Source organism: the organism of the source record quoted next, unplaced genomic scaffold (assembly GCF_019419815.1).
Source record: "Pyrus x bretschneideri cultivar Hongxiangsu unplaced genomic scaffold, Pyrus_bretschneideri_v1 Contig4, whole genome shotgun sequence".
NCBI lineage: Eukaryota > Viridiplantae > Streptophyta > Magnoliopsida > Rosales > Rosaceae > Pyrus > Pyrus x bretschneideri.
In genome coordinates this window covers 2,447,395-2,727,824 of record NW_025999723.1, presented here as the reverse complement: position 1 = coordinate 2,727,824, position 280,430 = coordinate 2,447,395, and the positions used below count along the sequence as shown (strand labels likewise).

Sequence of the window (280,430 nt, the reverse complement as noted above, 5' to 3'; positions counted from 1 at the left end):
ATAGTACCTATAAAACAAATGTACGCAATTTATTTGTAATACCTTACGTATTTTTAGATGTATGATTTGGTTATTCATTTTTATATGATTATGTGGAACTCGTTGGAAAACAAATAAGATGGTGGGCAATTTCATCTTTTGTGGGACCTTCTAGTTCAAGACACTTGGTGATAAATATTATATTATATTTAAATAATATTTATCTTAATGAACGCGTGGTCACAAACGGATGTGAATTCGGAGTTAGAACGAGTAAGTTACGAATTTTTAAAGTTAGAAGGCAAAATGGTAATTTTGGAAGGGAGTATTCTAGAAGCCAAAGGCTTCTCCCATTTTACTTTCCCAGCAAGCTGATGCAGCAGGGACCCACCCACGTGGGTCTTCACCCTTCCCACCTGGTCATGTATATATAATTATTTGTTCTTCCATCTCCCTCCTAATTATGTATATAATTATTTTATAAATTTTTTGATGGGTTTTTGTGTACCGTGGGACCCACCCACGTGGGTCTTCACCTTTCCCCGTGCTTCTATTCCTCTCTACACGCCATCACTCTTCCGTCTCCCTCCTTCATGCAATCCTCTCTCTTTACTTCTTTACATTTTTCTCTGTCATCTCCCTCACCATCTATGTGCTCATTGCACAGAAAACCGCAGCATCCATCTCCATCTAACTAGCCACCCTGGCAAACCTTGCCACCACCCAAACACTACACTGCCACCCTCGCACTCTCACAATCTCTCTATCTCTCCCTCTCAGCTTCTTCCTTGACACAGTGAAACACATAAGGAATGACGGCGGTGGAGCTGGCGATCTCCGGCGAGGCAACCACTAGCGTCACCTTCCTTTCCTCACCGCAGACTCCCCATTACCTTTTACTTTCTGGAAATCGAAACCGACGCGACAAAATGACAAGCTCCGTCGCGGCTTGACTCCCCGGCGAGATTTTCCGTCGAATCCAGTATGAGTGTGACACGCCCCGACCCCGATATTCCCCGAATACCAAGATAGGCACGTGCTGGCCGACACCCGAGGGTGACGAAAGCCATTTATTGAGTGCAAATGCTGAAAACAAGGGATAAATAAGGTTTATAAATATAAAAGAATAATTAATATGCAAATACGGACCGTGTTCAGAGCACACCTCTAATCTAGAATACTAAAAGAAAATAATATAAAATTGAATGAAACAAAGGAGTGGATCCTACACCGAGAGGACTAGAAGATGCCGATGCGGAAGTGCCTGGACGTCGGGATTGTATGCCTCGATTCTAAGTCCTGAAGGGGGCGCAAAACAAACATGAGTGGACCAAGTTGATATATATATAATAAAATAGTTATCAACATACTAACCCCAAGGTTTTATGAAAACACAAATATAATGATAAACATAGGTTTTCCGAAACCTAGCATGTCGTGCAATGTCTCAAATCATCATTCGCATAAAATAATAATCACTAGTGAATGTCCAATATAACACTTCAGGCCCCATGCCGGCTCCCCGTCTCTGAGCACACAGTCAGAGGAAAATGCACTTCAGGCCCCTTGCCGGCTCTACACCGAGAGGACTAGAAGATGCCGATGCGGAAGTGCCTGGACGTCGGGATTGTATGCCTCGATTCTAAGTCCTGAAGGGGGCGCAAAACAAACATGAGTGGACCAAGTTGATATATATATAATAAAATAGTTATCAACATACTAACCCCCAGGTTTTATGAAAACACAAATATAATGATAAACATAGGTTTTCCGAAACCTAGCATGTCGTGCAATGTCTCAAATCATCATTCGCATAAAATAATAATCACTAGTGAATGTCCAATATAACACTTCAGGCCCCATGCCGGCTCCCCGTCTCTGAGCACACAGTCAGAGGAAAATGCACTTCAGGCCCCTTGCCGGCTCCCCGTCTCTGAGCAGACAGTCAGAGGAAAACACACTTCAGGCCCTATGCCAACACCAAACCGTCGCTCGGGACGGACCGGATCTATCCCTACGTCCCATAGCGGAAAGGACCACTAGGTAATGTACAAAACCAGTGAACATACACATATTGAAAATCAACTTCATAGTATAAAGTCATCCATCATCTATACTATAAAGAGGTGTTCTAAACATGTTCTAAATATCATATCGTCATCCATCAGATATGCTATAAGAACATGGGTTATAGGAAAAATAGTAATAATTCAAACTAGCCTCAGTAAGCATGTTATCTCGTAAAACGTTCATAAAACATAATCATCAAATCATGCTTTTCATGTATGCATTTCTACTATCAAAACATGCATTTTTAGAAGGGGTCCACTCACAGTACTTCGCCGTCGAAAAGCCACGCCACTAGCGAAGACGGAAACGCCACAATTAAACGCCCCTAAGCACATAAAGGGTACATTTAGTCAAACTCTACTCAAACGATTGAATTTGGGAAAACGGACGTCGGAAACGAGTTCAGGACGTCGAAATTAGTCTAGGAGGGGTCCCGCACGAAAACCCAAAAAGTCAACGGTCAAAGTCAACGTTGACCGTTGACCTGTCAAAGTCAACGCTGACCGTTGACCGGGTCAACGGTCAGACCGGGTCAGGTCAACGGGTACGGGTCTACGGGTCACGGGTCATGGGTCACGGGTCAGGTTTTAGGGTTTTGGGTTTAGGTTTTTGGGTTTTGGGTTTTGGGCTAACAGAAAATGGGTTTGGGTTAAAAGGGGAAATGGGTTTGGGCTGCAACCAAGGCCCTAAGGCCTTTTGGGTTTTCAAATGAAATAAACTAAAAATAAAAAAGGAAAGGGTGAGGGTATTGGGCCAGAAACCAATTCAGGCCTAAGGCCCGTGGGTGTGGGAGATGGCCCGAAGGCCTGGGTGTCCGGAGAAGGACGCCGGAATTCGGCCGGAGAATTCCCAAGCTCCGTTGGAGCTCAAAACTCAACCAAAACATGTCATTCAATATACCAAATTGAAGCCCCGAAGGTAAGGAATCGAAATATACCCTTGGTTCCCGTCATCGTGGTCGGAGTTGGCCGGAAAACAGCCTGGAAGCCACGGGTGTCCGCCGGAACTGGGTAAGATTCAAATGAGCATAACTTCTTCAATACTCAATGAAATTGGGTGAAACAAAAAGGAAAGTTGTAGTACTCAGCGAGACGAAGAGATTGATACCTTGCACGCCGGCTAACTCACCGTGGTTTGGCCGGAAATTGCCTCGAAAGGGGCGGTGCTCGCCGGAAAACTGGGAAATGTCTCCGAGGTGATTTCTTCGTGGTTTGACATCCAAAGCACAACCACGGGGTTAGAAAAGAGTTATAGGTGTGGGCATGGGTGTGTGTGTGTGTGTGTTCTTGTCGGAGGAAGGAGCACCGAGAGGGAGAGAAAGACAGAGAGAAAGAAAGAGAGAAGAGAGAAGAGAGACTTTTCAGAAAAAAAAGAAAAGGGAAAGAACCGGGGAACAAAAACAGGGGGTGGGCCCCTTGGGCTCACCAATTAAGGCTCAAAAACAATTTTAAAAAGAAAGGTGTCCCCCAAACTTAGTGAAAATACAAAAATACCTATTTTCTTACGTAAATCCCGGGACGGGTTATTACAGAGTGAGTCTTGAAAACACCTTAGTTAGGTTCTTTAAGTTGTTTAGAGACGTTTTGCACTGCATGCCTGATTTGGTTAAGTTTGGATGCAATTTCAACTCAGGGGACAAATTCCCCAGATTTCCAGCGAGGGTTATGATTTTCAGGCTGATTTTAAGATGTCACCGGCCACCCAATGGCTCTGAAGAAGGTAAAATTCGAATACTTACCTTTGTAGCTTTGTTTTAGCTTTTGAATTGTTGAAAATGGTTGTGATTTGGACCAAAACGGACTCTGAAACCCCTGACGTGGCTGCAGGTCGCACTGTCAATGTGTGTGGCATTGTTATGGATAGTGCGTGGAGAACAAGCGCCTCCACCGAAAGGATGAATGCCTGAAATAATGAATATACGTTTTCAAGGATGATTATACGTTTTCAAATTTTTGTTTCAAATTGTAGGGTATTTCAAATTTGTTATTTTTATTTCTTTTTTATATTTAATTGATAGGGCACAATTACAAAAATTGTGCTAACATGAATCTAATGGCATCTGACATAGGTGTCAGAACAGGGCAGAATATAAACCTTATTTGTGCTCAACTTTTCGAGCACACATGCGCGTATCGTGCCCTCTAATCAAAGGTGACGCCCGTAGCGGGCACATATACAAATATAGTTGTTGCATTGTTGCTATTGGTCTATGGGCAAAATTGTTGGTGCTTTTTGGCCTCAAAGGGCACTGATAATTTATTGTGCATAGTGACCATTTTTGTTGTAGTGTAGTATCAAAAGCGACAAGATTGTGGTTGCGTTGATCAACGCCATAAACTTGATCTTTAACAGGAACAACTTCAATTATATGCCGACTATCGTCAACAAAGGTCCATGTTGTGTCTTTGCTGGGTCTAATAAAAGCCATGTGACAATATCCCTAGCATATCACCGCAACAATGTAATTGTCTGCACATAATACAGGGTCTGCTGAAAGTATAGCTTTGTAGGCAAAATAGTAGCTATAAGACCAGTTCCATTTTTTCAATCCTGGAACAATGCCGGGGCCGATGAGTGGAGGAAGGCGAATGATGGAATTTTCTTTCTTTCTCGTCCCTTTAACCCTAAAGAATGGATTGACTAGGGTTACCACAGAATCCTTGTCCACATATATCAACCATCACTTTGAAGAGCCGCAGAATCGCACGTTCGGAACCTGTACGTGAAAAGCAAGGACCTTATTCTGCATGACGTCGCACAACGACCATGTTCCTCTTTTTGCAGTCTGAATCATCAAGAGCACTGGAGTTGTCACCTTAGCACGTTCATCGTAGTTATGATTGTTGGGGTTTAAAAAGACTTCACTACTTTGGAGATGTTTATCTCACAAAGGAGAATGTAATGCAGCGGAATTTGATAGGCAAGAGAAAGAAAAAAAACACTCAAAGTGTTATACAAAAATTTTTATTCTCACACAATCTTAATACAAGAGGAAACACTCAAACATACTCACACTTCACTCTTTTTCTCACTTCTTGCTCTCTTTCTTGCTCTCACTTCTTCTTGCTACATGGAAACACACACACACACACCTAAATTTATAGGCAAGCATTTTGCCGACTTACTCTGCCCACCGACTTGGGCATTGCAGCAATGACCACATGATTTGCTGCCTCTAGATCTTTCTTGAATGCACACCGACATTGGCTTGCATAATGTCTTCAATTTTTTTAAACTTTCTAGTGCATGATTATGCACACTCCCACCGACTTCCATTGCTGGAATTTTCCAGCTACTATCACCAACATAGATTGCTAGAATTTTCTAGCATTTGCACAATAGGCTTTGGGTTGGATCACTTGTCATGGGCCGAAGACAAGATTACCACTCAACATCCCCCCTTAATCTTGTCTTGTGACGCCGATTGAGTTTCTTAGTCTGACAAAGTCTTCTTGTTTGAGGGGCTTGGTGAATATGTCTGCGATTTGGTCTTGAGACTTCACGTATTCCACTTGCACATCCTTTCTTGCAATACACTCTCTTATGTAGTGATAACGGGTATCTATATGTTTGCTCCTGTTATGGAATACTGGATTCTTTGCTAGAGCTATTGCAGACTTGTTGTCGACATAGATCTTTGTTGGCTCTTCTTGTCGCATTCTTAATTCTTTCAGCAAGTTTCTCAGCCAGATTGCATGGCAGACACATGAAGTAGCAGCTACATATTCAGCTTCACAGGTAGAGAGAGTGACAATCGGTTGTTTCTTCGACATCCATGTGAATGCAGTGTCTCCCATGAAGAACACAAATCCAGTAGTGCTTTTTCTATCGTCGGAATCTCCTGCCCAATCACTGTCGCTATATCCAGCAAGTTTGTAGTTATCAGAACTTGAATAAAACAAGCCAAAGTTAACAGTACCTTTGAGGTATCGAAGAATTCTTTTGGCCGTTTTCAAATGTGTAGTTGTGGGATTCTCCATGTGGCGACTGATTAATCCGACAGCATAGAGAATATCTGGTCTTGTGCAAGTCAAGTAGCGCAAGCTTCCAACTAGACTTTTGAAAAATGTTGGATCTACGCTTTCTCCTTTGTCATACTTGGTTAGTTTGACTCCGCACTCCATTGGCGTGCTCACGGGCTTGCAGTCGTCCATTTTGAACTTTTTCAGTATCTCCTTTGTGTAGCTTTCTTGGGAGATGAAAATTCCTTCTTCGTTCTGCTTGACTTCAATGCCTAGGTAATATGCCATCAACCCGATGTCGGTCATCTCAAATTCTTTGGTCATCACTCTCTTGAACTTTTCAAACATGCTTGGATTACTCCCGGTGAAGATTAGATCATCCACATATAAGCACACAATCAAAATATCTCCATCTTTGACTTTGACGTAGAGAGCATGTTCATGAGGGCACTTGATGAAGTTGTTTTCCTGAAAGTACTTGTCGATGCGACTATTCCATGCTCGTGGCGCTTGTTTTAACCCATAGAGGGCTTTCTTCAGCTTCAGAACTTTGTCTTCATGCCCTTTGATCTCATAGCCTGACGGTTGCTGAATGTAGACTTCTTCTTCAAGGACTCCATTTAGGAAGGCGGACTTCACATCCATTTGTTGAATCTTCCAACTGTTTTGAGCTGCCAAAGAAATTAGTAATCGTATAGTTTCCAACCGAGCAACGGGTGCGAATACCTCATCATAGTCGATTCCGGCTCTTTGACTATAGCCTTTCGCCACTAGTCTTGCCTTGTATCTTTCGACCTCTCCATTGGCATTTTTCTTTGTCTTGTACACCCACTTGACTCCGATGGCTTTGTGTCCTTTCGGAAGAATAGCGAGTTCCCATGTATCATTCTTCTGGATTGCTTCAATTTCTTCATCCATTGCTTTCCTCCACTTAGTATCTTGCACTGCTTCTTGGAAGTTGACTGGTTCACAATCAGCGAAGAGACAGAAAAGTGTAGGATTATCAAGTCTTTCAGCTACCTCATAAAGATCTCGTATACTTCTTGTGCGTGGTACTTCTCTTTCATTTAGACTCTCACTTGACAATGCTGATGCTGATGAATTACCATGATTGGTTGATGTTGGTGAAGCAGGTGGAGTAGTGGATTCTTGTTGAACCTCTCTTGCTTGCTCCATCATCCCTTGTTCATTCTCTTCTTCAAATTGAGGAAAGAAGTGAAGATCACCTGCATGCGGGCCAAAATCCCATTCTCCTTCTTCATCGAACATCACGTCTCGACTGATCACCGTCTTCCCATTGTTTGGATTATACAACTTATAGCCTTTTGAATTGGTGTCATAGCCGATGAAGATGAACTTCTCACTTTTGTCGTCGAGTTTGATTCTCCTCTCGTCTGGTACGTGTACATGGGCTATGCTTCCAAAAACTCTTAGATGAGAAATACCTGGTTTTCTTCCACTCCATGCTTCTTGTGGAGTTTTTCCCCACACACTCCTTGTTGGAGACCGATTGGATAGGTAGACAGCACATGCTACAGCTTCTGCCCACAATTCCTTAGGCAATTTCTTGCTTTTGAGCATGCTTCGAGCCATGTCGAGGATGGTTCGATTTTTTCTTTCCGCCACTCCATTTTGTTGAGGGGATCTTGGAACTGTCAAAGGTCGACGAATTCCATTTGCTTCACAAAACTCTTGAAATTCCTTCGAAGTGAATTCTCCTCCTCGATCAGATCTCATGGCTTTGATCTTGCAACCACTCTCCTTTTCTACAGCGGCTTTGAACTTCTTGAATGCTCCAAAGACTTCTGATTTCTGCTTCAAGAAATACACCCAGGTTTTTCTTGAAAAATCATCAATGAAGAGAAGGAAATAATTATTTTTACCCAAAGAGCTTGGTTTTATTGGACCGCACACATCGGTGTGAATGAGCTCGAGTGGCTTCTGGGCTCTTGTGGTCGACTCCTTTGGAAAGCTTTTCCTGAACTGTTTCCCAAGTAAACATCCTTCACAAACTTGATCAGGGTGGCTGATGCACGGTAAGCCTCGCACCATCTCCTTCTTAGATAATAACTCCAGTCCTCTAAAGTTAAGATGCCCAAAACGAAGATGCCAAAGCCAAGATATGTCTTTGTAACATATCTTAAGACACTTTGCAACATCGTTTTGAATGTTCATGGGAAACATTCTATTTTTTGACATTTTCGCCTTGGCAATTAATCTTCCTTTGTCATCTCTAAGAAAAAGGATATAATTTTTCGTATGAAAATCATAACCTTTTTCTAAGAGTTGACCCAAACTCAAAATGTTGCTTTTCATATTGGGCACGTAGTAGACATTTGAAATTAATTGGTGACCGCCATTTTCCAAGGGAATAAGGATGTTACCTTTTCCTTTTACGGGTATTTTGGATTCATCTCCAAAAGAAACGTTGCCACTCACTGATTCATTGAGCTCTACGAAGATGCTTCTTCTTCCGCACATGTGGTTGCTGGCGCCGGTGTCAAGGTACCATGTATAGTCTTGGTCTCCATCATTGTTCTTGCATGCTAGTAGCACAACACCATTCTCTTCTTTCTCTTCTTTCACATAATTGACTTTCTCATCAAGTCTGCTGTTTGGAGCTCTACATTCCCAAGCATAATGCCCAAACTTTTGACAATTATAGCATTGAACTTGAGATTTTTCATACCTTGAGCTTGAGCGTCCTCTTCCGCGACCTTTTGTTGAGCTTTCTCCTCTTTCGTAGTTGCTATGGTTGTTTAAGTTCCAACCACATCCACGCCCATGTCCACGTCCGCGACCTCGACCACGACTTCTTCCGTATCGTCTTCTCTCGTTGTCGAAGCTTTCTTCTTTCTTCTTTGGCTGAACATGCGTCTTAAGGAGCTGCTCATCATTCCCTTGCCTCTTCTTATGTTTCTCTTCATATGCTTGTAGTGAACCCATTAATTGCTCTATACTAATTTCTTCCAAGTTTTTAGTTTCTTCAATCGTCACGACAATGTGCTCGAACTTGGGGTCCAACGAGCGTAGTATCTTCTCCATAATTCTAACATCTTCTAACTTTTCTCCGTTTCTTTTTAATTGATTGGAAACGGCTAAGACTCTTGAGAAATAATCAGAAATTGATTCAGACCCTTTCATTTGTAGAGATTCGAACTCACCTCTTAATACTTGAAGACGAACCTTTTTCACTTGTTCGGCTCCTTTGTAAGAGGTTTGAAGCCTCTCCCATGCTTGCTTGGCAGAGGTTGCACTCGAGACCTTCTCAAACCCATTGTCATCTAATGCTTGGTAGATGAGGTAGAGAGCCTTCTTGTCTCTCTTTCTTGAATCTTTCAAACTCTCCTTCTGGGATTGAGACAGAGTAGTTTCATCTTCTGGCTCAGTGTAGCCTTTCTCCACGACTTCCCAGACATCGTGTGCACCCAAAAGGGCCTTCATTTTGATACTCCAATTATCGAAGTTGTTGTTGTCGAGCACTGGAACTTGGAAGGCTGCCATATTGTTGCTAGCCATAGCTCTGGTACCACTTTGTTGGGGTTTAAAAAGACTTCACTACTTTGGAGATGTTTATCTCACAAAGGAGAATGTAATGCAGCGGAATTTGATAGGCAAGAGAAAGAAAAAAACACTCAAAGTGTTATACAAAATTTTTATTCTCACACAATCTTAATACAAGAGGAAACACTCAAACATACTCACACTTCACTCTTTTTCTCACTTCTTGCTCTCTTTCTTGCTCTCACTTCTTCTTGCTACATGGAAACACACACACACACACCTAAATTTATAGGCAAGCATTTTGCCGACTTACTCTGCCCACCGACTTGGGCATTGCAGCAATGACCACATGATTTGCTGCCTCTAGATCTTTCTTGAATGCACACCGACATTGGCTTGCATAATGTCTTCAATTTTTTTAAACTTTCCAGTGCATGATTATGCACACTCCCACCGACTTCCATTGCTGGAATTTTCCAGCTACTATCACCAACATAGATTGCTAGAATTTTCTAGCATTTGCACAATAGGCTTTGGGTTGGATCACTTGTCATGGGCCGAAGACAAGATTACCACTCAACAATGATTTGCTACAGAATACCACCACTTACAAACAATGCTGAAACGCAAATAATCCTTTGGCGACTCCGATCTCTCCAAGACGGAATCTAAAAGGTGCTGATGCAAATTCTGCCAAACTACAGAGGCCATAGTTTCGACTTTCAAGCACGAATTTGTTTGTTTTTTTTTTTTTTGTAACTTTTTTTTTTTTTTTTTGGGTGAGAAAAACCCCGTACCCTTCATGTTTATTTATATACACACAATTCTTTCCTTCCTTCCTTCCTGGTAGTGGTAACATCGTAATCCCTCCCTGCAAGACTAGGAGAAGATGATGATTTTAAGGACCAGGAAACAATAAATTACCCAATTCTCTAATAAGTGCTTGTTTCCTAAAACAAATAGCTAGGGTTACAAGGGTGTGTGAAAGAATAAAAATGTATGTATTTATCATCTCCATGTAATTAATAAGGGGTGTGGTTTCTTTTAGTCAACATGGTATGACTACATGGTCTTGGTTTTTTTTTTTTTTTGAACGAAATACGGTCTTGGTTTTTAATATTAGATTCTCTTATCTTAATATCATCCGTTGGACAATGCAAAAGCCCACTTTGTCTTGTGGCACTTAACTAAATTGTAATGACTTTACAATTTGGTCTGTTTTCTTATTTATGTTTTCAATTAACTCAATTATAAACCCCTCTCTCTCTCTGTCTTTTATATTACTCAGTTAAATCGGCCTAAAACAAGAAGATATATTCATTTAGTTGCAACTTGAAGTCTTTGTACTTTTTATTGATTTGGTTTGACTTACTAAATGCGTCATAAAATAATGATAAATGATGAATTTTGATTATAGATTATAAGTATACATTAGCGTTGATATTAAGTTTCGTCTTAATATGTTTGCGACTTGCTTAGCAAAGCAAAAATATTTTGGACCAAAAAACAATAGGCTAATACCAAAGTGATACAATTACCCATGCCATGTCAATTGGATTTTATGGCACAACGAAGTTCAGTATACCAAAAATTTGGTGTGGTAAGGGTACTAGATTTTTCCGTACCCCAAGCTTTTTGGGTGGAAAAATGTACATATTGCATATATATCGTAACTCCATGTGATAGAGCATTTTTGATCAAAAAATTGTTGAAGAATCGATTAAGAAATTGAATAGGAGATCAGTAGATGAATGATAACAGAGAGATTGGATGATATTGGTAATAAAGTTGTTATGCAACACTTTTAAAATATGAAAATGCATTGAGAGATATTGTAATATATTGTGTGTGTGTGTGTATGAAATCCTTAAGAATTAATATATATATATATATATATATATGTGTGTGTGTGTGTGTGTGTATGAAATCCTTAAGAATTAATATATATATGTGTGTGTGTGTGTGTGTGTGTGTGTGTGTGTGTTGTTTTAATTTGAATGACCATATTCATTAGTTAAAGAAAACAAAAAGAGAATACCATTTCTCATTAAAATTGGAGGAGCCAACAGCCAATAGGAAAAGAAAATTGCAGCGACATTTTCAAGATAGAACATGAGTTCAGATATGGCAAACATGAGAAAAAAAAGTAAAGCCTTTTAGAGCTTAAAAGGTCGCCCAACCCAAATTGGAGGTCGACTGGTCATCTGCATAAGGGTCATAGTATCTTCTGGGTAAGGTTGCGAAAAGCTTTGATCCTTCACGTTGTACACACCAAAATCATGAGATTTCATGGGTTGGAAGGCTCCTTGACTAATGTTGTCGTGGTAGAAGTATATGCAGTTGGGTTGACATCCTGAATATTTCGAAGCCGCCAAAGCTATCGAAGAGTTATCACCAACGAAGAGAGCAACATCACCCAAGTCGTATATTTCAGTCCACTCACACTTGTGAGACTTCATTTCAAAAATTCTGAACTGATAAGTCATTCGTCTCCCATCTATAACATTCCCATACCTTTCAACCATTAAAAATCTTTTCTCATTTAAATCCACAAGGTATCTCTTGGCTGGCGCTTCTTCCGTGTTGCCTACGTCCAATATTACATTGCACTTGTACTGAGCACTAGTATCAAAAGCTACAAGATTGCGTCTTCATCGATCAATGCCGTAAAATTCATCTTCAACAGGAACAACATCTTCAATTATATGCCGACCATCGGCAACAAAGGTCCATGTTGTGTCTTTACCGGGTCTAATAAAAGCCAATTGACAGTATACCTCGCATATCACCACAACAATGTAATTGTCTGCACATAATACAGGGTCTGCTGAAAGTATGGCTTTGTAGGCAAAATAGTAGCTGATAGACGAATCCCAGTTCTTCAATGGTGGAACACCGCCGATGAGTGGAGGAAGGCGAATGATGGAATTTTCTTTCTTTCTCGTCCTTTTAACCCTAAAGAATGGATTAACCAGGGTTACTACAGAATCCTTGTCTACATATATCAGCCATCCCTTTGAAGAGCCGCAGAATCGCACGTTAGGAACCTGTACGTGAAAATCAAGGACCTTATTCTGCATGACATCGCACAACGACCATGTGCCTCTTTTTGCGGTCTGAATCATCAAGAGCACTGGAGTTGTCACTTAGCATGCTGATTGTAGTTATCCTTTGCCACAGAATACCACCACTTACAAACAATGCTGAAATGCAAATAATCCTTTGGCACTCCAATCTCTCGAAGACGGAATCTAAAAGGTGCTTATACAAACTTTGCCAAACTACTGAAGCCATAGCTACGACTTTCAAGCACGAATTTGCTTTGTCTCGTTTTTTTTTTTTTTCGGTGAGCAAAACCCGTACCCCTCGTGTTTATTTATATACACTAAATTCTTTCCTTCCTGGTAGTGGTAACATCGTAATCCCTCCCTGCAAGAGTAGGAGATGATGATTTTAAGGACTAGGAAACAACAAATTACCCAATTCTCTAATAAGTCTCTAATGCTTGTTTCCCAAAACAAATAGCTCGGAGTACCAGGATTTCCTATAACATTAAGGAAATTAATTACTCACAAACAAAAGTTTTTTTTTCCGGCCGCTGCTGGTCACTCACCCATTTTTATATGTGGCCATCCGATTGAACATGTGAAGTGCATACAACGAACATGATTATACAAGGCTGTGTAAAAGAGTAAAAATGTATGTATTTATTATTTCCCTGTAAATGATAACGGGTCTTTCATTTTAATATTTTCTTCTCAATATGGAAAGTTTAGTTAAGCAAATTTAATAGAGGAAATTTCAAGCAGGAAAAATTCAAATTCGTAGGTTTACAAAACCTAAACCCTCATTCTTGAAAGCGTGAATCCTGGTGCGAGGAATTTCAACACGAACCCTTTTGGGGTTTTTTTAAATCAGTTCATGGGCTCTTCTTTGTTTAGGATATTTAGCCTCATAAATTAATCTACCGTTAGATTAATTCAAGATTTCATACTAAAGAGGGCCTTAATAGTCCTCAAAATGTACATGTAACATCTTTTGATTGAACCAAATGTGAGTATGAGAAGTACTCACTTTGGCCCAAAAAGTAAGTATGAGAAGTATTTACTAGTGAGTGCGTAAGTATTATCGTTAAAATTTCTCTCTCGATAAGTATCATCGTTAACATTTTTCTCTCGCTAGCTTGACGAAACCGGGTAAGTAGGAGTTTTTACTAAAAACGAATTACAAGAAGGGTCCTCTTGTAATAAATAAGACACGACTAACACAACGCGAGGCCTCTTGTGAAGAGGTTGGAGGAGCTACGGAAAAAAAAAGACCCAACTTAACCTGCCTACTACTTTGGCAGATGTATTTCCAAATTTAAACCATAATCTGAAACTAAATTAGACAAACACCAACTAGATGCCCCAACGTCCATCATAAACCTATTTCTCTAAAAGCCCCTCACTACTCCACTCCCTCAAATCCCACGACTGGCACTTTCGCCGCTGCAACCATGGTCGCTGAGATCAGAAGTTTTAATGAAGATATGACTGCAACTGTGGCAAACAAACTTCCCTTCATAGTCCTTCTTGTGAAGCTTTTTGCCATGAGTGACCACGCCACCTTCTTTATCAAATTGTTTTCCACAGTTAAAGCAGACGAATTTGGGGAAATCCTCATGTACAAGGCGATTGTGTTTGGCCAAATCATCTTTGCTGGAAAACACAAGACCACAAGCGCCGCACTCCGCCATCTGCAAGGTCAAAAAGAAAACTATCAGAAAAGAAAAACAAAATAAGATGCATCAGAGAAAGTGGGAAATGAAAAGAAATGCATATCATATAAACAAAACACCTTTTCAACTTTTGGAATTTCTACTGCAGTAAAAAGCAACTAGGTTTTTGAAGTTTTGAATTGCTGCCTTGCCTATTATATAGCAAGACATGCAAACCATCGTAGTGAAATCAGCCAACACCTAATAAATACGGTCACTGTCCATCTACTAAATTCCTTCACCTAAGCTTTCCTTTCCCTCTCTCTCTCCTTCCTCCAGCGAACTGTTCAAGGTTTACTGAGAGATTTTTATCTTGTCACCAAATGGGGGAGAGATTAATTAACCCCCTTTAATGTTTGAAGTGACTTCTTGCAGCAAAGCTTAAAACCATTAAAGTACATCTGAAATGTCTTTGTCCGCTTATTAACTTTCCTCACACTCCCTCTCCCTCTAATGATTTAATTTAGGGGTGTGTTATCCACACATTCCATTGTACTTTTTACACATCTCTTGTTAATTTCTATCTGTTGATTTTCTTCAATTCATCCGATACGACCGCCGAAAATTATAAGGGTGTGTGAAAAGTAAAATGGGATGTGTGAAAAGTAAAATGGGATGTGTGAATATCACATCCCTTAATCTAAAAGACATGTACTAATTGATTTCCTTAATGTAAGCAAACAGATAATGGTACCAGGTTAAGAAATTTACCAAAAAAAGGTAACACAAATGATATAATAATTAAGAACGTCTAAACAATATATATTTTCAAAAAAAGGAATCCATGTCTATAAATAATACCTGCTGAAAGGGGACTGAACGGAAAAAAAATAGCCCAATAAAGTGCATTAAACAAGGAACTCACATGGCTCGTACTTCCACGACTGGCCATCTGATGGTAGTTGCTCGTTTGGTTATTCAGTCCATGATGCAATGCCATTAGCTTATTGAGTGTGTTCGCGTAAGTGGGCAATCCCTGAGAACTTGCTAATTGATCCATTTCCTGCATCTTTTGCATCTGGAGCTTGGCTGCAGTGGCATGTCATGGATAAACTTCATGCCTCTGCAATTATCAACACAAGTTCACCAAGAGGAGAAATCATCAGGAAAACAGTTGGCACAACAAGTTCAGATTTAAAATTCTGAGACAAAAAGAGCCCGAGTGTCGGATTTAAAATTCTAACTCCACAAAACTATAATGGGTGAAAGGAAATGAGAAACAACAAGAGATAAAACAAGCGTCACCATTAAAATGTTAAATCAATAAAAACTAAAGGCCATACTGAATCTAAGAAAAAAAAAAAAAAAAGTGACAGGTGGGGTGACACCGGGCAAAGTTAAAGCAAGATTTGCTCCAAATCTCCATCAATATAGTTAGGGATAATACGCAAGAAGCATATTTAGCTAGAAACTGAAAGTTCCTCAACTCAAAGAATGACCCAACATGTAGGATATCAGTAATTCCGTAGTATAATCACGTCTTAAGAAACTGTCTAAGATAATGCTGGCCAAGCAATTAATACCAGAGGACGCTACTAATAACACGATCAACCATCCATGCAAAGCAGCAAAAGGGTTAGAATATATATAGGAAAAGAGGAAGCCTACCAATTGGTCCCAACTTTGTTCTCCTGCAGAAGTCCAGCAAGTCTTTCATGCTATTAACATCATCTAAGAACGGTCCGATGGGAAGGGAAACTTGGCCAGTTTGGAATGTGGGTAAGTAAGTAGCACTCGATTCCCCTTGCTGCCGTTGGTTCTGGTGCTGATTTTTGCTTAAGTTTTTGAGAGTTCTGGTGATGTTGAGAATTTAGTGCATTGCAGAAGACCCATCCATAAGCGATGACCCCTGACAAGCTATTTTTGTTGGAAGAGAACGACATGGGCAGTGCTGGTAAGCATAAGTATGACTCTGTACTGATGCTTGCACTTCTCTGAAAATGGGGACCTCCTGAATGTACAGAGTTTATATTCATCACAAGCTTTTAACAATTAATCATGGTGATCTAGGATAAACAAATGAAAACAGTTTCCAGAAAGAAAAAAAAAATGAAAACAATACTATTAGCTGGAGAACAAGAAAAAATTAAAACAGAAACTGTACTAAATTCAAAACCAATATTAACCAGATAAGTGAACTAAACACTAACAACGAGCAACAAACACGAAACCCGACCCAAAATATTGATTTCCTGGTGAGCCCCACAAATATAATATGGGCAGTGCCACCAGAAAAAATTCAAACAATTTAAGAACCCCCACCTCACCGTGTCACTAATTTCATCGGTTATTGGACAAAAAGACCGAAAATGGAGCACAATATCTCATGGGGATCTAAGATAAACAAGAGGAAACAACACTATAAGCAGTAGAGCAAGAACTGTAAACATAAACTAAACTAAATTCCAAAACAATACCATCCAGATAAGTTAACTAAACACTACAACGAGCAGGGAAAAAAAAAAAATCTCAAGCCCCCTAGGGTTCCAAAATGTTGATTTTCTAGTGAGCACCCCAAAAACCCTAATTTCCAACCAAGCTACTCATGAAACAATGACATAAGCTTATCAGCCTGAAACCAGCAATTTCTAGGGGATCTAAACCCAACCCGGTTCAAGCGAACCGAAAATTTAACAAAATACAATTGAAATAATCAAATGTTTAGCCTAATGAAACTGATAATTACAGACTAAAGATCAAACTTAAAGCAGCTCCAGCTCAGATTTTGAACATAATTAAACTAATAAAACTTGTAATTAAGCAGAAAAACAGAAAATCGGGCAGCCAAAACGAAATTTCGAAACTTAGAACAAAAAATCAGTGAGCATTTTACAGTCTTAGAGCATAAAAAAATTAAGCAAATTAATTGATCTTAACTAGCAGCAAAAACCGAAGCAAAATTTTGAAAATTAATCGAATTAGATAAATGTACGGCAGCTACTAGCTACTGACCTCAGGAATCGAGAGCTGTAAAGTTGCACCCAAAGCCCCTTGCTTCCGTAGGTTCTGGTATTGCTGATTTTGGTTAATTTGTTGAGAGTTCTGGTCATGCTCCGTCCATAATCGATGACCCCAACATGCTAATATTGATGCTTGCACTTCTCTGAAAATGGGGACCTTCAGAAAGTACGGAGTTTATATTCATTACAGGGTTGTAACAATTAATTATGGGGATCTAATATAAACAAACGAAAACAATACAATCAGCAGCAGAACAACAAAAGAATAAAAACAGAAACTGAACTAAATTCCAAACCAACACCATCCCGATAAGTAAATTAAACACTAACAACGTGCAAAAAACATAAAATCCAACCCAAACTCAAGCCCCCCAGGGTTCCAAAATGTTGATTTTTTAGTGAGCACCACAATATTGAACATAATTAAACTAATTAAACTCATAAATAAGCAGAAAAACAGAAGATCGAGCAGCAAAAAAGAAATTTTGAAGCCTAAGTAGAACAAAATACAAGTGAAATAATCAAATGTTTAGCTCAGCCTTTATCAAATAAAGTGATAACTACAGAATAACGGTCGAACTTTAAGCAACTCCATCTCAAATTTTGAAGAAAATTAAACCAGTAAAACTCGTAATTAAGCAGAAAAACAGAAGATCGAGCAGCAAGAAAAAAATTTCGAAGACCAAGTAGAACAATAAAATCAGTAAGCGTTTTGCCGTCCAGAGATCGATCAGAGAATAATTTAGGGGTGTATTCAATTGGGAATTTGAGAGATTTGAATGAATTTATTGATCTATAGATTTTTATGGAGTTTAATTGATCTGTAGAGATTCCATGTAAAATTTTGATTCAATTCCCTTAAAATCTCTTGGGGAGATGTGAGATTTCAGAGTATCACTTAAATTCCTAATTAAGTACCCTTGGATTCATTAAAACAATTAAAATCCTTCAAAATACCAATTACTCCTAATCTAATTCGATTAATTTTAACTAGCAGCCAAAATCGAAACAAAAAATTGAAATATTAATCGAATTAGATAACTACTGACCTCCATAATCAGGAGCTGTAAGAAGCCAAACGTTGCCTTAATTTGAAATATTAATCGAATTAGATAACAACTGACCTCAGTAATCTAATACGATAAATCTAATAATTTTGTATGGACTAGCTTCACAATAGAGTAGAGTAGTAATAAGAAAAACTGAATAGGAGATCAGTAGATAAATGATAGCATGATTATTTTTATAAAGAGAGACATTGGATGGTATTAGAGCTTATCAAAAGCATACAACATGAGTTAAGATATGGCAAACATGAGAAAAAAAGTAAAGCCTTTTAGAGCTTAAAAGGTCGCTCAACCCAAATTGGAGGTCGACTGGTCATCTGCATAAGGGTCATAATATCTTCTGGGTAAGGTTGCGAAAAGCTTTGATCCTTCACGTTGTACACACCAAAATCATGAGATTTCATGGGTTGGAAGGCTCCTTGACTAATGTTGTCGTGGTAGAAGTATATGCAGTTGGGTTGACATCCTGAATATTTCGAAGCCGCCAAAGCTATCGAAGAGTTATCACCAACGAAGAGAGCAACATCACCCAAGTCGTATATTTCAGTCCACTCACACTTGTGAGACTTCATTTCAAAAATTCTGAACTGATAAGTCATTCGTCTCCCATCTATAACATTCCCATACCTTTCAACCATTAAAAATCTTTTCTCATTTAAATCCACAAGGTATCTCTTGGCTGGCACTTCTTCCGTGTTGCCTACATCCAATATTACATTGCATTTGTACTGAGCACTAGTATCAAAAGCTACAAGCTTGCGTCTTCCTTGATCAACACCGTAAAATTCATCTTCAACAGGAACAACATCTTCAATTATATGCCGACTATCAGCAACAAAGGTCCATGTTGTGTCTTTACCGGGTCTAATAAAAGCCAATTGACAGTATACCTCGCATATCACCACAACAATGTAATTGTCTGCACATAATACAGGGTCTGCTGAAAGTATGGCTTTGTAGGCAAAATAGTAGCTGATAGACGAATCCCAATTCTTCAATGGTGGAACACCGCTGATGAGTGGAGGAAGGCGAATGATGGAATTTTCTTTCTTTCTCGTCCTTTTAACCCTAAAGAATGGATTAACCAGGGTTACTACAGAATCCTTGTCCACATATATCAACCATCCCTTTGAAGAGCCGCAGAATCGCACGTTTGGAACCTGTACGTGAAAATCAAGGACCTTATTCTGCATGACATCGCACAACGACCATGTGCCTCTTTTTGCAGTCTGAATCAGCAAGAGCACTGGAGTTGTCACCTTAGCACGCGGATTGTAGTTATCCTTTGCCACAGAATACCACCACTTACAAACAATGCTGAAATGCAAATAATCCTTTGGCGACTCCAATCTCTCCAAGACGGAATCTAAAAGATGCTTATGCAAACTTTGCCAAACTACTGAAGCCATAGCTTCGACTTTCAAGCACGAATTTGCTTTGTCTCGTTTTTTTTTTTTTTTTGGGTGAGCAAAACCCGTACCCCTCGTGTTTATTTATATACACTAAATTCTTTCCTTCCTGGTAGTGGTAACATCGTAATCCCTCCCTGCAAGAGTAGGAGAAGATGATTTTAAGGACTAGGAAACAATAAATTACCCAATTCTCTAATAAGTCTCTAATGCTTGTTTCCCAAAACAAATAGCTCAGAGTACCAGGATTTCCTATAGCATTAAGGAAATTAATTACTCACAAACAAAAGTTTTTTTCGAACTAAAGATAAATTGCCGCTGCCTCTTATAAATAAAGGCATGCAACACAAAGCAGTAGAAATCACTCTCTTTATGACAGCTAATAGCTAATAAATAATGTCTCTTTCCCTCTATTAATCTTATTTAGCTAAACTTTCCTTAATCTCTAACAAGTTAAGATATTCATAGATTTTTTTTTATCGAAATGGAAAGATTAATTAACCCTCTTGTGTTTACTATTTCATACAATAAGCTTAAATCATGTTTAAAGTCCGTATATTAATTTGGATCAACAAGATTTTCCTCGCGTTTTATTGTAGAGCTGCTATACTAACTAATTTTAATGAAAGGAACACTGAATGGTAACCAGAGGCAGATATAGTACTAGACAGGACGTGTTAAAAAGGTAATAGAAACAAAGGCTCTACAATGCCCACTGTATCACAGACATCATCCTTCTACAATATGTTTTACATAACTAACAAACAAACAAAAATCAATATGTAGCGAGGAGAAGAAAAATGAAACCTGGCCGGGACATTGTTAAGGAAGTAGCACTGAATGCCCCTTGCCGCTATTGGTTCTGGTGTTGCTGGTTTTGCTGAATATGTTGAGCGTTCTGGTCATGCTAATATTGTTGGAAGAGCATTACATGCCCGGTGCTGGTAAGCGTAAGTATAACTCTGTATTGATGCTAGCATGTTTCTGAAAATGGAGAATTCGTGAAAGTAGAGAGTTTATATTCTGTATGAGCTTTCAACAATTTATGATGGGGATCTAAGATAAAAGGAAGGAAACAACACTATCAGCAGCATAACGAGAAAAAATAAACACAGAAATTGAACTAGTTTCCAAACCAACGTTAGGCAGAAAGTAAATTCAACATTAACAACCAGCACAAAACACATAATCGGATGTTTTCAAATCTAGCATTGAATTAGAATCAATTATTGCAATTGAGAAGTTGGCCCCAAAAAAAGTGGCTAAGTGGAGGGCTACATTTGGTCTGCATGATGCCGCTTTGGCCAAATAATGATCTTGAAGGCTCCATATAATTATAGCCCAGCTATCAGTTTGAGATGAATTTTTTGGCAAATCAGGTCATCGTTTGGCTTTTGGACGACCTTTAGCCCTCCCCATTGGAGATGGTCTAACTTGTAACCAAACTACGCTTGAAAAAATGACATAAGTTTATCAACCCTGAACCCACCAATTACTAGAGAACCTAAACAGAACCAGTTCAATTGAGCTCAAAATTTAACAAAGTAAAACTGGAATAAAGAAATTATATGCTAAATTCTTATCAGAGAGACAGAGATTTCTGACTAGTAACAAAATATTAACGAAATTAAACTAGTCAAACTCTTAAGCAAGCAGAAAAACAAGAAGATCGAGCAGCAGAGTCAAAATTTTGAAGACCAAGTAGAACAAAAAATCAGTGAGCACTTTGAATTCCAGAGATCGATCGATCAGAGCTTAATATATGTACATAACCAAAACGAATAATCCTAACTAGCTGCAAAACATTAAGCAAAAATACACGGCCGCAAATGATCTCAAGAATCGGGAGCTGTACAAGCGGAACGTTACCTTTTTTTCGACCAAAAATTTGCAGCCAATTTTAGAGAGTGAGAAAAGCAAGAGAAACGGCAAACCTAAAACTTAAAAACATGAAGAGTGAAAACAGTAGTGTTTATATACATGGCTGCATTTGAAACCCTAGAAGAATATTTTCTTGCTCATCTTTATCTATGCACATCTGTCCAAGCCTTGTTGTCAATGTATGGTTGAGATGATTCTAGGTGAGTCTTGGGTGTTTTGATCAATTGAATTGGTGTGCAGAGGTGAAGGCTTAACCAAGAAAGAAAGAAAGAAGAGCCAGGTTAGCTTGTCTATCTATACTCGGCAAGTTATTTGGTAGCATTACTAGGTAGGAATTGTTAGGTATACCAAATTTTAAATTTAATTTACAAACTAAATAATGTATTATCAATATAAAATAAGCACTCCTGCAGATCTATTTCAAAATTTAATTCCAATGTCTATATAAATTAGACAAACAACACCACCCCAACGTGCGTCATAACCCTATTTCTTTAAACCCCTCACTGCCTCCACCTCCCTCAAATAAACCCCTTTAAATTCCCAGGGAATAGAAAGAAAGTCATCATGCACTTCCACCACACACCATACATCCATGACTTCCAACGGCGACCGCCTTCCGTACCACCCAACCTCCAAGCCCTCCAAACCCTCACTATTCCCTTGGATAAAACGCAACGTCTACACCTTACCCGTCATCCTCTTCCTATGCATCTGTTTTTACTTCTTCGGCCTCTGGCAACACGACGACACCACCGCAGTCACCAAAACCGTCACCTCGCCAACCTTCAATCTCCCATGCAAATCCTCCAACGAAATCCAAACAACACAACAACAATCACGTTACCCCTAGATTTCAACTCCCACCATAGCCCCAACTTCACCGCCACCACGTCCTCCCACTCCGCCGCCACCAACGAGTACCCGTGCTGCAACGCGAAATACAGCGAGTACACGCCGTGCGAGGACTCCAAGAGGTCGCTGAAGTTCGACTGGGACAGGCTCATATACAGAGAGAGGCACTGCCCCGAGAAGAGCGAGTTCCTTAAGTGCCGCATCCCGGCACCGTACGGCTACAAAAACGTGTTCTCCTGGCCGAGAAGCCGGGATCTGGCGTGGTACGCCAATGTGCCGCACAAGGAGTTGACGGTGGAGAAGGCTGCACAGAATTGGATCATATACGAAGGAGACACGTTCAAATTCCTTGGGGGAGGCACCAAGTTCCCTCACGGTGCGGACGCGTACATTGATGATATTGGCAAATTGATCAATCTCAAAGATGGCTCGATTCGGACCGCCATTGATACAGGCTGTGGGGTAAGCAAGCTTGCATTTTCATTATTTGTTTATTTACTAATTAATTATAATCAGATTTTATCCTTCGTTAACATAATTAGTTTTTAATACTCTTAGTTGGCCCCATCGTGCACTAAGTTATTACTGGTTTAGTCTAAATTAATATACACTTGGGTAAATAATTCAGTTTTAACTCGAATTATTGAATGGTTATTTCTTAGAAGAAAATTGGTGGCCGCGTGTGAATTACGACAAATTTCGATATAATATGAACTTAGGCGTGGATTAGGAGAAATTTTTCATTATGACCGGAACACAAGCAGTACACCACGTGTTTTTATATAAGTGGTGAGAAATTGTATTTTTTAAGTTATTAACTTTTTAACACACATATCCTACAAAATCTCTCGTGGATTAGGAGTAATGTTACACTTATCACTTATTTGTATCATCTTTCTAATAGAGGTAGGATCTGCCAATACATATGAGTCTCATCTCCATTAAAGAAATGATACACATGATAATACAAATAGATCATAAAAGTAGTATTTTGGTGAATTCGTGGTAGTTGATGATTACAACTAAATAGGAAGGGGAGGGGCGATTTAATTTCCCAAAATAAGACATTTCCTCCCTCTTAATTTTTTGCTTTTTAAATTTACGAATTAACCCCAAAACTTGAGAAAGGAGTCTCGCACAAATATCAAGTGCAAATATTTTACGATACATTGTTAACTATGCATATTTTGGTCAACGACGAAGGCTAAATTATTGGTTCCTCTATCCGAAATAAAACATTTCGATTTGGAAAATAATTTCATCAAATCTTAATTACCGTGTTGATGATCTGTAATTTACGGCAAGTTAATTTTTAAGAGAAAGCTATTGTAAACATGAATTTTCCTGAAATAAGAACACGTGTACAAAATATATTTTGTATTAATTTTAGGGTTACAATCTCTTTTACAATTTGATCATCTGATTCTATCTTCGTAAGTGTAGATCTGTGGATGGGCTGTTGATCCAAAGTGCCCTTGGGGCTTGATCTAGGGATGAACAGTTGTGTGGATTTATTGATGTTGTTGATCCAAAGGGCCGTTGGGGCTTGATCTTAGGATGAACAGTTGTGTGGATTTGTTGATGTTGTTGATCCAAAGGGCCGTTGGGGCTTGATCTTAGGATGAACGGTTGATGAACGGATCTTCAAGAGCTTTTGGGCTTGATCTTGAAGAATGAGTGTGTGGATTTGCTGATGTTGTTGATCCAAAGGGCCTTTGAGACTTGATCTTAGGATGAACGGATGATGAACGACGAACACTTTCTTCAAGGGCTGTCGAGGCTTGAACTTGAAGGTTGAGGGAAGTTTGTTCAAGGGCCGCTGAGGCTTGATCTTGAAGGCGGATTTGACGAAGAACGAAGAGGGCTTTCTTGATCCTTCGGGATTTGCTTGAGAGCTTTAGAGTTTCAAAGCTTCAAGGTTTTGGTGTGATATGAATTGGTCTCCTTTTTTTTTATCCCTTGATGGAGAAGCCTATTTATAGGCTTTGAGAATGAATCACCACCATCCATTTTTTTTTTGGTGAAGTGAGTGGTTGTTGTAGGTGAAATGAGTGGAGTTTGTAGGTAAAATGAGTGTGTGATGTAGGTGCAATGAATAAAGGTTGTAATTTTAATGCATTGGTCAACATTTATTTCACTGAAATTTCAATGTCTATAGTTACGAATTTGTATATCAAATGTCATGATGACATTTATATTTTACATAATCTAATTGTAACCTAATTGTAACATCAAATCATGACATCAAGTTGATCATGTGTTATAATATTTTTCGAGAAATAATTTTCTGCACCTTATTTTGAAGTTGATCTCATGCCACAAATTTTATCGAGAAACAATTTTTCACACTTTATTTCTCATTCTGCACATTGAAAATAATTTTTTTATTTTTAACAAAGTCAACGCCGTTGACTTGGTCACAGTCCACGTGGCAGCCATGTGATGTTAATTTATTATTTCCTCTACGTGCATGCAATGCAGGTTGCAAGTTGGGAGAGATTTTTTAATATGATCGTCACACGATATGGTACACCACGTGTCGCTATATAAATAGTGGGATATGTGTATTAAAAAGTTAATAACTTAAAAAATAAAATTTTTCACCACTTACATAAAAATACGTGGTGTACCACTCGTATTCCCGTCACAACTAAAAATTTCTCACAAGTTGGGGAGTGTACCCGTTGTCCCGCGACATCCTCACCATGTCGTTTGCGCTAAGGGTCACGCACGTGTTGCAAGTCCAATTTGCTCTGGAGTGAGGAGTGCCCGCCCTCATCGGAATCCTTGCGTCGAAAAGACTTCCTTACCTTTCTAGAGCCTTTGACATGGCCCATTGCTCTCGCTGCCTCATTCCTTGGGGCCAACATGGTAAACTTCATATCAACTCCAAAATTCACATTTGTCATCTGCTTATATCATAACGCGTGAATTAGTCATTACATATTTGCGTAATTTTGCACATTCTAAATTGGTACTGTTTGGGCCTAAAATAATATTATTGGGCCGAGTGTAGGTTTATGTTCGGCCCAAAACTGTTTCAAACATATTATGGGCTACCTGGTGGTCCCGGGCCATTCAGCAAGGATGGTCGAGTCCTATAGCAAGAAGGAGTAGTTTGGATGAGCAAATGGGTCAAAGAAGTCCTAGTGCAATTTGGATTCTCGACCAACAATGAATATGGCCTTGAAAGGGGATGAGTTCAAAGTCTTAATAGAAGTGGGATTGGCCGAGATAAGATGGATTGGGGTAAGGAGTCCTAGTTCGAGTATGGTTAGGATTGGGTTTTGCTGCTATAAATAGAGAAATTAGGGTGCAATTCAAGGACCTCCAATCCAACACACAACTGCCCTGCTCAAAACCTCTCAAACATCTTGAGATTTTTTATTTTCTTTTTCCTGCCGACACATCTTCAGTTTGGATAAACAATACTGTGAAGGTAACCAGCGAACACCTTCAGTTTGGATAAACAGCACTGTTGCCATAGAATCAGCCGACCTAGGAGCACCTTCAGTTTGGATAAACAGCACTGTGTCGAGGCCGACTGGTTACCTATCCAAGTCTCGGTCGAGAAGGGTTTCCGAATCCTTATTAGCAGAGGTCATCTTATTAGCCTTTTCGGTAAAGTAAGGTGTTACGAGTTACGACATTCGACACATTAAACGCCGAATGGTTTTATGATTGGATACTCCCAAGTGAGTTTCAGAGTTCGACATTCTGAGAGCCGAACCACATTTACCATCAAGACACACATTACCCTTGAATACTTGTGTCCATACAGTCTGGTGTCGATTCGACGTGGTTATACTCTCACAAATATAACCACTATGACCGAATTCGATGTCGACGATTTGTGAACTTCGCAAAACTAGCAACCTTGTCTTCAGGCTCGAGAACCCAAAGGCCGAGATTTGTTCCTTCATCAGCTGCAGTCGCAAGATAAAGAAGTCAGCAACGCGCTTAACACAACATCAACAAATTTTACTCCTCGGCTAAGCTCGGCCAACTAGTTGGCACGCCCCGCATTCAACCGAATGACGTAGTTAGCTTGTTAGTTACTCGACCTGCGCGCCACGTAGGCTTTGTAATTTTTAGAGTGAACAAGTACATACAGGGTTTACTTAACGGAGGTGGACAGAGTTCTACGACCGGGCAAGTACTGGAGTCTATGGGGCCCACCGCTCCTCTGGGCAAAATATTGGAAGGGTTGGGAAAGAACCAAAGAGGATTTGAATGAGGAGCAGACTTCCATAGAGGATGTAGCCAAGAGCCTTTGCTGGAAAAAGTTGGTGAAGAAGGACGACATTGCCATTTGGCAAAAACCAACCAACCATTTGAGTTGCCAAAATAACCGTAAGCTCGGTAAGGCTAGCAATTTCTGCCCCACCAATGATCCTGATACGGCTTGGTATGTGTTCGCTTTAGTTTTACCTTTTAAAGTCATAAATGTTATGATCTTATTGAGATTAGTGTCGTGCACACGTTTTTAATGAATTTCGTTGATTTGGTTAGAAAGAAAAACATAACTGAACTATTTCCTTAAACTCATCTACTTCTTTTTCTTGTACAAAATGTTGCAGGTACACAAAGTTGGAACTTGTTTGACCCCATTGCCAGAAGTTTCAGACAATGAAGAAGTTGCAGGAGGAAAATTGGCAAACCGGCCACATAGGCTCAATGCAATCCCGCTAAGGATTAGCAAGGGAACTGTGGAAGGTGTGACGGCTGACGTTTTTAAGCAAGATTCGGAGCTGTGGAAGAAGAGGGTTTCGTACTATAAATCGGTGAATAATCAGCTCGGAAACCCTGGAAGGTACAGAAACATTTTGGACATGAATGCACAGCCGGGTGGATTTGCTGCTGCCCTAGTTGATCTACCTGTCTGGGTCATGAATGTCGTTCCGGTGGAAGTTAAGGTTAACACACTAGGAATCATCTACGAACGAGGACTGATTGGAACATATCAGAATTGGTAAATCCAGTAACATTTTATCATACATTTTTTATGACATATATAAAAATTTCAAGGCTGGCTAACACGCTCGGAGTAGTATTAATTTTGCAGGTGTGAAGCAATGTCTACATATCCAAGAACTTATGGCTTCATTCATGCTGATTCAGTGTTTAGCCTGTATCAGGATAGGTAAACCTGAAACTCATAATATACTTCAAATTTTAAAAAACATTTGCTACGCTTTACGTGCATTAGTTATTTGTGTGTGACAATTAGTAACATGTACCAATGTATGTCACATTCGAGTTGCAGATGCAATGCAGATGACATTTTGCTGGAGATGGACAGAATTCTGAGGCCAGAGGGGAGCGTGATCATTCGAGATGACGTAGATGTGTTGGTAAAAATCAAGAGCATCATCAACGGCATGGAATGGGACAGTCAGATTGTAGACCACGAAGACGGTCCTCACGAGATGGAAAAACTGCTGTTCACCGTGAAAAAGTATTGGACAGCTCCTGCTGCAGCTGAGGATGAATCTTCCTCCTAGCATTGGCATTTTGTTTTGCTCTGCTTGGTACTTAAAATTCATGTTTCTTTTTTCAAGGCATTTGCTCTTCCAGCCGAAGGCAGCTGATTTTTCATATAATGAAAGGGTTCTATCCAAATCTCAATTTTCTCACACCAGCAGCTGATTTTATATTACAATCTAACCATTCAGATGTTGTGCAAACACATAATACGTACACATGAAAAAACTATCAATGTCGACCATTAAGCGGCACATTTACACATTGAGCGGTGTAGCACGATTTCAAGTGTTTACTACACTATCTAATTGGTCTAATACATAACACCTGATGCATCATTTGTGAATTTCCTACTTAACACCCGTTTGTATCTTAAAAAATAACAAAATTTAACTGGGTCATGAGACCTACATGATTTTCCCCTACACGAAATTGTTCATCTAACCAGCAGTAATTAGGTGATTCATACATGAAGCCACCTCTTCCTTGCCCAATTGCCACCTATAAATGGACTTGATTATCCTACAAGATAATCCATAGTTAATCAGAAATCTTAATCCATACAAATAGTATTAATTACCTTCTAACACAAACGGTGGAGTGGTAATCATGGCATCCTTCAAGTATCTTATCAACTCTTTCAGCTGCTTCCAAGCTGCTACAATCCTTGTGTTGTTTATTGCCCTGAGCATCTCAGTGCATACTCGGAAGGCTGATGCTCAGGGCAGCAGTTGCTCGGCCGAGCTGAGCAGCCTAAATGTGTGTGCACCTTTTGTGGTGCCTGGCTCCACCAACACCAACCCGAGCTCTGATTGTTGTAGCGCGCTCCAAGCCGTCCATCCTGAATGCATTTGCAACGCTATCAGGGTCGCCGCTCGCCTCCCCGCCCAGTGCAATCTCTCCCCCCTCACTTGTGGTTAGTCAACTAAAAGTATATGTTTAATTGATCATCGTACATTAATTACAATTTGTAGGATTAATTAAGATCGTTTTATAATTTAATCCCTTTTGCAGACATCAACTGATGCGCTACTACGACGCTGCCAAGGGAATAATGTTCAAGTTTCATCACTTTGCTTATGCTGTCTTTTTTCGTTTTTTTCTTCCCTCGAATGTATGCTCTGATCTGTGATGATATGGGGATCAGAGAGAGAACTTAAAGTTGTTGAATAAAATGGAAAAAATGTTTCAACTTTGGGGAACAGGAAGTTTTTGAATTCTTCACGGTTAATAATGACAACAAGATATGACCTTATCGAGAAGATATGACTATAGGTCTACTTACATGGGTATATCATTTTGAAACTAAGGACGAGCCTTTACGTAACGGAAATGTCACTTTTTTGTTATCGAAAAGTCTTCGAGTCGTAGAAATAGTCTATTTGCAAAGTAAGAGTAAGACTGCGTACAATAGACATTTCCCTGACCCTCGTAACGCGAGGAACCTTGTTGGCTCAGTGTCGCCCTTTTACATCATCTCATTAAAGCCTGAGGATGCTCAAGCTTTCACTTCAAGTAGCACTGACTGCAAATGGCGAGTACTCTAGCGCACTAAGAATTCAGAATATAGATGTATCCCTACAAAAGTCCGCCATCGTATGCTCAAGCTTTTATGTTCATGTCTTGTTAGCCAGTTTGGATCTTTCGATGTTCATTACACAGGGTTTGTACAACTTTGAAACGAACCGGGTGGTTCAGTGCATGCACGAACAAGCTAAACCTGGTGATAAACCAACAAACTGATCCTAACATGTTCTTCTCGAACGAACACGATCCACGTGGTCATTCTCAACTACTGCACGTAGATGATGGCAGAGCCACCCACAAGGTTAATGTGGGCTGTAATCTAGGGAGGTTTTCTGTAAAAATAGTGTTATTCGTACACTTATTTTTGCATACACTTATTTTTACTTCTTACATATGTTTTTCAATTTTCGGCTGTCGGATCCAATGAATTGAATATAGTCAATGAAAAAAAATTAGTAAGGGTGTGTTGGAGGTAAAAATGCGTGTAAATAACACTACTCTTTTGTGTGAATAGCACAATTCAATACAGGTCATTATTTAATGTATGTATAGTAGAGGATAGGTAATAAATAATACGTTTTATGCTAAAAATTATGATTTAGTCCTATCTTCCGTCCTCCTTTATCCTATTCGTAAAAGAAAATGATCATTTATCATATGCGATTTAACCTCTGTGCTTCTTACTCAAGAAAAGAAAAATATTTTTTTTTCTTAAATCTAGAATTAGTTCCCTATCTCCGTATTTCCTTACTTTCTTTTGCGATTTTCTAATAAATGTCACATTTGGTATGCTCTTAATCTCTTTATTTACTTATTCTTGGTTTAATTAGTAGGTTAACTATTTATATGGTCTTGGAATTTCTGGGTTAAGGTTATGATTTTGAGAATAGTTTATATTCTGTGTTGATCTTTTATATTGATAATTATATAATTTTATATAAGCAAATATAATTTTATGTACTAATTTCAATTAGTCTACTCAAGAATAAAATTCTGACCCTGCCCTAAGATCTTGTTGACACTCCACTGTTCATGTGTTTTTTTGTGGTTTTCTGTAGGCTATGGATCTCGGTGTCCAAACTCCATCGTTCTTTGGGCTTTGGGCTTTTTTTTTTTTGTTTTTTTTGTTTATAATGGCAGATAGAGCACTTCAGACTCTCCTCTGTTAAACTATGTTGTATAGTGTAGAGTCTCAAATGTCTGAAATGCCCATTTTTGGTTTCTAAATATAATTTTGAAGGGGCACCCATCATATGATCATTTCTCCATTTATCCTTTCATTTTTCTGTTTTTGTTTTTCCCTTTCCAAACCAAGGCAACTGCAAAACATAATTCTCCAACTAAAAACGGCAAGTTTTCAGAAGATTACACTTGGGGCAGACTACCTTGAGAGCTGATTAGTCTAACCATCAAATTTCGACAAGTACATTGACTATCGTTGTATTGATTAACCATAATTCAACTACATAGTTGTCGATATGTTTGTCAGTTGAAGTCTATGTGTAAAGCAATCACCACGGGGTGGTCCCTCCACATGGCTTGTTCTGGGTTCAATTTTTAGTGATAATGAATCATACGATAGTGATAAGAGGGCATCTAAAATGCTTTTATGAGTCATCCCGACCCCAGAAAGGTGGACTGTCGTGACTCAACCATCAGTCAATCCCCTCTATTTTTTAAAAAGAAAGCCTACATGTCAAGCAAGTGATCAAGTGGTGTCAGATTATTGGATAACATTGAGAGAGGGTCCTAGTATTGCCTTTTCTCCCGTCCCCCATGATCTCACTCGATTCTCTCAAACCGATATTTTGGACATTTTAACCATTAAATATTAATTTTTATATTTTTAATCAAAGATATAATGATTAAAAAAACTCCAAAGCATCGTAAAAATTCCGTTGTTAAAAACTCATTTTGCCTTTAGATGGCAGAGTTGAAATTTGCTCAACATTTAACAAATGGATCAATGTGTATATTGTAGCCCAACTAGAGATGTAAAACCCAGGAGGAAAGCCCAACATGCAAATTGTAAATACTCCAAAAGTTTTGAAAAGTGTTATTGACGCTTTAAAAATCTCATTATACACTCTTTACAAGCGTATTTTTTTTCTTCCAAATATATAAAATTTGAAATGTAAAATGTGATTTTTAAAGTTAAATAACAAGTCCCAAAGTTTTTTGCGTTTGCATTTTAAATGCGCCGGGCCCACCTAACTGTGCGACAAAGCCCATCCTTGTCCACCTCGACCACTCTTAAAATTCTCCAAAACTCCAAACACTCGTCCACAATCTTTGCTTTCATCTCTATCGCTCACTCCCTTGTCACTCCAACACTCCTTATTTCTGCTTTTGGCTTTTGGCTTCTCCCTCACGCACCCCCCCCCCTCCGGCACAAATTCCCCAACTCCGTCGTCCCATGTGCTTATTCTTCCCACTGCAATGAGAAATGGGATTTTTTCGGCGACTCTTCGGCCCCAAACGGCCCAAAAACAACCCGTCTCCGACGAACAAGCACACCACCAAGGAAAAGAGTCAGAAGACTACTTCTGGGTCTAACAAGCACAAGCCCGGCGCCTCCACGTCATCACCTGCTGCTCAGGAATGGGCGGGCCTGGACGCCAACGAGCATGCCATAGCCGTAGCAGCCGCTACTGCCGCCGTCGCTGAGGCTGCTCTCGCGGCGGCTCATGCGGCGGCTGAGGTCGTCCGCCTCACTAATGGCGCTCCACCAGGGACCTCCTCGCAAGTCAGCCTTCCCGTGGCGGCGCCTTCAACCTTCCGCCGCCATCTCGCCGCGGTGAAGATACAGTCCACTTTCCGGCGATATCTGGTTAGTGACTTCGCCTTTTTTTAATTCTTTTCCGTTTCTACCCCTGTCCGTAGCTGAAATTACCTTTGGAAATGGCAATTTTTCATTTTTCCAAGGATCTTCCTTTCCTCTTATACAGCCCAATTTCGAAGTTTGAAGCTTCATAACATAGATTTTCACAAAAAAAAAAAATATACAAATTTAGATTTCCGCCGACACTGCTGCAGTTGACGTGTCAACTCGCTGGGTCACTGTCGGAGTGTTCAAGCAGTGATTCTCTGTGGTATCCACAGAGTTGTTTACTGTACATTTACCGAATGTACGCGTAATCCGTATTTACCTTGTTCTGGAGTATTCTTCTTTCTTTGTCACATAAGGGTTACTATCGTCCGTTCCACTTGTATTTAGAATGTCCCAGATGACGTGGGCGCAGCTGATTAGAGAGTTAGAACCATCCTTCTTCGTCAACCATCTGAGGCTTGTTTGAAAGTAGATTTAAAAAATAAAAATATTTTAAAATTTTAAAATTATTTGAAGTGTTTTTTTTTTTTTTTTTTTTTTTTTTCAAAATTCATTTGTTTTTTCATAGAGAAGCGTTGCAAAAATATATTCACCGAAGGGTATTTATATCAGTTTAAAATCAGTTACAAACAAGAAATTTTCTCATATGCTTGGAACACGAATACATACATTATTATACAAGTAACAAGATACTTTGAAAAAAAGAAGAAAAAAAATAAAAACTTCGTCTACTTGTATAATAATTCATAACATACCACTGCGTATTCCGACCGCCTTAAAAATTTCTTCTTCCGAACGATCCCCGATTCTATTCTGCTGTTAATGTTACCACTGCCACATGGCATGCGGAAGGACAAAACTGTCATTTTGTAGAAATTTAACCTTGGTACGGTCTTCCAGCTAGGCTGGTGGGCCCATTGTGCCCTTTCTGGTGAAATGATGGCCATATAATATATTCTTCCCTTTCTGGTGGTATGATGATGGCTTTCACTTGGAGAAAAACTGCTCCCATACTTTCCTTTTTCCACTTGCGTTCAAATTCAAAATGACTAGTGGGAATTTGATCAAGTTGGGATTTATTTAACTTAACCTTTGATTAATTAATACAGTCAGCAGCATGGGTTAACTTGATGAAATTGCAATAGGATGCTTTTACTCAGAGCCCGTTTGGGACGGTTTATATTTAAATCACTTCTGCTAATAAGCACCTTTATGAGAAATGTTGGACCTGAAAGCAGCGTTTTTATACTTTTTAGCATCAGTATCAAACATGCCTGCAGTATGTGACTTTATTGTACTTAGATGATTGAGTGTTTTTTTAATAATCTTGTTCTTTATTTTGTTTGATTGTTTGGTAGGGAACCTTTGTGAGTGAGATCATGATTTCATCCACAAGCCTCTCCCTTTGTAAAAGTTGTATGCTAGAGTTGAGTTGTCAGTGTGTCCTACCTAATTTTCAAATTAGCGGGAAATAACGTCACGGTTAAGAACTTAAAGAAATTGTTTCATTCATACGTTCGATTTGTACTGTATTTTGTTAATTAGTAGTACGCTGCAATATCGATGGTCTGATTGCCCGAAACTTTGTGGCACTGTGAAAAGGCAAGAAGGGCCCTAAGAGCACTCAAATCACTGGTGAAGCTTCAAGCTTTGGTGAGAGGTCACATTGTGAGAAAGCAATCGGCAGACATGCTCAGGCGTATGCAGACACTGGTCCGAGTCCAAGCCCGAGCGCGTGCAACTCGATCGCTCATGTCTGAATCACTACATTCTAGCAGCAAATCCTCCCTATCGTATCACCCGGTAAGCAGACTCACTTCTCCTTTTACCACATTGCATTTACTGATTCTTTTTGTCAAGTTTAATTTGATTCAGATTTTATACTCGTATCATGAATCCGCGCTTAGTGTTTTATTGATTAATTCCAAGGACAAATTTGATTAATATATGTCGAGTCCAACTTTGCTTAATGCGATGTAATTGGTATTCATTTTCTTTGATGTTTACTTGCAGCTGCCAGAAAGCCCTGACAAAATTGGATACCAGCACCGCGTATATAGCAGCAAAGTTGACGGGCCCTCGATACTGCAGGTATTTACTTCAATCGCTGTGTAGAATTTGATTCGGGCCTCCTACCTTACATGATGTTTTACATGTAATTTTGGGATTCCCTTCTATCAAATCCAACCCCTCTGAATGATATTCAATCTTGAGACATTGTTGAACTTTCTTTCTTCGATACTTATCTCGATTTCATTTGTTAACTTTAAATGAAATGTGGATGTTGATCAAATTACCGCAGAGATGTGGTTCAAATTCAACTGTAAGGGATGCCATAAATCTAGACAGAAGACGGCTGGCGTCAGGTTGGCTAGACCAGTGGATGGAAGAAAGTGCATGGGACAACCGCGGAGATGGTTCACTGAGAAATGAGCATTCAGATGATGTGAAGGTTGACAAAATTCTTGAAGTAGATACTTGGAAGTCTCACTTGGGCTCCCAGCGTAGACCCCAAACCTTTCAAACAGCACATCGCGTTCTGTCTTCAGATCATTACAACCCAGGTTTTATGACATATGACTCTCCATCAAAACGCTCGACAAAAGGATCAAACTTCAACACACCTCAAGCTCCTATCGATGTTGTTTCACTGCGATCTCTGAAATATCCCTTGGCAACAGATGAAGCAGCTTTTAGGACCACCAAGAACAGCCCACAAGCATTTTCTGCCTCCTCTAGACCTGGAAGCAGTGGTAGAAGAGGTCATTCCTTCACGCAGGCAAGGAGTGAGTGCTCGTGGGGTTTCTTTAATGGGTATGCCGGTTACCCTAACTACATGGCTAACACGGAATCATTCCGCGCAAAGGTCAGGTCACAAAGTGCCCCTAGGCAAAGGCTTGAGTTTGATAAATATGGTTTGTCCAAGAAGTCTGTTCCGGAGTTTTGGGATGCAGGAACTTATTCAGATACGAGTTTTGCTGAGGATGGTGACCTCCGAAATAGAGCCTTTTTCAGCCCTAGCCGCCTGAATAGAGTCCGAAGCTCCAATCCACGGTGATGTTGCGTGTCTTCTTTTCCTATATACGTATTTCTGTATGGTAGCAATGTTTGTGAGTTTAATTACTTGACCTTAGATGTACAAACACTGTTCTTACCATCAAACTTTGGCACTATGGATGTCAAAAGATGAACATAGTTTCCGAAACTGCGACTGTACCTTCACGGATTCAAACTCCATTACGATGTAATTTTGATTGTGTGCTTGTATACATATCAAACTTTTAATCTAGTATTGCTTGTAAGACCACTTGAGCCTTAGAACAATTACCTTTTTGTTTTCTCGTACCAATTTTGGTTGTCTTGCACCAAAGAATATAACTTACATCGGGGATTTATCACGCTCTCCTCATCTCACTCTGTCACTCATCACTCGATAGGTAGAGAGAGTGAAGATATATCCCCATGACGGAGAAGTGTTCCTTTGACAACCTAAAAATCGAACCTAACTCCCTCCTCTGCAGCTGAATCCCGACTCTTTATTTTGGTCTGCCATTTATACAGTTTCCGGAACCTACTCGTGCAAATTTCTGACTCATAGTATGCTGCACCATCATGTATACATCATTATGTTGGAAAATTTAATAATATTATTATTATATTAAATTTATTAATTGAATGGAAATTAGAAGCGGAGCTTTTTGGTATAAAGATATGTCTATTTAAATGAAATGTTGCAACTTTTGACTTTTTATGAATAGTCACATGCTTTCTAAAGAGGTATTTCACATTCTATAAATAGGGAAGCCCCCTATAATCACAAAAAAAAAATAATAATAAATAAATCATTATCTACATAATCATAGATAGAGTGCACTAAATATTAGAGAGTCTCATTGAGTCCATATAAGAGAGTTTTCAACACAATCGTGGTTCATGAAGCCTTGTGATTTGGAGTGCTACTATTACAAGGACGTGGTCGTTGTATCTTGGGAGACATGCGTCGAACAACCATGCGTACTGTAGTGGGGCATAAACTTTTCTTAAGGACAAAGTGTCCAACACTTGCCTTGACCGTATTTTCTAGGTTTTTCTAATCCATTATATCATGTTCATTTAACATTGGTTACTCATGTGCATGCATTACTTTGATGTATAAGTGCATTAATTATTTCTTGATTTTTCATGTGATTTAATATAGCAATTAGACCCTAATTTTTCCAACACATTAGGCATCCATCACAAACCAAAACCATAAACGACAATTTGGAGAGAAACTTGCATACACCAGATATCATGGTGGTGGCATCTCAACCAAATTACTTAGCTATGGATAGAAGTATTTGAACTAACTTGAAATACCGTCACAATAACATTTCAGTTGCAGGGAATTTCTTCTTGACAATTAGGCAGGAGACACTTACAAGTTGCAATTAATCAGTATTAGGATCGATGTTGAAGCCAAAGAGACTTGACAAAAGTCAGGCAAAGTGGAGATGACATGGGCACATTTGGGTTGTAAGTGGCGATGAGGGCCATCAAGCATCTACATGCAAATCTCCGATTTTCAATGGTGTCAGCAATAACCTTGAGACTGGCCATAGCATTGCAGCACGGAGACCCCAAAAACGGCATCCCGTAGGTGATGAACGTGTAGCACATGGCAACCAGTGACGTCATGGAGGTGCATTCTTCGGTGCTAGACTTCAATGTCATTGAAGGAAACAAGAACGTTAACGTCGTCCAGATCATCATCAATTTTTGGCCTCCCATTTTACACAATTCCATCAACCTACACCTCACTCCACTAGGTTTGAAGTAGCCAAAAGCATCATGTGCGTTTTTATATTGATGTAAGCGTTGGGTTGGTGTAATAAAGAATCTTCATGAATTTTCAATGAGCCATACAACTGTTGACCAAAAATAAAAAGTCTAACAGTTAAACCGGGATCCTGTAAAATTAAAATGTTAGAGGATTATTGACAACATGGTTTCGTGGTGTAGTTGGTTATCACGTCAGTCTAACACACTGAAGGTCTCCGGTTCGAACCCGGGCGAAGCCATTTCTATATGTTTTTGACATTTTTTCAGAACAGTTGTTTTTTAAATGCAAATTTTTTGCTCATCTATATTTGGTATTAGAATTTCTACGGATTTCCGTAGCAAAAGTTTGACACGTGTACAACACTTTAAAGATCATTGGTATCTAGATGGCTACATGCAAGATCACAAAGCTCTGTTTTAGCCTGAATCATTCTCCGTCCCATCCCTCTCAATTTCTAGGTAATCAAAATTCAAACAAAAATGGAGCTCTGTGATTGTTATACTAACATTTAGAAATATTAATTCAGAACAATTTAATGAAGACAAATTGCAATTACAAACAGGACCATATGAAAAGAAAGAAAGAAAAAAAAAAAATGAATGTCCAAATCCACAACAAATACATTGTATGTAGAAAATCAGTTTTTCACTTCCTAAAACAACTAAAATTTTTTCCAGCAATGTTTTTATCGAGGCCCATGTTATGGACCCTTATTCAGTTTTGTACGTTTTCAACTACTATTAATGAATATTGTACATAATTCCCCTTCAAACAAAAAAAATAAAAACTAAAATTTACATAACGGTGTTAATTTTCTTCACAATGCCATCTAGATGTGGGAACACAGCTGAGGTAGTGACACCAATGGCAACGGTCATTTCCGTTCTCTCCGCGGTGGAGCATCAACAATGCAAATGTGAATCCGACGATGAGCAGAACGAGAGAGAGTATCCATAGCACATATTGGTATCCCTTGTACTTGGACTTGACGACTTTGACTCCGGCAGGAAGATTCGGGTTCTCCAACCACCCAAAGCGAGGGCGGGGCATCAAGACAAAGCCGATGAGGAAACCCGTAAGAAAACCGCCAATGTGAGCAAAGTTATCTACATGTGGTAAAATTCCAACGGCAAGGTTTATGACAACGATGATTAAAAGTGTGAGAAGGGCTGCAACCTGCGGAAGCAAAAGCGAAATAGAGTAAATTAGCGAACATGAAAGTTAAACGTCAAGACTATTTTGAAGTGCTAATAACAATTTCCGTTCTTATTCAATATCAAGGCCATATAAACCTTGTTGGTGTAGATGGTCCAATTTGTAATTAGTTCTGAAAGCATTGCTCCGAGAAGCCCGAAAAGCGCACCAGAGGCACCAACGGAGATGTTCTTTCGAATAAAAAGCGAGGAAAGTATGCTCCCTCCAAATCCACACAGCAGATATATAATTCCAACTCTTACTGCCAAATTAAGATTATACAGGATCAAGTAATTTAAGGTGAGTAATTCACTTATATAGAAACACTCCCAAACGAGCCATACCAAATCCGAATTGCTGCTCAAGGCGGATTCCGATGAAGACAAGGCTGAGCATGTTAGCAACCAGGTGGATTATGCCAGCATGCAACCAAATGCAAGTGACCAGCCTCCATCCCTGATGCTTATGCACAACTTTGGTCCACTCCAAAGCCCCTAACTTCTCTAATCTTCATTTAGAAGTAAGACAGATCATGTATTAGATATATAATAAGGTAAATTGGTTCCATGAAATTAAATTCAAGACAGACCTAATAAGCTCTAGAAATATGTGCAACTTAGTCAGTAACTCTATTGGAAGGAGTCTGGAGCCAAAGGACCTGGAGATTCGGGCCACTGAAAAGAGAGAGAGATCCGAACTCTTAGTTTGTGTGAAGTAATCAGTAGAATAAACTCATGAAGACCGCATGATTTGAAATAAGTGCTCCAAATCTCCGAATCCGTTGACACCTAACAAGAGATCCACTGAGGATCTCAATTCTATTGGAAGAGCCAAAAACTTCTGACAACATTAGTATGCATGTTGTAAGAAACTGACATTTTTTTATGCTTGAAATCTTGTATCCGTTGGCTTTCACAAGCTCTAGGTTGAGCATCCAATGGCTACTAATTTGAGACCAAAATAATAAAAAGAACCTTGACCTTATATACAATTTGCTAAAACTTGCGATAACCCTTGAAGAATTTTGCATACTATAGGGGATTCTCGACATTGAATCTAAAAAGAAAAATTTGCACAAACACCGGCCTCCCGCTTCTTAAATTCAGAAATCGGAGTTTTTCAAAGGCCGGTGAAGTTGTTACTGTCACTACAAAGAAGTTGTCCCGAACTCCGATCTTATAAAAACATATTGTACTTCCAAGAGCGCAGGACAACATTTCTCGAGTGTTAATAGCAACTCTCTATGTAACGATCCCAATTTTCACCAAAAATCATTAAAAAAATGCCCCAGATGCTCAAAAGTTTTCTCAAGCTGACAAGCAGTTCTTCCAATCCATCTAATTTATTGCCACAAAAAATTCAAAATTTGATCACCAAAAATTCAAGTGGATTCAAAAGAGCAAATACCAGAATTTCAACCACCAAAACAGAAACACCAACAGACAAAAAACAGAAAATTGGAAAGTGGGTAAGAATTTACTAAATTAGAAAACCAGAGAAAGTAAAATTACGTGGAGGAAGAAGGACCGAATAGAGGGTTCTCCTTCAGAGGCTGAAACGACAACCGCCCGAGAAACCTCGCCGTGCACTTCCCCTGCGCGGCCGCATAATTGTTCTTGGGACAGTTATTGACGTACATGACCAACAGAAAGACTCCAAGATTGGCGACAACAATCATTGGCACCAACCAAGAAGTCCACTGGGCTTCCGAATCATCGACCCCGTACGAGGACGACGAGTAGCTCTGCTGTCTTGCTCTGTTTTTCGCTCGCCTGTTTTCCGCATCTTCACAAGCTGCAGGCATTTTGTTTGGTTTTTTGCGACAAAAAATGGTGGTTTTTTGTTCTCTGAAACTCTCTGGGAACTGGGATTTTAATGGAGTTGGTGGGAAGGTGTTTTAAAGGAGTGGGAGAGTGGAAGAAAACGGTGGGCTCGCCATTTTCTTGTATCTAACTGCCACAGTCTCCATCGTTGGGTGTTACTGTTACATAAGCTGTTGAGCCCTGTGCATGCACATGTTTCGGGGTCAATCGGTGGTCTCCACGTCAATAGTCACGTGCCCTCTCACTTTGATATCGAGAGATTTTCCAGTGTGACCGTCACACAAGATGATACACCATCACGTGTTCTTATATAAATAGTAGGTTATGTGTGTTAAAAGGTTAATAATTTAAAAATTAAAATTTTTCACGACTTGCATAAAAACACATGATGTATTATCCGTATTCTCGACACAATTAAAAATTTCTTTTGATATCGTCGTGAATTGGAAAGATGTTTGACGTGGTTTAAAATGATTGGTTTTGTTGGGTGTGGAAGACCATGCAACTGTGGACTCGTTTTCCACCTACCATTTCGTTTTCCTTTTTCATATAAAAAAGAAACGGACCCAGAATACTCTTTTGCATTTTTTATTTATTTTGAAATACGACTTTAGCATAGCCACATAATGGGCAGTCTAATTTGATATCGAATTCGTCGTCCATGAGATTTGAACTTAAGACCTCTTGCTTCTAAATGAAGAGAAATATCACTAGACCGTAGTATTAAGTGACTCTTCTTTACTTTTAAATGCAATGGATTGCTTGTACGAGTTTTAACTGGAAAGGAATATGGTATATACCTCTAGGGGTCCAATTCCAAGCAAAAACTTAATAGAGAGAAGAAAATTATTTGGGAAAATGAATTGAGATCTTCTCTGGACTTTACTGTTTGAAACTTAAGGACCAGCGAATCTGGACCGTTTAAGAGGGATCGGGCTTTTAATTTGTGTGAGGTGAACCAGTGAAATGAGTTAATAAGTACCTTGGATTCAATTTGAATGGTCCGGATTTGTTGATCCTTAAACTCTAAACAATGTGATCCACAGAGGATTTCAACTCTAGAAAAAGTCTGAATTATTTTCTCAAGCTCTTGACCTTTTGTTTATATTTGTCTCAAACATTAGTTTATGCTCTAAATTTGTGGAAAGAAAGTAATCTTGTTTGTTGTTTCATGATTTTCCTACCATTTATAACTTATACATGTGCTCTATCTTGGAAAATGATCTCATCAAACCATTATAATTAGCTGGTTCTAAAGTTCTTATACATGTGCTCTATCTTGGAAAATGATCTCATCAAACCATTATAATTAGCTGGTTCTAAAGTTCTTCACTTTATTCCCTACCTAGTGCTGCATGATTCCTCTTTTCGTTTCATGACGTACGAGTATACTTATGTTATATATTAGGAAAAAAAAATTTAATGGTATTATTATCGTAGTAACTCGATAATATATCAAAAAATTCTTGAATAGTATTGTTATCTTAGTAACTCGATTAGAATAGGATTGTTAAAAACGAGAGCATACGATGGAAGATGAAACAGGTACATCAATCTGCAGGAATCCTGCTAACCATTTCTTTTGTGTTGGTCAATCAGAATGATGTGCTGGTGGAGTTTGTTGGGTTGGTCTGAGGTTCTTTTGTTGCTTTGCTTGCTTATGTATACCCTACTTCCCCCCTTACCATCATCACATTTTATACCTACAGTTGGGAAATTCTTCCTGTCTCTCTTGATTCTTCCACAGACTTCTGTAAAAGGGTCCACAACAAAAGAAACCCTAAGCCTAAGATCGAAACACTAAGGAAAAATTAGTATCAGGTCCCTAGTTTCTAATGTTCATTGACTAAGACCTTATTAGTTTTCAAATTTTGATTGAAGTCCATAGCATTAATGTGATAATGAATTTACATGTTTATTACATAATTTGTTAATATAAAAATTAGTAATTAGTTTAGGATTTAATACTCACACCTCTATTAAACTCATAATTAATTTTCAATTCAAATATTTCCAAAATAATAAAAAATAAAATTAGATTAAGTTTGTACCTATTAGTTTTTTCTTTTATAAAAAGATTCTCAATTTTTTAATCTTAAATGTGCCCCTTCATATAATTTTTCAATTTTTTTAATCTTAAATGTACCCATTCTTAAATATACCATTTGTTATATGTAAAATGTATCATTTTTTTTATATATAAAATGGGTACATTCTTTTTCATTGATTTGAGAATGTATCCATATCAAGTTTGATCCAAAAAATTTACTAATATTATTAAGCTTAATATCTTCTTTTTTTTCTATGGTTTTGATTAATGTACCCATATTTTGGTACAATAACTTTTTTTGTTAATTTTGGTGAATGTACCCATATATATGTATGTGTACACACACACACACACACACAATATTGTCACATCCCGCCCAGGGGCGGACCACTTCTCGGGCCCGCTCCACCACCGTAGCATTATATTGTCCGCTTTGGGCCTCGACTACGCCCTCACGGTTTTGTTTCTGGGAACTCACACGAGAACTTCCCGATGGGTCACCCATCTTGGGAATGCTCTCGCGCGCTACTCACTTAACTTCAGAGTTCCCATGGAACCCGAAGCCAATGAGCTCCCAAAAGGCCTCGTGCTAGGTAGGGATGATAATATACATATAAGGATCATACCCCTGGGTGATGTGGGATGTCACAATCCACCCCTTAGGGGCCCGACGTCCTCGTCGGCACACCACGACCAGGGTTAGGCTCTAATACCAAACTGAAACACCCCGACCGAAATCAGGGTGTGTTGGGGGCTTAAAGCGGACAATATCGTGCTACGGTGGAGTCGGGCTCGGGAAGTGGTCCCGCCCGGGTCGGGATGTGACAATATAATAGAGAGTATAATTTATATTTTATTATTTTTAATTCCACAAATTATGGGTTTTATTTAAAATCTCATTAACATAAACAATTACAAATTTCAATTTTTAATTTATAATTTAAAAAATATAGTAACTTACATTATTACATTAATGTCAAAGACTTCGATAAAAAACTAAAAACTAACAAGGTTTCAGTAAAAAAAATATTGATAGTTAGGAACCGTATCCAAATTAAGTGTCCCAAACACTAATCACCAAATGATTTTACTTTGCAAGCATGCCAATCATTATACATCAACTTTTACTTTTATTTTTACCCTTTAAATCATTGCAAGATCAACAATTTTAAAGCATAAGAAGAACTTTCATGGTACTGGAATACTTGCAGATCGACAAATCTTAAAATCAAGAGAAGGGCTTTCATGCTATCCGACACTCTTAAGCGAATTCATTTTTTAACAAACTGCTAAAAAATTAAAAATGCAGACAAATTGCCAATCCTCCTTTATTTACTTACTCAGCTGCAAGAAAGATAAAAAGTTCGATGAAAGAACAAACCAGATTACATCCAGGACAATCAATTATCAATCATCAACCCACTCACGGAAAATTTGAGCAGAATCTGAGATGATCATGTTCAGCGCTTGCCCTTGGCCCGACTACCACCAGCCTTGGGGCCCTTGGGTCCAGCACCCTTTGGCAAGTTCACTTTGCCTTGAGACGTTTGTGACTTAGCCATTGCTTCTACCTTCTTTGCCTTCTTTTAGTCCTCGGTTTCCTTAATCGTCTCCTTAATCTCACTGCACAATGCATACATGATGAAGTGATATATATATAATTATAAACTACTAATCATTGCTTCTTAATTAAGCCTAGCGTTGTTTATAAAACTTATTAACGATGACATAATTTAACATGGAAAATATATACCTACCTAAAAGTAGCATCTCGAACCTCTCAGATTTCTCGCTTCTTCTCTTATATATGACCGATCTCCAATGTAGCTCCCACTATGGACCTTGAGTATGGTTTTTACCTGGGAATCAGATAGACCATATCTTATGCCCTTGCTAGGCACTACTAGAAAATATTATTTTGCCGACAAATTCTTAGCCGACAAAGTAAAATTTTATCGGCACAAGAGTCATTTACCGACTAAAATTCTAATTTATCGGCTAAATATTCAAGCGAAAACCAATTTATAGCATTAATTTTAGCCGAGAAAATTCAAATATTAACCGACGATCATTTTGTCGGCATAAATACAATGTCCTGACGAGTTTAATTTTGACGGGTAAACTGCCCCCTTCCCTGCTATCTTAGAATACTATACGACGATTTCGGGGCAACAAAAAATATTTCGTCAGCTGAGGAAATAACTATTAACCAAAAATAAGGCGCGGAATAAAAGCGCGGTTTCAGAACAGTAGCGCGGAGTTAGAAAAAAAGAAAAAAATTAAGCGCTTTAGTCAAACACGAAGCTGTTATTTCTCTCCGTCCCACTCCCTCTCCCTCGCCCTCTCCCTCTCCCTCTCCCTCGTCGCTGCAAATACACAGACCGACCGACTGCCTCCTTCGGCTGGAGATCGAAACTGCCGTCAAATTCAAAGCCCTCAAAAAGGTGTTTTTTTTTTTTTTTTTTTCTTTTTCTTTCCCTTCTAATTGTCATCTTCAATTTAAGTTCTGATGCATAAACCCATCAATTGTCTCTGTAATTCTCTTAGGGTTGTCAAAATTGAAATGGAATTTGTGGGCTTGAATTTGTATTAGGTTGCGAGCCTATCGTGTGTTATGTTTTTTAGGTTGGATAAAAAAAACCATCAAAGCTGCCAAGAACTCGAAGGTCAGTGACCTCTTTAAGTGATTATCTTCCTTCTCCTCTCTAATTCTATGTCTGCCAGTTCAATTTGTAGGATCTAATTTAGGGTTTTAAGTTGGAAAATTTAATTTAACATTTTAAGTTGCAAGGCTTGGTGTATACGACAATTTGGGTTGTTAATTTTGATTGTTGATCCACTTCCTAATCCCCACATGTTATTTGGGACTCGACCGAACACAGAGGGGCAAATGTTTTGTGGAAGGGACTGAGGAACAGGGCAAAGGTTTTGGAATCTGCACTAGATGATGCTAATAGTAGAGGTTCGTGTAATGCCACATCTTAATTTTTTTTGTTCCAAGTAATGTTGTAATATATTACTTTTTCAATTGTGGTTTCCTGTTATCTATGATTGGTTGTGATGTTAATGTTAAATTACATTCTTTTTGGTGTTCTAGCTATGTTGATCGCGGTTTCTGGTTTTGATTGTGACCAAATTGTTGTTGTGGTTGAGTCTTAGTTTACTATGTAACACGCAGGATCCGACATTGAAGAATCGTGCAAGGCAAGTGATGTAGAGAAGACGAGAGCTGCAACTGCGATTAATACAATCTTGTCCAGAGTTAATGGCCATCCTAGCTAGTTTGTGGGAAGAGATCCAGCTTATCAGGGGTAGGCCTTCTCAGTTCAGCCTTAATTTTATCTCTTACAGTCGTACTGATGATTTTACATTTTATTTTCTTTGATATGATTGTGTTGCCTTGCAGAACTGATCTGCACTTGCCAGACATGAGCAAGGAGTTTATGCAAGTGATGCCTTCTTCAAATTGACGGGTAACATGTACAATGTTAGCTATTTGCCAGGATCTCTCTAAACCCTTCTAAACTCCTTGTTGTTTGCAAATTTTTTGAATAATCCAACATATGTAGTTGTTACACAACTCATATGTAGATGTGTACAATCTTGGCAGAGCTGTAACTATGCGTTTTGTGTTGCACAAGTAATCCTGTTCTCAAGAGCGGTTCAGTTTACTGCTGCAAACTTTCATCGTGTATTGTTGACAAATTGGTTAGGCTTTCATGGTTTATCGTAACACTATGGTGTTATTGCAGCCCATCCCCAATTTCTAATTTTTAACAGCTTGTTGTATCAAAGTGTCTTCTATTGAATGTGTTTTCTTCTTGCCAAGGATGCTTTTTAGCCATCGGTTCTTTATACGATTCTCTCTCCTCTCAGAAACCCAGACCCGAACCCAGTTGCCGATACCCAGATCATTGTAGGTCTATAACCTTTCTCTTATTTGAAATTTCAATTTTCAAGGTTCGATCCATCTCTATTCGCTTAATCTGTAATTTGGAGTTTATTTCTTCTTTTTTGATTTTCTGGTCAATAGATGTTTTCAGGTCCAGTGTTCTTCTTTCGAAAGATTTCTAATAGCTTGGTTTGACAAGTGCAAGTCTATATTAACTTAGTCTTCTCTTCATCAAGATTATAATAATAATACTATTAAATTAGTCTTGTTATTTTTATTCCAGGTGCGTGTGCTTGAAATTAATGTAGTTGCACTTGCTTATGAGGCTGGTGATGGTGAATTTTATCTCAAGTATATCGTATGAATTATCCCTCTGTTATGTTTTCTCATGGATTCCTAACTTGTGTTACTCTATCATTCAGCTAATGACAAGAATATATTGTATATTTTGTCCCTCTATTGTGCACAACACTCTGAGCAAGGAGCTTTGTACTGGTAAGTTTGATTGTGCTAGGAATATATTGTACGCTTTGCTTGCTCTGCCTTGTGTTTATTTCAAGTACATAGACGAATAGTTTGATTATGTCTATGCTAGACATGAGCAAGGAGCATTGTGTAAGCAATTTTGATTCCCCAATAAGTTACAACTGTCGTCATTAATAAAATTTGATCAAGTTGTGAGAAATTTTTTATGTTTGAGGATTTTCTTTGTATTCTTGAGGGCAACTAATTAATCCCAGAGTTGAACATCTTTTAATTATTATTGCGTAACTTATTGTACCTTCTTTCATTCATTTTGAATTGCATCTTATTAAGGGATTAAAGAGTAGCTCTCTAATGGTAGGTGGTCTGAGATGTTGATTGCAAGGTTTGGAATATCTTTTACCATATGCTTGATTACATGAGTACATGCTTTATCATCCAAGATGCAAGTGAAATTCAAGTCTTGATTCAAGTCTGACTATATGCTTTACATGAGTACATGCTTTATCAGAAGTGACATATATCGGCTGAATACTCACGCTAGAACCAATTTACAGTGTTAATCTTAGCCGAGAAAATTAGAATGTTAGCCGACGATCATTTTGTAGGAGCAAATTCGACGCCTTGATGAATTTTGTTTTGACGGGTAAACTTTGGCGGGAACTTTTCCCGCTATATTGAAATATTAGCCGATGATGTGAGGCAACAAAGTATTTCATCAGCAAATTAATTAGAGAGGCAATAAAGTATGTCATTGGCAAAGTAATAATAACTCTACGTGAGAGGTTTTCACCAGTGCACCTCTCCATTTTTTTCCGGGGAACGCAATCAAAGCTCTTGGCGACGCTCTCATTCTCTCTTTCTTGTTTCTCTATACGAACAGGAGCATAGATAAAGAGATATCTAGCTTTTCATATTTCTGGATTGTAGTTTTAGCCATCAATAATCTATATTGACAATTTGATTTCATAATATGTGAGTGTTTAGAAAACTAAAAAGTTCCTTATAGTATTAGTCTTGCAACTTAACCCAATCTCGTTATGTTCGCATTCATATACATTCCATGCAAACTAACTAATATTCTCATGCGAAAATTATGTTGTAAAACTTTAAATCTAGATCATGTAGTGAAAAAGTTCTTCCTATCAATTCTAACTCCAAACTACTTTCTAGCAACAGATAACTTGGTTTAGGTTATGATCAAGTATTAGTCAATTAGTCAATTACAATTGTAAATTTGAATACGGTTGTATGTAATCATCCATTCTAATTCGACAACCATGCCAAGTTTTCTAAAAACATAACATATAATTATAAGAACAAACTTATAAATGTCCCAAGGCAATCCAAACCTATTTGGTCGGTTCACATCCCCCAATTGCATGATCTCTTTCCCATATTCTTCCTAATCCTATTTTGCCGCCTCATGATCTCCGTCCCATAATATTTTAATTATTCCAATTGTCGGTTCACTTCCCCAATTGTCGGTTCACATCCCCCAATTGCATGCTAATCCTATTTTGTCGCCTCATGATCTCCCTCCCAATTGCATGCTAATCCAAATTGCTCATGACTTCCCTCCCATATTCTTTGCTCGCGCCATTCGATTTCAGTTTCATAATAATTCTTATTTATCTTGTAACAACTTGGCGGGGTCTTTTCGCTATGAAACAATTTTAACGATTCTATCCCTAGGTTTATATATTAGGGTTCTTGCACTCTTAGCTGATTTTATCATCTCTCACTTCTCTCGCTCTCACGATGGTCTCCATAATTTTGCAAAAGCTACACCACAAGTAACCATATTTATTCTTACCAATGAATTCTAATGCACTCGATATATGTATTTACATTTAACTTAAACTTGTTCTTTTTTTTTTTTTTTTTTGTAGATGCCAATGATTAGCCAAAAAAGGAAACGACCTCTTGTGTCAACAAGACTCCTGCCTCTGCCATCCCAGTTACGATCTACATTTGCTATCAGAGTTGCTCCTCCTACTTTTCGTCAAGAGATTAAATAAATTATAGGCCTTTAATGAAATTTTGGTTAATATTTCGGCGAAAGATATAAACATACCTTGTTATACTTTAATAAAAAAGGAAAACTAAAGAAAAATCCTTAAAAATATCCTGTTATATTCTGGCTGGGATCTTCCCGTCATAGATAATGTATATTAATCAAATAAATGAACGGTTTATCATGAATCTGTTACTTGGTACCAACACCGTCCCTTAGTTTCATATACACTACAACAGATTGGTCCTTTAGCGAGAAACGTTTCAGCGAGAACATTATCTTTCACACTGTAGAGTTGCTTTTGGCGAGGAAAATTTTGAGTTCTCACAAAAAGTGAGCTCATTTGGTCTCCTTACATCTCTAAGAAACAGCGCGGAAAAAATAATTTCGGCGAGAAAATTGTTTTGTTGCTGTACATAATGCTAGCGAGGAAAAATTGTTCTTCTCGCTTTAGGTTTAGCGGGAATTATATTCCCTTCCCGCCAAAATATTAGTGAGGAAATTATTGTTTTTCTCACTGAATAAATTTTTAGCGAGAAAAATGGGTTCTTGTTGTAGCATTCCCATATAATTTTCTAAAAGTTTCAAATAGGGCGCCTTGTATTCACATTTACAGCGACAAATTTTGTATTTGGGTCGCATAAGTGTTCAGCGAGAAAAACATTTCTCGCAGACGACCCAAGTTTGTGAAACTTAATATTTCTAATTGTTATAAGGACAATACAATGTTATAAGGTTGATCCAATGTGTTCATCGTACTCTTATAGGGTTGAGGAGTGTATTTGTAAAAAAAATCATCAAAATCGGAGTTAAAACAACCGTTAAATCGTGAGTTTTCGTTTATAACCGTTGAAAGGTTTCGTCTCGTTACCTAATATCTGAATGTCTTTTTTTTTTTGCGATTTTTTACGTATGCGATCTTGGAGCATATACAAACAAGTTTGACGGTTGGATCGTTGAAACTAGTTTTGTAGAATGTGTATTCCGGGAAATCGATAGATTCAACAAACACTAGGAGTTTATTTTATACTTCCATTAAGTAGAATCAGTGCAAATATTTTAAATTGAAGATCGAATTTTGTTCATAGTATTCTTATATGGTTGAGGAGTGTAATTGTAAAAAATCATCAAAATCGGAGTTAAAATAACTGTTAAATCGTGAGTTTTCTTTTATAACCGTCGAAAGGTTTTATCCCGTTACCTAATATCTGAATGTCATTTTTTTGCGATTTTTTACGTATGCGATCTTGGAGCATATACAAACAAGTTTGACGGTTGGATCGTTGAAAGTAGTTTTGTAGAATGTGTATTCCGTCAAAACGATAGATTCAACAAACACTGGAGTTTATTTTATACTTTCATTAGATAAAACAAAATATTTTGTGGTATCCATTAGTGCAAATATTTTAAATTGAAGATCGAATTTGTTCATCGTATTCTTATAAGGTTGAGGAGTGTATTTGTAAAAAATCATCAAAATCGGAGTTAAAATCACCGTTAAATCGTGACGTTTCGTTTATAACCGTCGAAAGGTTTCATCCCGTTACCTAATATCTAAATGTCAGGTTTTTGCAATTTTTTATATATGCAATCTTGGAGCATATACAAATAAGTTTGACGGTTGGATCTTTGAAACTAGTTTTGTAGAATGTGTATCCCTTCAAAACGAAAGATTCAGCAAACACTTGGAGCTTATTTTATACTTTCATTAAGTAGGACATAATATTTTGTGGTATCAACTAGTGCAAGTATTTTAAGTTGAAGATTGAATTGGTTCATCGTACTCTTATAGGGTTAATGAGTGTATTTGTAAAAAATATCAAAATCGAAGTTAAAATAATCATTAAATCGTGAGTTTTCGTTTTCAAAATGTTTCGTTCGGTTACCTAGTATTTGAATGCCAGTTTTTTGCAAATTTTTACGTATACGATCTTGAAGTATATACAAACAAGTTTGACGGTTAGATCAGCTATAAGATTTAATCTTACATATGTGAGATTAAATCCTTACCGTTGAATTTAATCTAGCAATTAAATCATAAAAGTGTTTTTGGCGGGCTGCCAAAATTTTGGCGTGGCGCCTAAAAACTAAATTTCCAAAGAGAACCGCGCGCTCTCTCCTCCTTTTCATCTCTCCCACAACTTCTCTGCCTTTCCTCTTTCAGAAACAAATGCCTAGCCTCCATCCTTCATTTCTCAAACTCTCGCAACTTCTCTCTCTCCATCGCTTTGTCGCAATCCACGGCCTCCTCTCCATGTCGCTTGCTGCCCACCACCGAAAATTCAAGAACCCAAGAGATCCATTCCAACAAAACACAAATCCACACCTAATCCTCATCTCCCAGACCCAGACTCACGAGACCAGCCCATGATGTATTTCGATCCGTTCGAGTCGTCGTAGACAGCCCGACTTCACTCTTCCCTCCGTCGTCTTTCACTATCGATCCACCGCTGCATTAATTTGTCGGCCGTTTTGCAGGTGCGATGTAGAATCAGAAGCATGCACAGAATCACCATCGCCATGGTCAGATCCGCTCCTCCATTTTGACTGCTCTTCATAAATTGGGCTCAGCCGGGCAAGTCAGGATTCCAAACCTCCTGATCTTGGTGCAGACACACTCACAGGTAAAATTTTCTCACCTTCTACTTTTAATTTCATCTCCGATCATAGTAGATCAAAGAAAAATAGAAGATGACTGTCTTATGATGTATTCTCTGTGTAGAAGCCTCCAGATCGAAGACGACACCAAGTTCTCAAATCCAAGATGAAAAGGTATAATCCACGCCTCTGCAACTGTTTGTGTCCCTGATATATATATATATATATATATATATATATATATATATATATATGCCATTAGTTTTTTTTTTAATTTATTTTTTTCGTTTTCCATGTTTTTATTGGAAAATGAAATAATTGTATTTGCTTTGATTGAATCGCATTTATGGATGAAACTATTTCGGTTCGAGTTTTATGATCTAGGTATCCAATTTTTGGTTGATTTGGGCATCCATTTGTATAATATTTGTTTTTCCTTTCTATAACACTTGCAGGTTGTCTATGGCTAAGTGGAATTCTGGGCTAGATAGCTTACAACTGGTATCAGCACAGCATGGAGACCAGTGTGAGTATCATTCACGCCAGGTAATTTTGATATTTGAGGATTAACTTGATTAGTAGGTGTCTATATCTTCTTGTTTACACTGATAAAGATTATAAACAGTGATGAATTAGGATGCTTTAGTATAGTTTATTTATGTTTTCAGGTGCATATGCTTATGTTCTAGAGTTATAATCTACTTAACTAGGTGATTGGTATTGTTATGTTTATATAAATTATAGACCTTTCAAGGATTTTTATCATCTACTTATGATTTACTTGCTAAGACTACTACTCCTAGTCTCGAAAGTTTCTCCCTATTTCCTTTTTCTCTTGAATAAATTCTCAAATCGTTGCTTGAATATGACTTCTCTAACTCTCGTTATTTGAATTGGAATGTTGATGATGTGGCACACCAAAACCATAAAAATAATAGTTCTGAACCTTTTAGGATAGTCTTAAACTCTTATAGAAACTCTCCTTTTGCTTTGCACGTTTTCTTTAATTAAAACTTGTAAATCCGAAATCACCTTGCAAATACCACTTAAGGACAAACGTCCTGTACAAAAATTGCTATAACGTCTTCTACAGAAATCGGAATCATGAACCGTAAAATTCCTCTGAAAGCTAACTTCCATATTTTTCCAATGGTATAAGGCTCAACACTTGGTTCCTTCTGAGGAAGTGCAGTTTAACTCATAAAGTTGGCTGACCTGCAGTCAGTTCCTACTTCCAGGATACTAAACTCATTTCAATCGAAAAAGTGCTCTGTTTTCTTCTTTCTTCATCTTCACTCTTCAAACCTAAGAAACACGTAAACTAAGTGAAACAAAGAAAATATTGAATTGCATTTACAAGATAACTTAGTAACATAATGACATTAAAAAAGTAGTAAAGTAGAAAATAACAAAGAAAAAATTCAATATGTCCTCTCTACTTTCTTATATGACATGTAATAAAGACCAGATGATCATGTTGCCTTGTTTACAGAGTGTGAGAATCATGTTGCCTTGCTGTTAATAATGTTTATCTTGTTGTTTACAGTGATGAATGACATATAAGTAGTTGATGCTAACTTGATTATTACCTGGTATCTATTAAACATGTAATTTTGCTAGGTTGTGATGTTGCAGGGGGTCGGTAAGTTAACATCATTAGTAGATATCTTTATCTTGTTTACACATTTATGGTTTCATAAGTTATTTTTTTTAGAAATACCACTCTAGTGTGGCCTTGCGTTTCCTTAATGTCAATGATATTTAGCACCCTTAATGTTTGCTAATCAAGTTTTTTTATTTGTCTTTCTTCCACAGTTGTTTGATATACTGGAATGTTTCATGATGATCCTCATCGTTTCCTGATTTAGTGATGCTGCATATCAACGTGATGAGGACTATAGTGAGAATGGTGATACTCAAGGATATTTTATCTATATTATAGTAATGTTGAAATGAAAACATAGATATTTTTGTATTTTGTTACTGAACCGAATTGTGAACCTTACATTAGCTTATATTACAAGAATTTTGTGTTGTTCCTACATTAATTCTTCATTTCCGCCCCTTCTTGATCTCTTAAGCTTGCTTGTTTGTGATGGTTAAAAATATTATTAAAAACAAATGCAAATCAAAATTAGAAAACATTGGACTTGGCATGTTTTGTCGGCACAAAAATAATTAGCCGACAAATGTTTTTGTTCACAAAAGATTCAACCAACCAATTATTTTGTCTACACAAGTAATTTGAGCCGACAAACCAGTTTGTTAGCATAGGACTACGTAGCCGAAAAACCATTTTGTCGCGACAAGATTACTCAGCTGACAAAATGTTTTGTTGCGACAAGATCATTAAGCCGACAAATAACTTCATCACGAAAAAACAACCTATGCTGACAAAATATTTTGTCGCAATGTTGTTTTGGTGACGGGCACAGTTTGTCGGCTGAGATTTGTTGCCTTAAAAATGAGCCGACGAAATATCAAGATTCGTCGAGAAAGACCTTGTGCGACATGCTTTTAGCGACAAAATTGCCGACAAAATTTTTTGTTGGGAAAGGCTATTTGCCGACGAATTTTGACTTTTGCCGACAAACTAATTTTGTCGGCAAAGTGGAAATTTCTAGTAGTGAGGGTACATTTTAAAACCACTAAAACGACACAGTTCAGTTCTGAAATCCCATTTGCAATAATAATTACGTTAATTACAACAAATTTTAATGGAAAAAAAATGCTGATTTCGACCAAAAATTGAAAATACAACTTCAGTGAAACAACCAACACATTAAACCCTAATTAATACAATACATGTTTGTGGAAAATGGAAAATACAATGCACTCAAACCTATCAAAATAAACGTTTGTAATTATTTGTCCATCATATTTTTCTCAACAACCAACCAAATCGATCAATAAAATGCACATGCAAACGTACATTTTCATCTAATTCTTACCCAATACCCACCATCATGAATTAACATATAACCGAATGCAGATATCTCAGTTCATTCTGCTTGCATGGATACAAGAACATATATACACATATATACATATATAAATATAAAAGAAATACATAATTGGTGCTTCTCGCAGAAAACACTTAAGTGTTTTTTCAGAATTGACTTGCATTTTTACTAATGATTGGTTCAAAAACACTCATCAAAATCATTTTTAGTCATTTTGAAAACACTTCCAAACAAGCCATGCATATTAATACCTGAAAATAGTATAAGCAAATATTTTATGAAAGAGTAATGTTAGGTAAACAAACTTTGTAGACCAAATTTGTAAATCATGTGATGTGTTACTCATAGAAAATAATATGTTAATAAAAACCATGTCATATAGAACAAAATATAATTAAATAGATGATCTCTATAGGATTACTCATTATAAATTTTTTGATTCAAATATGACAGAGGGTTTTGGCTTTGAGTAATGATATACTTACCGTCTAATTGCATCATCTTCCTAATAAAGATAAAGTCCGCTAACGCATATGAGTTCTATCTCTATTAGAAAAATAATACAATTACATGATAAGAATAGCATTTTTGTTTGACTTTTGACCAAGAAAAAAATATGGATGGCTGTGAGTGGGCCATACCTGGAGAGAAGACCACGTAGTTATTTTCAAATGCTAAGAATTTTATGGGCCAGGCGGTGCCAACTTTGAAACAGTGGGCTGGGCTTTATGGTCAGAAGTTCGAATTGTGAACCCAACAGAGGAAAATAAATTGTTATATTCAATTTTAAATAGAGAAAAACATAAGGGTATATTTGAAATACCAGCTTATCAAATCTTACTCGATTATGGTAATCTGTATTTGTGTAGTTTAATCTTAAATAAAAACTAAACTGGACAGATATGAAAGTCACTTAATACTACAATCTAGTTGTATTCATTTTTACTTGTAAGATAGAGGTTTTTAGGTTATATTTTTGCCAAAGGTGGATTAAACCATATTATTGATGACCTATTATAAGGCTAAGTCGATCCCTCTCCCTTAGTGTAAATGATATCGTTTGTTAAAAAAAAAAAAAAAAAAAAAAAAAAGGGAACCTGCGTACGAGATTTTATGTTTAATTTCCTTCCAATATGGGTAATGAATTCATATTTTTATAACTTAGTTAAATCTTTGATCCCTAAAAAAAAAAAAAAAAAAAACCTAGTTTAATAATTAAAATCATGTAAAAATAGTTCTTACGAGTTTTTAACATCGCAAATTAAACCCAATTACGGCCAATGCTGTGATTTGTGAATCTTTAAAAAAAAAAAATTAGTAGAAAATATTGAAAATCCGATCTCGTGTTCGGGTTCTTTTTACACCAGTAAACATATCGTACACTTTTAAAGAATAATTACGAAGCCTTATGTTAGTATTCAGCTTCAAGTAGTGAAAGAGATGAAAGAGTTTCTATTTATTTTGCACCAATATAATGATGCTACAAAATCATTAATTCAGAGATATATATAAACACACGATAAAATAATCTATGACACCCATGAATCATAATATACCAAAGTTGGCCACTACGTGGAAACCATGCACTCATGCACTAAACCTAATCATCGTAACATTACTATATGTATAAGTTGTTTTAATGTATATTCAACACTGCATAAACCACTACAAGGTGGTTCAGTTGTTGGGAACGACTTCTAAGCTCGAATTCCATATGGCACGTTTTGAGTTTAATTTTTGGCACTGGTGAATCACACGAGAGACTAATATGCCTCAATGAGTCTTTCTAACCTCCAAAAAAGTGAACTGTCGTGATAAAATCACCAGTTAATCCTTTTTTGTAAAAAGAACACTCCATATAGACAAGGGCATGCTAATTACCGTCAACTCATCAACCCTCGGTAACTTTATTTTGTATACGTTGGTATGCATGTAATATTTTTGAAAAAAACTGTGAATGCATGAGTTGATAATAATATTAGGTAAAAATTAAGCTATAATAGAGAAGATTAAGGTTGATATTTCCAAACATTATTGGCAAAAATAAAGGAGAAACTCCTCGTACGTATTTATTATAGTCAAATTGAGATAAATATAAATACTTGTGGTTTTTATTTGTTAGGTTTACATTGAGTGTTGAACTTAGGTTTACGCCATGAATAATGGAGCCATTGAGTTAGAGTTGGTATGAACAACAATAATTCGTAGTTTTTGGATACAAACTTCATGCTTCACCATAAGTTCACGACCAACTATTTAGACTAAATTTTGTAAAACATGTAGCATGGTTTTTGATAATTTAATTATTACTTAAGTTTTGATTAGCATGCTTATTTTTTATTAGGGACACATCACATGATTTGCAAGTTTAATCTTGAAAATTGGTCTACATAGCATTACTCTAAGTTTTTTTTTTTTGGGAACAAACAATTATCTACACTGGTTAGGAGAGTAGGTTAAGCCTCACAATGAACTAGCAATAATATGGTTCAAATTCGCCTTTGGCGAGAATTAAACCTAAAACTTTTTACTTACAAGCGAAGAATAATACCACAAGATCTTAGAACTAAGTGACAACATTACTCTAAGTTAACTTGTAACAATGATGCCACTTGTAAAGTGAGTATAGAGTTAAGATTATTTTTATAATGAATAGCAAAAAAAGATTTATCAAAATTATAAATGGTGCAATAATGATATTCAATAACTTCGCGTGAAAGAAAAAACTTATGCGGTCAAAGTTATAGATATGGATGACATATTTATAGAATTTCCAAACGGACATGCACCTGCGATGCACGTACAGTAGGATAAGAATTAAGGTACAAAAAAGGAAGATGAAGTCAATTAGATACGCACGATAATATATTATCGTAAAATAGAAACCAATTAAAAATAAAACAATTGTGTGATTCTTTTTACGTAACGGCATTTTAATAAAATTCCATATCTTATTATGACCGCATTCATTTATATCTGAGAAAATAGAAAGATAAGAGAAGGTTCAATGTATTTGCTAAAAAATTTCAAGTTCATAGTTTTCTTCAAACTTTAATAAATTCTAATGTACATATTATTTTTGAATTTATAAAAATAATCTAATGGAAATCATAACTAATTGTAATTTTGTAAAAGAAATTGAAAGGATTTGGACAATGCATGCACATTGTAATATTTGAAAAATGAAGGGTATTTTTGTAAATGAAGAAGCTATATCCGGTAATAAAAAAGCAGTGATGTCATACAGCAGCCAAAGTTCACCAAACCCTGCAGTCTAGGTGGGCGTTTAGATTTAAGGAATTTTCTCAAATGACTATAACACCCTCAGAAAGCGCATCAACAACGATGTGGCGTACACACCGAATCAAAACCCCGCGAAAGGCAAGTACACAAAAATAAGAGCACCGCACACGCGTGAAAGCAGATTTGGGCGGATTTTACGAACCATGTGGGCCCCCTACGCCCCTTCCTTTTCTCTCTATCTCTCTCCTCTCTTTCTCTCTCTCTCACTTCTCTATATAATAATACGCGTTCAGTGAGAGTTAGAGAGAGAAAGTTTTAGAGTGAGAAAATATGGTGTGCATGAACAAGGACGAGGAGAGAGGGTGAGAGGGAAGGGAAGGTGCAAAATTTATGCCAAATTTTGATTCAATCAAGGCGTAGAGCTAGAGAGAGAAGGAAGAAAAAGAACAAACAAAATTTATTTAACAAAGAAAGGGTCCATTGACTCTTTGGATTTTAATTTTTCCTCTCTGGGAGAAAGAAGAGACTCGTAAGTCAGCTGCAAATCTTCAACTCCCATTGTTTAATGCCATTAATTATTTTTTGTTTATCGGTTTTTGTTGTTTGTGGTCAATTATCTGTGGCTTCTTTGGCAAAATGTTCTTTGAAATGATGTAAATCTTCATTTTAGTTTTTGACGTTGAAAATCTATAAAAATGGTATTTGAGTTTGTCACCGTCAGTCATTTTTGTTATTACGTGAGAATCTATGTTAAATTGAGAGAATTTTTGTCTAACAACCCCTCAATCTTGTTTTTCATTTAACGCAGATTTTCACGAAATAATTAAAATGATTGAGATAGACAAATTCCGGATATTACTTCTATCAATTTTCAGTGTGAAGATCCCAAGTTAGGAGTTATCCAAATTTTAAAAATCTTTTTTTGCTAAAAGCTAATATCTGTTTTACTTGTCAAAAAAGACATGATTTTTTCACTCTGTGAAATTTATACGATTTTGATTGGTTTTGACTCTTTTTTGTAGTATTTGCCTGTCCTTTTCTCTTCCACAAATAAGAGAGAGAGAGAGAGAGAGAGGGAAAGGAGAGACGGTGGGGGTGTTGTGAAAATCCATCGAAACATCTGGTTAACTGTGTGACATAGACGGAGGGAGGCTTTTAGTACTTTGCCCACTGTCAAAATTAAAAGGTAAACCTTTTCGCCGTACTGGGTTGGTTGCATGCCATCCAACCATCTATCAGTAACTTTGTAGGTTGTAGAGAGAGAGGTAGGGGAGGGGAGGGAGGAGAGAGGGGAGGTCCACCGAGTCTATATGAGGGGGGGTGGGGGGGGGGGGGGTTAGGTGTGGGGAGAGAGAGAGGGAGGGAGGAGAGAGAGAGAGGTCCACAGTCTATTTTTTTGCTTGGATTTGGTTAATGATGTAATCCAAAAGTCGTAAGTATAATAGTGTGAATAAGATAAGCTTTTTCTTTCTTCCCTTCAACGTTTTGTTCTTGTTTGTCTTTTCCTTTTCCTTCTGCCATAATTTTAGAGACCCTTTGGGGGGTTCAGTTTCCCTTTCTTTTGAAAAAAATAAAATTGAGGTATTTCAATCCTGCCAAACAATTAGGGTTTGTTCTCATAGTTTTGGGAGGAAGGGAAGTGATGGGAGACGAAAGGGGATTGTGTATGTGTGAACTGGGAATCAGAAAATAAAGGGGTTTTCTAACTTTTCTTGTCCCGTTGCTCTTTCTTTCCTTTATCTGTAAACAGATTTTCTAGAGAGAGAGAGAGAGAGAGAGAGAGAGAGAGAGAGAGAGAGTCATGCGTGGGCGTTGACAAAGGAAACGGCTTTTTCTTCTGTTTCTACTTGGAATGCAATTCCTGCTTTTTCAGTCTTTAGCTCAATCTGGCAATTTCTTGGGTAAAAGGTCAATGATTTAGAATAAAAAACTCATTAGCTGCATACCCTTGTGAAAGTGATAGTGACTACCTATTTTCTAGGCTATAAAAACATGCAGAGCCAGCTTAGAGAGAGAGAGAAAGAGAAAGAAAGAGAAAGAGAGGAGAAAGAGAAAGAAAGAGAAAGAGAGAGTCAATTAGCCAACAAATTCAGAGAAGCTTTTGGGTCTGTAGAGTCCAAGGGGTTTCAAATTTTCAATCTTTTCAATCAGTTTTTTGACAAATTTTAATGAGTTTGGGAGGTTTGATCAGCAGCAGCGGGGGTGGAAATAGTGGAGGTGGGAGAGGAAGAGTTGTGGCTGAAATTGCTCCACATGCCCCTTCCTTCATGCCTAGTGGCACCATTGCACACCCACACTTTCTCTCTTCCCCAATCCCCAATCCTATGCAGACTTCCTCCTCTGCCCTCTCTCTCTCCATTGTATGCTGCCTTCTCTCTCTAAAAATCAATCACCTTTCCCCCTGATTCATGTCTTAAAACCCCATTGTTTGTTTCTTCTGTTTTTTGGTTTAGATGTTATTGATGATGTTTTTGTTTGCGTCTGTTCTGTTGTTGTTGATGCTGTTCCTGTTGGTGTTTGGTTTGCGCAGCAGAAGATGGACGGTCACAGTGAACTTGGTTTCGCTGAGAATTTCGACCCCGGGATCATCGGAAGGCTGAGGGATGATGAGCACGAGAGCAAGTCGGGGAGTGATAACTTTGAGGGCGCATCTGGGGATGATCAGGACGGCGGCGGAGGCGACCAACCGCCGAGGAAGAAGAAGTACCATAGGCACACTCCTAACCAAATCCAAGAACTTGAAAAGTACCTTTTTTTTTCTTCTCAAATTCTTAATTTTATAAAAAAAAATACGTTTTTTTGGGATTGTGGGACTTGATTTGTAAGAGGGGTCTGTTTTGTTTGTCTGTTGTTTTGTTTTTGTGTAGTTTTTTCAAAGAGTGTCCTCATCCGGATGAGAAGCAAAGGTCGGAGCTCAGCCGGCGTCTCGGCTTAGAGTCGAAGCAAGTCAAGTTCTGGTTTCAGAACAGAAGAACTCAGATGAAGGTATTGTCACATTACTTACTTGGCTACTTTGTTGTTTGTTGGCAATTTAATTTAGTAATGTGTTAGATTTTGTGAATGATGGGAATGTTAATTGGTAATTTTGAATCAGACACAACTCGAGCGCCACGAGAATATAATTCTCAGGCAAGAGAATGACAAGCTGATAGCTGAGAATGGTGTGATGAAGGATGCTATTTCAAACCCAGTTTGCAACAATTGTGGTGGCCCGGCCATTCCTGGTCAAATATCGTTTGATGAACACCAGCTTCGGATTGAGAATGCTCGATTGAAGGAAGAACTGAACCGGATATGTGCCATGGCGAACAAGTTGCCCATCTCCTCCTTGGGCATTCCTGGCTCTATTCTGAATGCAACCTCCGGTTTGGAACTTGGGGTTGGAAGGAATGGGATGGATGGTATGAATGTTGTAAGCGCTGGGTTGCCAATGGGGTTTGATTTAGGAGATGGGATTTCAAGCTCTTCCCCTATGATCCCTCCAGTTAAGACCTCGTCGGGCATGATGGGGAATGAGGTACCATTTGAGAGATCTATGTACACAGATCTTGCATTGGCAGCTATGGATGAATTGGTGAAGATGGTTCAGGTAGATAGCCCCCTGTGGATGAAAAGTTCAGATGGGACAGATATATTGAACATTGAGGAGTACCAGGCATTTTCTTGCATTGGTATGAAACCTAGCAGCCTTGTAACTGAAGCCACAAGGGACACTTGTGTCGTAATAGTAAACAGCTTGGCTCTCGTTGAGACATTGATGGATGCGGTATGCTATCCTACTCTTTGTTTCAAGAAGCTTTTGGTTATTTGTCTTGACTTACCTGTTAGCATGAGGATTGATAAATATTGATGTCGTTAATATTTGAACATTGGAGTTTGTAGATTGAGATGATATATTTGGTCCCTTGATTAATTTTGACTATAATCCTACAAATAGAATAACTTTTTAAGCTAAGTGTTTGAAACTCAAGTTAACCATTTTATTTTCTTTGAATAGAATCGATGGGCAGAAATGTTTCAGTGTTTGGTCGCTCGAGCCTCCACCATTGATATGATATCCAACGGCATCGATGGGACCAGAAATGGTGCTCTTCAACTGGTATGTGTCTCTTTGCTCTTCACTCTTATCCACCTTCTCTTTATAATGATGCAAATTTGGAACTCACGAGGATCTTGTTCTGTAGATGTATGCTGAGCTTCAAATGCTATCCCCTATGGTCCCTGTCCGTCCGCTGAAGTTCCTCCGTTTTTGCAAGCAACATGCAGAGGGTGTATGGGCTGTGGTTGATGTTTCCATTGACATCAATCAAGAAGTTCCCAACACAAACCCATTTGTGGACTGCCGGAGGCTTCCGTCTGGATGCGTTGTGCAAGATATGCCTAACAATTGCTCCAAGGTAAATTATAGTCGATGCCATTTCCTTATTTGTTACATCTAACTTTCCATGCAATCTTATGGTTATTTATGAATCAAGATTATTGAGCTGGCCTTTGCTGTGTATATTTTCCTTCTACGATATAACTGTGGTTGTTGAGTTACATAATTCAAGTTTGTTGAGAACACAACAAGGTGAAATTATGGGCAGTAAAATTCCAAGAATTTACGCTCTCGATATCACCCAACAAAACTGCTTTCTCTTTGATGAGATTGCTCTTATTGTAATGCACGCAGGACTTCACATGGAAACCTGTACCCTTTATTAGTATTTTACTGAAGAAGATGCTTCTTCCTTGTTCTTAATATATAGTCTTCGAATTTCGAAGCCAGGGTTGCTCATTGTCTGTATTTAATTACCTTACTGCTGCTCTAAGAGATGAGAAAATCAAGAATGCTCCCAGTTTAATACTAGAGAACACCGTCGTATCTGTTTCCGCGTCTAAAATATAATATATCCATAAACCCTTATGTGCAGGTGGAAGTAAAACCCTTGGAAATTTCAATCTTTGTAACATAAACTAAGTATTTGATGCTTCTATTCCTATCTCTCTTTCTGTCATCAGTGTTTTCTTTGTCGTCCACGAGACAGAGTGACCTGGATCCAGTTTTATAGTGTTATATATTGAATTCCATGCAGTCTGATTTTCTTTGCACTATTTTACTACATTGTTCGCTTCTCCACAAGCCGCAGTTTTGACTTTTTATGCTTTATGTTTTCCTCAAACTTGTTTGCTGCACATTTAGTTTATAATCCGTACGCGATTCATGTCAACTCATCTCTAGGTGATATTATCTCGACCCTCATTGTCTCTCCGATCGTTCCCTCTCTCTCTCTCTCTCTCTCTCTCTCTCTCTCTCTCTCTCTCTCTGAGACACACACATCCATACACATGACAATGTTTTTTTTAGTTGTTTGCATTTGAACTTGGCAAAATAGGGCACTTTTTTCTTAGCTAAGCATGAAAGCCGAAAAGGGTCACTTTGGTAAATTCATATGGTGGCTGCATGGCCTGATTGATCATAAAATAGGGAGCGGTTAAAGCTTAGTTTTGGATGTACTTTCTAATTATGCAATGCTATCTTCTACGTATGAATCAAGTTTCTTGACCAAAAATAAAAGATACAAACTGAATTTTGGGTATTAAAAGAGCTATCTTTTAAAATATTTTGGCTTTCTTCATTTTATTTTTGTAGGTAACATGGATTGAGCACACTGAATATGATGAGAATATTGTCCACCACCTCTTCCGGGAAACACTGCGTTCGGGTATGGGCTTTGGGGCGCAGAGATGGCTTGCCACTCTGCAAAGGCAAGGTGAGAGCCTGGCATTCCTCATTTCGTCAGCCAACTCCAATGAAGATCTCTCAGGTCACTCCACTCCCTTCTATTACATTTCTCTAACAAATACGCGATGTTTCATATTTTGTATTCTGACAAATACGTATGTTCAACAGGGATAGATGTCAGCGGTAAGAAAAGCATGCTAAAGCTTGCACAGCGTATGGTGGATAACTTCTGTGCTGGGATTTCTGCCTCGTCTGTGCGCAAGTGGGACAAACTTTGCTTTGAAAATGTTAGTGAAGATGTGAGGGTTATGGCCCGGAAGAGTATGAATGACCCCGGCGAGCCACCAGGGATTGTGTTGAGTGTCGCAACAACTGTTTGGGTTCCGGTATCAAGGCATAGGGTGTTTGAGTTTTTGCGGGATGAACAGTTCAGGAAGGACTGGGACATTCTGTCCAGCGGTGTTCCGATGCAACGCATTGTCCAAATTGGCAAGGGCCAAGGAGATGCCAATGGTGTTTCTCTTCTTCGTGCTAACGTGAGTGGCTTCTCGTTACTTTTCTACTCTATCTACTTCCCATATACACCAGCTGTCTTATTTTGTGTGTGTTATTTTTCCTGATTTCAGGCGCCAAATGCCAACAACAGTAACATGCTGATATTGCAAGAGACGTGGACTGACCCTACAGGCTCACTTGTAGTGTATGCACCGGTTGACACAGAATCAATAAATGTTGTGATGCGCGGTGGAGATTCTGCCTATGTAGCTCTTCTGCCATCAGGGTTTGCAATCCTTCCTGGTGGCCCGCCTGGCTACGGAGTGGTCAAATCTGAAGGCAATGGCTATGATGGCAGTGGCGGATGCTTGCTGACTGTTGCATTCCAAATTCTGGTTAGCAGCCTTCCTACGGCCAAAATCAACATGGAGTCGGTTGAGACAGTTAGCACTCTCATATCTTGCACCATTCAGAGGATAAAATCGGCTCTTCTAGCAGCGTAATGTTTTGAAGACCATGCCCATGCATGCATACCTTCCTGCTTAGCTTTTGTTTTTGCTTTTTGCGTTTTGGGAGAAAGTATATGATAGATGGGAAACCATAGAAGATTAGGATGATACACAGTGAAGGAACTCGAGATTGAGACGTGTCGCGAACAGGGGTTTTGAGTCAAGAACGAACCGCTTTTGGAGAATTTCTGTGTGGTAGATTGCTTAAATGGTTTTCTGGTGTGGTTTTGAACTTGGAAGAACACAGAGTTCGTTGGTTCGGGTATTGACTCTGTGGACCTGTAGGGAAAGGGGAACCCTCAGCTCGGTCTGGTTGCGTTTTGTTAATTGTTATCGATATTTAGCATACAGAATTATTGTGACATTGTTGGAAGAAACCTTTTCTTTTGCTAATGGTTATATTTTGGATGTTTAATGTTGCTGCTAGTTTTATGTTTAATTTGAACGTTGAAAGCTAATCTCGTTGGGTCTCTTTTTCCCTTCGTTATGAAAAGGAGTGATACTCGTATACATTTTTTAGACCTGACAAACGATGGCAAACTAGTCATGTTTGTTGTGTTCGTGTTATCTTCGTGTCATATTTGTTATCTTAATGGTTGTGTCGTGTAAAATCTATTGTCTTAATTGTTTTTAACACGTGACTTGATAACAATCTGATTCATTAACGGTCATATCGTTTCCTATCGAGTTAACGGATCATGCAAGAAATTATCATACCTAATAGACATGACACACAGGTTGTGTTAGTGTCATACCTGTAATCTTATCGAGTTGTCAAATAATGACCCGACTTGTTAACGTGTTCTTAACGAATGATAGGTTAACCAGAAACCTATCATTTTCTTTTAATTTTGTATTGGATTAACGAATCGTGCAAGAAATTGTTCAGACAACATTTTTGTTTAACAAACAATAGAAATGGTACATTTACTTGTTAAAAACAAACTTTTTTACATGTATCATATTTTTGTCTTAGAACAACTGTCCAAACTTTAAATAAAAAATACTTAAAGAGGAACAATAAATGATGATTTATGCACGACTCACTGAGAGGCTGGGCAAGTCCTAAATGAGGAAAAAAAAAAAAAAAAAAAAAAACAAAAACAAAATATATCTTATCCAAATGGAAGGATTTACTTGCACCCTTTGAGATGTCACCGTGACATAACGGTCTATTATGCAGTGTCATTTGACACGTGCACAAGTTAAAACATGTAAGACCATCTCCAACCGACCCGGCCAAAGGGTCATAAGGTTAAAAATAGCTTAGAATGACACAAAAATCGTTTTCATTCGAGGGCTAGGCCAAAGAGCTTAAGGGCCCCACCGGGCCCAAACCCCCAAATCAAGCCAGCGGGCTGGCAATTTTCAACCAACCAGCCCTCCAGCTCAACCCTCCAGTGCCAGAATGTCAAGCTTGACATTTTGTCAGCTTTCCAGCCCAACCAATTTGAATGCCAACGGCTACCTGGCGTCAGCATGACGCCAGCTAGCAACGGCTAGCTAACGTCAGGTTAACGTTGGAATTTGATTTTTTTATTTTTTATTTTTTATTTTTGAACGAATTAAAAAAAAAAACAAAAAATCTAATTTTGTTTCCTATAAAAACCTACACCATTCCTACAACATTGAAAGCTGAAGATAAGAAGTGTCACGTAGATAAGAATCTTATCTTAAATTTGCACAACCAATTACATCCCGACACGTGGCACTCGAAATCCTATCCGCAAAATTATTAAGATAACATAAAGATAAGAAATCTGGAGAGTTCCTCACTTTAGTGACAAGTGTAACTTGAAATCGTATCCTAAAATTATTGAGATTACATAAAGATAAGAAATTTGGAGAGTTACTCACGTTAGCGACACGTATTACTCGAAATCCTATCTAAAAAATTATTAAGATTATATAAAAATAAGAAATCTAGAGGCTTATTCATTTGGTGACAAGTGGTATCCAAAATATGTCTGAAAATCTTATTTTAATATGGTAGTTTAATTTAATTAACTATATTAATTTAATTAAAATAATAAATTATATTTGGTCTATAGCCCTTTGGCCCTTTAGTTGGAGATAATTTTTTGTCAAAAGACTATGTTTGGCCTATGATCCTTTAGCTCTCTCGATTAGAGATGGTATAAAATATGACCTAGCTTGTTCATTAAAATACAATTTCTTGCTTACTTATAGGGTTAAAGAGAACCTTTTAACCCTCATTCAATTGAAGATGCCCTAACATTTAATTTGTTTGGAACGTCACGGCCTCGGAGGGTTTAGGAAAGGAAAGTCACTTTCCTAGTCAAAAGAAGAGAACTAGTAGACAAATGAAGGCCCAAATTTTCCAATTTGCTGGCCCAATGGGAAACTGTTGCCAAACTTTCGGAAGCAGTCATTCGAATTCATTGGTAACGTAGTTTCATACACAAGCCTTAAAATGTCCGATAATTATTATTTTGCTCCAAAATTTCAAACTTTCTTACACTAACACCCGCGCGAGTCCAACTAACTTTTCTCACCGGTCGTTTCCCCATTCGAATCGTCATCCCCAAAAACCCTGCGCAAAACCCTAAACCCCAGAACACCAAAAATGTGCATATTCTTAACCTACTCATCCAATTTCTTCAACCCCAAGTCAAAATCCCTAAACCCCATCACATTCCTCCTCTGCAATCTCACCCCGACCAAACCCAAATCGCAGTCGACCTCCATCCGCAAAAAACAAGGCAGAATCCGCGACCACGGCTACGACAACTACATGGAAATCGAAAAAAAGACCCAAAAAGTCCTCAAATTTCAGGACCTCATCATGTCGCAGCCCAACCAAATCATCCAAGTCTCCTGCCTCGACCTCCTCGCCCGCCGCTTCGGCTTCAAACAGAATGAGGCCGGCGTTTTCGTGCTCAAATTCCCCCACGTTTTCGAGATTTATGAGCACCCGGTTCAGCAGATCCTCTACTGCCGGCTGACCCGAAAAGCCTACCTCCAGATTGAGCAGGAGAAGCAGGCAATGGTGGCACAAATCCCCGACGCCGTCACCCGCCTTAGGAAGCTCCTGATGATGTCCAACACCGGGCGGCTCAGCCTCTAGCATGTCCGGATTACGAGTGCGGAGTTTGGTCTGCATGATGACTTTGAATACTCGGTAATTCTCAAACAACCTGAATACTTTAGACTGTTTGATGGTGAGGAAATTAGGAACAAGTACATTGAGGTTGTCGAGAAAGATTGTAGTTTATCTGTTTGTGCAATTGAAAAACTTAGGGAGATTGAGTATAGAGAGAGAGGGATTGATGCCGAGGATATAAGGTTTTCGTTCATCGTGAACTTTCCACACGGGTTTAAGATTGGAAAGTATTATAGGATTGCGGTGTGGAAATGGCAGAGATTTTCGTGTTGGTCTCCGTATGAGGATGTTTCCGGTTATGACTTGAGGTCGATTGAGGCGCAGAAGCGGATAGAGAAGACAACAGTTGCTGTGATTCACGAATTGCTGTCGTTGACAGTGGAGAAGAAGATTACATTGGAGAGGATTGCTCATTTTAGAATGTCGATGAATTTGCCGAATAAGTTGAAAGAGTTTCTGCTTCAACATCAGGGGATTTTCTATATTTCGACTAGAGGGAATCACGGGAAGCTTCATACAGTGTATCTTAGGGAGGCTTATAAGAAGGGTGAGTTGATAGAGCCAAATGATTTGTGTTTGGCGAGAAGGAAATTGGCTGAGTTGGTTTTGATTAGCCCTAGGAAGGCAAGAATGGATAGTGAATTGGTTAGTTACTACAGAGATTGGGAAGACGATGAGACGGGGCAGGTTGGAAGAGAACGTGTTGGGAATGCTTTTGAGGATTTAGGAGGCGGGAATGATGATAGGCGGGAGAGGGATGTGGAGGATGGTACAAACTCAGATAGTGGTGGTGATTATGACTCTGATTGATGAGGATGATCGATTGTGGTGAAACTATGGATGAGAAGGTTTGCCATGAAGCCGAGTGAGTGAGATAGAACTCGTATTTGCTACTTGAATCTTCACAGTTGACAGTTGTGGAAGTTTCAGCAGGAAGAAGAATAATCGACTACTATATCATCTAACTTAAGTGTCTTTGAAACATGATGAGTGGTTGCTGATCGAGGGTGGCATTTATATGAAGCAGAATTGCTTCATCATGGGCAGCACCTCATACGGAGCTGGATTTTTGAAGATTGGTGGAGGGCAAAGTTCCGATGCCAGTAGCATTTTAGGCTTTTGCACAACTTGAAGGGATCCTGAAATTGAAGTTTTTGAGGTGAGTTAAAACTTTGGTTGTGGTTATCTTATCAGTACCATTGCCTCTTTACCTTGTGAATTCGAAAGAAACCATTTTTGAAGCATTTGAAGACATTGAACTTGAGCACGAATAATTGGACGAGATTTGCTTTCGGAGATTGTTCTTGAAGGTTTCTGAAATTAACCCAGACTATCACCACTGATGTGTAATATATTACTGAACATACCTTTGATCCTGAGGTCAAGCATTATTGCATTCAAATGGATCCTAAAATTCGAAATTTCAGGATAATATGTGGCTAGGTGAACTGAAAACATTCACGTCCTCCTGTACATTGGTTAGGCCAATTGATCAAGGCACAATGGGTATGCCCGTCCCACTGCATCCTAGTTCAAATCCTCTCACCATAGATTGTTGTAGTTTAAATGCCAAACAAGAAACATTGATGGTCTTGGCCAATTGGTCCAGAAGACAACGGAGGAACTTCTACGGTAAATGGATATATCGCCACCGTGACGTTCAGTGTGACAATGCCAAGGATAACACGACATGTAGAGAAAAATTGACACCTAGTATTGTTTTGGTGGCACATGACATCATGGTGACATTATAGTGTCAAAGATACAATGACATGCGGAGACAACTTAACACTTGCTATCGTAGCTAGGGATGGGCAATGATTATGGCGGGCGGGTAACCGCGGTTATTTACCCATAACCGTTTAAGCTTTTACCCACATAACCGTTTGCCCGTTGGGTATTTACATAAACGGGTATACCTACACCCATAATCGTTTATAAACGATTAACCATACCCATAACCGCATACCCATTTACCCATAACCGCGTATCCGTTTACTTTTTTTATTCTTACCCGTCTACCTATTTTTTTAACAACTTGAAAATTAAAAAGAAATTTGTCATAATTTTCTTCTTTCTAACTATTAAATACTATTATAAGTACATTTAACATGTACTTTTATATTAACGGCAATATTATTTATGAATATATGCGATGTCTCCCAATTATTTGACGGTCAATCTATTACAAGAATCATGCATAGTTGTAAGTTAATTAATAATCTTGTATATATATATGTGTGTGTGTGTGTGTGTGTGTGTAAGTATGCATCAGTCTGCTAATAGGTTAATTTGATAAATATTTGGATTTTTATTTAGAAACATATGTTCATCGATCCAAGCCATTTAATCGATTTATAATTTTGGGGTCAAATATTTATTGAAAACTCGAGGCCAATTATATATTTATAGGTACACATCATCTAATAATAACATGTTTCTAAATGCTCAAAGTAATCATTATCTTGAATTAGTCAAAGCTCCAAAACAAAACTGTCGAACACTAATGCTTTAGAACATTCAATCACATATATTAAACATTAGCCCGTTCTATCAACTATATTTTTCTCTCAAGTGAGGCATATATATATATTATGGCCCCTTGTAGCCAAATATATCTTGGGATACTAAACCTGGTTAGAAACTTTTTTTTTTTTTTAGTTTTACATATATTAAAATAAACGTTTAAATGGGTACTCATTTATAACCGCGGCTAATACCCATAACCACCCATTTAAATTTCACAGGTAAACAGTTATACTCATAATCATTTATTTATCTAAACTGTTACCCATAACCCTAACCGTCAAATTTAAATGGGCGGATAACCACGGTTATCCATAACCAATGAGTATTTGCCCATCCCTAGTGAGGATCATCCTGACCAAGCCATTGAAATTTTATCTAACGGCTACAATTATTATAAATTTTGGAGGGAATCCCTATTTGTAGCTGTTGGATAAAATTTCAACGGCCCGATGGGATTGGTCAGGAGGATCCTTGCCCTTTGCTTAGGAGAGGGTTCTGATCCGCATGTTTTGATATGAGTCTAATGTATTGCACAATCATAGGTATGGTCTAATAAGTAGAGCAATTAAAGTGTCCATAATTTGAAAACAAAATTGCACTGACTGTCGTTGAATGTTTTATCATGACTCTTCCAGAATTAACATGGAACTTTAAGTTACACATCAAATCTCATCATGTCATTGAAAAAAACTCTCATCTTTTTTAGTGTAAAATATATCGTTGTATTAAAAAAAAAAAAAAAAAAGTTACTCATCAAATCTCATTGTTTCATCAAAAATTTTATCCGACTGTTATTTTGAATTTTCCTCACAATTCCTGCAGATTAGTATCCAAATTTGAATTTGAATTTGCATGAAGCTATGAGAACTACAAGTAATTTTACATGTTTTCGTTGAGTCGTTTACAACAGTAAGCTTCATTTTTACTGGTATTTGTTACATGATTCTAGTCTACATGATTCGCGAGCATTATACATTGATTGTCTTATGTAAGTAATTGCTCAATAGGCTTTTGACATTGATTGTGTTAGCTTCGGGGGCTTTTAACATTACCATGATGGAGGACTACGTCTTACTGTTCGAATCATGTAAAATTATTTATTCCACCATGATAGGTAGTTTAGCTTGTACAAGTACCTATATGGCAGGTAGTTCAGACTGTAAAAATACTTATATAATAGGTAGTTTAGATTATAAAAGATCAGTTGAAATCTAAGTTTATGCCGACTAATATTATAATATTGATAGGTAGTTTAGCTTGTACAAGTACTTATATGACATGTAGTTTAGACTGTAAAAATACTTATATTATAGGTAGTTTAGATTGTAAAAGATCAGTTGAAATCTGGGTTTATGTCGACTAATAGGGTACCTGAGTTGAAAAAAAAAAAAAATAGAAAAATAATATAACTAATAGCGAGGCCCCCCCAAGAGATTTATAGGTTTTCGAAATTTTGGAAATGTCCTAAATTAATTTTAGGAAATATGTGGTGCGAATAAAATGACTCTAATTTTGGCTTATAGCACACAGTTTTTTGTGAAAAGAAAATTAAAATTTTTAGCTTTAAGAAATATTTTGCGTTGGAGTTAAAGAAAATATTGAAAAATCTTTGGATGTGATCCTACCGATTATTAGGTCCTGAAACTATTTTTTTTATTGATTCTTAAAGTGAGAAAATAGAAAAATATCTTTATATTTAGGTTTTAAATCATTGATTACAAGTGTTTAAAAATGAATTCTAATATATTTTGCACGGAAAAAATATATTTTGAAAATCATGAATATGATAGTTTGTTGTTATTGTGAGAGAAATAAAAGAAACATTAACAAAATAAAAAAAAATAAAAAACTGAAAAAAAAAATTGAAAAGGAAGGGATCGGTACGAAGATAGCAACTTTTGTTAGAATAAGTCGCTATTATTTTAGCGATTTTATGCAAATAGAATCGCTAGAAAATTACCGATCGTATCTTTTTTTTTTTTTTTTTTTTTTTTTTTTCTTTTTCCATTGAATAGCTATAGTAGAATAAAATGATAATCACAATGCAAAGTATCAACCTAACAACAAAAAGTGCTGACACATGGAGTCCTATTCATGGACCTAAATAAAAGTTCAGACTGTAAAAGTACTTATATAATAGGTAGTTTAGATTATAAAAGATCAGTTGAAATCTAAGTTTATGCCGACTAATATTATAATATGATAGGTAGTTTAGCTTGTACAAGTACTTATATGACATGTAGTTTAGACTGTAAAAATACTTATATTATAGGTAGTTTAGATTGTAAAAGATCAGTTGGAATCTGGGTTTATGCCGACTAATAGGGTACCTGAGTTGAAAAAAAAAAAATAGAAAAATAATATAACTAATAGCGAGGCCCCCCCAAGAGATTTATAGGTGTTCGAAATTTTGGAAATGTCCTAAATTAATTTTAGGAAATATGTGGTGCGAATAAAATGACTCTAATTTTGGCTTATAGCACACAGTTTTTTGTGAAAAGAAAATTAAAATTTTTAGCTTTAAGAAATATTTTGCGCTGGAGTTAAAGAAAATATTGAAAAATCTTTGGATGTGATCCTACCGATTATTAGGTCCTGAAACTATTTTTTTTATTGATTCTTAAAGTGAGAAAATAGAAAAATATCTTTAAATTTAGGTTTTAAATCATTGATTACAAGTGTTTAAAAATGAATTCTAATATATTTTGCACGGAAAAAATATATTTTGAAAATCATGAATATGATAGTTTGTTGTTATTGTGAGAGAAATAAAAGAAACATTAACAAAATAAAAAAAAATAAAAAACTGAAAAAAAAAATTGAAAAGGAAGGGATCGGTACGAAGATAGCAACTTTTGTTAGAATAAGTCGCTATTATTTTAGCGATTTTATGCAAATAGAATCGCTAAAAAAGTACCGATCGTATCTTTTTTTTTTTTTTTTTTTTTTCTTTTTCCATTGAATAGCTATAGTAAAATAAAATAATAATCACAATACAAAGTATCAACCTAACAACAAAAAGTGTTGACACATGGAGTCCTATTCATGGACCTAAATAAAAATTGGACTAATCTAATTGTTAGGCCATAAAATTGGGAAAGGGATCCTTTCCGGATCTCTTCCACAAAATCCATCCAATCACCTAATTCGGACCCTTGAAATTTAGTCCAACGGCTAAAGTTATTATAACTTTTAAAGGGGTCTCCTGTTTGTAGCCGTTGTATCAAATTTCAAGGACCTAGATTGATTGATTGAGTGGATTTGGTGGAAGGGATCTGGAGATGATCTCTTTCCAATAAAATTGGACCTATTTCAAGTCAGTTTATTTACACATAACATATTTGTAAGGAAGAAGTTAATTTAAACCACATATTAATGAAACTCTTTTTGTCAACTATAAGACTCCAAAACAAAACAAAACTGTCGAACACTTTAATGCTTTAGCACATTCAATCACATATATTAAACATTAGCCTGTTCTATCAACTATATTTTTCTCTCAAGTGAGGCATATATATATATATATATATATATATATATATATATATATATATATTATATGGGCCTTTATAACCAAATATATCTTGGGATACTAAACCTAGTTAGAAACTAATTATATATATTTTTTAGTTTTACATATATTAAAATAAACGGTTAAATGGATACCCGTTTATAATCACGGGTAATACCCATAACCGTCCATTTAAATTTCATGGGTAAACGGTTATACCCATAACTGTTTATTTATCTAAACGGTTACCCATAACTGTAACCGTCAAATTTAAATGGGCGGATAACCGCGGTTACCCATAACCAATGAGTATTTGCCTATCCCTAAGAGCAGTTCCAGTGTTGGCTGGTGCTCGGGGGAAAGGCTGGTGAACAAGGCCGTAGAGCCCGAGTGAGAGAGTCCACTGTGTGGCAGCCCGAGGGACAGGCCCAACCCGAGGGAGGGGTCTGGCATGAGTTGCCAGCCTGAGAGCCCGAGGGCTTTATGACGCACGGCTGACGTCACCCAGACGTCAGCCACTTTTTTTTTTTTTTTTTTTGTCAGGCGCGTGGCCCTTAAGCGTGCGTATGGGCCGACAGGATTTCAGGAATTGGGGCCCGCAACCGTCTGATTTGCAACGGTAATAAAAATAAAAAAACCTTCTTTAATATCAACCGTTGGATCTGAGATCAACGGTTGATATTATTAGCCTTTATAAATATAAATAAAAAAACCAGTTTTAAAAATCATAAATGTTACCGTTGGAGTGTTGAAATTCAATTTTTTTTTTAAATCCAACGGCAAAAATTAATTAGTTGAATAATTTTTTTTTAAAAATTGTAAAAAATCCGGAAAAAAGATTGAAAAATTTAAAAAAAAAAATATTTTTACTTTTCTATAAATACCTTCTCTTTATTATTTACCTTACACATAAAAAAATTGAAATTTAAAAAAAAAAATCTTATCGGAAATCCATCACCAATAATTGTCTTTTTCGGGTTACGACACGTGGCGCAACGAGAACGATTAAAAATCTGTCGGTCCGAAATTACAAATAAAATTATTTCGTATTATTTTATAACTTTTCAGATAATGACACGTGGCGCAACGAGAACGATTAAAAATTCCAATATGAAATTACAAATAAAATTATTTTGTATTATTTTATAAATACAAAAAATACTAATATTTTATTGCCTATTGCCAGGGCTATTGAAGTGCAACGGTAGAGATACAAAAGGTAGTTACTATTCACTAGGTGGATAACATAGTGTATTACCTAGAAGGAGGGTTTCCACTCTTGAACTGCTCTAATCGTAGCATTGGATTAGGATACAACGCATGATAATGTACCTGTGTCATGCAAGTTCTTTTTCAGATATAAAGACCCACAGCCCTAACAGGCCCACAGCCACGCTAAACTTTCACCTAATTCTTTGCGTATAGGTGTACTTTAATCGATGAGAAAAATCTTCTAGTCTTGCACTCAAACCTTTCTCACGTGAAAGCGGGCCCCCACCCTCTTTAAGTAGTGTGAGTGATCCCCATTCCTCAACCGTCCGATCTCCGATGATCGATTTTTAATGACATCATTGGCAGTCGTCGGCGACTGAGTATATCCCACGTGTCCGTTTTCTGCAAAAAATCATCTAGTTGGCATGATGATCGGCTGTGCGTTCACTTTCTCTTTTTGGTCGCGTTCTGCACACATGATTATCGTGGTCTACGGACCACCTGATCTCTTCTGCCACTTACTTTGTTCAAAAATCCTAAAATACATGGATGTATCGCGTACATTGCTGGTTTGGTGAATTGTCATCTAATCCAAATTGTGGGAATTTTAAGCATTAAATAGTTGTTTGGAAGTAATTTTCTTTTTATAAAAATCATGATATTGCCAACTTGAAAGGGGAAATACTTTTCTTATTGTAAAAACCGACTCATGTTTCCACTCAATTTTCATTATAAATATGTATTACGTTAGGATTCGTTGCTCAAATTGAATCACGCTAACGTTAAGAGAGTCATGAATCGAGTGAAATAAAGTTTTACGGGAAAACTTCATTCCATTCTCGATGCAAATGGAGTTTGCGAATTCTCCTTGGAATTGGAAACATTTTGGAAAGTGGATCCTAATCGAACAGAACAGAAAAAAAAAAAAGAAAAAAAAAGCACGAATTCGTATTCAAACATTTTTAATCATTAGATTGACGAGTTCACTTTTATTAGTAATAATGTATGATATCATTGATAATGCTATTCACACATCTATTTTACCTTCCACACATTCTTGTTAATTTTTTTTCATTGATCTTCTTCAATTTACTTGATCCGAGGGCTAAAAATTAAAAATAGTGTGTGAGTAATAAAAAAAGGATATGTAGATACTTATGGAACACAATCTCCACTCTATCAGAGGAAATTATGGATCTAAATCTCATAAACGACAACCGTTGTTGACTAGAATAGATCATCTTCAGATCTCTTTCACTAAGGTCACCGGATCAAGTGATTCGAGCATTTGAAATTTCATCTAATGGCCACCTGTTTTGACCCGTTGGATGAAATTTCAAAACAGGTGGACCGTTGGATAAAATTTCAAAGGTCAGATCACTTTATCCAGTGGCATTGATGGAAGAGATTCGGCTCGTTGTTGACTACTAGATTGAAAATAAAATTATTAAAAATAAAATCGCATTATTATATTTTTCAGTTAGGGGGTCATTTTAAAGTTATAATAATTATAACCGTTGAATTTTTATCCAACGCTCCACACTCTTTGATCATGAGGATCCTTATCCTTGATCAGGTGAGGATCCTGATCCCTCTTCTCCACTGTCTGTCAAAAACCAGCACGCTCCTGCCCGACAAAGTCAAACCCCCAAATCCAAAAATCCTCCATTTTCTTATCCCATTTGTCATTCTTCGACCTCACTCCCTTTTTCTGTCATATTTAGGCTGTAAGCCTTCCACGACGGTGGACCTAAATTATCCTTTTCTTTTTCAATTTATTTTCCAAATTCCACAAGCTTTCGTATTTATAGGTAGAGACAGAGAAAGCGGGACGGGGGTAGAGAGAGAGGGAGAGAGGAAGGAAATGGGCAATTCATTCGGTTGCTCCGCCTCCGGCGAACGGCTGGTTTCGGCGGCGAGAGACGGGGATGTAATCGAGGCCAAAATGCTCTTGGATTGCAATCCCTGCCTCTCCAAATACTCCACCTTCGGCGGCCTTAACTCCCCTCTCCATTTCGCCGCCGCTAAAGGCCACAACGAGGTGCTTTGTCCGTCCTCTCTTCCCCTTTTCTTTTCTGGGTTGGTTCTTGTTTTCAATTTTTTAGATTGGGATTGTTCTTTTTGATCGGATTTTCGATTTTTGTTGTGGGTTTTCTTTTCTGGGTTTGATTCAGATTGTTTCTTTGCTGCTGGAGAATGGAGCTGATGCCAATTCCAGGAATTACTGCGGGCAGGTACGAAAGTTGGTGCTTTTTCTCATCTAGATTATGATTGTTTGTCAGACAGTAATTTAATTTGTGTTTCAGAATCCCCATTAGAGTAAATTTTGGCATTTGGGTATTGATCTGGTTAGAAAGTTTAGTGATTTGTTTGCTTTGTCGCATAAATCGAACCCTCTTATCGAAAAAATTGAAGCTCACGAGGGGATTGAACTAATTTCATGCTTAAGGGCCATAGATTTCATTCTAGCGGATGTAGTTAGGGAAATGCAGCTGGTATATTTTCCTTTATGTTCAACGAAATTGTTGTTCTGTGTTTGATACGAATGTTGATTAAGTTATTTGATTTCTGTGTTTAACTTTAAAGACAGCATTGATGCAAGCATGCCGATATGGACATTGGGAAGTTGTACAGACCCTCTTGCTCTTCAGATCCAATGTAATTGATTGTCTCATTGTATTTTTATTGCTATTTAACTGGATTGTAATATTTGAGTAATGAATCTTTCATAGTGAAGCTAGATACATCAGTTATGCTTTGAAATACTGTAGTTTTTTTTTCCACTTAGAAAAAAATATTGATTCGAACACACAATATTTAATCATAGTATTTTTCTTTATACTAGGTCACAAGAGCAGACTATCTTACTGGTAGGACTGCTCTTCATTTTGCTGCTATAAATGGGCATGTAAGATGTATAAGACTTGTCGTGGCTGACTTTGTTCCAAGTGCTCCCTATGAATCTCTAACTGCTCAGACAGAGTGCGACAGAGGTGATAGTGCAAAGGTCGTGAACAAAAATGAGCAAAGGTATTTGGGTAGCTTCTGTTTTATTTGTCAAGGAGATTTTTATGAATGTAAATTCTCCCACGATTGGAGCAATAATGAAAAGAGTAGCGATGTGGGATTGCTTTCCATTTCTACAGATTCAAAGTGGCTAAGTCACTAAATTCATTTTCTGCATGAAGTTTTCCGTGCACTATGTAAATAGATGCAAACTCTGTTTAGCCCATTCAAATTTTTGCTGGTGTTATATCGCCAAGACATTTATATTTGTTTAGGTTTTGAACAAACCGTTATCGGATAGGTTATGCTTTTAGATTGTACAGAAGCATTTGATCTACACATATCTTTCTTGCTATTTATTCATTCTATTCCAGTGCAGTGCTCTATCCAAACTTGTAAATAAGGTAGCAGATTGTGGTATTACTGCTCTCCATATGGCTGCATTGAATGGATCTTTTGGTTGTGTACAACTCCTACTTGATCTTCAAGCAAATGTGTCTGCTGTGACGTTTCATTACGGGACTTCTATGGATTTGATAGGTTTGCTTTTTGTTTAGTAACTAGTATGTTAACCGAAGGAATGTTGCTTTCCCATCCTGCTTCAAACTGAAGTGGAAGTTTATTCTTTGTAGGTGCTGGAAGTTCTCCACTGCATTATGCTGCTTGTGGGGGTAACTTAAAGTGCTGTCAGGCAAGAACTTGTTAGTTTTGACAGCTTGTAAATTAGTTTCTCTCTCTCTCTTGGATTTAAACTGATGGTGTCCGTATTTTTTAGATCCTCCTTGCAAGAGGTGCCAGCAAGATGACTTTAAACTGCAATGGGTATGGGTCTTTTGGTTTTAACAATTAATGTTCTGTTACTATTAAATGATTAATGTGAAGTATATTTTTTCAGGTGGCTTCCAGTTGATGTTGCCCGAATGTGGGGGCGCGGCTGGCTTGAACCACTTCTAGCACCCAATTCTGACTCATCAATACCAGCGTTCCCCCTATCAAGTTACCTATCTTTGCCTCTCATGAGCATAATGAACATAGCAAGGTAACTCTTGAACCAAGTACATCTATGGATACTAACACTTACCAAGTTTCTGGATGTCCAGTGCTTGGTGTCGAGAGTTTCACGCAAAGGATGCCACATACTCATGGACACATTAAAATCCTTAGGAAAATTTTAATGAGTGTATCAGTGTCACCACATAGACTCAAGTTCCTTGGAATTTACTGCAGGGAATGTGGATTTAAGTCTGTGACAACATCAGCGGACGATGCAGATACTTGTGCTGTCTGTCTGGAAAGACCATGTTTGGTGGCGGCAGAAGGTTTGTCCCGCAGTGGTTATTTTTCATGTCTTATGCTTTCCTGATACTTTACAAACTACCTTTTCCCATAGTATAGCCGAATGCTAACATTGTTAGCTAGTCCTATAACTATTGTAGTTGCTTACTGATAATCCTTTCCCGAGGTCCTTAATAGTCTTGGGAGGACATTAGATTTGATTCATTTAACTGGAGTAAAAGCCTTCTGGTGTTACCACGATAATAATTCTGATTGCATGTTTAATTCATTGGTCCTATTTGTTTGTTTTAATATTGTCTTAGATGGGTGGGCAGGATTTTACCAAGTTACGAACCGGATAAGAGGCAAAATGGTTTCTTGGCCTCTCATGCTCCCAGTCTTAAATTCATAGAACCCAATATTTTCAACCAGTATGTGCATAAATACAAATGAGGCATTCCAGTAATATATTGAAAATAAGAAATGCCAACTCGGGATAAAGTCATGTATATATGCATTATGTAGTTTGTGGTGATACATTGCTTACTTAATGGGTGAGCTTGATATTTCATAAAAACCCTATGACTTTTTTTTTTTTTTTTTCTCTTTCTAATAGTGATATGCCATCCTTTAAAATATTGTATATCTCTTCGATTAACATTGAAATCTTATGAGTTATTCCATTATCGTGTTCAACCGCTGTTATGTTAAGTGTCTACATTATAGAAATTCAGTTATCTTATGTACAAGATTATACTCATCCTTCGTTTACTTGTACCTTCAGGCTGTAAGCATGAGCTTTGTGTAAGATGCGCACTATATCTTTGCTCAACAAGCAACATACCTTCGGAAACGGTGGGCCCACCTGGGTCCATTCCGTGCCCATTTTGTAGGCATGGAATCATCTCCTTTGCCAAATTGCCTGGCTCCCCGGCAAAGGAAAATAGACTACAGATGTCACTTGGCCTTTGTACCCCTTGTATGCTTCATCCTCGTGACCCAGAGCGTCTATCTCCAGCTTGTGCACCAGAGATCCGAAAGAACCGTGTGGCTTCAGTTTCTTCAGATATGCTCTGTGCAGTCACCTGCAGTCCGTTTCCTTCTGTCACCATTCCTTTGTGCACCTGCAATGATGGTCCATGCCCACCATTTGAATCCCGGGAGGTAGAAACCGAAGATGAATTGCCCAGACATCCCCAAGCAACACCAACAGACCAGGATAAGATGGAAGGGCCGAGACTTGGAAAAACATGTTCAAGCATGTTTTGGAGCAGAAGAAGCTGCACCAGGGAGCATCAGTGCAATGCTGAAATAAATGCTTAACGAGTTTGATGGCGATGGCGTGCCTTCTCATGTGTCCCAGTCAAAAAGGAATTTTTTATTTTACATCAGCGTTGTGGGGTGCTGTATGTTTGATCCCTTCTGGCCGTGGAGTGTATGAAATTAAGCAAACCCGCATTTGCCTCCTGTTTTTGTTCGGCTGGCTACATGGTGGATCTCGGTATTGGCATCACAGTGTAATGTTCTCTTATGGTATTTCCGGCGGCTGTAAAATTTGTATGTTTGGAATATACATTGATTGTAATTGAATGTGAACAAAGAAAAGAAAAGAAAAAATTCGTTTCACTACATTTCTTGAGAGATTGTGCACCAAACAACGACAGTGCAAGTGAAATTAGTGCACTCTTGCTCTTTCGCATTATAGCGATGTTCTAATATAACTAATCTAAATATTGCAATTTTTCTCTTTTCCTTCCCCAATCTTTCCTCCCTTTTCCTTACATTTTTATGGCCCTATAGCTCACGGATGCCATTGCTATGAGTTTTTTGTGTCTCAGTGTTATCTAAGGGTTGTCTCAGTTTGATCTAAGCTTGTCCGGATAAGGCCTTTATAACTTTTTCGTCTCTAAATATCGTTCCTCACCATAAATCCTCAACCATTTGTCCCTGCTTCTCAGCTCATCAGGTGTCTCCTCCAAGGACCTCTTCCGGTGACACTTTGGTGGTTTGTAGCTTTTAAAGAGCAATTCACACTATTTTGGTATGATGAGGGAGTGTTCGTAGCTCGGGTGGCTTGTCTACCCTCATTTTCTGTTTATTCATTTGATTCGTTGATCCTTATTCTAGGCAGTGATAGCTTTGTGACAACGGAGGTGACTGTTTTACTTTTTCAAATATAGGTTTCTTTTTTTACTTGTGTGTTGCTATATGCGTTTTTAATGTAATTTATCATGCAGAATTGAGGTTTTGCTTGGATGTTTTAGACACTCTCTTTGAGTTGTCCTTATTTTGTGTTTAAACAACTTGGTCATGTTCAAATCAGCATTCTCTTTCGCATGATGGGATGGTTTTAAGTAACGCTGGAAGAATTATATTCTCAGATACGAATGCCACGTTGCAATAGCACGGTGACACGTAACTTAGCCATGAGGCCTAGCTACATGAACCGCATCACCAAAACAACAATCAACAGAAAATAAAAGAAGCGACCGATGGGACCTACCACTGTCCCAAATACCTGGTACAACAAAATAAACGGTTGCCAACGTACGTACATAATAACAAACCCTAGTACGTACGATCATATGCATAGTTGCATAATCTCTCTCTCTCCACGCTTTAGGGAAGACCAGCACAGCAGGAGATACAAAACTTCAATCTTTTTATGATATTTTAAATTTTATTGATGTTAATCCAGTACCTATTTATCATCATCTTCTTCTAGCTGCAGTTGCCCGTTGCGCATTGAAGTAGACGGCAGCCACAGGCAGCCCGAGACCATTCTCCTGCGAGAATATCCTGGTATTGAAATTGTCTCTGGAAGCTGGAGCTCTCACTGTTTGTCTTCCTCTCTGCTTGAATAGCAGGAATACGTACCTGTGAATGCCTACGACCGGCCGTGGAATTTCATACTCGACAATCTCTTTTCCTGTTAATCATATAAAACCCAAAATCTCATATTTAGCTAAGAACAAATCTTCGTTTAGCCCTAATCTTTTGTGTGTGTGTGTGTGTGTATCACTGTATTGTCTGCAATGACTAGTTAATTACTTACCAAATGAGACATCAGTGGTGCCAGGAATGTCTGTGACCATCCTGAAATATATATATAGTTTAGTGAAAGTTAAATTATTGAAATGAATAATTAAGGTACAATCTCTAAAACTGTAGCATTTGAGTTTGTGTGACAAGTAAAATATATACAAACCAGTGGAGATGTTCTCTCAGGTATGGTTCGCTGGGGCTTGGAAAATCTGGGTCTGTCATTATCTTCATCAGCAGCAATCATCCGAAAACAAAAGTTGGTTATATAACAGTAGTACTATCAATGTATCATATTATCTTCATGTAGCAAATAAGTAATCACAAAGTATTGGTGAAATTAACTTACTAAGGTATAAGCAATCCTCATATCTTCACCTCCGATCTCGACGCGAGGTTTAGCAGCAATGACAGAAGGCATGAGCTCATGTCCATTAGCAACTTGTCTGTTTGGGTTGTAAACTACATTCAGGTTCACAGTTGGGGTGAAGATGTCCACAACCTCTCCTATCACTCTTCCAAGAGTTAATGGCTCCATCATCCTTGACATACAAAAGAAATGGAGTGAGAGAGTGTTGAAGAAATGTTATATATCTTTGTGCTTGAAAGTTGATTATGCAGTATACTGGAAGTGAGACTATGTTGGCTTTTATAGGCACAAAAAAGGCCCAGAAAGCATAAATTAATAATATTACTCAATTAATTACCATTCAGGGAATAAGAAGTTTGTAGATAAGTTGACTAAAAGCATTTACCCAATGTTCCAAGTTCAACTCTCCCCCTCCCATATCGTTGTATTAAAATTACTATTTGGGGAAAGGACATTTAAAGTAAGATTTCAAATTCGAGTTATCTTTTGGATGTGGTGAGAAGCCACTAAAAGAAGGATGAGTCCTTACTTTGCTGAGTTTGAGCAAAGAGATCCCTCTGAAAAGCATAAAGATATATTGGTATCTCTCTGTAGAATCTAATGTCATTGCCTTATTGGGTAAACGAGAATGAAGAATATAACTTTTTCTACTTATAAAAACAATATCTTGGGAAAATGGGAATTCATCTTTTAGAGGTGCTTAATAATTCTCCACGTGCACACAGGCTTTCTTTCCAACATTAGAAAGGAAATAATTCTCTTATCAGCAGGTCTGGAAAAAGTGTTATAATTTAGCTTGATGGAGAGCCACAATGCTATTTCCGAGACCACCATAATTATACTTATCATGCATATTTTTACTGTACTCAATCGTTTAAACAAACTCCAAGAGTTAATTAAAATAGCTTTATTTTAAGGAGTGATTTTCATACTCTTTCTCTTTTTACTTTATACACTCATTCTCTTAATTTTGTATGTTGATCGTATATTCATTTATTCAATTCAATAACTAAAAAAAATTTGCATGAAATGAATAAAAAAATGTTGAAATCACTTCCTTATTTGTAACAGTAACATGCAGCTGCAGATAGGAAAAAAATACTTCTCTACAAAACTTTGATTTATATACAAATTCAAAGTTTTAAGCAAGGAGATTAGATGAATTTTAATTTTAATTTTTAGAAGAAAATGATGGATTTTACCCTAGAAATTAAACATTTGACATCCACCAATTAGTCTCTTGAGATGTTGCGTCACGCATAGAGCTTCAAAGGTGGGAAGGTATCGATCTAGAGAAACACGATTGTCAAATTCCCACAATGCATGATATCAATTTCTTTAGTAAAAACCTATACAGAACATTGAACCCTAGAGTTTGACATGACATCACTTCCTGTTATTCATGTATTCCGGCTGTAAATGCTGGGAAATTATATCTTAATCGTGTTGATTTAGGAACAAGGTTGACTGGCATGGAAAATAATTGGCATATATATTCTCAGGATAAAAATGTGTATCTATAACTATTTATATATAAACTTGGAAGGCAAAAATGATGGATCATTCTCAATTCTAAAATATTCTTCTCTAATTAGGATTTTAAAATTGTTAGAACCTAATATTATACCATTGATCTCGTGCAATCGAGGCCATTGAATGAACAAAAATTCTAACTGTTGGATGGAAGAACTGTTAAGATTTTTTTTGTGTGTGTGGATATTATTATGATTACTCCGGAGGTTATCTTGAGCCAATGTCTAGATGGTGTTATCAACAAATGGGATGATAGCTTTATTCATGTGTTTATCCATGTGTGGTCTATTATTAGGGATGCAATTCCAACAAATTTCCATGTGGTCTTGGTAGCCAGCATGCAGTGTCATGGATTGTTAGGCTTCTCAAAGGATAATGATCACCACCAAAGAATGGTCAAGTTATCAACACCAAATCCATATCATTATTTGTGAGATAAATTCTTGATCTAAATAATCATTATATAAAGATGGGACGATGACTAGCATGTGTGGTGGTTTGGTAATGGTCGAGAAGTGATAATGATTAACACTTTGCACAAGCTTGAGCAGTGAAAGAGTTCTAATAGTATGATGGAATTCGAATTGGTACTGGAACTTTTCAAGCAAGGCATGAATATAAGTGGTTTTGCAACGTTGGGATGACCTTCAATTCAACGCATAAATAAACGCTTTATAGGAAACCTCCTTATGCTCTAGGAAAATACCCCTCTGTTAACAAACTCAACACATATGGAATCACTCATCATTGGAGCCGTGAAATCACTCGGTCTAGGAGTACCTTTAGTTTGGTTAAACTACACTACTTCCAGTTCGGTTGGTTATCTATTTCAAGTCTTAGCTGGTGAAGGGTCTTCGATTCGTTTGCCTAAAGAAGACACTTCCCCAGCAAAGTGAGGTGTTCTATGATGAGTTACTCATAGGTGCCCTTCACAGTTCGGCATTCAAATAGTCGAGCCACTTTCACTATAAGTACACTCATCTCTAGCCTCTTAATCAACAAGCCTGGAGAAGTGTTATATACACACATTACTTAAATATTACACGTCTGGTGTTTTTAGACGCAAATATGCTTGATTTTTTTTTTCCGTCAAAACGCAAATATACTTGATTAAGTTTAAATAATCTAATTTTTCAACCAATTCTTTTTCAATTGATAAAATAGCTAACCCATTCAATCTTTCTTGTGACATACTTGATCAAAGGTAAGATTTGTTCAACTTTAATTTTGAAAAACTTCTTTGCATAAGCACTTGTAAGTGGTAAGGTTAACAAAAGTCTCTAAGCAACCCATGCATTCGCACCACAACCATCCATTTGTCTCAAATAATTCAACACTTCCATTGAATGATTCATTTGTCTCAGATAGTTCAACACATCCCAATATGAAAGAGTACACAAAAAACTAAACTCAAATAAGCCAACAGTACTTCATTAGCATATATACCTTTATAGAGTTCTTGTTGATATATACATACCCCCAAATTTATAATGTTCCTTACATTAGCAAACAACAAATTGACAAAGAAACAAACTAAAACTCAAATTCCACCCATTTATAAACAAAGTAGAGGCAAACAATCAAGATAAAGAATCAAACAAACCTATTTTGTTGCAAGGATGGAAATTCTGAAACACTGAATTACCCAAGAAGAGCCCCAATATTTTTTTCCAGGAGAATTTATTCGGGTTGTCAGTTTTGTGAAGACGAATCGAAGAGCAGTAGTTTGTTTGTTCGTTTTTTTTTTGCGAAAATGAAGAGAGAAAGCGATTGGGCATATATCGAGAAACACCTAATTGTTATATGTTAATTCTTTTCAATCTATAACGTAGCTAATCCTTCGGGAAACACATAATTGTTATTGGATGTAGGAAAGACAAAAAAAAAAAAAAAAAACACGTTTCCTAAAGTATTTGGCCTTCCTAATTATATTTGGATATGCTGGTTTTGAGTTCAAGTTGGACCTTTTATTTTGTATGCATATAATTTGAAAAAGAAAAATCAAAGTAAAGCAACACCACCTAGTTTCAAACTGCAAACACACTCTATTTCAACCATGCCAACAACTCATTCGCTAAATTTGGCTTACTTATTAATTTATATTATATCCACAGAATATATAGAAAAACTACCCTAAGGGCCGGTCCTGTATGATGGAGAACCGGCATAACATTATCTTCTGGACACTTGAAGAAATAAACTATAATCACATTTACCATGCATATTCCTACTCTACTCGATCACTTAAACAAACTCCACGAGCTTGTTAAAATAGTGTTATTTTAAGAAGAGTGATTTCCACACTCTTGTTTTTACTTATGCACTCATCCTCTTAATTATGTCTCTTGATTTTAGTTTCATTTATTAAATCTAATGGTTTAAAAAATAAAAAAAGGTGCGTGAAATGAGAAGAAAAAAAATGTTGAAATCACTTTATTATTTGTAACAGCAACATACTGCAGATATAAAAAAAATAAAAAAATACTTCTCTACAAAACTTTAATTTCTAATCAAATTTAAAATATTAAGCAATGAGATTAACTTTAATTTTTAGAAGAAAACGGTGGGTTTTACCTAGAAATTAACATATGAGATCCACCAATTAATCTCTTGAGATGTTGCGTCACGCATAGAGCTTCAAAGGTGGAAGGGTATCGATCTCGAGAAACACGATTGTCAAACTCCAACAATGCATGGATTTTGACATGACATCACTTCCTATATCATTCATACATTCTGGCTGTAAATATTGGGAAATTTATCTTAATCGGATTGATTTAGGAATAAGGTGGTCTGGCATGGAAAATAATTGGTTTATATATTCTCAGGATAAAAATGTATATCTATATCTATATAAAGCCTGAAGGAAAAAATGATGAATCATTCTCAATTTTAAAAATATCTTTTTTTTAGTTAGGATTTTAAAATAAAACAACATAATTTGAAAAACAATCCAGACTAACAGAAAAAATTACCCACGCAAGTGGACAGTTTTTTTTTCTTTTAGTTCATTAATTTTTTAAATAAAAATATTTTAAACAAATATAAAAAGAATAAAAATTACAAGTAAAGAATAACATGTAAAAGAGTAACTTGTCACACATGTGTGGCAAGAAGTTAGTAATGTTATAAGCGGGAACAAGATTATTCTGCTCATTTTACTTTCATTTATTATGAATAAAATTGGGGGAGTAGGGACGGACGAAAGATTTCTAAGTGGAATGGTCTTTTACCCATTCGGGGGAAAGTAGGCACGCGACTATGACCAAATAGCTAATATTGTCTAATTTTTATTTCATTTGATTAAAAAGAAAGTTTTGCACCTGACAAAAAATGTTTATTCCACACATATAACACAAATTAAGATATTATACATTCATAATTCTACAGCACCATCTTTTTTTTTTTCGATAAACAATTTTCTTAATTTTAAACTAGTATTCGCATACACATTTTGTGTGTATGATCACATTTTTTTAGAAAATGTGAGAAAGAGAGAGAGAGAGAGAGAGAGAGAGAGAGAGAGAGAGAGAATGTGGGGGAGGGGAGTGGGAGGTTTTTGTATTTGGTTTTTTTTTTTTTAATATTAGAGGTATTTAACATCACCTATAAGTGAAGCTTCAATAAAAAACAGTAAAATTTGGACCTAAGAAATTACAATATTGTCCATCATTTTTTTTTTAGTGATAAAAAATTAATTTATCTTTTCATCATCTTTTGGTTGACAAAGAGAATTTCATTAATTAATAGAAATAACAAATGAAACCATTCAACCAAAAAAGTCTGAATGGAAGGGAACTAGAGAAGAGCCTATGAATTGAGAATCTCTGGCGACCAACGGTATGGCCCGCATGGGATGTTCAACAATGCAGCTGCTGTACTCTCATCTCTCGAATGCCTTCACTTTCGGTTGCGCATATGCTCACCAGATATGAGGGAACCGGGCCCCTTTCCAAATTCTATACCTTTGGCTGCTGCTGTCAGGTCCTCTCACCAGTTCAACACGTGTCGATATACTATTCACTGGACATGTCAAGCGTTTATTGGAAGATGGTGACTAAAACTTAGTTGCATGCAGCGTTCGAACTTAAAACTCTCACTTACAAGTGAAGATGAATACCATTAGACTATAGTACTGAGTGACTTGTCTAAATCAGTTTTTGCTATTCTCTAAAGTTTCATTTTAAATTTGGGATCTTTTGATATAGGCGCCTCAGTTTTGAATTTTCTAGATCAAACATCTATACTTTTTAGTAATTTGATTAAACTTTTTTTGTCATAATTATGGTGCTATATGCACATTATATTGTAATACATTTCTTATAATCTAGTATTTTGATTATGCTCTCCTACGTTAGAGATAACTGTAAAAAAAAAAAAAAAAAAATTGGTTAGATTCAATTTATTTTCACAATAATGCTACAATTTAGCAATAATTATCTACGATTTAAGATAATTTCTTTCCAAAATAGTTTAAAATAATTTTAAATCCCCCAAAATCAAACGTACCAAAATAAGTTTTTCTTTTAGTACGATGAGAGAAAATAGGATTGAGAATAATATAAACGTACCAATACACAATGTGTACAAAATAAAAATAATGTACCAATATTAACAATATGTATCAAATCAAACGTACCAAAATTGCAAATAAACGCACCAATTAATGATTTCTGTAAATTCAAATGTACTTGTAGATAATATATACGTAATGTATTGTACCTAATAATAATTTGTCAACAACTATACTTAAAAAAAACAGCAAAAAAATTATAATTTCACTAAAAATTTGAAAAAATTACACGGAGCTTTATGTTGATCACCAATGAAAAAGAAAAAACCATTTGGAAAAAGAAATAATATTAAATGTTTGCATAACAAAAAAAAAAAAAAAAACTGTGATTGAAAACATATTTGGAAGAAGAGAAAATATAGTTTAATTACTAATATGTCCACTAAATAAGAAAAAGTGCATCATGCAGATAAAATAATAGATTTAAAAATTATTTTAATTTTAAAAATAGAGATGACTATTGGTCAAAACACTTTAATCAAATTTTAAAAAATCACAAATGTTTAATCTAAATGATATAGAAAAATTGTAAGGAATTCTAATTTAATTTTCATGTTTTTTAACAAATTTACATCGAAGGAAACCGGTATCAACATTGATATTGAGCATCCAAGAATATTTCTACCAAGATATTTTTATCGATATTGATGTTTTGACATATGAAAGATGTGTCCTCCTTTGAGCACAAATATTTAAATGTGAAAGGTCTCAAAAGACAAAAACCAAAGGAATTTGAGAGGATGCAAGCACTTTGCCGGATGGTCTACGAATCATTGAATGGGGAATTAACCATTCCAAACTTGACACCTCTTTCGATTAGAAACCGTCAAAAACCTTTCCATATTTTCCATTTTATTCCTGCAATTGACTGCTGTCTTCCTCACTCACAGTCTTATCCGATCATCACCTTCAATTACGGGCAAATCTGCGAGACTTCTTTTCCTCCACATTCGACACGTTTCTCATCTTTTTGGGCAGCTTCACTTTTCTGGTCAACTACGTCCACGCGTCTGTTTCTTGGACTTTGAATCAGTGTGTGCATTCTGTAGAACAAACGAAAGAATAGAATCCCATTGGCCTTGTTTGAGGGTATCCGGTTTTTCACCGTTGTTTTTATCTTGAGTTGTGTTTGAGGAATTGAATTCTCTGTCCAAATGAAAAACATCAATGTCCCAAATACAACGAGATCATCAAAATCAGGATCGTCTTTGAAATTTTACGGATTTTATCCTTAAATTATCAACGGTCTTTTTGTTCTCGTATCTTATTATATAATCTTACCAAACTGTAGTAAAACAATAAAAAATTATCTTATGTGATCGATAAACAAAATTAATAGTAAACATTTAAAAGAAGTCATGAAACAAAACAAAACGATGAATAATATAGTAATACACTAAATCCAAAAGCAGATCTTTAACAACAAATGATATAAAAATTTGAAACAGAAAATCTACATATTCTTTTCTTAATCTCTTTATCTCCCACTCCATTCTCTCAGTCCAAACAAGAAACAAAGTAATCAAATCGCAAAGTTAATTAATCTAACCATACATCAGGCACAAGTTGCTCTCCCTCAAAGCCGGCACCGATCAAAACACACCGGAAATATACTCCCATACATTTTTCCTTATTTCGAACTTACCCGACTGAGTAGGTAGGTGGAAAATTACAGCAATTGTTACTTTATGCGACTCGTTGCTACAATATTTTCCATGGTAAGAAATTGCAACTCGAATTAAAGTATTTAATAGTTTCCCTATAAAGTCCAATTTGAACAAGTTGAGCCGAATTGGTCCATTGACAAAGGATTTTGGCGCGGTTCAATGGGCAGCCAACTTGGATGTGCATGGCCTAATTTCTTGGCCCATGAAAAATAGTGAAATCTTGTCTCATCAATAATACGAATTTAAACATGTACCTACCATCTAATAACATGACATCGGAAACACACCGTGAGAAATCAAAGTCTACCATCAATCCATCATCCAAAACCAAAACCACTCGAGGGAATCAATTATTCTGCGGTTGTCTCACAGTCACAGATACGTAAGGACTCATCTCATCAGCTGGGGAAAAAGCAGCTTTTAGCAGAAGCACGGCCAGTCACTCTGCTTTTGCACATAAAATGATGCCAAATTGCAAAGCCATGCATGTTGATGTTTCTCACCTGCTTCTGCTTTTCTCACGCAGAGTCACTTCAGAAATCTTTCTAAATCTTCCATTTTTGGAATTCCTTCACGCAAACCAAAACAAGCTTTTCTCCTCTTTTTTTCCCATCAATCCCAACCCTTAATTTTTCCCAAAATCTAGCAACAAATCCGTCTTCTTGTTCCTTCTTCTAATCTAAATCAGCTCTCTCGAAACGTGAACGCTTCAGCTCTTCTGATTACTGTTCTTGTTCAATGGACTAGTGCACTGCAGACTAGGCATGTGGTCATCGCGAAACTTTCCTTCACTTGTTGCTGCCATTAATGGCTTGCTTACTTTCTTAAGAACCCTAGCTAGGGTTTCAATTTTCATGCAATATATGTGATGTATTGTTCCTCTCAGCTTCTGCCGCTTCTAATCATTAACTAAACTATTTAACAAGAAGTTTTAAATTTGACAAAAGAATGATAAAACGTTTTAAATAAAATGATTTCGACAGGCACTTTCTTTCTTAGTTACAACTTCGTTTATTTTTGTCTTTTAACTTCACTTTGATTTAATCAATTTGCAAAACAGAAATGAGTAACGGTGTATAGCGGGAGTAAATGAGTACGAAAGTCACTTACCTAGTCTAAATTGTGGGACACTGCTTGGCTTAAACATACAATGAGCAATTCCTCATTAACTACTAGTCACGATTTCAAATTATTGAGATGAATCTCATATTGACGAGAAGCCTTGCATAAGCTTATAAGTAAATTAGTCTATTCCGCATATTGCCAATTGTTTTATGATGTAACCTTAGCTTCCTTTACAACATATATCAAAATGTCTCATTACAACTACAAAGTGAAATTTTTTAGCATATATATTAAAATCTAACTCTGCTTGTGTAAGTTTATCTTACGCTGCCGATTTTAAGGCCAGATAGAGGTTAGGTAATCAACAGCCGCCACTCCATTTTCACGTCGAATCCCTAAGTCATGTTAAAAAAATCTAATTTATAGGCAATCAAGGATGAGCCATCTATCCGTTTTCTTATATTATTGGGAATTTTGGCTTTGAATTTTTTGGTCCAAAAGAAAAAGGGGATCAAATGTTTGATACTACTTTTGGTGGCAGAAGATCTTCACAGGTGATATAAGATCCCTGAAAATTTTGCCTGAAATCTGTTCTCTGTTGGGCCACTGGCACTAGCACTGGCACGACCACCGCCACCGCCACCAACTCATGCCATACAGCTTCAATAGGACAAGGCAGATGCCCCCGTCCTTTGTGTAAAAGCTTTCTGCCCATATCAGCTTTCTTCAGTAGACAAAAAACACAAACTGATACCCTCCCTACCTTCTTTTCTTTTTAATTTCATTTGGTTGCTAGAATTATTCAAATCTTTATACTTTTTTTTCAACATTCCACGCCCCTATACTATTGTGTTTTTCTTTTGTTGAAGCTGTGAATAATTTTTTAGTGCAGTCGCCGAGTATCATAGCGCAATTGATCGTTGGTTTGATTAACTGGTTTAATATTGATGATCGTCGGTTTGATTAGTACAGGTTTAATATTAATGACTAACAACCGTTGAATATGATCTAATGACTTCATAAACGTCGACAATCAGGCCTCGTTTGACAGCTCGGACTGTACTACCTATTTTTGTCGGATATGATAAATAGTCACCGGATAGTACTGCCTAACTTAGTCAGGCGTTTGGTGTAGTATCAGACTAATGACAGTATTATTTATACTGTGTTTGGTACTGAACCGGATAGGACAAGGGAAAAAACAATTTGACAAATCTTTGTTTGTTTGTTGAACTTTTCTCATATTTATACCTTTTGAAAACCACACAAATTTTCAAATAACAAAAAGAAAAATAGTATCAAATTTCACAAATGCATTCCTCATTCTTCAAGTTCAATAAAAAATTAACACAAAATACTATCAAATTTCATACCTCTGATCTACTAAGTGCTAAGACAGAACAAATAGGCACAGGAAGCACTTCACCTAAAAGCACTTAAATCGTAAGAAAGTTGGAGAACAACCAGATTAACCGCACAACCCAGTTAGCTAAACCCACCAGAAATCAAAAAACGCATGCAGCAACACAAGTCCAACTATTGAAATATCAAAACATCACTGACAACCCATTTCTCTAAAAGCATTAGAAACTCGATGCCCAATTCACAAAACCCACCAAAATTTGATCCCGGTGGGTGCAAAATCTTAAACATACACAGCAAAAATAAGAACCCATATAAATAAAAATTGGAACTTTATACTCAAAATTGAAGAGACATACCGGGCAAGTTGCAATTTTTGGGTAGTTGGAAAAAAGTAGCAGCGTAACGATAAAGGCGAGGAGAAAGTTGGGGGCGAATGGCGAGGAGAGAGAGAGAGTGAGGGGAGAAAGAGAGTGAGCTTCTGGAGAGGAAGAGAGAGCATCTGGAGACCGCCATCTGGAGAGAAAGTAGAGAGCGAGAGAAGCCCAGGAAGAAGAAGAAGAATAAGAAAAATGAAAAGACGAATTGTGATGCAAACGAAGAAGAAGAATTTGAGAAGACGAACCTGGGATTCAGACGAGAGAGGAGTGCGTTTGGAAAGGAAGAGAGAGCGTCTGGAGAGGAAGAAGGGAGCGAGAGAAGCCCGACTAAATTATACTGTGGATTTGGACGGTATAAGGAAGAGGGTAGACACCGTATAAAAAAGGTGGGCCCGTATTATTTAATCCGACGCCTATTTAATCCAAATGGACACCAAATATCGTATTCTGTATTATTAGTATTATCCGGTATCTTATACGGCGTGCCAAACAGGAACTCAATGTTTTTATATACCGAGGAAATTTTGAGATATGAAGTAGCAAACTAATTAAGGTTAAGATTATGGATAAAATGAAATGAAATGTGGCAGAGACATGGTGCGCCTCAAAAAAGAGAAAATTTATGTTCATGGTTTGCTTCCTAAGAAGGGACAGATCAGCCGCAGGGGCAGTCCCCCCTCTACCTCCCCTCCCCCTGTAAACTCTCATGTCTCATCAAATATCACTATCCCGAGTCCTCTGGCTCTCCGTCACCATCGACTCGAGGGCTTTTCGCGTCAGTTCACCTTAGAGGTTGCACACCTATGATTCTAGCGTCGAGGAGAAAAATTTTTGGGGAATAGGTTACAGTTGGGAATCAATTCCATATGAAAAAGATAAAAGATTTTGCATGAACTTAAAAGTAAGTTGAGTTATTTTTGATATTATCAATTGGTTTGTTGTGGAACTTCAAATTTTTTTCATGTTATCAAAGCATGTGTGAAGCTTAACGGACACACGTTCATCACATCACCCACTTGATGTTGTCTATGTATTAGGTTTGAAAATTCTCACGAGTGAGGGGGCTTATTGAGAGTATCAATCTACATTGGAGAAAAAAGGGACCGTTCATGCCAACTGTTGTGCACCCCTCACGAAATTACAAGCTCTCATGTATTTTAGACTTATACAATTCACTCCAGCGTCATTTGATGTGAAAATTGTCATAATTAAATTATTGTAATTAAGTTTGTATATGGATGATAACCTAAGTCAAAGTATTTGAGGGTCTGTGTAAGACTATTTCTGAATTCTGAAACAACAAAAGTATTATTGTTGTTATAATTATGTTTGATAGAAAAACATATGTACAATAGAAGAACTTATTATTTGTTTCTTTAAGATGCATTGCTAAACATTTTCAAAGTCGTACTTAATTTTTTGTAAAAATTCTACATGGTTGCTTATAAAAACTAAATGCAATGAATCCCATCATGGAAACTAATTGTACGTGTTTCGTTCTCAATTAATGAATATTGTACTTTGTTTCAAAAAAAAAAAAAAAAAGTGTTGATCCTCACCATTTTTATAGAAATCTTCAAGAAAAAAAAATTAGAAACCAAAAAATGGAGAGTGATGATTTTTAGATATAAATGTTCTACCACTTGGTGATTTCAATGCAATTTATTTACCACTGTTTGTCTAATATCGTAAATTTAGCCATTTTCTGGGCTTACCAATATTGGGAATTACAGAAATTCTTTTTTCTGTATTCCAAAAATATTTTGTATTTCCAAAAAATTAAATTTATTGTTGATACCAAATTCGACCGATATTACTTAATAGAATAAGACTTAGTTATTATTGTAATCAATTACAAACCCTTTTTGAAACACCCCGACCAAAATCAAGGCATGAGCACGCTTTGATTTCGGTCAGTATTTGTCAATTTTTATATTCCTTCAAAATTTCAGTAAGCGCAGGAAAAAAAAGTAGAAGTTGGGTCACATTTTATCCATTGTGTAAACTTGGAACTTTCATGGAGTTGAGCGGCAAAGGTACAAATAATTGTGAATTTACCCCCATCAATAAACAATAAGTGGAAACAATTATCAATTGTCTTCTCAACTTATGATCTTCTTTCAATTTGCTCCCTCAACTTTTAAGTTGTATATGAGCTCCTTAATCTTACAAAATGCTAATTTGTCCACAATTGTTAAATTTGAATTTGGCTAAAGTATTTACACTTATTTGATACAATCACCATATCTGATCGTTAAGATGGTCATATTCTATGTTATAGCTTCGTCCACTCGATTTAATGAGAATAACAGTAATTATGGGACAACAATAAAAGTTAGGGAGTTTTAACGAAAAGATCGCAATACTGTTCACTTTAACGAAAAACTATATTTTTACACTAAAAAGTCAATCATGGTACTATTCACTTTACCCTTTATTTTGTCCTTATTGTTAAAACTCAAAGTTTTCAAGCTTTTTCCATTAATTTTTCTTAAAAATTACACAAAGTACTTATTTCTAATCAATCATTGCAAATACATCCATTACATGGTGCTAATAATAAGGAAAAGATGGAGACATGTCACATGACATGCAAAAAAACAGAACCCGTATTTTCCGAAGCACCTGCACGTTTGAAAATACAAAAGATATGCTAAAAAGAGACAAAAGCCGGATTCTATGAAGTAGCACAGAGTAGGGCACTGGTGGATCTATATGTTAAATCTAGGAAACATATTGAGGTCAGACCCAAATTCAAGAAATATGTGGGTCACAAAAGGGGCTCATTTGCAAATTTAACAGAATCGCCGTTACGAGAGTACAAGTCACGTGAGCGGTGCATTTCTTCTCCTGACCGAATTAATAACACTCCGTCGTCCTCGTCTTCGATCTTTTATGGCCTCCTTGGCAAACACACAACTCGCAGAGAAAAGCTGTGGCGTTCAAGCTCTTCTCAACGTTTGTGAAATGACCTATTAGCCCCTCTCTCCACCGCTATTTCTCTCTGCAAAACACAGGTTCCGACCCCTCTTTCTTCTTCTCAAATTGCGCTTTCATGGCGTCAAAAAAGCCTCTGTTTTTAGTTATTTTCATAGTTTTTGAGTCCCTCTGTCTACTCGCCAATGGCGTTTCCCACCAAAACGACCAAAACCCAGAACAGGAAGCCCTTCTTTACTTCAAAACCGCCCTCGGAAACCCCGCAGTGCTCTCCTCGTGGCGGTCCTCCGCCTCGCACTGCGACTGGGTTGGCGTTTCCTGCCATTTCGGCCGAGTCACCGAGCTCGCCCTCCCGTCCCTCTCCCTCAAAGGCCCGCTCCCTCCCTCCCTCTTCTCCCTCTCCGACCTCGCCGTGCTGGACCTCTCCTCCAACCTACTTCACGGCAAAATTCCACCTCAAATTCTCAACCTCAAACACCTAAACCACCTCTGCCTCACTGGTAACCAGCTCTCCGGCGAAATACCGACCCAAATCGTAGAGTTGACTGAGCTAGAGACCCTGAAGCTCGGAACCAACCTTTTCACCGGGAAAATCCCGCCGGAGCTGGGATATTTATCTCTGCTTCAAACCCTGGAGCTCTCCAGTAATGACTTCTATGGAGATATTCCGACCCAGATTGGAAATTTGACCCGGCTGAAGTTCCTGGACCTGGGCAACAACGCCCTCTCAGGTTCTCTTCCCTCTGACCTGTTTCCAAAGCTTCAATCTTTGGCTTCCATGGACGTATCACGCAATTCACTCTCTGGGGCAATTCCACCGTCAATTGGTAGCCTGAAGAATCTCACGGACCTCTACATTGGCAGCAATCATATCTCCGGCCCGTTGCCCCGCGAAATCGGAGAGCTTTCGCGGCTCGAAATTTTGGACGCTGCTTCCTGTTCCATAACAGGGCCGTTGCCGGAAGAGATTTCTAAGCTGGAATCGTTGACCAAAATTGACCTCTCGTACAACCCATTGAGGTGTTCGTTCCCAAAAGGCGTAGGGAAGTTGCAGAACCTGAATCTTTTGGCTTTGGTTTTCACAGAGCTTAATGGCTCTGTTCCTGCAGAGCTAGGGAACTGTAAAAGTTTGACGACTTTGATGCTTTCGTTCAATTCGCTTTCCGGGCCGTTGCCTGAAGAGCTCTCTGAGCTTCCACTGATGACTTTTTCCGTTGAAAAGAACCAGCTTTCGGGCCTCTTGCCTTCCTGGCTCGGAAAATTGAAGCAAGTTGAATCGCTTCTGCTTTCGAGCAATCTGTTTTCCGGGAAAATTCCACCGGAGATTGGCAACTGCTCTATGCTGAGGTTACTTGGCTTGAGCAATAACTTGTTGACGGGTCCGATTCCGGAAGAGATTTGCAATGCGGGTTCGCTTTTGGAGATTGATCTCGATAGCAATGACCTCTCGGGAACAATTGACAGCACGTTTGTCAAGTGCAAGAACTTGACGCAGCTCAACTTGGTGAACAATCGGATTGCCGGCGCAATCCCTAATTACCTTTCGGAGCTTCCACTCATGGTGATCGACCTTGATTCGAACAACTTCACGGGCACAATACCGAAAAGTCTTTGGAATTCGGAGAATTTGATGGAGTTCACAGCTTCGAACAATCAGCTGAGCGGTTCAATTTCGAATGAGATTGGTCGGGCAGCTGTCTTGGAAAGGCTCGTCCTTAGTAACAATCGGCTGACAGGAAAACTTCCTAAAGAGATCGGAAATGTCAGCAGCCTTTCTGTTCTAATATTGAATTCGAATCTTCTGGAAGGGAACATTCCGGCGGAGCTTAGCAAGTGCACCGGCCTTACTACATTGGATCTGGGAAGCAATCAGCTTAGCGGCTCTATCCCAACGGAGCTATCAGAGCTAAGCCAATTGCAATGTCTGGTACTTTCTCACAACAATCTATCTGGTTCAATTCCTTTGAAAAAATCATTGTATTTTCGACAAGCAAATATCCCGGTTTTGAGCTTTGTGCAACATGTTGGAGTGTTTGATCTGTCCTACAATAGGTTGTCGGGTGCCATACCTGAAGATTTGGGTGACTCTGTTATTCTGGTGGATGTTTTGATCAGCAACAACCTGCTCTCTGGTGAAATTCCAAGGTCCCTCGCTTGTTTAACTAACCTTACAACTTTGGATTTGTCTGGGAACATGCTCAGTGGTTCCATTCCTCCTGAGTTTGGTGATTCGCCGAAGCTTCAAGGCTTGAATCTGGGAAATAACCAGCTTACGAGTACCATCCCTGGAAGCTTTGGTCGTTTAGGAAGCTTGGTGAAGCTTAATTTGACTGGTAATAAGTTATCTGGTTCTGTACCCGTGAGCTTTGGGGAATTGAAAGAGCTAACTCACTTGGATTTAAGCTCGAACAAGCTAGATGGCGAGCTTCCTTCATCTTTGTCAAGCATGCAGAATCTCGTGGGGCTGTATGTTCAGGAGAACCGGCTTAAAGGTGGTGTTGATAAGCTGTTCTCGAATACCATAGCTTGGAGGATCGAAAAGATGAACTTGAGCAATAATTTCTTTGATGGGGTGCTGCCCCATTCTCTTGGTAATCTATCATACTTGACGGATTTGGATCTTCATTCAAATTCGTTCCAAGGAGAGATTCCTCCAGACCTTGGGAATTTGATGCAACTTGAGTATTTTGATGTTTCAAGTAACAAGCTCTCTGGACAGGTTCCAGAGAAAATTTGCAGCCTCATCAATCTGTTTTACGTGAACTTGGCAGAAAATAGGTTGGAAGGGCCAATTCCTAATAGTGGTATTTGCCGGAACCTGTCAGAAAAATCGCTTGCCGGTAACAAGAAACTGTGTGGGAGAAGTAAAGATTTGGATTGCCATGCCAAGAGTTTTGATGAATCAGCATTGTTTAATGCCCGGGGAGTTGCTGCTATTGTAGTTGGAAGTGCTCTAATCTTTATTGTTGCAGCTTATGCTGTAGTAAGATGGATCACCCGAAGCAGCCGGCATGATCCTGAAGAAGATGAAGAAAGCAGGTTGACTAGTTTCATGGAACATTATTTTCTCAGGAGCAGCAGATCACAGGAGCTTCTGAGCATCAACGTTGCCATGTCTCAGCAGCCGCTTCTCAAGCTAACTTTAGTTGACATTCTTGAAGCCACCAACAACTTCTGCAAGACAAACATAATAGGAGATGGAGGCTTTGGAACTGTGTACAAGGCCACATTGTCTGATGGGAAAACTGTTGCGGTTAAGAAGCTAAATGAGTATAAAGCTCAGGGACATCGAGAATTCATTGCCGAAATGGAAACCCTGGGGAAGGTAAACCACCAAAATCTCGTTCCATTACTGGGGTACTGTTCTCTTGGCGAGGAGAAGCTCCTCGTTTACGAGTATATGGTAAATGGGAGCCTCGACATTTGGCAGAGAAATCGGACTGGAGATCCTGAAGTCCTAGACTGGGACAGACGTTTCAAAATTGCAATGGGTGCAGCCCGCGGCGTGGCTTTTCTTCACCATGGATTCGGCCCCCATATCATCCACAGGGATATCAAAGCCAGCAACATCTTGCTCAACGAAGACTTCGAGCCCAAAGTTGCAGACTTTGGACTTGCAAGATTGATCAATGCCTGTGAGACTCACATTAGTACTGATATAGCTGGAACATTTGGCTACATTCCACCTGAGTATGGACAGAGCGCGCGGTCTACCACAAAGGGAGATGTCTATAGCTTTGGTGTGATACTGCTCGAGTTGGTGACAGGGAAAGAGCCAACCGGACCCGATTTCAAAGATTTGGAAGGCGGGAATTTAGTCGGGTGGGTTTTTCAGATGCTGAACAAGGGGAAGGCTGCTGATGTTCTTGATCCGACGGTGCTTGACGCGGATTCGAAGCGCACGATGGTTCAAGTGTTGAAGATTGCCTGTGTGTGCGTCTCTGATAACCCAGCTCAGAGGCCTACAATGCTTCAAGTGCTGAAGTTTCTCAAAGGGATTAATGATGAGTAAAATGTAGAGTTTTATGGCAAAGAATTTGATAACAATGATGATGTAAACTAATTAGGAAGGGACGTAAGGCTTATAAACTAATGGTATAATTAGTCTGCTAATCTAATCAAAAGCTGGAGTTATTTAATTAAGCACCATTTAGTTTTCATGTGTTTGATGCTTGAGTTTCTTCTATCCATTGATTTTTTCGTAGCAATATCGGAAAATTTAGAGAAATATAAGAAACTTTTAAATTTCGCCCAAAAACGACATATTTCTTTAATATTTCCGACATAATGGTCCACTGTCGACTATATGACAAATCCTTAAAGTTTTATTTTAAATTTTCACGTTTTTGAACAAATTTTCCTCTATTGAAATTTTGCCAATTTGAATACCAATATTTCTATCGACACTAATATTTTAAACACTGGACCGAAAATATGTTATAATCCATCTTCAATTAAGATGAACTACTCAATTTTGAGTTTCCTCGTTTTATGTTGAATTTGCCCAAACTCAAAATTTTGTAGGCTTCAATCAAACACACCACAATTTAGTCTTTACTTGTAAGTTTATATTGAGTTCGATATCTAATTATAGTTAAATTACGATGTTACATCAAGATTGACATAAATTCAACAATCTTTAATCAGTTAGATATTTAAACACGAAACTCAATGAAAAGTTGAAAAATAAGGTGATGCAAAAATAAAATAATTTATATTACCGATAAACACAAGAATTTTGAGCCGTTAAATCTTTCATATTGATTCGTTGCTTTGGTATGGTCTTTCGCAACTTAATTTCTTGTAGGCTTATTATTTCACCTTTTTCTTTTTCTTTTTCTTTGTCTTTGTGGGAACATTTGATCAGATTCCATGCGGAATATCATGCAAAATCAAAAAGGCAGAAGACAAAACAAAAGTGTTATTTCTAAAATTCATAAAGCAAAAAGAGTAGACAGTCTAAGAAACTTCTTGAAGGGAATGGCCCCCCCCTAGAGGTTGACGACGCACGTGAACCCATTTTTAACACGTGCCTCAATCCTGGTTCTTCCAAGTACAACTCCATCTAATATCTACCGTTGCTTCTAACTACTGATCAGTTGCACACCCTCTGATTAGCCATGTGGCATTGCTTCAGCCACGGCGTTTCCTTATGACCAATATCCGACGGCTCTGATTTAACCTCGCTACCACTCGGTTGCTGAGGCCGCAAGTCGGTCTCATCGTTCTCTACGCCGTCGCCGCCGGCCTCTCTCGCGCGCTTGGCCCCAATCACCACCCCGAAAAGCTTCGGACTCGCCTCTTCTTCCTCTTCGTTCTTCCTCTTTCCGGAGAAACGCTTCCGGGGCATCAACTCCAGCGGTTTTAGCTCCGGGAAACCGTTCTCCGATTGGGCGCAAGCGTAATTCGATACCATGGTGAAGATGTTGTTGCAGAGGGACTTGACCTCCGCCAGCTCCTTGGTGAGCTGCACGTTCTCTTTCCTCAGCCTCTCGTTCTCGTCCATAATCTCCGACGATGCTCTGATCGGCGACGAACTCGAAGACATCACCTGCTCGTCGCCGGAGTTCGACGGGGAGATCATCGGTTTTGCCGTCGAAACCGCCCAAACCGACGCCACCGGCGGCGCCGGAGGGTTGATTTTCCGGCGTTGTATTTCGCAGAGAAGCCGCTTCCCGCCTCTCCGAAAGCTATCGTTCAAGAATTCCCATCGGTCCGGCACAACCTTCCGAAATCCCTGAAATTCGAACACAAAACATTCAGAAATTAATAAATTCCAACCGGAAAATCGCCGGAAATTGAAGAATCGAATTCAAGATGCTTACGTAGGTGTTGAGCTGCCGTACGAAGCTGGAGAAGTTGTTGTGCTTGAAGTACTTGGGGAGCAAATCTCTGGCGAAGACGGTGGGGTTCCAGACGACAAAGCTGGATCCGTCGTCGTTCCATGAGATGACGTCGTCGATTGAGGGGTCGTCGACGAGCTGATACGTCTTGGTCAAAAACGGAGTTGGAAGAGCTCGCTGCGACGACTCGCCGGACGTGGACTCGCCGGTCGGCTCCACCGGCGTCGGAGCCATATCGAAAGCCGCGCCTCTAACGGAAAAGGAAAATTGAAATGGAAATTTGGAAGACGATGAGAGAGAGAGAGAGAGAGAGAGTGGAAACCAGAGGGAGAGAGAGTTGGGTTGGAGGGATGAAGGTGGGAATCGGTTATGGTGGTTCTAGAAGGTTCTTTGGGGGAATTTATAGGGTGGGAGGTTAGGAAGATGATGAGAGGGAGAGGGAAGAATCGGAGGGAACCCACACGAAACTCTTACCATTTTCGAGAAACTTCCGGGTCAGATTTTCTTCGGTTGCGTGCACGTGGCGGCTTATGAGAGGTTGGTAGGGATGGAATAAGTTTGTGTGAGAATTGCCTTATGGTAGTCAATTTCGATACAGGATACAGTTCCTCTACAGATCGATCTGGATTATTGAAATTTAATTCAACTATTACAAATAAAGAATTTTTTTAATAGTTATAATAATTATAACTATTGGATCAAATTTCAATGATCCAGATCTATTGATCCCTAAATTCAGATCCTAAGAGGATATGTGTCATTCAATAAATTAATGGTATGCTTATATGGTTTCGAAATTATTGCTTTTATGATTTTTAAATTAGATTTGAATTTTGATAAAATATCATACTTGACTATTTAAAGAAAACCTATTCGATGTTGACTTAGGTCATCTTTAATGAAGATGTAAAAAATGTTACATAGATATATAACAGTAACAAATGACGTATTATTTACTCCAATTGAGATGATAAAGCTGACATGAAAAATGAGATGTTAGATATTAAATGCTAGCATATTTAAGTGTCTTTTATGTCAATTTTGCTATTTTCAAAGGCATTTCACTTGCCTTATCTTAAATGCTAACAAATTTAAGTATTTTTTTAAATTATTTTTAAACAATCAATGCCTTTTTTTTTTCTTGTTTTTTTTAAAAAAAAAAACATAAATGAAGCAATAAATTTTGGCATATCAGATGGAAGAAAAATATCGACAATATATCTAATTGTCAAGTCAGCCATCAAATGGAAATTTGATGTTTTGAATTTAAAGCCTTCTTTGGAGATGCTCTTATAGAACTGTATTTATGATCAGAATTGTTCATATTTGTAAAAAAAATTGTTAAAATTAGGATCTTTTCGTCATTGAATTGTATAAAAACAATCAAACAGGATTAATAAAAGTAAAACCGTCTAATATTTGTAATAATAGATTGACTAAATGACCTACGTTTAATTTATTTTTTGTCTAGATGATCTTTACAAAGTAGCTCCTAAAATGAACGGTTTTGACTTTTGATCATAGCACAAAGCTCTGTGATTCGAACATTGAGAAGTTTGAGTAGGAGTTTTTACTTATCCTTAAGCAGTCAAACATTGTTCATATCTCTTGGTGAGCTATACGTAAAAATCGAAACACGGGCTAAAACTCTTTTTGTAAATCTTCAAAGAAGCTTTCGGTATGCCATATTTTAAGACGGGATAACCTCCCTTTCGCTAAACTTTTCAAAACCAAACGAAATCAAAAGTACTATAAAATGTTAACCACAATCTGTACTTAAAAAAATCAGGTTTTAGATCCATTTGAATAAATAATATAAATAGACATATTGTCATGTACTATTATAAATTTATGTCTCCAAAATTTAAAATAATAACGTTGATAACTTCAGGTAATGGTTTAAATGTCTAACACAAAAAAACATCTCTCAATCATATCTTTTCAACTTTCTCGACTTAGAACCTTTTTTTTTTTTGTTTTTGAGTTTTAACAAAATACTTCGGTAATGTTCACTTATAACAAAAAAATCATATTTTAACTTTTTTTTTTCTGATGTTATTCACTGTACATTTATTTATCATTTTTCATTAAAACTAAAGTTTTTTTTTAACTTTTCGTTAACTTTTTTTTTTTTTTTTTTTGGTCGAAGATTTAGAGCCGCTTTAACCATTATATTTAGGTGATGTGCATTTGTCACCATTGGATTGGAAATGATCTTAATCTTAACAAAGGTAAAGAGAGAGAGAGAGTGTGGTCACATGGTCTGGTAGAATCTGTCACGCGTGGGGCGAAAAAGCGAGGAAAAAGCAGATAAAAGTGGACTAAAGATGCAAAGCAACCAAATTGCAATCTTCTTCCTCTTATGGCTGCCGCTCCACTTTTTAATTTAATTAATTTATGTAAATGCTTTTTCCTTGGTAATTGGTGTGGTCAATGTATCTATCTTAAGTCCAATCTTGTTACGATAATGATGTTGAAAATAAATTGTTGATGGGAGGAGAGATTTTATATGGATTTATAAATAATTGGATTACTTCTCATATTGCTAATTAATTTTACGATGAAATTCTAACTTTTTTATAGTATTAGAGGAAGTTCACCAACGTGCGAAGCTAAATGGCCATACGTGCTCTACGTCACCCCGTTGTGTTGTCCACATGTTAGGCTTGAAAATTCGCCACACCTGAGGAGGCGTGTTGAACCTTGCATAGGCTTATAAATAGTTACACTACTTCCCATATTACTATTTAGTTTTAAAATGGAACCTCAACTTCTTCAAATGATAAATGAATATTGTGAAGCAACCTACCAATGAAAATGCATTACGCATTTGTCACTTTACATATTAAGAAAGGGTAGTGTTATCCACATTCATTTTGTCTTCTCACACACACACACACTATCAAAAGGGTTATAGAAAGGGAACCCGTCCACTTATTTCATTCGACATTATGGGGCTGAGGCCCGCCAAATTCAACCGACTTTTGGATAACAAAAAGGCGAGCTGATATGCTTTGATCAAGGAAAATGCCGCTTTGAATCTAATGAATTGCAGAATATCAATAGCCAATAAAAGTGTGAGATGTAACAATGAGTGTGTGAATAACATTATTCTTAAAAAAATGGTTTTTACATCTCCTTTCTCTTCCTCCACATGCATTTTTGCTTTTAACCTACCTTTAAATTTAACAGAGCAAAGACAAATCAAATGTCGGCTTTGAACAAGATGTGCAAGGTTACCAAAAATAAGTGCAAAAATCATTTTTCGGGCTGTGTAAGTTATTATTTTTCAATAAATGTATGTGATACAAATTGTGGTTTTCGTACAATACTCATCATCATATTTAAACAATTGCGGCAATCAATTTATTTTGTATCCCCAGTTCACAGCATGAAATCATGTCTTCGACTCATATCATAACACGAGGACTAGAAACATCAAGAAAACAACTCTAGAATAATTTTGATCAGCAAGATAAACAAAATCTAGTCATTTGGGACAGCAGAAACAATGTAAAACATTTAATTTTGACTGCAAATGACAAAAATGGAGTGCAAAAATCGCGATCTTACACAAATATTTACCGTCTATGGGATATATGATTGGTGGATTTAGTATTAGCACATGGTATAATTATGTAGTCTCCCTAACATTCCTGCAACTAACGTGATGGATCTTTCACATCCTAACACTCCATCTTGGCCCATCATATCAGATCCACGCTTATGAAACTTATCACAATGCGAGATGCGAGTTAGGCTAGTTGATCATGACAGTACTTCCGTCATAATATAGAATGTTCCGGGAGGAAATCTACCCTACGAGAGTGCAGGTTTTTAGTTTGTAATATGGTTTTCCATAACATCACATTCCTGCAAACTTCCAAAAGATACATAGAATCTTAATACATTTACAGCTACAACATACTTCCAAGATAATAACAACCATCCTTGCTTAATAAGTACAAGCCGGACATGTTTCATAGGATTCGTCACAAACATTGCATCAAGAAACCAACTCATCAAAACACATATAACTTGCCTAGCATTCGCTTCGATTTTACCAAGTTTTGTTCAAATTGCAGTTGATCATTTGATGGAAAAAAACGTGTATAAGTACAGATACAAAGAGAAGCTAAACATATTCGCAAACAATTTCCGGGGACATGCTCAGCCAGTTAATCAAAGTTGTACGGGACTCAGTTATACGCTCAAAATTGAATCTAATTTGCCACGAGTTATGACGTTTACAAAAGAAAATACAATAGCAGAACCCTAACATGTAGTAAATGAGTGTGAATCAATGTAACAACAAAATAAACAGAGGAGGCCAAAGTATATACCAGATAATGCGTTCGATCCTCCCTTCCCCCTTCCCTCCAGGAGGCAGAATTGCACTGGTCAAGCAAATCAAAATTCTGTTACAAAGCACAATAACACTCTCACTCAAAATTCGTGAAAAGTCCAACTCAAGGATTAATTTGAAGGTTGAATCAGCAGATCAAAGTCGTCAAGTCATGTACAAAATGCAGCGCCGATAAAGAAAAATGGTCGCTGAACTGTAAATCGTCCAAACAAAGAGGATCCACCAAGCCATAAAGAGAGCCACTTCTTTCACAAACGCAGAGCAAGGAGCTAGACTACAAATGTATGGGTAATTTTCCGGAGAGACACCATCGATCTGAGACAATCCAAGAAAGAGGAACAACAAAACGGGTGGTCCAAGGAACTGTAGAACTACAAGGCATAAGTAGTGATTGTGCAAAAACACCTTAGCCCTACTGAAATCCAAGTCAGGAACCCTGCTAGCATGCAACCATTGATACCAAGACAGCAATGCCTCGTTCAAATACATTTGTATGTTCGGGCGTAAAGCAACAATCTGTACTAAACTCGTAGCCAGCAAGCACCAAACCCTAAATTTAGCAAAATCCGAAGGTGAAAATCCGATATTTCCAAACAACATATCCGCACTTCCACTCTTGCGATCGATGTTCTTGTTCACGAACATTCCAGCCAAGGGATTAATCCACAACAAAACGGTGAACACAATCATCATATGATTCACATACAGAACGGCTCTGCCAAACCAATCACATGACAGCATTACCAAATCAGACCTAATCTGATCAGTTCCAAGCCAAAAACACCTCGCACTCTTCACTGCCGGAATAAATAGAAAACCCGAAAAGCATCCCATCAAAACAGCAATAAACATCTTCCCGAACCCATCAATAGACTCGAAATTGAAATCGAAAAACTTAGGACTAAACGTGAAGCAAATCGCATTGCCTAAAACCAACCCCACAGCCACCAAAATCACACTCAATTGCTTCTCGGACCGCCTCGAAGCGGATTTCTCATACGCAACTTTACCAAGCAAAACCAACAGCTTAGAAACACCGGCAAATCCCAACAAAACCGGAACAAAAACCCCATTAACTAAAAACCCAGAATTTTTATCGTCCGATTCGTTATTCAAGTACAACAACTGAAGCAAAAGACATGAAATTGCAACGAAAGAGAAAGTGAAGGCATTGGAATACTCATTGAAATATAGGCGGGTTTGGAGGTGGGCCTCGTCGAGCTTGAGGCGGAAGATCTGAGCATTGTTTTCATCGAACTCGGGGTTGGATTTTGACTTTGACCGCTTCCTGAGCTCGGGGTTGGATTTGGAGGGCTGCCCAGATGCGGAATCGGGGCCGTCGGGGCGGCGGATGGCGGCCCGGACGCCGCTCTGGACGTTGTCGGGGTGGATGTAGGTGTGAAGGCCGCGGAGAAAGAAGACGGGGATTTTGAGAAAGGTGAGGAGGAGGGTGAGAGTGAGGGAGAGTGAGATTTGGAGTATCAGATTCTTGTAGGTGATCAAGAATTGGACCATTGTTTACTTGTTGGTTTGGGTTTTGAAAGACCAGAGAGTGCTGTGGAGTTGGGACAAATGCTTTGGGCGTTACAGAGAGAGAGAGAGAGAGACAATGTGGGAGTTTGAGATCTTAAGATTGATTGGCTTCTAAACTTCTTCTGAGGTTGTTGAAGTGAAATGGGATCCTCTACATGCTTGTTCTTGTTGGTCATCCGGATTCACTTTAGGATTCTCGCATCTTAGTCATTCATCGTGTATCAGCGGTTAGAAATTATTTTATTTTTTTATTTAAAATTAAACACAAATAGTATTTGATGAAAAATAACTATACGATATAAAATGAACGGTTAAAATGTAAGAATTCTTAATACCCCACAAAATGAATCCGCAGAGGATTTCTTTCCGTTCTTGTTGCTTTTTTTGTACTCTATGTTGTTGTCAAGGTCATACTTTGTTTTTGTGGTAACTGGGCTCCTTACCTTTGGGCCTGTAGAAGGGGGATAGCTTTCTTTTTCAATGACAATCCAATTAGAATAGCCCACACGGTTAGCCTAGAGGTGGTAAGCTGGTGGACTAAGTCGCTCATTCGATCAGTCACAAATATACTCTCCGGTATTCGAGTCGTGTTTAGAATGATTTTCATATTGATGGAAGGAGAAATTTTGCATATGCTTATAAGCAAGTCTCATTTTGCCAATTGGTCTTATTGTAGAACCGCATCTTTTTTAAGGTTGGATCAGCATATGGTGGATTGTTCGATTCTTGACGTTAGTGAATCACACTATGGTGGATAGGGAAGACTGAAATACCTTTGTGAATTTTCTTCGACTTCAAAAGAGTGAATTTCCATGACAAAATCACCAGCTGATCCCCTTTTGAAGAAAAAAATAATTAATATTCATGATTCACGAAATATCTGGATTGTGACTACACAAAAGGAGAATTTGAATTATGTGATGCCCCTTCAATAATTTTGTGTTGATCAATCCACACAAACACATCCAATGACAAAAATATCTGTCCAAGTCAAAGTCATCATACTCTATCCCAAAAGATAAGCTTTTTCCCGGAATTAAAGATCAAGGCTTGGTACTCTTTCTTCATCCATTTCTTATTGTCCTTTTTCTCTTCTTTCAATGAAAAATCAATTAAAACATCGCTATCATTTACCCGCCAAATAAAAGAAAACCCTAGAAATAATTATTAACAATAATGTTATTTTTATCATATTTTTATACTATAATTGTATATTATTTTAGGTGACATTTGATGTAGACAATCACATCATCTAAATTAATTAGCATTTAAATTCAAACTGTTAATCAATAATTAATAAAAAGATTGTTAATTAAATGATGATTGAGGTATACGAAGAGCCTCATTCTTACTTCCCCTATCCATTATGCTTCTTCTTCCTTCCCTTTACTTTTTCACGCCAGTTTTTAAAATTGATTTCTATTGATTTCCATGATTATGGTCAAGCCTTATAGAATTTACTCATATACCAAAATAACCATTGATATCTATCTCCAGACTCATGCCCCGTGGCCCCAATTCTCATTCCCCTTCAAGTATTTATGTGTCCAATCTTCATTGGTACTCCATGGTTGTTCATCTCGTAATTTTTTTGTTCTTTTCAAAATATTTTTTTTGTGATTTAAAGGAAGGATTTCATCTGATTATTTCATTTAGTAATGCCTATTAGCTTTCATGCGAATTAGGAGTCAAAATCAAATTTGTCTATCAGATTAAGGTTCATACCCAACTAAGTTACCAACACTAGAGGGAGATCTTCAAGTCTGCAATTTTCCTTATTTAAGTATTTTAATTAATAAGAAAATTGAAATTAAATGATATAGCTTGTCCAACTCATCTACCACTTAAGATAGTAAAGAAATGTTATATAGAATTGTGGTAAGAATATCATTACTCAATTATTAATGCTAAGATTAACGTTAGCAAGATCTAATCATATCCATGGATGGCCGGTTGATCTGATCAGTTGATTGGTGCAGCCACTGCCAGCTGATCTGGTACATTAACATTTTGTTGCTCTATCTCATCTTTATCACCGGCCGTTCTGATTTCAATCTGTGGTACCACCTGCGGTGGGGACCCGCAATTAATTAAGCAAATGGTATTTATCAGTTAAACTTTTGTGTTATAGGGTTAATTGCCAACCTGATCTTGTGATGTTTTGGAAGGCTGAGATGATACCGTCCTCGATCTTTTTTCACTTCGACCGGCCATTCTGCCACCTAGACCAAATATCAATAACACAATAAGTACATTTTATTACCACTAGCAAAAAAAAAGTACTAAATGAAAATTAATACAATAAAATAAATCACATAACTACTAAATAGTGCTCGATGTTTAAAATATCTACGAAATTATAGATATTTTCGTTGAAATATTCGAAAAATCAATTATCAATATGGGATGAAACGCAAACTTCATCCTGTATTAGCGAGATATGGAAAATCAATAATATCAACTATATTTACCGATTCACTGCATAAATTTTCCTGGGATCCATGGCAGATTTTGAACTTTTATTATTATTTTTATTTTTTAGAAAAATTCTCTAATTTTTACTAAATCTGAATGAGTTGATATACTCACCCAATGTCTATTTTCATAATTTTCTTTAAAGGCAACTGATATTGATATTTTTTTATTAAATTTTCATGTCGATATTCTACATATATCGATATTTTAAACACTGCTAACAGCCTAAAACCACACCTCACAATATCTCAAGGTATATTTGATCAGTATTTTACGTATACTAGGTTTTCTAGGTGCTGTTTAGACACAATTTTTTCTAATAAACGATATTATTTACAAATTTTTTTTAACAAATTCCTGGCGAGAATTGAACCTAAGACATTTCACTTATAAATAAAGAGGAATCTCACTAGATTGTAGTACTAAATGACATATTAACACATTTTAGACGTTAAGCACAAGGCATAGAGAAATTCGAATAATTCAAACTCAAGACATAGTATAATCAAACTCGGATTTGAGAGGATTTTAAAAGACTTTAAAATCTTAATATAGTCAATTAAAAGATTTTAAAGAATTTTAGAACCTATTCAAATCTAAGTGTAGTCAATTAAAAGATTTTAAATGATTTTAAAATCCATCCAAATCCAAGTGTATTAAAAAAATTAAGATTTTGAAGGATTTCAATAAGTTGTGGATTTTGTGGGATTTGAGAGTAAGAAGTATATATAACCAAGTTTAAAAAGAATCCAACCTCACCCCCTAAGATTTCAAATCCTTTTCCATCTGAGCAATCCTCAAATCTCAACCAACCTCAACCACACACAGGTAACCACCGTATACTTTGGTGGAATCTCTTTTTGTAAGCATTTCATAGTATTGCACACAGTTTGAGCTAGGTTTTTGGACGATGGTGATGATTGTTAGTGGTGTAGTGTTCAAAAGCTCACCAAAGTTACGTTGATCTATCAATTGAGAAAGAGATAAAGTTGTAGTTGTGTGAAAGGAAACCCAAAAAGAGAGGGATAAAGTGGCTATTGAGTATAGTAGGGTAAGGGGAAAGATTTTTTTTTTTTTTTTTAATAAAAAAATTATATGAAAATCCACCACAATCTACTAAAATCTACAAACTTAAATCCATTCAAATTCTTTAAAATTCATATAAATTTTGTAGGAATCTTAAATTCTCCTAAATCCTATTAAATCTATCACTTTTAAAATCCTTTAAAATCTTAGTTTGACTACACCCTTAAATTAACGTGTTGTTCTTCTTCAAATACACCACGAGGAAAATGCGTACAATAAAAACGGACCAGACCTAACTAATTAATAATATAACAACATGTAATTAATTACCTTGTAAGGAGTTACGGTTTTTGGTGATTCTGCTGCTGGTTTTGAGATCCAGGGTTGAGTCGGAGGTGTCCGGCAAGTAGCGGTCGAGACGGGGAAGATGAGGAAGATGACGGTGATCCTTGTTCTTCTTCTTCTCAAACATGGCACGCACGAAGGATTCCTCCATGCTGTTCAAAAACTTGACGTGCTTCTCGTTCGTCCACGACATGTTAACCGGGGACAACTCCATTCTCACTAGTTCCGATCTTAATTCGGCCGCCACCTACGGTGGTTTGGAGAGGAAGTAGCTAGGTTATAGCCCCCGGCTAATGGATGGTTGAAAATTATGAAGGGGATGGTTGGTATGTTGCAGGTTGGCTATATATATATTTTCAAATTGGAGGTTTTGGAAGGGAGTTTGGAAGAGCTGTGGGAGGATGGCACTAGCTGTCGTCGACCGACATGTGTTTGGCTCACCAGAATTTATCACTTTCCAAATATCCCAACTCACTGGACCTCCCAAAGATATTAATCGTAGCAAATTTTAGATTTTTTTGTGTGGAGATCCGAAGGATATATTTCTTTGCTAAGATATTTTATATATTTATTTTTAAAAAGAAATAGTTAATGGGCTTGTAACGACAATCTACTCTTTCAAAACTGAAAAGACACACAAGTACATTTCATTCTGTCTTAATCAATCTTTAGTAAGATATTTAGTATATTAATTAGTGGTCTGCCATTCCATTAAAGGAAAATTAACGAAAAGTTCAAAAAAAATTTAATTTTAATGAAAAATGACAAATAAATGTGTAGTGAATAATATCAGGAAAAAGTAAAATATATGATTTTTCGTTAAAAATGAACAGTACCGAGAGTGCTTCGTTATAACTCTATTCAATTAATGCATAGAAAGAATAATCGTCTAAAAGATATTTTTATGGAATACTCGAAAGATGATGAATGAAGGTAATATTTGTACGTAAGTTATGGAATAAAAATGTCTAGGTTTTGTGGGTGTTTATCATCAATGATCTATGAAGTTGATCAAACTTATCATTTTAATCTCTCATTTTCAAATTCAATCAATGCCGTCATTTACATTTTACTATTGCAAATCAATTTCGTCTTTCCATTTAGATTTCGTCAGCTATTCTATTAGTTTGTTGATGTGGCACACATGTCAGACCCACAAATCCAATTAAATGGTAACACGTGGATTACACAAAATAATTAATTCTTTAAATGATTTAAAATTCTAAAAACCAAAATAAAAAATGGACAGTATGGGCTAGGGGAGACCATCAATTTTATATAAAAGTTTATCGAACACTCAAACACTATTTTTTAAAATATTTTGTTAAAAGCTCTTTTACAAGAAAAAAAAAAATTTACGAAACACACAGTTGCTTTATTTTACAATTATTTATTTTCATAACATGATAAAAATTATTTTTTTCTAAAACCACAACAATACCAATTTAACCCTACCTCAAGTGCACAACAACATCTAGATTTTCAAAAACAAGAAAGTGCCTAAATAACTATCCAGCAAATATCCAACAAGGAAAACAAAGGGTCGACCGGGCGGGTAGCGCGAGTACGAAAGCTTTTGCGCAGTCGAGGAGGCATAGAAAGTGGAGCACGCAATTAACAATTTCACAAGAAATTTTTTATTATAACAGGAACACGAATGATGCATTACGTGTTTTTATATAAGTGGTGATAAATTTTATTTTTAAAATTATTAACTTTTTAACACACATATCCTACTATTTATATAATGATACGTGATATACTATCACATGTACCGGTTACACTGAAAAATCTCTTCAATCTCACGGTCTATGGTGGGCCCACATTCAACAGGTAATCGCGGTCATTCTAGATTGGCGTGGCGAGCTCGTATAGCTTCCTCAGGGCTCTGACCCAAAACCTCACTCAACTTATAGACCACCATCTCAAACAACACAAACAAAGCCCCCTCGTACACGCTCCCCATCGGAAGCAACGGCCGAGATTTCATCACATCCCCACCATCATCCGCCATGGTCTGTGCTGGCACGTAACCAACCACGCTAGCGTGCCTCGCACACGATCCACTCTCCGGCTGCGCCGTCAGCAGCAGGACTCGACCGCCGTTCGATCGGGCCACGGAGCAAATTGCATCCACAGTAGAAAATCCACCCGGACCGGCTGAGGCTATGAGTAGATCGGCAACTGCGATCGGGGGAGTGGTCATGTCGAATACCATGTGGGCCGAGAGCCCTAAGTGGGCAAGACGCATACACAGCGCCTTCAGCATTAGGCCCTCTCGGCCCACCCCGTAGAGAAAGACACGGCCTTTTCGGGCCGCTGTGGAAGAGAGCTCGGTGACCAAAAGGTCGAGGACCGGCGGGTGGGGGTGGGTTGGTTTGGTGAAGATGGAGGCTAAGTGGCTGCATATTTGTGAAGCAAGCTCTGAAGCCATTGCTCTGAGTCTCAATGAATCATAAGAGAGCAGCGATGAGTGTGAACTATAAATGTGAGTGAGATGTTGCCAATCAGTGACACGTCAGCATTAAACAACATGTCTCTCGTTCTCAGAAATTGTTTTGATAAGGAAATAAAGTTGAACTATTTACAAACGAAAAACACAATAGAAAGATACAAATTACAATCAGATGAGCATAGAAGGAACCAAAAACTGTAATCCAAATGTCAGTGAAATGATCAAAGAAAGTCCCAGCTTTGGCTTGATTTTCTAAGCTCCGTTGGCCGGAGGTCCGGAAGAGGTTTTGGTTGATGCGGTACCATCTTCATCGATATCTATTTCTTTGACACCGGCAGTAAACGAAGAGGAGCCACATTTCTTCTCCTTCTCCATGTTAACATCCTCGTCCTCTTCTTCATCGTCGAGCAAAGAACCTTTCCGCCTGAGTTCTTTTACTTTCTGGAATTCATCATAATGGGCTCTTCTGAGCTCCCTAAAATTCTTGCTTTTCTCAGAATCTGGCAAAGTCCGACAGCAAAAAGGCAGAACAGTCAGCCACATGTCAGTAAAGGAATTGTTGATGAATGGTATAAATGTAACTGAGGGGCAGAAGAATTTGAAAATATGCCGGACTTTTTGAACTGGGCACGGGGAAAATGAGAACAAGACGAGGATTAGGCAATATCGGAAACAAAAGTTCCGACCATTAACAGAATATAATGAGGGCAAGTTTAGAGGCAGTAATAACCCCTAAATATGTTCATTGAGATCTAATCTCATGTGTCTTACATGAAGTAATGTCATCTGATGCAACTTCAATCATATCCATGTATCAGTCCAGTTGTATAAATATTCTAATCAACAAGCAGTGGATGACTAAAATATAAAACTAATCAGCCGACTGGAATGAAATATAGTGAGAAGTGTAACGAATGGCGATCGAAAGGGTTAACTTAAGGAGAAAAAGGAAGAGGATATGAATGAAAACCTTCATCATCTTGTTCCATAGCTTCTGCCTCATCTTCAGAAGATGTCCAGCCAGTAGATTGTAGCTTGTTCTTTCTACTTGATGATGCCACATCACTCAAAGCAGTTCGTATTGCTTCTGCATGATCTGCATCACCAACACAATCGTCGAAGGTACCACTCCCTCGTATAGGAGACAGAGATCCTGAAAAGATTATAGAGCCATAAAAAATGATAAGTTTCCACATGTAAGATAAACACAATTTTTTTTTTTTGTCAGGAAACAAGCGTTGAAAACCTACAGCCAAAGATTACTATATGAAGTTTTTAAGAAAAATACAATAAAGATAAAGACTTCGGTGTTCATGCATATACAGTTGACATGCCTGCACAAAAAGAAAAGTAAGACAGAACCCAACATACCATCCTCATCATCGGTCATCATGGGGTGGTATGGCGTCTTCGGCTCAGTAATTTTCTGTCTCACAGGTTTATTTGCTTCAATTTCTCCTATATTATCCTCGTCCCATCTAACTCGGCCTCTGCCACTCAATAAGCAAAATCTAAAATCAGTATCAAGCATATGATAATAAACAGAAAGTATGCACCTTTCTACAAAACAAAACCATCTCCTAAAGCATGACTTAATGCAACATTTCTAAGAGTTTAACACAAACCAAACCCGAAACGTATAAAGAATTCAACAGGCGACAGATTGAATTACTTCATTTTGCTAAGCAGCTGATCTCCACACAAGCACCACAACAACAAGCAACTGCTCAATTGAATCGATTTCTCTGAAACAAAATTCGAAATCGTCGTTAATTTCTCAACATTAAGCCAAACAAACCCAAAACAATCAGATTCTAGGCCATCAAACCTGCATTAACGAAAACGAAATATACACAAACAATAACCTAAACCTAAAAATGAAAAAAAGGGGAAAATTTCAATTAAATTTCTTAGAAATTAAAACGCACAATAAGCACAATTATCCAGTACAGCCACGGATCAATAGCGCATTAAAACCTTAACCAACCTAATCATCAAAAACGAAGAAAATGAACCTTCGGAAACATGGAAACGGTCAATTAAACAGTAAGTAGGTTAAAGGATCGGAAATTTTCCTTTTCCTTCATTTTCCTGCGTTTTCCGGGAAAATTTGAGCCAAAAAAAATCAAATTAAAAGTAAGAAATACGAAAAAGAGCAGGAAATATAAATAAATTCTGGTACCTTCTTACTTCCTCGGGAGAAAAATGAACGTTCGTTCGAAGAGGTGAATCGAATTTTTCGTTCCTGGTTTTATGATTTTCCAGGTTTACTAAATTACCCTGACGAATATCATTTAATATCGCTTGAAGCCATCAAAGGGCTTTCTAGAGTGTGCAGATCTCGGACCGTATATTCAAATTACAAGGAAAATAATCCTCGTCGGATCATTTTCTTGTGAATTCTAAAATTCTGCGATCGTAACTGTTCATTGTACATCGTATGGTAAAAAATTATTTCAAATTTTAAAATTTAAAATTAAATATAAATAATATCTAACGAAAACTGATTGCACGACGTACGATGAACGATCTTAACCGTTAATCATACATTGTGGGGTTAAAAATCATTTTAAAATTAAATATAAACAATATCCAAAAAAATTGATTGCACGATGTACGATGAACGATTATGATCGGAAGATCTCTATAATCCCCAAGAAATAGATCCAGCGAGGATCATTTTCCAAATTACAACACTATAATCCAGCCACGTTAGCCAAGGATTTTCATGAAGAAATTTGATTAAATTATGCCTTGAATTTATGAGTGAGATAATTTTTGCAAGGAGTTAAACCAAACCATGAACAATTACGACTAACTACTTTAAGTATTAATTTTGTTATTCGTAAAAGTCAATTCGAGATAACGCACTTATAAGTAAAGAAAATACAACTAACTTTGTGGAGGGCACCACATCCGTTGAGCAAGAGCACATGAACTAAATTTAATCGTAAATTAACGTGGACACAAATTATGAGTGAAAAAAAACGGTATCACACTTAATTTAATTAAATAAGATTATTGATTTAGATTGACACACCCCGACCGAGATCAGGGCGTGCTGGCCGTCACCCGAAGGTGACTAACCATGTGCGCGTGCGGAAGCTAATAAGAAGGTAATATAAAAGTACGAATAATTAAAAACCTAATAGCATACAAAGTACTAGTGTATGTGAGACACAATTCAGAGCAAGTCTACAACAGTCCAAAAGGAAAAGATACGACATATGTACACCCGAAGGTGACCCTACAATGGTGAGTGTCTGTCAGAAATGCCGAGACGCCCTCTGGGATAAACCACCGAACTTGCTAGACCACTAGAACCTGGAGGGGCGCAAAAACAAAAGCGTGAGTGGGCAAAAACAAAGTTCTTTGAAAACTCTTTAGCAAAATACATTCTAACCCCTCGCCGTAAAACCTGTATACTACCCAGAAAATGAACATATATACGTATGTATAGATATGTCAATCATGCTCCATGATATGCCATTCTGAAACTCGTAATCAAATATAAATGCTCAAACGTAAATCACATCAATAACATATAATCTAGCAGCCGGGAGTCACCTAACGTGACCTGTACGGCTGTAGATAGAGCTCCACGCTCAACTCAACATCTGAATCTGCACACGAGTCGGAACCACCTATTGTGGTCTGTACGACAAGCTGGGTGTAATATATATGTATGCTCTAGTGCTACGATCACGTGAAGCTGGGCGATAAATCGCGGGTCACCTACAAGTCGGAACCACCTATTGTGGTCTGTACGACAGGCTTGCACCTATCTTGGATCCAAGGCGAGCATGCGGTGCTGGTGAACATACACGTGAAGGCTGGGCCCTGGCCTCGGGCGGGAGCACTAACACCGGGGGTGCAGATTATGAACTCTCTAAGCATCTCAAACTACTATTGCATAATAAACAGGAATGCATAATAACGTGAACACCGCTTACCTGGCACTCACCTGTGCGTCCACAGCAGCAAATACACATTTATATATATATGTATGCCACTACTAATACATGCGATGATGCGTAAACAACATTCATATGATGCATGGCATAAAACAAACCCTTTTTCCATTTAATTTCTGGGAATTAATATGTATATAGGTATATACGGAAAACAAAAGCCCACTCACTGATAATTAGAAGGGTCGTAGCCCCCCTGCCTCGAATGTGAACGTTCGTCCTCGGGAAACGAATCACCTATACGCAACAAAGTTACGAAAACATTAATTTAAAAGCACCTAAGCAACTTCTCGTAATAACTTCTCATACATTGCTCAAATTGGACAATTGAATATACCAACGTGATCTACACAACCTCAGGATCACACCCATATTTTTAAAATAATTTTTGGACCACGCACGCGCCCCCACGCGCCGTCCTAGGCACGGACCCACGCGCCCCCACGCGCAGCCACGTGCACTGCACACTGACGGCGTCAACTGACGCCGTCAGGAATATTCCGTTAACCTGACGGAATATTCCCTAACTGAAGCCGTCACTGCCGTTAGGAATATTCCGTTAAACTTAACGGAATATTCCCCTTCCTTCTCCGGCCAGTCGCCGTCGCCGGCGCCGTCGCCGGAAAACTGGGAAAATTTCAAACCTTGTTTTCTCCTTCGTTTTTCAACCATTTTTCACGATTCAAAAGCCAAAATGAAGCTTAGGACTAGTAGAATCACGATAGACTAGTTTCAAGGCCTAAAAATTGCTAGATCATACCTGTTTTCAAGGTCAAAACTCGGCCAACTTTCGAACCTAGCCTTCCCGACGTCCAAACTCGTCCAACGAACTACTCCCAAGCTCCTGGGAACCTCACAAACACCACTACAAGCTTAGAATCTCCTAAAACAAGCTAGATTAATCTTGCATGAACAGTGTTCAAATCGGACCTCGTCGAAACGACGTGAAAACAACGATATCCTTACCTGAAAATGGCACCACTGGACTCCTCTCAGCCTCACGAGCACGGTGGTGGTCTTGGTTTCTTGATTGGTGAAGGTTTGAGTGTGTTTGTGTGTTTGTCCGTGTGTTTGCAGAAGGAAGAAGAAGAAGAACTCGGGGAGAGTGAGAGAGAGACAGGGAAGAGACAGGAAATGAGGGAATCCCGGGGGAGTGAGACGAGGTGTAGGAGTGTGTGTGTGTGTGTGTGTGTGGTCCTACACACCACACAACACAAAACTACACGTAAAAATAACAACTAGGGGTAAAATCGTAATTTCCATGTACGTTTTAATAATTCCGGGACGGGATGTTACATAGATTCTCAGTTTTTTATTTTATTTTAAATAAACAATATTATCTACTCGAAAATAGAAAAAAGTAAGATTAATCTTACAATGATCTAGTAATAATGTGGTTCAAATTCATCTTAAATCAAATTGAATCACAATGCATTCTTTGGCGGTTGTGGGCAAGGACGAAAAGTAACAATAAATTAATTTAGACACAACTCTACACTAACACTATTCTATACTCATGTGAACTTTGTATGAGTTTCTTTTTTACAATTAGATTAAAAAAACTATTTTTATGACACAATAAAAACAACAATAATAGCTCTTTTTTTATTATTTTTTATATAATTAAGGAAACAACAACAATAGTTTTTTTTTTTTTAAAAAAAAGATCAGCTAGTGGTTTCATCACGACAATTCATTTTTTCTAAGATTGGAAAAAGACTCCTAAAGGCAACTCAGCCTTCTATGAACACCATCGTGTAATTTACACGTGCCATAAATCAAACTCAAAACATACTATGTGAAATACGGGCTTGAAATTTGTGTCCAACCACTAGATCATCTTGTGGTGGTTAAGCAACAATAATGGGTAAATGTGAAAAGTATTTAAGTCGATTGAAGAAATATTAACAAAACAAAAAACGAGTTTGACACATGGAGTACTATGGACCGGCAGGATGGACCCGAAAACTTGACCAAGGGCAAAATGGGCGAGGCGAGAGAGGGAATGAAGTCGCGGATGGCAAAAGGACAAATGAACATTTTTGTATGGGGAAAAAATCACAAATCTGGGAAGTAAAAATATAAAATACAAAGAGGGAGAGAGAGTTTTGCAGCTTGAGAAGAAGAAGAAGCTGTTCATTGGGGGCCCGATTGCTACATAGAAGGGCTGCAGCTCTTCATCGAGAGTGACGACATCATTCAGCAGCAGCCCTCCAACTGTAAGAATTCGAGACTTTGCTTTCTCCGTGAATATCTGTTTATTATCATAGCATAGGTGAAGTATTTTGGTTGATCTGGATTGCATGAACCCGGTTCTGTCTGTGAATTTTAGTGCTGAACGGAAATTGGGTCGTGTTAATTTTCATTTTTTCTTAATTTTTGGGTCAAATTGCTTTCTGGGTTTGCTTGTTTCGCGAGGTTAATTGGAGATCCCATTCTGTTTCAATGTGTTCTTGATGTAATGAGATGTCGATGTTTCGTGATTTGGATTTGTTGGTGTGCTGCAACTGAAAAAGTTTTTATTTCTGTGACTTGTGCTGAATGCAGCGATGTGAGAAGTGGAATTAGAATATCTGTTAGTGTGATTGTTAGCATTTCATGACTGAATTTAGATGCTAAAGAAGGATTGATGTAGAATGTGACGATGGATTGTGAGGAAAAGGGTGGATTTATGTGCATTTTGACGATTACTACTTACGAAAGTTGGGATTTTGCAATTGACAAATAGTTGAAATCGTAGAACCTCAATTGATGAGGACAATGAGAAAGTTAAGCTGCAAAATGTAGTAAGGCAGTGTATGCAAATTCCATGCAGATTTCGAAATGTATATTTGTAACAAGATTGGCCATTTTTATTCTGTTTCAGGCGGTAAATTCGTAGGGGTGAGGAAGATCAAGTTTTTGTTGGTTCCAGAGGGAGGTCAAGTTTGATATAGTTAAGTGATTTTCTTTTTGAACTTGAAGATTGGTAGGGACAGAATAGTAAAGAGATTACACTAGGCACAGATGTTTTCATTGTTTTATGGATTCTGGAAATTTATGTTCAGTAAGACGGAGTTTCATGTACTCATTCTTGGAATCGACAAGGCTGGGAAGACGGTAATACACATTCCTGTAATCTTTTAGTTATTGTGCTTTTCGTTGCCATTTTGAGATGCTTTTATCTTTGGTGCCATTAGTGGATTTTATTCTTTAAATTTTTAACCAGTTTTCAGAAACATCAGATGTAATTTTTAATCTGGTATTACTTTGTAGACTTTGCTCGAGAAGTTGAAGTCAATTTACTCAAACTTGGAAGGTCTCCCTCCTGATCGAATTGTTCCAACTGTAGGACTTAATATTGGTCGTATTGAAGCATCAAATACCAAACTTGTGTTCTGGGACCTAGGGGGTCAGGTATCTGAAATTCATCATTGCCGTTCATCTTATTTCATCGTCCTTATTCTTTCTTTCAACATAGATTCTCTCCTTTATTGTAAACCATAAGCTGCTAGCATCAATATTCAGATTTACTTTCCCTTAGAAAACATTACTAGTTTAGCAGTAGTATTATTACTATCAGTAGTTTGTTATCACATACCAACATCGATGTAGTCTCCATGCGTTGCGAATCAATCGCTTTCTCTAGCATCAATTTTCATTTTTGAGATGGCCAGTCACAAATATTGTGAAGCAAAGGGTTGTTTGTTTTGCTGTCAGCCTGGTCTTCGCTCAATCTGGGAGAAATATTATGAAGAAGCACATGCTGTGGTCTATGTAATTGATGCCACTTGTCCATCACGTTTTGAAGATTCAAAATCTGCATTGGGTAGGTGGTGTTCAATTGCTGAATCTTGTGAACATATTCTGCTGCAGTTCTAATTATCGAATCATATGATAGTATAGCTATTAAAGTTGAGGAATAACAAAATTACATGATGCACTACCCTGAATTTTACTACTTTTGAAAACCAGAAAAAGTTCTTCGGCATGAGGATTTGCAAGGAGCTCCTCTATTGATTTTGGCCAACAAGCAGGTGAGAGGCTACATTGTTGATCGCACAAAATCACAAGCAACCTAGTGATCTATCGGAAATTTTTGGCTTGCATGTCTCACTAAACCAGAAGTTTCACAAATTTTGACATTTTGTTCAGAATGTACACACATAGAAATCTATGTGCATAAGTTCTTATTGGGTGACATCTCTATAGACAGGTTGTAATTTGTTGTGCATCCTCGTTTCTGACATATGGAACTATTTCCTTCTATGTTTTGATATAACAATGTGTTATTACTCCGACATCTATCTTTTAATATGGTATCTGTTTTTTTATTTTAAATATTGTAATGTGTAATTTAGTTATGGCATCCATTATGTTGATTTAAGCTGGTTTTAAATTGAAATGTCTTTGCAATTGCAGGATGTTGCTGATTCTGTATCAGCCGAGGAACTTGCTCAATATCTGGATCTTAAAAAGTTGGATGAAAGGGTTTATATGTTTGCAGCCGTTTCAGCATACGATGGGTAAGTGGAACTTTTCTAGACTCCATTGCTTCACGACATAGGCAGATAGTTAATTATTTATTTGCTCCAAATGTGGAAGGGGAGCTTTTGAAAGGGTAATTTGGCACCCGATGAACCAGATTTCACATTGGAAAAATCTCAGCACTGAGATACTGAGATGCTGTAAAACTACAAAACACAATAGCTAAGCGCGTCGACATTTGATTGCAGGATGGGGATTAAAGAAAGCGTGGAGTGGTTGGTGGAGGTAATGGAGAGAAGCAAGAGAACTGAAACGTTGAGAGCCCGTGCAGGCCCGGCTTCTGCCTAGACCGGCCTAGACCAGCATGTATCAACCGATATGCGGTTTTCTTGCCTTGCTCTGCTTCTGTAACAATTGTGTAAAGAAATCGGGCTTTTTGAATTCTATGTTGAATTATTGTTTCCTGCTCTATGGATCATAGATCGTATCAGGCTGTTACGAATCAAGTTGCAGAGTATGAACATTATGTGTCGATATGACCGTTACAACTTTCGTTCGAACACAAATAAGAAACAGAACCAGTACACACAAAGCACAGCAAAATCTAACGATGCATCGTGAGAAAGCTTTTGTTTGCAACGAATCACATACATAAACACATTCGATTCTTCGAAATTCGAATACATTAGTTTCGATTCCTTCACTTTCTGGAAGAGTTGAAACTGCTTCAGTTTTCCAGGGCAGGTGGTGCAAAAGGAGCTTGCGCGCTTTTCTTCACTGCTGGTTGGGGTTCTTTGCAAAACAAAAGGAAAAAAAAGGGGCCAATGTGAGAATTCCATTAAATTTAACCCCCAAAGTCCAAAATTCCAAAAGTAATAGGGTAAAAAAAGATAAAAGAGCGTACTGGAAATGAGGGCCATAGGCCTGGTCTTGAACAGAATCCGGTGGCGGATGATTCCGATGACTTCCAATTCTACCCCGGCGGCACAAGCATCGTCATCAGAACCATCTTCGGAGCGCTTCGTTTTCTTCAAGACCAAGAGCGGCTTCTTCAAGGGCAGTTTCGTCCCCATCAGTTCGTGATAGCCGATAGTAAACGTGTAGGTTTCCGGCGAGGAAGGGCGGCAGAGGAGGCCAATGTGGAGGTTGTGGAGGCGGTCTTGAAATTGCGGCTGAACTTCCACCACCCCTTGCAATTCCAGCACCGCCCATTCCCGGCAGTCCTCTCCGCAGCTGCACTTCACCCGGATCTGCATTCCTCTCTTCCCTTCAACTCTGCGCTCTCAGATTTCTTTAATACGACAGCCCTATTTAGTATTTGTTATTTGTTGATAAATAATGTGGATATTTGGCGCCAACGGACTCCCGCCAAAAGATGATCAATGTGCAACAAATCTGTTTTCGGCCCGATTCTTAGAGCCCATTAAAACTCAACCGACCAAAGTTTCCGAACTTCTCCCACTTTTTTTTCAAGTACATCGATATTTTTACTGCGATTGTCACACCACTCAGGTAGTAGCGTGGTAGAGGTGTTCAATGGGTCGGTCGGCAGTGACACGGCCCGCTTAAATAAGGTACGGCACGGCCGGCCTAATTCATAAAAAATGGGCGGGGTGAGCCTAAAAGATAGGTTAGATGATCGTGTAGGCCCACGACCTATTGTGCTGGTCATGGGTTGAGCACGACCTGCAGCCTTGGCCTATTACGAATAATGTCTTTTTTTTTTTTTTTCCTTTCATTTTTTGTATAAAAAATTGATCCCAAGTCAACAAGGTTCTTTGCCTTGTGAAGATCGTAAGGAACGTCTATCGTACTTAACTTTACCCTCACTTTGCAAAGAGACTATTTTCACAATTTACACCACTCATAACCATTCAATTATAAATGAGCAACTTTTCCTTGCGCTATGCGCCAAGGCTCCCCTCTCAAAGCATGAATTTAGTTTTAGAAGCTTAAAGCATGTGAAGTGTGAACTTAGGAGCATCACACACTTTTTAAGGTCTACAAGGGAAAAATAATTAAGCGTTTAATTTAAGCACAAGAAACGAAAACAAGAAAACAAATCCTAATTCTTGTAGAAGACCAGTTGGCAATTAGTTTCATAACACCATTTTGTTTTGTAATCCTTAAATCCTCGTAGTTATACTACTCCTTTAGTTTATGGATTACACGCAGCGATGTATAAACAAGGACTTTTAGTCTATTATTATTTTACATATTTTCAATTCATCTTCTGCGCAAGGAAAACTTGTTTACTTACAGTTTCAAAATCATGGCATCAGGTGTGTTTTTCCTTCGTATTTCCCTTTACTTTGTACATTTGTTTACGTTGTTATATATCATGATAACGAGCGGAATGACGTTCTAGGATATCCCACTTAATAGAATATGGCTTTGTTGTTTGTTGTTGATATCCTTCTATATTTATGTCTGCAATTCTACAAGTTTAACATATATAATTTTTCTTCCTGACAGATTGGGCAAATCTTCCTACGCATCTTTTGGGTTCAGTTTTAGAGAATTTAGTGTCACGGTTAGACTATATACGGTTTAGTGTTGTTTGTATGTCATGGCATTGTGTAGCAAAAGATAATAAAAGAAAATTTGACGAGATGTCAAGTTGTCATAAGGGGTGTGATATTCACACACCTTTAACTACTTTTCCCACACCCTTTCTATTTTTTAATACTTAATTGGTATCCTACAATTTAATCTTCTCATGTATACCCTTCCTAATTTTTGACTTTTGAAAGTTGCTTTTTATTTTTGATTTTTTCACTTGGAAAGAACCAACACTCATGATAAACTCCCAGACTTCTCCCCTTCCCCTGTGCCTCCGTTCCCTTGTCCTCTTTGCTTCCATTCATACCTTCCACGAAAAGCCAATCTATTACCCTTCTTTATTACTTCTTGTGAAAAACCACAATGGATGACCTCATAATAATAGATGAAGAGCTCCAGATGGACATTCAGTTGCAGAACAAATTAGATATATATGGCATGCAAGGAGGATGGCATGGAGGAAATTTCAGAATGCATTCCTCCTCTTAACACTTTTGATGGTAAGTTTCTAAAGTATTTTCTCAAATTATTAAGATTGGTTTTGGAATTTAGGGTTTTTGTTCTCCTCTTGCGTTAGGTTTTTATCTCAATTTTTTTTTAGGGTTATTTTTTTTCTTTCCCTAATTTGTGGTTCAAATGTCAATCGAATGAATGAATACTGGTGTAGTTTTAATTTTTAAAGAAGATTTTCAAATTGTGGATCAGAAAATTAAAAATTGATTTGTGTTGGTTTTGGGGAAATTAATTTTCTATTGGAATGCTGTTTGTATTGGTCCCCAATACACTTTAACTTAATGGTAAATTGGTATTAGGTTTAAATGGTTTTACTTAGGCTCCATGACCATATGGAATTATTGGGTGCCTAACCTCAATGTGCAAAAATCGATGTAGAGAGCTGCTTTGCAGCTTAAATTTCGAGTTTGCTGCCAGTAAATACCTACAATGTTAGAGTTAAGTTTGATACATACAATGTTTTGGTATAAACTTGATATAATGCATACAATGCTTTGGTATAAATTTGATACTTAAATGTCTAGCCCATTGATAAAACCAAAGTATATATTCTACATATATAAATGTGTTTGTTTGATATATAGGAAGTCAACCAACACTTGATGAGCCCGATAAAATGCTCTTCCATTAACTCTTGAGCCTAATGTTAAACCTCACAAAGGTCGTCCAATGGGGTCTAAAAATAGAAAAGAATCAAGCTCTACAAAGTGTGGTCCTTCAAAGTTTGAAATAGTGGAGAAGGCTCAGAAACGTGCTCGATAGGTATGTCATTTTTTTATATTTATCTTTTAATATTGTCTACTATGGTCATGATTATTTATATATACGTATAACTTAATGTTCATTGTTTATAGGTGTGAGGAGTATAATGATTTGCCAAAGAAACTTTTTGTTAATAATAGCTTAGATGTGTAAAGAACACATGAAAGTACATATATTTTTGTTGATTTTTCCCCATAAAAATACTAATCAAGTTTGTAATTTTCTTTCCTTTTGTTGACATGTTTTTATTTTCCTGTAGGTTGGAGTGCATGAGTTTCATATCTTTTTGGTGACATTGACATCTCCTTTTGAACACAAGATTAAAGGCCAAACATAGTGTAGGCAGGATGTGAAAGCTTGTAATGATATCTGATATATTTTTTGGGGCATGAGGCTACTATTATGGGGATTAAAGTGTATGTGGATTGCTTACTAGTATTTTGTACAATTCATGTTACTTATGCATATATGTTATATCATTAGGTAATTGTTTTATTTTTATTTATATATTGCTGAAGCTTTATTTATTTATTTATAATAGGTGTTTTATACTTGTTTTGGGATCTCTCAGGTTAGGCAGTGGAACTTAAAGAGTTACAAATGGGCATATATGGTTGAATGTTTTTATGCTTGAGTGTTTTAAAAAAAAATAAGTTTAAAATAAAATAACAAAAGTATTCTAAAATTCCAAAGGTCAAAAAGTAAGAAGGGTATGTATGGAAGATTAAAATGTAGGATACCAATTAAGTATTAAAAAATAAGAAGGGTGTGAAAAAAGTAGTTAGAGGTGTGTGAATATCACACCCCTTGTCATAATCCACCACTACTCTTAATCCAAACTGGCAAAAAACCTAAACCAAAGTGGAATTTATACAACCCCATGGAAGACAAGGTCCTTGGTTTGCAACTGGAATTTCCGAACAAGCGACTGCGTGGTTCTTCAAAAGGATGGTTAATAGCTGTGAATATGGATTTGCTAGTAACTCTTATAAATCCGTTTTTAAGGGTGAAAGGGAGACAAAAGAGGGCAGATTCCATCATCGATCTTCCTCCTTTAGCTTGTCCAGATAATATGTCTCCCCGAAGAAAGACTATTTTTGTAAATAAGGCGACACTGTCAGCAGATCCAATCTTGGAGGCCGATAAATGTATCGTCATGGTCATACATGAACGTGAGGGTAATAATCTGGCTTTCTTTGGACTCACCAAAGATACGTCATGGACTTACGTTGTTGATGAAACACTTCGCTCTCTCCAAGATGTTGTTCATGTCGGAAACAAGTTTTATGTTGTCAAAGAAATGGGAACACTTTTTTCTTTTGATATTACTTCCGATCAATCCATCTCTGATAAACAATGGGTTGCTGCCGATACCTTGGAATGTTTCCAGAAGTCCGTAAAGACATATGTTGTGGTTTTAGATGATAACGAACTGTTGATGGTTCAAAGAGTGGTTGAATTTGATGATGGTGGTCGTTGGACAAATGAAGTGGGGATCTTTAAATTGAATTTTGATATGTACGAGTGGATTGAGACAGAAACCTTAGGTCACGTTGCTCTATTTTTGGACGATAACTTTTCGATATCTGTCAAGGCTTCGAATTTCTCAGGATGCCTGCCAAATTGCATATACTTCAATTATAATTTTGATTGTGTCAATAGTTATCCAGAACACCGCTTAAATGATGATTATGACGTGTACGACTCAGGCACTGCCTTAAAACTTTGCTTCATATTATTGTACGTCGCGTCAAATGTGTCTTTTATCGATAAAAACAGAGGTGTATTATCGTCTAAAAATTATAACTTCATCAAGCATCAGATTATTGACTGCCGTATTCCAACTTGTTGATCAGGATCCTCTCCTGAATTAAGGATGACCTGAGCAAACTTATTAGATAGTTGAAATTTTATTCAACAGTTACAATTATTATAAATTTAAAAAGATCTTTATTTATAACTGTTGGATAAAATTTTAACAGTTTGATGAGCTTACCAAAAAGATCCTCATCCTTAGCTCAGGAGAGGATCCTGATCCCCAACTTGTAGCCCATGGGAAACACGTGGGTCTGAAGACCTTCGAAGCATTTCAGTTTTCAACTTTTTACTCAGGGAGAGAGAGTGTGTGCGGCTCATATTCCAGCGGTGGTCGGCGGGGAAGTCATTTTCCGGCGATGGAGGAGCAGAACTCCGAGGACTTGCTCCCAACTGGATGGACAGTGGAGGTCAAGTTTAGAAAAAATGGCAGAAGAGACAAGGTATGGAATTTACACTCCTTTCTATCTTTTAATTAAGTTTATTTATTTACTTCTCAAACCCTAATTAGGAAATTAGTACAGGTGCAAGATCCTTGAGTAATTTCGGGAGTTGGAGTTATAGTTTAGTTTTAATTTAGTTTTCTGTAAGTTGGTAAGAACCAATTTTTGTGCTTGTAAAAAAGTGGACAGAGGATTGGAAGGTTGGATTGATACGAGCGATATTCTACTTTAAACTAATTTGAAGGGGATTCGAGCACCTCCTCACAAGTTTGGAAATTTAGTTGTGATGTTGAGGTGTGTATTTTAGATATGAACTTAGAACCAGACACTTCCTAGGTTGTTGAAAATGTGGATTTTGAGATTAAATTTGACACCTTTGCTGCTGTTTTCGAATGTGTTATAATGTACCATGCTCCCTTCGAAACCAATTTTCTACGTTGATTATATGAAATTTTGTGTTTTGTGGAACAAAATGTGCTTCTCTGAACTTTGTACTATCGAATTTCGAAGTTTCAAGTTCCTTTGACAATCTGTTATGTATCATCAATTTTTTTTCTGCCTAAATTTCTCGGACTAAATCCGGAACATTTCCTTTTTAATGCGTAAATTGATATCCTTATTTATTGGGAACTGAACTTGCAACTTCATTTGTGGTAACATGAAACTTTAAAACTATTTGAACAAAGTTTGAGACCATTTTTAATTATTGTGGAGAGAGATCTGATTATCTTTTGCGATAGATAATTTAGCAGAGGTGGTTATATTTTGTGTTTATTGCAGTATTATTACGAATCCTCAAGTGGGCATAGATTTAGTTCCAGGGCAGAGGTATCTCGATATCTCAGCACCTCCAGTCATGAAGACGAACAGAAAATTAAAGAGACTCTCAAGCGACCTTCAGATGATGTCTGTTGACTCAAACTTATCTTTATTATTTGTGTTTAGATGTTTAATCTTGACAAATTTTACTAATTAAGATATGGAAACTTCAATTTTCAAGCATTTAGATTGTAGTTGAGAAGACTGTAGCAGAAGGACTACCTCCAGGGTGGACCAAAGAAATTCGGATTACAAAAAAGGCTCGAAAGACTAGGAGAGACACGGTAATGAACTCTCTCTCTCTCTCTCTCTCTCTCTCTCTCTCTCTCTCTGCTCATGTGAGTGTGTGCGTGTGTGCATGCACAGTATGGCCTTGTTAATAGTTTCCACGGTCTTTCAGTTTCAAGCTCATTGCACTCATTCACTTTATCATGGGTCATCGCTAAAGTTCACTCCTTTTTTTACTGATATTCAATCTCTCCGCAGCATTATATAGCTCCTGTAAGTGAAAAAGTATTCTGCTCTATCAGGGATGTGCATCGATATCTTGAAAATGAGGAGCCAGGAAGGTTAATTCTTGAGCTGAGTGGCGATAAGGAATTGGAAGATGAAAAAGCCTCTGTAAGTGTACAACAAAAATGCATTGTCTGGATTTTAAACGCTACCGTACCTGCTATTAATTTAGATTGTTAGGAAAAAGTGTACTTATAGTTTTTCCTTGATATCTTTCCTTGTGTGGATTCTCTGCTGTAACCACGAAACAGGAATTAGACAAACCGAGCTTGAACTTGAATGAGACAATGAAGGATGGAGAGATACTTAATTGTTCATGTAATAGAGAAGGCCCGTCCCTTCCTAAACATACTTCTGATCAGAGTAATGTTCAAACTTCACGTCTTATTTACAATCTCTTGGTATTGCCCTTCATAGATGTATTCCTTACTTTCCCCTTTCATGGGATTTGGGACTGAAAATTGACATAAAGTTATTTTCATTTTTGTCTTGATGATTTAGGAAAGTTCATTTGCTTTCCATGGCCAAACCTTATTCTGAAACACTAAGTTAATAATCTTTTAACTGACATGAACCGGGGACATGCTGCAGGTGAGGCAGGCACTGAATTAGGCAGCTTAAATCCTTCAGAAGCCAAAGGTTCGGAGCAAAATGAACAGGATGGTGATTCTACAAAAAGTGAATGTATTTCAGCTCCCGAAGGTGGAGACCCGCCAGGTAGCCAATGCCTGGAAAGTGGGCCGATAAAACATGAAAGAAACCGTCCTGGTCTCTGCAAATCAAAGAACAAGAAAGAGCTTATCTTGCCTCGCCGTGCTTCAAAGCGACTAGCTGGAGTTGAAGTTGGTCCAGTTCCAGAACTGAAAACAAGTACTCGAACCCGTCGAGTTGCAATTGAACAGTCAGGGGAGGGAGCACGCCATACAACTGAAGGCCTGTCCCTTCCTGAACACAGTTCTGATCAGAGTAATGTTACAAATTTCACGTCTTGTTTACAATCTCTTGGTATTGTCCTTTCATAGATATATTCCGTATTCTTTCCTCTGGTTTTTGTGTGGGAATGGGATTTGAGACACTGAAAATTGACATGAAGTTATTTTCTTTACACATCGTAATGATTTAGGAAGTTCGATTGATTTCCAAAAGCCAACTCTGCAACACTAAGTTAGTATTCTTTTATCTGAGATGAACTCGTGACATGTTGCAGGTGAGGTGGGCACTGAATCAGGCAGCTTAAATCCTCCAGAAGCCAAAGGTTCAGACCAAACAGAACAGGACAGTGATTCCACAAAAGGTGAATGTATTTCAGTTGCTGCAGGTGGAGTCCTGCCAGGTAAGCAGTGCCTGGAAAGTGGGCTGATGAAACATGAAAGGAAAAAGGCCCGTCTTAGCCTTTGCAAATCAAAGAATAAGATTGAGCTTATCTTGCCTCGCCGTGCTTCAAAGCGACTAGCTGGAGTTGAAGTTGGTCCAGTTCCAGAACTGAAAACAAGTACTCGAGCATGTCGAGTTGCAATTAAACAGTCAGGGGAGGGAGTATGCCATACAACTGAAGGTTCTTACCCTGGTGATTTGCTCAGTTGTGCGTCCCAACATCCTGATTATTTTGAGGTTGAGCCAAAAAAGCATATTCAAAACGTGGAACGAGCAATTAATGGTGATGACAAGCAACGGTGTGCTTCTGTTTTCCCATCGGGGAGCCGAACTAGCCCAGAAGAGCATGCAGGAAAACTTGAAACTGATGATAAGGCGGAAGAGAAACCAGGACTTCAACCAGACTTGCCTCTTGAGGATTTCTTCACAGATCCCTGCATTGCATTTGCAATAGAGACTCTCACTGGAATAGGTTTTGACAATTCCAGGAGCAATGATGAGCATTCTTCAGGGGACCTGGCTACTCCAAAAGGTCATGCTGGGGACGTAGAAACAGACAATAAGAGCAGCGGAAAGCAGGAAAGCGGCAACCTCTTTATACCAGAAGACGGATGGAAAGTTGCAAGGGATGATAACGCTAGACAGAAGTCCGGATCCCCAACTGAGTTGCCTTTTGGGGGTTCATGGCCCGATCCATGCATTGAATTTGCTATTAAAACTCTCACGGGTGCAATCCCAGTAGACTACGATCCGCATATCGAGGAGTACTTTCAGCAGCAACTAAGCTCATCAAAAACTCAAGGAACAAGCGACTTGACCTTGAAAAATGTTGGTTTGGATAACTTCTGCCAAACGGATGATTTGTGCGAGCAATTCTGTCATGCTGAGTTCCCCATGCTTAAGAAACAAGCGCTTTCTGAGCCTCGACTCACCAAGAGTGGAAGTTTACATAGTTCCGGTGGATCAGATGTAAACCAAAAGGGGAGTCAGAGACACTGACTTCAACCCTTGTACAGCTTATAGAACACCTTGTAGCAACCTGCTTCCACGCCCTCCTTTCACCCTCCCTCTAACCCTTTTTACTTTTCTTGTGTCGTCTTTTAGGAAGAGACCACATCGGTGAAGCTTTCGCTGTTTGCACCTGTGTGTACGTGTAACACTAGTGTCTGTAACTTTAGTACGATGTATTCATGCTATTTTCCCATTATGTTAGCTAAGTTTGTTCACTAATTATGATTAAGATGTAAGCATATACAGACTCCATTAATAAACCTGAGGCAAAGATCGTCAAGGAGAACAGAAGCTTTTATATGGAGGTTGGTTGACATCCCGGAAAATTCGAAGCCAAGACGGATGTTGACTGATTTGCGCCCACGGAGAGAGCCTAATCTCGGATGCCTTTTGGCTCAACATGTTGCACAAAGGCCGACTGATCATGATCATCGTTCAACACCAACTTATCTACCTTAAAACTCACGGTGATAAACTTTGAGTCGTCAAAAACAAAATTCGTGTGACTTGGACTGAAACAAACTTGACTTGGTCTGACCTTTTTGTTGCTTGGGTGTTAAGGGCCCAGTGTTCTTGTTGTACTCGGAATTGTTTGATTGTAATTGATAACTGGAGATTTTGGAAGTATAATAGTAAGACTAAAAGCGATAATTGAAAACTAAATTCATAGAATCAAAATAAAATGGGTTTTTGAACTTTAATCCGTGAAGAAGATTAAAATTCATAAAAAACTGGAATGTGCACTTAATTCAAATTCATATTACAGTTTTGTTTTAATATTTAATAGATATCTTATTTAATGTCATTATGGTAAAATTAAAATTTATTATTATAAATATTTTAATTCATTAATTTTATTTTACTTCCTCTAATTAGTGTACTTAAATGTTCGTATCATAATATATTTTACTAAATTCGTGTACCGAAATGTCCGTACTTAAATATATTATACTAACTTAGTGTACCGAAATGTTCATACCTAAATATATTGTAATGAATTAGTGACATATAAGAAAATATAGAAAAACATAAGTGTACTGAAAAATCTCTATGAAAATATTTTCTTATATAAGATACTTACCATAATGAGAATTAAAATTTATAATATTTTCATAAAATTTAATTTATGAACACCATAAAATTATAAATAAAACAGAGAGACATTGAATACATATGCTGACATTAAATAGAGTCTAGGGACTAAAATCAAATTTTAATCTTGTATAAGACATTTTTGTAAACTTTATCTTATTTAAGGATTAAAATCTAGTTTTCTAAAATAAAGAAGACACTTTTGTAGAAAACACGGTTGCATTCAACCATGCAACAAAATTCTTAAAATACCTAGCTATGAGGATGATTTGTTTGTTGAAGGTTTTGTTCTGTTCCCTTTTTCATCGGAGCAATTGTGCTCCTTCTTGTTGGCTTCTGTATAGTAGACTTTGTAGTCACTCTTACAAAAATATTTTCCTTCATACTTTGTTCGCTACAATTCCAAAACACAAACCAGAGTATGAAGGGAATTTTTTTTTGCAAGAGGTGCCACAACGTCTACTGCACAAAAGGCGACAATGAGGAGCACAATTGCTCCCGTGCAAAAGGTAAAAGAACAAAGCTCTCGACAAACAACTCATCATCTTCTAAGAAACAAGAACCTCCAGCTAGGTATTTAAAGAATTTGTTGCACACTTGCATGCAACCGTGTTTCCTACGAAGGTGACTTTGTTATTTTGATTCTATAGATTTCGTTTTCACTTGTTGCTTAAACATAGATTTCATAGCTTTGATAGCTCTTACAAGAAATTAAGCAAACAAACGGAAAAAGAAAAATGAAAACAAGAAATTAAGCGAACAAATAGAAAATAAAAAAATAAAATAAAAGAAAATAAAAACAAAGCATAAACCCTTATAACTAGAGCAATGAAATGCAAAGAGAGAGCAAATAAGAACAAAGTCAATTGGATAGATATATATAGGCACATCCAAATGCAAAAGAGACGACTCTTCTTGCAATCCGCATGACTTTGCTAGGTAAGAAATTTTGTAAGGAAGAATAGCAGCCACACAAAAGAGTTTGCTCGGTAAGAAATGTTGTTAGGAAGAATAGCAGCCACACAAAATGGTTTGAATGAAATTAATCATTTGACTAAAAGCACACACTTTTCTTGATTTTGTGGAAGAAACTAAAAAGGCAGCATTTATGCTTATATTGCAAAGATGTATGTATTTGAAAGTGCTTTTAAAATAATTAAAATTGTTTTTTTTTATAAAAGTATTTTTAGAACTAATACTTAAGAAAAATGTTGGTGTATCATGAAAAATCACTTGAAGTGCTTCTTGTAAAAACACATAATTGATGTTTCTTGTAAGAAGCACTACAAATCATTTTGGAATCTAAAACATTTTTATCAAAAACGCTTTTAATCATTTTAAAAATACTTCCAAACAAGTCCAAACTTAACCAACGAAACACAAGGTTTCTTTGTCAAGGTTTCTTTTCTTGCAACCAACAAATAAATTTAGACAAACATAATGTGGACTCAACACGTCCAAGTATCCACTAATGAGTCGCACGTCTGCAAGAAGGATCTTCACCGCAGACTTTCTTCTCGTAGGCAATCGCCCTTGAGGACCTATAAGTGGCCACCTGACGTGTTTGTAGTTCATTATGTTAGTCTAGATGTCGTTCCATCTTAAAAATCATATTACGATATATGTCGTTACAATTAAACGATAAATGTAAACATTGTAAAACAAAAAAATTTAGATGAAATTAACAAAAGATAAACAAAAAATTTAGGCGTTTTATGTGCATATTTCAGTAATGGCTAAATAGTCAAAATGGTTCATGAGATATGCATACTACATTACTTTGGTTCCTGAAATTGAAAATCAATAGAAATGGTCATTGAGATTGTCCACCATCCAACATTTTGGTCATTCCTTAAAAACTCTTTAGGCAATTTTCAAAGCTTTGTAACTTAATCGTTTATTAACCAAATTTGACCCATAATATATCAAAATGAAGATACAAAAGTGTAGAACACTACTGTACCTATTTGGAAGTCCAATGGTTGCCGGAGATGGCCGGAAAATAGCCTCAAAGTTGACTGATCGGCAAAAAAACTGGAAAATGGGTAAACTTTAAACGTTCATAACTTCTTCAATACTCAACTAAATCGAGTGACTCAAAAACGAAAAGCATACTTCTTGACGAGATGAAGAGAATCATATCTTTATTGATGGCTAATTCATCGTAGTTTGGCTGTAAAACGGCTCAAAATTGGCTAACCATTTTTGAGTTAGCCACTTTCGAGCCTTTTTTCGGCCAAACCACGGCCAATTAGCCTTAAATAAAGGTATCATTCTCTTTATCTCGTCGATAAGTATGATTTTTATTTTTGAATCACTCGATTTCGTTGAGTATTGAAGAAGTTATAAACGTTTAAAGTTTACCCAGTTTCCGGCGAGTTTTCTAGTTTTTCCGCGGACCAGTCAACTTTGAGGCTATTTTCCGGCCATCTCCGGCAACCATTGGGCTTCCAAATAGGTATAATCTTGTTCTACAATTTCCTATCTTCATTTTGATATATTATAGGTCAAATTTGGTTAAGAAAATATTGAGTTACGATGCTTTGAATATTGCACGAAGAGTTTTTAACGGAATGACCAAAATGATAGATGGTGGACAATCTCATGGACCATTTCTATTGATTTTCAATCTCAGGGACCAAAGTGATGTGTTATGCATATCTCAAAGACCATTTTGGCTATTTAGCCTTCAGTAATTTATTCTCAGTGAACTTGGAACTCACGAATTTGTGTTTGTTCGACATAATTCCAAGTTCGCTGAGAAGGAATTGTCACAAACCATCTCACTGGCAATTACTGAGCCCAGTTGAAACTTACATGTGGAGCTCGAATGATACATAAACAAAACAAAAACCCTTGTTTCTGTCAAAATCCAAAACTCCAGACTTTCTCTCCCTTCATTTCTTATCATATTGGTGATCTTGATCATAATGTTTGAGTATTTCTTGGTCTGCCTTCATTTTTTATCATATTATTTTTAGCCGTTAGATCTTTCACCCAACAATCAAAATTGAACGACTCAAATCCCGGTATATAAAATACACCTGAATATAAAAGAATTTTCGCTGTTAATCAAGGATGAACCGCCAGTTGGTTTTATGTTTTTCTTTCTTTCTAACTGTTGGTTTTATGTTTAGTTAAACAGAAATGACTGCCTACATATATGGAGTCATGCAATATTCACACACAGAAACTTGCAAGAGGTAGCATATACAAACTAGATAATTTGGCATTAATTTTGCTAAACTCGTGTAATTGACTTCGGTAATAGAAAACTTGGAATGTCATCAACCTATGTACTATACATTATAAATACAAAAAAAAATACAAAAGGAATATATTATACAATCCAACTATGAATCAAAACTAGTCCGGTTTATGTATAGTGAATCTCATCTGCCATCAAGTGAAAGCAGATTGGTGCCATCAAGTTAATTGTGAAGCGGATTTGGTCCTCCAGGAACAAGCCGGTGCGAAACTGCATGGATCGGGTTGATCTTGTTCTTCATCGTCGACTCCATAGATTTTAGGAACATAGGAAAATACTTGCTGTATATCAACTTCTGTTCTGTATCTCCGTTAGAAGCTTGAGTAGAAGTAGTTATCGGTCGACAGCTGCAAATTTGAATCACTGCTAACAGAAGAATGACAACTAAAATTGGGATTATGGGCTTTTGAACTTTCATGGTTTGTCTGATAAGAAAAGCAGAAGAGATATGTGGTGGTTTGCAGTGTTGGTGTTTGTCAACAAATCCTTTACACTGCTCTATAAATAAAGGAGCACGTTTATCCACGTTTGTCCAAATGACAAAAGCCGACTTTGCAGGAAGTCACTTTCTGCAATGTAATTGTAAGCTGGCCACTTGTAGCTCCTATATATGTTAACAGGCACCGTTGACTTATCCCCCAAGCTACAACTTTGTTTTAAAAAAATAAATTAGATGGAACTGCAAGCATAGCAATCGATCATTCTATGGTGAAATTTTCCTTCTCTTTTCCTTCGGGAATCGATTAAATTATGCAACTGGTGTAGACTGTAGAATTACATAATCCTTTTTCATTTCCAGAGACATGATGGCTATACTTTGTCTCTAGGAGGAATTTGTGGGACAGATGCGTTAAAAATTTCAATCCATTCGGACTTTTTGTTGTTACGATTGCATTATTTTAAATACAGATGATGAATTTTGACTGCTTTTTCGCGTGAATACGACGTGCAAGACGTGTAATTCATGCATTGCAGCATAAATTTGACAAAAATAAAACGCTTGCTTACTGTAACATTGCAGACAAATTCATGGTGTCAGCAAGCAGGTTGCTTATAAAAAATGACACTGAGATAATGAGATTGGTCCATGGAAAAACAAAATCGGTTGACATTTCTGTTTGTTTGCTTATGTATAAGATACGACCTAATCCATTTTTTTTTAAATGTTTATACATTTTCTTAATCAAAATTTGCAGCAATTGACTAAACACGGTTGCATTATTCACGATGTAAGAAAAAAAAATGAGAAGTTTGAAATTACGAGGCCGGCGGTATGAAGTTTGGAATCTTGACCAAACTTGAAGAAATAAAATTGATCAAGTAATCTGATGGCGAAGGTGGATCTGTCGATAAACGTCTTGACCTGGTTTTTTCTCAGCTCTTTGACTAAGAACACCGGCAATCAGGTGACTTTGAGATTCATTCATTCATCCATTGTTTTCCAGTCTGTTCTATAGCGCATAATCGAACGATCATCCAAAAATCGAGAAGTGTAGTGATTCAGCGGAGTGGTTCCGCTTTGATTAGTTCCGAAGATCCTCGTGTTGTTCAAACTAAAAACCAACGCATTGGATGTACTCAGCTTAATTTCTGATCTATATATGCACCGAGTATGATGCAAACAAAATCATTAGACATTCAAAAAAAGGAATCAATTACTTTACATCTTCGATTTACAAAATTATAACACAATAATGTGATAAATTTAACGACTAATTGGTTCGATGAAAGAACGGAAGAGAGAAGAAAGTTTCCTTAAAATATATAGCAGGAAGCTGATTTTTTGAGCTTTCCTTGTTCTTTCCAAGAACCAAGTGTATGATCTGCAACATAAAATTCACTCAGTTGTGAAGTGGATTTGGTCCTCCGGGGACAGCTTTGTGAGCAACAACATTTATTCCGTTCATCTTCTTGTATCCAAATCCTGCAGAAGAATGAGAACCGGCACCAAGGCGCCGTGCAAAGAGAGACGAAAACTTGGCTCTTAGTCTTGATTCCGAATCCTTGCTGCCCTGCCAGGACCAGGTGATGCGCCGGCAACTCGAATCATGAGCTAGTGCTAGAATCACAACAAAGAGCATAATCACAGGAGAGAGTCTACAAATTCTCATGACTCCAAAAACTTAGCTACAAGGCTTGAACTCAAAGGATTAATCTATGAGAAATTAGGCATGCTTTTGAATTGTTTTTTTTTATTTGGTAGGAAAAGATGAGGCAGCCACTGGTATGATAGAAGACAAAACTAACAATCAATCAATCATATATATATATATATGAGAACGCTTGAACACTCATTTTCTAATCATTATTAGGGCTCAAGGAAAAAACCAAATGAAAATAAATAGATAATCCAACGAGAAAAGACAACACATTAAACCAAGAAGCTAAGCATTTGATAGAAGCAAGCTAGCTGATTTGTTTGATGTTGAGATATCGGGAGGGACACGTATTGTTTTAGTACTGCGTAAAAATTTTAACAGTGTTATGAAGAAACAAGATCTGCTTTATAACCGGTTGTACCCAATCATGTGTCCACATGATGAGAGAGATAGATAACTGTTGAAGCTTAAATCCCTCGTTATTAAGGCAAGTCAACAAATTGCAGTAGCTAAGGGACCAGGGCATTTAATCAATTGTACACCATTTTATATACAGTACAGTTAAAAGATATGTCAACAGTCAGAAACTTCAACTGCCAGCAGTAGACAGTGAAAGGTGATTGTGGTCCAAAAATGAAAGGACTGGGATCCTGGATTGGTAATATTTGGTTTTCAGTGAGAAAAACAGAGAGTACGAACGTGAAATGCACATCCAAAGCTAGAAAGAAAACGAGGCAGATTGTCTGCCCTCTGTTTAGTGGCCTTTCCCATCCTCCCATATTTTGTGCGGTCACGGTTAAGCCACGTCAACATTTTATATTAATTTTTTTTATAAAGATAATATGACAAAAAGCAATCGGAATATAAAATGTTGACGTGACTTAACTGTGACTACACAAATAGGAGATGATGAGAAGGGTAGACAATCTGCCTCCGAAAGAAAATGCCTACACAATGAAAAATCTGAAAAAAAAAAAACTGTCCTCAGATTGAAGATCAGCAAAACAACTTTTGATTGAAGTAGCTTATGCTTGCTTCAACAGGGACACCGATTTTCGTGTGCCACGAGAAGTGGAAAACTTGGAAACAGTAGGTACATAACATGTTTCTCCTACCTTGAGACATCGAAATCCATATCTAATCGTGATTGGATTCTAGGTTCCAGAGGGATGCGAAAGACGGGACCTTGAGATAAAAAGATACTACGCATATTGTTTCTTATGGGTGGCTTGTCGTGCCGTTAGGGTAAATGCGTTGTATTTTCGAGTCGTGGTGCCGGTAGGGTAATGCATCGCCGTGCCGGAAGGAGAGTCTTTCCTCAAAAGGACAAGGTGCTAGAGTGACAACCAACAATCTTTGATTGAATAATCAGTGTCATTGTAGTCTTGGTATGACGTGAAATGTGGGCAGCCCAATTCCTCCGGGCCATAAGCTATTTTGCCAAATGACTCGAACCCTAAAGACATGCTTATCTCTCGAGAAGATATTCGACAGAGCTATCTAACTAGAAAAGCTCTCAAACAAAGCGAGACCGCAAGAGGGCAGATGAACCAAAACATAAGGACTTTCTATTCTTTTGAAAGAGATGACGGGCTTGGAGCACCCCCACAGAATCTCCCTGGCAAAAGTAATAGGGCAGAATACTAATTTCGTATGTACGAATCATCTACATATAATTCCTTAACCGCACAAAGGACTCACAGAAGTCGAAGATTGATGATTTATTACACCACAACTTAAGCATCCACGAAAATCTGATTATAACAGGAGTATCCTAGGCTATGAAAGCAGTAACTTATGTTTGCACAAGATTCACCAAATATGCAGCAGCCAAACCCCAGCTTCGATAGTACCTAAATGGTTTTGGGATTTGCAATTACTCTGGTTCAGCTTCAGCACTGGATGAGGTTTCCTCGGATTTAACAGCTGGACTATCAGATGGAATATCTTCAGCAGGCTTAGTAGCTTCTTGATCAGCGGCTTTAGCGGTTTCACCAGTGGATTCTCCTTCAGTTCCCGGAGCTGTGCTCTTAATGGATCCAACCTTGACATACTTGCTCATGAACTTGTATTCCCAATCCTGCAAGGCCTCGAGCTCGAATGGACCAAGACCTGAGATATCACCAGTCAGATCTTTGTCTTCAAAAGACATTTTAGCAAGAGCTCGGCTAGCATCTTTGCCTGCGAACAGAGCATACGGCCCACCAGGTCCATAAAACATCCTGCAATGATGATTCAAAAGTAAATAAATTTGGATCCGTGGAGAGAAGACAACATTAGACAAAGTACTCGTAGTTATGGAACTATTTGTTTCACATCACTTATAATGACATGGATGATTAAGCAAGAGCTCACAAAGTGTATTCTACATTCATGCAAAGCCATCTGATCTCACTCAACAAGTTGTTCTTGGACGAAACACCCTTAACCCTCGAGAGGAACTTCGTTATAAACTATGAAATAACCGTACAAAAACCATTTCCAAAGAAAAGACTAAATGAAAGCATGCACAGAAAGAGCTGGAAAACGTAAAAACTTTGGGTAAGAAACAATTCCAAACACTTCTAATTTGCGACGACAGAACCCTTCATCCCTTAAGCCAACACTCCTCGAAAATACACGATGAGCTTGGAAGATATTACTTTTGATCAATCCCATTGTAAGTAATGAAAATCACATTGTTAATGCTACATTAAGATCAGCCAACATAAAACTTCAAAATTCCTTGATCTTAAGAGCTGGAATTATATAATTACAAACACAAAATTCCAGATGTCCAAAGGTTTAACTTTTAAGTGAACCCAATGCCGATGGGTTACAAATCCACAAAACATCGAAAATTAAGCCGGAAATTTCACAAACCCAGAAGCTAAATTACAACATAACAAGATAATCAGTAGCTGATGAGATAAAAACAATATACAATTAACAATCCAGAAGCTAAATTATTCATACACTTCGAAGCTAAAACACCCGTTGACCACAAAATTACATGCAAAGATATAACTTTAAGCATAAATATCAAAACCCCAGAAACCAGAAACTAAAATCCAAAATTAAAATTAAAATTAATAAAAAATATATATTCAATTGGTACCTGCTCTGTGACACGTCATAGATCTGACCCTTGATAGCCATGAGCAAAGGCTTCTTGGCATCGGAGCCGTCGTACTGCTTCAATTCGTCTTCGGTGATCTCGCCAAGCTGGACAGGAGGCGGGAGAGGCTGCATCTCCTCCATGTTCCTGTCCAGCTGACGGTGGTCGTGGGACGACCCGAACAGCCCCGACGCCACGTGGTAGACGGCCACGAGGAGAGCTAGGATAGTGAAGAAGGTCGCCGGAGAGAGGCCCGTGTAGGCCACGATCGCCTCTTTCAGTGTTTCCCACAGTTGCAGAGCCATTTTTGGGATTTTAGAGAGAGAAAGTGGGATGGGGGAGACAGAGTGAAAAGGCGATGAGATTTTTATCAGCTCGGAGTTAGAAAAAGGTTGGGCGCGGCTAAGTAACGTTATTTTGGGTTTTTTTAGTCTTAATTGGTCCCCCTGGTCCCACAACCACACCCACCAACTTAACTTTTCCTTCTTTTTTTTTTTTTTTTTTTTTTTTCTGTTTTATTCTCTTTCTTCAATTTTAATTTGTTGTTTAGGACCTTACTTCTAATTTACCCCTCTCAAGTATACTCTTAAGAATAGTTAATTACACTTTTCCCCCTGAAATTTGTGGCATGTAAATATTCGGTCTCTATGTTAAGATATTTGCAAAAGCAGCTTTAATAATCACAAATTGTTACATTATTATTATTATGGTATAGAGATGAAAATATTATATGGACACACGCTTTTGATGCACTTTTGACACATGTTCTGTGACTCATTTCATTGAGGCACATTTTAACTCGTTTCAATCATCTATTGTGAGATTTAGCTCATTTACTACCTCTTAATATAAATAATATCGTTTGTTTAAAATAAAATAAAAAACATTAAAAACAAAAATAGAGGATATGGGCCAAATTTAATGTATAGCCGCAGCCTGCAACCTAACACGTGAAAATTGAAAGAATCAATCAAGTTTGGTTTGCTATACCAGAACAAGACTCGACATTATTATATTTTTGTATATCGCATACAATATAACCCTTCTTCTTTGATTAATCAAACTGCAAGTGATTTCACCTCATCTTCTTTCCACAACCCTTCTTCGTATCTATACCACCTCACGATCCCCTCGTCGTTTCTGTTCCTCATGCACATGACGCACGACGAGTCGTCGTCCTGCATGTGCATGCATGTTATAAATCTTCGTAACCTCGAAGCCTTGTGAACAACGGATCGATCAAGCTCTTTAACAATTACAACATCCTGACCGCGCTGAGGGATTTCAGCCAAAACAAGGCAATGCGATACATTGAGAACTTGCAGGTTCTGCAGACCGTCTAGCATCGTGGTCAAAGCGTCCTTCACGAACATTGAGCATCGAAGGCTTAAAACCTTGAGGTTTGGAAGATATTTAACTAGTTCTAAAGCCAAGTTACATGTCGGATTCCTGGCGCCTATCAACTTTAGCTCACTGAAAATTTTGCAGTTGTTTGAAATCGCCTTTAAGAGGAAGAGAAACTCGGTCCATTCTATGTTCCCTATTGTCAGGGATTCAAGGTCTTTCCAACAGCCGATGGCCTTGCGGATACCATTAATCTCTATTTTGTTCCAGGATGGCATGACTAGTCGCTTCAGATTTGGGCACCTGCGATCGAATCAACACATAAAGTTAGTCATTAAGCCCCCGTTGGAGACTACTTCTTCGGAAAGTATTCATAATATAATCCGTTTTGCTATAATTAATTTTGTTAGAAACACGGTGAAGTTAGGCAGGTACTTCTCTAAAAAGTAGTTTTTGTCAATGGTCGCGATCAAAAAAGTGTTTCTTAGAAAAATCTCTCGAACAAGTTTCAAATACTTAACGTACCTTTCAGCGGTGTAGATGAAGAGATCATTGGGAACATATAACTGGAGATTAAAAATCAACGTGGTTATGTTCCTCTGGCTGAGACTTAGAGAAATCTTCAAGGCACGATTCAGTGCCATCTCGGACCGGCTGCAAACATAAACATAAGGTTTATCCAGGGTTTTGATGAAGTGTGATTTCATCGTCGACAAATCAAGTGTGTTCCAAAGCCGAGGATCACACAGCGTCGAACGCCACTTCTTGCAAACGGCACTACAGTTAACCTTTCCTTTGGCGGAAGATGAATCATCAGATTCAGAGGTGTCGTCAAAGCAGTCTAAAATCTTCCACAATATGTCAGCACTCAGGTCTTCCCATCTTCCCAAAGTCATAGGCGAGTTATCGCATGCCATTGTTCCTCGAATTTTCTTTTTCGTTTCTTGATCTTCCATTCAAGCTTTAGTCTTATAATTTCTAATTAATCAGACGGTTAAGTTGTTAATCTGTGTGTTAGCGATATTGTGGGAGCCGGGAAGTTCTTGATGTTGAGTTGTATACGGTCAATTTGTTGGTGGGGGTTAAGATACTTAAGATGTATATTATATATTTATATATAAATATATATTACATACATACATACATACATACATACATACATATATATATATATATAATATTGAACAGAAGCCTAATTCCAATTCCAACGGGAGGAGGAATTAGCTTTCCCGTAACGATATGTAATTACCAGACCTAACAGAACAGTAAACATAATAACAATAGAAGTATAGAAATAGCTTAACGCACAAGGAACAATAAGCCCACGACTGATACCAGTCATAGACTATAGGCTTGAGACTTTTTTCGTTTTTCGAACGATAATCCAAATTATAAAGGGAGGAGGATTCGATTTTCAGTGCAGAGAGGGGAGCATAGTGGTCGAGCCAATTGGGCCACGCTTATGTCTACTTAGGCTCATACTTTAGAGTAAAGAAAGAAAAGTAAGCATAGTATGTACATTAACACATATTAGTCAGAAGAAGAAAAACACACACTTCAACAAGTAGTCTTATATGTCTATGGAGAGGAGACGGAGTTTTAATCGTTGACGAGGAAATACAGCCATCAAAGGGGTAAGACGATTACAAAAGCGAGCTATAGTTTCTAACCCACACTAAAAGTTACAGTCTCATTCTCTTGCTGTAATCAACAAGCTAGAGAGCTCACCACATCTTCTTTCCTTAGCCCTTCTTCATACTAATACCACCTCACGAGTCCGTCGTCATTTTTGGTCCCTTGGCACATCATGCAAGAGTCCTGCATGCATATTAAAAATCTTCGCAACCGAGAGGCCTTCTCGAGAATAAGTGGATCGAGTTCTCTAACCAGTCTCCTAGTTGCAGAGGCGGAGGGGCTTCAATTAGAAGGCAATGTGAGATGTTGAGAACTTCTAGGTGTTTTAGGCCATCCAAGGTCGTGATCAAATCATCCTCTAAGAGCATCGAGCATGGAAAACCAAGTCATTATGTTACCCCGGCTGAGACTCAAGGAAGTCTTCAAAATACGAGTCAATGTCTTATTGGACCGGCCATCACCATAAACATAAGGCTCCAACGATATTTTGATGAAATTCGACTTCCAACATCGACAAATCAAGTTTTTTTTCCACAGAAGGGGAGCCCAGCAAGCCAAGCGCCACGCACTACAAACTTGAGCAATGCCCGATGTCAACTCAAAAATGTCGAAAGGCTGAAAAATCTTCACTAGTATGTCAGTATCCAGATCATCCCATTTTCTCACAGGGAAGCCACCGTCGTCCATTTCACCAGCTTTCCAACCACCTCCAAACAACCTTACTCCATCTCAGTTTCTTCATAAACAAGTAAAAGAAATCATCAATACTCAAAATCTATGATTCACTAAAACAAATTGCAATTCGACATTTACAATTCAAGGCGTACGAGTTCTAAAGAAGATAAGGGGCGATTTAAACAATCGCATTGAGGAATGTATTGAAGTCTCACAGTCACTGATGCAAAAGTTAGACATAGATAAATGTCGAATCAACAAACTCTTGAAACAGCAGAAGCTAATTTGAGGAAAGTTGAAGGCAAGAGACAAATAATTTGAGGAAAGTTGAAGGCAAGAGACAAACAATTGAAGCAAATTTAGCTCTCAGATGAGCTAAGACACGAATAGAGGCTATCAATGTGATGTCGTAACTAATCTAGTTGGTCTGTCCGAATAAGCAAAATAAGGTGTATAAATAGAACTTCTGTTTATACGATAAAGTAGAGGATGAAATAACAGATATAACAGAATACACATTCAAAATAATTGTAAAAGAAAAAATGTTCTCTTTTTCAATCAAACTCAGAAGACTCGTTTTCAACGAGAACATTGTTGTAATTCCATTATTAATTAAGTTATAATTCCACATTTAAAATTTGGATTTTAGATTTTGTCATTTTTTAGTCTGATTCTTATTTATGACGTAAGATTTGGTTCAAGTGTTTTTTTGCCCTTTTTTTTTTTTTCTCCTTTTTCGGGTCTGATTTGGGATCTTTGTATTTTTCTGCTAAATTTAATCCGTACATCCAAATTTTAATGGATTAAACAAATATTACTTTCTATTATATATTCATAATAACTTCCCCCAATTTCTGGTCAATTACAAAAGATGAAAGCTGGAGATGCCGGGGAATACAAACTTCTTCACTCAAAAAAATACATCTGCAGAACTGATGAGATTTGTCCTTTCAAATCCGTCCCCTTCGCATGCTGTTGCTGTATGCATGACAGATCACTTCCGGGGAGGGCTATCTATCTGGGAAATACAAGAGCATGAACGAAAATATCAGTAGTTCATGGTGTATTGTCATATAAACTAGCATATCAAAACCGAGAAATTTCATCTTTACCTGCTTACTAATTCTCTTGCAATACTTCTTGTGTGATTCAAGTTCTGAAGGCTTTTTACAGGGTCGCTGTCATCAAGTAATGTGGTTTTCAAGTTCGTAAAGAATTTCTCGTACGGGGCACCATCTATCTCCCCTAAAATCGAGCTCCATCCCGCACGCAGGCACTTGGGAGATTCCAGCATTACATCTTGCTCTTCCTGCTTTTGGTCTGTTAGCAGTGATTTTAGCAACCACTTTTTGTCATCCCTATTTCTTGTTCGGCTGCTTACTACTGCCTCCAACCTAGCAGCCATGACAGTGGCTCGTCTGATGCATGAGGAAGGTAGCTACGAAATATGGAATTCCCAACTTATATTACACAACAAAGTCATTGCGTTCCCATCAAAGGGAAAGGGAGAAATGTGCAAGATAGTGGGGAAAGAGGGCAAAGAGAGAGGAATTACCTGTGCAAGCTCTGCAACCTTAAATCCAAAACTCCTCTCTGAAACACCAGGCACAAGCTTATACAAGTAAGTGACATCTTGATTTTCGGATTGAATGCCTGTCGAACCCATATCTCTATTTGAGGTCAGATAAGAAACATGGTACGCCTCCACTAAGCCTGGGAATTCAGTTCTGATATGAGCAATTTTTGGGTAGTGCGTGACAAATAGAACCATGCATCTTTTCTGCTGTAGTAGATGATTTAATGTAGCATAAGCAATAGCCACACCATCATGTGTGCTTGTGCCTCTCCCAAGCTCATCGATGATAACCAATGAGCGTGATGTACAATTGTGAAGTATATGTGAAGCCTCGCTCAGTTCTTCAAGAAAGGTGCTTCTCCCTTGGTGGATACTGTCAGAAGCACCCATTCGAGTGAAAATGCTCTCCAGCACATGCAGTTTTGCCGATGATGCTGGAACAAAGGAACCAACCTAAAAGAATCAGAACACACTTTATAAGGCAACAGCCAAAAGAGATTCACTTATTAAGGAGAACTGAAAAGGGACTAGAGCAACTTGGTGAACATAACCAATTCCCTTGTATCGACCAACGCATATACAGTTAAATTAGTCGGAACACTGATTTTACCTGAGCCATGATAGCAATGAGAGCAACTTGGTGAACATAACCAATTCCCTTGTATCGACCAAAGCATATACAGTTAAATTAGTCGGAACACTGATTTTACCTGAGCCATGATAGCAATGAGAGCAACTTGGCGAATGTAGCAACTCTTTCCACCCATATTGGGTCCAGTAATAATCTGACAATACTCCCCGTCTGCCTCCAAATCTGTATCATTGGGAACAAAATTGTCTTGTAATATAGTCTCCAAAACCTGGTGAGAAATTACAGCTATTAAAGAGAATCCCACGACTCATGAAATATAGTAGAAGAACTGCTATACAATTTGAAATGAGCCATAAGACAGTGTGGATGAAACAATTTTATTGAAACAGCAGAGCTCTTCAATTTTAATAGCAGCAGTAATCTGATTTCTTCAGAACTTAGGCAAACCCAAGTCTCAGCCTAATCAGCGGAAGAAAGTGATTCTTCCAATAGAGAGGTGAGACCTAATGTTGTGTTGGCATGAGTGGTATATGAGCTGTAAAGTTAACTTCTAGGATTAGGAAAATTTTTAATTAGTTTTTCCTACATTCACTTACTTTCCTTTTCTTACATACCCTGTACAATTATAAATAACTCGGGAAATGGGAGAGTAAATCACAAAAAAATTCTACCCTATTCTCTGTTTTAGCATTTTCTTAACATCAATCGAACATTAAAGAACGTTTACAACTTTTTTGAAAAAGAAACATTAAGATTGCTTACATATGGTATCATACGGTATGATATAGAAGAGATTAACCCTATATGCAAATTTGAAGCAAGCAATAATATTAATACCACTTTGAGCATTCATAATAACAAGTATAAAGTGTTCTTAAACCTAATAAGAATTATATATGTACCGGATGACGACCAGAGGAGATGTGTATCTGGACCGGTTCATCATCATATACAAACACTGGACGAACATAGTTCTGCACCAATTAAGTTGACAGGATCATTTTTGTTAGAGAACATAAGATCCAAATAAGTTATGTATTGAAACAAGATATTCTAATTAAACCTTCAGTGGATACCTTATTTCTTGAAAGGACAGCAAGTGAATGAAGACAGTCTAAACTGGCTAGTGCTTGAACAGCAGCTTGGAACTCGGCATAATATTTACCAAAACCACTTAGAAAGCTATCCCAAGCAGCACGACAAACAACAGTGAGTTGCTCACTTGCAAGGGCTAGATGGTCTAAAGCAGTCAGGACATCAGGTGGGTGATACCGGACTGTCTTTTTGGTACTATTAATCTTAACCCAATTTGAGGGCACCTTTACATCTAAGGGCAACTGCAAGTAATAAAACATTAAATAAGATATCCAGCATATATAACTTGCACCAGGAGTGTCTATATACATAAGAATATTCCCAAATGAACTTTAACTCAGTACTTCTATCAAGTGTGTTGTTCCAGACACGCTAAGGAATTCCAACTTGCGCATTCCAAGCTGTTTCCGGTACAAACTGATGAGAGAATCCAATTTCTCATTTGCCAATTGAACCTCCTTCCTTGCTTTAGCAACCTAATTAATTTTGACAATGTAGGATGAGAATAAATAAGAAAGCAGCATAAAGTACCCAAAAAATATATGTGATTCAGTATGCGAAACTCATAGTACAAACCTCAGGAAATTGGCCATCAGAGACGATTAGGTTTAGTAGATCCTGTTTGTCAGCTGCTTCCTTGTTGAGGGCAGACAACAATTTTGCAGCTTTTCCAACTACAGTGGACGATGAAGCAGTCAATATCAACTTCCTCAACAACTCAGAGCGTACACTTTTTCCCATCTTATTTCCTTTGCTTCCCTCTTCTTTAATTTGAAGTTGTTGAAGTTGTTTTCCAGCATATAAAATAGCTTGAATAACTGCAATGAACTGAACATACCCCTTGATGAGATACTGAACAAGATAAGTACGGCAAAATACATAGTCGCACCAAGCACTAAGCACCAAATGCAACCAAATTTGACCCAGACAATAACAAATTAATGATTTACAAAACATACAGCCATTCAAAATAGTAGGTTGGAGGAGAAGTCGGCATCACCTCAGGTGGAGTGGCAGTCCGATGAAAGATTCTTGTTATCCCACGTTGAATATCAGGTGACCGTCCCAAAGTCGTCAGAACTGAAGAAAGTATATAAGTCAGCTCTGGGTTCAAATTTGTTGCAAACGAATCTTCCACATCTAGCTGTTCAATATTGTGAGGAGATATAGAAGACCCCATAGATTCTGCAATCTCAGAAACAGCATCTAGACGGGCAGAAATCATGGTTCGATCACATAAAGGGTGACATACCTGTACCATTCAAAGGAACTATTAGCTACTGGAAAATGAATATATTACATCTCAAGAGAATGCCGCTCATACCCAGTGTCTAAGAAGCCTTGAACCAAATATGGTAAGAGTATGATTCATAGACTGCAGCAAGGAGCCAGACTCGGATCCATCAGCGTTGTTCTTCAATACCTAAAGACATTGGAGTGTTTACCTAGAGTCAAAACTTGGGTATAAACAAGAAAGTTTTAAAAGGTGACTGTTGTAGATATCAGCACATAGGACAGGCATAATATCTATCATGAATCCATGATTAAAGTATTAATATTATTCAAGAGTAAGGTAACTGTTAGGTTGATATTTGACGTATATTTTGTACCTCCTTTACCTATTAAATTAGCCTTGGTTTTATATAAAATAGTTGGATTTGACGTGTTTTTGAATTTTGTAGAAATCATAGTTCAGAGATAAATGTACATTTTCGAGAAGAATTACAAGGAAAGCACGAAGGAAGAGCGAAGTAGGTTGCTGCTATGCGTGATTTGAGATGGGCTGGAGTCCGGAAGATGGACCCGTGAAAAATTTGATGATTTGGGCTCTTATATAAGTCCAGCCAAATTAGTGGGATTTTCCTAATTTCAAATGGACCGTTGCTTTAAGTTCCTACAAGGACTTGATTTCCTTGTTGCATGTTATAATCGTTGAAAAGTTTCACTATGCCAACCAAGTATGCAGCATTTAATACTTTCCCTGCCGACACTTAGTCATCATGGTACAAGCAATCTTCCTCCTTTGCACAAATTTTGATCAATCATAGATATGTCATATGACCACTAAAATACTAGTGGAAAATGAACACACAACACAGAATTACCAATTCCGACACAGAAACGTTGGTTATGGCAATAGAGCCTGAAAACCTGAACCAACTATCCATAGCTAGGTATAAGTATTGAAGTAAACTGCATCACGTTTTAAGAAAATGCATTCTTGTCAGCTATTCTAATATCAACCCTAGAATTGAGTGGAAATATAAGAGCCGTGGGGATTAATTCCTTAAAGCAAATTTCTTTGAGCACAACCCAAAAACAGAGTCAGATACCTCCAATTGCTGAAGTGCATTGGCCGAGAGAGTCATCTCCATGCTGCTTGAGAGGGGCCTAAAAGAAGCTCCTAGGTGCAGGATCCTTTCCAAACCAAATTGTTTCAGATGATGAATAGTCAGGGCCAATGCTTGGACTGCCATATTTGGCATGTTCATGATTCCCTTTAGAACAAAATCAAAAGAAAATAGAGTTAAAAAAGAAAAATGAATGACAAGAAACAAAAATTTGGGTCTTAATGACGATAAAATATCACAAATATCGTACCTCAATTCCCAAGTGCTTATTACTCTGTGCTTTCACATCTGTATTTATCTTTGGATGATCTGTTAAATCACCACCCTCCATGTTTTCATATAAAGACATTACTTCAGTGAAAGCACCACTGTCCTTGAAGCAATCTCGTGAGACACGCTCCACGCGGACATTTGAAGCTGGTCCAGAAAAAGCAAGTAACATCTAGTGACAAGAATCAAGCAGTAACATCAGCCGAACTTCGTAATGCAAGCTGGAAACTTCCTTCAAATGCTTGAAATCTTGGATTACCATTCTAAATTCGACGGTTTTCACCTAACTCTAACTTGATTGGGATGATCATGCTTCCAAGTTACAAACTAACATCATTTTTCAGGAACTAAATAACTTAATTCTCTAACAAGAATCGTAATATTCAAAAACGCCTACATAGAAAATACCTTCTCTGTTTGTTTGGAGAGCGGCTCCCCAAGAAGCAACTCAGCAGGCGACAAGCTCAAAACCACAGCCTCAAGCCCACTCCTCATAAAATTATCATCAAACTCTCCATAGACAACGTCACCCGTCGAAACCTCCACTGCCACAATTCCAATTTTCACTTCCACACCGCTCTCAACTCCACCATCCACATTTTCCACTGAAACGCTCTTGTCCACAACACAAGCCAAATAATTACTATCCCCACCACAGCCCTCCTCTTTTCCCCCCACATCCTCCGCCGCCTCCAGAGTCGCCTTCGTGTATAATGCCGACAATCCACGGTCAAATGGACCAGCCCGGTTCGACCCATGTGCCTTAATGGCGGCGGTTTCGGTCTGCTTCACCACGCCGACCTTATACCCGGCACTCACCAGCCTCCTGACGTGGACATTCAGCCGGAAAGTTGGGACGCTTGCGGTCAAGAAATTGTGATCCATGTGGGCATAAATCCCCAAAACCCTTGCAGCAATTTCTGCGTCTTCGCCGAAAAACCGGTACTTGTAACCGACTTCCACCATCAGAAGAACATCCGGATGGCGCTTCTTCAATTCCACCACCTGCTGCTCCAAAGGCGTGAACTTGGCGGGTTGGTTGGAGGAAGGGGGAGGTTCTGGAACGTCGGAGGCGGGTTCTAGAAGCTTCTGGAGGAATTTTTGGTGGAGGGAGTGATTGGGTGCGGCGGGTATGGGGTTGTGGGTGTGAGGAGAGAGTTTGGGGAGTTTGGCTGGTTTGGGAGAGGAAGAGACGGCGAGCTGGGAGGAGAGGAGGGCGCGTTTGGCGGGAGAGAAGGCGACTGTGGCTGTGATTTTGGGAGGTGGGGTGGATGGGTCTTTAGGGTTTGACGGCGGCGATAAGGGAGAAAATGAGGAGGAGGAAGGAGATGAGGGGTCTGGGGTTTTGGGTTTGGGAGCGAAGAAGCGGGAAATAACTTGTTGCTTTTGCTTTCCCATGGCGGAGGAAGTGGAAACGCTGACGGTGGTTTGGGACTGAGGAGTGTGAGGATGAGTCTGCTGTATAAACGGGTGGTTTGATTTGGCGCGCTCCGCTCACTCGGGTCGTATTAGATTGTCACACGGCATGTCGTTTATTCACACACACCATTTTCTCCTGTTGGCAAGCAACACCATGCATGTCACTACCGGATTTGGATCTTCTCCTGAGCTAATGGAGAGGATACTTCTGATCAATCATCGTGGATCGTTGGATTTTTATCCAACAACTACAATCATTATAACTTTAAGGGGACCCCTTGTTTGTAGCCGTTGGATAAAAATCTAACGGTCTACGATGATCGGTCAGGAAGATCCTCTCCATTAGCTCAGGAGAGGATCCAAATCCGTCACTACCAAGTATTAAATAGTGACTTTGTCTTTTCAATTTTGATTAATTGTTTTGGGAGAAAAAAGTTGCGCGAAAATCATTCAGCTCCTTATGTTAATTGTCGTGTAGATTTTCATTGACAAATATATCAATAATATATCAACTTTATGTGGTCGAAACATCAATAGTATTAATAATATGGATTATATGTAGATAGTGATAACGTGTTGATATTAAATGTTCATACAAACTAGCTGTTAGGTGATAGATCTAGTTTTTTCTATAATATTTAAGGTGTGATGCATTTTTCAAAACTACTTTTGATATTAAAATCAATTAAGATCTCTCTCTCTCTCTCTCTCTCTCTCTCACACGTAGTTTCATAGTTGTGTTATGAGCTTAATAGAGGTAGAGAAAGTATGGCAAAAGCACGAGGGGAAGGAAGGAAGGAAGGGGATGATAAAAGGCATTGCTTAAACCACGTAATGCAGAGGGGGACAAAGAGACTCTGTGTCCACGGTATCTCCCATACATAAAATTGAGGCACAAAAATGACCAACGATCCTTCTAAAGTCCAAAGACCCTCTGGCCTCTTCCTTCTCTTCTGCACCTTTCCCATGAATCTTATTTTATATATTCATTCATTTGCATTAAATATACACCCCTACTCCTACTGTTTATCTCTCATAAAATTGATAAAAATTATTTCATAGAATAGTATAAGTCTGAATCAAATTGTTGGTTTCTAGTTTAGAATTCAGATAATCCGAGAGTAATGGCGGTCTAGAATATATACATTTGACTCTACTTAATAAAATAAAGCTTGATTGTAACATTATTGTTATTTTATGTTTTAGAATTCAGATTTTGAAATTCCATAAACCCGTTTTCTTTCGGTTGTATACCTGTGATTTGAGCCAAAAAAGAACAAATAGAACCCTAAAATGCCGAAGGTAAATACTAGTCATATTTACACATGACCGGTTGATCTAGCTGACAAGAAAAATCCATAAAAAAGGCAAAGATAAAGTAGTAGATAAATCTATGAATTATTATATATATGCAATGATTTGATGGTGGTTTTGTATAAAATCAATACAAAATTACCATATTGACAATAGATCAACAATATTTATATTAATTATAAATAGGTTAATTATGTATTATGACATTTAAATACATTTAAAATAAACAAAAATTACATAATCTACCATTACAGCTGACACCCACTTCAACTAACAGCCCATTTCTCATATTTTTCGTATTTTGGAATAGGTTAATACGGGTTAGATACTGCAACGCAGTGTCTGTTTCATGATTCTATTTTTTACACTTGGATTCAGGCGCTGCATTACAGTGTCAGTTCCCTGGTTTCCTTTCTTTTTCATCACTCACACACCTTATGTGCTTCATTCTTTTAGCAACTATTTATTTTTACGTTTAGATTTCCCTATTCTTTTTTTCTTTTTCTTTTTCTTTTTCTTTTTTTCACATTCTAATTCAAAAACTACAACACAATGTATGTTTCCTTTTTTTTTTTTTTTTTCCTTTTTACATTTGGATTCAGACATTGCAATGTGATGTCCGTTTCCTTTTATTTATTTATTTATTTTACATTTTGATTCAGAAACTACAATGCAATGTCTGTTTCCCTTTTATTTTTTACATTTTGATTTAGACATTGCAATACAATGTCTGTTTCCTGGTTCTGTTTTTACATTTCTATTCAGACGCTGCATTGCGTGTGTCCGTTTCCTGGTTTTCTTCTTCTTCCGGTCATCATTTTCACATTTCATGGAGTCTCTCTTGACCCATAAAATTACTTCTTTAAAAAAAAAAAAAACCTATAAATTTCATATCATAGAACAAAAGGATATAGTAACCCATCAAATTAATCAAACACACAAAAAGATTTCAAACCCAAAGGAAGAAAACTTCAAAACCCATAAAATTCAACCCCAAATTCATCGGACACATATCCTCATCACGGCTTTACCCGTTTTGGGCTCAACGAGAAGGCTTTTGTCGGTGAAAGATGTCGGCAACAAGGTGTATGTATTGAAATCAGACCCTCTGATTTCGGGTCTTTTTCTACTGCAGGTGGTGGCGGTGATGTGGCGTCGTTGAAGAGTCCCACCAAGAACAAGTTGCTAGATGGGAGCGGGAGAAGGCTGAGAGAGATCGACGTGGTGTCCTGTCGGAGGAAGACGGAAATTGAGAGTTCATGTGTGTAAAAGGTAAAAATTAATGTGTGGATAGCACCACCCTATACTATTCTATAGATACACACACAACAGTTAGTTGGGAATATAATGGCATTGTAGTAATTTGAGAAGACATGAAGAATTGATTCTACGCGAAACAAGTTGGCATGTTGACAACAAGACGAAGATAGAAAAGCGAAATTATCCACATCCTCTTCACTAGGTATATGGTTATGGCAGCCTAAAATTAAACATCCCTACCACCACTCCGATTGATATGAATGGAAAATGAACAACTTCTCCTCAGGATTCCATTTCCCAGCCCAAAAAAGAATTTCAGAAGAAGAAAGAGAAAGCACAGAGGAAGATAAACTACAAGAAGAAGAAGGAAAAGGATCAGAGTTCAACAATTGTGACTGGGATTTCAGTCTCTCAACAGTTGTGTCCTCCACCGCCTGCCGCGGCGCCGCGTCCAACACCCTTGGCGTAATCGAGTTCGACCCATCAAACACCGTCTTAGCCACCGGCGGAATCGCCAGAAAAATAAGAGGTTACAGCTTGAAATCTCTCTTACCCAATTATGATAATCAAATCTGTGGAAGTTCTAGTAGTATGGTGGATTTGATAGACCACGTCGATGCATGCGACTACACCATTTGTACTCCAGCCAAGCTCAGCAGCCTCCGCTGGCGCCCCGGATCCGACGGCCGGGTCCTGGCCTCCGGCGACTATGATGGCGTCGTCACGGAATACGACCTCGAAACAAAACTACCCATCTTCGAGCGCGACGAGCACGGCGGGCGCAGGGTCTGGAGCGTGGATTATTCGCATTCCAATCCGGTTCTCGGAGCGTCTGCCTCCGACGACGGGACCCTCCAGCTATGGGACCCGCGCCACGAGGGCGGGAATTGCGTGGCCAGTGTGCAGCCCAGCGACGCGCGAAATCCGGTCTGCTGCGTGGAGTTTGATCCCTTCGGCGGGGAGCTTCTGGCCGTTGGATGCGCGGACCGGAAGGCCTACGGCTACGATGTTCGGAAAATGGCGAGCCCGGTATTGGTCTTCGACGGACACAGGAAAACCGTGACGTACGTGCGGTTTCTTGACGGGCGTACGGTGGTAACAGCTGGCACGGATGGGTGTTTGAAGCTGTGGGACACGGAGGATTCGCGGGCGATTCGGACGTACAAGGGGCACGCCAACTGTCGGAGCTTTGTGGGGTTATCGGTGTGGAGAAATGGAGGGCTAATCGGGTGCGGGTCGGAAAATAACCGGGTTTTCGTGTACGATAAGAGGTGGGGCGAGCCCATTTGGGTGCACGGGTTTGGGGAGGTGGGTGCAGGTGGTAGTAATCGCGGCGGGTGCGGTGAGGACTTGGGCGCGTTTGTAAGTAGCGTGTGCTGGCGGCAAGTTGGTGAGGAGCAGTGCACGCTCGTGGCGGGTGGGTCGGACGGGGTTTTGCAGGTCTTTTTGGGAAGGAAGAAGTCCAATCTTGTCGGATAATTATAACTTGATGAAAATTCAATTACTTTACACTATGTTTGGATGAAGAAATTTAAGACTACCAAGGAATTTTAAATGACAGAAATTGAATTGACGGGATTTTATTTTCTAGAATTTGTGAATTTTCATGTTTGGTTAGCCTAAAAGAACAATGGAATTGAATACGAAAATTTTTATTTTTAAGCTCTTAATCATAGAAATTGGGCAATGACACCTATGTACATGGAATTTAAACTTGGGAATTGGAGATCCCAAATTTCAAGTTTTTTTTCACGAGGAAATTCTAAATTTCTATGTTTATGAATCTAAACAATAGAATTCATGCATGTCAATTTACAAATTCTGACTTTTATTCAAATTCCAAGTCTATTTCCCTCATCCAAACATAGTGTTAAGGAATTGTTATTGGCACTTCAAATTTCTCATTCTACACTCTAAATTTTTAGAAAGAAAAATATATTTCTAAGAAGTGTAGAATGAAATTTTTGGAGTGCCAATAACACTTCTCTTAATTTATTATTATCGTTGGATAAAATTTATATAGATTATGTAAGATAAAAATATGTATTAGATGTCATTTTGTTATTAGAAATGCCAGTCTTATTATCTAATTATATCATCATTTGTACCATCTGGCGAGCTCTATCTCTAATAGATAGATGATACAAGTGATGCTATAATTAGATGATAAGTGTAGCACTACTCTTTTGTTATTGTTATGTTTGTATTAAATTAAATTTCTAACTTGCAAATATATTCATGCAACGTATTCTATCTGTTCATCGTATATCGTGCGGTCAGCTTTCGTTAAAACTATTTTTTTTTTTTAAATAAAAGAATTTAAATATTTTTTTGGCCACACGATGTACGATGGACGGATAGGATTTGAGATTCCCAAAGAGGAATCATACGAGATCCAAATCCCTATATATTATGATCTTTTATGAGTTTTTCTTCTTCTTTTCCGACCAATGGATAACGAGAGATTTTACAATGTACCGGGAACACGGCTCAATATACCAAATGTCATAACATAAGTGACTTGATATTTTTTTTCAAGTATCCAACCACTTCTATCATAACACTTTATATACCGGCCATATTCTCAGCACACTAAAAATTTTGTCATGCATAACATGCATGTTGGGCGTTCATTGCATGGCACTACTAAATTTTGTGTATTTTTGTTAAGTAATATATCATAATCGTAGTTGTTCAAGTATAAAATAAACAACACTTCTTAATAATGACATTTAGTAAAAATTAGATACATGACGTGTTAGTCACACATGATATATCTGATATACAAATAATATTCATACTTTGCATCTCTATTCTTGGTAAGTAAACATGCATGTCATAAATTGCATAAAGTGAAACTTAAATTTAGATATACAGGGGGCGTATTGACATAACCAACTAGACTACAGGGCCGGCCTTGAGGGGGTGCGAGAAGTACGACCGCACAGGGCCCCCGATTTTCTAGGGCCCCCAAATTCTAAAATCCTTCTTAATAGTGTATATATGAAAAAGCTAGGAAATAGGTTATAGATCTGTACCTAGCATGGTTGTCAAGCGTTGGTACCTTAATGTGGTTGTGCACAGGTTCAACTCCTTACTTTGTCATATTTGTTATTTTTGATATATTTTTTTTCAGCCATGTGTTCTTTCATATAGGGCATGTGAGGGGTAACTATTTTGGGATTTTTGAGCTACACTATTATTTTCTATTTTTAAATATTTGTAGTTTAATTTCTTTCATGATACAAGATAATTTTGCCAATAAATTTGTAGTTAGGAATATCATAATAAATTAAAATTCTTAAATTTGATATAATTTTTTTAAAAGCCCCCATTCCTTATATGATATCATTTAATAGAATACATTTCATAATTAGAATCGTTTATTCTTTTGGTCACCGTTTAAAAGTCAATCTATTTTTCATTCCATTTGAAGACTATTGAGTCATCCATATCAAAAAGAAAATTATAGTACAACTACACCTATATTGTTAGATTAAGTTGGTTTAATTGTTTAAGACATGAATCTCAAAATTTTAACTAATCTAATGGCAATCAACGGGAGAGGGGGAGTGAGAATCATCCTCACTTTAGGGCGTGATGAAAAATGCAATGAAAAACGTTCATTATAAGATGCTACTAACATCATAACGTGTGATTTGTTTAACACATAAATTTTTCTTGAGATGAACTCTAGATGATAAGAAGAGCATGAATGGTTTTGATTATGGTATTTGTACGGTGATATGATAGATACATAGTCATATTACCATGATTTTTGTATTTAAAAAGTAGGAGATTCTAACCAAAAACATAGAGAACGCATATGGGTACATGACTACCACACTATGCTTCATTTTTATTTATTTATTTTATTTTGCATTATATCAATTTACTCACAATAAAAAATATAAAATATAAAAGAAAATATAGCAACCAAAAATTTAGACCATGCAAAGGCCCCTGTTTGAGTCTCGCACAGACCCTCCAAAATCTTAGGACCGGGCCTGCTACACTATGACTATATTTGTAGCTTCTTGGAGAAAAAACTAGATTATACCTTATCCATAAACTGGCATTTTGCAGCGACTGTGCAGAGCAACTTGGAATTGGATCGATATTGTCTATAAAAGGGTTCGTGTCTTGTAGAGAGCAGGAGATGGCTCACTTGGTGTTTGCGTGGAAAGTTCAAGACCGTTGCATCTTGCATGTTTTCCTTTGCCAATGCCAACCGGATAGAAGATCGATAGAGCAAGAACAAATGATCTATGTTTGGTTACAAATTATTAATTATTCTCATTGGATCTTGTTATATAGAGTTTTGATCATTAGGGAGTACTTGTTTACATGTATATGTGTCTATTGTTATCAAAATCTTGCTTTCAAATTTCGGTTTTCGTCATTTTTATCATGTTTTGCGAAAAGTAATTGCGTTTAAATCCTTTATATCTAACACCGCATTAAGAGTCTATTTGGAATTACTTCTAACAAATTAAAAAAATAAAAAATAACAACCTAAAGTGTTTATAATTGGTTTAGAAATAAAAACTTAAAAGTATCTACGAATTATAAAAGCTATTTGTGAGAAAGACTTGAAAAAACACTTCCAAATACTTATAGCAAAAAGCAACGGGTTTTTAATCAAAATGGTCTATGTGATTAGCATAATTCTTCACTTTAACATCTAACTTGAAAATCCATAGAAGTGATCCCAGAGGTCGTCCATCGTAAATCATTTTAGTAATCCATGAAAAATTGGTTCATATCCTCGTTGAACGAAAGAGTTGGTCTGACAAAAATACCCTTAAAGGTGGTAACGTGGTCGTTCACGTGACAATTTAACGAGGGTATTGAAAGATTTTTCACGAAGCAACTATAATAATTTACAGTAGATAAAATCAGGGACCACCTCTATCGATTTTCATTACTAAGGACCAAAGTGAAAAATTATGTCAATCTCAAGAATTATTTTCACTAAAAAGTAAAAAACAAACGGTCTAACTTTTTAACTGTTGTCACTTAGTACCACGGTTTAGTGATATTCCTTTTTACTTGTAAGTGAAAGATCTTAGATTCGATTATTGCTAAAAGAGAATTTGCACAGTGGCATTCCACCTAAAATTTTGATATCAAATCATAAAGTCTTCAAATCCAATGGCAAATAACACTTTGGCTCGAGAAACTTTTGACGTTAACTATACACAGTAACATTCAACGTAAAATTTTATTTCTTTTACAGACGCTCTAAAGGGGCCAAAGGCACAACTAAATCTAGGACCGTCAGATTTCAGTCAATGTACACATAGAGGACTTTACATCAAATCCAACGGTAGGAAACGAGTCTACGAATGAATTTCACAGGTTCTAGATTGTCGAACGTGAGTACAAGTGTAGAACTAGAATCCTCCTTGTCAATTTCGAACTAAACTAAACCCTCGGTGCCTGGGTTTTGAATCTCGCCTCGTCTCCGCTCTCTCCCACCTCCATTTCTTCCGATCATTCGCCCTCGAAATTAAAATCCGGTTGGGATTTTCAGACAGAGAGAGAATTTGAGAGAGAAGGAGTAGAGAGAGAAATGGTGATGTCGGCGGTGGTGAACACGTACCCGCTGTCGAGCTACACGTTCGGGACCAAAGAGCCGAAGATGGAGAAGGACACTTCCGTCGCCGATCGCCTTGCCCGCATGAAAGTCAAGTAATTTTCCCACCTTTTTTTATTTTCATTTTCCCTCTTTTGATTGATTCCAATATTTTTTAGATTTTAGTCCTTTTGAAGGTTTTTTGACTTCTGAAACCCTAATTTTTGAATCTGTAGTTACATGAAAGAGGGAATGCGGACCAGCGTCGAAGCGATTTTACTGGTATGTTCTTTGAATCAATAGCCCCTCCTCTGCACATAATTTACTGTTTCTTTTGGTGGGCAAAGCTCATGATCTCCTTGTATGCGTGAAATATTTAGGAAAAATAAAGAACCATTATTTTAGTACCATAATATGCCCTTACACTCCTTTTTAATTTATTTTTTGGATGATTAACTATATTAGACACAAATCTTGGTAGCATGCTCATCAGAAATTAACAAAAGGGGATTTTTTGAGCTGAATGGCTCGTGGCATAATTAAATGAGGAATTCCGGTTTTACCTATGGCACTGGTTCTTTAGTTTTCGCCTTTGGGAATTCCTGACTTGTTTCTTTCATGGTTTCTGATAAGAGGCTCCGCAAACACTTTGCATTGTATGTTAGATGTCCTTTTAGCTTGACTAATCCATGTTATGTTTTCGCGTTTTGGTCCTCTCATCTTCAACGTTCTACAAGCCCCTAATTCAAGTTTTCATAATTGCCAATTGTATCGCTGTTGAACATGGAATTGATAAAGTGAAGTGTCTTGACACTTGCATTCTTTCTCTGGGCTCAACGCACGTCTTTGCTTTGCAGGTACAGGAACATAATCATCCCCACATACTTCTCCTGCAGATTGGAAACACATTCTGCAAACTTCCTGGTGGACGACTGAAGCCAGGGGAGAATGGTACGAACTTATCTTGTATTCCATCCTTTTCATGGTGCATCCATTTTTTACCTGAGTTGATATTATTGAAGACTGACCCCTTTTGTTTTCTTTTCTCTGTGGTTGTGCCGTGGTGGGTCTCTTTATGCTACAGAAATTGAGGGGTTGAAAAGAAAGCTGACCAGCAAGCTTGGTGCTAATTCACCTGCCCTTGTGCCAGATTGGCAGGTACGACTCTCTGATTTACCATCTCTCTGACTGTAGGTCTAAGAGAAATGATGTTAGAAACTTATAGGACTATAGGAAAACAAATGAGAAAATAACTTGGAAGTCAGTTGACTGCAAGTGTGAAAATGTAATGAAGATGAATGGACATTCAAGGCAACCAAAAAACGCGGTATAACTAGACGCATTGGCCTTTTATAGGTGCTTCCTTAGTGTTCTATTTCATAAAAAGTGACATTGGTTTATGAGAACTTGTAGCATGTCAAGTTCACAATGTCATTGCTCATTTTACTTACCTTTTTCCCTGGTTGCAGATAGGAGAGTGCGTGGCTATCTGGTGGAGGCCAAACTTTGAAACCATAATGTACCCATATTGCCCTCCTCACATAACAAAACCCAAGGTAAATTACTGTCAAAACAAATCCTGGACTATTTCTGTTGATGACTTCTTTGGGCTGCATATAATCATATCCCTTCCTCTCATTCCCACACTAATTTTTTATTGACCCAATTTTAATGCAGGAGTGTAAGAAGCTTTTCCTTGTTCACTTATCTGAGAGGGAGTACTTTGCTGTCCCCAAAAACCTAAAACTTCTTGCTGTTCCATTGTTTGAGCTCTATGATAACGTTCAGGTATCATGATCATATGGTCATATGGAGTTCTTCTGCTCTCCTACTTAACATTGGAATTTAGATTGTGTTTGTTGAATTCTAAGCCTTAAAAACAATTGCTGCATCGGAATATTTTCAGGATGATGATTCATAAGTGTTATACAATTACTTCATTATGATTTCCGATGATTACCCATCTCTTAGTTTTGTAATGAAAAAACTTAAACCTTTTGTTCCTTTCATTAAGTTCATCCTTTTTCTAAATATTATCTTAAAACTTTCTGTAAACTCATGATGTCTCGTAATTGCAGAGATATGGGCCTGTTATATCTACAATCCCACAGCAGCTTTCCAGATTCCAGTTTAACATGATCAGTTCATGAAGAGAGGAATTTTGAAGTTGCTGTGATATCACTATCCAGTATACCGAAGATCACATCTTGATATCATTGCGTGGATAGCTAGAACTCAAGACCGGATATTATTTTTATAACCGAACTTAAGTTGGTTAGTGTGAGATCCGTCAGTTTATACAGATGACCGAAGCATATCTTGTGGTACGATTTGTCCATCTATATTTGGTTAGTGATTGTCTTTGCTAATGCATTTTACATTACTCTTGAAACTTTGTCTGAACAGTGGTTATGTTGTGCAAGTTCTTGTTTCTTAGCAAGAAGGTATGTCGGTTACTTTAGACACGGGAGTGATACAATGTTGTCTCAGTTCTGTTTTCCGATTCTTAAAATTTGAGATTTTGTACGCTAACTTGTTCTTTTGTGTAACAATGGGTAGGAGGAGATGTATGTGCTTACTTCTTAGAATGTACCTAACAATTATCTTAACTTCGTGTAATGGTGGGTAGGCGATGGATGCATTCCCTTGGGATTCGTATCGGTTTTATTCTGTTGGAGCCTTGTGGCATGTAATCACCCTTGTAGCATGTAAACATCCCTGTAGAATTCGTCTTGGATCAGTAAAATTCTTCCCTTTTTTGTTCGAGAAGTGTATTTTTTTCTTTATATTACGAAATGCTGCATGGTGCTCTTGGTTCCCCTGGTCTGTGTGATAGGAAAATATTGCCGAGATCCAATTGATCACAATGTTTGGGGGCAAAATGAGTGAATTGCTATTCCTTTTGAGGCTCACATTGGTTTGAAGTGGATCTAATTTGTCCTACTTTCTCTTCTCCATCATTTTTATTAAGAGGTTTTCGTTCTCGGGGTCCAGGGTTCCGTTAGAAGCATAAACATGACTACGTCCTGTGTTCTTCCAAATCTTCTTTTCTTCCATTTTCTCTCTTGCACTTTGAGCCTCTGGCCATTGCCCCACCGCGGCATGCGTGCTAGACAAAAGGACATAAACCCCGGATTCGCTTGTTTCCAAGTCAGTAGCCTTCTGTATCACTTCCTCTGCCAACTTAAGGTGATTTTTTTCTCTGCAACCCCCAAGCAAGGATCCCCATATGGCAATGTCGGGCTTATTCGGCATTTCCTTCACCAGACGTAGTGCTTCCTCCACCGGACCGTTTTGGCTCAGCAAATCGATTAGGCAACCAAAATGCTCAAGCTTTGGCACAATCCCAAATTCTTTCTCCATAGCATTGAAGATTCTTCACCCTCTTCTACCAAGCCTCCATGGCTACAAGCGAAGAGAGCAGCTGTGAACGTGAAGTCGTTCAGCTTCAACCCTTCCTTTAGCATCAATGAGAATAGCTTGACGGCATCTTCCGCTCTTCCGTGGATAGCAACCGATCTAATCATAACATTCCAACAAAATACATCCCTCTTTCCTATCTTGGTAAAAAGAGCAAAAGCTCTGTTTATGTCCCCGCACTTCGCATACATACATGTCGATTAGGGCAGGCCCCAAAATGGTTCCGAAAAGAAACCAATCCTCTATAAGCTCTGTGTGTCCATTTTCCAAACTCTAGGTCCCCCGAGTGGGAACAAGCTGACAGGACAGAAACAAATGTATATCCATCCGGAACCACACCTTCCGACAGCATTTGCACAAAAGCATCCAATGCTTTTTCATACTGTCCATGCTGGGTGTAACTTGATATCATGTTGTTCCAAGAAACCACATTCTTGCATGGCGTTGTCTTGAAAAAATTTCTTGCCGTTATAAGGTCTCCGGCATTGGCATAGACTCCAATCATCAATGTCCACGAGACGATATCCTTCTTCGGCATCCTCTCAAACAAATCTCTTGCGTTACTCATATCCCTAACTTTGGCATAACCTGAAATCATAGAATTCCATGAAACAACGTCCTTCTCAGGCATTTCATCAAACGACTTTCTCGCACTCTGAACATCACTAACTCGTGTAACGCGAAATCATGCGGTTTGACAATTCTATAGGATTCACACACATATCATCGAACACCTTGCTGGCATCATTCGAAGTCCTATAATTTATAACGCCAGAGTCGCAGTAATCCAGCATCTTAACATACATATTGAAAACCGCATTAGCAACCGCTGGATTTGACTCGAACCCATGCTTTACAATATGGCAATGCACTTGTTTTCCTTATCCGTACCAACCCAATTTAGTGCAGGAGTTCAAGACACACGGGTAGGTGATCAAACCTCTCAGAGGCATTTCATCAAACACTGAGACGCATTGCTCGAAGGGCCCATTGATATCGTACCCTCTGATCATGGCATTCTGAATCACAACATCGTTACTGAGTTCATGACCCAGTTGGGAAAATATGAGATTGGGATACTCCATGGATCCGAACTCGGTGCTCCGCCGGAGAAATTTTGAGAAAATTTGGATGTTTTGGTTGAGAGGGGCTGTTTGAACGCGCATTGTGGCAATAGTTTTGAGAGAGTGAAGTCTAAGGAATAAGCCATGGATTGCATTTCTGGTAACACCTCGCATACTAATTCACTAGCTCTTTTTCTTTTGTATGTACTTTTAATTCCTTTTTGCTTCTTTGTTTGGGTTCAAATAAAAGAACAGCAGCAAGACCCTGGTCAAGCAAATTTAATAACGAACACAGCTTTGCCAAGCAAATTTACAGCTTGGCTTAAGCTAAAAGGAGTCGATTTTGCAAAATTAGAGCTCCAAAGACAACGATTAGGGACCATGCACAAAACATTAGTAGACTGGTCAGCTTAATGTTGGCAACATCGACACTTAATGTTGGTGACCTAACAGTTAATTATTTAAAATGTTAGGTAGTTATTTTGAATGTTTTAAAAAGTTGAGACTAGTGCTAATAAATTAATATGAGATAAACTACGGGTAATAAATTGGATTACCGATCGTAATGTGAAATCCACAATTTTTTTTTTTTCATTCTACGTATATATTCTAATGGATAGAATGTTGAGTTTTCACCTATGCGTACCGGGTTCAAAACTCTGTTAGTAGAATCCATAGTCTTTCGTCCTATTGTTTCCGTTGGTAATTGTTCTTTTTTTTCTTTTTTTTTCCTTATATCCTTTATCCTTTTGTTTGATCACATTGGTTATTGTTAACCAAAACAAATCTTAGCAAATCTATTTGATTGACTATGTAATTCTAAAGATTTTAATTAAAAGATCAAGAGTAGTATTAACTATTGTAAAGAGACAAATATGCCCCCAAGCCAAGGGTGCATCATTTCCATGTGGCCTTAAAACAAAGTTTAGGAGTTGGTCAATGATTAGTGTGTCATATCCTGTTGTCTTATATTGTGTTTGCCTCTGAAGAATAATAAGTTGTCTAAGCAACCAACAAACTTATTTAATGTGGAAAGTAAGCAGAAGGGTAAGCATTGAGCAACCTGGAACCAATTGATTTGTAACAATTTACACTTAATTAGTAGATCAAATGCTGTCTTAATCTCTGTCCTTTTCGCTTGTTCTAAAAGAACACTGTAAATTAAGAGGAATTAGGGTTTTGTTTCATATGTTGAAGGGTATAGGTGCTCCATCACTGAATATACGAGCCCTCTTTCCATTTGAGATTTTTTACGTTTAAGGGTAGATGCACTCTTAACACTATGTAAAGAGGAATTACAGTTCGTTTCTTTGTTTCGATCGGGCCTCCATGCTTGAGAGTCTGATTATAGACAACCTATTTTCTCTAACATGGAAGAACCAGGAAAAGAAGCTTGCATCAATTGTGTATATGAAGCTGCAGATTGGTCGAGATTGACCAATGAATTGTAATAAAAAAAATTAATGGACAACTTGGTGTTTGGCCGAGTCCTGCCAATCATAAATAGTTGACTTGATTCATGGAATCAATTTAGTTTTAAGATAACCAGCTGATTCTTCCCTATATGTTTGTCATAATTCAGTTCTCTCTTAACAATATAAAACTTCCACGACAACCAAACAAAAATAGTTCTGTAACAAAGTCAGAACCATGGAAACCCTAATATGTACAGCTACCCCTCCACAGGGCACAGCACAGCATCTTGATGGAAGTCAAATTTTGGATTGCTGACAGATAAGGTAAGTATCTGGTTTGGAGGAATACGTTTTTTTTTTTTTTTTTGGACAAGTGAAGTTTTTAACAACGGATCAATACAACAACAATAACAACTAAGCATATCAAGCTCATCACATCATACAGGAAATGATCAGTCTAACCGCCATATGAAGATTACCTAATCACTTTTGGCTTCTGATTTTGACAGTGTGTAATTTGCAGGTACGAGGTTAATTCCTGAGGTATAGGAACCCTAGCTTAGCTAATTGGTTTTTGTTGTGTAAAGCTGTTGTTATTAGTATTATAGTACCATCTAATTACTTATTAAAAGACTGATAATGTGATTAAATAATGGTAATGGTACCATATATAGCTGCTGCATTTGTCTCATCTCATGTTCTAACTCCTGTAAGTCGTCGTTGAAGATGCCCTAATGAGTTAGTTAATGTTATAAAATATGAACTAATAGATGTTCTTATTTTTCTATGCGTATTGGTTTGTACCACATCACGTAGAATCTTTCTAAGAAACACATGATTCACGGCTAATTACTTGAATAAAAGTTCCATCATTATCGTTAGCATAATCAACACTGTCATGATTCCGTTATAATGATGTAATCCTAATTTCAAAACGAATAGCTACGAACAAAAACAAGGAACGGACAAACCTAAAAACGTTGTTTTTTTATCTTCCTGTAAATATAAAATATAAGCGATGAGGTATAAAACGATAGTCCAGATTAATTAATCCCAATCATATGATCAAGCTTTTAAAAAAGGAACATATCATGAAATTATCAATGCATCTGGCCATAAATTTACAGTTAAATTGCTTCCTTTTTGGGTCATTTTAATTTAACTCAACCCATTTTAAAGACAAGGAGAAGAAGACAATCTACTTAAAGCAGAAGTACGTAGCTTATATATAGCGTGAGGATATGCAGGTAAAAGAGTCCAACATCAGTGAAAGAAGAAATCTTTTATGAGGTTGAGTTACTTCTCATATTGCAAATTTATTTTATGATAGAATCCTAATTTTCTTCATAGTAACAGAGTAGGTTAACCCATGTTGCATTAATATTAATTTGAAATCTAGAATTGCAGGCTCTGCTGATATTTACTTTTGGCGACTTTGGAAAAAATAAAAATATGAAGCAGTTTTATTGGAGCAGATGGCGTCTTTGGATGAAGTCAGTATTCGACGGATATTGGTATTGGAATTACAAAAGAAAAGCATGAATCATTACGACACTTTGATTGATTTAAAAAAAAAAAAAAAATTATGCAAATGATTTTGACTAACAGGACAGTTAAACACATTTCAATCCTGGATTTCATTTATTTTTTTGGAGTTACAATACAAAATGTAATTTAAATAGATGGTCACTTTTGTATTACCGAAAAAATTACCCCCAACCTTAGTATTCAATATGCTCAAAATATATTTTAGAACTGCGTAAAGGGTCACACTCCGATCGAATTTCATCTTAATCTCAAGTAGGAGCATACATATTGAGATTGAAAGATGGTGACGAATTATGTTTGACTTGAGTATAGAGCAAAGGACTGATCGAACCTTTCCTTGCAATGTGGATGTGTTTAAGGAGTTTCAACTTGATGATCCACTAGAAATTAGGTTACAAAAATATTGTAGGTCAATAGCTGGTGACTTTTTTTCGTCTCAGAGAGTATATATGCGGAAAATTGAATGGAAAAGATGCTGAGAAAGAAAACTAAAACCAACCATTTCAGTTTTTGACATGTATATTAGAATTCTTCGAAGTTTTTAGTTGAAAATGAGGCATAAGTCTGAAAAATACCGAAAGATATGGCTACGAGACCCAAATTATATCTAACTAGCAGCCAACCTAAAATAGGAGCTTGTTATAAAAGACTGCACAAACTGCATGATAAACTCAAACGAACAAAATCATCAACAACAACCATTCATTTACATAATATGACGAATTTCACAAAATCAACTTTGATGCATAAGAGAGATAACGACATACAAGAAAAACCTTTAAAATATAAAACAACCCATAAATAATAAAATTCAACATCTCCGTATAGGGAGATTTACAATTAAAAATCTTTGTGCGATAAGTAGAATATCGATTGACAAATGGGGTTGTTGGGGTTGGCAAAACGATATTATTTTCTTAAGTGTATCTCCAAGGAAATAGAGCCACGCGCACTATACATTTCTTTTTATTTATTTTTTTTATAACAAAACGATATTCCTATCATTGTTTAAAACTAAATTATTTTATTTAAATATACACTCAATTATTATTTATTTCTGTTCTTAGTAAAGTGAATTGAATTGGTTTTATGAATCTCACATTGTTGGAAAAGGGATTTGACATGAACTTATAAGTAAATTGCGCTGCTCTTTATATTACTAATTGAATTTATGGTAGAACCGTGGAACCCTAACTTTCTTCATGATATCCGAGCAACGGCTACACATGCTCCACATCATCTTGTTTGTGTTTTACACGTGAAGAGGCGTGTTGTTGAGTACGAACCTCACATTGATGGGAGTAAAGACCTTGAATAAAACTTATAAGTAGGTTGGATTATACTCAATATTACAAGTTAATTTTGTAATGAAATCTCCGCTTTTTCGCCATTCTTAATCACAAGTTCAAAACAATTAATTATTGTTTAATAATTGCTTGATCATTGTTGTTTTCTTCTTTTCATGTGATAAATTCTTTGGTTGATGATAACAAGTGGGACAAAAGGATATATCGAATAATACAACAGATCAAATACTATCTGGCCTTGGATTTTTGTATCCGTTGTCCATTTGTCCCAATTGCATTTCTTTATGTTACCAATTCCAATCGATGAGGTTTCAACCTTTCAAAAGAATCGATTTGTGATTAATTCAAATATATTCAAAACGAACCCCTTTAACAAATTTCCTTTTCAAGGGAAAAAAATTGTCGGTAGGTTAGAGACAACATAGAGGTGGTTAAAATAATACACCATGATAATATGATTTAATGCATGTCACCTAGTTCCCCTTCCCCCAATGGTGTCATAAGCTTGCTTAATAATGAAAACAATTTTATCAGTAGATTATCAATGGTATCAATTTGCTATTTTTGTTATCAAAATAATTAACTTCAGGACATAAACTTTATCATTTATATCAATGATTTTAAGTTGGTGGTGTATTATGATATCATGATATATGATATGTAGAAAAAGACGCCCTATTTATATTAGAAAAATCCTTTTTTTTTTAAAAAAAATTTTATAAAATTAGCCTAAAATGAAATAAAGTCCTTAAGTAATTAATGGCATGAACTAGAAAAGAATGATTTCTGACTTGTGAAAACACCATCCACTTTGCACCCCAGATTTGATCTCGATTTAGCTTTTGGAAAATTCTATAAAACTACGAAAACTGTAGCTTTATCTCTTAGCTTTCCATGAATATATGACATGTTACTAGAAAAATCAGGAATGACTTCAAACTTTCATTCTCCCACAGCTGTGCAGTTTTGACGGGATGCAATTTTTGCAGGATTGATTTACAAAACTTGAATGACTGGCTTCAGGGAAAATTATGAAATTTGTTCACAATGATCTTCAACCTTTTAGATTCCTTCTCCAATTGGCCTTACAGAAAAACTCATCTGAAAAGTCGATTATTACCAAAAACGTTCTAAGTGCACATCTTAGCTGAAGTTAAGAATCAGTAATAAAATCGATAATTAACATAAAAATATAGAAAAAATGAAGCACCTATCAAGTGGACATTGTTTATATATAGCTTTAATTAGCGTTATTCGAGTATTCTATGACATCAAGCAAGTTGGTCGTTTTCTTGTGTCTTTTTTTTTTTGTTTTTTGGTCAAGTTTTCTTGTGTATTTTTAACTTCAACATAGAGAGCTCTCATAAGCCATATGATGCAACGGTCACAAGAAAAGGACATTGACCTACACAAATCCATCGACTTAGTTTTAATGAGTAAAACACGAGAGAATATGTATTCTAATCTGTTATAAAAAAGGAATGTACAATCGAGAAAAGCTAAAGAATGTTAGTGTTTTACCAACTTCAGACAAAACCAAAACCAACTTGAATCAATCTCTATCCTTTCATACTAAAGGGTCGTTTTTAGGCAGCAAGTTATCCCTCTAAAAGAAAAAGCTACGAGATTAATTAATACCTTTGAATTAGGTATTTAAAGTTAACAAATATTTTGGATGCAGTCCTTAACTATCAATATTCTTTGACTGAACATTATCTGTTTTTAGTTTTTAATCGAAGTCTCTGACATTAATGCAATAGTGTAAGTTACTATATGTTTTAAATTAAAAATTAAAAATTGAAATTTGTATTTGTTTATATTAATGAGATTTTAAATATAACGCACAATTTGTGAGATTAAAAATAATAAAATATAAATTATACTCTCTATTATATTGTGTGTGACAACCCATTCTTACTTTTATAATTTTATTAATTTTAAATAAGTGAATTGACAAAAATGCCCTAGAGTCGAAGGTATTGACTTTCGTTGACCAACATATACTGAGACGTACAAAATATTCTTTTAGCGTATTTTTGAAGTACTCAACGATATGAACGCGTGGGCGCAAACGGAATCGAAATCAGAGTTACGGTTAAAATTACCTGAAAGTATTTTTGATGAAATTACTATTTTAATTATATTGTACCATTTTATATTATTAAATTGCTATGCCACATGTTTGTGGTTGAGAAGGAGAATGTTAGACAGAGGAATGAATGAAGGAAAAAAAAAAAAAAAAAAGGGGGGGGGGGGCGCTGCTCTGCCCAATCAGAAGAGAAAAAAGAGAGAAGAAAGGGACGAATCAGGAAGAAGGGAGAGAACGGAGGAACCAATGAGGGGAGAGATCAGGGAGAGAAAGGAGGGAGGTGAGAAGCACCAAACCGGGACCTTTTCTCCTTTGACTCGTATACCCCGACCTGACCCTAGCCTTTGCCACACATTTCGACGGGTTTTCCGTCCATTTTCTGGCCAATTTCCGACAAATTGAGGTGACTCACCACCACCAATCATCATGTTGTTGCTTCATCTTCCATTTCCACCCATTATAGACGAGGGTTAGTTCATATTTCTAGAAGAACCGCATCAGTGGCGCTGGGACTTCCATGGCGTCGATCCGCCATTCTTGAAAGTGTTACCGTCGATCCCCACCATCAACCAACTTCCCTTGAGCATAAGAAAAAAACCCTAAACAACCTTGGAGGCGGCGGAGCACCGGAGAAGCCGAATCGAACACACCCATTTCTAAGGTTTCCGACGGGTGCGAGCCAATTTGAGGTATTTCCCGGCCAAATTAGACTTGGCCACATGTATAAAATTTGTTCTACTTATTGAGATCTTCATTTTTGTGAAATTTAAGAATTTTTAGAAATAGTTTAATTTTTCGGCAAGTCGGGGTGACCGACCGCCATGTGGGCCGCTTGCCCACTTGACCTTCTTAGGCTAATTTAGATGCCTCGATTCCATATTAGACATCCAATTGACGAAATTCCGTTATTTGGTTATATTTCCGTTAAGGGCCGTCACTTGGTTATTATATGAATCGACGATCCGACCTTTGGATCGTCACCAAAATTTTATACGTTATAGTACGTAATATTTGAGGATATTAGAAACTTATGGATCGGGAATTCGATGTACAGATCTTCTCGAATTGGATTTGTAAGCTCGTAAAATAAAACGTTGGCTGCCATTTAATTTTAGCAATTGGCTGAGATCCGACCGTTGGATCGTTCCAAAACTTTAGGATGTTGTTCTAGAAGCTTATTGAAACTCTTGGGAAGTTACGAATTGGAAATCTGAAATGTGGATCTTCCGAATCTAGTTACGTAGGGTTGTGGACCCTACTGTCAACCTTTGACTGACGATTGACTTTTGGTCAATGGGTTTCAAATCATTTGAGAATGTCCTTGGGGATGTGTTTTCTTAGGTACGTGTTTCATCGATAAGAATTCTAAGACGTGATTTGATGATTGTTCTAGGCGCCGATCATTTGTGATGCCTCGATATTCATGCTAGGGAGTTGTAGCGCGGACCTCAGGTGAGTGATTTTTTCTTTTTTATAGTGTGTGTATATATATATTTTATAGTTTCCAATAATGCTTTTGAATTGATTTATGCATTTCATGCCATGATTAAGAAATGTTGCATTGTTGTGAAATTGTGAAATGCCAAAATGATTTTACGGGATGCGCAGGTAAGTTCAGGTAAGTTTATTATGTTGGTTAGTATTATTGCATCATTATGGCATGCTTATATTCATGTAGTGCTCATCATTGCTGCACCCCAATGTTAGTGCTCTCGCCCCGGGCCAGGGTCAGTCCTTCACGTGTATGTTCACCTCTCGCACCGCACGCTCGTCTTGGATCCAAGTAGGTGCCAGTCCTGTCATACAGGTCGCATTAGGCAACTCCAACTCGTAGGTGACTGCGATTATCGCCAATCTTCACGTGATTGTAGCACTAGAGCGTATATTATTACATTCAGTCATGTCGTACAGGTCGCACTAGGCGACTCCGACTCGTGTGCTAGCATAAATTGATGAACAATAGATTCAGTCGTATAGGTCGCATTAGGCGACTCCAACTGATGTGCTAGCATAGGTTGTTGAGCACCTGATTTTACTTATATTATTGTGGAGATTTTGTGATTTTGGTAAGTCATGCCTTCTTTACGTTTTGCAGGCTACGGTAAGTATTTTCATACTATACGTAGTATATATATTTTGGAAACTATATATGTTTTATGGCGATGAGTTATAACGTTTTCAAAGGTTTTTATTAAAACTTTATTTTCAGGCCCACTCACCCTTGTTTTTTGCCCTTCCAAGTTTTAGTAGCTAAGCTTTCATATCGACAAAGATTCTTGGCAAATCTTGAGGTAGACGGTTACATTCGATGGTATAATTTCTCACCTTATTTTACTGTACTATACTTATGCTCTGTCATCACGTGTGAATTAGATTCATTCCCGCTCACAGCGCACTCTAGTATTTAGGTACTTTTAGGTTTAAATTTATTCACATTTTCCACCTCACTATACTTTATGGCTTCGTTACCTTTTAGATGTCGGTCATCATAACTTGATTCGGAGTCCTAGCTGACATCCCGGGTCGGGATGTGTCATTGTGTGTGTGTGTGTGTGTGTAAATATGGGTACATTCATCAAAATTAACAAAAAATAATTATGGTACCAAAACATGGGTACATTCTTCAAAACACAGATAAAAAAAAGAAAGAAAAAAAATATTAGGCTTAATAACATTAGTAAATTTCTTCGATTAAACTTGACATAGATACATTCTTAAATCAACGAAAAAGAATGCACCCATATAAGTTTAAAAATGGATTAAAAAAATTTGAATGGATTTTATATTAAAAAATTGGGTACATTTTATATTGAAAAAATGGTATAGTTTGCATATAACAAATTAGTATATTTAAGAATAAGTACATTTAAGATTTATAAAATTGAAAATTATATGAATGGGTACATTTAAGATTAAAAATTGAGAATCTTTTTATAAAAAAACTAATGGGTACAAACTTATTCTAATTTTTTTTATTATTTGGGAAATGTTTGAATTGAAAATTAATTAGGAGTTCAACAGAGGCGTGATTATTAAAATCCTAAATCAATTACTAATTTTTATTTTAAAAATATGTAAATTTATTATCACATTAATGCGAGGGACTTCAATCAAAATTTGAAAACTAATAAGATAATGAACATTAATAACTAGGGATCGGATACTAATTTTTTCTAAAGTTAATTGCATAGGTTTAGGTTTACAAATTGTACCCTCAGACATCAATTAACGACTTCTTAAAACCCTAAAAACTTCATGTGACCTCATGGTGGAATATGAACATACAATAACAAGCATAAAATATACCCTTTTTTTAATTATTATTTGAAATATATGAACAAATGACTAAAAAGGTTCATGCTTTGTTAATTCGTTTTAAAGAGCAGACTTCAACTAATCTTTGCTTTAAGTACCTGAGCAAAATTGAGGCCAGCTGTTCATTCATTGCTCTGCAGCCTAACTCCAAGCTGCAAGTTTGTTCTTGGGAAACATGGGGTGCAAGCCATCAGATAAGCCGAAGGCAAAGCACAGAAAGGGATTGTGGTCACCGGAAGAAGACCTAAGGCTTCGAAACTACATCCTCAAACACGGCCACGCCTGCTGGAGCTCCGTCCCGATAAACGCGGGTGAGTTTTCCATTTCCCGTTTTGTTTTTCCAGCCACAACCCTAAATCAACCCAGCATGGTATTAGTTTATGAATGCATCATAGCTATATATTTTCATAGAAGTACTTTTATAACCCAAATGAGTACTCTTTTATTGGCACATTGGTCTAACGTTTGAGATATTTTGAAGAAAAAAAAAAAATGACAAGAGGAAATTAGATGAATACTATAATCAAGAATTTCTAGCTGTTTGGTTAATGTTAATTGACAGATGCGTGTTAAGTCGGTTAGACAATAAGTCTACATTCTTGCAAACGAGTTCGAGACTTCCTAGTAATTTATTCATTTAATCTTGGGTAAACTTTGAGATATATTATTAATTTTTTTACTAATGTTATTCTATTAGTAAAAGAGATCGATGGTGACTTTTCTTTACGATAGGCTTAAGCATATTCCTCATTTTGACTAACTGTATTTATAAATTACAATATGTTAAATGCAGACTTGCAGAGGAATGGAAAAAGCTGCAGATTAAGGTGGATAAATTACCTAAGGCCAGGGTTAAAGAGAGGGACATTTAGCAAACAAGAGGAGGAGACAATCCTGACCCTTCATCACATGTTAGGCAACAAGTAAGAGAACAAGTTTAATATATAATAAATGGTTCTACTATACTAAATTACTAGTTGTTCCAAGATTGTTTGTGATAAAATTTTACGCGTGTTGTGCTTTAAGTGGTTAAGCCTAAGTTGGGGATAAACGGTGTTAATTAATAGTGAAATGTTGTTCTGTCTTTCTGAAATCATAACACACTGCTCGTCTCAGATATTAACCGTGCACTCTTCTTATAATATCACTGATTAAGGCAAATAACTCCATTAACTTCGTTTTTTCAATGACCTCAGGTGGTCTCAAATTGCACAGCATTTGCCAGGAAGGACAGACAATGAGATAAAAAACTATTGGCATTCTTATTTGAAGAAGAAAGTGGCCAAAGCTGAAGAAACAATGGAAGGTCAAAGAAAATCCCAGTACACAAGCACTTCAAGCTCAGAAATCTTGGAGTGTTCCCCATCTCCCCAAAAGTCAACAACCGGCATCAATCCCAGTTATGAATCAGTGCAAAAATCGCCGCCATTCGATGACTTGTCCAAAGATCAGAGCTGTCATTTAAGCCCTTTACCAAAGATTATGTTTGCTGAGTGGCTCTCCTTGGACCATGTTCATGGCGGGAGCTTTGCAAACAACATCAGTGATACCGGGGTTTCGAGGGAAGGATTTGACCATAGTACTACTTCAAATAACCTGCAAGCAGATCATGATCTAGGACATGGTTTTGAGTTGAACAATGAGGGAACATTTGGCAGTGGTTTTCATCATGGGATAAGCCATCATCATGGTTCGGGTTCGGAAATGATCAATTCGCAGTATAAGTTTGAGGAACAGATTTCAGGACCAGGGTTTGCTGATTTTGTAGATTTGTGTCGTGATTTCAACTTGCAGAATGATGCAATGTATTTTTATAAATAAAAATGGGCGACCCCAAACCAAGTAGGCTTCCTGAGAAAAAATGTATTTGGCCAGAATAATTCTTTCATTAACAGAATACTGAATATATACAATAGCTTTCCTTGTACAATAAGAAGATCTACAATCTAGGAATACATCAAAGGAAAGTATCAAATACAAATCAATCATATAATTCCTTCCTATCTAATTACATTGACTTTCTAACACTCCCCCTCAAGTTGGAGAGTGAATGTCAAGAACTCCCAACTTGCATAACATGGATGAGAATTTTTCCTTGCCTAAGGCCTTTGTAAATATGTCCGCCAGTTGTTGAGAAAAACTGGCATATCAAGTAGCTATAGAACCGTCTAAAATCTTGTCCTGAATGAAATGACAATCCATCTCTATATGACGTGTTCTCTCATGAAAGACAGGATTGGCAGCAATGTACAGTGCTGCCTGATTATCACAAGACATAATGGCAGGCCCTGAAATGGGTACATGCAAATCTGTTAACAAATACCGTAACCAAATGAGCTCGCAACATGTCCCAGCCATTGCCCTATATTCGGCTTCAGCACTAGAGAGCGAAACTGTTTTCTGCCTCTTAGTCCTCCATGAAATCAACGAATTCCCCAAGAATATACAATACCCAGTTGTAGAGCGACGAGTTATCTGACAACCGGCCCAATCCGAATCACAAAAAGCTCTCAAAGTTAACTTATTATCTGACTGAAAATATAAGCCCTGACCTGGTGTGGACTTCAAATATCGCACAATTCGAAGTGCTGCATCCATATGTGGCTGACGTGGTTGATGAATAAAACGGCTGAGCACATGCACGGAGTATGTGACGTCTGGTCTAGTAATGGTAAGATAGATCAAGCGTCCAACCAATCTTCGATACAGAGATGCGTCTTTGAGTAGTTCGCCTTTATCCGAAATTTTGTTGTCCTCCATTGGAAATCCCATAGGTTTGGCACCCAAAAGACCACAATCCTTGATTATTTCAAGGGCATACTTTCTTTGTGAAATATACAATCCTTTTTTTGAACGAGAAACTTCAATACCCAAAAAATATTTCAAATTGCCAAGGTCCTTAATACAAAAACGGGTATGAAGAAACCTTTTGAGGGCATTAATGGCCTCCAAATTGTTGCCTGTAATAATAATATCATCAACATAAATCAACAAAGCTGTGAAGGATGTACCGTTCTTTTGAGTGAAGAGTGAATAATCCGCTTTGGACTGAGTAAAGCCAGCGGCAAGTATAGCTTCTGTGAATTTTACAAACCATTGTCGAAAGGCTTGCTTGAGGCCATATAAGAACTTGTTGAGGCGACATACAAGGTTCTACCCCTGTCGCCGAAGACCAAGAGGAGGAGACATGTAAATCTCTTCCTGAAGATCGCCATGAAGAAATGCATTATGAACATCGAATTGTTGGAGGGACCATCCTTGGCTAGCGGCAAGGGCAAGAAGGCAGCGGACAATGATCATTTTGACAGTGGGAGAGAAAGTGTCATGATAATCAATTCCTTCTGCTTGGGTGAATCCTTTGGCTACTAAACGAGCTTTGTAACGCTTGATAGAACCATCAGCATTATGCTTGATTTTGTAGACCCACTTACAATCAATTGGATGTTTGCTGGGAGGAAGCGGAGTAAGAGTCCAGGTATTGTTGGAAGAAAGTGCGTCAAGTTCTGAATCCATGGCTTGGCGCCAATTAGGGTCTTGAAGAGCCTCTGCAAAAGAGGAAGGTTCTACACTTCAACTAATGTGAGCAACAAAAGAAAGATGCAATGGTGAATATCTGTGATAGGAAATAGAATTACAAATGGGATCACGAGTACCTCTGGTGGAACCGGATGACGAAGGCGACGAAGATTGGAGTGGGGGCAGTATCACCTGTGAGCAAACGTAGTCCCAGAAACGGACATTGGGCTCTTTATGGCGTGTGGAAAAACGGGTTGGTTGAGCAGCAAGTGAAGGGGCAGGTAGGGGTTCCGTGAGGGGGGCGGATGGTGAAGGTGGTGGGGATGGGTCTGTAGGTGCTGAAAGGGATGTGGAAGGTGACGTAGTAGGAGAAAGGGGGGTGGGATGAGATGAAGTGAGGGGTACATGATTGGGTAGTAAGGTGGAATGAGATGGTGGGATATCAGGGGTGGTGACAAATGGAAAGGGTAAAGGTGTTGAGTGAGTTAAATCGGGTAAGTTGGGAGAGGTTGCAGCGATGGTGGATGGTTCAAAAGAAAAAATGTCTTCAAGGAAAATAACATCCCTATTGGTGAAAATCTTGTGTGTCTCAAGATCATAGAGTTTATAAGCTTTTTGATCACGGGGATAACCAAGAAAAATGCATCGATGAGCCCGGGAATAAGACAACCGAATACACGCATATGGGAATAAGAGGGTGGCTTGTGGTATAGTATCTCAAATGGTGATTTTTTTTAAAGTAATGGTGTAGGGAGACGGTTGATAAGATAGGCAGCGGTGAGAACACACTCCCCCCAAAACTTAATCGGCAAATGAGACTGAAAACGCAAAGCTCGGGCAGTTTGTAGTAGGTGGCGATGCTTTCGTTCTACAACACCATTTTGTTGTGGTGTGTAAACACAAGAGTGTTGATAAATGATCCCATTTTCAGAGAAGAAATCCCGCATGGAATAAAATTCACCCCCATTATCTACTCTAATTTGTTGAATTTTGGTGTGAAATTGAGTTTCAACATAAGCAAAGAAGGTTTTAAGGGCAGTTTGTGTTTCGTGTTTATGCCACATTAAGAAAACCCATGTGAAACGAGAAAAATCATCAACAATAGTTAAGAAATAGTGAGCACCACTAAGGGAGGCAATCTTATGAGGACCCCAAATGTCACAATGCAAAAGTTCAAAACACATAGCAGTTGAAATAGAGCTACGACTAAAAGGTTGGCGAGTTTGTTTCGCCAACGGACAAACATGGCAACTATGACTCAAATCAAAAGGGAAAGTTAAGGTTTTATTTGCTAAATATTGCAAACGCCCAAGAGAAGGGTGCCCTAGACGGCGGTGCCAAAGATCAGCGGAAACAGTGATGTGGTGGCATGAGGGTTGGTTTTGCAGAGTGAAAGTGGAAGCCAACGCCACAAGGTAATATAGATTGCCCCGTCGCTTACCAACACCAATCGTCACCTTCGAAATCAGGTCCTGTAAAATGCACCAAGAGGGAAAAAAGTCACTGAACAATGTAACCCATCTTTAACTTTTCCAACAGATAACAAATCAACTTGGAAAGAAGCCACGCATAGAACATCTTTCAATTGTAGTAAATCACTTAATTGAATATTGCCAATCGGAGTAATAGAAGCCTTCTCTCCGCTAGGCAGTGAGACATGCGGCAAAGAAATATTTTTAATGGAGTTTGTCAATAAACTAGGTGAGCGAGTGATGTGATCCGTTGCTCCGCTGTCGATTATCCATCGACCGGGAATAAGCGGTGACAAACCTGATGGTTGAGAGGTGAAAGCGGCAGCATGCGCTTGAGGTCCATCATTCTTAGCTGGTGGGCCATCATTCTTGGAATTCAATAATAAAAAGATGTCTTCATATTGTTTTTCGGACAGGTTGGGCACAGCAGCTTGAAGATCCTTGATGGTGGGCGTAGAAGTAACGTGGTTGGCAGAAGGACCTCCACGAGAGAAGCTGCTACCACCACTACTTTGTTTGGAGTTGCTTATCTTGTTAGGATTGTGACGAGGATGATCCGGTGGGTAACCATTTTTCTGCCAGCAAGTCTCGACTGTGTGATACTCTGCATAGCAGTAAGAGCAATGAAGAGGAGGTCGACTATTGCTGCTACTCTGCGATGAGTGTTGTTGTTACTTGTTGCTATTACGATGGCGAACTGCCATGGCTGCTGGTTCAGTCAGGTTGCGAGTAGTGCCCAACTCTCGCTGTTTTTCTTCTTGAATGATTGAGGAACACGCTTGTCGGACAGAAGGGAGTGGATTCATCAACAAGATTTGTCCACGAAGAGCACTATAAGACTCATTCAATCCCATGAGGAATTGCATAAGTCTGTTGACTTCGTTTTGTGCTCCATAAGTGCAGGTTGTTGAAGAACTATAAGATGCCAACTCATCCCAAAGCCCATTCAATTTGGTGTAATAAGCAGCCACGGATTGTTGTCCTTGGTTGAGAGAGGCAATCTCTCTTTGAAGCTGAAAAATTCGTGGAGCATTGCTCTGAGAAAATCATTCCCGAAGATCTTCCCAAACTTCATAGGCTGTCTTCAAGTAAAGAATCGAGTCCAAAATGTCAGATTCAATGGAGTTGATGATCCACGCAAGAAGCATGTTATTGCATCTCTGCCATGCAGCGTGTTCATCGGGTTGCTTTGTTTCAGACGACATTTTCACTTTGCTGTTAATAAAACCAATTTTGTTCTTGGCACTCAAGGAGATTTCCATAGCCCGGCAGCAAGTGTTGTAGTTGTCCCCATTCAATTTTTTTGAGACTAGAGTGAAACCAGTATGGTCTGAAGGGTGAAGAAAATAAGGGTCGGCAAAATTCTCGCCATCGCCCTTCTTGATAATGGTGTTGTCGTTGTCACCCATGGAGAAGGAAGACAACGGAAAAGAGGAGGTCTGATGCTTCTGGTTACAGCAGAGAGAGCTAGCGTTTGAAACCTGTTCTGATACCATGAGAAAAAATGTATTTGGCCAGAATAATTCTTTCATTAACAGAATACTGAATATATACAATAGCTTTCCTTGTACAATAAGAAGACCTACAATCTAGGAATACATCAAAGTATCAAATACAAATCAGTCATATAATTCCTTCCTATCTAATTACATTGACTTTCTAACACTTCCTGCTTTGTGAATGTCCGGAGAACATCTATTTCCAAGGAAATACAGTGAAAGAATTGCATTTGGATTTACATAATTTGATTATCTGATTCAACATATGGAATTAATTGAACATGAACAGAATTTGATTATTTTCTTCTTTCTAAACTGGTGTATCTTGGCAACAAAAAAAAAAAAAACCATAACCTTCATGAACGAGATCGAATAACAAGTCGGTGCAACTCAACGAGATGAATTAGAAATTTCTTAATCCGTTCCTGGTAACCCCAATTAGTTTAGAATCATGAAATTGTTGTCTGCATGGATTATGGAGACCCAAAGAACAACAGTGGCAACAGCAATTATCAAGGTAATAGGTGTCCATTTCAACGCAATAACCTGCTCAGAAAAATTAACATTGGATCAATGATGCAAAGAAATTAATTCGTTTAGAACATAATCTTTCCATTAAGTATGAGTTTCGAGTAAATGTACCTCGAGGAGCGGTGAACACCAAATAGATGAAACAGCTTGAGGAGCAGGAGGAAGCAATGGTCTTTCCAATAGATCTGTAAATTCAAGAATTTGGAACAAAAGAGGGGAGCAAATGATTTGTCCATGACACCTTAACAATGAATGCAGCGATAAATATGAAGCGTAATTTTACCTGAATGCCTCCGTCTCTCTATGATTTCTGAAAGATTTTCAGTAGCAATGTCTAAATCTTGTTTCCGGTTAGCATTAAGCTTCGACAGATTAACCTGTGTTCTTGTATCAATGTATTGTTTTCTAATTTTCCCAATGACACCATCTGTGACAGAACTTATTTGGGGTGGGATTAATGACGAACTTATAATTTGTTCTGCCTTCTAGTTATTAGAGATTGGTTGATATCGAATTCTATGACGAGGTGATGAGAATTACCGAATTTGACAAAGGAGTATGGTCTTGTGATTTTGTTAATGAGGTTACTGTCGAACTTTTCAAATTCCTTCTGCAAATCTTGAAGGTAATGGAAAGCTAGTTTTCTTGGATACGAAGATTCGCACAATGCGATGAATGCAATTCCCTTCTCCACCAAGTAACTACATTTTAGCAAAGATTAAGTGAAAAAAACACCTGATGGTGATGAAGTCTATTCAAAAAAGGAAAAAGAAAAAAAATTGAAAAACAGAGAAGAAGAAGAAGGATACTTGAAGTAGTGATGATCGACACGAATGGTCATCCTGGAAGGAGGCAAGGCTCCTCGGGAGATTTCTTTGAATATGAACTCTCCTTGTTGCTTGTAAAACGAAGAGTTTTCACGCTCTTCGTTCATATAAGACGGTCCTTTGGCAAGACAAAGTCCATCACTTACCCTTCCAACAATTGTTAGCTTTACCATATCTAGCTAGTAGGGGAAGGAAGTTAGGGTATTTTACTTATAGAGGGATGAGAGGGGAAGGCAATGGAAAGAAATAACTTGGACATCAAGTTATTCCTTGGGGGTCATGGAATTGGAAGCTACGGAAATATTCTTTTCGTTTCTCCACTTCCTTTTCCAATGGAAAAGAAGAAATTTGAAGTTACATGCATGCGTATCACATGAACAATAATTGTCATCAAGATTCCACATTTGAACATTCATGATTCTCAAATTTATGAAATATTAACAACCAAATTTTGCAGAATGCCTCATCATGATTACACTTACCAACACTTATCAATCACCTTTATTATTAGAAAACACCAACTGAGATAACATACTGCAATTGAGATATCAATGTGACAGTATCTCAAACCAATTATGCAATTTCGTATTGAAAAATTAAAACACATGACAGTGCATGATAGGCTTGTGATACTATTATACTACCATCCTCGCATCGTTTGTATAGGCTAGGCTTTTTCTATCATTGAGCAGATATGTAGAAACACAAAATTGCTCACTCCTTTTTGGTTTTCTCCTGCACAAGTTGTTCTTTAAACCAAAAAAATAAGGAAACAGAAGTTTTTACAAACGCAAACACACACAATAAGTAACAATGACCCCATTATGTGAAGAAGAAACAAACACATCTAAAAAAACAAATGTACTCCAAACCAACCAAATAATCCATCGGACCTTAATATTAAGTTTAGCTTGAAAAGCAACCGAGGAGCTTCTTAGGAGTTTTCCCTTTGGCACGGTACTTTGCAGCAGTTTCCTCCGCCTTGAGAAGATCTTCCCCGCACTTAGCTTCAACCACCGCCCTCTTTTCTTCTGCAGCCTTGTGGATTAAAGCAATCTTGTTCTTCATCTGTTCCACGTACTCGGCCTTTTGCTTCTCCAATTTTTCCTGCTCATGCACAAAGTTAAAATGTTGGAACAGGACACAAACAGAGAGTAAAAGACAAGACCTTTGCGTCTAGGAATCCAAGCAGATCATACAAAGAAATGCGCATAAATTGTTACCTCAATCTTTTTCAGCTCAGCCTCCACAATTGCCTTCCTGGTGTTTTCCCATGAACCGATGGCAGATAGTTTCTTCTGAGCTCTGTTAGCCAGCACATACGCTTTCAGTTCAGTATATCAAACGATATAAAAATAAAAAAAACTTGTTTCTTTATTGAATATTCAACGTATGAAACACCATGCAGGTGTCGGTTAGGTTACAAGGGTGGTGTGCCTACCCTATTGCGAGAAATTTTTCAGTGTGACTGGTATAAATAATGGGATATGTGTATTAAAAAGTTGATAACTTAAAAAATACAATTTTCCACCACTTGTATAAAAAGAAATAATGGAATATGTCTGTTAAAAAGTTAATAACTTGAAAAATACAATTTTTCACCACTTGTATAAAAACACGTGGTATACCACCTGTGTTCTGTTCAGAAGGAAAAATTTCTCCCCCATTGCCCCCACCCCCAATTGCCCTTCCCCATAAATAATAGTAGTTTAGAGTAGAATGTCGTCTTGTCAAGAAACATATCAAACACCATGATTACTCAATTAGGCTCAATACTGAAGAAAGCTCTTACTTATTCGCTGCCTTTGATTTCTCACTTTCTTCCCATGCTCTGATAAGTGACAGCCTTTTCTCTGTTGCAACTTTTGCTAGCACAGCATCTGAACAAGAAAACGATGATAGGAGAATAAGTTTAACCTAGTTGATTATAATGCGTTCAAACAAGCAGGAATCAACGGACCTCATGATCAAACCCTAAACACTCACCGCGATTGACGGAACCCTCCTTACTTTTCTCTTCGGCAATAGGTTCCGAAGGCTCTGTGGGAGAAGAAGGAAAATGCAACTTTCAAAACATGACATGCAAAGGATAGAACATAACAAGTAAGTATGGAGCTTTCTTAAGTTGAGATTTTTATCATACCTTTTGATGAACATTTCGTTTTTATTTTAGAAGGAAATTTTGTGAGTCTGTAGCTAAATTAATGAGATAAGGAAGCAAGAGTCCCAGAACAGCAGTTGAAATAATCAAAAGCAATTCGTTAAAATGATCATAAATCAAATTTCAATTGCTTAACTAATCAAAATTAAATATCGACGACAAACTAACACATAGCAATTAGATGTTGGAATCTAATGAAACTCCTGAATATGAAATATAATTCTGACCCTAGTTGACAAAAAAAAAAGATTTTCAAAGAGAATTTCATAGAAAAGAAAAGATATTTACAATAAAAATACAGGGAAAAATAATGGGACAAGAGAAAGAAATTCGGAACAATAAGAGAAACCAAAGCAAGACTAGAAGCAGGGCAGAATCAAACCAATAATAATTAGTCAGCAACCATGGGAAAATTACATTAAAAGGAAAAGAAAAAAAAAAAGACAAATAGATTCTAAAAACTACAAACAGACACATGATCACTAGCATGCATATAGCAATCCCAACTCATATTAATTCCTTTTTGGTGGAAAAAGAATGGATAGTCTGAAATTTTCTTTTTCTCACCTACCAAACAGATAAAGTTATCAACTTTAACAAAACAACAAGAAAACATAATAAAGTGGAAAAGATTCAGAGAGAGAGAGAGAGAGGAGAGAGAAATATACTGTCAACAACAATAGCAAGGGCCTTGGACTCATCAGGCTCAGCCTTGCTTTCAGGAGGAGGAGGAGGTGGTGGAATTTCAGATTTGTCCTTGTGGGACACAGGGTCTTTTGGAGCTTCCACAAGCGGGTTCTCTTTCTCCGCCGGAGCCGTAGTCGGAGCGTGTGGAGGATCCGAGGGTGACTCGGATTCTAGCTTCTTGGGTTCCTCCGCCTCTGCCATGTTGATTGCTAAAGTTGGTTTGAAAGTGGAAAAAACCTCAAAGTTTTCAAAGGGAAGTTCACTGTAGTCTTTAGAGTGAGAAGATTATAGAAGCAACGGAGAGAGAGAGAGAGAGAGAGAGAGAGAGAGAGAGAGAGAGGGTTGGGATTCTATAGGTTGTGTAGTTGGAGTAAGGTAACTGATATTTCAAAGCACATTAGCTCATATTAGCTCATACAAGCTTAGCTGGATGATAGGTACAAGCGGCTTTTATGAGTTGGCATGTATTTTTTTAGTAAGATAACAAAGCAATAGTCATTTCTTCATTTCGTTCATATACAAGAGAATTTGAAAAGTTAGGAAAATAGAAATTGAATAATGTAAGTTGAATTAACTACTTTCTTAGCTGATCTCATTCTTAATTTTGATTGATTTGGTGTTCGTAAGCACAAAGAAATCAAGATTTTGAATGATTTCATTTCTCTTCATACTTATTCTAAATTAGTAACACTAAGTGCCGATGTGATTATCACATGAATAGAAAACTTAATAATTTGACAAGTTTAATCAACGCGATGGAGAAATAGATTAACTTGTGAAAACAATAAAACAAAATGGATGTTAATATCAAGGAGAAAGCTATTGTTGGTGTTTGGCTTTTCCTAAGCATTGTTATACTTTTGCCGGAGTAAAAAGGTACGTAGTGTGTTTTACTGTCAAAAATCCAAATCACATTGTTGCTTAGAACATTGCGTGCACATGATTATTGTACTTCACGTCTACAAGAATTGTACACGTTTTATATAAGTTAAGTGACTCCTAAATAATTTTAATTTAACTTAATTTAATCGTCATTTAGGTCTAGAAGGAATTGAATGATTATGATCTTTGTCCAAAAATGGAAACAAAATTCATCCAATAATGTATGATGTTTGTCAAATTTCAGGTAGACGGGTTGATGGCTCACTTCAACGACATCAATATTTGTGGATGTAAATTTCTTCCTCTTTGATCTTGGATAAAATTGCACCTACAAAACAAATAACATCTTAGGTCAAGGCCAAGAGTCTCACGCGCCCACGATGAATGGGGGGGCTTTGGCCGAAGAATCTCTGATGTCAAAGTTAGAATTTAGAGAGAAAAATGTTTGAGAGTTTTGGAGAATTTTAGTAAGAGTGTTGAAAACTCGGTTTTTTGGTAAGAATGGGAGCCAATATATAGGGCATGGCCGGTCCTCTCTAGAGAAAGAGTGGCTGGCCCTTTATGTATATTTTGGGTGTTATTTGGTGATTTAATTAGCAATAAATATATTGATTAGGAATAAATATATTAATTGGCTAATTAACATAATAAAAGGAATGTTTTTGGAATTTTATGGTATAATTAGCTAATCAATTAAAATAATGGCTTAATTGATCAACTAATAATGTCACAAAAAAAGCAAAGATATGGTGGAAAAATGAAGGAAATGCCCGGTTCCCTTGGGAGAGAGGGTAACCGGCCTTTAGTGTATTTTTTGGTGATAATGGATAGTTTAATTGACAATTAGTGGATTAATTAAGTAATAATCTCATTAATTAGCCAATTAATTTAATTTATGTGGGATATTTTGTAGGTTATAGAATGATAGCTAATTGATTAGCTAAAAGAGGGAAAGAGAGGTAAAAAGTATATGAAATGAAATAGGTTTTGAATTGTTACCTATTTTGGGCACTTTCGACTTTGTTGAGGGATGATTGCCCGCTGCTTGCGTGTAGGAATCCCGTTATGCCTCAAGGGTATTTTTGTCCTCTTTTGTCCAAAAATCCACGTGTCGCCTTGTGAATATTTTTGGCTCCACAATATTGTCTCTACTTTACCACCTGCTTGTTCTCATTCCTTCTGCACGTGAGACCCCATTTTATGGGTCACACGTGGAGTTCCACACATCAGCAATCACATGGAGCCAAGTTAGGGCTCACCCGTTCGCACAGGGCTATTGGGGACCCACCCATTCACGTGACATCTCTTGGCCTACATGGAGTCAAGTCGGGGCTCACCCGTTCGTGCAGGGCCAATGGGGACCCACCCGTTCACATGGCAATACGGGTCCGTCCCCTGGTTTTGATACCATGTTAAATTTCATGTAGTTAGGCCAAAGGCCCACTCCAACAACACTGATATTGTCCTCACTTTACCACCTGCTCAATCTGTCAGATGTGGAGTTTTAATTCAAAAGGTCTCGGTGTTAGTTAGAATGGTCTATATAAATTGCTTGTTCTCATTCCCTCCGTTCGATGTGGGACAGTTGGGATTCCAACAATGTTAAAATAAATTAAGTTAGATGAGTAAATAAGGAATAGTGTAACAATTTGTAACTATTTTTATGAGTAAATACCTTTTCGTTTGAATTCGACAATTCAATATAATGATGAGTTTCCATATTTGCATAAGGACCTTGACAACTCGTGACAAATCAAACTACTACAAATGGCTTTGCCTTGGGTGGTTCGTAGTTTACTTTTAACTTGTAAGTTACGGCAAAGGCCAAGGGACCACAGAGGTTGGCCTAGGGCGAATCCCTAAAGTTGTATTGACAACTATTGATAAACAACTATTTAACCCTAAGAAATCGAGACCAACATTTATGCAACTAGATATTATTGTGACAGTCATAAGTCAATTATGCACTATAATCATCAATTGTTTGATTTGCCTTTAGAAAATGAGTTGAGCTTATCCATCAAGGCAGTAAATAGGCCAAATTATAAGCTTAATACCCTTTTTTTTTGCCACAAAATTTTTTGAGTTCCAAACACAACTCGGCAAGCAAGAAAGCAAAGTCTTGTTGGCAGGAATGAGATTCACTCTATATCTCTATGTTTGGAGCACGTGGGTCAAGAGATTCGGACCGTTCAAAAGAAAGAGAGAAAGAGATTCAATTTGTTTGGGTTTTTGAGTTTTTGTGAGGTGGACTAATGAAATGGGAATGAGGTGCTGTATGATTGAAATTTAGTGGTTCAAATTTCTCAATTTGCAGACTCAAACCACAAAGATTCAGAGCGAATCTCAATCCTTATTGGTAGTTGGAAAACGTTAAGGCACCAACTGCCACACCCTTGTGTTGACGTATTGACATGTTGCCATCAGAAACAAACACTTGTTCCACTAGAAATAAAATTGTCCATCTCTGTAGTCTGTTCTGGAGTCCGAAGCTGTACATTCGAAGACTACATGTCGTAGTCGTGTGCTGTCCCTCTGAATGCTTACGTAGCTTAATTTCATTGGTTCTATTAGTTTATGGAAAACCGATTACATAGATTAAAAACAAATTAATGTTATTTATATTTAAAATAGTACAATTATTTGTATAATCCCACACTCAACTTCTCAAGTGAGGTAAATCCCCGTATGCCTCAATTTATTTATAATTTTTGAACTGCTAATTAACTAACAGAAATAAACATGCATGTAGAGAAAGAGAAAACGCGAAATCTTTATTCGTCCACGCACATGCCAAAGCACTTGGTTGGCAAAGTATTGGCGTTACGAAATTTGTCAGCCTTCTTTTCAACACTGAGATGTCCTTTGTTGCGTTTTGCTTCAATTCTGACCTTACTGTCTTCTATGATCTTCGCGGAGTGAGCTTCTTTGTTCTTCAGCTTTTCCAGTTCCCTGTGTCTATGCTTCTCAACTTTTGTCTGCTCCATCATGCATGCACAAGCTCATAATTAACGACGATTAATGATAAATTAAGAAAAGAAAATATCTAAGCGGTCGTTTGAAGGTGTTTTGTTAACTAGGTATATGAAAAACACTTTTCAAGTGGTTAATTCCGGCCCTCCTAGAATCACTTTCGAACGGGATCGAACTAAATAAATACAAAAACTACCTCAATCTTCTTCTCTTCGGCCTCCAGGTCTATTTGATCTGCGTTCTTTCTCTCCTCATTGATGGCCAGCCTTTTGTTAGCTCTATTCATCACCAATAGTTTATTTAGTAATTCAGCAACTTAATTATGTACTATCTCAAATAATTGTACAATCATCTTATATAAGTATATAGTTTGACTTAATCCAGATTAATCAGATGAGAAATGAATAAGCAGAGAGCTAGTACTTGTTATCAACTTTGGTTTTTTGTTTCTCCTCCCATGTTTTTATGAAGGATAGAGTATCTTCCTTCTTCTTTTGTAAAAGCTCTGCAGAAGAAGAAAATTTTAAACAATTAAATGTGTGACAGATTAATATGTCCAATACACTATAACCGATACGGTTATACATAAATGTATTAATGTTAGAGACTTTGGTATAAAATTGAAAACCAATAACGTTTCAACCATATAATAGTAGTGGCTAGGGACCGCATCCAAAGTCTCTCTATTATCCATCTTTCAGTGTTGAAATATATTAACAATTTGTGTGTCATATCTAATGCCGTCCTTCCTGACTAAATTTGTTTTCAAGAGTAAAAAATGATCTTGAAAACTAAATTTAAGAAAGCAAAAGAAATACCTTGAGCCATCCGGACTCCAGTTTGATGAATCCAAGTGGTTAATAAGATTTTATACTCTTCCCTAAACACTTGATCAATGTAAGTTGCTCTTTTGTTGCTTGATTGTGAGAATGGTGAGCTACCTTGCCACCATATATATATATATATAAAATCGTTGGTCTTCCATAATCCACCCAACAAATTAAAATACATAATTATGGTATTATTATGCTCATGGTCAAGTAATAAAATACAACTTGAATTTTAAGATTGCTCGAAATCTTGTAATTATATCCACATAAATTACACCACCAACCTCTTCTTAATTAATAAAAATAAATAAATAGAGGGGGCATGCCAATAATTAAGGATAAAAAAAGTGGTCGCAAGTCATATCATGTCTAGATAAATAGACACACGTAAAATGATTAAAGCCCCATGCTGCCATGCACTTGCTCAAGTCCTTGTATCATCAAATAGCAGAATAGCTGTTGTCATCTTCTACAGAAGGAGGAGCTTCAGAAAGTACTGAGAGTATAACGAAGACTCCGAACAGTACAGTGATGATTGCGGTGAAGTTGACGAGAAAGGCCTCCGTCCCAAATTTATCGATTCCCGAGTTCTCGAGGAATGTGAGCTTCTCTAAGAACCCTAATGAAGCATTGCCAACAGCTAGTAAGTACACGGTGATTCCAAACGCCACATGCCATGGGATAGACTCACTTCTCAGTGCAGGACTTCCTCCGGGGTAGAAGAAGGTCACGAACCCATATATCCACTGCACATTCGGATCAAAATGTCCAGTTTTAGATGATTAGGAGGAGAGAATAAAAACTTAATTCTAAGCCTAACCATTTGCACATGCAAGTAACTATCAGTTGTTAATGCATGTGAACTGTTTATTAGGATTCACGTCCTTGCATTAACGACTAAAACCACTCACACGAGCGTGGACAATTTTTGAAGGTGAGCCTCGTAGTTGGGGTTAGGGATTACGTACCTGAATTCCATAGAGACAAATGACCCCGATTCCAATCCAAGAGTGCAAACTGTACAGATTGGCAATTCCACTCTCGTTATGGTTCTTGAATGCAAGATAAATACCAATGATCCCAAGACCTAACGCGAGGGCATGAAGAACCAAGTGTATCACTTTCTTCACCTCTTTCCTGAAAGGCAGTGCTTTGTAACTAATAATGGCTGCAATTTTTGGTTTTACGGATCAAGGTTCGACAGTCAGACCAAGTGAAAAACTCAGTACGTAAAATTTACAGCAAGATCTATCGTCAAGCTGCGAACATATTTTGCAAAAAAAATTCACAAACTAGTATTTTATTACCTTCTCCTCCCAAGAAAATTAGGCCAAGTAACATGAGAACAGGATGGAGCTGCACCAGAAAAAACAAGAAAATATTATTTCTCCATCACGAATACCCAACAAAAAAAAAATTGGGGCTTTGGTCCATTCAATTTTTTCTTTCTTTCGGCAAAGTATTGGGCCGTTGGTTATTCCATAATTCAGACTGTTTTTCCATCGATCACGGCCACACAAACCCAACGGACCCACCAAATCCTAAATTTATAGTTTTGTCCTGCGAATATCCAATGAAGAAATCCATACCAAAAAAAAAAAAAAAATTTAACAATTGCTTATTTTTTTCCGAAATAAATAATTGTATAGAAGAAAACGACAGTCGTAGAGGCAATTCACATGAATTATTTCAAAATTCTTTATGGGTGGCATCAGCGACACAACGCTTTTTAATTTTTAACAATTAAATCGAATGAATTAAAATATATATATATATATATATATATTTATATAATATCTAAAGTAAAAAGTAGGTGAATAACACTACCCTTCACACCTCACCTAACTAATTTTAATATAAGATTTGAATTCTATATGCACAATAAAATTGAAATAGAAAAAGACAAGAGTGTGCAGTGTCGAAAGCTGTGGATAAATCCAAGATTGGGGGAAACAAAGGTTACATACGTAATTACGTGTACCAATGATATGAAGATTTAGATATTTCCAGAAGCAGATAGACACGTGAATTATTTGAGCTCTATATATCACACCAAATTTGATAAGCATGTGAATGTCCACACTCCCCACACGATATTTGTTAATTTCTACACCATTAATTCCAAGTGCCAACCATTTTATGGAAGCTAGGTGCCATATACGTGTTCTCGTGATTTACCCTAAAAACCCCAAAGTTAAATAGGTTTCTCATCAAATTTCAAAAATAATTCGTATTGTGGTTTTGAGACAAATGCTTAAGGTAAAGAGACAAAGAAATGCCTAGAAGAATTTGGAAAAATATCTTAAAAAAGACTTGAAGTACTTGAAGTTAACGGAAGATTTTGAAAAAAGACATAAAGAATTTATATAACTAATCTTATTTAATAAGATAAGACTGTTGTTGATGTAACTCATATCGTAATTGATTACATATAAGCAAGAACTATTATTGACGCTCCAAAAAGATAATCATATTGGAAAAGTAGCACTGTGTCGAGTGCATGCATAACATATTTTTGGTAAGAATGGTAGGTGAACCTGTGCAAGGTGCTTATAGCTGTTTCTACAATCGACATTAGGACCGACAAGAAGAAAGAGTTGCGCTTTAATCATGTCCTACAGTGCCACTAAACTTAATTAGCATTTCACTAAACTCTTCTCCGTAGTGTTTTTTAACCCCCAACTTTAACCAATGAAAAATATAAAAGAAATGTTAAAGAAACTTCTTTAAAATGAGATTCTTTATTAATTCAGTACCATCTCATTCTCGAATCAATATTATAAAATATTATATTAAAAACATGAGAAAACTGAGAATGCATATACAATCTTAGAGATGAGAAATTTTTTACATCACACACGATGTGATACATCATATGTTTCTATATAAATGACGGATTATGTATGTTAAAAGATTAATAATTTAAAAACATGATGTACTATTTTGTTTCCATCCCATCTAGAAATTTCTTCACGGTCTCTTGCCGTTTCTCAAAAAATAAAAAAAGAAAGAAAAAGCAGTCAAAGAAGGTGGGGGTGGTATTCAATTGCTTAAAATTCTCGGCGAGCAGCGCCAATACCGCTTGTGAGGAATAGAAAAAGAAACAAAAGGAAAAAAAGAAGGGTATCCAATTCCATATCGATAAGAAGAGAACCAAGTCATATGCTATCTAATTAAGGACATGCACAAATCCTTCATCTTCCATAACTATCTAAATGGTTTCTGAGGAACATGAACGCAAAATTTAGAGAACTGTTATTGACGCTACAAAAGACGGTATATCAATCGAGATTTAAGAAGCAGGATAACTCTAGAGTCAAATTAAGGCACAAATAGAGAAAATCAATACAAACTAAGAAGTTATTTCTACACCTAAGAAAACCCAGAAATGGAGAGAGAGAGAGAGAGAGAGAGAGAGAGAGAGAGACGTACGTTGAAGATGAGGTTCTTGTTGGTAGCTTCCCATGCCAAGCCGCCTCTGAAATGAATGTTCCAAACCAACACCAAAACCAAAGCCGCGATTCCGAGCGTGTGTACCACAAACGTGAACGGAAGCGCCGGTACCTTTAGCGCCATCTCTTTCTCTCTCTCTCCTCCTCCTCCCTCTTCTTCTTAACTCTCTCTCTCTCTCTCTACGAATTCAGTCAATATGATTTTATCTGGTTTCTTCGTCTCTGCCTCCTTAACTTTTCCACCTGATTATGGCAAGCCAATTGGACCGTCGGATTGGGATCACAAACTTCGTTTAGTAGATGACACGTGGGCCTCCTCCATAGGAGACTTTTTGAACCATGTGCACCAACCCTTTTTTTTTTTTTTTTGAAAACTTCGATGAAAAATTTAAAATACTGTTTATTTTAACGAAAAATTATATTTTTAGATTAAAAAGTTGATCATGGTATTATTCAATTTACTTTTTATTTTGACCTTATCATTAAAACTCAAAGTTTACAAACATTTTTGGTTAGCTTTCCTTATTTTTTTTTACTTTGCCTTTCTCTATTATCTTACCCACTCATCACTTGACACATGTATTTCAATAACAAATTAAACTACATAATTAATGAAACAATCATAAATTCTAGTTTTCCACCTACAAATCAAAAACTATGTAATTTAATTTTAATTTATTAGTGAAATACATGTGTCAAGTAACGAGTAAAAAAGATAAATTGGTAAACGCAATCATCATAATCTCCATTGTCTACAATCTTCTGAATGAGAATCCAAGCAAAAATCTCACTAAAATCTTTCAAATTCAAACGCAACGAAATAAAGTAAAGATTTAACATGAATTCAAATTAAGACGAATCCAAAGTTAATAAATAAATCATATTATAGTACGACATAATTAGTCATATCTTATAGTGATTTTCTTTTACCAACTATAAGAGAGAATCGAAGTCCTCTAACATAAAAATAAAAAAAATAATTTAAAATTACAATTAAATTAAGAGCTAATTGACTGACATTGACGTGTTAGGATTATAAACATTTGTTTAGTTGATATCCCTTGTTTTTCCATATGTTGTTCAATCAACCAATGAAGGAATGAATTCCGTTTGAAGATATAATGTGATATTAGTGTTTGTCGTTTCCTAACAATTCCCATGCTCTTGAACAATATTCAACTTTAATAGAAGTTGTATCATTAAAAATGGAATCATTGTCAAAAGAAGAAACAAATATACGTTTGGCAAAAATACATGCTGGCGGGTGTAGCGTAGCTTGCGTCTTTGATCCCTTTTGCTTTAAAGTCGTATGACAATTTCAACTGTATTAATGATAGAAAAAACAAAAAAATTAAATTAAATCTTGTAAATTGTATGTCGTGGTTATTGATAATTGAATTATCACTGAAATTTCATATTCTTGTTAGATCATTCCTACGACTCGCGAAATAAAAGATATTTGATAGCACTATCTGATTTAAGTCTTTTTCAAATCGAAAGAGGTTGTTCGAAGTCTGATGAAATCAAAAACCAAACTTTTAATTATTTTTACGCATGAAAGTTAAGGTGGTAATTTTTCAGCACGTCGTGGTTGGCAAACATTCAACCCTACGTTCAATCTGTCACAACTTGGCAGCTTAAGTCATTGGTGACCTCATACTTTGATTAAGAAGGGACCCATTTAATGAAAATGCTCTGATTCCGTCCAGGTTCATACATTGATATATTATAACACGGGCCGTCTTACTCTTTCAGGCCCACAGCCCTCACTTTCAACCCAAGGGTTATTTGAGGCCTGAGTGTGATTGCAGTTCAGCGGTAAGAAGAGCTAAAAATTCTAGGCCTAACGATTTGGAGGCCCAAAATAAAAGAGATCGCGTAAAGAAACACAAACAAGTTCAACCAACACCCTCGAAAGATAGCCGCCACATAATGGCTTATTGGTTAGGAATAAATTTTAAGCTCTAATTTGTGTCTACAAACAACTAATTGAATCATATTATTATGCGCATGCGAGAGATTTCTTTATATTTTTAATTTAATTTTTTATATATATAACAAGCACTATACACCTCTTAAGTGTTTAAAAATAGAGAAATAATATTTAATAAACAATTGCGTGCAAAAGATATTTTTGAATCACAGCATGTTACTCGCGACTTATAAGATATTTTGAACACAACATTCATGATTTTTCTTATTTTTTTATTATATTTTTCTTTCCCCTTCATGTGGACACTATCAACTTTCACTCATCTTTTCATTTTTTTATTCTTTTCTCTCTTCCCATTTATATTTATATCATATTTTATGATAACCAAATTACCAAATTACCCCTACATTATTTGATATATTATATTGTGTTGGTTTTGAATTTGTTTTATTAAGAGGCAATTTTATCCTAATACTTTTGTTGAAGCCGTGACACCAAATTGCCACTATTCAGAAGATATTCCTAGTAGAATAGTTATTAGTTATTCAGGAGACAGGTAGATGCAATCATGTCTTCCATCTTTAATGATTTCACCCTTATGTTGTAATCCATACTAGTTGGACTCAAATATAACCACCCACGATTAATAGTAACTGGTTTTCTAATAAAGTATAAATAGAAAAAGAACTCATATGTAATTATTTTGTACGTGTATTAGTATAATATTATGTGCTAAAAGTTTACATATGTCATTATTTATTGAAACAGGACGTAATGGTATTGGTGAACTCGTATACGGTGTTACTGCAACTGTAACGTCTTGTGAGATCGTTACAAATACTAAGATCCCATCGTGCATTAGTCAAATGACTCAAAGTAGATCCTACAACACGGAATTGGATCCTCTCCTGAGCAGGAGATCAGGATCCTCCTGACCCATTAACACAGGTCGTTAGAATTTAATTCAACAACTATAAACAGGGGACCTCTTTAACAGTTATAATAATTGTAGTCGTTAGTTCAAAATCCAACGGTCCGTGTTAGTAGATCAGAAGGATCTTGATTTCCTGCTCAGGAGAGGATCCAATTCCCTACAACACCGCAAAGGCAAGAACTAGACAATTTGATTTAAGTATTTGTTTATTTTGTATCAAATGAAAAGGATTTGTGGATAAACTGGATAACCACTAATCACTACAAGAAGGTGGGTTATTGATTAAGAATGAATTTCAAGTTCGTAATATTACAATACGTTATGTGTTCTTAACTTATTAAATTAATGACTAGAAAGACCAAAATGTCTGTAATAACTAAACCATTAGTTAATTATATATATATATTTAAAATAAACTGGATAACTACAAGGAAATCAATTGTCTAGAATGGCCGCGTATATTCGACATGCTGCGTGGTTTTTTCATTTCAAATCCTAAGCAATTTATTGCCGAATTGATGGGTGGATGAACGTGGTTCACAAAATACAAATAGGCTTTTAGTAAGGAAAACAAAACAGAGACATCTGATGGACAAATTGGACCAGTTGTAAATTGACGTTTAAAATGGCAGTGTCTCAACCTAATCACGTAACGTCAAGTGAGAAATTTAAAACAAGTAGTGTCGTGTCATTGGACTGAAATGCTACGGTTGCAACTCAGAGGATGTAGGTAAGTCTTTCAATTGAATTCTGTTGAGAAGCATGGGTACCTAACTAGCATTTACAGTTGATCCATATATAGCACCAATTGGATTTGGAGAATTAGCCGACGAACTGCAAAGTATTTTACGTAGTTTCTTGTAATTAAGGTCGGAAGAATGTAAACTTATATGAGAAGTAATTTGTCCGGTCCTTGTCTATACCAGATACATAAAAAAGACAAACCATGAAGCTGTTATTCCATGAATTTAGGTTCTAAAAGGTATTGACACTAGTTAGGTGGCATGCAAGGGCTTAACGTCTAGGCGGGATAGACATTAAAAAAAAAAAAAAATTAAATTCATTATATAACATAAATAATTTTGCTTATACTTAAAAAAAAATGCCTAATTATATGCCATACATAAATTTTAAATATATGAGAAACAAGTATATAATGAGTATTTATCCAAGTATGCAATAAGTTTCTTACAAGTTATTGAGAAAATAAAAGACAAAATGAGCAACTCAGTACTATGGTCTAGTGATATTCCTCTTTATTTGGAGATGAGAGGTTTTAGGTTCGAATCTCGTTGATGCGAATTCAATACCAAATTAGGTTGTTCATTATGTAGCTTAGCCGAACTCCCACCTCCCCTTAGTATAAAACATATCGTTGTACTAAAAAAAACACAAAATAAAAGTTATCTATTTTTTATCTAAATGAGAATCGCAATCTAAACAGGCACTTAAACAGATTCAGAAATCATTTTTTAATCATGACCAGCTGTCTACCGTCTAGGCGGCAGCGTTAGCCCGAAATTTTGAGAACATTGCTACGAATATATGGAATAATGTTAAGCAATTTCCAGTTTACAAATTTATTAGAAAAACAAAATACAAGATAAAGACAATCACATGAGTCCTGTGTCGATATATCCAAGTCCTTGCCATGTGCATCCTGAATTATTATAGGAATTATTAGCTTATTAACAGAGCAATTCAGCTAGTCTTAGAGAAAGACGACCGACAAGGCACTTACATAAAGTAACAACTTTTACGCATCTTTTGGACTTTTGCATTGCTGGAAGGGCCATGGGTGATGATGTTTTTCTCATGGGAAAAAAAGGGAGGACTTGGATAGACTCGTAACACTGTTAGGATAGCATTTTAATTAGAGTGTATATTATGTGGACTGAGATTAAAAATAAAATTGCGTTATTAAATCAGAACGTCATCATATTGGTGTAGCTAGTTAATCTAAGTTGTTTTTGGTAAAACGTGAAAAATAACACTACTTGTTATGTGATATTTATATAAGACGGTGATTTGCGTTTAATAAAAATTCTTTAACTGTAAATAGAGGTAGCAATTTGCACACAACGGGCCCGCTAAAATCAGTAACTGGGTTGGGTCTTTACCGGCCAAGTTGATAACAGTTGAAACCGTTAATGACCCATCATTTAATGGTTGGTTTCGAGTCCACCCGCAAAATCGTTAAATATCCGTTGATGTTGTAAAATCGACGGTGTGTGTGCAGTGGAATAAATAAAATAAGACACAAAATTTATGAGGTTCCTCTACAGTCAGTGTGACTGGAGTACGTCATCGGGCAGCAGTGATGCTTTCATTATAATTTGGAATAATAGGAGTACAAAGATAACTCTATGTATTCTCTCCTCTCCTCTTCCTCTCTTTCTTATTTTGCTCAATATTGAAAGCATACGGAGTGCTCTATTTATAGAGCAACTCCAAGCACACATCTTTGACAATATAACTTCCTTCACCTCCCAAGTCAAGATTAATTTTATGAGCATTGAAAAACTACCCAATGTCTTCAGTTTCTATGTGGGCATTCATTACCCACTAGACTTTTCAACACTCCCCCTTGGATGCCCACATATCAACATGAGTTGCCTCGTTAAGATCTTGATCTATTTTTGGATGCTCCCCCTTGATGAGTATCTCCCCCTGATTTCAAATTATTTAGGCTGATTATTGATCCTGCTGCTTTAGTCTTTTAGCGGTGATAGTTGCCGAATGAGGTGTTTCACTTGTTGTTAACTTTCCACAGACTTGTTCTTGAACTGGGTTGGAGGGCCTTCTGCTAAACTTCCTCCAAAGGTCTGAATTTACCTATTTTATCTGGAGCTGAATTTGATTCAAGGATGGTGGACACTTGATCTTGAATCGGACTTGTGATTTCTTCAAAGGCCGTCTAGACTTGATCTTGAATGAAATTGGATCATGAGAAGCTTCATGTGACAAGTGATCTTAGGCTTTGTCGGGGATGAACTGACATGTGTTTGTTGTGATTGTCTCCACATGCTTCAATGTATCATTTTCACTTGCCTTACTTGTTCACTTTGCAGAAGTGGTATTTTCCTTATGCAGGTTTGACATCTTCTCTTGTAGTATTTGTCCTCTGATACAGGAGTGGAATGCAAACCTTGCATTTGAATGGACCATCACTTCTTGGTGGCAGCGAAAGTTTGAGTGGAGGTTCCGACATATTGCTTTCTCTGTCCTTGTCTTGGCAGGTAAGAACAAGGACAAAGGAAAGGACAGAGAGATTGCATGATATGAGATACTCTTACTCTCGTCCCTGATGATATGAGATACTCTTACTCTGGTATGACTTGTTTGTAGAGGTATTCTCAGAGAGGAAGAAAACTGAGTATTTCGAGATACTTTGTGAAAGATGCATTCTCGGAGATGAGGAAGAGTTAGATATTTTTCAGTTCTGCCTTGCCATAGAGGATAGAGGTTGACATATATATGGATTTCCCAATAGCAGGTAGTAGTGATGTGCCTTTACTCTTGTCAGCAACTGTGGTGTAATTAGAACAGTAAGATTCACGCGTTTTCAACTTTATCAGAGATCTTTGACAAAGTTGCACGTGATATCCAAGAGCTGAGATTGCGTCTGAGAAATGTTGACAGACGTCATGCAGGGAAATCCGGCTTTTGAAATTCAAAAATCGATGTCTCTTCGATTTTTGAATAAGTGGTCCTGTTGCCCATCCTTTTATAGAGATATCAATTTTGTTCAGAAACACTCAGAAAATTGTTGCCTGCAGAAATTTCCCTTTCTTGCACTTCTGAGATTTTATCTGACTTCCTTCATCATTTCTGAAAATGGTTTGCCCATCTAACATTTGCTTAGATTTGAGTCTCAAGATTGATACAGACGAGCAGCGTCAGGGTAACATATGGCACCCGTCCTTCTCATCTTCTAATGGTCCTCTTACGGTTGGGGACTCTGTGATGAAAAATAACATAACCGCTACAGTGGTAGCCATAAATCTTCTCACTCCAAAGGATAACAGAATCCTTTCAAACCGGTCTGATGAGGTAACCGTTCAAGACTCATTGGCTCTCAGTGTTCAATGTGCGAGCTCTGTAGCCAATATGGGCTAGCGCCTACTTACTCGAACTCACCAAGTTGAATCATTAATGGCTGAGGTGGCAAGTCTTAAACAAGAGATTAGAGGGCTCAAGCATGAGAATAGAGTGTTACACATGCTTGCAAATAATTACTCTACGAGCATGAAAATAAAGCTCGACCAGCTACTGGAATCCGAAGGTCGGACTCAAAATGACAATCGGGGGTTCGAGTCTTTATTTCAAAGACATCCATTGTCTTAGCTGTCTGGAGTTCCACCAATTATTGAGACTCCAAATAATCAACTTCTGGTGTCTTCCCCTTCTGGGGTACTTCCGAGTACTGAGGCTTCACATGAGCAACCTTTGTGAAGGTTCCCTCCTATTTGTTTGTTTTAACTCATGTGTATGTAATTTCTCGGAGATATTAATATATAAGTTTTATTTCATTCAGTTTATTGTGTTAAATACAATAAAGCATATATTTCACTAAGATGTGGTACTTCTAGACCAAATATCAATTTATCTTTACCCTCGCGAAAATAAATGATCATTCTTAGTGTCTAAACCATTTGAGTATTCAACTCATGATCTTCAATCCATAGGTTTTTTTAATATCATAAACATCATGGATAAGATTCGTGTTGGCATATTGTTCGATTCTGCAGTTCGAGACAATATTTTTCTCAACACTTTATAATCTTTCTTGACTCTTTAGGAGTCCCAATTTAATATCATCAACTCTTGCAAGAGATTTTAGTATGGTGCAACAATACCATAACGAAAATACTCACTAAGGCATTTATATCATCTATTGGTATTGAGTACATATTTTATGTTTTACCCTTCCGGGGCTTTCTTCAAGCAATTTGAATCCTTCAGGGATTTTCTACATTTTATGACACATTTTCCTTTAGAATTTATACAGAGCAATTCGCTTCCATGTATATTTGAGGGATTTACTTATGGAGATATGATGTGGGCGACTCATAACCCTTCGTATATAATTCTCCATTTATACGAACTCGTTTCCAACCTTGTGTCATATAATGTGAGTATATTTCACGGTATTACAAATGCCCATATGTAACCTTCAAGGTTCAACATCTTTTGACTATTTGTATTGTATCCAAGTATATAGGTCTATTTTTCCACGTTCTTACAAAATTATAATGGAATTGCCTTTCTCCATTTTGACCCATAATTTTGTTGATGGAAAAAGAACGGGATTCAATATCAACACAGCTCATTGATGAATTTAGTAGCTACTTGTAAAAACCAAAATTACCATTGGTTATCATCAATCTTTGATCCCATATTCTCATGTGCATGCGCATGCATAAAAGCTTTTCATTTCTTTTGAGATATCCATTGCCTCTTCAAGGGCATTACATTATCTCTTCCAGGATAGTCATAATTTAGAGAATGCGGATCATAACCTCCTCTTGAGCGTTATAGAGCTTGAATTTTAATCTCCACTTCCGGGAGTTGAGTCATTGAAACCTATACATCTATCATGCTTCATGCATGAGACATCAATATTCCCATGTCCGCGGATTGACCTTTTCGGGACAAGTATCCTTGCGACAACTGTCATGCGTCTGGCATGTGACAATTATGCAATAGTTCAGTAGTGCTATATTCTTCTTATTTCGAATGACTGAACCTTTTGAGTCTGAAGATCTGCCACGCTTCAGGCGTGTAACAGATAAATCATTTGCTGCCATATTATTTTGTCCAACAGGGACATTAATTCTTGTAGGCACATTTGCAGCAAGTATATGTGATTTTATCACTTTCGTTTCATCATTAAATGCATCTAGCATTTGATTTGCATATCGTTGCATCATTCAATTATTCCCACTTCGTTTGTATATTGATTGCTTCATGAATCAAAATAAGACAAATTCTATTCGTTCTTCTGTAACGGTTTTTTTTCTCATCATTCTTCTGGAATGATATTTCCTCATCGTTCTTCTGGAACGAAGTTATTTTCTGTTACATGAAAACATGTGGAGTGCTCTATTTATAGAGCAACTCCAAACTGATGCATTAACTACATGTTGAAACTTATAACACGTCCTCTGACAATACAATTCATATTCCACTTTTACTTTGCATGGGCATTGAAAACTTATGCCCATGCTGAAGACTTCTGCTAATATACTGTGTGAGCATTCAATGCCATCAGACTTTTCAACAGTTGACAAGTTAAAATGAAAACCCCAACTAAGAACTGCCCAAACAATTTAATTATTATTATTTTTGTTAACGAAGGAAACAATTGACCCTGTAACAAAACGGGTCATTTTGGATTCAATCATTTTCACCATAAATTTAACAGATTAAATTTGAATGACTCGCTAAAACATCTCTTTATGGTCAACTCAACCAAAGCTCAACTAAACCCAAGAATTTTCCAGCCCTATCTGCACCAAAACAGTATTTGCCATGGACTTTTGAGTGCTGAAGGAGTTATGGGGCCACAATTTTATTAATCAATATACTTCGAAGGTGACCTCTCAAAATCTGGTAGTCCTTATATCACTTTTGACCTAAAAATTTTGGTTCTAAGTCAAGTTCCTTACTACTACAGTTAAATGGCTCTTTTGCGTTGTAAATCTCAATCGCACTGCAGGGGCATTTCTATCATTTAATCCCCCTACTGCACTAAGCTTTACAAAAGCACAAAGTAAGCTGTCTGTAATCCGATTCAGATATCTTTTCCTGAAACACATGATTGCATTAAAAGTCCATTACAGCGAAGCTTCTTATTATTTTGTTTCTCTAAATCACATTTAATTATTTATTTATTTAGTTAATCTGTTTCTGAGTCGTCTTCAAAAATGGTTCTGTGGTGGAGTACTAGTCTTACAGCTAGAGGTTAGATTTTCACAGCAACACAGCCTTGTAGTCGTTTTCAGAATATTCATCTGTTTTCAAAAACGGGAGACTGAAAAACACCTTGCTTGCTTCTAACTTCTGTTCTAACTTCCAACATCAAACAAAGCAGCATTGTTTTGTTTGCTGAAGATCTCAGAAATTTTTTTCCGAGATCTGAAAACTCAGGACTCAGAAAACAGAAAACATGTTCAAGTCATGGAGCAAGAAGAAGAAGATAAGGGCTGTATTCCAACTGCAGTTTCAAGCAACGCAGGTATTGTTTTCAAACACAAAATCTAAAACCTTCTCCTTTCCTGTCACTTATTTCGAAATGGTTTTGTTCTGGATGGATTTATTTCGAAATTTTCGATTTCGAAACAAGTTCAGCTGAAATGCGACCTAATTATATATACAATATATATTGTGCGTGTGTGTGTGTGTGTGTAAACAGGATCATCATATTCGTACCTGGACTTTTTTTCTGACTGTTTTTTGTTCAGGTGCCAAAATTGAAGAAGCCTGCTTTGATGCTGTCGCTGGTGCCGGACGACGTCGGAAAGGCAACGGTGAAGCTGGGGAAAGCGGCGGTTCAGGACGGCACCTGCATTTGGGAGAATCCAGTTTTTGAGTCAGTGAAGCTCGTTGAGGAAGTAAAAACAGGAAAACTGAAAGAGAAGATTTATCACTTCATTGTTTCAAATGTATGGAAGAATCGAGTTTTTGGAGTTTTTTGGGTTTTCTAGTTTTGTAGTTTAGATGGGATTGTTTTGGTAATGTTGTAATTCAAAGGGGATTGTTGCAGGGATCTTCGAAATCAGGTTATCTCGGAGAAGCTTCAATTGATTTTGCAGATATTGTGGCGGAAACTGAACCGTTAAGCATCACACTGCCCCTTAAGTTTGCAAACTCTGGTGTGGTTTTACATGTGACAATTGACAGGATTCGGGAAGATGGTGATCAAAGGTGAGAATCCACACTCTATCACTCTATTCCTTCTCTAGTTTTGCTTTGTTTCGATATTTGTTTCGCTGTTCCCTTCGCTTGCGCAAGCTAGACATAAGATTTAATCTGATCTTCAGGGAAATCGAAGAGAGTGACGATCCAAGTCGTTCGCACCATAGCAGCGTAGATGGAAGCAACCACCAAAGTTTCAACGAAACGGTATGTATAGCACTTTCTTTTCAATCAAGTTAACTAGAATGACCTAAAATTTATGAATATTTAGTGGGAAAAAGGTGCCAGTTCTGGGATGAATCTGAGGATGGGAACTTGACTAGATGTAGTTCATGTTGCTGCAGAATAAAGGATATGCCCATCGTGACGCTGGCAGTTCCCTGTCACCCCCTGAAGTACCAACTTCTATGCCTCAAAATGGACATGCGGGTGCCAACGGAAGGAAAACCCACGTGCGTCAAAAATCAAGCTTGGATTGGTCTTCAGATGAAAGCTTATTTGACTCGCCAGACATTGTTGAAGACAAGCTTCCGACAGGAGTGCAAGCCGTTTCAGATGTTGATAAACTCAGAAATGAAATGACTGCTCTGAAGAGGCAGGCAGACCTATCGGAACTGGAATTGCAGTCTCTTCGGAAACAGATGGCCAAAGAGAGCAATCAAGGACAGAATCTGTCTAGACAGATTGTTTGCCTTAAAGAGGAGAGAGATGCGCTCAAAATGGAATGTGAACAACTTAAGTCCTCGCAGGGACGTGGTAATGGCAAACGGACTTTCAAAACGTTGCAGCCCGAGACTGAGGATACAAGAGCGCAGTTAGAAGCAATGAAGCAAGAGCTTAGTTCTGAAAAGAAAGCAAGAACCAATCTTCGCTTGCTGCTCGCGCAGACACAAGACTCAAATTCTGAGTTAGTCCTTGTCGTGAAGGATCTCGAAGATGCATTGGGAAAGAAAAATAGAGAGATATCTGATCTTTCAAGCAAGTTAGAAGCTGAAAAAATATCCAAAGTGATGGGAACATATTCCGCAGGAAGAAAAAAAGAGGTTGATCAGGAAATAGAATCATTGAAGCTTGACATCAGAGAACTTCTCAGTGAAATAGATACCCACCAGAAGAAGAGGGAAGAGCAAGATATGCGTATAAAACAGCTCAGCTTGGACTATGACCTTTTAAAGCAGGAAAAATATGACATCTCTATGAAGTTAGATCGAAACCAAGAACGAATACGAACAGAGATGGAAAATGAGCGAGCGGGTTATATGGCTACTATAAAAGAGCTTGAATCTCAGTTAGAGAGATCAGAAGAAACAATTGAGAAGCAAGCACATGAATTCTCAGAATGTTTGATGTCCATTCAGGAACTTGAAAGTGAACTTAAGTCTTTGGAGATGGATCGTGAGATGCAGGCCAAGGGATTTGAAGATAAACTCGAGGAAGTGATGAATGCCAAAGTTGAGCAGGAATACAGGGCCATCCAAGCCGAGGAAGCATTGAAGAAGACAAGGTCCAATAATTCTGATACGGTTGAGCGCCTTCAAGAGGAATTTAGAAAGCTTTCTGTGGAAATGACGTCTAAGGTTGATGAAACTGAGAAGCAGGTCACAAAAGTGATGACAGAGGCTAATGAACTGCGCCGGCAGAACAGAATTCTGGAAGAGATGCTCCAGAAAGCCAATGAAGAGTTAGAGCTGATTAAGGGTGAGACTGAAGTAAAATTGCAAGATCTTGTCAACCAGATTGAGGTGAAAGCAAAACGTATAGAACAGATGTCTTCGGAACTAGACAATACATCAAAGCAACTTGAAAAAGTAAAGAGGCGTGAGGAAGAAGAGCATGAAGCTCTCTCAATGAAAATCCAAATGCTCGAAGCTGAGATAGAAAGGCTCACAGACGAGAATTCTAACTCCAGACAGGAGAAAGATAAATTGAGAGGAGATTTGGAACAAATGAAGAAATTAATTGCAGAAAATGAGATGCTGATCCAGTGTCTGAGTGTTGAAAAGGAAAATTTGGAGAAAAGATTTGTTTCAGCAAAGCGGGATACAGAGAAAACGCTTGAAGAACTTACTGACATTAGATCTTTGAAAGATGTGAAGGAAACAACAATTGCTTCTCTGAACTCCGAAGTGGAAAACCTGAAGACCCAGCACAGCAAGTTGTTGGATACGTTGAAAAAAGAAGCGTTGGCAAAAGAAAGCTTGAAGAAACAAATATCTCAATTACAAGCTGAGGTACAAAAGAAAGTCAGCAACTCAAAGAAAACGGTTAAGAATACCAACGGACAAAGGTACACTCATTTTATCAAGCAAAATTAACTCAACTAATTATACCATTTTATCTGCATATAGGTTTTTTGTTTTTATTATGTTGATGAGAATATGCATGTAAATGTGAACACAAACACGTACAATCACCAGTAAAAGTAGATTGCGACTTATTTAACTTCATTTCATTTCACAGGAAAGTAGAAGATTGCTCGGAGAAACAGTTGAAAGCCACCATTGATGAGAATAAGTGTACGGATTTGATGACCGAATTGACATTGCTGAAAGAAAGAAACAAATCTATGGAAGACGAACTGAAGGAAATGGAAGAAAGATATTCTGAGATAAGTCTCAGATTCGCAGAGGTTGAAGGTGAAAGGCAACAACTTGTAATGACCGTGCGTAACCTCAAAAACAGCAAGAAGAACTAGCTTCCTATGAGGTTTTGATAACAGGGCTTGGAAAAGGGAATGGGAATCTCATTCAGCAAGAGGCTGGGTTTTCGGTCTTTCTGCAGAATGTCCAAAGGTTAAGAAATAGGGTGTGCAGCAATAGACATTAGGTTTTCATAAATCTGTTGTTCATCGTTCTCCAATTCGAATCACTACAGAATCACCAAACTTTGGAACTCGAAAGATGAAGATCCAGGATTCATATGAGTTGAAATTTCATGAATATTGTACCATTTTCATTATGGTTAACACAGTATTTCTGTCATACAGGCATTACTCATTCGTCCTTGCTATTCGTCTCATAGACTTAAGTAAATGCCAAGAATGCATCAGCCTAGCTGTTGAACATTTTTTGCCAGATGACATCTAGCATGGACAATGTAACTTAAAAATGAGATGCTCAAGCTTAACAATAAGAGACCAACTATATTTCAACCATTTTTTCATTGATATTACTTACACGGACTCGGGACTTCCAGACAGAGCTACAGAAGTACTGACTCAGAAATAGAGATGCAAACAGTTATCATTTTATGTTCGGCCAGGTAAACACAAAAAGAAACAAATTCCATTTTTCTGTAGTAATTGGGAAGCAATCTAAAACCATGATCCTTAACCATAAGCTCTGAGCCAACACACCTTGCCGTTTCATGTTTGCATCTGAAACTTTTTCCTGACACCATGAGCTCCATCACTCCATACCAACTTAGTCTGGTTTCCACTATCTTTCGTTGCAAAAGATAGTGTCTGCAGTTGATTGAGTGGATAAATAAAAGACTCAGTATGAAACTGTCAATGCTTCGATGATAGGAATACCATCTATGCATATGATTTATAATACAAGAAAAAAAAGACTCTCAAGATGCCAAAAAAGATGCTAGACAAACCTGTCTTGCTCTTTTATCAATAGGTGTCCACTCGGTAAGAGGAGGAGCTGAAATTGTTTCATTCTTTGATGAGCTTGATGATTGTAAAGGTCGCTTCTGCCTCTTTTTTCCTGGGAACTTTCTTGGAGTGTTGCCACCTTGGTACTTGTAAAAATCAAGAATAGACGGACTTCTTCTCTTGGTAACCTTTGATACATTCCCTGGATAACCCAGACTAGGGCCAGATAAGTCACCAGGAAGCGACTGCTGACGCAACCTGCTCTTTTCCTTGATTCTGTTCAGAAACTCTATTGTCCAGGGAGTATTTTTCTGTGAACTGCCTGAACGGAGAGCTTTTGAGAGTGGTGTTCCTCCATAATGTGATATATCATTTCCGTAGAGATGTAGCCCTTGTGTTCCTCCATAGGGTGATATATCATTTTCATGGAAATGTAGCCCTTGAGATTTCCCCCCAGACCTCTTCATGAAAGCCTCCTCTAAGGGCTTGTTACGGTTTGTTAAGGGAAAAACATCATATTCGAGATTTGTATCTGAGTAATTGTTGGCTCCAACTTGCGAAATTTTTCCCAGGTTTTCTGCAGAACGCCAAACAGTTGGAGTTGAGTTGATTTCAGCAGCTGTTGGGAAAGTACGGTGACTACTTGAACCAAATGACAATTTTCTTGCAGCTTTAGACTTCCTTGTGGAATCCATGTCCAACTCAGGCATCTGAGATGAGAATTTCATAGAGTTGCCAATAAAAGAAAAGTCCTCATCTAATACAGGACTACCTTTTAGGTCAACAACTTCTCCTTTTAGGTCCTCATGCAGAACCTCAGAATTCTTGTTATAGAAATCAAAATTCTTCATGATAGGCGTATCTGATCCTCGTTTCTGACCTGACAGCTTATCCTTCAACGATGAACGGGACCTTTTTATCTCATTTAATACCTGAGGCCCTTTGGAGATTTGAGAATCATATGGCTCGAAAACCTTAAAAGGATTCATCATCATATCCATATCTAAACCCACTTCTTGATCAAACAAGTCATTCTGAGAGAACCTAGACTTTCTGAACTCATCAATTATTTTGGGGCTTTTTGACATACATGAATCAGCTAACTTGGAAGCTGTAGAAGGATTCAAGATGTCGGTACTGAATTGGTTCAACGGCTCCAGGTGCAAGAATTCATCCGTTTGTAACTCATATTTGTCAGGACTACCATTGTATTTTCGTTTCTTTCTTTCCAAAACAAGATTCCGATTATATCTTCCCGAGTCCGGACCTGAAGACACTGAAGAGGAGCAGTCCGTCATAATTGATTTAGAATCTGCCGGTTCACCATATTTGCATAAAGTACTAAATAGTGTGATACTTTCATCAGGAACATGATATTTTTGGATTACACTCATCCTGGTTTCATGGGACGATTCAAGAAACACTTTGAGCAAGCCTCCTGAAGACAGTATTGCATGAGCTGTCAAAGCATTTACTGAAGGAAATCTGGTAAGGAATGATTCTGCAAGACTTTCCGACTCAGGCATTCGAGGATATATAAACCTATTCGACTTTGTGGCATGTCCCATGCAGCTCAATATAATTTCATCAGTCAACTCAGATGAATATGAGTTGAAAAGCTGCAAATCAATTCCCAGGCCCGCTGCTGCAGCATAAAGTCCATCTGAGTACTCCATTACAGTGGAGAGGAAGCTGTTTTCTCCCTCAAAGATCTGTTGAAAGAGAAACACTAGAATAATAAGTTATATCAGTTCAGTGTGGAAAACGCAAACAAAGAAAGTTAAAAACTACGAAAAATAGTTTCGGTAACTACCATAAAGCAGCCACTGAAAGTGAAACTCAGCAACGTCAAAACATTTGTGGCAATGTTCTCAATGCACAAAGGTAAGCATGAAGAAGCTTCATCAAGAGTGGTTGCTTTCTTTCCAATGTTTTTGCAGTCATACCACACTAAACAAATTGCAGAACTGATTATGATATCCACAGGTAAATCTGAATCACGTTCTACTACTTGTACCCCTTCTTTCTCCATTGCAAGAATTTTTTGGTAGGTACTTCTTCTAGATACTATCATTTCCTTATCAAGATTTTGAGTGTTTACAACAATGACCATCTCAGGGAAAGAGACCATGCTCTGCTGAAAACGCTCAGCTTCCACTGCAGATGGCACAGAAAGATTAGGTAGGGGCATACTGCTAGCTTCTACTTCATCTGCACCTTCTTTATAACTCATATCACTCTTTTCCTGACCAGGAAAAATGTCCGAGAGTTTCTCTGACTGCTGATCATTCATATTCTCAACTGGAGCAGATATAGAATAGGACTGCTCTCCCTGGGCATACATCTGGTGTTAGCATATTTGAATAGAAAGGTAATTGAGTTGGAATTTATAAGCTATCCATAAATGAAACAAATAAACAATGAGATTAATGAGGGAGGGATAAATTCAAATAATTAACGGTTAAACCTTTGGAAATGTAGCATTAGCAACTGTGGTAACTGCACAATTACTATTTCCACCTGTAGAGGCCTTCTGGGGATTCAAGAAAAAGCCGATATCATTGAATTGTGACATAGACTTGAAAAGTGATGAAGCCCTCTCAGCGCCTCTTTTATCAATATGCTCTCCAATTTTTTTCTGTGGAAAAGCGCCGCCTGACAATTTGCCTGAAGTATCTCCAAGATGACCAGCAAGCATAGGAATGCCATCAGAGGGCAACTCCTGTAATTCTTTGTTTTCTTCTGTATTAAACTCATCTACTGCAGCATCGGAGAAAGCAAAATCATACACCAGCTTTCCATCATCATAAGAGTCCCAATCAAAACAGGTGCTCAGTGAATTTGTATCCTCCAAGATTTTCTGATGGGAGAAAGAAATTTGACAGTTGCATTTGTCTTTCTCGAGAAAATGCCAATCCAAGTAAATCCTATCTGATGCAGATAGGGGTAGCGGCTGTAAGTTAGTTAGTGTTTCCTCCATAACAACATATGAAGAACATATCTTTTCATGATCAGAGAGAACAGGCACAGGCAATGATTTAAATGTGTCATCGACAAGGGCTAGCTCATGACTAACAATCAAAGTATTGAAGTTTATGTGTCCATGAAACATCCAGTCACAAGTTTCTGGTTCATTTGGTGTTAGGGTACTAATGAGGACTTCAAAATGCTGAGATGAGTTCAAATCAAGAATCTGAAATTCTTCAAAAACAACCGGGCTTACAGACTGGAAACAAGCACCCGTGGATGTCCCTTGATATGTGATGTTTCCCTGAATCTGTGGCATTTCCACCATGCTTAATAAATCCATTTCAGGGGTAATCTCAAGAGACCCGAGATCAGATCGAAGATCTAAAAGACCCTCCAAGATCCCGTATTCCCTTGTACCCAAAAGCTCCTTGCCATTCAGGTTATCTTTTTTATCCCCATGCTGGGGCTCAATTTTTTCATAAACAGAAGAAAGTTCATCCTCTACAGACAAACCTGTCAAAGTTGGCAGAGTTATCTCATTTACTTCCAATAAAGGGAAATTCTGATAGAAGTGCATTTGGTCCTTGTAAGAACAATCATCTTCAAACATATAAGCCTTTTGATCCATGGAATACTCTGAATGAAAGTCTTCAACTGTATGAACTGACTCATGAACTTCCCAAGGAAACTCCAGTGTACGATTAAGCATTTCCTGAAAGGAATACAGCACCACATTAACAGCCCTTAGACAAACTTAATATCAGTAACTTGTTAACAAAAGTAAACAATAATGCACAGTAAACTTGTTATAATACATGCACACCAAATTCAAAATTAGTCAATCCAACCCCTTCCATACCTATAGTGATTCTAAGATCCGCCCTATCAAATGTCTATCCAGAGAATGACATAAGTTAAAAACCTCAGAATCACTATCTAATATGATAACCAACAAAAAAAAAAAAAAAAACTACGGTTATTATTATTACAATGTTCACCATTAAAATTAATAACACATATAAGGACAAGTCATCCGGAGGTTGAGAAGTGCCAATGTTAATTGAAATCATGCGTCAACTAATTAGAAAGACCAAAGCAAATTATAACTGAATCGTAAATTTATAAGAAACTTACTAAATTATTCTCAGCCTCTGGAACTTCTGAAAGAAACAGGAGCCCCTCTTTCTCATAAATGTAAGCATTTTCCTGCAGATAAGAGACAAGGTATTATGGATGCAGAACCAAATTGTATATTAGCAACTGATTAGTGGACATTCATTTTACCACGAATACATCCAACTCTGGTGTTTCAAAGCGGAGGATTTCATATGGGTGTGCATCTTTCTCTGCATCTCTTCTGCCATTATCCTTCTACAGTAACATAAGTTTGACTACTCAGTTCTCAGACAAGAACAAACATGATAAGGCTCTTATGATATGAGAATTCCATAGGCATACTTTTCGAAAGTCAGTCCCATGAGTCTTGGAACCAAAAGTTATCTGATCCTCCGATCCCTTCTCTTCTTTAAGATCCTCGGCTTTCTGCTGCAGGTCATCACAAACAAATATATTTTGCGAATAACAATAATCACAGTTTTCACAGATACTTTTGAATTACTTTAAAATGTAATTACTATAACTACTTAACATATAAGTTCAGTTTCAGAATTCGTAAACTTCTATCAACTTTGACATCAAAGTAAGACCCTGTGCAGTTAAATAAAAGAGAAATTACAGGCTTCATACAATTCACCGCCCTCATTTCAGATTTTCGAACATGAACCTAAGACTAAAATAAATAAAACAAAATACCTACTTAGTTTCTCATTTTCCAGAGTCTCCATATACTACATAGCGGAAAATCGAACTTATAAGAACAGTCTGTAGCAGGAGCAAAGATAAATTACTAAAAACAATAATTATTAAATATCTTTGTTTCCTAAATACTAATGTCAGCAACCGAAATCTATCATTGATCGCTAGTTTAGTTATTTTCCTTTTTCTTTTAAACTTAATTAGTTAATATTAAATTTCAAATTACGTTGAATAAGTAAGAAATATAATAACAATTCACGACAATTCTGGATTTAATTTTATTCTGATACATGATACGCTATTAGCCAAACAAAACCTATAACTACATTGAACGATAAAACTCAGTAATCTATTTTTCTTTCAACAATAACCAACGCAATAATGCGGTAATTCAACTTCAATCCAAATTAAGTTACAAAATCAACTGCATTACGGATAATCAACAAATTCCGAAGCCGATTCAGCACATTACCTCCCAAAACTGCAGCTCACGGCTTCCGGAACCGAAACTTCTAGAACTCGGAGACGAATCGCCGGCCTCGAAGTCCGCAACACTGATAACGATCTTCTGAGGAAGAACATCGGAGAAGAACTTGGAGAGAGCGGCTCCGATCGGCAATTGCTCGATTTGGAGCGAGACTTCGAGTTCGGAGTCGAAGCGGGGGAGTTGGAGGCCGTCGAAGGCGGTGGAGAGATTGGAGGGAGGGAGGTGAGGGATCGGAAGGTGGAGGAAGGTTGTGGATTCCGGGGTTTGGGTTGGAGTGGCGGTGAAGTAGTCGATGTTGAGGTAGCGAGTTCGCATTTCAGCTTCAGAATTTTGAGACGCAACGGACTGTTTTGGTTTCAGAGGAATTCACAATTTGGCGCTTTAAATTTCGGCCGTTTTATTGATACGGATAGGGTCGTTTGTGCTAAAATGCGCCGGGTGTGTACTATGCACTAGAATGCGGAAACTATATCTTGCGTTGGATGGATAATGTAATAATTCGGTCTTCGCATCCAACGGCATGCATGTAATCACGATTAAGATTATGAATTGAGGTGCTTAAATCTCCATTTTTGTTTTTGTCAAAAAAAATAAAATAAAATAAAATAAACCACATGTGGCTTCACCACGCCAGTTTTCAATCCGGAGGTCGGAAAGACTCATAAAGGTATTTCAGCCTTCTCTGGACACTATCGTGCGATACATCAGTGCCAAAAATTGAACTTATGACGTATCGTATGAAATACGAACCTGGAATGTCCCGAACCACTGGGCCACTCCGTGGTGGTTAAAACTCCATTATGAACTTATTGATTTTAGTTTTCTATTTTTTGTACATTAAAAAGTTTTGAACTCTAGATTCTTAAATTGAAGCGATTATTCTAATTGACAAATACGCTACTTGCGCTTTAATTAACTATTCACTCTATGGCTTCGTTGCTATGGAAACTCTCTTAAAATTGAGATTCTTCATGGACTTTCCGCCACCTTTGATTTTTGTCATAATATTTTATGATCTAGGCAAAAATTGTGCCAAAAAGACAGATGTGGTACGGAGTCTATCGAGGGTCTTATTTTGAGAGAGTCTCATTAATATTTCTCTTTCATATTCTTTAAAGATAAACCTCAATCTTGTACATGTGTCTATAGAGTGATTTTGATTACTTTCACCTGAAATTAGATGTGGTAAACTATTTTTGCAGGATGACCGATTGGAGGGGCCACGTTGTTTACGATTATTCTATAAGTGTGGGTTCTTCATCTAGCGGTTGAAAAATGTAAACTTAAGGTTTGCTCAAACATTATATGTAGAGGAGCAACTTCAGTTTTGTAAAGTTTGTAATTTTACAACTTTGTCTATATTTTAATTGGGTAGTTGTATGTTGTTCTTCTCTATCAAGTAAGAGCATTTTAAGAATATTCAAACGTTTCACTTTTTGTGTGCTCCCTTTATGCATAAAGATATAGGTGGTTTTGTTTGCACTTCTTATGACACATGCCAGTTACCTTCAAGGTAGATTTTCTGTAAACTAGCATGTCATCAAGATACTACCTTTTTTTTGGTCAATCAAGATGCTACTTTGTAATCGAACTTTCAATAGTCTGACCAACATGGATGATGACACATCGATAGTCGATAGTGCATCGCTTGGTCGACATGGTGATTATTTGTATCGCTTGGTCGACATACCAAGTCATTATTTGTATCGCTTGGTCGACATACCAAGTCATCATTTGTGTCGCTTGGTCGACATACCAAGTCATCATTTGCAGCGTTTAGGTGTCAGGTGCAGGTGTGTCCATACCAACCATATATACAAACCTTTTGCTTTCTCCAGACTCGAGCTAAACAGGGGAAATTTTTTATTATGACAGAAATCAAAGTGATACATCACGTGTTTTAATAGAAATGGTAAAAAAATTTATTTTTTAAGTTATTAACTTTTTAGCATACATATCCCATCATTTGCATAATGATATGTGGTGTACCATTCCGTGTACCGATCACACTAAAAAATCTTTTCTAATCAGAATGTATTGATTGGTGTACCCGTGTTCAATGATCATGTCCGTACCTAAAAAATCTCCCGCAGAGCAAACTGCATGATATTATCCGCACAAAACCAGCTAGCGCTGCCCGAATGCCACGTATAGCGGATGGTGCTACGTGGCAGAAAACTAGAAGCTGGACGGTTATTATCCCACGTGTCTCGTTCCGGGCGACAGAGTCATGCCAAGGTGGCAGAAGAAGCCTCTGTGTTTCCTGTTAAAGCTAGTCCCTATAAACCTCCATTTTCACTCGTTTGTTTTGCACAGCACTGATCTTTTCTGCAAACCTAAAAGGGCAAATCACAAAGCAGTTTTTTTACTCGCAGTTAATTAGTGAAGTTTCACTGATTTGAATCATGGAATCGCAACACGTCGGGACGCACCAAGGTAAAAAACGAGAAACCTCATTTTACTTGGTGTACTTCAAATACTTAATTAACAACGGTGTTAGTTTTTCAATTTTGTTAATTTATTTGTTAATTTGTATATATGAAGGCGAGGAGGAGGACCACCAGGAGAAGTCGGTTTTCAAGATGGTAAGGGACAAGGCGAAGAAGATAAAGAACAAGCTCACAAAGCATGGTCAAGGCCATGAACACGAGGAAGATGGTGAAGATGGTGAAGAAAAAGGAGAAGACCTTGGAGTGCATGGTGCAACAAGTATGTTGTTTCAATTCACTTATTTTCATCTTAATGATTTAGGGCATAGTTATGTCAGTTGGTAGTTGGTAGTTGGTTAGAGGTCGGTTGGTTGCTGGCATCGATCTAACTTGGCTATGATTTATTCTTTTGGGACACAAACGTGATTAAATGTGTGAATATGATGTGCAGCAACTGGAAGCCGTGCTACGGGGCAAGGAGACATTCCGAAGGTACCAGTGGAAAAATTTGGAGACACGAAAGGAGCAGCGAAGCACGATGACGATCCCAAAGTGCCGCATTTGGAGAAGACTGATCCGATGAAGGATTGCGCACCCGCTTCAGGTCAACGCACTAGGCAAACTCATTCCGTTCAGCCAGGAGTGACACCCATGCACGACAAGGTACTCGAGCCTAGGCCAAATTACCATGCCTCGACGACGGAGTCTCTCGTTGGGCATGATCAAATTCCAAGCCAGAAGCCCAAAGTTGATTTCGGGAAGACGTCTGTAACGGGGGAAGCACCTAATGCCCCACAGAACACTCCTCTGCCTTCCTTGGGAGAGTACAAGTCCAAGGGTGCTGACCCAAGTCAAACTTTCATTTCTGGGAAAGAAGGGCATTTAGGTCAATCTAAGGAGCACACCCCTGTTTCTTCCCTTGGAGGAGATGACCAGAAAACCAATGTCGCTGACACAAGGCAGACTTCTGTTACTGGGAAAGAAGGGCATTCAGGTCAAACCAGGGTCCCTTTGCACCACCGGGGATTGGACGATCGCGCCCCTATTTCCTCTCGTGGAGACTACCAGAAGACCAATGTTACAGACCCAAGTCATACTTCTGCTACCGGAAACGAAGGGCATTTCGGGCAGTCCGAGGTAAACTTGGACCGACCAAGAGGATTGGAGGAGGATCCAAATGCTCGTATGGCCGACCCTCGGGCGTTTACTCCTTCAAATGATCAGACTAAAGTTACTGATCCTACTAATGCTGGTAAACCATAACGCACAATTTTTTTGCCTTAAATTATAAGTTACTTACATTTTTTTTGCTACGAATAAGTAAACTGTAACATGCAACAGGTGGCGATGAATTTGGAATTACGCAGACTCACCGCTCGTTTGATAAGATGAGCATCCATGCGGGAGATACCAAGCCGTCGAACCAGGGCAGTAGTTACACCGAGAAAGCTTCATCTGCCGCATCCACCATTGCTGGCAAGGCGACATCTGCGAAAAATGCTGTGGCTTCCACGTTAGGATATGGCGGAGGGAACAATGATCAACGTGAAGATGTTAATCCTTATGCTTCTTCTCCAGAAAATGATTCAACTAAATCAGGTAACTAACAGATATGTTCTTAAGATATATAACATGCGAATATGTATAATACAATGCGGATATATTGTCAATATGTAGTTAATATGGTTATAACTGATATGTTGTTGATATAGGATTACACCATGATGTTGGAACAAATCAAAACTTGGGCACTGGAAGCCATGATCAATTTTCTCCTGAGCACCCACCGAACCAGGGCGGTAGTTACGCCGTTGCCGACAAGGCAATATCTGCTAAAAATGCCGTCGCTTCCAAGCTTGGATATGGAGGCGGGAACAATGATCAGCACGAATTTGTTAAGCCTCAGGCTTCCAGTTATCAAACTTCAGGTAACTACGGGAATAGTATACGTTTAGTAATGACCCTTCTGAAAAGCTGGATATGTTATCGATATTAAAACACGCGGTGCACCACTTGTGTTCCCATAAGAATGAAAATTTTCTCTAATTGTTCATGTTTCGACGTTACAGTCGTCTATATGTAGTCGATACGTTTATATGTTATCACATTTAGTCTAGTAATAACATTACACATTCATCCAGGAACAGGACAAAATCTGAGCTCTCCTGAGAATCCATCAAACCAGGGGAGCTATGCTGGGAAAATATCATCAGCCACTAATGCTATTGCCGATGCAGCAATTTCTGCGAAAAACGTCGTCGCTTCCAAGCTAGGATATGGTGGCGACACTGACCAACAGCAACATGGAGATCACGCAGCCGTTGGGTCCGGATCAGCTGCACCTGAGCAACAGGGTAAGGGCATTACAGCCGCAGTTACTGAGAAGCCGACACCTGTCTCTGAGAAGGTTGCCGGGGCAGGGAGCACCCTGATGTCGAAGCTCCCTGGCAGTACAGGGACGGCGGGCAAAGAAGAAGTCCACCAGGGTACTGCTACTACCCGGGGTGAGTATGACAAAGCCGGGAAGGACAAAGGAGTTTCTGTGAAGGGCTATTTGTCTGAGAAGTTGAAGCCCGGTGAGGAGGACAGGGCGCCTTCTGAGGTCGTATCGGAAACCCTGCATGAGCGTAAGGCCGAGCAGCCTCGGAGTGGTGCTCGGCCTGTCGGGAAAGTGACCGAGACCGAGGAGGTGACTCGGCAGTTGGGGCCGGATTATGGGGCTGAGGATGTCCAGCAGTCTGGCTATGGGAAGGTTGTGGCGGATACGCTTAAAGGGGCTGTTGGTTCGTTGTTTGGGAAAGCTGATCAAACCACTGCTTCTCCAGAGTCCCGTGGTTCTTCAACTGGTAAAAACTCGATAGTATTTTGCTAATCAGAATTTGTACTCGGCTAATTCGAATTTGACCAATTATTTTCTTTTTTGGATGGCAGGTACAGAGGGTTTCTCTAGTTCTGGCAGTGGAGTGGCGGAGCAACGAGGTCGCGGCGGTGTGGAGAAGCGGAGACTTGACGAGTCCGGGAAGTGATGGTCGTGGATGGAAGGAAGTTGGTGAATAAATTGGGTTTTTACTTCGTTTAATTTGTTTTGTTTTGTACTTGGAGAAAATGTTGTGGGTTGTGGAGTGATAAGTGTGACTTTGTGATTTCGAATGTTGCTTCATATGTTGAAGTCTCATGATGTATGTAATGGATTAGAAAACAGAGACACTCTGTTTCAGTTCCAAGCAGGGGATTTTATGATTTTATCTACGTGCACTTACTGTTGATCTCGGCGTTTTAATTAGATTATTCATGCGTTGATCAATTTTTGTGATGGAATAATTAGCATTAAGCACAAATACACTAATCTTAAGTAAGAATCAGATGCATCAAATTGAAGTTGCTAACAAATTTTGGGTTACTTTGTTCTTGATGAGAGGAAGAAGTAGGGATGGTAACGGTTCGGTTTGGAGACGGAAATATTATATCCATTCTCATAACTATGAAAATTAACCATATATATAGCCGTAAATTAACCATTAAGTATAATCCATAACTATACTCATCGGGTAACGGATTCCTCATTGGTTAACTAGTATATCCATCTTTGTCAATACAAAAAATATATTTGTTCAATTGAGATATTTTAAGTTAGTAGATATTAATTTTCTTATTAAACATTTGATGTATAAAATGATCCAATGAATAAATCAATCTTGTTGAGTATAAATATTGAAACACTGATGATGTTGGTTTGTCTTTGACGTCTCTCATAACCATTGAGTTTGCATTGATTTTGATTCAAAATTTTACTTTCCTACAAAATCCAACTTTTTTATGCTCAAGGCAATGATTTGGAGAATAATAGATATACAAATACATACATACATATATATATATATATATATTATACTATTATATTATATATAAATTATATTATTTACTGTTCAGGTCGGATTCGGTTACGTATACAATTTGGAGACCCTTATAATCATATTCAAAATCATAACCGAATAATATAAACGGTTTTTTTCGGGAATTATTTTTGGTGTAACAAATGTGGAAGGCAGAGGCACCGACACTATATAATTAATGGAGCCAGTGCTCAAATAAGAGATAGGGTTAGGGTTTCAAATGATTGCTGCGACTTGTCTCTACGGGACTTCTGATTACATTTTTGTGTTCTAGTCCTAAGCTAGTAGGGTTCATATCTAATCTAATACAAAAGGGAGAATTTATCAAATATAGCCAAATATTAGACTTTAATTTCAAAAATGTCAGTTTTTATGAAAACTTTCAAATATATCAAAAATATCATTTAAATAGACACAAATACCCTTAATTCATACAAATAACTAGTTGTTGATTAAAATATTCTTGTGCCATAATCAAGTGGTGCTTTCACTAATTTTTCTAATATGCACCCGAAGATTTTCTATTCTATAAACCTTAAAATATGTTTTTTGCACTTTCTAAGAACACAACAAATCTCTCAATTCACTACCACAGTCAATGATAATCTTCAAAAACAAAATCCGGGCACAGACAACACCCTTAATAATGCAAAGGTGGAAAATTAAATACGAAGCACATATAATCCAAAGGAAAATTGAGATAAATAATGTTATAAAAATTGACAGTTCATTCTTCCATAAATATTCAATCGAAGGAAGAAACTACAAAAGCAAAGAGAAAACGTAGACGAGGAAAAGTGCAAAAAATTAACCATCTACACTCATCTTCGTTTAGGGATGCACAATTCTTCACCAATAGTTGATGCCTTCAATAGGTCTCCTCCAATTTTAAGGTTTAGCTATGAGAACCCTTCATCTAACAAGGTTTTGGTTTTTTAATTTTTTTAGCTTTAAAGTTTAAGGGCATTTGTGTCTATTTAAGTGATATTTTAGGTATATTTAAAAGTTTTTTATAAAAACTGACATTTTTTAAATTAGGGGCTAATATTTGGCTATATTTAATAAATACTCATTATTGGCTGTCCTCTCTATATTTATCCTCACCTGACGTCTATATCTCGAGAGAAATATGTCCTTGTTGTATGTTAATCTCCTAAACACACTGTTTGATGTTAATTTTAAATAATATATCTTGGATTGTATGCTACTAGAAATTTCCTGAATATACAATTTTGAACGAGACTTGGCTGCTGAAGATTCAGCAACACCTCCTGCTGCCAACCAATCACAGCTAGACACGTGTCCAAGTTGTGAATTTTTTAATCACAACTTGGACACGTGTCCAGCCGTGTTGGTTGGCAGCAGGAGGTGCTGCTGAATCTTTCAGCAGCCAAGTCTTTTCCTACGATTTTATGCTTCAATTTGAACACATTAATTATTCTCATAATTGCACTAGAAAGTTATATCACATCAAAATCACAACCACATTGACATCTAGGCAAGCTGTACGCAGAATGTAGACGCCAAATGCGATCAAACTATCAATTTTGTTGGAGTTGTGAGGGTTGAGTTTTATTAACAGCCCTAAAGATTTAGGGGTATGACTGATATTCTAAAGGGTTATTATACAAAATAGTCCATGAGATTTGCATAATCAATAGAAATGGTCCTTGAGATTGAAAATTAATAGAAATGGTCTCTGAAATTGTCCACCATGCATGATTTTGGTTCTTCTGTTAAAAACGATTTTGGGCAATTTTCAAAGTTTTGTAACTCAATCGTTTCTTAACCAAATTTGACCCATAATATATCAAAATAAAGATAGGAAAGTGTAGAATAAGATTATACCTATTTGGAAGCCCAATGGTTGCCTGAGGTGGCCGGAAAATAGCCTGAAAAGTGACTGGTCCGCAGGAAAACTGGAAAACTCGTCGGAAACTGGGTAAACTTTAAACGTTCATAACTTCTTCAATACTCAACCAAATCGATCGATTCAAAAACAAAAATAATACTTCTTGATGAGATGAAGAGAATGGTACCTTTTTCGAAGGCTAAATCGCCATGGTTTGGTTAGACAACAGCTCGAAAATGGCTAACCATTTTTGAGTTAGCCATTTTCGAGCAGTTTTCGGGGCAAACGACGATGAATTAGTAGTAAAGAAAGATATCATTCTCTTCATCTCGTCGAGAAGTATAATTTTTGTTTGTGAATCACTCGATTTTGTTGAGTATTGAAGAAGTGATGAACTTTGAAGTTTACCCAGTTTCCAGCGAATTTTCCAGTTTTCCCTCGAACCAGTCTCCTTTCAGGCTATTTTCCGGCCATCTCCGGCAATCATTGGGCTTCCGAATAGTTATAATCTTATTCTACACTTTCTTATCTTCATTTTGATATATTATGGGTCGAATTTGGTTAAGAATCGATTGAGTTACAAAGCTTTGAAAATTTCCCAAAGAATTTTTAACGGAAGAACCAAAATCATGGATGGTAGACAATCTCAAGGACCATTTCTATTGATTTTCAATCTCAGAGATCATTTCTATTGATCATGCAAATCTCAGGGATCATTTTGTATAATAACCCTATTCTAAAACATTGTTTTCATGTTTTTGGGCTGAGCTTTAGTTGTTTTCATGTTTTTGTCTTTTATTGACATGTTTAAAAACTAATAGAGTTACTTGAAATATAGTGAAAGTTTTTAGGGTAAAGTACAAAAAAGTACCTCAACTATTGGTGTCACGACACTTTCATACCTCATCTTTTAAAATTGACAATGTCATACCTCATCTTATGAATTTGTGCCAATGTCAGACCTCCGTCAGTTTTTCTGTTACTTTTTCTATTAAATGCTGACATGGCCAGAGACGGGACCCATTTTTTATTAAAACATTAATTAAATGGTTAAAAAAATTAATTAAATATTAAAAACAAAAAAAAACAAAAAAAATTAAAAACACAAAAAAGAACCTATCAACCTGTGTCCCCCCTCCCCAAAAACCCAGATCCACTTGTCTGAGTTCTCTCCCACCCAACCCTCTCTCTCCTCTCTCTCTCTCTTTCTCTCGCCTCTCTCTCTTCTCTCTCCCTGCAACCTGCATCCCTAAAATCCCAAAACCTAGAAATCATTCCCACTCGTCCCCCCAACCTTCCTCTCCAATCCCACCGACGACAACCCTACCTCTGTCGTTGACTCCAGCGATGACGGCCATGACCCCCAATCGCCCCCAAACCCTAACTCTAGCCACAACCTCCACAACAACATTCCTTTCTCCTCCTCGCCCTCGGAGTCTGTCCCTCCGGCGATTTGCGAGAGAAAAACAAAAGAATAACAACAACAACAATCCCAATAGAAAAACTTTCCATTTTTCCCAAAAAATTTCGAGATTTTTCGAGAAATTCAGAGGAGGCGTGAGAAACAGAAAGAGAGTTGTGATCTGAGAGTGGCTCTCTTTGGTCTGAGTTTCTGATAAATGATGTATATAGGCGAGTCAGATGAGGAGGAGAGAGTGGATGTGAAGTCCATGGCAATGGGTTTTGAGAGGGCGAAGCCTCTTTACAATTTCGACTTGCCGTGGTATTTGAAGTGGGGGAACCAGAAGCACCTGTGGTGCTAGAATTAGAGCTCCGATGCCAGCGTGAGTGGCGATGAATGGTCTAGGGTGAATCGGCGATCATCGGGTCAGACGACTAAGAGCTCGCCGACGGTGTTTCTAGGTTTTGGGATTTTAGGGATGCAGGTTGTAGGGAAAAAGAAGAGAAAGAGGAGAGAGAGAGAGAGAGAGAAGATAGAGGGTTGGGTGAGGGAGAACTCCGAGAAGGGGATCTGGGTTTTTGGGGAGGGGGATGTAGACACCGAAATTTCAGTGAAATAAATGTTAACCAATGTATTAAAATTACAACATTTATTCATTTCACTTACATCACACATTCATTTCACCTACATTACACATCTACTTCACCTACCAACTCCACTCACTTCACCAAAAATGGATGGTGGTGATTCACTCTCTTAGCCTATAAATAGCCTTCTCCATCAAGAGGAAAGGGGAGGAATTTATATACACACCAAAACCTTGAAGCCTTGAAACTCTAAAGCTCTCAAGAAAATCCCGAAGGATCAAGAAAGCACTCTTCGTTCTTCGTCAAATCCTCCTTCGAGATCAAGCCCCAACGGCCCTTGAAGAACTTCCACCAATTCAAGATCAAGCCCCAACGACCCCTTGAAGAAAGTGTTCATCACTCATCATCCGTTCATCCTAAGATCAAGTCCCAACGGCCCTTTGGATCAACAACCTCAACAAACCCATACACCCATTCTTCAAGATCAAGCCCAACGCCCCTTGAAGATCCATTCATCAACTGTTCATCCCTAGATCAAGCCCCGACGACCCTTTGGATCAACAGCTCATCCACAAACCTACATCATACGAAGATAGAATCAGAGGATCAAATTACAAAGAGATTGTAACCCAAAATCATTATTAATACAAAAATATATTTTGAACACATATTCTTGTTTCTTGTTTCAGGAATTTTTCGTGTTTACAGAGGACACGAGTTGATGGGTTTTTTTTTTTTTTTTTTTCTTTTAATCTTTTTAATATTTAATTATTATTTTTAAATATTTAATTATTATTTTTATAAAAATGGGTCCCGTTTCTAGCCACGTCAGCATTTAACAGAAAAAGTAACAAAAAAACTGACGGAGGTCTGACATTGGCACAAATTCATAAGATGATGTATGACATTGTTAATTTTAAAAGATGAGATATGAAAGTGTCGTGACACCAATAGTTGAGGTAGTTTTTTGTACTTTACCCAAGTTTTTATCTCTATATATAAAGCTCCATAATTTAAATTTAGTGCCAAAATTGCCTTTAATTTACTTTATTTATTTATTTTTACTATTACATATCTAACAAAATAATTGATTTCATTTCACTTGGCTTGGATTACATCGGAAATTTTGACTACCTGGGATTTAACTTTTTCAATATAATCAATTGGGATGTTGATTTTTGATTGGTCATTGGGAGTTCATTCTTAACTGCTGAGGTTATAGTTCAGTCAGTCAGTGATAAATAGAAAAATGTGTTATAATTTGAATGAACATTAATGTCATGTGATCCTACTCACCAAAATATCACTCTTTTAACGCACAAAACCCACAAATCCAATTATTAACTAGTGATCGACAAAAAAAAAAAAAAAAAAAAAAAAAAAAAACCTTATTAACTAGTGGATTTTATCCATTATATCGATTGTTACTAGAATTATGAGATCGTTCTTATATAATAGATTTTTTAGTGAGCCGTAAACAAGAATTTTGCAGTTTTTCATATGACCAGATTGGAGTTGACTTCAAACATTAGCCGAAAAAGGGAAATTATTCATTCTTACATTTCCAAGTTTAAAGATAAAGTAATACATAATCAAGACACACATCGGATCCAAACTAATAGCTAGCGTAGCTTACAACATGAGTTTATTTAGTAAAGATATCACTTAATCTTATGATTGAGAGGGACGGCCATCATCCCCCTCCTCATCGTTGATCTCTAGACACTCGTGGTCGTCTAACAGATCTTCATCAGTGACATCCTCCTGCTCGTCATCATATTTCTCGTTGAGCTTTCGAAGTTGGGCTATAATTTCCTTGATGGGCAAGTTAACATCAGTTTCAAAAGTTTGTTTCAACAGCATGTACTTGTCTGGTTGATGAATAGACACGTCTTCCAGAAGCCTTTCCACGTTATGCTTCACAAACGCTTTGAACAAGATTTTAGTACTATTTAAGGCAGAAAATGCCTGCTCGCTCAGACGTTTTCCTGTTTTGCAGAAAATCGCAAACGATTCGCAGTTGTTACTAAACAGCTTATAGTCTCCGAAACCCTCTTCCTTGTTGAGCAGTTCTGTGGCGTGAGCTATGACTTCGTCGGCTGAATTGGAACGACCCGTCGTGCAAGTTCCTGGAAATTTCAATAGGAAGTGAGCATAAGAGACTCCGTATCCGAAGCGGTAAAGCCGATGGCCGTGTAGGAAGCAGTCGACGCAAGTTTTGATCACTCCTCGTGCCATATCTGGGTGATGCCCGCAGTTTTTGCATTTAGTCTTCCGAAACATCCCTAATTTCTTTTTTGCAGCTTGTGTTCTGGTGTAGTGGATCACCCTATCTGCCTCCACGCATATTCCTGAATATGTATATAACCAAAAGCCAATCGCTAAATATGTATAAAATAAATTATTCTGAGAGATTAGGGGTGTGAGGTCAGATTTGGAAGTTAAAATTAGAGAAGCATTTCTTTAACAGCCAAAAATAGTTTTTAACTTCGTTTAACAGAAAAACTTAGAAATGTAATTTTGACTCGTAAAAATGCTTTAAAGGGAATTCATATACAAAATGCCTCTTCAAAAAGCATTTACGCTATTCCACAAAACACTTGAACTTTTGATAACAATTTTAACATATTTACATAGAGGCACTTAGAAACAATGACAAACATGCTCTTAATTACCGACCATGGTGGGAGTATGTGTGCAGCCCTCTATAGGTATAGACGTGATCTCCTGGCTTGATCTGGGACTTATCAACCTTGTTTGAGAACAGTCCCATCTCTCTCTCTCTCTCTCTCTCTCTCTCTGTGATGAGTTGATAAAGGGACGGATTAGATTAAGCTCCACTGGTTTGATAGACAGTACAAGATATACACACATATGGCCCGCATGCTTACAGATATTCAACGTCTGGTGACGCATGCTGTTACGAATCCCTAGTGACGTATGATGTTACGAATCCGCTCACGTATCATAACACATGTATATTAGTTTATAATGAGATTGAGGTTTCATCATAAAACCAATTGGTAATATGAGAAGTAGCCTAAGATCATATAAGCACATAGCAAACATGTGAGACAACTCTCAACACGCCCCTGCACGTGTGGCAGATTTTTAAGTCTACAAATGTACAACAACTGGATGCCGTGGAGCGCGTGTGGTCGTTGGGTTTCACACGTGAACAACCTGGCTCTGATACCATGATGAAATTAGGGTTCCACCATAAAACCAATTGGTAATATGAGAAGTAGCCCAAGATCATATAAGCACATAGCAAACATTGTCCCTCACCAATGTGGGACAACTCTCAACACGCCCTCGCACGTGTGGTGGATTTTCAAGCTTACACGTGGACAACAACTGGATGACGTGGAGCGCGTGTGGCCGTTGGGCTTCACATGTGGACAACCTTACTCTAATACCATGATGAGATTGAGGCTCCACCATAAAACCAATTGGCAATATGGGGAGTAGCCCAAGATAATATAAGCACATAGCAAATCTTGTCTCTCACCAATGCGGGATAACTCTCAACAGTTTATAGTATAGTTTAAATATAAACCCCTTGTGCATTCGTTTTATACTATGTATGAATAAGGGTTTGATTGATTAAGGCTGAGATTCAATGTATATATGGATAAGGGTTTGATTGATTAAGGCTGAGATTAAACGTAACAAAGCAACTCAGAAAGTATTGGATAAAACTCACGTTCGCAGCCTTCTATGACTTCAATTACATAGTGGTTTCGTGGAGTTAAAACGTGGCTGCAGCGGATTGGCTGAAGAGACTGGGATCGGCTTGTGGAAATGTGGTGGGTTGAGACCTTGGTTTCTCCTTTTGTTCTTACTAGAAAAAATGTACGCGGGTTGTTGCAGAACTTAAATGCATCAACCTTAATTACATAAATAATATAAATTTAACCTAAAAAAAATTCAACATAATCATGAACGAACAAAAAGGATAGACGAGTGAACGGTATCGATAAAATAAGCAATTCGACTTTTACATACATTCAACCGAGCTGATTACAAAAGATCAGTTGCAAAAAATTCTGTTTCCCTGAGAAACAGAAGCAACATGCATTTAACACTTATATTGCCCTTCAAGTGAAGATGACAAAATAGATATCCTGCAGGCCAGACACATGTTTTAACATCTAAACAAAAAGGCATGACTAATTTCCACAGAGAGTAACCAAAAAAGTGGCACGAACAGAATCACATCCTCAAATGTAGTGATGTAGATAACAAATATTTGATCTGAGTAAATCCAACAAAATCACCAATCAACATAGGAATCTTCAAATAATTTAAATAAGCAATAGATGGGTGAATTGGGCTGCTAAATTCAGCAACCTGGTTTTCATATAAATTCAATTCAGCTGACATAAAGATGAACTGTACAATTTAAATGAAGAACTTAAACATTTCAAATCACAAAAGTTGTATGTTTTGCACATAAATTAAGGTAACACAAAAAAATTAAGATCCCATTCCAACTAATAAATTCTCAGGACCAATTATTTAAGAAAACTTATGACCAGAAGTATCTTAAGTTTAACATTATAGAGCCAGTTATCGTTCACACCCATTATAACACCCTATACTCTACTTACACCCAACACATTATTCATTTTTTTTCTTCCCCCAACATGTGGTTCAACAACGGGAGAGTTCAAAGTTCGAACTAGGAACCCCTCTCCGCATTAACCAGCCATGTAACCTCCCATACTTTTGGACGTACATAACAGGGTCCGGCGCCAAAAAAGGGAGTTAAACATCATGCATCGTATTCACTATGACCCTAACTCATGTTACCACTTTTTAGAATTCTAGCCAAAATATAAAATATGTCCGATCACAATTTCTTTTAAAAATCAAATATTTAATTTTAACATTGTACTTTTGCACGGGGAAGTCACAATGATTTAGAGCATACATTTTACATTCTGAACTATAAAATTTGAGATCCAACATCTACATAATTAAGCCAAAAAAAAAAATCTGAGAATTCGAGAATTTGAAATTGACTCGCAGCAGCAACATATATGTTGTTCGGAAGCTCTTTTTTTAATTCACACTGAAATCCTCCATATATAAAATACAACAAAACATTACAAAATAAAATTACAAAATCAATAATATAATTCACTTTTAAGCTAGGATAATTCACATAGGAAAAAAAAAAAAAAAAAAGAATCAAGGATATATTGCACTCTAAAACTTGATCTGCTTGCTTCCATAAAAAGCTCATTTCAGATCGATGATCCCTTTCTCACCCTAATAACATTTACCAATTGCAATCAAAAAAAATTTCTTAATAAGGGGAAAGCTATAAGTGCAAGTAATAACCGTGGCACGAATAGGGGTCGTCACTATAACAGTGGTCGTGGAAATGGTCGCAACACTAATCGCACAACTTTTAACAGAAAAAATCACTCTCATGGGACACTCCTTGCTTATGCTGAATCGAGATTTTCTTGGTCTTCTTTTACCCTCGGGGAGGAAAGCTGCTCTTGCTTTTGTTCTCTTTGCTCTTTAGAAAAGGGTTTCTGTGAACAAGGAAGAAGGCACGTCTTTAGCTCCAGTGGTTGAAAAAAAAAAATCTCATAGGAGAGGAAAACCATTCTCATTCACCGTGGTGGGGTTTACCGCCACTGTCAAGAAGTGGTGATCTCGTCTTGCTTGCTGGGAGAGAGGAAGCTTCCAGACCGGAAAGTGAAGAAGTCAGATCTTCTCTCGCCGGGAAAAAAGTCTACCCTAAGAATCCTGCTCTTGGAGTTGCGGGCTTAGGGCTCGAATCATTCTCAGATGCCCCGAGAGGCATTCTTTCCTTGTTTGTTGGGTTGGTTCACGCGCGCGCGCAAACGAGCACCGGCCGCAACAGCAGGAAACTATGACCAATAGAGTCAGACACTTAGCTACATCCGCACGCAAAAGGAATGTGGTTGATGCTTCCTTTTTGCTTTAACAGTACTTCTGCTTAGAGAAAATGGGCCTAGTAAAGAAAATAAAAAAAGCCTACAAGATTGACTCATAACAGAAAGGATTACCCCCTATCGTGCTAATAAGAAAAAGAGGGCCTTATTAGTTATTCAAGTAATCAAGGTCAGTAAAGCGGGAAGAAATTAACCAAATCCCTTTAGTCTTTTCAATGGTACTTGAATCTTAAGTCGCGGTCATGTCTCGCCCCCCAGTATAGTGACCGGTTCCATGTTTCCCCCCGAATTTCATCAGTTCCAGGCTCAAGTGCCTGCTCATCCATCTTCATTCCAAAGGCGAACATTTCCTTGAGTGACTGTAAAAGAGCCTAGATTTGACCAGTGAACTCCAGCAGAGACGCAACCAAACATACTGGAGGGGCAAACACACTCGTCTTACTCCGGGTCAAATTCTTTACTTATCGCCAAGATAGAAACCTAGGAGCAGCCCATCTAATACATTCTAACAAGTCAGGTAAGAAGGTTAGCAGACGAAAGAGAAGAACACCGTTGCGGGTGAAGCCTTAGTTGTCGCTGGTGGTAGAGGAAAGGCTTTTAGTGGGCCAGTGAACGGTGAATCTTAGGAGATTGAAGATTGAGAAAGCTTTCTCGAGCAGGTAGAATTAGCAACTATAAATCAAAGAAAAAATGAATACATTTTGCTTTCTGTCCCCAGTGCGTGCCGGCTTCCCTAATCAGAATTCATCCCAATCTTTCTGAAGGAAGTGTTCGAGTGGTGAAAGCTGAAAGATAAACTTCGAAAAGTACGATCTCTCTCTGGTATCCCACCTCTATCTGTCCCTAGTTGTTCGCAGGTGAATGAGAAACTGGTAATCCAAGTCACGCAGGCATCAACGAATGCAAACAGGTGGAACGCCCACGGCTTCGAGATAAGGAGTTCAAAATGAAATTTCGTGTAGTCAGGTGCGCGTGCTAGACACTTTAAGATAATATGTTAGTCTTGTGTGCGATAGGATGTCCTGTGAGCTCTTCAGATCCTGAATCTCCATAAATGGGTATGACTGGTTAAGGTGACCAGCTTTGTGCGGCAACCGCAAGTTAAGGTACTCTGGATTTGTTATAGCGCCACCATTTCACAATATACATTGTCCGGGAAAGCAAGTTTTGGGATTTCTGTTTTGTCCTACTGACGCTCCTCTATGAAAAAAAAGACCCGAAAATGTTGTCTAAGTGTCTTTATCGCCTTCCACTCTTTTTGTGAAGTACTTGGCTGAAAGACCTCGCTCCTAGTTACTCTGCTTCGCACCTTTTCCTTTCTGGCCCCTCTATAGCTCCTCATTTCGGTCCTTTTCAAAGTCCTTCCGGTGTCTAGCATCTTCCGCTCCTAGTCATCCCACCGACTCCGGATATCTCAGTCACTTCCTCAGTAGCTGGGGCTTGACTATGAGCTGTAGTCTTTTTTATGACTTCTTTCTAGTCTTCTTTTTACGGGACTGCTTTTTGTTTGATCCTTTTAAGGGATAAAGTGCCAGGGAGTTCTTTTGGGAGCATAGTTTGAAACTTCTGGTTTTAGGGACTGAACCTTTATATAGTGATTAAGGCCCTTGAACTAACTTGTGAAACTTGAATAGTCAGTCTCTTCATGCGGCTGCAAGAACCAACTGTTAATTTGAAAAATATTCAATACGTGTTAAAACATGAATCAGAAGAAAATTGATGAAAAAAAAAAATTAAAGGGAAAATGTAACACGACTTGGTAATTTTATGTGTTACAAAAGAGCAAACTCTTATACCTTCAATCTACAAACCTCATGATCATTAAAAGCAAGAAAAAATTGGAAAAAAAAGTTGCTTATAATCTGTTTGTTTGGTGAAAAACTGCAGAAAGAGAAACAAATGTAAAGAGGTCACAATATATTTTTACGCAGACAACCGTACAAAGATGAATACTCATACATATTTTGGTGGTGCAAATTGCAAAAGAAAACCTGATTTTCCTCTGCACTGTGATGTTTTATCCACCAAAAAACATCTTCTGATTCAGTACCTTAAACAAAAATAAGGAATACCTCCGTATGAAAAAATTTGCACTCCCCTACATGTTCAAGTCAAACCACCCAAAATTTAAGCTCCAAAATTTAACCATTTTAATTCTCAAATTACACAAAATTAGTGAAGACACAAACCCCAAAATTTCTTCAATTCATGAGCGAGCAGGGCCTTGTCTTCAAATTTCTTTGAATGACGCTAATACAATGTCTCAAATACGAAAACTGATGTCTGCATGGAGAATCAATTGCAGATTAAAGCAACAACTGAAACCGTAATCAAAACTGATGCTTGAATGGATAATTAATTGCATATTAAAGCAAAATTTCAATCGTAATCAAAACCGATGCTTGGTCGGTTATCTATAATTATCGGGTTTAACGGTTAGAATTGTCGTCCCTAGGAAGAAGGGGGAGTGTTGAACCGCAAACATTCTCATCATGATACAATCACCACCTCTCTTTCGGCTTCACGGCCACTCTTTTCTTGTCACTTTAGCATAAACACTCATCAGGGTCATAAAATGTGCGCCTAGATACATTACAGGTGCGCACATATGCATAGCAGCATGCATTTTCGTTTCTAGTTACATGAAGCAATAGGCGGACTGACTGATAAATCAACACTTTCGTTTCTAATGCTTAGTAGCATACTGTTGCACCATTTTGTTGGAAGGCTGTGAGGGGATGCAACTCGAGCGCATTGCATTTCTTTTCCTACGATGCAAATCGTCAAATGTATGCCAACAATATATACCTTCATTGTCATTAACAAAGTATATGCAGTTTGATTTACATCCTTAATGCATTGAAGCCACCACGGATATATATTGAATCGTTATCCCCACAAACAAAGCAATATCACCCAACTTGTTTTTCTCAATCCACGAAGACAAATAAACCTAAATAAATAAAACTTTCGTCTTTATTTTCCAACAAAAAGAAATAAGAATATTAGAAAAGTTGTCTCTCATAACATTTCTCAAATCTTTAGAGATTAGTCTTCTCTCAAAGCAGAGAACTTTGTCGGTTTGAGGTCCTCCTTTGGTCTTTCACTCAACCGAAGATAACTCCTGTCACGCAACCATCTATTTGTTCAATTGTTATGATAGTTTTACAGTTGGCAATTGGTCACTAATTTAAACACGCACACATATTTATTATTCTTTTTTTATTTTGTCTACGTTTTTAATGTGGTTTCCCGTCACTAGTTCAAAATTGAAAGAGTAAGCTGAACTATTAACTTAATTTTCTTACTCAAAATTGTGGCGTAATTTCCTTTGTTTTCGTGACATTTTTTTTTCAAAAATTCATCAACATTTTTTTTTTTTTTTTTTTTTTTGAAAACTAAGAACCGGTGTTACAGTACAAGTACTACAACAATACGAGAAATCTTTAAAATTTAGAATACAGTATATCATGATACGGAATTTAAAATGATTCGACAAAAAAAAAAAAATCTATTTTTATTTTTGGTAATAGATTATCACCTAATATATTACTCTTTCTAGTGGATTTGCGGTAAAAAAAATTAGATTATGTTATTCACACACTTATTTTTACTTCTGACACACCTCTTCTTAATTTCTCTTTTTTGATCTTATTCAATTCATTCGTTCCGACGTCTAAAATTGAGAAAATGTGTGAGAGCTAAAAAGAGGTGGGTAGATAGTATCACCCAAAAATTATTACTAGTAGATTAGTTGTAATTTTCTACAAGTGGGCCACTGACTTTACTTTGGGAGGTTATCTTGTATAAGACCATCATCAAAGGAAATGTCAAAAAAAAAAAAATTTTGAACAATCGATATTGTCTACATTAAGAAAAGGGTGTTGAGCTTAACCTCATAAAGAAATGTCAAATTTTAAACACAAAATTTAAATTTGAAGGCTTATGTGGCATATTGATCTTTTTATAAATTTTGTTTTTCGCCCGCTATGCCAAATTTAAAATATTATTAATCGTATTATTTACTTTTCATAATTGTAATTAGTATTTTTAAAACAAAAAATAATAAAAAATTTTACAAAAAGCAATTATGATTCACTAAAAATATATTTGCAGGTGTTGTTAAATTTGACAACAACTCTTCTACTGTCATTTTATGTCATGTCATATAAGAATTGACATTTCAATTATAAAACACTAGTGTCATCTTTTTTAACCACTAAAAAGGACAAGGATTGTATGCCCTCCCACTTCATGTGTCCTTCCGTCCTCTCCTGTTTTGTGTGATCACGGTTAAGTCACGTTAATATTTTATATATATATTTTTTTTTTACAGAGATAATAAGACGAAAATAAATAGTAATATAAAATGTTGACGTAGTTTAACCATGACCACACAAACAGGAGAGCACGAGAAGTAGGAGGACAGACAATCTTTATTCCACTAAAAATGGTAGAGTCACGATTTAATAGTATGTTATGACGTGAAAGACAGAAAATTGACACTTCACATTGGACTATTTTCTATATATTATATGGGGCTCGTTCAAGGTTAGAATATTCAATAATTTTATTCTATTATCTCAATTAGCAGTTTCAATCACCATGTCCAAGTCTCTTTTTTTTTTCGCTAAATGTTCTCTTGATTTTATAGACTTGCTATTTCAAAGTATAATTTTTAAAGGGACGTTTTGATATAGACGCTTCGTTTTTTAGTTTTTTAGATTAAACATACATTTCTTTTGAAAATTTGATCAAACATTTTCTTAAATTTTTTGTTATTAATTTCAGTTTTTCACATAAGTTCAATTTTGTTTAGAATTTTAGTTTTTCACGACTTCTCTTGGACATTTCGTTTTTTTTTTTTTTTTCCTTTTCCTATTATCCCTATATTTATGCATTTATTATCCATCTCTATGCATTTTTTTATTTTTTGTTATAATTTTTACTTTTTTTGTGAATATAGTAGAATATTTATAAAAAAAAAATTGTCAGATTTTATTATTTAGAAGACCCAACACATAATAAAGATTTGTTTGATTATATAGCTACGTCTAGTTACCTATAATATGGACACATTTAATTTTATAGTGGATTTGATTTTTTGTATTTCTCGGTACATTTGGAATGTAAATGTACCAAAAAGGGTTATCTAATAGAGACATTTGATTTTGTGGTACATTTGGGATTTTTTGTTCATTTGGTCTTTTAGTTCATTTGGAATCTAAATGTACCAAAATGGTTACCTGACAATGGGCACATTTGGTTTTATGGGTACATTTGGTTTCTCGGTACATTTGAAATATAAACGTACCAAAAGTCGATAATTTTGTTCTTAAATGTACCATAAGTTTTAAGTATATTTTTTTTTATATATCTATGCATGAAAAAAATATGTATTAAGGATTTTTTATTAAGACATTTTTAATAGAAAGATATATATTTTTTTAAATACTGATAATAAGGAAATGAGGGATTAGTTAATTACTTTTTTATTTTATTTTATTAAAAAATATCATTTAATGCGTAGAAGGGGATTCGAAATTAAATTCCTATATTATAGGCAATTGGTTGCTAAGCTACCTTATGCCTCTATATAAATGCATTTAAATTAATAACACGGAAATTAAATAAAAAGAAAATTATTGAGGTGGCAATTGATCAAAGCACCTTAATCAAATCTTTAAAATGGATGAATGTTTAATCTAACAACTATAAAAAAGATGTAAGGCATTCTAATTTTTCTATTTTTAAATTCGATGTTAAGTTTTACTTAATCTTTATACCGTATCTCTAGATTTTGCGACAAACGAATTAAGAAATGCTATATTTGGTGTGAAGTCTTCAACTACGAAGTTTTTTGGGATGGGAGGGGTAGGAAAGAAAAAACACTTCAGGTATCTCATCAAAAAATTTTGCTATTTTGTTTTGTATCTTCTATCTTTCTTGAAGATTTTTTGTCTTGATTTCTACATTAACGTCTTATAGTTTTAGACTTTCAGGAGACCTGCCGGCAGTTGCCTGAGTACAACACTACTAAGGTTGGTCTCGACCACATCCCTCAGTATGAGACTACCAAGGTTGGCCTCGACCACATCCCTTGCTTCTCTGTCACTGTCATCATCAACGGCCTCGACTTCTACATTGTCCAGTATCTCGCCTTCAACCACCTATCTAATCATCCCCAACCCAAACCTAGGAATCTGAGCCCTTCCGCTTCCCCTCGAACCTTCTCTGCTACATTCGATCCCAAGGACTCTTACCCAAGATAAAAAGGACAAGGATTGTCTGCCCTCCCATTTCCGGTGTCTTCCTGTTTGTGTGGTCACGGTTAAGCCATGTCAACATTTTATATTACTATTCATTTTTGTCTTATTATCTCTATAAAAAAAAACAATATAAAATATTGACGTGCCTTAACCGTAATCACACAAAACAGAAGGGCACAGATGGCAGACAATCCTTATCCAGATAAAAACCACTGCTGTGAAAATCGATTATATATAACAACTCTGCAGGGATGGAGCTTTCTCATCAGTCTCTACAGCTGCACTCCCTCAGATAATCAATTATTTTCATTTATATTATACAGGGCTCGTCTGTTGCTGTTCGAGGTTAGAATATTCAATTATTTTTTTCTAAAATCTCTATGATAATCAGCAGTTTTAATCACCATGTCCAAGTCTGCTTTTGTGACATCCCGTCCCGAAGATATCAAAACGTACGTGTGAAAAGACAATTTTACCCCTAGTTCGTTCTCTTTACGTTATGGGTTGTTTTGTGTGGTGTTGGCATGTGTTGGGCCACACACACACACACTGTCACTCTCCCTAACCCTCTGTCCCTTTCCCTGTCTCTCTCCCGAGTCCCCTCTCCTCCCATTTCCATTGAAAACGTACGGACACACACCCAAAACCCCTCAAACCTTTACAGATCGAGGGAACCAAGACCATAGTCGAGCTCGTGAGGCTGGGAGGAGTCCAGTCGTACCATTTGCAGGTAAGGTTATCACCGTTTTCAAGTCGATTTCACGAAGCCAGTTTTGGGGTACTATTCATGCAAACGTAATTTCTCACGTTTTAAGGAAAATGAAGCTCGTAGGTAGCTTGGTGAGGTCCCAAGGAGTCTCGGAGTAGTTCGTTTGAAGAAATTGGACGTCGGGATCGCCGTGTTCGAAGTTGGCCGGATTTGGAGTTTGGTGACAGGTAAGATCTCGTGGTTTTTAATCCCTAAAAGTGGTGTATTTATGTTCTTCTAGGTCTAAGCTTCATTTTGGTGCAAGAATTATGGAATTTGGTTGAAAAACGGACGAGATATCGAAGTTAGAAAATTTTCCAGTTTTCCGGCGCCGGAGTCTCGCCGGAGAAGGAGATGGAATATTCCGTCAAGTCTGACGGAATATTCCTGACGCCGTTAACGGAATCTGTCAAAACTGATGGAATATTCCTAACGGCGTCAGTTGACGCCGTCAGTGTGCCAGGCACGTGCCTGCGCGTGGCCGGCGCGTGTGGCCGTGCCTTGGCCGGCGCGTGGGGGCACGTGCGGCGGTGAAAAAATTTTCTAAAAATTTGGGTGCAATCCTGAGGTTGTGTAGAGCACGTTGGTATATTCGTTTGTCCAAATTGAGCAATGTATGAGAAGTTATTACGAGAAGTTGGTTATGTGCTATAAAATTAACGTTTTTATAGTTGTTTCGCATATAGGTGATACGTATCCCGAGGACGAGCGTGGTCACTCGAGGCAGGGGGGCTACGACCCTTCCACATACCAGTGAGTGGGCTTTTGGTTTTCCGTATATACCTATATACTTATATTTTCCCAGAAATTGAATTGAATTATTGTTTGCCATATGCCATGCATTATATTATCGTTGGTTGTGCATTGTTAGTACATTATTAGTGGCATATATACATATGCATATTGGGTGCTGTGGACGCACAGGTAAGTGTCAGGTGAGTGTTATTTATATTTATGTTTCAGTAGTGGTTTGAGATGCTTAGAGAGCTCATAACATGCACCCCTGGTGTTAGTGCTCCCGCCCAGAGTAGGGTACAGAGGCCTGGCAATTTCTGACACGACCCGATAACCCGACACGACACGACACGAAATTAACAGGTGTTTGGGTCGACACGATAACGAATCGGGTCTTATCGGGTAACCCGATAAGCACCTGTTAAGATAACGGGTTGGGTCGGGTATACACGTGGGTAAACACGATACACGATAAGCAGAATATTATTTTTATAATTTTATAACCCTAAAAAAATACTGTAATAATTATATACATTAATTTTACAATTTTATACCCCTAAAAATTATAATAAATATATATATATATATATATATATATTAAATTAACTATAAAATTTATAATAATTATAATAATTATATATACTATAATAATTATACCCCCAAAATATTAAGTCTATCTATACTAATTATATATATATATATTAAATTTTATAAAAACTATAATGCATATTAATTAATAATTTAATATGCATGATCATGCATTTGCCAACTTGCCGCCCTTTTTGAAAAAAAAAATGGAGGGAAAATGAAAATGTTAAGAAAAGTTGAAAATAAAACTAAAAAGTCAGGGAATTAGGGAAAGATGTTGGAGGGAAAAGTAAAAATGATAAGAAAAAGTTGAAAATGAAACAAAAAAGAGAGGGAAAAATGAAAATTAATAGAAGTGGTGAGAAATTTTTTTTTTTTTTTTTAAGTTATTAACTTTTTATCACACACATGACTGTCATGACATATCTCACTATTTTTATAATGAACACGTGATGTATGTACTATTCCGTGTACCAGTCAATTATAATTTATACGTACAAAATAAATAGATTTAAATCTACTTAATAAATATATATATATACACACACACACACGGAACTTGATTGATGGCATACGAATTCTCCAAAACTAATTTCAACGATCCAAACCGTCAAAATTGTTTGTATATGCTTGGAGATCACATCAGAAAAAAATCACAAAAAAAAAAACATTCACAGGTCAAGTAACGGGACAAAGTTTTTCAACGGTTATAAACGAAAAATCACGATTTAACGGTTATTTTAACTCCGATTTTGATGATTTTTTATAACTACACTCCTTGACCATATATGAATACAATGAATTAATTCGATCTTCAATTTAAAATATTTACACAAGTGGATACCACAAAATCTTATGTTATACTTAATAAAAGTATAAATAAACTCTAAGTGTTAGTCAATCTATCGTTTTATGAATTCTCCAAAACTAATTTCAACGATCCAAACCGTCAAAATTGTTTGTATATGCTTGGAGATCACATCAGAAAAAAATCACAAAAAAAAAACATTCAAAGATCAAGTAACGGGACAAAGTTTTTCAACGGTTATAAACGAAAAATCACGATTTAACGGTTATTTTAACTCCGATTTTGATGATTTTTTATAACTACACTCCTTGACCCTATATGAATACAATGAATGAATTCGATCTTCAATTTAAAATATTTACACAAGTGGATACCACAAAATCTTATGTTATACTTAATAAAAGTATAAATAAACTCTAAGTGTTAGTCAATCTATCGTTTTACGAGTTCTCCAAAACTAATTTCAACGATCCAAACTGTCAAAATTGTTTGTATATGCTTGGAGATCACATCAGCAAAAAATCACAAAAAAAAAACATTCAAAGATCAAGTAACGGGACAAAGCTTTTCAACGGTTATAAACGAAAAATCACGATTTAACGGTTATTTTAACTCCGATTTTGATGATTTTTTATAACTACACTCCTTGACCCTATATGAATACAATGAATGAATTCGATCTTCAATTTAAAATATTTACACAAGTGGATACCACAAAATCTTATGTTATACTTAATAAAAGTATAAATAAACTCTAAGTGTTAGTCAATCTATCGTTTTACGAATTCTCCAAAACTAATTTCAAAGATCCAAACCGTCAAAATTGTTTGTATATGCTTGGAGATCACATCAGCAAAAAATCACAAAAAAAAAACATTCAAAGATCAAGTAACGGGACAAAGCTTTTCAACGGTTATAAACGAAAAATCAAGATTTAACGGTTATTTTAACTCCGATTTTGATGATTTTTTATAACTACACTCCTTGACCCTATATGAATACAATGAATGAATTCGATCTTCAATTTAAAATATTTACACAAGTGGATACCACAAAATCTTATGTTATACTTAATAAAAGTATAAATAAACTATAAGTGTTAGTCAATCTATCGTTTTACGAATTCTCCAAAACTAATTTCAACGATCCAAACCGTCAAAATTGTTTGTATATGCTTGGAGATCACATCAGTAAAAAATCACAAAAAAAAAACATTCAAAGATCAAGTAACGGGACAAAGCTTTTCAACGGTTATAAACGAAAAATCACGATTTAACGGTTATTTTAACTCCGATTTTGATGATTTTTTATAACTACACTCCTTGACCCTATATGAATACAATGAATGAATTCGATCTTCAATTTAAAATATTTACACAAGTGGATACCACAAAATCTTATGTTATACTTAATAAAAGTATAAATAAACTCTAAGTGTTAGTCAATCTATCGTTTTACGAATTCTTCAAAACTAATTTCAAAGATCCAAACCGTCAAAATTGTTTGTATATGCTTGGAGATCACATCAGCAAAAAATCACAAAAAAAAAAACATTCAAAGATCAAGTAACGGGACAAAGCTTTTCAACGGTTATAAACGAAAAATCAAGATTTAACGGTTATTTTAACTTCGATTTTGATGATTTTTTATAACTACACTCCTTGACCCTATATGAATACAATGAATGAATTCGATCTTCAATTTAAAATATTTACACAAGTGGATACCACAAAATCTTATGTTATACTTAATAAAAGTATAAATAAACTCTAAGTGTTAGTCAATCTATCGTTTTACGAATTCTCCAAAACTAATTTCAACGATCCAAACCGTCAAAATTGTTTGTATATGCTTGGAGATGACATCAGCAAAAAATCACAAAAAAAAAACATTCAAAGATCAAGTAACAGGACAAAGCTTTTCAACGGTTATAAACGAAAAATCAAGATTTAACGGTTATTTTAACTCCGATTTTGATGATTTTTTATACTACACTCCTTGACCCTATATGAATACAATGAATGAATTCGATCTTCAATTTAAAATATTTACACAAGTGGATACCACAAAATCTTATGTTATACTTAATAAAAGTATAAATAAACTCTAAGTGTTAGTCAATCTATCGTTTTACGAATTCTCCAAAACTAATTTCAACGATCCAAAACGTCAAAATTGTTTGTATATGCTTGGAGATCACATCAGCAAAAAATCACAAAAAAAAAAACATTCAAAGATCAAGTAACGGGACAAAGCTTTTCAACGGTTATAAACGAAAAATCACGATTTAACGGTTATTTTAACTCCGATTTTGATGATTTTTTATAACTACACTCCTTGACCCTATATGAATACAATGAATGAATTCGATCTTCAATTTAAAATATTTACACAAGTGGATACCACAAAATCTTATGTTATACTTAATAAAAGTATAAATAAACTCTAAGTGTTAGTCAATCTATCGTTTTACGAATTCTCCAAAACTAATTTCAACGATCCAAACCGTCAAAATTGTTTGTATATGCTTGGAGATCACATCAGCAAAAAATCACAAAAAAAAAACATTCAAATATCAAGTAACGGGACAAAGCTTTTCAACGGTTATAAACGAAAAATCACGATTTAACGGTTATTTTAACTCCGATTTTGATGATTTTTTATAACTACACTCCTTGACTCTATATGAATACAATGAATGAATTCGATCTTCAATTTAAAATATTTACACAAGTGGATACCACAAAATCTTATGTTATACTTAATAAAAGTATAAATAAACTCTAAGTGTTAGTCAATCTATCGTTTTACGAATTCTCCAAAACTAATTTCAACGATCCAAACCGTCAAAATTGTTTGTATATGCTTGGAGATCACATCAGCAAAAAATCACAAAAAAAAAACATTCAAAGATCAAGTAACGGGACAAAGCTTTTCAACGGTTATAAACGAAAAATCACGATTTAACGGTTATTTTAACTCCGATTTTGATGATTTTTTATAACTACACTCCTTGACCCTATATGAATACAATGAATGAATTCGATCTTCAATTTAAAATATTTACACAAGTGGATACCACAAAATCTTATGTTATACTTAATAAAAGTATAAATAAACTATAAGTGTTAGTCAATCTATCGTTTTACGAATTCTCCAAAACTAATTTCAACGATCCAAACTGTCAAAATTGTTTGTATATGCTTGGAGATCACATCAGCAAAAAATCACAAAAAAAAAAACATTCAAAGATCAAGTAACGGGACAAAGCTTTTCAACGGTTATAAACGAAAAATCACGATTTAACGGTTATTTTAACTCCGATTTTGATGATTTTTTATAACTACACTCCTTGACCCTATATGAATACAATGAATGAATTCGATCTTCAATTTAAAATATTTACACAAGTGGATACCACAAAATCTTATGTTATACTTAATAAAAGTATAAATAAACTCTAAGTGTTAGTCAATCTATCGTTTTACGAATTCTTCAAAACTAATTTCAAAGATCCAAACCGTCAAAATTGTTTGTATATGCTTGGAGATCACATCAGCAAAAATCACAAAAAAAAAAACATTCAAAGATCAAGTAACGGGACAAAGCTTTTCAACGGTTATAAACGAAAAATCAAGATTTAACGGTTATTTTAACTTCGATTTTGATGATTTTTTATAACTACACTCCTTGACCCTATATGAATACAATGAATGAATTCGATCTTCAATTTAAAATATTTACACAAGTGGATACCACAAAATCTTATGTTATACTTAATAAAAGTATAAATAAACTCTAAGTGTTAGTCAATCTATCGTTTTACGAATTCTCCAAAACTAATTTCAACGATCCAAACCATCAAAATTGTTTGTATATGCTTGGAGATCACATCAGCAAAAAATCACAAAAAAAAAACATTCAAAGATCAAGTAACGGGACAAAGCTTTTCAACGGTTATAAACGAAAAATCAAGATTTAACGGTTATTTTAACTCCGATTTTGATGATTTTTTATAACTACACTCCTTGACCCTATATGAATACAATGAATGAATTCGATCTTCAATTTAAAATATTTACACAAGTGGATACCACAAAATCTTATGTTATACTTAATAAAAGTATAAATAAACTCTAAGTGTTAGTCAATCTATCGTTTTACGAATTCTCCAAAACTAATTTCAACGATCCAAAACGTCAAAATTGTTTGTATATGCTTGGAGATCACATCAGCAAAAAATCACAAAAAAAAAACATTCAAAGATCAAGTAACGGGACAAAGCTTTTCAACGGTTATAAACGAAAAATCACGATTTAACGGTTATTTTAACTCTGATTTTGATGATTTTTTATAACTACACTCCTTGACCCTATATGAATACAATGAATGAATTCGATCTTCAATTTAAAATATTTACACAAGTGGATACCACAAAATCTTATGTTATACTTAATAAAAGTATAAATAAACTCTAAGTGTTAGTCAATCTATCGTTTTACGAATTCTCCGAAACTAATTTCAAAGATCCAAACCGTCAAAATTGTTTGTATATGCTTGGAGATCACATCAGCAAAAAATCACAAAAAAAAACATTCAAAGATCAAGTAACGGGACAAAGCTTTTCAACGGTTATAAATGAAAAATCACGATTTAACGGTTATTTTAACTCCGATTTTGATGATTTTTTATAACTACACTCCTTGACCCTATATGAATACAATGAATGAATTCGATCTTCAATTTAAAATATTTACACAAGTGGATACCACAAAATCTTATGTTATACTTAATAAAAGTATAAATAAACTCTAAGTGTTAGTCAATCTATCGTTTTACGAATTCTCCAAAACTAATTTCAACGATCCAAACCGTCAAAATTGTTTGTATATGCTTGGAGATCACATCAGCAAAAAATCACAAAAAAAAAACATTCAAATATCAAGTAACGGGACAAAGCTTTTCAACGGTTATAAACGAAAAATCACGATTTAACGGTTATTTTAACTCCGATTTTGATGATTTTTTATAACTACACTCCTTGACCCTATATGAATACAATGAATGAATTCGATCTTCAATTTAAAATATTTACACAAGTGGATACCACAAAATCTTATGTTATACTTAATAAAAGTATAAATAAACTCTAAGTGTTAGTCAATCTATCGTTTTACGAATTCTCCAAAACTAATTTCAACGATCCAAACCGTCAAAATTGTTTGTATATGCTTGGAGATCACATCAGCAAAAAATCACAAAAAAAAAACATTCAAATATCAAGTAACGGGACAAAGCTTTTCAACGGTTATAAACGAAAAATCACGATTTAACGGTTATTTTAACTCCGATTTTGATGATTTTTTATAACTACACTCCTTGACCCTATATGAATACAATGAATGAATTCGATCTTCAATTTAAAATATTTACACAAGTGGATACCACAAAATCTTATGTTATACTTAATAAAAGTATAAATAAACTCTAAGTGTTAGTCAATCTATCGTTTTACGAATTCTCCAAAACTAATTTCAACGATCCAAACCGTCAAAATTGTTTGTATATGCTTGGAGATCACATCAGCAAAAAATCACAAAAAAAAAAACATTCAAAGATCAAGTAACGGGACAAAGCTTTTCAACGGTTATAAACGAAAAATCACGATTTAACGGTTATTTTAACTCCGATTTTGATGATTTTTTATAACTACACTCCTTGACCGTATATGAATACAATGAATGAATTCGATCTTCAATTTAAAATATTTACACAAGTGGATACCACAAAATCTTATGTTATACTTAATAAAAGTATAAATAAACTCTAAGTGTTAGTCAATCTATCGTTTTACGAATTCTCCAAAACTAATTTCAACGATCCAAACCGTCAAAATTGTTTGTATATGCTTGGAGATCACATCAGCAAAAAATCACAAAAAAAAAACATTCAAAGATCAAGTAACGGGACAAAGCTTTTCAACGGTTATAAACGAAAAATCAAGATTTAACGGTTATTTTAACTCCGATTTTGATGATTTTTTGTAATTACACTCCTTGACCCTATATGAATACAATGAATGAATTCGATCTTCAATTTAAAATATTTACACAAGTGGATACCACAAAATCTTATGTTATACTTAATAAAAGTATAAATAAACTCTAAGTGTTAGTCAATCTATCGTTTTACGAATTCTCCAAAACTAATTTCAACGATCCAAACCGTCAAAATTGTTTGTATATGCTTGGAGATCACATCAGCAAATAATCACAAAAGAAAAACATTCAAAGATCAAGTAACGGGACAAAGCTTTTCAACGGTTATAAACGAAAAATCACGATTTAACGGTTATTTTAACTCCGATTTTGATGATTTTTTATAACTACACTCCTTGACCCTATATGAATACAATGAATGAATTCGATCTTCAATTTAAAATATTTACACAAGTGGATACCGCAAAATCTTATGTTATACTTAATAAAAGTATAAATAAACTCTAAGTGTTAGTCAATCTATCGTTTTACGAATTCTCCAAAACTAATTTCAACGATCCAAACCGTCAAAATTGTTTGTATATGCTTGGAGATCACATCAGCAAAAAATCACAAAAAGAAAAACATTCAAAGATCAAGTAACGGGACAAAGCTTTTCAACGGTTATAAACGAAAAATCACGATTTAACGGTTATTTTAACTCCGATTTTGATGATTTTTTATAACTACACTCCTTGATCCTATATGAATACAATGAATGAATTCGATCTTCAATTTAAAATATTTACACAAGTGGATACCACAAAATCTTATGTTATACTTAATAAAAGTATAAATAAACTCTAAGTGTTAGTCAATCTATCGTTTTACGAATTCTCCAAAACTAATTTCAACGATCCAAACCGTCAAAATTGTTTGTATATGCTTGGAGATCACATCAGGAAAAAATCACAAAAAAAAAAACATTCAGAGATCCAGTAACGGGACAAAGCTTTTCGACGGTTATAAACGAAAAATCACAATTTAACGGTTATTTTAACTCCGATTTTGATGATTTTTTATAACTACACTCCTTGACCCTATATGAATACAATGAATGAGTTCGATCTTTAATTTAAAATATTTACACAAGTGGATACCACAAAATCTTATGTTATACTTAATAAAAGTATAAATAAACTCTAAGTGTTAGTCAATCTATCGTTTTACGAATTCTCCAAAATTAATTTCAACGATCCAAACCGTCAAAATTGTTTGTATATGCTTGGAGATCACATCAGCAAAAAATCACAAAAAAAAAAACATTCAGAGATCAAGTAACGGGACAAAGCTTTTCGACGGTTATAAACGAAAAATCAAGATTTAACGGTTATTTTAACTCCGATTTTGATGATTTTTTATAACTACACTCCTTGACCCTATATGAATACAATGAATGAATTCGATCTTCAATTTAAAATATTTACACAAGTGGATACCACAAAATCTTATGTTATACTTAATAAAAGTATAAATAAACTCTAAGTGTTAGTCAATCTATCGTTTTACGAATTCTCCAAAACTAATTTCAACGATCCAAACCGTCAAAATTGTTTGTATATGCTTGGAGATCACATCAGCAAAAAATCACAAAAAAAAAACATTCAGAGATCCAGTAACGGGACAAAGCTTTTCGACGGTTATAAACGAAAAATCACGATTTAACAGTTATTTTAACTCCGATTTTGATGATTTTTTATAACTACACTCCTTGACCCTATATGAATACAATGAATGAGTTCGATCTTTAATTTAAAATATTTACACAAGTGGATACCACAAAATCTTATGTTATACTTAATAAAAGTATAAATAAACTCTAAGTGTTAGTCAATCTATCGTTTTACGAATTCTCCAAAACTAATTTCAACGATCCAAACCGTCAAAATTGTTTGTATATGCTTGGAGATGACATCAGCAAAAAATCACAAAAAAAAAAACATTCAAAGATCAAGTAACAGGACAAAGCTTTTCAACGGTTATAAACGAAAAATCAAGATTTAACGGTTATTTTAACTCCGATTTTGATGATTTTTTATAACTACACTCCTTGACCCTATATGAATACAATGAATGAATTCGATCTTCAATTTAAAATATTTACACAAGTGGATACCACAAAATCTTATGTTATACTTAATAAAAGTATAAATAAACTCTAAGTGTTAGTCAATCTATCGTTTTACGAATTCTCCAAAACTAATTTCAACGATCCAAACCGTCAAAATTGTTTGTATATGCTTGGAGATCACATCAGCAAAAAATCACAAAAAAAAAACATTCAAATATCAAGTAACGGGACAAAGCTTTTCAACGGTTATAAACGAAAAATCACGATTTAACGGTTATTTTAACTCCGATTTTGATGATTTTTTATAACTACACTCCTTGACCCTATATGAATACAATGAATGAATTCGATCTTCAATTTAAAATATTTACACAAGTGGATACCACAAAATCTTATGTTATACTTAATAAAAGTATAAATAAACTCTAAGTGTTAGTCAATCTATCGTTTTACGAATTCTCCAAAACTAATTTCAACGATCCAAACCGTCAAAATTGTTTGTATATGCTTGGAGATCACATCAGCAAAAAATCACAAAAAAAAAAACATTCAAAGATCAAGTAACGGGACAAAGCTTTTCAACGGTTATAAACGAAAAATCAAGATTTAACGGTTATTTTAACTTCGATTTTGATGATTTTTTATAACTACACTCCTTGACCCTATATGAATACAATGAATGAATTCGATCTTCAATTTAAAATATTTACACAAGTGGATACCACAAAATCTTATGTTATACTTAATAAAATTATAAATAAACTCTAAGTGTTAGTCAATCTATCGTTTTACGAATTCTCCAAAACTAATTTCAACGATCCAAACCATCAAAATTGTTTGTATATGCTTGGAGATCACATCAGCAAAAAATCACAAAAAAAAAACATTCAAAGATCAAGTAACGGGACAAAGCTTTTCAACGGTTATAAACGAAAAATCAAGATTTAACGGTTATTTTAACTCCGATTTTGATGATTTTTTATAACTACACTCCTTGACCCTATATGAATACAATGAATGAATTCGATCTTCAATTTAAAATATTTACACAAGTGGATACCACAAAATCTTATGTTATACTTAATAAAAGTATAAATAAACTCTAAGTGTTAGTCAATCTATCGTTTTACGAATTCTCCAAAACTAATTTCAACGATCCAAAACGTCAAAATTTTTTGTATATGCTTGGAGATCACATCAGCAAAAAATCACAAAAAAAAACATTCAAAGATCAAGTAACGGGACAAAGCTTTTCAACGGTTATAAACGAAAAATCACGATTTAACGGTTATTTTAACTCCGATTTTGATGATTTTTTATAACTACACTCCTTGACCCTATATGAATACAATGAATGAATTCGATCTTCAATTTAAAATATTTACACAAGTGGATACCACAAAATCTTATGTTATACTTAATAAAAGTATAAATAAACTCTAAGTGTTAGTCAATCTATCGTTTTACGAATTCTCCGAAACTAATTTCAAAGATCCAAACCGTCAAAATTGTTTGTATATGCTTGGAGATCACATCAGCAAAAAATCACAAAAAAAAAACATTCAAAGATCAAGTAACGGGACAAAGCTTTTCAACGGTTATAAATGAAAAATCACGATTTAACGGTTATTTTAACTCCGATTTTGATGATTTTTTATAACTACACTCCTTGACCCTATATGAATACAATGAATGAATTCGATCTTCAATTTAAAATATTTACACAAGTGGATACCACAAAATCTTATGTTATACTTAATAAAAGTATAAATAAACTCTAAGTGTTAGTCAATCTATCGTTTTACGAATTCTCCAAAACTAATTTCAACGATCCAAACCGTCAAAATTGTTTGTATATGCTTGGAGATCACATCAGCAAAAAATCACAAAAAAAAAACATTCAAATATCAAGTAACGGGACAAAGCTTTTCAACGGTTATAAACGAAAAATCACGATTTAACGGTTATTTTAACTCCGATTTTGATGATTTTTTATAACTACACTCCTTGACCCTATATGAATACAATGAATGAATTCGATCTTCAATTTAAAATATTTACACAAGTGGATACCACAAAATCTTATGTTATACTTAATAAAAGTATAAATAAACTCTAAGTGTTAGTCAATCTATCGTTTTACGAATTCTCCAAAACTAATTTCAACGATCCAAACCGTCAAAATTGTTTGTATATGCTTGGAGATCACATCAGCAAAAAATCACAAAAAAAAAACATTCAAATATCAAGTAACGGGACAAAGCTTTTCAACGGTTATAAACGAAAAATCACGATTTAACGGTTATTTTAACTCCGATTTTGATGATTTTTTATAACTACACTCCTTGACCCTATATGAATACAATGAATGAATTCGATCTTCAATTTAAAATATTTACACAAGTGGATACCACAAAATCTTATGTTATACTTAATAAAAGTATAAATAAACTCTAAGTGTTAGTCAATCTATCGTTTTACGAATTCTCCAAAACTAATTTCAACGATCCAAACCGTCAAAATTGTTTGTATATGCTTGGAGATCACATCAGCAAAAAATCACAAAAAAAAAAACATTCAAAGATCAAGTAACGGGACAAAGCTTTTCAACGGTTATAAACGAAAAATCACGATTTAACGGTTATTTTAACTCCGATTTTGATGATTTTTTATAACTACACTCCTTGACCGTATATGAATACAATGAATGAATTCGATCTTCAATTTAAAATATTTACACAAGTGGATACCACAAAATCTTATGTTATACTTAATAAAAGTATAAATAAACTCTAAGTGTTAGTCAATCTATCGTTTTACGAATTCTCCAAAACTAATTTCAACGATCCAAACCGTCAAAATTGTTTGTATATGCTTGGAGATCACATCAGCAAAAAATCACAAAAAAAAAACATTCAAAGATCAAGTAACGGGACAAAGCTTTTCAACGGTTATAAACGAAAAATCAAGATTTAACGGTTATTTTAACTCCGATTTTGATGATTTTTTGTAATTACACTCCTTGACCCTATATGAATACAATGAATGAATTCGATCTTCAATTTAAAATATTTACACAAGTGGATACCACAAAATCTTATGTTATACTTAATAAAAGTATAAATAAACTCTAAGTGTTAGTCAATCTATCGTTTTACGAATTCTCCAAAACTAATTTCAACGATCCAAACCGTCAAAATTGTTTGTATATGCTTGGAGATCACATCAGCAAATAATCACAAAAGAAAAACATTCAAAGATCAAGTAACGGGACAAAGCTTTTCAACGGTTATAAACGAAAAATCACGATTTAACGGTTATTTTAACTCCGATTTTGATGATTTTTTATAACTACACTCCTTGACCCTATATGAATACAATGAATGAATTCGATCTTCAATTTAAAATATTTACACAAGTGGATACCGCAAAATCTTATGTTATACTTAATAAAAGTATAAATAAACTCTAAGTGTTAGTCAATCTATCGTTTTACGAATTCTCCAAAACTAATTTCAACGATCCAAACCGTCAAAATTGTTTGTATATGCTTGGAGATCACATCAGCAAAAAATCACAAAAAGAAAAACATTCAAAGATCAAGTAACGGGACAAAGCTTTTCAACGGTTATAAACGAAAAATCACGATTTAACGGTTATTTTAACTCCGATTTTGATGATTTTTTATAACTACACTCCTTGATCCTATATGAATACAATGAATGAATTCGATCTTCAATTTAAAATATTTACACAAGTGGATACCACAAAATCTTATGTTATACTTAATAAAAGTATAAATAAACTCTAAGTGTTAGTCAATCTATCGTTTTACGAATTCTCCAAAACTAATTTCAACGATCCAAACCGTCAAAATTGTTTGTATATGCTTGGAGATCACATCAGGAAAAAATCACAAAAAAAAAAACATTCAGAGATCCAGTAACGGGACAAAGCTTTTCGACGGTTATAAACGAAAAATCACAATTTAACGGTTATTTTAACTCCGATTTTGATGATTTTTTATAACTACACTCCTTGACCCTATATGAATACAATGAATGAGTTCGATCTTAATTTAAAATATTTACACAAGTGGATACCACAAAATCTTATGTTATACTTAATAAAAGTATAAATAAACTCTAAGTGTTAGTCAATCTATCGTTTTACGAATTCTCCAAAATTAATTTCAACGATCCAAACCGTCAAAATTGTTTGTATATGCTTGGAGATCACATCAGCAAAAAATCACAAAAAAAAAAACATTCAGAGATCAAGTAACGGGACAAAGCTTTTCGACGGTTATAAACGAAAAATCAAGATTTAACGGTTATTTTAACTCCGATTTTGATGATTTTTTATAACTACACTCCTTGACCCTATATGAATACAATGAATGAATTCGATCTTCAATTTAAAATATTTACACAAGTGGATACCACAAAATCTTATGTTATACTTAATAAAAGTATAAATAAACTCTAAGTGTTAGTCAATCTATCGTTTTACGAATTCTCCAAAACTAATTTCAACGATCCAAACCGTCAAAATTGTTTGTATATGCTTGGAGATCACATCAGCAAAAAATCACAAAAAAAAAACATTCAGAGATCCAGTAACGGGACAAAGCTTTTCGACGGTTATAAACGAAAAATCACGATTTAACAGTTATTTTAACTCCGATTTTGATGATTTTTTATAACTACACTCCTTGACCCTATATGAATACAATGAATGAGTTCGATCTTTAATTTAAAATATTTACACAAGTGGATACCACAAAATCTTATGTTATACTTAATAAAAGTATAAATAAACTCTAAGTGTTAGTCAATCTATCGTTTTACGAATTCTCCAAAACTAATTTCAACGATCCAAACCGTCAAAATTGTTTGTATATGCTTGGAGATCACATCAGCAAAAAATCACAAAAAAAAAAACATTCAGAGATCAAGTAACGGGACAAAGCTTTTCGACGGTTATAAACGAAAAATCAAGATTTAACGGTTATTTCATTTTCGAGTGTAGATATAGTACTTGAACGAGAAATGTTTTAATGTTTTCAAGTAATATTTATGTCGCAATGTGTGGTATGTGCAAATTGTAAAAAAATATATTTTTTTCTTAACGGGTCATAACGGGTCGGGTCACTTTACCCGTTGGGTAAAGTGACACGACCTGTTAAGGACCCGTTAAGATAACGGGTGTGACACGACACGACCCGTTAAGATAACAGGTGTTACACGAAAACGACACGAACACGACAGACACGACCCGTTTGCCAGGCCTGGGCACAGTCCTTCACGTGATGTTCACCTCCCGCACCACACGCTCAGCTTGGATCCAAGTTAGGTGCACAGACCTGTCGTACAGACCACTATAGGTGGTTCCGACTCGTAGGTGACCCGCGATTATTCGCCCAGCCTTCACGTGATCGTAGCACTAGAGCGTATATATGTATTACACCCAGGTCTGTCGTACAGACCACTTTAGGTGGTTCCGACTCGTGTGGAGGTTCAGATAGTGAGATTGAGATTTGAGCTCTAGATGCAGCCGTACAGGTCACGTTAGGTGACTCCGGCTGCCAGATTATATGTTATTGATATGATTTATACCTGAGCACTTGCATTTCATTATGAGGCTTTGGCATGGCATATTCTTGAGCATGATTGGCATATATACTATACGTATATCTATTTTCTGGGAAGTATACAGGTTTTACGGCGAGGGGTTAGAAAGTATTTTTATAAATGGTTTTCGAAAGCTTTGTTTTTGCCCACTCACGCTTTTGTTTTGCGCCCCTCCAGGTTCTAGTTGCCTAGCAGGTTCGATGGTTTCCCTGAGGGTTTTCCCGGCATTTCTGACAGACACTCACCAGCGTAGGGTCACCTTCGGGTGTACTGTTGTCGCATCATTTTCTTTTGGACTGCTGTAGACTTATTGCTCTGAACTTAGCGTCTTACTTACGCTAGCACTTGTTTTTATCACTTTGTATGCTAGTTTTTAATTATTCGTACTTTTTATCACTATTTTTTTTTAGCTTCCGCACGTGCACATGGTTACGTCACCTTCGCGTGGCGGCCAGCACGCCCTAATCTCGGTCGGGGTGTGTCAGCTTTTTTGCTAAACGTTCTGTTGATTCTATCGACTTGCTATTTCAAAGTTTAGTTTTAAATTCAATGTTAAGTTTTACTTAATATTTATACCATATGTCCAGATTTTGCGATGAACGAATTAAAAAAGGATGTATCTGGAGAGATGTCTTCAACTACAAAGCTTTTTGGAATGGAAGGGATAGGAAAGAAAAAGATTTCAGGTATATCATTCAAGGATTTTTGCTATTCGTTTTGTATTATTTTCTTTTCCTAAAGATTTCTGTATTTCTACATTACGTCTTATAGTTTTAGACTTTCAGGACCTGAATTGAATGCCGAAATTCGAAACTTGTGAGAATGTTGAATAACTACTTACTACTTGTATTTGATTATCTCGGATATAATTTGTGTCTCAATAGAAAATCAAAACTCGTGGAATGTTGATTAAGTATGTTACTTACCATTTGTGTTTAATTATTTAGGAGATAATTAATGTCTCATTCGAAATTCGGAACTTGAGTGAATGTTGATCAACTATGTTAGTCACCATTTGTGTTTAATTATCTAGGAGATAATTTATGTCTCATTCGAAATTTGAAACTTGTGTAAATGTTATCAACTATGTTTGTAAGCACTTTGTTTAATTATCTAGGAGATCATTTCTCATTCAGACAGTAAACGTTTTGAAGATTATTTCACAAATATAAAAGATATCTTGGAGAAGCTTCTGTCTGAACTTATTTATTGGTGGAAACCGAGCCTAGAAATAACATTTTTCATCCCCATTTTGGAGCTAGCTTGCTAGAAACTGGAAAATGTGATAATTTTGAGCATCTCTAAATATCTCTTTCTTTTTCTTTTCATAGGATAATTCTGGTTTGTTTAAAAACCTTTTACAAGAACTGATGCAGAAGGAAAGCTTGTCTGGTGTACCTCACATGCCAGTTTTTGTTTCATTAGTGGAAATAGAAGGAGAAACTTTTATGGGTCAAGAAGCAATATACAAAAAGTGTAAGTGTATTTTACTAGCTGCAAATTAGTGTCAGCGGCTGAGTATTTATATTCTTTTTAATTTATTACTTTGTTTTTCTATGTAAATTTGAGTGTAATGATGTAAAAACTATAAGCTCTTTATAAATATAGTTTAGTATGAATAATAATTAGTCATGATGTACCCTATTGGGATTTTGTAGCCGTTTCGGCATTATTATTTATTTAATAATATTCTTATTATCTCGTAGTCTTGTTTGCAACAACAAAACTCCACTTGACACTAATAACAAGTGATAGATATAATTAAGTTGCACAATCGCGAGTCCTTATAAATTAGAATTGAACTCGCATCATCTTGGGAGTGAAAAATTAAGATATTTCATTAACAAAATATTACTGGTAATTGATTATCACCTAATATTACACTTGCTAGAAGATTTATGGTTAAAAAAAATATTACTAGTAGATTTTGAGAATTCGAAGATTGATACCAGCAGGGTTCTTAAAGTTCTTCGAGAAGATGGCCCTGGTTTTGATACAAAGGCGGCTGTGGTTGAGTTGCGTATAGAGGTTTCAGGGCTTCCTGTGAGGGAAGATGGAATATGGGAGTAAAATTACAAGCAGACAGCAAACACATATGTGGAGGTTGGTTGATGAGATGATTGAGAAAAGGGTATCCAACTACTGCACATACGTTCAACATTTTGATACGCACTTGTGGTTGTGGTGAGGCAGGCTTGGCTAGGAAAGTTGTGGAAAGATTCATCAAATCGAAGACGATTAACCATAGGCCATTTAAACACTCATACAATGCAATTTTGCATTCCCTTCTTGTGGTGAAGCAGTACATGTTGATTGAATGGGTCTATCAACGGATGACAAAGCACGACTGCATGCCGGATGTTGTTTGTTACACTGTAATGCTCACCGGTTATATTGTGGCTGGGGAGCTTGAGACGGCCCAAGGAGTGTTTGATGAGATGATCCCTAATGGGCAGCTTCCGAATGTATTTATATACAATGCTATCATTCGTGGGATTTGTATGGCAAGAAAGTTTGAGGAAGTGTGCTTCGTGCTCAACTCAAGGTTATGGAATCCAGAGGCTCCAATCCAAATTTTACCGTGCACAACATCTATAAGTTATTTGCGAAATGTTGAAAAGCTTGCTGAAGCTCATAAAGTAATAACACATATGATGAAGAAAAGGCAATATGTCCATCTACTATCAAAATTCAAAGGGTACAAGACATTAAATTAAAACGGTAAATTCTTTTATTTGCATCATTTACTTGCAATCTTGCATGAAGAAATTAATTGATTTAGCTTGGTTAACAATATGCAGATGAAATCTAGAACTAATTAGTTCAATTTTGTGATTTTGTTGTGCTTCTATAGTGTCTGCCATATCATTTAAAACTATGAACTTGACAAAGAAAGTAATATCACCCGAATCATTTTTCTCAATCCACACAGACAAATAAACCTAAATAAATAGAACTTTCGTTGTTATTTTCCAACAAAAATAAATAGGAATAGAAAGAATATACATAAAAATAAAACCAACCTTGAATAGAAAGAATCTCCATATAAAGATTTCAAATGGGGTGAAGTTCCGATCCAATAATGCAATACCATATGGAAAAAATTTATGCATGATATTATATTATTAGATTAAAACGCTATAGTGACAGTAATATCCACCCATTCCATATAACTTCTTGTTGTTAGGGGTGTGTAGAGTTGATGGTTTGAGAAGGATTGCCGTTGTTTTTGGAAGCGAAAAAAACAAGGATTGCTCTAGAAACCATGTAAAACTTAAGAACACAAGATTTCACTTCAATGGCATACCTGTTGGAGGATGAAGAGGAGTTCGTCTAAGCCACACAATGAGCAATCTAATTTGGTATCAAATTCGCACTTCACGATATTCGAACCGAAGATCTCTTATTTACAAGTAAAGAGAAATATTATTTGACCATCGTACTGAATGGCATGATGCATATATTTATATTAATGGTTTCAAGATTACATTCAGAGTTTGAAAAACTCTAATTACATTGAACATTTGAAATTCAAAATACAAACAAAAATCAAACAAAGGATTATACGCTTTAGCTTATAACAAACATTTGAAAACAAGTCCCACAAACATGGAATAACTGAAAAGATAAGAGTTCCAAGTGAAGCAAAACTCCTCGAGTTACGTTAACGGTGTTGAAAAATACTATTATTTTATAGTTATTTGATTATTTAGGTTTGCTTGTTAGTTTAATATATGGACCTAGCTCATTCGAATTAGGGTTTCTAGGTTTTGCTCTTTATAAATATAGCTTATAGTTTAGTATGAATAATAAGTTAGTCACGATATAACTTATTAGGATTTTGTAACCGTTTCGCCTTTCTTGTTTATTTAATAATATTCTTATTATCTTGTAGTCTTGTTTGCAACATCAAAACTCCTCTTGACAATAACAAGTGATAGATATAATTAAGTTGCACAATCGCGAGTCCTTATAAATTAGAATTGAACTCACGTCATCTATGGGAGTGAAAAATTAAGATATTTCCTTAACAAAATATTACTGGTAATTGATTATCACCTAATATTACACTTGCTAGAAGATTTATGGTTAAAAAAAAATATTACTAGTAGATTTTGAGAATTTGAAGATTGATACCAGCAGGGTTCTTAAAGTTCTTCGAGAAGATGGCCCTGGTGTTGATACAAAGGTGGCTGTGGGTGAGTTGCGTATAGAGGTTTCAGGGCTTCCTCTGACGGAAATTCTGTTTGAATTTTTGAAGCAGATGGATTATGGGAGTAAAATTACAAGCACACAGGAAACACATATGTGGAGGTTGGTTGATGAGATGATTGAGAAAAGGGTATGCAACTACTGCACATACGTTCAACATTTTGATACGCACTTGTGGTGACACAGGCTCCAATCCAGAGGCAAGAAAGTTTGAGGAGGTGGATGGCAAGAAAGTTTGACGATTTGTATGGCAAGAAAGTTTGAGGAAGTGTGCTCCATGCTCAAGGTTATGGAATCCAGAGGCTCCAATCCAAATTTTACCGTGTTCAACATCTATAAGTTATTTGCAAACTGTTGAAAAGCTTGCTGAATCTCATAAAGTAATAACACATATGATGGAGAAAAGGCAATATGTCCATCTATTTTCAAAATTCAAAGGATACAAGACATATTAAAACGGTAAATTCTTTTATTTGCATTATTTACTTGCAATCTTGCATGAAGAAATTAATTGATTTAGCTTGGTTAACAATATGTAGATGAAATCTAGAACTAATTAGTTCAATTTTGTGATTTTGTTTTGCTTTTGTAGTGTGCCATATCATTTAAAACTAGGAACTTGACAAACAAAGTAATATCACCCGAATCATTTTTCTCAATCCACACAGGCAAATAAACCTAAATAAATAGAACTTTTGTTGTTATTTTCCAACAAAAATAAATAGGAATAGAAAAAATAAAACCACCCTAGAATAGAAAGAATCTCCATAGAACGATTTCAAATGGGGTGAAGTTCTGATCCAATAATGCAATAAAATTTATACATAATATTATATTATTAGATCAAAACGCGATAGTGACAGCAATATCCACCCATTCCATATAACTTATTCTTTTTTTATTTGCTAATAATAACTTTTATAGTACGATTACACGACTTTTGTATCATTGACGGCAAAGTAGGATTCTTTCCATTCCTATTACCATCCTCTTCTATCCCCTCCTCTCACACTTTTTTTTTATATCTTATTCTCTATATAAAAAGGGGTGTGCTATCCACACATCTCATTTTACTTCTCACACACCTCTTAATAATTTATGTCCGTTGATATTCTTCAATTCATCCGATCCGACGGTCAAAAATTAAAAAAGTGTGTGAGAAGTAAAATAGGGTGTGTGGATATCACAACCCTAGAAAAAAATTCAAAACAAAATGCAAACGTTGTATAATCGTAACCATTTAAATAGGAGGAATAGAAGGAGGAGAAATTAGGATGGAAGAAAATCCTATTCAAAATGATGTTAAGTGAATATAATTTGCTGTAAAGAGCCATGATAATCGTCATAATGATGTCACAATTTAATAATATATTATTACGTGAAAGACCAAAAACAGACACTTCACATTACACTTTTAGACAGAGAAATCATGTGACTGAATACGATCCCATCGCTACTGTAGAATACGTGGCTTGCCGCTTTTTTTGTAGAAAGTAACATGATTTATTTCTATGTATTATACAAGGTAAAGTTATTCATATATTCATTTTTTTAATATTTAATTAATTATTTTGTATATTATAAATTTAATATATCAGATTGTATTTTCAATACATTGACAAATTTCTGTTTCTACAGAGTCAAATCCTATTTAATTAAATTTAAAAAATAATGTCATATCACGGATCCTTTTACAAAGTTACCAAACTAATAATAGAAGCATTTTTGTAAATTCACACTCGATTCATCCAACCTACGTGGTGCACCTAATGCTACAGCGCAAACTTTGGTTGGTCAAGTCTTCCAGCAAGGACTCTTGCCCAAAGATGACAGCCCTGTAGCGATGGAGCTTTGTCATCAGTCTCCGGTGTAGTCCCATCAGCAAGAGGCACGGGTTGCGCAGAGGGCAACGTGGGTGATAGTGCCAACTCTGGGTGGCCACAGAAACAGCGGGCAGCAAAGGTGGAGCAGTGAGGATCCTCGTCGGATCCTATTTGCGAAGTTTCTGAAAATTCTCAAATCATAGTTATTTATTTTACATTGCGATAATAACTTATTGTAATTTTTTAGTTAAAATTAAATATAAAAAAACATTTGATGAAAGCTGACTATAGGTTGTATGTTGCACGATAAACGAATATGATTGAAGAACTCTCAAGATCTTCATTAAAAAATCCGGTGAAAATCCTCTCTCAAAGTCGAGGTACCACGGGTACAAAAACCAAGTCATTTTGTACGACAGGGAGAAAGAAATGGGTAGTCATCCTCGTTGAGTCGAAGCCATTTCATCAGAAACCGTAAAGGCGTAAAGTTATAGATAAATAAATAAAAATAAAATAACACCACCCTTGAATTAAGTCTAGCAACGCCAAAAGTGAATAGGATGAATCTCCATATAAAGATTTCAAATTTATGAGGAGAGATTTCGTTTGGAAGACCTTTCTCAGATAAAGCAATGTACTCATGTATCTTTACGATTGAGATGTCAATTCAAAGTATTTGATCCAACAGAAAAAGATAACAATTCAAACAAAAATTCTTAGGTGCTCCGATTATCAGTATTTTCGGTGTTTTTACTATAAGATCTTGATTTATGTATTTTTTAAACAAAAATTTAACAGTTAAAACACTTAAAATATTAAATAATCTAGAGAACCAAGAAAGTCACTCTTCCTTAAATATGCTTGCTTCTCTAAAGCAGTTTATGGGAAACAGGTTAAATGTCGGGTGAAATTCCTATTTAATAACGTAATATTTTATGAAAATAATTTATGCATGATATTTTTTTTTTAACAAATGATAATATCTACATTAAAGTGAGGGGGTGGGCTTAGCCTCACAATAAGCTAACAATAATGTTGTCCAAATTCGCCTTTGGCAAGAATCAAACCTAAAACATTTCACTTACATTGTAGTACTAAGTGTCACATAATATTATATTATTAGATCAAAACGTTACAGTAACTATATATCTACCCATTTCATATTACTTTTACTTTTTTTAATTGCTAAGAATGACTTTTATAATACGAATATACAACTTTTGTATCATTGCTGGGATGGCATCATCAAGTAAATATAATTTGCTCTAAAGAGCTAGATCAATTTATATGAAATATGAATAAAAGCCATAATGTAAGTCCATCTTGTGCCTTGACCAAGTCTAATAATAAAAGCCAATTGACTAAGTACTAGTTTGGTACTGAGGTGCTTTTATAAAAAGTGAGTATAAAAAAAAAAGCTGAGCTAAAAAAGGTGTTTGGTAAACACTTAAAAACAGATTATTTTCACGATTTTTGGTGGAAAAAAAAAAGCTAAAAACGTGAAACAGCAAAAATGAGTTTATTCTCACAGCACAAGAAAAACAATTTTTTTTTTAAAATACAGTAATACCAAACCAACCCTAAGAGCTCATACAGAACCACTGAAATCGTAGCCTTGACGACAAAATAGTCAGAATGAACTTCGACATAGGAAAGCTCATTGTGTTTATTGTCCGCATCTCGGCCCACATATTCAATCTTTAATTATAGAAAGGGAAACGAATGATTGAATCTGGCCTCTTTGTCCTCCCTTCGACATTAAGTTGTGGATTCATTATCCATCATTTGGAAGACCCACAAAATCGCTTCTTTGGTGATTCTAATTGCAAACAAGGGACTTGGTTGTTCACGAAATCATATGCATTCCATTCAATGAACTTGTATGAAGTTGTCAATTCTCATTTAACTTTAATTTTAACCAATTACACTCTTTAACTTTTATAATTAATCGATTACTCCTTTGAAATTTTAATTTAAACCCATTATCCCCATAAACTTCTATAAATAGCCCATTACCCCTTGACGTTAGATTTTAAAAAATTTCATCCAAAATTTCATTCATCTTGATTACGGAAACAACTCATGACAACTGTATAAGGGCAAAATAATGGAAAATTGAATGAAAGTTTTTAAAATCTAAATGCCAGAGGGAGAATTGACTATTTATAAAAGTTCAGGGCGGAATTGGCTAAAATTAAAGTTCAAAGAGAAATTTACTAATTATAAAAGTTTAAAAGGGTAATCAGTTAAAATTAAAGTTCAGAAGAAAAATTGACAACTCTATACAAATTCAAGAGCAAATTAACAAATATCTCTTTTGTAAAATGAGCAGATGTTCAGTTTTTAACTCTCAAAATCATCCAACTTGCTTTTGTTTTGTTTCGGTATATGAAGCATCTTGTCGTGGTCACTAGTCACCGGTCACCGGTCACCGTCACGGCTAATCAAAGGTATAAAAATGTAAAAACCGAGACTCTAGGGCTGATTTTAAAAACCAACAAAAATAACGGGGTGTAAAATGTGATTACATATTATACCTAAGAAACTTACGGTGGTTGTGGCCGCAGCTGATCTCCCGTCCCCTTGAACCCTTTCCTGCTTCTCCCAAAACCCTCCCGACCCCCCAACGCTCTCGTTTCGGCGTCTCACAAAAATGGTGAGCAAGAGACAGAGAGAAGCTCGCAGGAAATTCAGAGCAGAACACCCAGAACTGGCTAAACAGCCAACGCCCCCAAAAGACCCAACCAAGAAGAAGGAGAAGAAGAGCTCCTTCAAGCGCAAGAAGGCACCCAGCGACCCAGCCAAATCCAGAAAAAACCCCCATAGAAAACACCCCCTCAGAGTGCCCGGCATGAAGCCTGGAGATAGCTGCTTCATCTGTAAATCCACCGAACATATCGCCAAGCTCTGCCCCGAGAAAGTTCAGTGGGACAAGCACAAGGTGTGGTCTTTTTTCAATTTTCTGATTTAGTTCGAGTTTTCTTTATCTGGGTATATCTCCGATTGATGAAACTTGGAATATGTTGTCAAATCGAAATTCATGTGGGTAACTGGGAAAATGGATTATAAATGCATATGACTTTGTGGGTATGTTTTGTTTTAGCTCTTAGTGATTGGAAATGGTGGTGGGTGCTCGAATCGAATTTGGTTTTTTGAATGGTTATTTGCAGAAAATAGTGGAATTGGTGTTTTTTTATTTGAAATATGGTTATTTATGGTGTGGAGACTGGACTGTGGAGTGGATGAAATTCCCGTTTTGATATTGTTGTGATTATCTGATTCTTGCAGATATGTTTATATTGTCGCCAACGTGGGCATAGCATCAAGAATTGCCTTAACAAGAAAGACGATTCCGTGGCTGAGAAGTTATGTTATAATTGTGGGGAAAATGGGCATTCGCTTTCTAATTGCCCCTATCCTCTTGAAGACGGTAACCCTTCTAATCATTTAGAGTGCATCAAATAGGTTTATTACTCGGATGATTCGTGCAGGAAACTTACTCGGATGATTCGTGCAGAAAACTGTGTTATGTGGTGTGTTTGTGTAGTAGTGTATCACACATCTCGCTCAACCGCTTTATACTCTGCATGACAGCATGCATTTGAAGTTTACATGAGCAATGCAAAGGTTTACATAGCATTACCGGACGTACTTTATTAGCAAGCACTAAGTTTGAACAATTTCCAGCTAAAATCATTTACCTTTACTGAATTTGGTAATCCCCGCGCTAAGTTATTTGAATGGAAGCTTGAAGAAACAGGAACTTGAATAGTTTGGAGGTTTTAAGTGAATTATTGTTATCCGGAACTGCATGCTACCGAAGAGAAGTCTTTCATTGTGTGTTATTTTTTGTTATCCAGATAAATACAAATGGGATATTTGTTTATCGTGTTTTTTATATTTCAAATTGTATATGTCATGTTGAAGCACATTTGATTATCAACCAAATTTATCATCAATTGGGTTTGATGGCTCTAATGAGGATCCGGTTACACATAGGACATAAGTCAATCTGGTGATTTGAACGTTTTTACTTTATGTCATCGCTGCGTTATTCATTTTGTTTATTTGGTAATGCAGGAGGAACTAAATTTGCCAAGTGCTTCATCTGTAATGGGACTGGTCACTTGAGCAAGAACTGCCCTCAAAATACTCATGGGATTTATCCAAAGGTAATTTGATTAACACCTGTGATTTGATTTCGGATTATCCCTTATGTTTGGGCCATCCAAGCCAATGTCCTCCGTGAATGAAATATGACACTTTCCGATATGATTTTCGTCTCTCAGGGTGGTAGTTGCAAAATGTGTGGAGGTGTAACACATTTGGCGAAGGATTGTCCAAACAAAAGCAGCAGTTCAATGTCCGCTGGTAGATCTGCTCACTCATGTAAGTTTTCCATCCGAATTCCTTTGTTTTTCCTTGGAGTTCCTGGGAGTTTTCAATTTACTTGTTCAGTGTCTAATCTTCTCACCAAGAAATTAGTAGTAGACTAATTTGACATAAATGCTCAAATTGAGGCATATGTTTCAAGCTTTTCATCATGATGATCTGGCAGTGTTCTTAGTTTAGTGCCTTTTCTTTTTCAGGGAAAGAAAGTGATCTTCCAAGAGGAAAGGTTACCAAATTTCTGAGTGGAGACGATCTTGAGGATGATTTCAGTTTCATAGATGAGAAGAAAAATGGCGTCACACAAGACAAGTCCGCTGGTACAGTCTGTCCTGTTTCTCTTTCACAAGAAAGCACTGTAAAATCAAAGAAGAAACAAGGACCCAAAGTAGTGAATTTCGTTGGATAGGGATGTTTCACATATGTAGAAGAAATTCATGTCAATTTTCAGTCTTCCCTTGTATGGCACCGTCCACGATTTTGCCGTAGGTCTAAAATAGTCTGACAGTGTTGAGAAATGATTTTTGTAGTTCTAAATGTAAAAAACCTTGAATCGTTAATCTATTTACCGTAATTTGTTTCGAGTTATTTTGCCTAAGATAATGACTTTTCATTTCTTTGGTGTATAAACGTAGTTATGGAGACGATTAGTTGTGGACATGATCAGCCACAGAAGCTTTAGAGAATTCTCAGCCTTTGTTTTGCCCCTTAAAATTCTCTTCCCCTCCGCAATTTTCTGGTCTCAGCCTTTCCCCCCAAAAACAAGGATTTCTCCTTCTGCTGCTAAACTTTCCATCTCTCTTTCTTTTCCGGCCTTCTTCTTCATTTCGCACTACACTCCGTCTCTTTTCCGACGACAAAATGGTATGTCTCAACTCTCTCTCTCTCTCTCTCTCAAAACAAATTAATGACTTAAAATGGTCAAGATGCATGTTACAATTCTTTAGTGGGGATGATCTGAATTGAATTTTACGTCGTTTCCCTCAAATATGTATTATGTACAAGGTTTTTTATGAAAGGTTGTTTGGTTGGTTTGGTTTGGGGTAGGCGTCCGGCATGGCCGTGAATGATGAATGCAAGCTCAAGTTCGTGGAGCTAAAAGCGAAGAGAAACTATCGATTCATCGTATTCAAGATTGACAAACAAGAAGTGGTGGTAGAGAAAGTTGGCAGCCCAGATGAAACATACGAGGATTTCGCGGCGTCACTGCCTGCTGATGAGTGCCGCTATGCTGTCTTTGATTTTGATTTCACCACTGCTGAGAACTGCCAGAAAAGCAAGATTTTCTTCATTGCATGGTAATCAACTGACTCGGCTAATTTGTTTAGTTCCTTCCTTAATTAACCTTCATTTTCTAAGGTGCTAATGTTATGCATGAAACTTTATTTTCTCAGGTCTCCTGAGACATCAAAGGTGAGAATGAAGATGGTGTATGCAAGCTCTAAAGATCGATTCAAGAGGGAACTCGACGGCATTCAAGTCGAGTTGCAGGCAACTGATCCGAGCGAAATGAGCCTCGACATTATTAAAGGCCGAGCTCTTTAAGTTTAAGCAGCAGATCTTCGACCCTTCCTTGACAATTACATTTGTCTATTTTTCTGAGAAGACATTTTGTGTTTATAATTTTTTCTTCTTTTTTATTTGTTGTATTGGTTCAATACCAACCATGTAGTTTAATGTAATATTATGGATTCTTTTATCAATTTGCAACTTCTTACATCATTGTGTTTAATCTAGTCAATACGATGTTTTATCTCTGCTTCAGAAATCTCAAAGTACAAATTCAAGCAGTCGAAAATTCACAATTGAGATCAAGATGACTAGATCCTCACAAGAAAAGAAAATTAAATTTTGATGTGTTTTTAGTGGAAAATCTTTCTGCTAATAACATCCAGAAAGGAGTAATACCTTAGAAATATGTTAAAGTTGTAAGTACCCAGAACTGGTCGTCTACACCAATACATATATATGTGCGTGTATATAACCCTCTCTATGACTGCTCCTGATGAAACTCAAAGCTTGAATTTTTATTGGTTAATTCAGTTTGTACTTCGAATTAATTCAAGAGGAAGAAGAAGATGCAGGAGAACGTGAGCAGTGTTTTTTTTGTGCAGCGTCACGCAATGCGCGCCCTAGGCGATCGCCTCTTCCGGCTCTCCTCAGGGCCGGCATTGCCCTGACATCAAAGGAGAGTGGTAAAGAGTATTTCTATTTTTCTTTCAGTTCCCGTCTTCTTTCTTTTCTTTGTTGCAGCATTACACATGGGATTCTATACAAACTCGGAATAAGGTGATATGATTCAAATATGATATTTTTTAGTGAAAAATATTTCTGCTATCCGTAGAAAGTAATTACACAACAAAAATAGTGGAAAATCATCAGCATACATCAGTCTATATAACCCTCTCTCTATGATTGCTTACTCTGATTTTCCCAGTAACTTCTCTCCCACGTTTCTACTTGTTTGATTGAGTTTGATTGTCTCCTAAGTACTGCAAAAAGAGTTGCTGGATCGTAAGGCGGAGGCATGGCGCATGGATTCCTCTCGGCAGGACCCTTCACCAGAGATTGCATCATAAATTTCTTCTCTAATCCTTGCAATTTCTTCTCTAATCCTTGCGCTTGGCAAACCATTGCCTCCGAGCAGAGCTCAACCGCTTTTCGAGGTATGGTGGGCTTGAACTGTAAGAGCTTTGAGTATTCGCTTAATAGATGAAACATGTAGTCGTACACATAGTCCATCTTCAAATCCTCGTGAATCATTTTTCTTGCTGCCTTTCCAATGGATTGTGCCTGAAGAAACCACAGAAAACCAATGCAATAAGAAAAACGAACACAGAAATCTGCAGAAAGAGCCTAATACTCGAAATTATTACCTTCTTCTTATGACTGTTGCCCCAATCAACAGCAAACTTAATAGATCTGCACTTGTCATCATCTTTTATGGGCCAGTAGTGGTGCACTGGCATCAAACCTCTCGTGAAGAAATCATAGTAACGGGGTTTTACTATAAAGGTAACAGAATCACATGCAAGAATGTATTTTTCACTCACAGACCAAGCAGACCCTTCTATGTAGATCTTATACCTGCAACGATTGTGCATCGAATAAAAAAAAAGTCAGGCAATTAGTATAGTGGATCATAGATGTTGACTATAATTAAAGCAGGTGGTTGTACATAGTACGCCAAATTAAACTCCTACTGATAGTGGGATGTTTCTACCTATGAACGCATTGGCTTGCCAAATCCGATTGCTTGAAACCTTCCTTTAATTCTTTTAACCAATCCTGCAATTTATTTATGAAGAATACTGTCAGACTCTGAACTATTGCTACATATTGTCAGAATTTTTCTACTAAACTGCAAACTGTAGGAACAGTTAACCAAAGAAGAAATTGGTTAACGAAACTGTTGCTATAAAAGGCAGATTAGAGGTGCAATAGGAAGTTAGGAACAGTTAAACGAAGGAGGAATTGGTTAATGGTACCTGAGCATAAATACGAGCATTCCAGTCCATCTGGTCGGAAACATTACATTTGACGAGGTCTTTCCTGGTTTCAGCAACAGATGGATTTCCCTTCCAATAAGCATACGGTTCTCTGTCTATCCATTTGCTCCTCTTGTTGCCTTCCTCTAGGTCCTTTAACAAAAGCTCCCATGGCTTTATATTGATCTCAGACCTACAAAACGAATGCGGGAATCTACAATGAGTGCACAATGAGGACTGATACACAATGAGCGACCGTGTACCCAATTGGATAAATTCATTCGCATCACTACCAGATTAGCGATATGTTCACTTAACTTGTAGCACAAGCCATGAATTATGATATCAATGAGAAACATGATTTCAAAAGCAAAAGAAAAGGTCAAGAAGTCTTACCATCCCCAAAATGACCAATCAGGGAAGACAATATCGAGTGAACTGTCATCACCGCAGTAGCGAAACAAGGGTGGCGGAGCAGTGGAATTGGGCCGGCTATAGATCCTTGATAAAATGACGGGCCAGTCAACGCAATCAAACATGAGCTCCAAATCAGGCACTTTCCCAGGATACCTCCGTAACAATTGTAGGATCCCCCACAATGTAAAAACGTCTCTCGTCTGAAACGAATTCTGATATGTCTCCACGTAAGCCTTGCCATTCATGATCACCAACTTGAAATTGGCCGTACTCTTGGCACTCTGTACCATGTCTTTCGTGATCCCTGTATGCGCCCATGGCCTTAGGTCCTCGTATATCCAACGGAAGTACTCCGGACACGTTGGTGGTGGTGATGGACTGTCGGGACCTTGCTCTGGGTTGAAGGTGGTAGGATAGTTTGATGGGCAGGTTCGTGTCAGGTCGTAGGCAGTGCAGTTGAGTGGGAATTCCAACTTGGGTGGGGGCTTTTTGGGAATATTAGGAGTTTTGTGAGGGTAATTTTGGGATGCTCTGGTCGTTACGATTGAACCTTGTGCTGAAGTATCAATTATAGTCTATTTGTCACACCAAACAGAAAAAAATTACTCACGTCACATAATAGTCCAATAGTATATTGACGAATAAACCGAAAGAGGTAAGAAATTTGTACTATGTTCCCTATAAAACACAACACCAAAGGTCACCTTCCAATATTTTCTCTAGGCAAAGTATGAGTTTTTTTTGGTTGAAAAACGGGGGCTAAAAGCAAGAGCCTAAACAAACCTACTCAATAATAAATCTAGATCAGGACATTTCAAATCGATCGTCACGAATAAAACTAACTGAACAACAAAAAAGAGTATCAAAATAAAAATTACCTAAATCTAAATCAAGACTATAGATCACTAAACTGTCCGCCATAAAGAGAAAGTATGAGTTTTTGTTACTAGCTAAGTTTCACTTTGATTCATGCAGTTTCAATTGCCACGACTTAAGTTAATGGCTATCACATTTACAAAGTTAAATTGCTGTCGATGAGTGACCAAGGATTCACAGCAGAGAATAAATGAAAGTTTTTTAACGTTTTAATCTCAACTTAGATATCAAACTCATGGGAAATAAGCATGCATTCCCTTGTCACCTAATAACTAGGAAAACATTTTTGATGTCACAGTTAGTATATGACTTTAAATAGCAACAACTGAAACTATAAACACCAAAAGCGATTTTGGTCAAATTGATATTGTATTCCAAAAACATCAGATATGTGCTTTTTGCAGAAAGCATTCAAGTGTTTTTTCAAGATCCATTTGAATTTCTACTAAATGATTGGTTTGAACAATATTTTTACCAAAAATACTTTCAATCTTTTAAAAGCACTTTCAATCTATTCCATAAATCTTTTTTGGGTGAATTAGCAACTTAAGATTAACATAAATTTCAAATGAAGAAAATGAGGCGGTGCACAACAGCGGGTTCTACGTGCTGGACTACGTAGTCAACAGAACACGTGGCCCATTAACGCACAGTCCCACACCACGTTAACCGACACTCACGGCACATGTTAAGCAGCCCTACATTAATCCGAATCCTTACCGAATCTTCTTTGTGAGAATTCCGAAAATTCGTGAATTGTGTTTGTTCATTGTATGTCATACGATCAGAAATTATTTGAAATATTTTATTTAAAATTAAATGCAGATAGTACCTAATAAAAATTGATCGTCTAATATACGATGAATAGACACGATGCATGAATTTTCAAGATTCTCCGGATCCTGTTGGTACATTATTATATCACAGCGTACTATGGATTCATGCCGTTTGACAGACGTCGTTTGGCTTTCGTACTTTCTAGCCCTAGTTCTTGACATTACCATATGATTGCGCACTTAAACTTTCTTATTTACGAAAATATCATTAAACTGTAATATTGTAATAAAAAGACTCGTCTCCGTTAGACCACAGTCCAACTTCCATCTATTAAATTCTCTAAGTAAGAAAAATAATACTTCTTCAACTTAATGGTTTATTTTTTACTACCAGACTACCAGTAAAGTAATAAAAATAAAAATATTAATAAAAGACCGGGAATGAGTTATTTGGACAAAAAAATAAATAAATAAAAGAGCAGGAAATAAAAAATGAATATTGGAAACAGGTGAGTCAGAAACAGTGTGGAGCAAAGAGACTTACAGGGAAGTTGAGAAGGCGCGTACAGACAAAAGCGCCCAAGCTGAGGAAGACGAAGACGAAGACAGCAGAAAATCTCGCAGGTGACTTCATAAATGGCCGCAACAAGAAGATAGCTTCGGAGAAGTGACTGTACAAGCACCTCTGCATGCTGTCGTTCTCTCTCATATATATCTTCTCTGCATACACTCTTAATTACTCTTTTGCCCTCCCTCTTGTTCTCCGAGAACCATGATTCTTATCCCAAGTTGCAATCAGATCCCAGGGATTTGATCAACTGGGCAGGTGGAGGAGCTGGTTTCCTGAAATGGGTCGGGTTTAGTTTTGGCTGGTTGAAGCGGTATGGAGCAGATGAAGTTGGCGCATCTGGTTTGGAGCTAATGGAAAAAGGTTGAGTTTTTGTTGGGTAACTGTGTGTGGAATTTGAAATAATACCAGAAGAAGTAGAAGGAGGAGGCAGAGAACTTGCCTAAGAAAATGAAATGAGATCTAGTCTTGTAGATCGTGAGGAGTGAGAGAAGTTGCCTAAGAGAATGGAGAAAATGACCAAATTGAAAAGGATTGTTTTGGTAATAGTAGATCGGAGACTGAGAGAAGAAAAGGAAAGTTGGATCGGAAAAGGACAAAGGGGAGAGATGGGGGAATAAGAACACAAAGGTGAAGAGTCAATACATTTTACAAAGTAGAATGTGGCTCCTCTTTTGGTGTTTCATATTATTCTTCTTTTACCAACATTAGGATCCATTTACAAAACTTTCTAAATTTACGAATTTAGTACCCAACTCTCTATTAGTATCTATTTTCATTTTTCACCATAATTTGTAGGGTAAATAAATAAAGGGTAGAAGAAAAAGAAAAAAAATTATGCATAAATCATTTTGCAAACCGTTTATGCAATTTGTTTTAAAGCTCGTTTGAAAGTGTTCTTAAAAATGATTAAAAACGTTTTTAGAGAAAATATTTTTGGGTTTTAAAAGCACTTGAAATGCTCTTTACAATAAGCATTCATTTCAAGTGTTATTTTAGGATTTACTTACATTTTTACTATTTATTGATTCCAAAAACATTTATACAAAAAACGTTTTTAACTATTTTAAAGGTATTTCCAAACATTCTCTTAATTTATTTGAAAATTTTCATTTTTTGGCTACAAAACGAAGTTGGTTTGCTTGAAATTTATTTTCTTAGTGCAAATTTTCAAATCCAAACAAAAGTTGGTTTGCTTTAACATATATCTTGTTCTTGTTTTAGGAATTTTAGTTGTGTGATGGTAATTGACAGTCTCAATTATTTGTTTTATTTCAATTCTAGCAAAACATAAATTATGATCCATTATTATTACATTAAATGAAAACGGACTTAAGACAAATGGCGTTACGGGCCTTTTGGCAAACTCTTCACCTTTTAATGAACGTTGAGACTCTCTCCTTGTAAGAGACTTTCTCTCAGTTTGAGAGTTTTTGTCATTGTTTATGTGAGAACTTCAAATTTGTACAGATCTAATGGCGCTAATCCTAACTTCGGCTAAAGTTGGTTAGCCGTTCTCCCCTTCCCCTCTCATTGTCTCATTTTCCACCCTTCAACTGCGTTTTCCCATGCTCTCTATTTCGATTTGCCCTTTTCTTCCCATCCCACATGCGTCCCTCTTCCTCGTTCATCCTTACTCCTATCTGCAATCCTGCTTTACTGAGATGGTGTGTAGAGCTTCGGTGCTTGCACATGCTCGGGTGTTCCTAACACCACCACCTTCTCATCTTTGTCTGCCTTCACCAGCAGTGTTGTTCGTGGGTTCCCACAAACTTCTTTCTTCTAGCAGCTGGATTTCTTCATCTAGCTGTTGGGTTTCTTTAATTGAGGTTGCGTACCTGATGGTGCTTGGAGTTGGATGTTACGATCGACGAGCTACCGTGAGGTTGGAGCAGTGAAATTGGACGGATCGTGCTGGAATGTTGCAGCCGTGGCTGCAGTCGATTTCTCAAACTGTTTTTTTTTTTTTTTTTTACCTGTTATGGGCTCAAATTGTTGCTTGAGCTGTGCTTTTGTTTGTTTTTCTTTGGCCCATTTTTTTCTTGTTCATATACTAGCTTTGGGCCCTTGGTTTGTGTTTGTTTTTAATGTTTGTAAAGTTTGTGTTTTTGTTTTATAATAAATGTTACTCTATGAAGCTTTGACCAAAAGAAAAAAAAACTCTTTACCTTTTAAATTGGACTTTATTTCGTACATGTGGAGCCAAAAGTTGTTTCCTTTTAATACATTATCATAGACCCATTCATCAAATTACAGTACCATCCTTGTCTTGAAACTAGATAGTACAGAACATGGGGCTGGCTTTACCAGAATCACGCTTATTTTCTGCAACTTTGGGATGCCTGGAAGCACTTGGCCGTCACGGGTTATATCGTACTTGAGTCACATGATGAGAGTTATACTTACACAAAATATACCTCGGTAATATGTAAGAATCTGCATATGGAAGCTAGCAGGGCTAGCACCAAAAGCCTTTTCTTTCTGAAAAGAATCGTTGTCATGATTAACTTATCTCACTCAATACGTAATTAGTGAAATAGGATGATACTGATACATATCCGTGATTAGATGTAAAAATTTCACAACAAAATATATTGACAAAGTGTGGATGTTTTGCAGATTGTGGAGGTGAGAGTTGCAAACCTTGATTGTGAAGGATGTGCTTCCAAGTTGAAGCAAGCTCTCTCCAAACTCAAAGGTACACAAACTAATAAACAGGGTATTTTTCTTCATTGCTTTTGAGCCCCATATTATGTAATTCTTTCCACTGCAAATACATTAAATAAAGAATAAGTCGTATTGTACATAAATCGCAGTTTAGTATCTATTTCATAACGTCTTAGTCTTCCTTAATTTGTTTATTTTAATTAAAAGTTCGTAACTAGTTTTATTCATATATATTTTCCTTGAAATATTAGATGGCACCCAACATTTCAAACCAGAAATTTCAAATTATTAAAAATGTAATTTTCTATTTGAACAGGTGTAGAAGAAGTGGAAGTAGAAATGGAGATCCAGAAAATAATAGTGAGGGGTTATGTATTGGAGGAAAATAAAGTGGTGAAGGCAATTAAGGGAGCTGGAAAAGCAGCAGAGCCATGGCCTTTTCCTAGATACTCTCGGGCTGGTTTGGTATTGATGTGATTTGAAAAAAAAATTGTTTTTGTTGTGCTATAAGAATAAGCAGCTGTGAAATAAAGCAGCAAAGTGTTTGGTAAACTTTTTTGTAAAAGTGCTTTTATAAAAAAAAAACAGTATTATAGTGTTTGGTAAACTTTTATGTAAAACATATGTGAAAAAAACTTGGTTTTTCAAATCTAGGTTTTGCAGCTTCTTGTTTTTGATTTTTTTTCACCAAAAAATGTGAAAAAAAGCTGAAGCTGAATGTTTACCAAACACAAAAACAGCTCTCGACTTTTTTTTATACTAACTTTTTTCAAAATCACCTCAGTACCAAATCAAGCCTCCCTTTACCTCGTTTTACAAGTACCCTACCTACAAGTAGATAGGCTTGAAAATGCTCTTACAGGCATAATTTTTTGCCTCGTTTTACAAGTACCCTACCTACATTGTCAACCGTTACTAAGACACTTACAAGAACGAAACCAGCACCGGCGTCCACACCTTCTTCCACACTCCGTCGCATTCCGTCGCCGTGGCATCCGATGAGGCCATTGCTTCACTTTTCAGCGACGACAATCCGCATGCTTGCGCAATCATGTGATTATTATTATTTTTTTACATTTTGTTCTTATTTAATTTGTTAATTTTGTACTTGTTTTTTTAGTGCTTCTTAATCTCATACTTTGGTCTGAGTTGTTCACTACTTATTTTAAGTAGTTTAAATTTTAAGAGTCAGTATGATAATTATTTGATGTTTAATTTCCAAAATCGAATTTGTTTGACCTTGATAAATATATATCCTTCTATGGAAACAGTCAAAAGGTCTTTACCGAGAGAGCATCCTCGCCGGATCCTCTTTGTGAAGAGGATTCGGGTAATTCTCCAATCACATCCATTCATCGTACATCATGCAGTCAGAAATCATTGTAAATTTTTTTATCTAACAAATTTAATGGTTTAGATGCAATCTAATTAGTCCAATTAATTTAATTTATTTAAATAATTTTGGTTTGGCAACAAAATTCTAAAAACCTCTTGTAATTAAGATTTTTAATTCTCTATCCTATCTCACTAATTCTTTTTCATTAATTCTATCTTTCCTATTCAACTCTTTCTTCTCCCTTCCTTTTCCTCGTTCATCCTCCCCAGCTATCTTATCTTTTCAGTTCTCATCAAATATGTTATCACGGCATCCAACACATCCAGAATCATTAAACCAAAGAAAAGAAAGGAAAAAAAAAAAACAAAAATAGGGACACTATCGTACTTTTGATTATTCGTTGAAGATACTTGTACGATATATATTTAGACACGCAAACTGATCACATTCCCCTCTCTACTACAGATAAATAGGTCCTCCGTACAATAGTAGAACCCACCCATATTAGAGTGTCAAGTTTACATGCTTTGCGTCTAAAGAGCTTCACCATTCCAATGGTAGCATGTTCCCTCGACAATTGACTCGTTGAACCAATTAACCCTACATGGGCCTGGAGGATATATACTCCACTGGAACTTACTAGCACGGTCAATATCTCTGTCGTCGTTATATACGTTAAACCACTTAAATTGACCTGGCCATGTAAAACCGCAGTAGTATAATGTTGCGCCAAGGAAATGAGGAATAAAATCGAATTCCCATGAACTATTGAAGGGGATCACTTTCTCACCAAGATCATCGTTCTTGGATTTGCAGTGAAGGGTAAGCGTGAACAGAGTTCCGTTCAGTTGCAATAAATTTTTCACTCTTACATGTCTTCTTTTCCGATGAATACTTATACCTGCATCGCATAGGGTTATTGTAAGCAAAAACAGCGCTAGCACTAGATTTCTTGTGAACAAATTCATGCTAGCTATTGCTTGTTGGTTTGAAGAATTTTATGTGGGTGTGAATTGAAACATCAAGGATGCATCGTATATATACTCGACAGGTTCCGTGTGCTCTCAACGTTGACAGCGTCTGATTTCCATGGTTATGGAAAGTTTTAAGGAAAATTTAGAATGCTATTTGCTCTCAATTGTATCCACACAACGATCAACTCCCTTTACCTTGATTTCATCCACATTCGTCATGCCTTTCACCAGCTGTGTCAACTATTTCATTTTTTTCTTCTTATTATATTGGTTCTTTCTATATTAATCACAAATAATTGTAGGTAAGGACAACAACAATTATTTTTTACAAATTAGTTAAACAAGTAAATGAGGAACATAAAGATCTCTTTTGCTAATCATTCCATGTATACATATATACTAGATACTTAGCACATGCATACTGGTCTATCTTTATCTTTTTCAATGCATCATGAATTTTTGAATCAAAAAATAGTATTCGTCTTCACTTGTAAGTGAGAAATCTTAGGTTCGATTATTGCCAAAAACGAATTTGAACTACATTATTCCTAACCCCTTATGAGACTAAGCCCACTCATCCCCCTTAGTATAAACAATGTCATTTATTAAAAAAAAAAAAAATTCAAAACTCGATTTTGAAAAAAAAAAAAGAAAAATGGTAACACATACCGCTCCAATATGGATGCCCTAATCGTAGTCAAATATAAGTCCTATTCCTCCATTTCCTTTCCTCCTTTCACATTTTGTTTTCTATCTTTTGTTTCTATAAGAAAAAATTAATATAAAATGTTAACGTAACTTAATCGTAATCGTCAAATAAGAAGAAAGGAAGGAGAATGAAAAAAAAAAAAGAAGAGAATCTTCCTTCTACAGCCGGGCTGCTTGGTCATCTCTATCATGTCTCTCGTGATCCTTGTGTGGGCCCACGACCTAATATCCTCATGTATCCAACAAAAATATCCTGGACACGTGGGGGGTGGTGATGCACCATCGGGATTGATAAATGGTAGGGTAGTAACCATAGTTTGATAGGCATTGTGAGGTTGCAAGAGCATTTCTAATGGAGATTTCAAATGTTAATTTAATAATTGGGATGATCAAATTTTCTCTTATTCCCGTTATTGTTATGATAATATTTGTATCTCCTACTTTTAATAGGAAATCAAGAACGATAAATTTTCATGATTTGCAATTGATGCATTAGTGGGACACACACAACAAAACAATTAGAAAAATAATTGACGGCTCATAAGTCAAAATTGGTAGCGAAAAGTTCTTATATCAATCCACGTAGTTTTAACTTATCCGTTAAGATTTCTTCGTGCCTCAAATGTAATTGTGTGACATGTCATTTAAGATTTGACATTTTATTTGAAAATGCTCTTGGTGGAGTAGGAGGGTAATTTTGGGATGTTGTGGTCATTATCTTTCATTCTTGGGCTGGTGTGAACAACAGCCTATACGAATAACAGAGTAACAAAGTGTCATGTCAGAAACGCCCAATGGTTTTGCAAAGAAAATAATGGGCCCAATAGGATTTGACCCAATATGAAGTTAATCTCAATCGTTCAAGTGAAGAGAGAAAATAGAGTAAATTCAATATACACTTGCACAATTTCGTTTTTGAAAACGATATTATCTGCATTAGAGGAGAAGACTTTTTGACGAGAATCGAACCTAACATCTCTTACTTACAAGTGAAGAGGAATACCACTACTGTAGTACTAATTTTCAAATTTTTTTAACAAATATTGTAGTACTAATTAAACCACCTGAATATGTTCAAAGTAATTAGGTCCTGGATTTCAGTTAGATTAATTAAACGTTATTACTTGGAGAAACATATTGAGCTTCCAACTGCAATTTGAACATTCACGACACGACTAGGAAATAGTAAAGTTGGATAATTGAGAGCAAGCAAAAAGTTTTGCGTATGAAGACAATCTTGAAAAAGAGTAACACCAAAGTCTATCGTTTTTTTCAGTAGGTGTGCCCGAGCCAACGTGGAATCTGATTGAACATTTCGTCTTTATGGGAACGTGGGAGGAGAAGCATGAATTTGAAAATGGGGTCCGGTATCCCCAAATTATTGAGAGTGATGTTACATAACCAATTGTTCATCTATAAGCTCTATGGTAAAGTAATTGTTAAGACTGTACGAGACAAATGTAAGTTAGGTTAATTAGTCAGAATAAAAGTTCAAATTTGTAAGTGTCCCAACTATGAGAATAGCATTTTAAGTTGTTTATGCGCAAAAAAAAAAAAAAAAAAAAAAACACTCATAAGCTTAAATATATATACTTAAAAAAAGTAGAACAATATCGTAGGTTTTCTCGTACAATGTTAATTGTTCTTTTATAAGTAATGAAGTCTAGGGCTCCAAACCCCGTGTTTCTTATCTTGCCTTAACTTGTTACTTGAGGCTTAACTTTTGCTCCCGCGATCAAGGTAATGTCTTCTCATTACACTCAAGTTCGGTAGTTCAATCAATTATAGTAATTTAGAATGCACTTAATAGAAAGAACAAATGCAAAAAACTTTTAGTGAGTAAATATTTTGACCTATCCAACGATTCAAATTAACAATTTATGACAAAGAGAACCGTATGAAAAAAAAAAACCTACCAGTTAAATGGTAAAGAAAGATACGTTAGAGCACCTTCAAGAGATGCTCTAAAACAAACAAAACTCTATTTTAAAGAGCCAAACTCAAAAACTTCATCTCTCCGAAATGTTGTAAAAGATTCTCTATAACAATAAATGAACAACCGATCTTTAAATTTACAGAGCAACTAATCATCAACTAAATATTGAAAAAGTAATAAAACTCAAGAGTTGACCTATAAGTAAGAAGAAAAGAAAGAGAGAGAATGGTGTTTTAAAAAATGAGCGGATTGAGTTTGAATTGTTAATAATAAACCATTCAAAATTTGTTAAAATAAACTGTTGTTCGAAGTAAAAAATTAAACATAATAATTTTTTGATACCATTTACTAACTAGTTTAACAGAAAGTTCAAAAATTCTCTTGAAAATGCTCTTACATGCATGACCCACATAAATTCAGACCCAAACCGAAACCATATCCGTTGGATGTAACTTCTCACCGACATGCATGACCCACCCAAATTCAGACCCAAACCCAACCCATGTCCAAGCCCACTTGAACCTCACATTTTCAACCTTTATAAAAAGGGTAAAGCCACAAAATCACAAAATCACAAAATCTCTCTCTCTCTCTGTCTCTCTCTCTCTCTCTCTCTCCCCTCTTTGTTTGTGTTCTTCCATTCCTCCTCTCTCAGCAATATGGCTCAGGTGATTTTCTGACTTTAAGTTGCTTTGTCTTATTCAATTTAGCTTCACCTATCATGCTTACAAACCCTTCAAGCATATGCATATACACAAGCACCTCAGAACATAGATCATAACCCTTCTTTTTGTTTTCTGTAATTTTTGTGTGAATTTTGTAGCAGAAGGCGGTCCTGAAGGTCCTGACCATGACTGATGACAAAACAAAGCAGAAAGCCATTGAAGCTGTCGCTGATATTTTTGGTATTTCTTTTCATTTATCTTTACTCAGTTTTGTTTACATCTTCAATAGTTCAATAATATAAAATGAAATTCTCAAAATTATACGGTTCTGTTTGGATATTCTTCTTTAAAGCACTTATATTCACAAACGCTTTCATTGAAAACAAGGGTTTTTTTAATTTAAAAAAATAACTAAAACTACTTTTAACTTTTTTCTGCCAAACATTATCGAAGCGCTTTTGTTATTAAACCTAATTAAAGCTTCTTTATTTCTCTCTTATTTATTTTGTTTTTGGGTTATTTCGTGAACAGGGATTGATTCAATCGCGGCAGATCTAAAGGACCAGAAGCTGACAGTTGTAGGAATGATGGATCCAGTGGCTGTAGTGAAGAAGTTGAAGAAGGTCGGGAAAGTAGACATAATATCTATCGGACCAGCCAAGGAAGAGAAGAAAGAAGAAAAGAAAGAGGAAAAGAAGGAGGAGAAGAAAGAGGAAAAGAAGGAGGAGAAAAAAGAAGAAAAGAAGGAGGACAAAAAGTAAATAAAGAGTTACCAAATTTTATCTCTCATGGTAATATTTTCTCCTTCTGGTAAATTAGCAGTTATGTACGATGGTTTATCTATCTATATAGGGAGAAGGTGAAAATGGTGAAACATTATAATCCCAAAATTGCCATTTCTCATTAAAGTTTTAAATAAAATAAGAATTCACAAAAAATCCATTCCCGTAACTAACTTTATCTTTTGAAAAAATATATTAATTTTTTTTTCTGTTTTTTTTTTAAATTAAAAAAAAAAAAAAAAAACCAATTTTCACAGACCGTGTGTGGCAATAGGCTAGTTTAATTTAGGGGTTGTAAATAAAAAGGGCAAACGCATGTAATTGGATATTATCAAGCAAACAATGTAGCATTGAAGCAAATGGCTTTGGTGGAGGGACAATATTTTGGAGCGATATTCTACTTCAATTTAATATTTGTACGGTGAGAGTAGTTTCTGATTTGAACTCAAGTGACCAAAAAAGAAAATGTGGTCTAACAATGTGGTTATGTCCACGTCTGACAATGAAGGAGTTGATACAATTTTCAAATTTGTCGCGTTTGAAATTAAGAAAAAGGTGCAAAGAATATGATGGCTGGCGTCATATTTTGTGGCGGCTACCAAGCCATGAGTACACGCCCCATGCACTCACTTGGAAAGGAATTACATGAATTTGACTTAATTATTCTTTTTGGTGCATGAATGTGATTTGATTATTGCACAAAACTGAGTTTTGCACGTATTTTATTTGCTATATTAATTATTGAGATGGGTTTGGCGGAATTAAGCATTGAATTATATAATTTATATCATTGTTGAGCTGGAAATGAAGTCATGCGCCATGCCTATTTTGTTTGACGATTTTTGTACCGGTTGAATGAAACAAGTCTCATACAGTCATGAGTACATCACGTATTTTTAAATTTTTAAAATTTTAAGTTATTAACTTTTTAACACACATAACCCATCATTTATATAAGAACACATAATGTATCACATCGTGTGACGGTCACATTGAAAAATCTTTCAGTGGAATTAAGCATTGAATTATATAATTTACATCATTGTTGAGCTGGAAATGAAGTCATGCGCCATGCCTATTTTGTTTGTCGATTTTTGACCGCTTGCATGAAACGAGTCTCATACAGTAATGAGTACGCTATTTTTATAGTTGTAGCAAATATGCGAGACCTGTTTCATACGACCAGTGCCAAAAGGTTTTGCGTTTGATTAATTAAGGTAATACATTTGGATATTTGGTTTTGTTAAAGAGGGCAGGTGAAAAGTGTATAATCTTGTTATTGAGAGCAGTATAGTGCGAAAATTCAACAACTCTTTAGGGTTGTATTCGTTTGTCATTGTTGTTGCGGTGTGATGCGTAACATGCGATAACTACAAACAGCAGGTGGCCAGCCATGTCCAATGCCATAGATTCTTGCTTTTGGAAATAAAATACTTACCCGTATGCTGGAATAGGAAACGTACAAAATTATATGTAATAAAATAGGCCCAAAAGAGTGTGGTGATCATCTTAGTTAAATTGTATAAAATATGAGTGACTACTGCAGAAAATAGAATATGGTTTCAGTTAAATGCAGAGTATATAAAATATAGAATACGCGTGGGAAATGGAAGGGAAAACAACGATTTGATGTATGAAACTGTCCGCCCATTGCTTCATGTAACTATTAATGAAATATATATGCAGGTACGCGTGTGTCCGAGAAAGATTACAAAAATGACATGAAAAGAGAGACCAGGAAGCCCAAAAGAGAGGTGGCGAGTGAGTGCAAAGGGACAGGGAGTGTGTTCGAATACTAAGTCTTAGTGAAACCTGCAGTACTCTGTCTATGTTCTAATGCGAGCGTTGCCACTTCTCGTAACCAGTATAATCACAGCATAAGTGCAACACACAACAAAGCAAAACACTTAAAAACAGCTGTTTATATATAGGATCATTTCGCACTAGATAAATAAGATAAAAATATGAGGTCTTCTCCTTCACCTTCAGAGACAACTGATACAAGGTGTGGGTGTAACTGAAATACCCTGGAGCTACATATATATTGTTGCTTCATGAGCTTCAACAAGCTTTCCGGCATTTTGCAAATAACTTACTAGGTGCTGTACACAGTGAAATTTGGATTACAGCCTCTGAATTCCACAACTTTCCTAGCCATGCCTGCTTCACCAGAAGTGCTGGGGTAATTATTACTTGGACCTAATTAAGGAATAAGGGTTCTGTATTCTCTCTGAAGTTACCTTACCCCCGCACCCCCACCCCCCCGGGGGTCTTATCAGATTGGGCGACATCAGATTTTTGACTATTCATGACCGTTTGCATGTCATGGCGTTGTATGAAAATGACAGAAAATGTAAACGTGCTAAGTTTACAACTCCATTGCTCTTAGTTTCGGACAATGAAAAGGATACACGGAATACAATTCATGCAATTAAGTTCAAAAAAGCAATTTTTGGATCTTCAAGAGGATGGTTAATAACAACGGATGAAAATTCTGCAGGAACCCTAATAAATTTATTAATTGGGGTTCA

General features: G+C 36.8%; 37 protein-coding genes, 3 long non-coding RNA genes, 1 other non-coding gene and 4 pseudogenes across 64 annotated transcripts; 22 read left to right on the top strand and 23 right to left on the bottom strand.

The window, feature by feature from the left end:
* Positions 1-8,224: 8,224 nt before the first annotated feature.
* On the bottom strand, positions 8,225-9,530 carry LOC125468994. The gene is made up of 2 exons (XM_048565874.1): positions 8,396-9,530; positions 8,225-8,244 (listed from the first exon to the last, which is right to left on the bottom strand). Exons 1-2 carry the CDS (start codon positions 9,528-9,530, stop codon positions 8,225-8,227), a joined length of 1,155 nt encoding a protein of 384 aa, XP_048421831.1.
* A 2,141-nt stretch (positions 9,531-11,671) lies between these two features.
* Positions 11,672-12,595, bottom strand: LOC125468993. Its single transcript, XM_048565873.1, has 2 exons — positions 12,262-12,595; positions 11,672-12,150 (listed from the first exon to the last, which is right to left on the bottom strand). Exons 1-2 carry the CDS (start codon positions 12,593-12,595, stop codon positions 11,672-11,674), a joined length of 813 nt encoding a protein of 270 aa, XP_048421830.1.
* A 5,884-nt stretch (positions 12,596-18,479) lies between these two features.
* On the bottom strand, positions 18,480-21,900 carry LOC108868183 (F-box protein SKIP23-like). 2 transcript variants are annotated; one of them, XM_048565749.1, is made up of 3 exons: positions 21,580-21,900; positions 20,518-20,694; positions 18,480-19,847 (listed from the first exon to the last, which is right to left on the bottom strand). In XM_048565749.1, exon 3 carries the CDS (start codon positions 19,708-19,710, stop codon positions 18,571-18,573), a length of 1,140 nt encoding a protein of 379 aa, XP_048421706.1. In that variant the 5' UTR covers positions 19,711-19,847; positions 20,518-20,694; positions 21,580-21,900; the 3' UTR covers positions 18,480-18,570. The 2 variants fall into 2 exon arrangements, with proteins under 2 accessions (XP_048421706.1, XP_048421707.1); XM_048565750.1 differs by having other exon boundaries at positions 20,518-21,900.
* A 122-nt stretch (positions 21,901-22,022) lies between these two features.
* Positions 22,023-27,950, top strand: LOC125468958 (annotated as a pseudogene).
* A 147-nt stretch (positions 27,951-28,097) lies between these two features.
* On the top strand, positions 28,098-28,851 carry LOC103960536 (protein MEN-8). Its single transcript, XM_018650711.2, has one exon. The coding sequence runs from the start codon at positions 28,540-28,542 to the stop codon at positions 28,849-28,851; it is 312 nt and encodes a 103-aa protein (XP_018506227.2). The 5' UTR covers positions 28,098-28,539.
* Positions 28,852-31,749: 2,898 nt separating this feature from the next.
* On the top strand, positions 31,750-35,594 carry LOC103960537 (protein IQ-DOMAIN 23-like). Its single transcript, XM_048564875.1, has 4 exons — positions 31,750-32,287; positions 33,890-34,090; positions 34,301-34,378; positions 34,590-35,594. The coding sequence occupies exons 1-4, from the start codon at positions 31,904-31,906 to the stop codon at positions 35,343-35,345; spliced, it is 1,419 nt and encodes a 472-aa protein (XP_048420832.1). The 5' UTR covers positions 31,750-31,903; the 3' UTR covers positions 35,346-35,594.
* A 1,679-nt stretch (positions 35,595-37,273) lies between these two features.
* TRNAV-AAC lies at positions 37,274-37,347 on the top strand. The gene has a single exon. It is a non-coding gene; the product is annotated as a tRNA-Val (tRNA).
* Positions 37,348-37,705: 358 nt separating this feature from the next.
* On the bottom strand, positions 37,706-40,239 carry LOC103960538 (RHOMBOID-like protein 2). The gene is made up of 4 exons (XM_009373022.3): positions 39,815-40,239; positions 38,648-38,811; positions 38,402-38,565; positions 37,706-38,285 (listed from the first exon to the last, which is right to left on the bottom strand). Exons 1-4 carry the CDS (start codon positions 40,105-40,107, stop codon positions 37,917-37,919), a joined length of 990 nt encoding a protein of 329 aa, XP_009371297.2. The 5' UTR covers positions 40,108-40,239; the 3' UTR covers positions 37,706-37,916.
* Positions 40,240-44,415: 4,176 nt separating this feature from the next.
* On the top strand, positions 44,416-48,462 carry LOC103964442. 10 transcript variants are annotated; one of them, XR_007251137.1, is made up of 7 exons: positions 44,416-44,620; positions 44,770-44,842; positions 45,059-45,138; positions 45,355-45,487; positions 45,583-46,403; positions 46,491-46,563; positions 48,444-48,458. It is a non-coding gene; the product is annotated as an uncharacterized LOC103964442 (long non-coding RNA). The 10 variants fall into 10 exon arrangements; XR_007251140.1 differs by having other exon boundaries at positions 44,420-44,620; positions 45,583-46,092; XR_007251138.1 differs by lacking the exon at positions 48,444-48,458 and having other exon boundaries at positions 44,420-44,620; positions 45,583-46,092; positions 46,352-46,403; positions 46,491-46,753.
* Positions 48,463-50,958: 2,496 nt separating this feature from the next.
* On the top strand, positions 50,959-51,857 carry LOC125468941. The gene is made up of 3 exons (XR_007251292.1): positions 50,959-51,192; positions 51,291-51,340; positions 51,622-51,857. It is a non-coding gene; the product is annotated as an uncharacterized LOC125468941 (long non-coding RNA).
* Positions 51,858-57,701: 5,844 nt separating this feature from the next.
* On the top strand, positions 57,702-64,520 carry LOC125468975 (homeobox-leucine zipper protein ANTHOCYANINLESS 2-like). 5 transcript variants are annotated; one of them, XM_048565829.1, is made up of 9 exons: positions 57,702-57,901; positions 59,903-60,117; positions 60,240-60,357; positions 60,467-61,138; positions 61,370-61,471; positions 61,557-61,769; positions 63,005-63,179; positions 63,266-63,633; positions 63,724-64,520. In XM_048565829.1, the coding sequence occupies exons 2-9, from the start codon at positions 59,909-59,911 to the stop codon at positions 64,093-64,095; spliced, it is 2,229 nt and encodes a 742-aa protein (XP_048421786.1). In that variant the 5' UTR covers positions 57,702-57,901; positions 59,903-59,908; the 3' UTR covers positions 64,096-64,520. The 5 variants fall into 5 exon arrangements, with proteins under 5 accessions (XP_048421786.1, XP_048421785.1, XP_048421787.1 ...); XM_048565828.1 differs by lacking the exon at positions 57,702-57,901 and adding an exon at positions 58,409-58,558; XM_048565830.1 differs by lacking the exon at positions 57,702-57,901 and adding an exon at positions 58,413-58,558 and having other exon boundaries at positions 59,906-60,117.
* Positions 64,521-66,654: 2,134 nt separating this feature from the next.
* Positions 66,655-68,502, top strand: LOC125468694 (annotated as a pseudogene).
* Positions 68,503-76,341: 7,839 nt separating this feature from the next.
* Positions 76,342-80,389, top strand: LOC103960542 (E3 ubiquitin-protein ligase XBAT33). The gene is made up of 10 exons (XM_009373030.3): positions 76,342-76,518; positions 76,652-76,711; positions 77,064-77,135; positions 77,323-77,507; positions 77,863-78,023; positions 78,116-78,174; positions 78,259-78,305; positions 78,379-78,522; positions 78,711-78,802; positions 79,543-80,389. Exons 1-10 carry the CDS (start codon positions 76,342-76,344, stop codon positions 80,079-80,081), a joined length of 1,536 nt encoding a protein of 511 aa, XP_009371305.2. The 3' UTR covers positions 80,082-80,389.
* Positions 80,390-81,221: 832 nt separating this feature from the next.
* On the bottom strand, positions 81,222-82,628 carry LOC103960541 (CEN-like protein 1). Its single transcript, XM_048565710.1, has 5 exons — positions 82,508-82,628; positions 82,150-82,342; positions 81,967-82,028; positions 81,814-81,854; positions 81,222-81,687 (listed from the first exon to the last, which is right to left on the bottom strand). Exons 1-5 carry the CDS (start codon positions 82,549-82,551, stop codon positions 81,470-81,472), a joined length of 558 nt encoding a protein of 185 aa, XP_048421667.1. The 5' UTR covers positions 82,552-82,628; the 3' UTR covers positions 81,222-81,469.
* Positions 82,629-95,449: 12,821 nt separating this feature from the next.
* On the top strand, positions 95,450-99,773 carry LOC125468735 (leucine-rich repeat receptor protein kinase EMS1-like). The gene has a single exon (XM_048565055.1). The coding sequence runs from the start codon at positions 95,806-95,808 to the stop codon at positions 99,697-99,699; it is 3,894 nt and encodes a 1,297-aa protein (XP_048421012.1). The 5' UTR covers positions 95,450-95,805; the 3' UTR covers positions 99,700-99,773.
* Positions 99,774-100,590: 817 nt separating this feature from the next.
* Positions 100,591-101,835, bottom strand: LOC125468224 (heat stress transcription factor B-2a-like). Its single transcript, XM_048565025.1, has 2 exons — positions 101,513-101,835; positions 100,591-101,424 (listed from the first exon to the last, which is right to left on the bottom strand). The coding sequence occupies exons 1-2, from the start codon at positions 101,762-101,764 to the stop codon at positions 100,783-100,785; spliced, it is 894 nt and encodes a 297-aa protein (XP_048420982.1). The 5' UTR covers positions 101,765-101,835; the 3' UTR covers positions 100,591-100,782.
* Positions 101,836-105,736: 3,901 nt separating this feature from the next.
* Positions 105,737-107,515, bottom strand: LOC103960545. Its single transcript, XM_009373033.3, has one exon. The coding sequence runs from the start codon at positions 107,409-107,411 to the stop codon at positions 106,041-106,043; it is 1,371 nt and encodes a 456-aa protein (XP_009371308.2). The 5' UTR covers positions 107,412-107,515; the 3' UTR covers positions 105,737-106,040.
* A 1,758-nt stretch (positions 107,516-109,273) lies between these two features.
* Positions 109,274-111,699, bottom strand: LOC103960546. 2 transcript variants are annotated; one of them, XM_048565027.1, is made up of 3 exons: positions 111,261-111,699; positions 109,575-109,651; positions 109,274-109,484 (listed from the first exon to the last, which is right to left on the bottom strand). In XM_048565027.1, exons 1-3 carry the CDS (start codon positions 111,487-111,489, stop codon positions 109,392-109,394), a joined length of 399 nt encoding a protein of 132 aa, XP_048420984.1. In that variant the 5' UTR covers positions 111,490-111,699; the 3' UTR covers positions 109,274-109,391. The 2 variants fall into 2 exon arrangements, with proteins under 2 accessions (XP_048420984.1, XP_018506237.2); XM_018650721.2 differs by having other exon boundaries at positions 109,274-109,496; positions 111,261-111,515.
* Positions 111,700-113,011: 1,312 nt separating this feature from the next.
* LOC103960547 (3-hexulose-6-phosphate isomerase) lies at positions 113,012-113,724 on the bottom strand. The gene has a single exon (XM_009373037.3). The coding sequence runs from the start codon at positions 113,707-113,709 to the stop codon at positions 113,119-113,121; it is 591 nt and encodes a 196-aa protein (XP_009371312.2). The 5' UTR covers positions 113,710-113,724; the 3' UTR covers positions 113,012-113,118.
* Positions 113,725-113,773: 49 nt separating this feature from the next.
* Positions 113,774-116,066, bottom strand: LOC103960548 (protein phosphatase inhibitor 2). Of its 5 annotated transcripts, none has more exons than XM_009373038.3 (5): positions 115,913-116,066; positions 115,403-115,475; positions 115,102-115,226; positions 114,701-114,883; positions 113,774-114,230 (listed from the first exon to the last, which is right to left on the bottom strand). In XM_009373038.3, exons 2-5 carry the CDS (start codon positions 115,405-115,407, stop codon positions 113,983-113,985), a joined length of 561 nt encoding a protein of 186 aa, XP_009371313.2. In that variant the 5' UTR covers positions 115,408-115,475; positions 115,913-116,066; the 3' UTR covers positions 113,774-113,982. The 5 variants fall into 5 exon arrangements, with proteins under 5 accessions (XP_009371313.2, XP_009371314.2, XP_048421834.1 ...); XM_009373039.3 differs by having other exon boundaries at positions 115,102-115,220; positions 115,913-116,065; XM_048565877.1 differs by having other exon boundaries at positions 115,102-115,220; positions 115,921-115,942.
* A 3,637-nt stretch (positions 116,067-119,703) lies between these two features.
* Positions 119,704-122,716, top strand: LOC103960550 (ADP-ribosylation factor-related protein 1). The gene is made up of 7 exons (XM_009373042.3): positions 119,704-119,920; positions 120,568-120,800; positions 120,957-121,097; positions 121,401-121,509; positions 121,656-121,717; positions 122,103-122,206; positions 122,417-122,716. The coding sequence occupies exons 2-7, from the start codon at positions 120,708-120,710 to the stop codon at positions 122,514-122,516; spliced, it is 609 nt and encodes a 202-aa protein (XP_009371317.2). The 5' UTR covers positions 119,704-119,920; positions 120,568-120,707; the 3' UTR covers positions 122,517-122,716.
* Positions 122,717-122,773: 57 nt separating this feature from the next.
* Positions 122,774-123,520, bottom strand: LOC103960549 (putative uncharacterized protein DDB_G0287975). The gene is made up of 2 exons (XM_009373041.3): positions 123,073-123,520; positions 122,774-122,960 (listed from the first exon to the last, which is right to left on the bottom strand). Exons 1-2 carry the CDS (start codon positions 123,422-123,424, stop codon positions 122,896-122,898), a joined length of 417 nt encoding a protein of 138 aa, XP_009371316.2. The 5' UTR covers positions 123,425-123,520; the 3' UTR covers positions 122,774-122,895.
* Positions 123,521-126,885: 3,365 nt separating this feature from the next.
* LOC125468991 lies at positions 126,886-127,857 on the top strand. Its single transcript, XM_048565870.1, has one exon. The coding sequence runs from the start codon at positions 126,886-126,888 to the stop codon at positions 127,855-127,857; it is 972 nt and encodes a 323-aa protein (XP_048421827.1).
* Positions 127,858-128,058: 201 nt separating this feature from the next.
* LOC103960551 (methyl-CpG-binding domain-containing protein 13) lies at positions 128,059-132,199 on the top strand. 2 transcript variants are annotated; one of them, XM_048565500.1, is made up of 7 exons: positions 128,059-128,263; positions 129,044-129,169; positions 129,271-129,366; positions 129,569-129,703; positions 129,847-129,958; positions 130,187-130,600; positions 130,803-132,199. In XM_048565500.1, exons 1-7 carry the CDS (start codon positions 128,180-128,182, stop codon positions 131,966-131,968), a joined length of 2,133 nt encoding a protein of 710 aa, XP_048421457.1. In that variant the 5' UTR covers positions 128,059-128,179; the 3' UTR covers positions 131,969-132,199. The 2 variants fall into 2 exon arrangements, with proteins under 2 accessions (XP_048421457.1, XP_009371318.2); XM_009373043.3 differs by having other exon boundaries at positions 128,061-128,263; positions 130,187-130,561.
* A 7,937-nt stretch (positions 132,200-140,136) lies between these two features.
* Positions 140,137-141,933, bottom strand: LOC103960552 (membrane steroid-binding protein 1). Its single transcript, XM_009373046.3, has 2 exons — positions 141,537-141,933; positions 140,137-140,661 (listed from the first exon to the last, which is right to left on the bottom strand). The coding sequence occupies exons 1-2, from the start codon at positions 141,839-141,841 to the stop codon at positions 140,316-140,318; spliced, it is 651 nt and encodes a 216-aa protein (XP_009371321.2). The 5' UTR covers positions 141,842-141,933; the 3' UTR covers positions 140,137-140,315.
* A 369-nt stretch (positions 141,934-142,302) lies between these two features.
* Positions 142,303-143,194, bottom strand: LOC103960579 (F-box/LRR-repeat protein At3g48880-like; the record flags this gene model as incomplete). The annotated part of the gene is made up of 1 exon (XM_009373066.2): positions 142,303-143,194. A coding segment is annotated over one exon (600 nt), but the record flags the coding sequence as incomplete, so codon positions are not given.
* On the bottom strand, positions 143,173-143,950 carry LOC125468911 (F-box/LRR-repeat protein At3g48880-like). The gene has a single exon (XM_048565655.1). It carries the CDS (start codon positions 143,834-143,836, stop codon positions 143,252-143,254), a length of 585 nt encoding a protein of 194 aa, XP_048421612.1. The 5' UTR covers positions 143,837-143,950; the 3' UTR covers positions 143,173-143,251.
* A 2,043-nt stretch (positions 143,951-145,993) lies between these two features.
* On the bottom strand, positions 145,994-152,519 carry LOC103960554 (DNA mismatch repair protein MSH3). Its single transcript, XM_018650724.2, has 13 exons — positions 151,483-152,519; positions 151,055-151,246; positions 150,787-150,951; positions 149,778-149,876; positions 149,454-149,705; positions 149,030-149,281; positions 148,798-148,929; positions 148,435-148,695; positions 148,261-148,332; positions 147,477-147,626; positions 146,746-147,219; positions 146,303-146,628; positions 145,994-146,208 (listed from the first exon to the last, which is right to left on the bottom strand). The coding sequence occupies exons 1-13, from the start codon at positions 152,470-152,472 to the stop codon at positions 146,205-146,207; spliced, it is 3,369 nt and encodes a 1,122-aa protein (XP_018506240.2). The 5' UTR covers positions 152,473-152,519; the 3' UTR covers positions 145,994-146,204.
* A 2,314-nt stretch (positions 152,520-154,833) lies between these two features.
* LOC103960580 (WD repeat-containing protein RUP2) lies at positions 154,834-156,631 on the top strand. The gene has a single exon (XM_009373067.3). The coding sequence runs from the start codon at positions 155,335-155,337 to the stop codon at positions 156,544-156,546; it is 1,212 nt and encodes a 403-aa protein (XP_009371342.2). The 5' UTR covers positions 154,834-155,334; the 3' UTR covers positions 156,547-156,631.
* Positions 156,632-160,461: 3,830 nt separating this feature from the next.
* LOC103960555 (pre-mRNA cleavage factor Im 25 kDa subunit 2) lies at positions 160,462-163,106 on the top strand. Its single transcript, XM_009373048.3, has 7 exons — positions 160,462-160,761; positions 160,882-160,927; positions 161,503-161,596; positions 161,730-161,803; positions 162,115-162,201; positions 162,323-162,433; positions 162,724-163,106. The coding sequence occupies exons 1-7, from the start codon at positions 160,643-160,645 to the stop codon at positions 162,793-162,795; spliced, it is 603 nt and encodes a 200-aa protein (XP_009371323.1). The 5' UTR covers positions 160,462-160,642; the 3' UTR covers positions 162,796-163,106.
* A 39-nt stretch (positions 163,107-163,145) lies between these two features.
* On the bottom strand, positions 163,146-165,425 carry LOC103960581 (annotated as a pseudogene).
* Positions 165,426-174,978: 9,553 nt separating this feature from the next.
* Positions 174,979-176,624, top strand: LOC103960556 (transcription factor LAF1). The gene is made up of 3 exons (XM_009373049.3): positions 174,979-175,114; positions 175,597-175,726; positions 176,000-176,624. The coding sequence occupies exons 1-3, from the start codon at positions 174,979-174,981 to the stop codon at positions 176,622-176,624; spliced, it is 891 nt and encodes a 296-aa protein (XP_009371324.2).
* Positions 176,625-181,384: 4,760 nt separating this feature from the next.
* LOC103940891 (25.3 kDa vesicle transport protein-like) lies at positions 181,385-183,172 on the bottom strand. The gene is made up of 5 exons (XM_009351073.3): positions 182,631-183,172; positions 182,362-182,522; positions 182,105-182,248; positions 181,933-182,006; positions 181,385-181,836 (listed from the first exon to the last, which is right to left on the bottom strand). The coding sequence occupies exons 1-5, from the start codon at positions 182,819-182,821 to the stop codon at positions 181,729-181,731; spliced, it is 678 nt and encodes a 225-aa protein (XP_009349348.2). The 5' UTR covers positions 182,822-183,172; the 3' UTR covers positions 181,385-181,728.
* Positions 183,173-183,305: 133 nt separating this feature from the next.
* Positions 183,306-185,855, bottom strand: LOC103960558 (remorin). Its single transcript, XM_009373051.3, has 5 exons — positions 185,478-185,855; positions 184,635-184,688; positions 184,441-184,528; positions 183,872-183,953; positions 183,306-183,755 (listed from the first exon to the last, which is right to left on the bottom strand). Exons 1-5 carry the CDS (start codon positions 185,695-185,697, stop codon positions 183,555-183,557), a joined length of 645 nt encoding a protein of 214 aa, XP_009371326.2. The 5' UTR covers positions 185,698-185,855; the 3' UTR covers positions 183,306-183,554.
* A 3,117-nt stretch (positions 185,856-188,972) lies between these two features.
* LOC103960560 (remorin 1.4-like) lies at positions 188,973-190,299 on the bottom strand. Its single transcript, XM_048565717.1, has 3 exons — positions 189,775-190,299; positions 189,548-189,629; positions 188,973-189,356 (listed from the first exon to the last, which is right to left on the bottom strand). Exons 1-3 carry the CDS (start codon positions 189,936-189,938, stop codon positions 189,153-189,155), a joined length of 450 nt encoding a protein of 149 aa, XP_048421674.1. The 5' UTR covers positions 189,939-190,299; the 3' UTR covers positions 188,973-189,152.
* Positions 190,300-190,392: 93 nt separating this feature from the next.
* On the bottom strand, positions 190,393-193,830 carry LOC103940888 (transmembrane ascorbate ferrireductase 1). The gene is made up of 4 exons (XM_009351070.3): positions 193,614-193,830; positions 191,489-191,537; positions 191,150-191,349; positions 190,393-190,927 (listed from the first exon to the last, which is right to left on the bottom strand). Exons 1-4 carry the CDS (start codon positions 193,755-193,757, stop codon positions 190,622-190,624), a joined length of 699 nt encoding a protein of 232 aa, XP_009349345.2. The 5' UTR covers positions 193,758-193,830; the 3' UTR covers positions 190,393-190,621.
* A 9,368-nt stretch (positions 193,831-203,198) lies between these two features.
* On the top strand, positions 203,199-207,401 carry LOC103940887 (sarcolemmal membrane-associated protein). Of its 2 annotated transcripts, XM_048565120.1 has the most exons (7): positions 203,199-203,466; positions 203,597-203,740; positions 203,967-204,167; positions 204,269-204,429; positions 204,546-204,627; positions 204,765-206,707; positions 206,881-207,401. In XM_048565120.1, exons 2-7 carry the CDS (start codon positions 203,672-203,674, stop codon positions 207,113-207,115), a joined length of 2,691 nt encoding a protein of 896 aa, XP_048421077.1. In that variant the 5' UTR covers positions 203,199-203,466; positions 203,597-203,671; the 3' UTR covers positions 207,116-207,401. The 2 variants fall into 2 exon arrangements, with proteins under 2 accessions (XP_048421077.1, XP_009349344.2); XM_009351069.3 differs by having other exon boundaries at positions 203,199-203,740.
* LOC103960583 (protein SHORTAGE IN CHIASMATA 1-like) lies at positions 203,935-213,417 on the bottom strand. 2 transcript variants are annotated; one of them, XM_018650709.2, is made up of 8 exons: positions 213,279-213,417; positions 212,276-212,536; positions 212,126-212,197; positions 210,489-211,703; positions 209,835-210,353; positions 208,024-209,733; positions 207,776-207,883; positions 203,935-204,067 (listed from the first exon to the last, which is right to left on the bottom strand). In XM_018650709.2, the coding sequence occupies exons 4-7, from the start codon at positions 211,698-211,700 to the stop codon at positions 207,785-207,787; spliced, it is 3,540 nt and encodes a 1,179-aa protein (XP_018506225.2). In that variant the 5' UTR covers positions 211,701-211,703; positions 212,126-212,197; positions 212,276-212,536; positions 213,279-213,417; the 3' UTR covers positions 203,935-204,067; positions 207,776-207,784. The 2 variants fall into 2 exon arrangements, with proteins under 2 accessions (XP_018506225.2, XP_048421076.1); XM_048565119.1 differs by having other exon boundaries at positions 212,276-212,533; positions 213,279-213,416.
* Positions 213,418-215,568: 2,151 nt separating this feature from the next.
* On the top strand, positions 215,569-218,986 carry LOC103940885 (low-temperature-induced 65 kDa protein). The gene is made up of 7 exons (XM_009351066.3): positions 215,569-215,729; positions 215,838-216,002; positions 216,174-216,974; positions 217,064-217,321; positions 217,435-217,650; positions 217,864-218,568; positions 218,654-218,986. The coding sequence occupies exons 1-7, from the start codon at positions 215,699-215,701 to the stop codon at positions 218,746-218,748; spliced, it is 2,271 nt and encodes a 756-aa protein (XP_009349341.2). The 5' UTR covers positions 215,569-215,698; the 3' UTR covers positions 218,749-218,986.
* Positions 218,987-224,965: 5,979 nt separating this feature from the next.
* Positions 224,966-226,281, bottom strand: LOC103940893 (protein LEAD-SENSITIVE 1). The gene is made up of 2 exons (XM_009351076.3): positions 226,136-226,281; positions 224,966-225,807 (listed from the first exon to the last, which is right to left on the bottom strand). The coding sequence occupies exons 1-2, from the start codon at positions 226,227-226,229 to the stop codon at positions 225,128-225,130; spliced, it is 774 nt and encodes a 257-aa protein (XP_009349351.2). The 5' UTR covers positions 226,230-226,281; the 3' UTR covers positions 224,966-225,127.
* A 9,626-nt stretch (positions 226,282-235,907) lies between these two features.
* On the top strand, positions 235,908-253,932 carry LOC125468687. Its single transcript, XR_007251067.1, has 2 exons — positions 235,908-236,006; positions 252,870-253,932. It is a non-coding gene; the product is annotated as an uncharacterized LOC125468687 (long non-coding RNA).
* A 6,933-nt stretch (positions 253,933-260,865) lies between these two features.
* On the top strand, positions 260,866-264,423 carry LOC103934933. The gene is made up of 8 exons (XM_018644422.2): positions 260,866-261,258; positions 261,606-261,747; positions 262,398-262,489; positions 262,607-262,706; positions 262,907-263,110; positions 263,374-263,570; positions 263,754-264,004; positions 264,101-264,423. The coding sequence occupies exons 1-8, from the start codon at positions 260,971-260,973 to the stop codon at positions 264,249-264,251; spliced, it is 1,425 nt and encodes a 474-aa protein (XP_018499938.2). The 5' UTR covers positions 260,866-260,970; the 3' UTR covers positions 264,252-264,423.
* A 550-nt stretch (positions 264,424-264,973) lies between these two features.
* On the bottom strand, positions 264,974-269,299 carry LOC103934931 (O-glucosyltransferase rumi homolog). Its single transcript, XM_009344698.3, has 6 exons — positions 268,808-269,299; positions 266,591-267,186; positions 266,195-266,387; positions 265,930-265,994; positions 265,583-265,793; positions 264,974-265,499 (listed from the first exon to the last, which is right to left on the bottom strand). The coding sequence occupies exons 1-6, from the start codon at positions 268,970-268,972 to the stop codon at positions 265,116-265,118; spliced, it is 1,614 nt and encodes a 537-aa protein (XP_009342973.2). The 5' UTR covers positions 268,973-269,299; the 3' UTR covers positions 264,974-265,115.
* A 2,133-nt stretch (positions 269,300-271,432) lies between these two features.
* LOC103934942 lies at positions 271,433-272,608 on the top strand (annotated as a pseudogene).
* Positions 272,609-277,035: 4,427 nt separating this feature from the next.
* Positions 277,036-277,977, top strand: LOC103960565 (heavy metal-associated isoprenylated plant protein 39). 2 transcript variants are annotated; one of them, XM_009373058.3, is made up of 3 exons: positions 277,036-277,120; positions 277,279-277,357; positions 277,649-277,977. In XM_009373058.3, exons 1-3 carry the CDS (start codon positions 277,112-277,114, stop codon positions 277,876-277,878), a joined length of 318 nt encoding a protein of 105 aa, XP_009371333.1. In that variant the 5' UTR covers positions 277,036-277,111; the 3' UTR covers positions 277,879-277,977. The 2 variants fall into 2 exon arrangements, with proteins under 2 accessions (XP_009371333.1, XP_009371332.1); XM_009373057.3 differs by having other exon boundaries at positions 277,042-277,120; positions 277,276-277,357.
* Positions 277,978-280,430: the final 2,453 nt, after the last annotated feature.

Bases quoted from the DNA above. Each gene is read 5' to 3' on its own strand.
- LOC125468994 (XM_048565874.1), bottom strand. From the start codon at position 9,530: ATGGCTAGCAACAATATGGCAGCCTTCCAAGTTCCAGTGCTCGACAAC. The intron at 8,245-8,395 runs GTAACATCCTTA...CCTTTTTCTTAG, and splicing joins AATACCCGTAAAAGGAAAAG to AGATGACAAAGGAAGATTAA.
- LOC125468993 (XM_048565873.1), bottom strand. From the start codon at position 12,595: ATGCAGAATAAGGTCCTTGATTTTCACGTACAGGTTCCTAACGTGCGA. The intron at 12,151-12,261 runs GTAAAGACACAA...GCAATCTTGTAG, and splicing joins ATTGGCTTTTATTAGACCCG to CTTTTGATACTAGTGCTCAG.
- LOC108868183 (XM_048565750.1), bottom strand. From the start codon at position 19,710: ATGGCTTCAGTAGTTTGGCAAAGTTTGCATAAGCATCTTTTAGATTCC.
- LOC103960536 (XM_018650711.2), top strand. From the start codon at position 28,540: ATGGCATCCTTCAAGTATCTTATCAACTCTTTCAGCTGCTTCCAAGCT.
- LOC103960537 (XM_048564875.1), top strand. From the start codon at position 31,904: ATGGGATTTTTTCGGCGACTCTTCGGCCCCAAACGGCCCAAAAACAAC. The intron at 32,288-33,889 runs GTTAGTGACTTC...CACTGTGAAAAG, and splicing joins CCACTTTCCGGCGATATCTG to GCAAGAAGGGCCCTAAGAGC. The intron at 34,379-34,589 runs GTATTTACTTCA...AAATTACCGCAG, and splicing joins ACGGGCCCTCGATACTGCAG to AGATGTGGTTCAAATTCAAC.
- LOC103960538 (XM_009373022.3), bottom strand. From the start codon at position 40,107: ATGCCTGCAGCTTGTGAAGATGCGGAAAACAGGCGAGCGAAAAACAGA. The intron at 38,566-38,647 runs GTATGGCTCGTT...TTAATTTGGCAG, and splicing joins TGAGCAGCAATTCGGATTTG to TAAGAGTTGGAATTATATAT. The intron at 38,286-38,401 runs GTTTATATGGCC...TTGCTTCCGCAG, and splicing joins GGACCATCTACACCAACAAG to GTTGCAGCCCTTCTCACACT.
- LOC125468975 (XM_048565825.1), top strand. From the start codon at position 59,541: ATGAGTTTGGGAGGTTTGATCAGCAGCAGCGGGGGTGGAAATAGTGGA. The intron at 60,118-60,239 runs GTACCTTTTTTT...GTTTTTGTGTAG, and splicing joins CAAATCCAAGAACTTGAAAA to TTTTTTCAAAGAGTGTCCTC. The intron at 61,139-61,369 runs GTATGCTATCCT...TTCTTTGAATAG, and splicing joins TTGAGACATTGATGGATGCG to AATCGATGGGCAGAAATGTT.
- LOC103960542 (XM_009373030.3), top strand. From the start codon at position 76,342: ATGGGCAATTCATTCGGTTGCTCCGCCTCCGGCGAACGGCTGGTTTCG. The intron at 77,136-77,322 runs GTAATTGATTGT...TCTTTATACTAG, and splicing joins TCTTGCTCTTCAGATCCAAT to GTCACAAGAGCAGACTATCT. The intron at 78,523-78,710 runs GTAACTCTTGAA...AATTTACTGCAG, and splicing joins AGCATAATGAACATAGCAAG to GGAATGTGGATTTAAGTCTG.
- LOC103960541 (XM_048565710.1), bottom strand. From the start codon at position 82,551: ATGCTTTTAGTCAACTTATCTACAAACTTCTTATTCCCTGAATG. The intron at 82,343-82,507 runs GTAATTAATTGA...TTGTATGTCAAG, and splicing joins AACTTCTTATTCCCTGAATG to GATGATGGAGCCATTAACTC. The intron at 82,029-82,149 runs GTAAGTTAATTT...CTGCTGATGAAG, and splicing joins TGAGGATTGCTTATACCTTA to ATAATGACAGACCCAGATTT.
- LOC125468735 (XM_048565055.1), top strand. From the start codon at position 95,806: ATGGCGTCAAAAAAGCCTCTGTTTTTAGTTATTTTCATAGTTTTTGAG.
- LOC125468224 (XM_048565025.1), bottom strand. From the start codon at position 101,764: ATGGCTCCGACGCCGGTGGAGCCGACCGGCGAGTCCACGTCCGGCGAG. The intron at 101,425-101,512 runs GTAAGCATCTTG...TTCGAATTTCAG, and splicing joins TACGGCAGCTCAACACCTAC to GGATTTCGGAAGGTTGTGCC.
- LOC103960545 (XM_009373033.3), bottom strand. From the start codon at position 107,411: ATGGTCCAATTCTTGATCACCTACAAGAATCTGATACTCCAAATCTCA.
- LOC103960546 (XM_018650721.2), bottom strand. From the start codon at position 111,489: ATGGAGTTGTCCCCGGTTAACATGTCGTGGACGAACGAGAAGCACGTC. The intron at 109,652-111,260 runs GTAATTAATTAC...TATTTGGTCTAG, and splicing joins AAACCGTAACTCCTTACAAG to GTGGCAGAATGGCCGGTCGA. The intron at 109,497-109,574 runs GTTGGCAATTAA...TCCCCACCGCAG, and splicing joins CCAAAACATCACAAGATCAG to GTGGTACCACAGATTGAAAT.
- LOC103960547 (XM_009373037.3), bottom strand. From the start codon at position 113,709: ATGGCTTCAGAGCTTGCTTCACAAATATGCAGCCACTTAGCCTCCATC.
- LOC103960548 (XM_009373038.3), bottom strand. The intron at 114,884-115,101 runs GTATGTTGGGTT...TAATCTTTTCAG, and splicing joins GATGACCGATGATGAGGATG to GATCTCTGTCTCCTATACGA. The intron at 114,231-114,700 runs GTTTTCATTCAT...GGACTTTGCCAG, and splicing joins TATGGAACAAGATGATGAAG to ATTCTGAGAAAAGCAAGAAT.
- LOC103960550 (XM_009373042.3), top strand. From the start codon at position 120,708: ATGTTTTCATTGTTTTATGGATTCTGGAAATTTATGTTCAGTAAGACG. The intron at 121,098-121,400 runs GTATCTGAAATT...TTTTGCTGTCAG, and splicing joins TCTGGGACCTAGGGGGTCAG to CCTGGTCTTCGCTCAATCTG. The intron at 121,510-121,655 runs GTAGGTGGTGTT...TTTGAAAACCAG, and splicing joins AGATTCAAAATCTGCATTGG to AAAAAGTTCTTCGGCATGAG.
- LOC103960549 (XM_009373041.3), bottom strand. From the start codon at position 123,424: ATGCAGATCCGGGTGAAGTGCAGCTGCGGAGAGGACTGCCGGGAATGG. The intron at 122,961-123,072 runs GTACGCTCTTTT...TGTTTTGCAAAG, and splicing joins GCCTATGGCCCTCATTTCCA to AACCCCAACCAGCAGTGAAG.
- LOC125468991 (XM_048565870.1), top strand. From the start codon at position 126,886: ATGGAAGACAAGGTCCTTGGTTTGCAACTGGAATTTCCGAACAAGCGA.
- LOC103960551 (XM_048565500.1), top strand. From the start codon at position 128,180: ATGGAGGAGCAGAACTCCGAGGACTTGCTCCCAACTGGATGGACAGTG. The intron at 129,367-129,568 runs GTAATGAACTCT...ATCTCTCCGCAG, and splicing joins GAAAGACTAGGAGAGACACG to CATTATATAGCTCCTGTAAG. The intron at 129,959-130,186 runs GTAATGTTCAAA...GACATGCTGCAG, and splicing joins TAAACATACTTCTGATCAGA to GTGAGGCAGGCACTGAATTA.
- LOC103960552 (XM_009373046.3), bottom strand. From the start codon at position 141,841: ATGGCTCTGCAACTGTGGGAAACACTGAAAGAGGCGATCGTGGCCTAC. The intron at 140,662-141,536 runs GTACCAATTGAA...TCATCATTGCAG, and splicing joins TATGACGTGTCACAGAGCAG to GATGTTTTATGGACCTGGTG.
- LOC125468911 (XM_048565655.1), bottom strand. From the start codon at position 143,836: ATGGAAGATCAAGAAACGAAAAAGAAAATTCGAGGAACAATGGCATGC.
- LOC103960554 (XM_018650724.2), bottom strand. From the start codon at position 152,472: ATGGGAAAGCAAAAGCAACAAGTTATTTCCCGCTTCTTCGCTCCCAAA. The intron at 151,247-151,482 runs GTATTTTCTATG...TCTTGTCACTAG, and splicing joins TCTCCAAACAAACAGAGAAG to ATGTTACTTGCTTTTTCTGG. The intron at 149,706-149,777 runs GTATGAGCGGCA...TGAATGGTACAG, and splicing joins CAAGGCTTCTTAGACACTGG to GTATGTCACCCTTTATGTGA.
- LOC103960580 (XM_009373067.3), top strand. From the start codon at position 155,335: ATGAACAACTTCTCCTCAGGATTCCATTTCCCAGCCCAAAAAAGAATT.
- LOC103960555 (XM_009373048.3), top strand. From the start codon at position 160,643: ATGGTGATGTCGGCGGTGGTGAACACGTACCCGCTGTCGAGCTACACG. The intron at 160,928-161,502 runs GTATGTTCTTTG...TTTGCTTTGCAG, and splicing joins GCGTCGAAGCGATTTTACTG to GTACAGGAACATAATCATCC. The intron at 161,804-162,114 runs GTACGACTCTCT...CCCTGGTTGCAG, and splicing joins CCCTTGTGCCAGATTGGCAG to ATAGGAGAGTGCGTGGCTAT.
- LOC103960556 (XM_009373049.3), top strand. From the start codon at position 174,979: ATGGGGTGCAAGCCATCAGATAAGCCGAAGGCAAAGCACAGAAAGGGA. The intron at 175,115-175,596 runs GTGAGTTTTCCA...TGTTAAATGCAG, and splicing joins CTCCGTCCCGATAAACGCGG to ACTTGCAGAGGAATGGAAAA. The intron at 175,727-175,999 runs GTAAGAGAACAA...CAATGACCTCAG, and splicing joins CATCACATGTTAGGCAACAA to GTGGTCTCAAATTGCACAGC.
- LOC103940891 (XM_009351073.3), bottom strand. From the start codon at position 182,821: ATGGTAAAGCTAACAATTGTTGGAAGGGTAAGTGATGGACTTTGTCTT. The intron at 182,249-182,361 runs GTAATTCTCATC...GTTCTGTCACAG, and splicing joins ATACTCCTTTGTCAAATTCG to ATGGTGTCATTGGGAAAATT. The intron at 182,007-182,104 runs GTAAAATTACGC...TTGAATTTACAG, and splicing joins AGAGAGACGGAGGCATTCAG to ATCTATTGGAAAGACCATTG.
- LOC103960558 (XM_009373051.3), bottom strand. From the start codon at position 185,697: ATGGCAGAGGCGGAGGAACCCAAGAAGCTAGAATCCGAGTCACCCTCG. The intron at 184,529-184,634 runs GTGAGTGTTTAG...TTTCTTGTTCAG, and splicing joins GGAGGGTTCCGTCAATCGCG to ATGCTGTGCTAGCAAAAGTT. The intron at 183,756-183,871 runs GTAACAATTTAT...GTGCATGAGCAG, and splicing joins CTGAGCTGAAAAAGATTGAG to GAAAAATTGGAGAAGCAAAA.
- LOC103960560 (XM_048565717.1), bottom strand. From the start codon at position 189,938: ATGTATAACCGTATCGGTTATAGTGTATTGGACATATTAATCTGTCAC. The intron at 189,630-189,774 runs GTACTAGCTCTC...GGTGATGAATAG, and splicing joins AAAACCAAAGTTGATAACAA to AGCTAACAAAAGGCTGGCCA. The intron at 189,357-189,547 runs GTAGTTTTTGTA...ATGATGGAGCAG, and splicing joins CCGAAGAGAAGAAGATTGAG to ACAAAAGTTGAGAAGCATAG.
- LOC103940888 (XM_009351070.3), bottom strand. From the start codon at position 193,757: ATGGCGCTAAAGGTACCGGCGCTTCCGTTCACGTTTGTGGTACACACG. The intron at 191,538-193,613 runs GTACGTCTCTCT...TTTCTGGTGCAG, and splicing joins ACAAGAACCTCATCTTCAAC to CTCCATCCTGTTCTCATGTT. The intron at 191,350-191,488 runs GTAATAAAATAC...CAAAAATTGCAG, and splicing joins AATTTTCTTGGGAGGAGAAG to CCATTATTAGTTACAAAGCA.
- LOC103940887 (XM_048565120.1), top strand. From the start codon at position 203,672: ATGTTCAAGTCATGGAGCAAGAAGAAGAAGATAAGGGCTGTATTCCAA. The intron at 203,741-203,966 runs GTATTGTTTTCA...TTTTTTGTTCAG, and splicing joins TGCAGTTTCAAGCAACGCAG to GTGCCAAAATTGAAGAAGCC. The intron at 206,708-206,880 runs GTACACTCATTT...TTCATTTCACAG, and splicing joins AAGAATACCAACGGACAAAG to GAAAGTAGAAGATTGCTCGG.
- LOC103960583 (XM_018650709.2), bottom strand. From the start codon at position 211,700: ATGCTTAATCGTACACTGGAGTTTCCTTGGGAAGTTCATGAGTCAGTT. The intron at 210,354-210,488 runs GTTTAACCGTTA...ATGTATGCCCAG, and splicing joins CTAATGCTACATTTCCAAAG to GGAGAGCAGTCCTATTCTAT. The intron at 209,734-209,834 runs GTAGTTACCGAA...CTCTTTCAACAG, and splicing joins CTTTCAGTGGCTGCTTTATG to ATCTTTGAGGGAGAAAACAG.
- LOC103940885 (XM_009351066.3), top strand. From the start codon at position 215,699: ATGGAATCGCAACACGTCGGGACGCACCAAG. The intron at 216,003-216,173 runs GTATGTTGTTTC...TATGATGTGCAG, and splicing joins TGGAGTGCATGGTGCAACAA to CAACTGGAAGCCGTGCTACG. The intron at 217,322-217,434 runs GTAACTAACAGA...TTGTTGATATAG, and splicing joins AAATGATTCAACTAAATCAG to GATTACACCATGATGTTGGA.
- LOC103940893 (XM_009351076.3), bottom strand. From the start codon at position 226,229: ATGGGACTGTTCTCAAACAAGGTTGATAAGTCCCAGATCAAGCCAGGA. The intron at 225,808-226,135 runs GTCGGTAATTAA...ATACATATTCAG, and splicing joins GCACACATACTCCCACCATG to GAATATGCGTGGAGGCAGAT.
- LOC103934933 (XM_018644422.2), top strand. From the start codon at position 260,971: ATGGTGAGCAAGAGACAGAGAGAAGCTCGCAGGAAATTCAGAGCAGAA. The intron at 261,748-262,397 runs GTAACCCTTCTA...TTGGTAATGCAG, and splicing joins CCCCTATCCTCTTGAAGACG to GAGGAACTAAATTTGCCAAG. The intron at 264,005-264,100 runs GTAATCAACTGA...TTATTTTCTCAG, and splicing joins AAGATTTTCTTCATTGCATG to GTCTCCTGAGACATCAAAGG.
- LOC103934931 (XM_009344698.3), bottom strand. From the start codon at position 268,972: ATGAGAGAGAACGACAGCATGCAGAGGTGCTTGTACAGTCACTTCTCC. The intron at 267,187-268,807 runs GTAAGTCTCTTT...TGTGACAAATAG, and splicing joins CGCGCCTTCTCAACTTCCCT to ACTATAATTGATACTTCAGC. The intron at 265,995-266,194 runs GTACCATTAACC...AATAAATTGCAG, and splicing joins ATGCTCGTATTTATGCTCAG to GATTGGTTAAAAGAATTAAA.
- LOC103960565 (XM_009373057.3), top strand. The intron at 277,358-277,648 runs GTATTTCTTTTC...TTTCGTGAACAG, and splicing joins AGCTGTCGCTGATATTTTTG to GGATTGATTCAATCGCGGCA.